The 243,924-nt window shown below is 36.2% G+C and overlaps 10 protein-coding genes and 2 pseudogenes across 15 annotated transcripts; 5 read left to right on the top strand and 7 right to left on the bottom strand.

Annotated features, from left to right (window-relative positions):
- Window positions 1-7,712: 7,712 nt before the first annotated feature.
- LOC138316137 (probable RNA polymerase II nuclear localization protein SLC7A6OS) lies at window positions 7,713-16,812 on the bottom strand. The gene is made up of 5 exons (XM_069257660.1): window positions 16,630-16,812; window positions 10,900-11,283; window positions 9,616-9,940; window positions 8,430-8,507; window positions 7,713-8,141 (listed from the first exon to the last, which is right to left on the bottom strand). The coding sequence occupies exons 1-5, from the start codon at window positions 16,771-16,773 to the stop codon at window positions 7,984-7,986; spliced, it is 1,089 nt and encodes a 362-aa protein (XP_069113761.1). The 5' UTR covers window positions 16,774-16,812; the 3' UTR covers window positions 7,713-7,983.
- Window positions 16,813-17,009: 197 nt separating this feature from the next.
- On the top strand, window positions 17,010-31,851 carry LOC138316132 (mitochondrial inner membrane protein OXA1L-like). Its single transcript, XM_069257652.1, has 9 exons — window positions 17,010-17,111; window positions 22,073-22,234; window positions 22,347-22,542; window positions 23,212-23,355; window positions 23,701-23,786; window positions 24,134-24,298; window positions 24,935-25,045; window positions 25,556-25,736; window positions 30,932-31,851. Exons 1-9 carry the CDS (start codon window positions 17,022-17,024, stop codon window positions 31,063-31,065), a joined length of 1,269 nt encoding a protein of 422 aa, XP_069113753.1. The 5' UTR covers window positions 17,010-17,021; the 3' UTR covers window positions 31,066-31,851.
- Window positions 31,852-35,134: 3,283 nt separating this feature from the next.
- Window positions 35,135-46,371, bottom strand: LOC138316133 (uncharacterized). Its single transcript, XM_069257653.1, has 3 exons — window positions 45,966-46,371; window positions 38,657-38,851; window positions 35,135-35,896 (listed from the first exon to the last, which is right to left on the bottom strand). The coding sequence occupies exons 1-3, from the start codon at window positions 46,330-46,332 to the stop codon at window positions 35,274-35,276; spliced, it is 1,185 nt and encodes a 394-aa protein (XP_069113754.1). The 5' UTR covers window positions 46,333-46,371; the 3' UTR covers window positions 35,135-35,273.
- Window positions 46,372-58,373: 12,002 nt separating this feature from the next.
- On the top strand, window positions 58,374-82,172 carry LOC138316131 (mitochondrial inner membrane protein OXA1L-like). The gene is made up of 9 exons (XM_069257651.1): window positions 58,374-58,524; window positions 64,583-64,747; window positions 64,986-65,190; window positions 68,843-68,986; window positions 69,775-69,857; window positions 72,778-72,934; window positions 73,772-73,911; window positions 80,151-80,310; window positions 80,762-82,172. Exons 1-9 carry the CDS (start codon window positions 58,408-58,410, stop codon window positions 80,908-80,910), a joined length of 1,320 nt encoding a protein of 439 aa, XP_069113752.1. The 5' UTR covers window positions 58,374-58,407; the 3' UTR covers window positions 80,911-82,172.
- Window positions 82,173-83,612: 1,440 nt separating this feature from the next.
- LOC138316763 (uncharacterized) lies at window positions 83,613-84,392 on the bottom strand. Its single transcript, XM_069258420.1, has one exon. The coding sequence runs from the start codon at window positions 84,390-84,392 to the stop codon at window positions 83,613-83,615; it is 780 nt and encodes a 259-aa protein (XP_069114521.1).
- A 676-nt stretch (window positions 84,393-85,068) lies between these two features.
- Window positions 85,069-113,765, bottom strand: LOC138316130 (multidrug and toxin extrusion protein 1-like). Its single transcript, XM_069257650.1, has 18 exons — window positions 113,622-113,765; window positions 112,166-112,267; window positions 109,389-109,457; window positions 108,448-108,496; window positions 101,425-101,524; window positions 101,108-101,150; window positions 100,850-100,894; window positions 100,395-100,492; window positions 92,481-92,578; window positions 92,156-92,269; window positions 91,853-91,920; window positions 91,306-91,414; window positions 89,327-89,402; window positions 88,941-89,010; window positions 88,555-88,687; window positions 88,174-88,268; window positions 87,893-87,947; window positions 85,069-86,621 (listed from the first exon to the last, which is right to left on the bottom strand). Exons 1-18 carry the CDS (start codon window positions 113,748-113,750, stop codon window positions 86,116-86,118), a joined length of 1,959 nt encoding a protein of 652 aa, XP_069113751.1. The 5' UTR covers window positions 113,751-113,765; the 3' UTR covers window positions 85,069-86,115.
- Window positions 113,766-124,407: 10,642 nt separating this feature from the next.
- LOC138317045 (piggyBac transposable element-derived protein 4-like) lies at window positions 124,408-125,873 on the bottom strand (annotated as a pseudogene).
- Window positions 125,874-134,840: 8,967 nt separating this feature from the next.
- Window positions 134,841-155,424, bottom strand: LOC138316129 (tetratricopeptide repeat protein 5-like). Of its 2 annotated transcripts, XM_069257648.1 has the most exons (10): window positions 155,272-155,424; window positions 152,421-152,553; window positions 151,927-152,138; window positions 151,117-151,264; window positions 150,711-150,805; window positions 149,326-149,379; window positions 147,970-148,116; window positions 147,101-147,318; window positions 136,158-136,302; window positions 134,841-135,907 (listed from the first exon to the last, which is right to left on the bottom strand). In XM_069257648.1, exons 1-10 carry the CDS (start codon window positions 155,293-155,295, stop codon window positions 135,788-135,790), a joined length of 1,296 nt encoding a protein of 431 aa, XP_069113749.1. In that variant the 5' UTR covers window positions 155,296-155,424; the 3' UTR covers window positions 134,841-135,787. The 2 variants fall into 2 exon arrangements, with proteins under 2 accessions (XP_069113749.1, XP_069113750.1); XM_069257649.1 differs by lacking the exon at window positions 155,272-155,424 and having other exon boundaries at window positions 151,927-152,100; window positions 152,421-152,542.
- Window positions 155,425-157,741: 2,317 nt separating this feature from the next.
- Window positions 157,742-205,662, top strand: LOC138316136 (protein NDRG3-like). 5 transcript variants are annotated; one of them, XM_069257656.1, is made up of 16 exons: window positions 157,742-157,873; window positions 176,162-176,232; window positions 179,587-179,691; window positions 189,746-189,845; window positions 190,302-190,422; window positions 191,804-191,842; window positions 195,116-195,178; window positions 195,557-195,617; window positions 195,840-195,926; window positions 196,224-196,301; window positions 196,674-196,774; window positions 199,230-199,295; window positions 199,541-199,640; window positions 201,369-201,456; window positions 202,380-202,398; window positions 203,428-205,662. In XM_069257656.1, the coding sequence occupies exons 2-16, from the start codon at window positions 176,191-176,193 to the stop codon at window positions 203,474-203,476; spliced, it is 1,119 nt and encodes a 372-aa protein (XP_069113757.1). In that variant the 5' UTR covers window positions 157,742-157,873; window positions 176,162-176,190; the 3' UTR covers window positions 203,477-205,662. The 5 variants fall into 5 exon arrangements, with proteins under 5 accessions (XP_069113757.1, XP_069113755.1, XP_069113760.1 ...); XM_069257654.1 differs by lacking the exon at window positions 202,380-202,398; XM_069257655.1 differs by lacking the exons at window positions 157,742-157,873; window positions 202,380-202,398 and adding an exon at window positions 175,127-175,535.
- Window positions 205,663-211,966: 6,304 nt separating this feature from the next.
- On the top strand, window positions 211,967-220,443 carry LOC138316762 (L-methionine gamma-lyase-like; annotated as a pseudogene).
- A 1,017-nt stretch (window positions 220,444-221,460) lies between these two features.
- Window positions 221,461-232,634, top strand: LOC138316127 (L-methionine gamma-lyase-like). Its single transcript, XM_069257646.1, has 10 exons — window positions 221,461-221,542; window positions 222,734-222,938; window positions 223,181-223,339; window positions 224,889-225,026; window positions 230,105-230,277; window positions 230,567-230,678; window positions 230,883-230,996; window positions 231,756-231,890; window positions 231,976-232,121; window positions 232,245-232,634. Exons 1-10 carry the CDS (start codon window positions 221,538-221,540, stop codon window positions 232,312-232,314), a joined length of 1,257 nt encoding a protein of 418 aa, XP_069113747.1. The 5' UTR covers window positions 221,461-221,537; the 3' UTR covers window positions 232,315-232,634.
- A 1,067-nt stretch (window positions 232,635-233,701) lies between these two features.
- Window positions 233,702-243,164, bottom strand: LOC138316128 (hydroxysteroid dehydrogenase-like protein 2). Its single transcript, XM_069257647.1, has 6 exons — window positions 243,054-243,164; window positions 238,975-239,237; window positions 238,652-238,852; window positions 238,184-238,272; window positions 237,826-237,967; window positions 233,702-234,914 (listed from the first exon to the last, which is right to left on the bottom strand). Exons 2-6 carry the CDS (start codon window positions 239,220-239,222, stop codon window positions 234,707-234,709), a joined length of 888 nt encoding a protein of 295 aa, XP_069113748.1. The 5' UTR covers window positions 239,223-239,237; window positions 243,054-243,164; the 3' UTR covers window positions 233,702-234,706.
- Window positions 243,165-243,924: the final 760 nt, after the last annotated feature.

Genomic DNA, 243,924 nt, shown 5'->3' with positions numbered 1-243,924 from the left:
AACCTGGTTATACAGGCTAGATATGCTGGTCACTAAAACTTGTAACTTGGTTATACAGACTAGATATGCTGGTCACTAAAGCTAGAACCTGGTTATACAGACTAGATATGCTGGTCACTAAAACCTGTATAGCTAGAACCTGGTTATACAGACTAGATATGCTGGTCACTAAAACCTGTATAGCTTGAACCCTGGTTATACAGGCTAGATATGCTGGTCACAGCTTGAACTTGGTTATACAGACTAGATATGCTGGTCACAGCTAGAACCTGGTTATACAGACTAGATATGCTGGTCACTAAAACCTGTATAGCTTGAACCTGGTTATACAGGCTAGATATACTGGTCACTAAAACCTGTATAGATTGAACCTGGTTATACAGGCTAGATATGCTAGTCACAGCTAGAACCTGGTTATACAGACTAGATATGCTGGTCACTAAAACCTGTATAGATTGAACCTGGTTATACAGGCTAGATATGCTGGTCACAGCTTGAACTTGGTTATACAGACTAGATATGCTGGTCACAGCTAGAACCTGGTTATACAGACTAGATATGCTGGTCACTAAAACTGATAGCTAGAAACTGGTTATACAGGCTAGATATGCTGGTCACTAAAACCTGTATAGCTAGAACCTGGTTATACAGGCTAGATATGCTGGTCACTAAAACCTGTATAGCTGGAACCTGGTTATACAGGCTAGATATGCTGGTCACTAAAACCTGTATAGCTGGAACCTGGTTATACAGACTAGATATACTGGTCACTAAAAACCTGTATAGCTGGAACCTGGTTATACAGACTAGATATGCTGGTCACTAAAACCTGTATAGCTGGAACCTGGTTATACAGGCTAGATATGCTGGTCACAACTTGAACTTGGTTATACAGACTAGATATGCTGGTCACAGCTAGAACCTGGTTATACAGGCTAGATATACTGGTCACTAAAACCTGTATAGCTAGAACCTGGTTATACAGGCTAGATATGCTGGTCACTAAAACCTGTATAGCTGGAACCTGGTTATACAGGCTAGATATGCTGGTCAATAAAACCTGTATAGCTAGAACCTGGTTATACAGGCTAGATATACTAGTCACTAATTCTGTACAGCTGGAACCTGGTTTTACAGGCTAGATATGCTGGTCACTAAAACCGGTATAGCTTGAACCTGGTTATACAGGCTAGATATGCTGGTCACTAAAACTGTTTAGCTAGAACCTGGTTATACAGGCTAGATATGCTGGTCACTAAAACCTGTATAGCTAGAACCTGGTTATACAGGCTAGATATGCTGGTCACTAAAACCTGTATAGCTGGAACCTGGTTATACAGGCTAGATATGCTGGTCACTAAAACCTGTATAGCTGGAACCTGGTTATACAGGCTAGATATGCTGGTCACTAAAACCTGTATAGCTAGAACCTGGTTATACAGGCTAGATATGCTGGTCACTAAAACCTGTATAGCTAGAACCTGGTTATACAGGCTAGATATGCTGGTCACTAAAACCTGTATAGCTGAACCTGGTTATACAGGCTAGATATGATCATATGCTGGTCACAGTAGAACCTGTATAGCTAGAACCTGGTTATACAGGCTAGATATGCTGGTCACTAAAAACCTGTATAGCTGAACCTGGTTATACAGACTAGATATGCTGGTCACTAAAAACCTGTATAGCTAGAACCTGGTTATACAGGCTAGATATGCTGGTCACTAAAACCTGTATAGCTTGAACCTGGTTATACAGCTAGATATGCTGGTCAGGCTAGATATGCTGGTCACAGCTTGAACCTGGTTATACAGACTAGATATGCTGGTCACAGCTGATAGAACCTGGTTATACAGACTAGATATGCTGGTCACTAAAACCTGTATAGCTAGAACCTGGTTATACAGACTAGATATGCTGGTCACTAAAACCTGTATAGCTTGAACCTGGTTATACAGGCTAGATATGCTGGTCACAGCTTGAACCTGGTTATACAGACTAGATATGCTGGTCACGCTGAACCTGTTATACAGCTAGATATGCTGGTCACAAAACGTATAGCTAGAACCTGGTTATACAGACTAGATATAGATATGGTCACTAAAACCTGTATAGCTAGATATGCTGGTTACTAAACGTATAGCTTGAAACAGGCTAGATATGCTGGTCACACTTGAACCTGGTTATACAGGCTAGATATGCTGGTCACAGCTGACAGACTAGATATGCTGGTCACAGCTAGAACCTGGTTATACAGACTAGATATGCTGGTCACTAAAACCTGTATAGCTTGAACCTGGTTATACAGGCTAGATATACTGGTCACTAAAACCTGTTTAGCTAGAACCTGGTTATACAGGCTAGATATGCTGGTCACTAAAATCTGTATAGCTGGAACCTGGTTATACAGGCTAGATATGCTGGTCACTAAAACCTGTATAGCTGGAACCTGGTTATACAGGCTAGATATACTGGTCACTAAAACCTGTATAGCTGGAAACCTGGTTATACAGACTAGATATGCTGGTCACTAAAACCTGTATAGCTAGAACCTGGTTATACAGGCTAGATATGCTTGTCACTAAAACCTGTATAGCTTGAAACCTGGTTATACAGGCTAGATATGCTGGTCACAGCTTGAACTTGGTTATACAGACTAGATATGCTGGTCACAGCTAGAACCTGGTTATACAGACTAGATATGCTGGTCACTAAAACCTGTATAGCTAGAACCTGGTTATACAGACTAGATATGCTGGTCACTAAAACCTGTATAGCTTGAACCTGGTTATACAGGCTAGATATGCTGGTCACAGCTTGAACTTGGTTATACAGACTAGATATGCTGGTCACAGCTAGAACCTGGTTATACAGACTAGATATGCTGGTCACTAAAACCTGTATAGCTTGAACCTGGTTATACTGGTCACTAAAACCTGTATAGATTGAACCTGGTTATACAGGCTAGATATGCTGGTCACAGCTAGAACCTGGTTATACAGACTAGATATGCTGGTCACTAAAACCTGTATAGATTGAACCTGGTTATACAGGCTAGATATGCTAGTCACAGCTTGAACTTGGTTATACAGACTAGATATGCTGGTCACAGCTAGAACCTGGTTATACAGACTAGATATGCTGGTCACTAAAACTGATAGCTAGAACCTGGTTATACAGGCTAGATATGCTGGTCACTAAAACCTGTATAGCTAGAACCTGGTTATACAGGCTAGATATGCTGGTCACTAAAACCTGTTTAGCTGGAACCTGGTTATACAGGCTAGATATGCTGGTCACTAAAACCTGTATAGCTGGAACCTGGTTATACAGGCTAGATATGCTGGTCACTAATACAGACTAGATATGCTGGTCACTAAAACCTGTAAAGCTGGAACCTGGTTATACTGGCTAGATATGCTGGTCACTAAAACCTGTATAGCTGGAACCTGGTTATACAGACTAGAAATGCTGGTCACTAAAACCTGTATAGCTGGAACCTGGTTATACAGGCTAGATATGCTGGTCACAGCTGGAACCTGGTTATACAGGCTAGATATACTCATGGTCACTAAAACCTGTATAGCTGGAACCTGTTTGTACAGCCTAGATATGCTGGTCACAGCTAGAACCTGGTTATACAGGCTAGATATACTGGTCACTAAATTCTGTACAGCTGGAACCTGGTTTTACAGGCTAGATATGCTGGTCACTAAAACCGGTATAGCTTGAACCTGGTTATACAGGCTAGATATGCTGGTCACTAAAACCTGTTTAGCTAGAACCTGGTTATACAGGCTAGATATGCTGGTCACTAAAACCTGTATAGCTGGAACCTGGTTATACAGGCTAGATATGCTGGTCACTAAAACCTGTATAGCTGGAACCTGGTTATACAGGCTAGATATACTGGTCACTAAAACCTGTATAGCTGGAACCTGGTTATACAGACTAGATATGCTGGTCACTAAAACCTGTATAGCTAGAACCTGGTTATACAGGCTAGATATGCTGGTCACTAAAACCTGTATAGCTTGAACCTGGTTATACAGGCTAGATATGCTGGTCACAGCTTGAACCTGGTTATACAGACTAGATATGCTGGTCACTAAAACCTGTATAGCTTGAAACTGGTTATACAGGCTAGATATGCTGGTCACTAAAACCTGTATAGCTTGAACCTGGTTATACAGGCTAGATATGCTGGTCACAGCTTGAACTTGGTTATACAGACTAGATATGCTGGTCACAGCTAGAACCTGGTTATACAGACTAGATATGCTGGTCACTAAAACCTGTATAGCTTGAACCTGGTTATACAGGCTAGATATACTGGTCACTAAAACCTGTATAGCTAGAACCTGGTTATACAGGCTAGATATGCTGGTCACTAAAACCTGTATAGCTGGAACCTGGTTATACAGGCTAGATATGCTGGTCACTAAAACCTGTATAGCTGGAACCTGGTTATACAGGCTAGATATACTGGTCACTAAAACAGCTAGAACCTGGTTATACAGACTAGATATGCTGGTCACTAAAACTGATAGCTAGAACCTGGTTATACAGGCTAGATATGCTGGTCACTAAAACCTGTATAGCTAGAACCTGGTTATACAGGCTAGATATGCTGGTCACTAAAACCTGTATAGCTGGAACCTGGTAATACAGGCTAGATATGCTGGTCACTAAAACCTGTATAGCTGGAACCTGGTTATACAGGCTAGATATGCTGGTCACAGCTGGAACCTGGTTATACAGGCTAGATATATTGGTCACTAAAACCTCTATAGCTTTAACCTTGTTATACAGGCTAGATATACTGGTCACTAAAACCTGTATAGCTGGAACCTGGTTATACAGACTAGAAATGCTGGTCACTAAAACCTGTATAGCTGGAACCTGGTTATACAGGCTAGATATGCTGGTCACAGCTGGAACCTGGTTATACAGGCTAGATATACTCATGGTCACTAAAACCTGTATAGCTGGAACCTGTTTGTACAGCCTAGATATGCTGGTCACAGCTAGAACCTGGTTATACAGGCTAGATATACTGGTCACTAAGTTCTGTACAGCTGGAACCTGGTTTTACAGGCTAGATATGCTGGTCACTAAAACCGGTATAGCTTGAACCTGGTTATACAGGCTAGATATGCTGGTCACTAAAACCTGTTTAGCTAGAACCTGGTTATACAGGCTAGATATGCTGGTCACTAAAACCTGTATAGCTGGAACCTGGTTAAACAGGCTAGATATATATATGCTGGTCACTAAAACCTGTATAGCTGGAACCTGGTTATACAGGCTAGATATACTGGTCACTAAAACCTGTATAGCTGGAACCTGGTTATACAGACTAGATATGCTGGTCACTAAAACCTGTATAGCTAGAACCTGGTTATACAGGCTAGATATGCTGGTCACTAAAACCTGTATAGCTTGAACCTGGTTATACAGGCTAGATATGCTGGTCACAGCTTGAACTTGGTTATACAGACTAGATATGCTGGTCACAGCTAGAACCTGGTTATACAGACTAGATATGCTGGTCACTAAAACCTGTATAGCTAGAACCTGGTTATACAGACTAGATATGCTGGTCACTAAAACCTGTATAGCTTGAACCTGGTTATACAGGCTAGATATGCTGGTCACAGCTTGAACCTGGTTATACAGACTAGATATGCTGGTCACTAAAACCTGTATAGCTTGAAACTGGTTATACAGGCTAGATATGCTGGTCACTAAAACCTGTATAGATTGAACCTGGTTATACAGGCTAGATATACTGGTCACTAAAACCTGTATAGCTAGAACCTGGTTATACAGACTTGATATGCTGGTCACTAAAACCTGTAAAGCTGGAACCTGGTTATACTGGCTAGATATGCTGGTCACAGCTAGAACCTGGTTATACAGACTAGATATGCAGGTCACTAAAACCTGTATAGATTGAACCTGGTTATACAGGCTAGATATACTGGTCACTAAAACCTGTATAGCTGGAACCTGGTTATACAGGCTAGATATGCTGGTCACTAAAACCTGTATAGCTTGAACCTGGTTATACAGGCTAGATATGCTGGTCACAGCTAGAACCTGGTTATACAGACTAGATATGCTGGTCACTAAAACCTGTATAGCTTGAACCTGGTTATACAGGCTAGATATACTGGTCACTAAAACCTGTATAGCTGGAACCTGGTTATACAGGCTAGATATGCTGGTCACTAAAACCTGTATAGCTGGAACCTGGTTATACAGGCTAGATATGCTGGTCACTAAAACCTGTATAGCTGGAACCTGGTTATACAGGCTAGATATGCTGGTCACAGCTTGAACTTGGTTATACAGACTAGATATGCTGGTCACAGCTAGAACCTGGTTATACAGGCTAGATATACTGGTCACTAAAACCTGTATAGCTGGAACCTGGTTATACAGGCTAGATATGCTGGTCACTAAAACCTGTATAGCTGGAACCTGGTTATACAGGCTAGATATGCTGGTCACTAAAACCTGTATAGCTGGAACCTGGTTATACAGGCTAGATATGCTGGTCACTAAAACCTGTATAGATAAGTTACACTGTATAACAAGAATTTCAAATGTCCAGATTTTTCTAACAGCTTGCTGATAAAACATAAAATATATGTGCTTTGTATACTCAATGTAGACCAATGCCATTACAGCCAACAATGTATCATTATGTTAGGAGTTCATGTTTTATACTAGTGTCATTGACAGGCCTGAACTGATTATCTACAAGTTACAACATATTCAGGGGTAGACACTAACATTAGCTCATCAACCACGGGTAGACACTAACAGTAGCTCGGCAACCAGGGGTAGACACTAACAGTAGCTTGGCAACCAGGGGTAGACACTAACAGTAGCTCGGCAACCACAGGTAGACACTAACAGTAGCTCGGCAACCAGGGGTAGACACTGACAGTAGCTCGGCAACCAGGGATTGCCTAACAAAAATATCAGGCTGCCAAAATGTCAAAGTGCAGAAGCAGGGCTGGCTTCCAGGGATATTTCAGCCATGTGCATGTTTAATTTAGGAAGAAGAAATGTATGCTTTGAGATCTGCAAAATTTCTGGTCTGTATCTGGTGGATGAAGGTAATTTTCTCATGGCTGCTACATTCTCATTTCTTTATTATTATACTTTTTGAAAAACAAAATTACTATCTATTATCTCATTAATAATATATGATATATTGTCATGACTTATGAAACATATACTTTCAAATGTTTTCATATACATTTTGTTACCAAGGAGAGAACTTATATAGGCACTGCCTGTTGTTCGATCCTATTTCAACTTGTTTGTTTGAAATAAAATTTTGTTGAAAGATCTGCAAATTCAGTACCAAAATTCACTTGAATGCTGAAAATTGCATCTAGGAATTGAAAATTGAATAGGATAACAACATGGTAGTCCTCTGAGTCCATCTTCTATCAAAGCCTATGTAATATTGATTCCCGATTGCATACATTGGTATGTCAGTAAAGAGCTAAAAAGTTGACAGTTAACATGAAAAAAGACAGATATTGCACTAAGTGTTTATCAATATAGCTATGTACAACAGATTGATACTGGATGGCCATTGTTATCACAAGTCAGCAGCATGATGTAGGCATGTTGTCACAGGCAGGCCACAAACCTGCTCTACATACAGTTAAGATTAAAGACTAGAAGCGTTTTTCTTATCTTTAAAAAAAGAATTTTATTTAAATAGAATGGTTTTCGGTCATGAAATATCAAGAACTCGATCAGTAGATGCATTTTCTTGGTGTCCTGCTCAATTCCTTGAACTCAAAAGAGCCGACCCAACCTAATAAATACAGACCCTATTTACGTCTCTGTCAATTATGAGGTATGATTTTGGTACTGTAGGCGTGGACAGCTCCTCTAGACAACATACACTATGTTCTATCCTTATCAAAAGGCTTAATTAATATCAATTAATTTTCAGTCATTTTCATCGTCATCTGGATCGCTGTGACCTTCACCTTCATCCAGTTCACGACGGACTTTGCGATGGTAATTTTCGTAACTGCTTTTTGAATTCAAATGCTCGCCAAAGTATGCAGAGTCTTCGTCTTCACTAGACAGCTCATCATCGTCTTCTGTACAACAACAAAAGGACAAGACTTCAAACTCCTTTAACATGCTTATAAAAAATAATTCCAACAGTTTGGACAAAATATTCTTAAATTTTCAAGGTGATCTGTCCCGTATAGTGTACGTATTATAGATCAATGATTAATAACCCTAAAAATTACAGTTTTCTTATGTCACAAAAGGCTTGACTGCAGATCAACAAAGTACAATCCTGGCAGAATTTAAATCTATCCCTAAAGGGGATATCGGACAGGATTAACAGTAGATATACAAAGCATACTTTTAAAGCTTACCTATGTTACAGCGAGTGTGCATCCATTCGGCCAAACCTCCATCTTCAGTATCAGCAAAGGCTTGTCGCTCAATCACATCTGCAAAGAAAAACACCTGAAGTTATATATAAACAGAAATGATTATCTTATACCATTGAAGGCCATGTCATCAATGGTGTCATCAATTCTGATACATGCAGACAAGCCATGTGAAGATATGGCAATGGCAATGTTTTTTAGCATCTTGACCAAGTTTCCTGTTTAACTATTGATGTTATCAGTCATGTCATGACTCAGTCACCAAAAAAACATTCAGGGTTATTCAAGGGCAGAGATATAGATATATTTACAGTTTGCTCTGACATGGACTCAATAACCATGCTTTCTAGTATTATCATTATCAGTGTATAATGTTAGCTCAACATGCGCGGCGATTCTATTGTTACATGAATAGTCGATGGCTCGATTCCAATCAGCTGTTCAATCGAATTCGTTGACGATGACGGGAGAGAAAAAAAAAATGGGTATTTTAATAAAAAATATGCAACTGCCGCAGAGAAAAAATAATATTCATTTACTTGAAAAACTGTGATATAAGGAATAGGTGTTTATTTTGTTGAGGTTATAAGGGTATAATGATAATGGAGCCCGTGTAAATTTTATGTAACCTGGCGCCAGGGTTACATAATTTACACCTGCTCACCTGCTCCATTATCATTATACCCTCAACAAAATAAACACCTATTCCTTAAACAATACACCAAATATAAGCACGTATACACCTTTTTATTTTTAGAACAAAAATGATCTACAGGACATCACTCTTCATGTTGTTTAATTTAGTTACTAAAACCGATTTTATTTATCTTTCCTGGAAAAACCCTAAATTCTGACAGTCTGTGACGTTAACTTTTTCCACTGCTAGTCCTTTGGACTAGTTAACCCCAATATTTTACAAGTCTGGCTATTTAAACTGAAATAATCACATACCGAATGCACTCAAAATGTGTTGAAAATGCAATGGAGCACTGCAGATATAGTATTTTAAAATGATTTTAATTGATCGGGAAGCTACTAGTCCAATCGGACTAGTTCATTACAATAAACACTAGTCCGGCGGTAAAATTATTAGTCGTGGGCATCGGACTAGTGCTTAAAGTCGCAGACTGAATTCATCAATTATTGCTGGAATATATTGAAATCATACCCCCTCCATAGAAGAAATCAGTCTCCAACTGGTTATCTAGGAAGTGCGGGTCTTCATCTGGATAGTCATTCCTCCAATTGTCTTCATCGTTGCTGTCATCTTCATCTTCATACACATGCTCATCCTCTGGGTGTGGCACGTCATCATAAACAAAATCATCTCCATAGGCCTCGATTGTCAATGCACTTTCTAGAAGTTTGAAGTTGAAGTCTCTGTTATTAGTAAAATACAAGTCGTACACATATTCCTCGTCTGCTGGCTGGAGCACCTGTTCCCTCACCAGTGGGACAGAATTACAGGTGATTCCACTACTACTTTGAGATTCCTAATGTCAAAAACAAAGACAACAAAATCTGTTTAGCTGACTGAAAGGAATGAACACAATAAAGATGCTCCACCGCCTCCACTGTCTTCATACAGTAACAAAAGTTACTTACTTTTCACCATTACCACCATTGAAAAGTTTGAGCTTCTAATTTTTACTAATGAAGTACCAGTACTGATTGCGCATGCACCAAAAGCAAAATAAATTATTTGATATTATTTTTTGTGTCAATTAGACATACATATACACGATTAAACACCAATTATTGTTCAAATGATGAGTATCATTTATGCTCTGTCGGCGGTGGAGCATCTTTAAAGTAAATGGTAGGAGATGTATGTATTTAATTACAACAGATCCCAGAGAGATTTTGGTATCCACCATTGAATGAGCTACGCAAGTCAAAGGAAAGAAGAATCTTTTCTCTGTTTTTTTCTCTTTTTTTGGTTCATATTGGGAACTACATAACATCAACTTAGAGACAAAAACATATCAAAATCCAAGATAAACAACTGACAATCATGTTGCTTTAATCTCTAATCAGTCCCAGACAGTGATATATGTAACTACGGAATAGGTGAACCTACATCTGAATCTAATCTCAAAAGTGAACTGTCAGTGAATTCAAAGAAATAGTGATCAGTACTTTCTGAGAACTAAGATGGCTGCCTTCAGCCAATTTGTTGTTTGTATAACTAGGCACTAAGGGGAACCTATCAGTATGCAATTTTAATAGTCCACTATTTGATGATAGTGGGCTCAAAAAATGTCACTTTATTTTCCATCAACATTTCCATTTAGAGAACTTAAACTCATGACTAATTGCCAAAAGTTCAAGTTCATATATTAGAACACAAAGTAGTTAAACAACGAACTTCCCAATAAAGTCACAAGAACAAATATTCATTTTATCTAATTTATATATTAGCTAACAATGATATGTTTTGTAACTAAATTACCTGTAAGAGGGATTCATAAGTCTGCCTTGTACCCAGGGAACCAGATGTCTCCACATCAATTAGCCGGAACACACTAGTACTTTCACTACTGCTGGCACTAGCACCTCCTTCAGTCTTGTTTAATGTTGCTGAGCTACTATCTTCCTCTTTATGCACACTAGGTTCTTTGTTTTCTTTATTCTCTGATTCTGTTTCATCATTTGCCAAGTCTAAATTATCCAGGGCTAGAGCCCTGAAACTTGAGGTGACCTTGAACCTTGCTGCCTTTGCCTGCTGTTTGTGATTTTGTCGTGTATTATAAGCTATGTCCACATGGTGCTGTTTATATTCTTTCTGCAGCTTTTCTTTTCTAATAGCATCACGAATGTGTTTAGATACCTCATCCTGTAAATGATGTAAAAAAAATTAGCTTGACTTTGATTAAATATGTCAACAAAACTATGCCCTGGAAATTAATGCCATTATTTCACTATTCAGGACATATAGGAATGGACCGACACAATATTTTTGGTGCTTCATTTATATCTAAAAGATGTAATACTACACTGAAAAGTACATAAGTCCTTATGTAACAATATATTGCTTGAAGAAAACTTGTTTGATTATTATTTTTTAAATCGTAAAAGAAGGTTTAAAATTTGAAATATAGCTGGGTCAATATCTTGGGATTTTTATGAAATCGCGTCATGAGAAACAGTGACAAAAATTGACTTTCTGGATAAGGTTTGCATTGTAGATGATAGTTGTACAAATATCCGAGCACGATATCGATGTCGTAAAGCGAAATCACAATAGTGACTTCAAAATGCCTAAGGGTTATGTGTCCGTCACTGTTCAAGTACTCATAGATACAAGAAATAATAATACAAGAGGCCCAGAGGGCCTGTATCGCTCACCTGGTTTGTAATGCCAACTAAATACAGGTTCATTGTTTCTTTTCTGAAGGAATTCAAATATTTACCTCTAATTCCCCCATTGGGCCCCACCCCTCCTGCCCCCGGGGGATAAGAGCCAAAATTTATACAAGTTCTGTTCCCCTTCCCCCAAGGATGTTTGTGGCCAAATTTGGTCACAATCCATGCAGAACTCTAGGACAAGTAGCGATTTATAGGATTTGCCTCTATTTCCCCTATTGAGCCCTCCTCTTGCCCCCAGAGGATCAGAGCCAAAACTTATACAAGTTCTGTTCCCCTTCCCTCATGAATATTTGTGGCCAAATTTGGTTACAATCCATGCAGAACTCTATGACAAGTAGCAATTTATAGGATTTACTTCTATTTCCCATATTGGGCCCCGCCCCTCCTGCCCCCAAGGGGTCAGAGCCAAATTTTTACAAGTTCTGTTCCCCTTCCCCCATGGATGTTTGTGGCCAAATTTGGTCACAATCCATGCAGAACTCTAGGACAAGTAGCGATTTATAGGATTTACCTCTATTTCCCCTATTGAGCCCTCCTCTTGCCCCCAGAGGATCAGAGCCAAAACTTATACAAGTTCTGTTCCCCTTCCCTCATGAATATTTGTGGCCAAATTTGGTTACAATCCATGCAGAACTCTATGACAAGTAGCAATTTATAGGATTTACTTCTATTTCCCATATTGGGCCCCGCCCCTCCTGCCCCCAAGGGGTCAGAGCCAAAATTTTACAAGTTCTGTTCCCCTTCCCCCATGGATGTTTGTGGCCAAATTTGGTCACAATCCATGCAGAACTCTAGGACAAGTAGCGATTTATAGGATTTACCTCTATTTCCCCTATTGAGCCCTCCTCTTGCCCACAGAGGATCAGAGCCAAAACTTATACAAGTTCTGTTCCCCTTCCCTCGTGAATATTTGTGGCCAAATTTGGTCGCAATCCATGCAGAACTCTAGGATAAGTAGTGATTTATAGGATTTACCTCTATTTCCCCTTTTAGGGCCCGCCCCTCCTCCCCGGGGGGGTCAGAGCCAAAATTTATACAAGTTCTGTTCCCCTTCCCCCAACGATGCTTGTGGCCAAATTTATTTACAATCCATGCAGAACTCTAGGACAAGTAGCGATTTATAGGATTTACCTCTATTTCCCCTATTTGGCCCCGCCCCTCCTGCCCCCGGGGGGTCAGAGCCAAACTTTATACAAGTTCTGTTCCCCTTCCCCCAACGATGCTTGTGGCCAAATTCGGTTACAATCCATGCAGAACTCTAGGACAAGTAGCGATTTATAGGATTAACCTCTATTTCCCCTATTGGGCCCCGCCCCTCCTGCCCCTGGGGGGTCAGAGCTTAAATTTTATACAAGCTCTGTTCACCTTCCCCCAAGAATGTTTGTGACCAAATTTGGTTACAATCCATGCAGAACTCTAGGACAAGTAGCGATTTATAGGATTAATCTCTATTTCCCCTATTGGGCCCTGCCCCTCCTGCTCCCGGGGGATCAGAGCCAAAATTTATACAAGTTCTGTTCCCCTTCCCCCAAGGATCTTTGTGACCAAATTTGGTTACAATCCATGCAGAACTCTAGGACAAGTAGCGATTTATAGGATTTACCTCCATTTCCCCTATTGGGCCCCGCCCCTCCTGCCCCCGGGGGGTCAGAGCCAAAATTTATACAAATTCTGTTCCCCTTCCCCCACGGATGTTTGTGGCCAAATTTGGTTACAATCCATGCAGAACTCTAGGACAAATAGCGATTTATAGGATTTACCTCTATTTCCCCTATTGGGCCCCGCCCCTCCTGCTCGTGGGGGGGTCAGAGCCAAAATTTATACAAGTTCTGTTCCCCTTCCCCCAAGGATGTTTGTGGCCAAATTTGGTTACAATCCATGCAGAACTCTATGACAAGTAGCGATTTAAAGGAAATGTTGACGGACAGACGGACGACGGACGACGACGGACGCCACGCCATATGACATAAGCTCACTGGCCCTTCGGGCCAGGTGAGCTAAAAATATATTACATATTCTGTTTAAATAAAGATATTTGTTGAAATTTATATTTAAACAACAATTGCAGAAAGATTTGAACATATTTGTGATATTTTTTCTTGAATTTAATATGACATTGCCATTTTTTTGTTGTCATATTTTTTAAGTTTGGATATTAATCATTTTTACAATACATAATTCAATAAATCTGTTTTAAAACATGTTTCTCCATTAAAATTCATTTTTAATCTTTAAGATAAATATGAATTGCCACTAAATTATATTAGACTATTTTCCATATTTTAATCAAACTTTTGGCTAAAGTGGTCACTCCGTAATTGACTTAAGTGTAACGGGTAAACACAGCATGTGAAGGGGAAGGACAAAGTCACCACGATCTTGAGGGAAATTACAAATACAAAGAACCTAAAACAATTAATTTATTGATCAATTCAACTCTTTATATCTCAATATATCTATTTTACTTTCAGATTTCGAGAAATGTGTGTATTTAACTATGTCCTGTACCGTTACAACTTGTCTACTCCGTTACAGTTAATTATGACGTCTTTGGTACAGAAAATGTAATGGGGAGGATCGTAATGGGAATGGACATACCTAACAAATCAATGTATCTAACACGCTTAAAACATTTGACAGTACCCTGTAGCCTTGCAGATCTGAACCTTTCATCTATTTGATCAATATAAACAAAGAGAAAATATTTTTATTTCAAAAAGGGAACCAACAAACTACGAATGGTAAAGATATATCATGCTTGGCTGTTAACCTTACTTGTGATTTCTTCAAATTAACAAGGCAATATTCTACATTGGTATTATACATTTAAAAACAAAGTCTTTAAAAAGTTTGAAAGGCGCGAAATACAAAAAAAAAATAGTGGGCCGAATGAAAATATCTGGATTTTTAGTGTTGTAACGGTCATGCAATCACTGGACACAATTTCCATGTAAAATAGCAAAAATAACATTCATTATTTAGATTAGATAGTTGTTCTTAAATGTATTTCTAATACATGTCTTCTATATACGGTAGATCTAATTATTTGAAAAATTTGTTGTAATATTGTAATTTATTCAATTATAAGGATAAAAACATTGTGGACGAAATATGTCCCCTATTGAGATATTGACCCAGCTATGGGTTAAAATATATATATAGGATCATTACTGGTAATAGAAAATAATAGTGATTAATAAATATAGCAGTGTTAATTAAAGTGTCCACCTTATTATTTGTATCATGAACAAAATGTAATCAACAAGAAACATTCTGGATAAACATGTGCACATCACTTACAAGGTCTCCTGGTCCAAAAACAATATGAAATGCCAAGACGAGAACAATTAGATCTTCAATTCATATAAAATATATATTTAGACATTTTAAAAGAAATTACCAACACTTAGTACATGATGTGGCATTCTTACAAGGTTTTATTTGCCTCTATTCATATTATTCCATAAATTGTGATTACTTTTTGATCTCAATGATTCTGGATCTAATATATAGAACGAATATACGAAATGGTCCCTATGTGTCGTAGTGGAGCACTGCCTCAGAAAAGCACTTGGGCACACTTTTCTTTACTTTGTTGTAGATTTCCGATTATTTCCAGCGTATAAATGAATCTATATCTTATTTTTGTCCATAAGATACATGATGACCATTCGTAACATCTACTTAACCATTCATAAGACGTGGAATTCATAATTTGTAGACTTTATACGTATAATTTTCCTTTGAAAAGACCATCATATTTACATGTGAAAAAAATAATGTCTTGCTGTAAATTTGATATTTTATACGATTCAGTTTTAATGCCTAGCAGGTAAATGCTATAAAACAAGTAAGATAAAATGCAAAAAAATGTTTTAATAGTTTGCACAAATATTTCTTTGCCCCATTAGCACTAATAGGCACCAATTGTAGCTCTAAAGACGACACCATTATCTGTCTAAAAGTCTTTTGAGCTACAATATTGCAGCTAGATCTAATACAGAAAACACAATATATTATATTCATACTACAAGAGTCATTCTTATATAATATCTTTATTTATCCTTTTATTCAGCTTTAAATTATATCTTTTGAAATTTTGTAACGATAACTGGTAGTACCACGGTTATTCTAGTACAACTTTGACTCTTTGAATATCATATTATGTTGCAGTTCTGTTATGCAATACTTTGTCCAGTAGGCCTATAAGTACATACTCCCATAACATGAGAGTCGACTGGTCAGCCATTTTTTTATCGGACGTTACTTTGCTGACTTTCGAGACACATGACGTAATGTTCCAAAAGTGTCTCGTCGTGCTATACCTCTAACATTGTTGGAGTAGCCTAGTACAGTACTTAGGCCGTTTTCGTTTATTCGAAATAATCAGTTCGACTGTTGTAAAAGTAATTATTTAAAGTATAAATCCTGACTGACCTGCAGTTTATGATACAGCCCTGTGAGGGTTTTGTCAAAGTTCGTCTGGAAACAATATAAAATCACCAGGTCCGTCTTTAATTCATAACAAAAATCGTTTTCGATTATACGGTTTGACTTGTTGGACCAAGTTGCTCGTTTATTAATTAAAGACGGACCTGGTGATTTTACATTGTTTTCATATGAGCCTTGGCAAAGCCCTCACAGGCCTGTATCAAAGACTGCAGGTCCGTCAGAATTTACACTTGAAATAATTGCTTTAACCAACGGTCGAACCGATTGTTCCGAATAAACGAAAACGGCCCAAACGTTAGTTAAAAACATGTTCCGATATACAAATCAATTGCATCTAGAAAATCTTGCAATCTAAGCTTACTCGTGAATTGGCAGTTCCGGCGAATTTTAAACTACTTTGTAAATTGTGGTCTTCTTCGTCGTTTTTCCTTCTTTTACAAGAAACAAGGATGTTTTCAATAGGCTCGTCAGCACGCCGTCGTTTAATGCGAACTATAGTCGCCATACTTCCTTTTCTATTCCCCTCTTCTCTGACTTTATGGTATATATGACACAAAACGCAGAGGAGTGCCGATAAAATAGTCTCTAAACAAAAAAAGGTATCAAAACAATTGATATTACTGAAAAGAATCAATCATGTCAGAGCACTTTCAGTTGTAGAATATAAATTTATATATACAAATCCTTAAGTATTTTAATTGTATAATATTAGAAAATAGGATTTTTATTATGTTGTTGTTTGGAGAGTTCATCATGGCGGCCATGAGACATGTGCGGCTGCTGTCGCTAACTTCAAAATTGATTTTACGCGATTCCCTTAAATTGAATGTAACTGTTACACAGGTAAACATAATCCAATTAATGAATACGTAACAAGATTTGTAGTGTAAACTAATCACATAACGACAGTTACGTGCCACCAAGTTTATTGCTACTACATGTTATATTAGTCAACTATGAAAAAGGTCATCAGTGGTCATGACATGATGAATGTGTGATGCAGATGGTTACTGGTGAGTTGTTGAGCCCAAAGCTACATGTAAATACAGGATTATGACCTCAGAGCTTTATATATGTGTAACGGGAGCGGAGAAAATGTAGCGGCCAGACGGGGATTCGAACCAGGGACCCTCAGAACACTATCCGAGTGCTCTACCGACTGAGCTACCTGGTCACCGATGATCGACTCAGTCCAATCCCGCTACACTCCTCTCTCCTTTCTCCTTTCTCGAAGTCTTCACCCTCGAACACATACAAGACCCTTCCAAACACCACCACAGTGGGTTATTTAGTTGGGCTCAAATTTTGTAACAGGAGAGGAGAAAATGTAGCGACCAGACCGGGATTGGAACCCGGGACCGTCAGAACACAAGCCGAGTGCTCTACCGACTGAGCTACCTAGTCACCGATGATCGACCCAGTCCAATCCCGCTACACTTGTTTACATTGTTTCTACGAGATTTACTATATATTTCATCAGCATGTTGATATGCATGTACACTTTGTACATGATATCATGTTGTTAAAATAATTCGAAATAATCCAACTGGAATAGTTCAATTTTCCTTCAATTTTGTTTATACTGGCTGGTGTCATATTATCGTGAAAAAAAAGCAATTTTTCTCGATTTTTTTCTAAACGTTGTATTTAAATTTAGATTTTTAGAGTTGTAAATAAGCTTTAGTCCACAACACTTTAAATAAATAAGCTTTAAGTGAATTTATATGATATTTTACAATAAACACAGCCCTTTGAAAAAAGTCTGTCAAATAGGTTTTCGTGTCATTTTACTGAACATATTATCGTGATTTTTTTCAAAAAAATATTAAAAATAGTTACGTGTGATGGAATAAATTAAATTTGGTATCAACATAAAGATAAACATATGAACTATTTTCAAAAAATTAATTGAAGCTGCGTTTCAAAAGAGAGAAAACGTGTATTGTTTATGACATGTCAAATCGTTAGATTACGCTGACAGGGGAAATGAAGAGGTCGCCATTTACCGATCGATTTCTGGCAAAATGACAAATATTTCTCACATGTCTGTATAAATCATTAGTATTCTGAATAAATATTAAAGACATTTGAATGATTTCTGGTGGTGATTAATTATGTTAACAATAAAATAACAAATCAAATCGGCATTGTTTACTACCTTGTATTTTGTCGTCTGGTCAAAAGTGCTTGAGTGACCCCGATCAGCGTTCTTTTCTTAGATTTAATTACCTCCCTTACAACTTTGGTTTTTTGAATGCTGTTTTCTGTCATCAGAGGAAGCAGACGATATATAAATCAGGACGATTTTTTTAGAATTAAACCGATATCATGCATTCCCCCTGGCTAATGTTGTACTTGTGAGGCAAGATTTACTGAAATTTGGTATTTTTATGTTAAAAATTTAATTTTCTTCTAAATTTGAAAATATTGTTGGTAATATTGGTAGGTGTCATCTTTCTAAACACAAAACCGTTTAAAAAGCGCATTCAGTGTAACCTGCCAATCAAAATCACGATAATATGTTCTTCACAATAATATGTCGCCAACCAGTATAGGCTTTGCCATGTTATCAAAAATGCACAGGAATCTATGCTGTTGACGTCGTCTTCAGGCGTCAAGTTCTCAGGTTGGGCACATGTTTTTATATTGCAAAAGTTAAGAATGTTATTTACTATCAAACTTGATAATCTAAATGCATTATTAACTTACATTGTATTTAATATATGTTTAATACCTATATCATAACAGTTCCGATTATTTGGTTCAAGGAATGTACTAATACAGTATATATAAAATAGTAATGTACCTGTTTCATTTCACTTGTGTTTTTCCATTGTATTGTATATAAATTGTTATCATAAGCATGTTATGTATTTTTTATGATTTATGTCAATTTGTTTGTGTTTATATAACGAGGGCCATATGGAAGATTAGCTCCATGCTAAATATGCCACCCTCAATAAATAAAGTATTATCATTATTATTATTTATTGCTATTATAGCGATATATAACTACAATGTATAATAGCTATACAAAAATGATGAAAAACAACATTTTCGAAGATAAAAATGCTTCCACGCAAAGCCGACCCCCGAAACTTGCAGTGGTTGTTTATAACGATCATTCAGACAAATTGAAAACAGTTTTGGTCAGGTATAATTAAGCTAATTAAGTTAATTATTGCTCTATTGTTTCGAATGAAAAGTGGTTGCATAGTTTTCAAATGATCCGTATAAACAATCCCTGTAAGTTTCGGGCATTGGTTTTGCATGCAAACAATTTTATCTCCAAAAATGTTATTTTTCGTCAGTTTTGTAAAGCTATAATTAGCTATATATCGCTATAATAGCAATAAATAAACATGTGCCCAACCTTATTCTGTGACGTCACTGCTGACGATGCCGTGCACTTGAGAACACACAGATTATATCTTTTTGACCAGTGCATTTATTGCGTCTGTCTTGTCTATGTATAACTATCTAAAGCTATTTCTAATAATTTCGTACTAAAAATTTCAGATCTCGTCTCCCATGGTAGGTGGTTAAAGAGTGTAAGGATGACCTCAGGTAATTGTGTTTTGTCTGTCGTCATCAGCCATGCACCGTCAGTAATCTTTTCACATTTTAAACTTCTTCTAAAGTTCCACCAGTAGCTATATATATATAGGATTGAGCTGAGTGAGAGCGAAACCTGCCTGATATTATCTTGAAATATGATCATAACCAAGTGTTGTTATTTTCGAGTTTGATCTGAAATACAAGATGGCTGCCACAATCATGAATATACATTTTGAACTTCTTTTCAAGTTCTAGCTACCTATGCAATTTAGCTGAAACTTGCCTGACATGGTCCCGACCAAGTGTAATTTCTCAGGTCAATTCGAAATCCAAGATGGCCACCACAGAAAAACACATTTTGATCTTCTTCTAAAGTTCTACCAGTGTGATTAAGCTGAAACTTTACTGAAATGATCCTGATATGGACCTGATCAATTGTTGTTATTTCTAGGGTTGATCCAAAATCCAAGATGGCAACTACAGTCATCATCTTGGAAACACATTTTGAACTTTTTCTCAAATAAAAAATGGGCACAAAAATGGGCACCAAAATCACCATCTTGAAAAACTGTATTTCTTTTTCTATTCAACTGATTCCAAGGTTGTCAAATGACCGTTACAGCCCTTGGGCCTCTTGTTTCTGCTAGCAAAATATATTCTGAACATGAAATCTGGTGATTTTACATCATAGATGTATTTTTACTTTCAGACTTCTTACCCGGTACTTCTTATATTTGTGTAAAGTGGAACTTAAAATGGTCATAGCTTTTTAGCGCATCATCATCAGATGTGGGCTATTCAAATCACTTTTCGTCCATGGTCCGTCCTTCCATCCGTCCGTCCTTCAGTTAACAATTCTTGTAATCGCTATTTCTCAGAGAGAACTGAAGGGATTATTCTCAATTTTCATATGTATGTTCCCCTATAGCCCTTGTTGTGCATATTACGTTTGGGGATCGATCGGTCAACAAGATGGCCGCCAGACAGCCATTTTGGAATTGATAGTTAATGTTGTTACTGCTATTTCATAGAAAATACTGAAGAGATCTTTCTTAAATTCCATTTGTAGGTTCCCCTGGGGCTACAGTTTCACATTTTACGTCTTGGGACCGATCGTTTAACAAGATGGCCCCCAGGCCGCGATCTTGGATTATGGTAGCTGAAGTTTGTTATTAGGGCCCCGCATCGAGATGCGGGTGCCCTATAGTAATCAGGTTGTCTGTCCGTCTGTCCGTCCGTCCGTCCGTCTGTCCGTTTTTTTTCTTTTGCACATTAATGATGGAAGGGAGTGGAGTATTTTCCCCATATTTTACACGATGATTCCCCATCCATCCTAAATCTGCTTGGTAATTTTTCAGGCTGAAATTAAATTAAAAAATCGGCCATCTTGGATTTTAACATTTAAAAAAATCACAATGTTGTTGCTCTTAACTGATAAACATTTTGTTATAACATTATGATGCAAAGTTGTTCAGAATTAAACAAGGAGTAGACTGTCCAAAGGTAAGGTCATGGGCCAAGGTTACTAAGTCAAAGGTCAAGGTCAAATTTAAAAAAAAAAATTCTCATGAACATTTTGCTACAACATTTATAATGAAGCAGAGTTGTTCAGAATTAAACAAGAAGTCAACTCACCAAAGTTTTGACTGACCAAAGGTAAGATCATGGGGTCACTGCATCAAAGGTTGTGGACACATTTTCCATTTTTGGACTTATTAACAATTTGTTATGACATAATAAATAAAATTATTCATTGCTTAATATATTAATTAAAGTCAATATGATTTGAATCAAAATGGCTACATGATATGATTAGAATCAAAAAGGCTGCAAATCAGTCATCTTGGCACGTCAGACACATAGCGGGGCCCTTTCTGACGTGTCAGTGTTCTAGTTGCTACTTCTCAAAAAGTACTGCAGTGATCTGTCTCAAATTACATATGTAGGTTCCCCTTGGGGCCTAGTTGTGCATAGTGCATTTTGGGACCGATCGGTCAACAAGATGGCTGAAGCTTGCAAAGTAAAGAAAAGTTCTGCATGTCAGTTGTCAGACATAGATCAATCTTTTGGCGCAAAGATTCCTCTCCAGGGATCTCTTGTTGATAAAAAGTGCTGATTGTTTGAGAAGGAGACCAAGAGTTTAGTTATAATGGTCCAGGAAGTATGCACCTTTTCCCTTTTCTAAGTCATCAATTTTTCTGCATTAATTCAATTAAAATGTATTGTTTTTTGTCTTTTTCTTTCAGAATTTCTCCAAAAGATGCTTGCATGCATATGGTTCATCCCTTGTCCAGCCGCATTCTACCAGCCTTCATTTATTAAAGAGATCGCGTCGGACCCCTCTATGGAGTGTTTGTGCAGTGCAGCGTCACAATAGCACAGACACAAACTCACCCGAACTTTTAACGGTATGTTGAAATTTTCATTGTTTATTGAAAATTACAAGTTAACATGATTGGTTCTTTTCTGTTTTGACCTGATCAATACCTAACCAAACACTTCTTGTTGTTATTTTTTTAGGATCAAGACAGTTACATTCCCACACCCCCAGACTTGCCATCCTATGTTGATGTGTCTGAACTGCCACTCAATGCTCTAGGGGAACCATCACTACAGAGCTTAGGCCTTGGCAGTAACTGGCCACCAGGCCTTTACCAACAAAGTCTAGAATTTTTACATGTTGAAGGACTTCCATGGGTTGGAGCCATAGCTTTAAGTAGGTATTATGTGCACTGATATTAATTAATATAACAATTTCCTGGTCTCCTTTTTCCTGTACAAGTATGGGTACTAGTTATAGCTACAGGTAACACATAAAGAAACATGTGAAAAATCTATTATTAAGTTAAAAAGACAAAAAGCAGAAATATCAAGACTGAAAGTTATATGTTCAGTAACTGGGCAAAATGTTTTAGATGCTATCTTTTCATCAGTAATTTATTAAAAATCATCAGGTTTGGTGAATTAAGCTGTGAAAGTCATTCAAATGGACATAGAATCATGTATGATGCCTTTTAAACATTAGTTGCAACACAGAATTTATGCACTGTAAATTTCTTGATTTTATGCTTTATGTATTCTTAGGTGGAAACATACCTGCATAAATCACTTTACAATTACAAATAATACTGTAAAAATTGAAATGAAATTGTAGACCACAACTTGGCTTCATGGTCTGGCCGTATGTACTCATTTTGCTTTTGCTGCACTGCAGATTTAAAACTAATGATTGTTATGCAATACTGCCAAAATTGATTCGTGAGCATGAAAATTATGACACATATAACTTACTAAAAAATAAGTGTAGGAGAAAAAAGTAGCTACCAGTATATTAATGATATAATATGTTGATTTAGTTTAGTAATACTTTTTATTTGTGTTCCAGTCACCATAGCTGTGAGATTAGCAATGTTTCCCCTGAATGTGATGGTGGTGAGAAATGCTGCAAAAACCCAAAATGTAGCTCCAAGACTTTCAGTAATCAATGACAAAATAATGAAAGCAAATAAAACTGGAAATAGGCTCGCATGTAAGTATGATAGTGTAACATGTTATTGTGTAAAATATAAATGTACATGTATACAAAGTACATGTATCTATCGTAAAAGACATCGTTTGTCCATATTGCAAGAAAAAATAAAATATCAGTCAATGATAGATAGGCATTAAAAAAAAACAAATCAAACAATAGAATGTCAAAGTAAAAGTCAAAATATCAATGTACATATAACACAAGGCAATATTATTTTATCTACTGGTATTTCCGAAATAAACATTGACAACAGTTTATGTCTGTTCAAGTTAAACACAACTTAATGAAGCAAGGGGATTTAATTTATAATGTATATGTTAAGCAGTGTACCTATCATTTCAGTGATGAAACATAATGAGGAATTGAGGGAATTAATGAAAAAAGAGAATGTAAACCCACTAAAGAACTTTGCTGTTATATTTGCCCAGGTATGTTATCAGTCATTATATTTAAATCTATATCAATTAATCTTAATTTTCTTTTGGTTACCTCAAGAAAGTGTTACCGGTAATGATGGTTTTTGTCAAATTAATTATCTTTATTGGTAATATACATGTGTGTTTATTTGTCTGCCTAATTCAGTCATACTAACCTTGAACAGTGATTATAGATTGCAAACAAGAAGTGCCTTTATGGTTGAATCAAAATGAGTTTAGGGATGAACATTTGCACATAGGAAATCCAGTGATGACAAAGGTTATGAATGAATCTGTTTCACAACTTGTGCCTGAAATGTATCTTATATAATCTTCTTTGTAACCTTGTGTTTTTTTAGGCGCCAGTATTTATGACCGTGTTCACAGGCCTGAGAGGAATGACCAATCTGCCAGTTGAAAGTATGAAGACTGGCGGCCTGTGGTGGTTCACAGACATAACAGTTCCAGATCCTTTGTTTGTCCTGCCCATGCTCACCGCCGGCACATTATATATGACACTCAGGGTATAATGTTAAACACAAGTAGAGATTATACTTTCAGACTGTTAATGCATTTATTCATGAACAGAGTGAAAATAGTATGTTGGTAGTGGTTATGCACATGTACACAGATGTCTTAAAAAGTTATATATGCCGTAATTTTCATACTTGTGAATCAAGAAGATGTTTTACAAGTAATGTTTTATTCCTTTCCAAATTAAAGTTACCAACATTCTGAGAATTTCAATACTTACAACACATATGTAACAGAATGCATGATTTGATATAAACAAATCACTGGATCTGCCAGGATCAAACTTGGGGCATCTGGGTTACTAGTCTGATGCTCAACCAATTGAGTTTAAGAGAAAGTTCTCTCTAGCCAAGAGGTATATAGTGGCTAGTATTTACCGCAGGGTTACACATAGGTTTAAGTTTACAAGTACTAATGAGAGCTGAAAATGGTTTTTGCCAAAAAATCATCATATTGACATCTATCCGTCCTTCTGTTAACATTATTGACATCTATCCGTCCTTCTGTTAACATTATTGACATCTATCCGTCCTTCTGTTAACATTATTGACATCTATCCGTCCTTCTGTTAAAATTATTGACATCTATCATATAAGGATTAATATTACAATGCTGTACGTTTGTAGCTTGGAGCAGAAACTGGTGTGGGATTGAATGATGTCATGAACAAAAGGATGAAGCTGTTGACACAAGTTCTTCCCCTTATTACACTAGTCCTTATAGCCAAGTTCCCTTCGGTAAGTTTTTCTTTTATTAACACCAGTCCTCATGTTCTCCACGAGTTCCGCTCATCAATTAAATCATCAAAGCCAAGTTTCCCCCATTAAATATAATATCTCACATCAATTTACTCATCAAAGCGAAGTTCACCACAATGAATGTGTTCTGGTAACTCTAGTACTGTGCTCATAACACAGTTTTAGAAAATCTTCCCCTTTTTACCATCATATTACAACTTTGTGTCATAATGTCTAATGTTTATATATTATGTCTTATTGTAAGATTTAATGACACAAATTTGAGGAGTCAAAGTTTATATATACATACACAATGGCAGTCAAAAATCACTTAAGTGCAAAGATTATATGTGAAGAGTTAATTTAGTTATCATTAATCATTAAACAAATACAACACAAAATTGAATGAATTCCAAACAGTGATGCTGTGTTTAGCTTCTGAACTTTATTCTTTTGTTATGTATGCATTCATGGGAGAAAATGTTAAGAAAATTCCTGTCTTGATTTCAGGCACTCTGTTTTTACTGGTTAACATCAAATGTGTTCTCCCTAGTAATGAAACTATTCTTCAACATAAAACCTGTCCGCAAATATTTTGACATACCGGATGCAGTGAGCACACCCTCAGTTGTGGAGCAACCTGGAGAAAAACCCAGCAAGAAAAGGGGATTTGTGGAGACTTTCCAGGAAGGTTTGTATATATCAAGACTTTACAGAAATGTTTGTATCCACGGAGACTTTACATGGATGTTTGTATCCATGGAGACTTAACAGGAAGGTTTGTATCCACGGAGACTTACTAGGAAGGCTTGGATCCATGAAGACTTACTACAAAGGTTTGTATCCATGGAGACTTACTACAAAGGTTTGTATCCATGGAGACTTACCAGGAAGGTTTGTATCCATGGAGACTTACTAGGAAGGTTTGTATCCATGGAGACTTACTAGGAAGGTTTGTATCCATGGAGACTTTACAGGAAGGTTTGTATCCATGAGACTTACCAGGAAGGTTTGTATCCATGTAGACTTACTAGGAAGGTTTGTATCCATGAGACTTACCAGGAAGGTTTGTATCCATGGAGACTTACTAGGAAGGTTTGTATCCATGGAGACTTACTAGGAAGGTTTGTATCCATGAGACTTACTAGGAAGGTTTGTATCCATGTAGACTTACTAGGAAGGTTTGTATCCATGTAGACTTACTAGGAAGGTTTGTATCCATGGAGACTTACCAGGAAGGTTTGTATCCATGAGACTTACCAGGAAGGTTTGTATCCATGGAGACTTACTAGGAAGGTTTGTATCCATGGAGACTTACTAGGAAGGTTTGTATCCATGGAAACTTTACAGGAAGGTTTGTATCCATGAGACTTACCAGGAAGGGTTGTATCCATGTAGACTCACTAGGAAGATTTGTATCCATGGAGACTTTACAGGAAGGTTTGTATCCATGGAGACTTACCAGGAAGGTTTGTATCCATGGAGACTTTACAGGAAGATTTGTATACATGGAGACTTACCAGGAAGGCTTGTATCAATGGAAATTAACAGGGATATTTGTATCCATGGAGACTTACTTCAAAGGTTTGTATCCATGGAGACTTTACAGGAAGGTTTGTATCCATGGAGACTTTACAGGAAGGTTTGTATCCATGGAGACTTACTACAAAGGTTTGTATCCATGGAGACTTACCAGGAAGGTTTGTATCCATAGAGACTTTACAGGGATATTTGTGTCCATGGAGACTTTACAGGAAGGTGTGTATCCATGGAGACTGTACAGGATTGTTTGTATCCATGGAGACTTTTCATACAAAGATGGAATAAGAGTACAATATAATATTTTATTATTTTTTACAATTGCTTATTTTTTCATAAATAGAACTGCGACCATACTTATATTCCAGGAAATCACAACAAGAGATCCCAGTTTATTTTTTATCCCCCGCCCAACGAAGTTGGCGGGGGATATACAAATGGGTTCCGTTCGTCCGTCTGTCCATACGAATGGTTTCCGGAGCATAACTCTAAAACCAGTAGAGATATTTCCATGAAATTTCATACACACATTGGTCTTATGGTCTAGTAGTGCCTTTTGCTATTTTTAGGTTTTCATTTTTTGCATTTTTTCTGTAACCATGGAAATGTTGCTGAAAATATCATATTTTTGTACCAGGTTCGTTTCCGGAGCATAACTCTAAAACCAGAAGAGATATTTCCACGAAACTTCATAGACACATTGGCCTTATGGTCTAGTAGTGCCTTTTGCTATTTTAAGGTTTTCACTTTTTGTACTTTTTCTGTAACCATGGAAACATTGCTGAAAATGGCAGATTTTTGTGTAAGAATCGTTTCCGGAGCACAACTCTAAAACCAGCAGAGATATTTCCATGAAACTTCATAGACACATTGTTCTTATGGTCTAGTAGTGCCTTTTGCTATTTTTAGGTTTTCATTTTTTGTACCTTTTCCGTAACCATGGAAACATTGCTGAAAGTATCATATTTTTGTACCAGGTTCATTTCCGCAGCATAACTGGAAAACTGGTTGAGATATATGCACGGAACTCCATAGGCACATTAGTCTTATGGTCTAGTAGTGCCTTTTGCTATTTTAACGTTTTCACTTTTTGTACTGTTCTCTGTAACCATGGAAACATTGCTGAAAATGGCAGATTTTTGTGTAAGAATCGTTTCTGGAGCACAACTCTAAAACCAGCAGAGATATTTCCATGAAACTTCATAGACACATTGGCCTTATGGTCTAGTAGTGCCTTTTGCTATTTTTAGGTTTTCATTTTTTGCATTTTTTCTGTAACCATGGAAATATTGCTGAAAATATCATATTTTTGTACCAGGTTCGTTTCCGGAGCATAACTCTAAAACCAGAAGAGATATTTCCACGAAACTTCATAGACACATTGGCCTTATGGTCTAGTAGTGCCTTTTGCTATTTTTAGGTTTTCATTTTTTGCATTTTTTCTGTAACCATGGAAATATTGCTGAAAATATCATATTTTTGTACCAGGTTCGTTTCCGGAGCATAACTCTAAAACCAGAAGAGATATTTCCACGAAACTTCATAGACACATTGGCCTTATGGTCTAGTAGTGCCTTTTGCTATTTTAAGGTTTTCACTTTTTGTACTTTTTCTGTAACCATGGAAACATTGCTGAAAATGGCAGATTTTTGTGTAAGAATCGTTTCCGGAGCACAACTCTAAAACCAGCAGAGATATTTCCATGAAACTTCATAGACACATTGTTCTTATGGTCTAGTAGTGCCTTTTGCTATTTTTAGGTTTTCATTTTTTGTACCTTTTCCGTAACCATGGAAACATTGCTGAAAGTATCATATTTTTGTACCAGGTTCGTTTCCGCAGCATAACTGGAAAACTGGTTGAGATATATGCACGGAACTCCATAGGCACATTAGTCTTATGGTCTAGTAGTGCCTTTTGCTATTTTAACGTTTTCACTTTTTGTACTGTTCTCTGTAACCATGGAAACATTGCTGAAAATGGCAGATTTTTGTGTAAGAATCGTTTCTGGAGCACAACTCTAAAACCAGCAGAGATATTTCCATGAAACTTCATAGACACATTGGCCTTATGGTCTAGTAGTGCCTTTTGCTATTTTTAGGTTTTCATTTTTTGCATTTTTTCTGTAACCATGGAAATATTGCTGAAAATATCATATTTTTGTACCAGGTTCGTTTCCGGAGCATAACTCTAAAACCAGAAGAGATATTTCCACGAAACTTCATAGACACATTGGCCTTATGGTCTAGTAGTGCCTTTTGCTATTTTTAGGTTTTCATTTTTTGCATTTTTTCTGTAACCATGGAAATATTGCTGAAAATATCATATTTTTGTACCAGGTTCGTTTCCGGAGCATAACTCTAAAAACCAGAAGAGATATTTCCACGAAACTTCATAGACACATTGGCCTTATGGTCTAGTAGTGCCTTTTGCTATTTTAAGGTTTTCACTTTTTGTACTTTTTCTGTAACCATGGAAACATTGCTGAAAATGGCAGATTTTTGTGTAAGAATCGTTTCCGGAGCACAACTCTAAAACCAGCAGAGATATTTCCATGAAACTTCATAGACACATTGTTCTTATGGTCTAGTAGTGCCTTTTGCTATTTTTAGGTTTTCATTTTTTGTACCTTTTCCGTAACCATGGAAACATTGCTGAAAATATCATATTTTTGTACCAGGTTCGTTTCCGCAGCATAACTGGAAAACTGGTTGAGATATATGCACGGAACTCCATAGGCACATTAGTCTTATGGTCTAGTAGTGCCTTTTGCTATTTTAACGTTTTCACTTTTTGTACTGTTTTCTGTAACCATGGAAACATTGCTGAAAATGGCAGATTTTTGTGTAAGAATCGTTTCTGGAGCACAACTCTAAAACCAGCAGAGATATTTCCATGAAACTTCATAGACACATTGTTCTTATGGTCTAGTAGTGCCTTTTGCTCTTTTTAGGTTTTCACTTTTTGTGCTTTTTTCTGTAACCATAGAAACATTGCTGAAAATATCATATTTTTGTAGCAGGTTCATTTCCGGAGCATAACTCTAAAACCAGCAGAGATATTTCCACTTCATAGACACATTCATTTTATGGTCTAGTAGTACCTTTTGCTATTTTTAGGTTTTCATTTTTTGCAATTTTTCCTGTTTTTTTTCATACACATAAGTCTCCACAATCAAACTTACTTCAGCTTTTATATATCTCCATTGGCGGGGGATCTGAATGACTATGTCCTTGTTCATAAATAAAACTGCGACCATACTTATGTCCCAGGAAATCACAACAAGAGATCCGAGAGGGATCTTGGCGCCCACCAAAGAATGATTTATGTCTGACAAATGAAAGAGGGATCTTTTCTCTGCTTTTCAAACTTAAATTTCTTTTCTCTGCTTTTCAAACTTAAACTATCAAAATCCAAGATGGTGGCCAGTTGGCTATCTTGTTTACTAATCGGTCCCAAAATGCAATAGGCAGAACTAGGGCCCTAGAAAAACCTGCAGATAAAATTTGTGAAATAGCGTTAACAAGCTTAAACTACCAAAATCCAAGATGGCTGCCTCTCAGCCATCTTGTTGACTGATCGAACCCAAAATGAAATTGGCACAACTGGAACGCTTGGGATAATACATGTACACTACATATGAAATTTGAGACAGATTCCTCAGTTCTTTCTGAGAAATAGCTGTACAAACTTCAACTACCAAAATCCAAGATGGCGGCCAGTCGGCCATCTTGTTGACTGATCAGTACCAAAATGCAAATATGCGCAACTGGGGCCTTAGGGAAAGCTACATATGAAATTTGAGATAGATCCCTTCAGTACTTTCTGAGAAATGGCGATAACTATCAAAATCCAAGATGGCTGCCTGGCGCCCATCTTATTGACTGGTCGGTTCCAAAATGCAATATGCACAACTAGGGCAACCTACAGATGAAATTTGAGAATTATCCCGTGAGTACTTTCTGAGAAATAGCAGTAACAAATTTTAAGTATTAAAATCCAAGATGGCTGCCTGGCGGCCATCTTGTTGACCAATCAGTCCCAAAATGCAATATGCACAACTAGGGCCCTAGGGGAACCTACATGTAAAAGTTGAGATGATTCCATCAGCATTTTTGAGAAATAGCGGTAACAAGAATTATTAACGGACGGAAGGACAGACGGAAGGACCATGGAAGAAAAGGGATTTGAATAGCCCACCATCTGATGATGGTGAGCTAAAAACATAATACCCGTGAAAATTACCAGCTACAATTTATGTGTAATAAAGCTACATTAGTTACTTATGTAAGGTTCTCTACGTATGGAACAGGGATTTAAATATTTCATTAACATTTGCATTGACAGGAGTAAGGATATCAGAAAAGGTTCTGGAGTATGAATCTAGAAAGCAAGTCGGAGCAATGACATTCAAGGACGATCAAACCAAGACACCAACGTCTACAAAAAAGAGTACAGTGAAACAAGAAAAGGGATCCTGATGTTTTATTATGTAAAGTAAGGACAAAAGTTTTACATTCAGAAGAACCTTGTCAGTCTCGCTACAGAGTGATATGTATGTTAAAGTTAAAAGATAACTTAAAATGTGGAGAGAGTGTGCAAGTCTCACTGCAGTGTGATATGTATTATAGTGACAACAGTTGTCAACTTTACATGTATAGAGACAGAGAGGTAAAGGGTAACTTTTTGGTTATGACATGGTAAAAATGATGACCCCAACGATAAGGAAACAATATTCTAAGTAGAGTTGATGTTTGAGTTTACAACTACAGTATGCTGTGTACTACAGGATGTAATCACAGTTGTTGTAGTTGAACTTCCATTAAGTACATATGTATGTAAGGGTGAGAATGTTAGATTTCTGTTTGGTAGATCTGCTGTGATATGTTTATAGAGTAACTGTAATGAACAAAGAGAGTGTTCAGCCTTCCTGAGAGATAAATCTAAGTTATATGTAGTACATCAAAAACAAGTATATAAATATGGAATGTAGAACCCCACTCCAAAAGATGTGACAGGTCGCATATCTATAGGTTAACTGATAGTGGTGCAGCAGTATGTGTGTGTGTATTGTGTAGTATGTAAGATTGATTGAGGTATTTATTATGTGTTGTTTGTTATATATCTATATTATTTGAATTTTAATAGCTTGTATGGACATGGTTAATACAAGTATGTATGTACATATACATGTGCATGTATGTACAATTGATTTAAAGGTTTATAATATTGTTTAAAGAGAATAAAAGGGGAAAAAACCAAAAGATTGATACAATTCCTTTTAACTATTTCACAAATTAAAACACGTTTTTAACAAATAAAAAATTAATTTAGTTTTGAATCAATTAAAATACTGTAATATACAAGGTGCCAGAGATATTTTCAGATGAGGTAAAAGTGTAATGTAGTACCGCTCAAGAAACAAAAGTAATTGCTACAAAATACAGAAAACTTTAAAAATGAGTACATAACTAATAATATGAAACAAGAGATCCCAGAGGGATCTTGGTGCCCACCAAAGAATGATCTATATGTGACAAAGGAAAGATGGATCTTTTCTCTGCTTTTCAAACTTTTTCAAACATACTACATATAAAATTTGAGACAGATCGCTTCAGTACCTTTTGAGAAATAGCGGTAACAAACTTCAACTATCAAAATCCAAGATGACTCCTTGGCGGCCATCTTGTTGATCAATCGGTTCCAAATCACAATATGCACAACTAGGGCCCCAGGGGAACCTACATGTGAAATTTGAGAAAGATCTATTCAATACTCTCTGAGAAATAGCGATAACAAACTTTGAATATAAAAATCCAAGATGGCTGCCTGGCAGCAATTTTGTTGACCGATCGGTCCCAAATCACAATATGCACAACTAGGGCCCTAGGGGAACCTACATATGAATTTTGAGACAGATCCCTTCAGTGCTTTCTGAGAAATAGCGATAACAAACTTTGAATAACACAATCCAAGATGGCTGCCTGGCGGCCATCTTGTTGACTGATCGGTCCCAAAATGCAATATGCACAACTAGGTCCCTAGGGGAACCTACATATGAAATTTGAGGCAGATCCCTTCAGTACTATCTGAGAAATAGCCATAACAAACTTTAACTATCAAAATCCAAGATGGCGGCCTGGCGGCCATCTTGTTCACCGATTGGTCCAAAAATGCAATATGCACAACAAGGGCCCTAGGGGAACCTACATCTTAAATTTGAGAAAGATCCCTTCAGCACTTTTTGAGAAATAGGGATATCAAACCTTAACTATCAAAATCCAAGATGGCCGCCTTGCGGCCATCTTGTTTTTCCCATTAGCCTCAAAATCTGTATGGCACAAAAAGGGACCAAGGGTAACCTCCCTGTGAAGTTTGAACAAAATTCCTTCAGTAGTTCTCAAGAAATATCGATAACAAACTTCAACTGCCAAAATCAAAGATGGCTGCCTGGCGGCCATCTTGTTTTTCCGATCAGCCTCAAAATCTGTATGGCACAACTAGGGGCCAAGGGTAACCTTCGTGTGAAGTTTGAACAAAAGCCCTTCAGTAGTTCTCAAGAAATATCGATAACAAACTTCAACTGCCAAAATCAAAGATGGCTGCCTGGCGGCCATCTTGTTTTTCCGATCAGCCTCAAAATCTGTATGGCACAACTAGGGGCCAAGGGTAACCTTCGTGTGAAGTTTGAACAAAATCCCTTCAGTAGTTCTCAAGAAATATCGATAACAAACTTCAACTGCCAAAATCAAAGATGGCTGCCTGGCGGCCATCTTGTTTTTCCGATCAGCCTCAAAATCTGTATGGCACAAATATGGACCAAGGGGACCCTCCATGTGAAGTTTGAACAAAATCCCTGCAGCTGCGAGCAGTTTTTAAGAAATAGTGATAACAAGCATTGTTTACGGGCGGACGACGGACCACGGACACAGGGCGATTTGAATAGCCCACCATCTGATGATGGTGGGCTAAAAAAACTATGCCTCATAAATTGATTCCTCCCCCCACCTCTCTGGCATCTATAGAGGTTTGCAAACCCAATTACATACTGTATACATATGTATGGGCCAAGTCACTTTTCCAAGTGCTGATCATGAGAGAATTAAGTTCTAATGTGATCAAATTCGATCAAGGAACATATACAGTATTTTATGAAAATTATATTGTATTCATTTATTGAACTTTTAATTTAAAATTGAAAACCAGATATCATTGTAATCACTTTGAAATACAATGTAGTTTTTAATCTGTATCCATGTAGGCGAGATAGTTAAACAGCAGAAAGAATTAATTTATCATGACTGTATCTATTTTGTGACATTTCACAAATATTGATACAAAAACTAAATATTGAATGAAAGTACAGTACCAGTACACATGATTTGATTTACTGGTATCAACTTCTAATATGAACAATTATATGGATCTCTGAAGAAAGTATAAATAGGGCTTACCATAACAGTCACCTGATATTTGATACAAATTAGTTATGTCATTTACTAGCCAACTGATGTCTTTTGTTAACGAAATAGGAACATACAACTGATAGGTCTACATACAAAGTTTCATTAAGCTTGGTGCATATTTACTCGCATTAGTGTTCACATGGTTCAATAATTATAATTGCAATGGGCAATAAATCCATAAATAAGTTAAAGAGTTGAATCAAGCTGATTTTCGAACTCGTCTGAGATCAGCTTTCCAATATAAGTCTACATACAAGGATTAAATTAAGCTTGGTGCATATTTACTCAATTTATCATGTTCACAAGGTCCAATCATAATTATTAGTTCAAAGGGCAATAACTCCGTCAATTACAGTCGAATCAAGCTGATTTTCGACCTCGTCCAAGTTTCATTTGCTCGGTTCATATTTACTCAAGTTATCGCGTTCACAAGGTTCAATAATCATAATTGCAAAGGGCAATAACTCCGTAAACTACAATCTAATCAGACTGATTTTTGAAATCGTCTGAGATCATTCCAATATTTAGGTCATCTGACCCGAATGTCAACTTTTCATTCAAACGACTTCTTCTCAATAACCGAAAGGCCCAGGGCACGGATATTTGACCTGTAGCATGCTGGGATAAAGGGCTACCAAGTTTGTTCAAATGAATGACCTTGACCTTCATTCAAAGTCACAGGGGTAAAATAGGTTAAAATCTTTAAATGACTTCTTGAGAATAACTAGGACCCCTAAAGACCTGATATTTGGCCTGTTGCATGCTGAGATGAAGGGCTACCAAGTTTGTTCAAATGAATGACCTTGACCTTCATTCAAAGTCACAGGGGTAAAATAGGTTAAAATCTTTAAATGACTTCTTGAGAATAAGTAGGACCCCTAAAGACCTGATATTGGGCCTGTGGCATGCTGGGATGAAGAGCTACCAAGTTTGTTCAAATGAATGACCTTGACCTTCATTCAAGATCACAGGGTTCAAGACGGACAAAAGACTATAGCAATAGGTCACCATGACCTATGATCAGGTGATCTAAAAAATTCTCAAAATTGATAAAATAAGTTATGAATGATCATAAAAACATCCATTAAATTTTACTTTTGTTTAGTCTTTATTTCATCACTTCCAATTTCATCACTTCCAAAATCCTATAAATATCACAGACAATAACTACAATTGAGATGAGAATTTTATTTGAGGTCTGCAAGTTCAGCCCTGGATTGGTCCTAATCAATTTGTATTTCCCTTGTAGTAACAAGTTCAACATGAGTTTCATTTTTAGATGAGTTTTGAAATGCTGTGACTTTCACACCAGCTTTGACATGGTTGTAAGATGAACGAATCAACTCGTCACTACAGAAATTTGCTTGGAAGTTTTTGAGCTCTGGATGTGTTTCTATATTTGTAACGTCTTTTTTCATAAATAGGGTGAAATTCAAATAAAGCCACACCAAAACAGCTGCTTTTGAAAGAGAATGAGTTCCCACAAAATCAACTCCAAATAGTCTCTGAAGTAGAATATCACTTTTACAATCATATGCATAGAACATTATTTTTGAAGGGGTACAACCAAATGTTGGAACTGGAATCCCTGCAAGTAGCTCATTTTTATTTGTTTGAGCGAATCCATTTGTAATTGTTTGAGCCATTATCTGACTGTAAGCTTGGTCTTTTTTCACTTGAACAGATAACTCAATCTTCTGTAGGTACTTTTCATAATCCTTGTCTCTTCCCTCTGGATCGGGTCTCACAATGTCAGGGTCAGGATCCTCAAGGTCTGACCAAACCGCTACAGGTATAGTCTCGTAAACAAACAAGTCAGCGGTTCCATGCCAGGTGTATTCAACTCCTGTTTGAGATAAAAGTTGATATAAAATCACACACTTCTTATAATTACTACAGTTCAATAAAGACCTACATCTTTTCCATTTATAATCAACATGTACAATTTGAACCTTTCTACCTAACATCAAAATTTATTGTTACCATAAAGTAAAGGGATTTTATCAATGGCTTTAAGTACAGCTATTGTAAGTTAAGTAAACTTGTCATCTTATCCTTTACCTCTAAGGTCAACCTTAAAGAATTTGTACAATTTTGGATTTCCATCATCTTACAATCCTTAATGTAATCTGTCAAATATGTATGTGTGGCCCTTACATCAATCTGAAAAGCTCACTAGTTTTCAATGATGAAGTATAAAAACACACAGTTACTTACCCAGACCAGTTGGACCATCCTGAAGTTGTCACTCCAAAACACAGTTACTTACCCAGACCATTCGGACCATCCTGAAGATGTCGCATCTGAAGTAGAACAGAGTTATTTACCCAAAAACCATTCGAACTGTCCTGAAGTTGTCACATCCAAAACAGAGTTACTTACCCAGACCATTCGGACCGTCCTGAAGATGTCACATCATAAACAGAGTTACTTACCAAGACCGTTCGGACTGTCCTGAAGTTGTCACAACCAAAACAGAGTTACTTACCCAGACCATTCAGACCGTCCTGAAGATGTCACATCATAAACAGAGTTACTTACCAAGACCGTTCGGACCATCCTAAAGATGTCGCATCATAAACAGAGTTACTTACCAAGACCGTTTGGACCGTCCTGAAGGTGTCACATCCAACACAGTTACTTACCCAGACCAGTTGGACCGTCCTGAAGTTGTCGCTTCCAAAACAGAGAACTTTACTAACCAGACCATTCGGACCGTCCTGAAGATGTCACATCCAAAACAGAGTTACTTACCCAGACCTGTTGGACCGTCCTGAAGATGTCACATCCAAAACACAATTACTTACCCAGACCTGTTGGGCCGTCCTGAAGTGTTACATCCAAAACACAATTACTTACCCAGACCAGTTGGACCGTTCTGAAGATGTCACATCCAAAACACAGTTACTTACCCAGACCAGTTGGACCGTCCTGAAGTTGTCATATCCAAAACAGAGTTACTTACCCAGACCTGTCGGACCGTCCTGAAAATGTCACATCCAAAACACAGTTACTTACCCAGACCAGCTGGACCGTCCTGAAGTTGTCATATCCAAAACAGAGTTACTTACCCAGACCTGTCGGACCGTCCTGAAAATGTCACATCATAAACACAGTTACTTACCCAGACCAGTTGGACCGTCCTGAAATTGTCATATCCAAAACAGAGTTACTTACCCAGACCTGTCGGACCGACCTGAAGATGTCACATCATAAACAGAGTTACTTACCCAGACCGTTCGGACTGTCCTGAAGTTGTCACAACCAAAACAGAGTTACTTACCCAGACCATTCAGACCGTCCTGAAGATGTCACATCATAAACAGAGTTACTTACCAAGACCGTTCGGACCGTCCTGAAGGTGTCACATCCAACACAAAGTTACTTACCCAGACAGGTTGGACTGTCCTGAAGTTGTCACATCCAAAACAGAATTACTTACCCAAACCATTCGGACTGTCTTGAAGATGTCACATCCAAAACAGAGTTACTTACCAAGACCATTCGGACCACCCTGAAGGTGTCACATCCAAAACACATTTACTAACCCAGACCAGTTAAACCATCCTGAAGTTGTTACATCTAAAACAGAGTTACTTACCTAGACCATTCGGACCGTCATTTACCAAGACAAGTTAAACTGTCCTGATGTTGTCACATCCAAAACACAGTTACTTACCCAGACCAGTTGGACCGTCCAGAAGTTGTCACATCCAAAACACAATTACTTACCCAGACCTGTTAGGCCGTCTTTAAGTGTCACATTCAAAACACAGTTACTTACCCAGACCTGTTGGGCCGTCCTGAAGTTGTTTACCACATCCAACACACAGTTACTTACCCAGACCTGTTGGGCCATCCTGAAGTTGTTTCCCACATCCAAAACACAATTACTTACCCAGACCAGTTAAACCGTCCTTAAGATGTCACATTCAAAACACAGTTACTTACCCAGACCTGTTGGGCCGTCCTGAAGTTGTTCACCACATCCAACACACAGTTACTTACCCAGACCTGTTGGGCCGTCCTGAACGTGTCACATCCAAAACACGGTTACTTACCAAGACCTGTTGGGCTGTCCTGAAGTTGTCACATCCAAAACACATCCCAGACCTGTTGGGCCGTCCTGAAGTTGTTTACCACATCCAAAACACAGTTACTTACCCAGACCTGTTGGGCCGTCCTGAAGTTGTTTACCACATCCAACACAAAGTTACTTACCCAGACCTGTTGGGCTGTCCTGAAGTTGTTTACCACATCCAACACAAAATTACTTACCCAGACCTGTTGGGCCGTCCTGAAGTTGTTTACCACATCCAACACACAATGACTTACCCAGACCAGTTAAACCGTCCTGAAGATGTCACATTCAAAACACAGTTACTTACCCAGACCTGTTGGGCCGTCCTGAAATTGTTTACCACATCCAACACACAATTACTTACCCAGACCAGTTAAACCGTCCTGAAGATGTCACATTCAAAACACAGTTACTTACCCAGACCTGTTGGGCCGTCCTGAAGTGTTACATCCAACACACAGTTACTTACCCAGACCTGTTGGGCCGTCCTGAAGTTGTTACCACATCCAACACACAGTTACTTACCCAGACCTGTTGGGCCGTCCTGAAGTTGTTTACCACATCCACAGCTACAAACATTCCCAAGGTGATCACCTATATAACAGGTTCCTTCACTAAGAGGTCCAAACAGGTGAGTCCCAACCACCTTCACCACATCAGACTGGCAACAACCTGCTGCTCCTAACACTTTCTCAAGACTTTTCTGGTGGATATTGATATCTTAAATAAAGCAAAAACAAGAGGCCAAGGTCCTTAACAGTCATGTCACACAACCTTGACATCATTTATATCTAGGAAAAGAATTAAATACAGGTTTTCAAGATTGTGATTTTTGCATCCATCTTGGATTTGAAATTAAGTTCAACATGTTCTTTCAAAATGATGACAGTGATGACAATTTTCAGATCAACTCAAACAAGAGATCCCAGAGGGATCTTGGCGCCCACCAAAGATTGATCTATGTCTGACAAATGAAAGAGGGATCTTTTTTCTGCTTTTCAAACTTTAAACTATCAAAATCCAAGATGGTGGTCGCAAAATGCAATAGGCAGAACTAGGGTCCTAGGGAACCTACATATGAAATTTGAGAACAATCCCTTCAATACTTTCTGAGAAATAGCGGTAACAAACTTTATCTATCAAAATCCAAGATGGCCACCAGTCGGCCATCTTGTTGACCGATCAGTCCCAAAATGCAATATGCACAACTGGGGTCCTAGGGGAACCTACATATGAAATTTGAGAAAGATCCCTTCAGTGCTTTCTGAGAAATAGCGGTAACAAACTTTAACTATCAAAATCCAAGATGGCTACCTGGCGGCCATCTTGTTGACCGATCAGTCCCAAAATGCAATATGCACTACTAGGGTCCTAGGGGAACATACATATGAAATTTGAGAACAATCCCTACAGTACTTTCTGAGAATTAGCCGTAACAAACTTTAACTATCAAAATCCAAGATGGCGGCTGGTCGGCCATCTTGTTGACCGATCAGTCCCAAAATGCAATATGCACAACTAGGGTCCTAGGGGAACCTACATATGAAATTTGAGAAAGATCCCTTCAGTGCTTTCTGAGAAATAGCCGTAACAAACTTTATCTATCAAAATCCAAGATGGCCACCGGTCGGCCATCTTGTTGACCGATCAGTCCCAAAATGCAATATGCACAACTGGGGTCCTAGGGGAACCTACATATGAAATTTGAGAAAGATCCCTTCAGTGCTTTCTGAGAAATAGCGGTAACAAACTTTAACTATCAAAATCCAAGATGGCTACCTGGCGGCCATCTTGTTGACCGATCAGTCCCAAAATGCAATATGCACAACTGGGGTCCTAGGGGAACCTACATATGAAATTTGAGAAAGATCCCTTCAGTGCTTTCTGAGAAATAGTGGTAACAAACTTTAACTATCAAAATCCAAGATGGCTACCTGGCGGCCATCTTGTTGACCGATCAGTCCCAAAATGCAATATGCACTACTAGGGTCCTAGGGGAACCTACATATGAAATTTGAGAAAGATCCCTTCAGTACTTTCTGAGAAATAGCGGTAACAAACTTTATCTATCAAAATCCAAGATGGCCACCGGTCGGCCATCTTGTTGACCGATCAGTCCCAAAATGCAATATGCACAACTGGGGTCCTAGGGGAACCTACATATGAAATTTGAGAAAGATCCCTTCAGTGCTTTCTGAGAAATAGCGGTAACAAACTTTAACTATCAAAATCCAAGATGGCTACCTGGCGGCCATCTTGTTGACCGATCAGTCCCAAAATGCAATATGCACTACTAGGGTCCTAGGGGAACCTACATATGAAATTTGAGAACAATCCCTTCAGTACTTTCTGAGAATTAGCCGTAACAAACTTTAACTATCAAAATCCAAGATGGCGGCTGGTCGGCCATCTTGTTGACCGATCAGTCCCAAAATGCAATATGCACAACTAGGGTCCTAGGGGAACCTACATATGAAATTTGAGAAAGATCCCTTCAGTACTTTCTGAGAATTAGCCGTAACAAACTTTAACTATCAAAATCCAAGATGGCGGCTGGTTGGCCATCTTGTTGACCGATCAGTCCCAAAATGCAATATGCACAACTAGGGTCCTAGGGGAACCTACATATGAAATTTGAGAAAGATCCCTTCAGTACTTTCTGAGAAATAGCGGTAACAAACTTTAACTATCAAAATCCAAGATGGCTACCTGGCGGCCATCTTGTTGACCGATCAGTCCCAAAATGCAATATGCACTACTAGGGTCCTAGGGGAACCTACATATGAAATTTGAGAACAATCCCTTCAGTACTTTCTGAGAATTAGCCGTAACAAACTTTAACTATCAAAATCCAAGATGGCGGCTGGTCGGCCATCTTGTTGACCGATCAGTCCCAAAATGCAATATGCACAACTAGGGTCCTAGGGGAACCTACATATGAAATTTGAGAAAGATCCCTTCAGTGCTTTCTGAGAAATAGCGGTAACAAACTTTATCTAAAAATCCAAGATGGCCACCGGTCGGCCATCTTGTTGACCGATCAGTCCCAAAATGCAATATGCACAACTGGGGTCCTAGGGGAACCTACATATGAAATTTGAGAAAGATCCCTTCAGTGCTTTCTGAGAAATAGCGGTAACAAACTTTAACTATCAAAATCCAAGATGGCTACCTGGCGGCCATCTTGTTGACCGATCAGTCCCAAAATGCAATATGCACAACTGGGGTCCTAGGGGAACCTACATATGAAATTTGAGAAAGATCCCTTCAGTGCTTTCTGAGAAATAGCGGTAACAAACTTTAACTATCAAAATCCAAGATGGCTACCTGGCGGCCATCTTGTTGACCGATCAGTCCCAAAATGCAATATGCACTACTAGGGTCCTAGGGGAACCTACATATGAAATTTGAGAAAGATCCCTTCTGTACTTTCTGAGAAATAGCGGTAACAAACTTTATCTATCAAAATCCAAGATGGCCACCGGTCGGCCATCTTGTTGACCGATCAGTCCCAAAATGCAATATGCACAACTGGGGTCCTAGGGGAACCTACATATGAAATTTGAGAAAGATCCCTTCAGTGCTTTCTGAGAAATAGCGGTAACAAACTTTAACTATCAAAATCCAAGATGGCTACCTGGCGGCCATCTTGTTGACCGATCAGTCCCAAAATGCAATATGCACAACTGGGGTCCTAGGGGAACCTACATATGAAATTTGAGAAAGATCCCTTCAGTGCTTTCTGAGAAATAGCGGTAACAAACTTTAACTATCAAAATCCAAGATGGCTACCTGGCGGCCATCTTGTTGACCGATCAGTCCCAAAATGCAATATGCACTACTAGGGTCCTAGGGGAACCTACATATGAAATTTGAGAACAATCCCTTCAGTACTTTCTGAGAATTAGCCGTAACAAACTTTAACTATCAAAATCCAAGATGGCGGCTGGTCGGCCATCTTGTTGACCGATCAGTCCCAAAATGCAATATGCACAACTAGGGTCCTAGGGGAACCTACATATGAAATTTGAGAAAGATCCCTTCAGTGCTTTCTGAGAAATAGCCGTAACAAACTTTATCAAAATCCAAGATGGCCACCGGTCGGCCATCTTGTTGACCGATCAGTCCCAAAATGCAATATGCACAACTGGGGTCCTAGGGGAACCTACATATGAAATTTGAGAAAGATCCCTTCAGTGCTTTCTGAGAAATAGCGGTAACAAACTTTAACTATCAAAATCCAAGATGGCTACCTGGCGGCCATCTTGTTGACCGATCAGTCCAAAAATGCAATATGCACAACTGGGGTCCTAGGGGAACCTACATATGAAATTTGAGAAAGATCCCTTCAGTGCTTTCTGAGAAATAGCGGTAACAAACTTTAACTATCAAAATCCAAGATGGCTACCTGGCGGCCATCTTGTTGACCGATCAGTCCCAAAATGCAATATGCACTACTAGGGTCCTAGGGGAACCTACATACGAAAAATTTGAGAAAGATCCCTTTAGTACTTTCTGAGAAATAGCGGTAACAAACTTTAACTATCAAAATCCAAGATGGCCACCGGTCGGCCATCTTGTTGACCGATCAGTCCCAAAATGCAATATGCACAACTGGGGTCCTAGGGGAACCTACATATGAAATTTGAGAAAGATCCCTTCAGTGCTTTCTGAGAAATAGCGGTAACAAACTTTAACTATCAAAATCCAAGATGGCTACCTGGCGGCCATCTTGTTGACCGATCAGTCCCAAAATGCAATATGCACAACTGGGGTCCTAGGGGAACCTACATATGAAATTTGAGAAAGATCCCTTCAGTGCTTTCTGAGAAATAGCGGTAACAAACTTTAACTATCAAAATCCAAGATGGCTACCTGGCGGCCATCTTGTTGACCGATCAGTCCCAAAATGCAATATGCACTACTAGGGTCCTAGGGGAACCTACATATGAAATTTGAGAACAATCCCTTCAGTACTTTCTGAGAATTAGCCGTAACAAACTTTAACTATCAAAATCCAAGATGGCGGCTGGTCGGCCATCTTGTTGACCGATCAGTCCCAAAATGCAATATGCACAACTAGGGTCCTAGGGGAACCTACATATGAAATTTGAGAAAGATCCCTTCAGTACTTTCTGAGAATTAGCAGTAACAAACTTTAACTATCAAAATCCAAGATGGCGGCTGGTCGGCCATCTTGTTGACCGATCAGTCCCAAAATGCAATATGCACAACTAGGGTCCTAGGGGAACCTACATATGAAATTTGAGAAAGATCCCTTTAGTACTTTCTGAGAAATAGCGGTAACAAACTTTAACTATCAAAATCCAAGATGGCTGCCTGGCGGCCATCTTGTAGACCGATCAGTCCCAAAATACAATATGCACAACTAGGGTCCTAGGGGAACCTACATATGAAATTTGAGAAAGATCCCTTTAGTACTTTCTGAGAAATAGCGGTAACAAGAATTGTTAACGGACGGACGGAAGGACGAACGGACCACGGACGAAAGGCGATTTGAATAGCCCACCATCTGATGATGGTGGGCTAAAAATAACAACACTTGTCATGATAATTTCAGGCAAGTTAGTTAAATCGCATTGAAAGAATTGGCAAGAAAATGTGCTTTCAAGATGGTGGTCATGGCGGACATCTTGAATTTCTGATCAACTTGAAAAATAACAACATTTAAATAGTCGGGACCATAATCAGGATCATTTCAAGTAGGTTGCAGCTAAACTGCACTGGTAGAATTTCGGAAGAAGTTTAAAATGTGTTTTCAAGATGGTGGTAGTGGTAGCCATCCTGGATTTTGGATCAACCCGAAAAAATGACAACTGTGAATCAGGACCATGTCAGGATCATTTAAGGCAAGTTTCAGCAAAATCGCACTGATAGAACTTGATAAGAGGTTAAATGTGTTTTCAAGATGGCAGGTCATGGTGGCCAACTTGGATTTCCGCAAATTTGGGAACCAGGAATCGAACCTGGGTCCATGGTGTGAGAAAATATGGCTCTACCGAAAAGAAGCATGCTCGGTCAGCTGGGTGATAAAGACGTACCGTATTTACATTACTGTAACACTTGCATGTAGGTCGATCATCGGTGACCAAATAGCTCGGCGGTAGAGCCTTCGGCTAGTGTTTGGTGGTCCCTGGTTTGAATCCCTGTCTTGTCCCTATATTTTCTCCTCTCCTGTTACACATGTTGCAGGTTTTAATGGTAAATTATAGTGATATGGTTGCTTTCTAGCTTCGCGCTCAAGGGAATTTTCTTTAAGCTCAGTTGGTAGAGTGGTGGACCAGTAAGTCCTGGGTCGCAGGCTTGAGCCCGGCTGGTGGCACGGTACGTACTCTCGCCCTGTTACATTTGGCACCGTAGACCACTCCAAGTGAAAACTATACGAGATTGAGAGCCTTTGTTAGAGTTAGAGCCTGTGTTGGTCTGTGTTTGGGGGCGAACAGGTTATTTTTGAAAGAGGGAAGTAGTGTACTGTAGCAGGTTTTAATTGTAAATTGTAATATAGTCGACTTCTACCTTCGCACTAGGGTGAATTTCCCTTTAGCTCAGTTGGTAGAGCGGTGGACCAGTTACTCCCATAACATGAGAGTCGACTGGTCAGCCGTTTTTTTATTGGACGTTATTTTGCTGACTGTAGACTCTCATTTCCAAAGGCCTATTTCTTTGATGCAGCTTCCGACGTCAGATGAAGGCGGAAGGAAAAGTGCAATAATATCAATATTTCTTGCTCTAACAGTGATAACATTGATGTGTACTTACAGTTTAGGTATTAATTATCCCATTTATCTAGGAAACCCATAATTTCTGGCCTCATAAAATAGTATTTTAGCGGATTAGATATGATGAATCCCTTCCGTAACATTTTGACCTAGTTTTAAATATGGCGGCTGGTTACTACAAAAAACGGAACGTGAATTCAAGCGGGCAGAATGCAAGTAAAAGTAAAGGCAGATCAAGCGTTTTGGGGACTTTGCAATTCGTTTTTTCTATTTACCGGGCGGATCGCTTTCATCATGAAGTTTTGTCTGGGTCATGAAAGTTTACGTTAGGAGATGTAAATATTTGTTTTAGATGGATTTTACGGCTGATTTTGTCAAAAAAAATGTTGATTTATGAAAAAGAGGTAGGTATTTGACATTGATGACGATTTAAATATGATTTAAACGTTTTATATTGTTACAATCCAAACTTTGAAAATGTTACCCTCAGCGTCGGGTAAATGGCCAATCGGAAGTTAGAGGTTAGACACGACGTAATGTTCCAAAAGTGTCTCGTCGTGCTATACCTCTAACATTGTTGGAGTATACTGGTCCATAAATATTGATATTATTGCACTTTTCCTTCCGCCTTCATCTGACGTCGGAAGCTGCATCAAAGAAATAGGCCTTCGGAAATGAGAGTCGACAGTCAGCAACATAACGTCCGATAAAAAAACGGCTGACCAGTCGACTCTCATGTTATGGGAGTAGGACCAGTATAATATAAGTCCGGGGTGTCGGCACACTACTCTCGCCTACTCCTACACATGTACATTGTATGCATGCGCAGGTGAGGTTTTCTTCCACCCTAATCACATTGGTTGGATAGTATCTCGTCGTGTTAACCTCTGACATTGTTGGAGTATACTCTCGCCCTGTTACGTATACGTGCACATATATTAAAATTCCAGTCTTTTGATCCACACATATTTCTTCACAGATATCCGACTTAATCTCTGAAGCCTATATTGAAGCAGATTAGTACCTGAAACAAACTCTAAGACTGCATGAAATGCAAAAAAATATTTACTGAAAGGCATACTGTATTATCTTACCTTTCAGATAACGTTGTAAGCATGCATAAGCTTTAATCTCCTCAACAGTTAATAATTTAGGTCGTTTAGTAGACGGAGTATCTTCAATATCTCCATCCTCTCGCTGCTTTTCTTGAATTAGCACAGCAAGCTTAGGAATGTCCCAAATATGTTGAAAATATAACCCGTTAGCTTTCTCACCACACGGGGAGAGTTTTGGAAATGTACTCAATTTCTTTTGGGTTGTCACGAACGCATTTGAGAAGTGACACCCACCAAAACTATTGCACGACAATACTTGTAGGGTCATCATTTCTTGAATATTTTTCTTTTCTTCGATGACATTTTTCAAGACTTCCGACGCTTCTAATTCACTCGTCGTCGCCATTATTGAGAACCTAAAAAGGCTGTCAATCAAACAGACCAAACGAACACCATACAAGTACTCTCAACAATTTATCGAGTGTATGAGCCTGATGCAATGTAAAACATAAGTGCGCTCGAGTACGAAATACGATTGTACCACGTGTTGAATACACAATATATATATATTTTTTATCGTTTCATTTTTTATTGATTTTCATAACATATACAGTACAATTACACCGAACAAAACTAAACTTTACACTACAATACACACATAATATACATTATAATGATTGCATACATGTAAATATGTATGGCAAGCCAAGTTACTTTTTATTCTTTTATTCCGAGATTTCCGATATCAGAAATTCATTTCCGATATCGGAATAAGAATTCTCGATATCAGAAATTCAATTCCGATATCGTAAATTCTAATTCCGATATCGGAAATTCTAATTCTGATATCGGAATTAGAACAAAAATTCTTGATATCAAAAATTCTAATTCTGATATCGGAAATTCTAATTCCGATATCGAAAATTCTATTTCCGATATCGGGAATTAAAAAACAATTTCCGATATGGGAAATTCAATTCCCGATATCGGAAATTTCTCTACTCATTATTTGCATTGCAGATTATACTTCATTTCCGATATCGGTATTGAATTCTCGATATCGGAAATTGAAATACCGATATCGGAAATAGAATTACCAATATCAGAATTTGTTTTCGTATTTCCGATAGGCCTATGGAAATTAGAATTTCCGATATCGAAATTAGAATTTCTGATATCGGAATTAGAATTTCCGATATCAAAAATTAATATGAATTCCCAATATCGGAAATTGAATTCCCGATATCGGAAATTAGAATTTCTGATATCGGAAATTAGAATTCCCGATATCGGAAATTAGAATTCCCGATATCGGAAATTGGAATAAAAAGTAACTTGGCTTGCCATAAATATGTGCATCACTCTTGACTATACTGAGTGTATATAATTACCCTTGAATCAAGATGACTGGCTCAACTATAATTCAACACACATGTATAGAAAAGTCGACAAGCAATATGCATGCAACATGTGCAACACAGGACCAATATCCATCTAGGTTATGCATATCAAAAATGATTTAAGATTGTTCTCCCTTTTCAAATAAGGATGATGCCATCCATTCACTTCGTGATTTATTTCGAAACTTTTTCAATCTCATAGTAGAGACTTTTATCATAAACATATATACATGAAGATTAGAAACTCCTTCTTTGTCTTTGTTGGCTCCGGTTTATAGGCATTTCCCCTTGGCTAACTACTTTTAAATGCATATCGGATATTTTTGCATTAACACAAATTTTAAACATTATATCATGGTTTGATGTGATCAATTTTCCCAATTGATGTTATATAATATGATTTTTTAAAGCATGAAAAAAGTAATTTTACCTGGTTTTTTGAAAATCAGACATTCAAATTGACAAAACCGGAAGTGCATTTTGTTTTATTTATATATAATTTTAAAAAAAATCTTTCCAAAACCGTACCCAAACCGTCTGAAAATTACTGAACTTTTATAACATATAACGTTAACAGGTTTCCACAACACGCTTTCCAACTCGACATATTTTGTTTGCATTGCTACGTTGATCTTCGAAATGCTCACACTTTCCCGTAACTGATATGACAACAATAGAAGTCTATCGGTTCCACTCGCCAAAATATTTAATGTGTCTTTAACTTCATCATCCTTACTAGGGAGTCGAAAGTGGGCAATATCACTGCAATTTTCAATAAAGTCAGGCGCAAACTACCAAACAACTATAGACCAATAAGTCTTACTTAGCATTCTATGTAAGAAATTGGAGACCCTAGACCGAGAAGCCATCGTTAAGCATTTTGAAGATAACATTTTTTCAGCAACAACCAGTTTGGATTCATCTCTGAAAAATCTACTTCTCTGCAGCTATCACATCTAATGGTGTCATTGTCCAAAATCCTTGATCGGGGTGGAAACATAGCAATAGACACAGTCCCACACAAAGATTATTAGCAAAAATCAGAAGCTGTGGGATAAACGGCCAACTCCTAGGCTGGATATGTTCATTCCTATCAGACAGTGAGTATGCATTAACAGGGGCATTTTCTAAAAGTGCTTATTTGAAAGAAAAAAGGGTCCTCCTGCATATTTTCGTACTTCATTCTAGAAAATTTTCCGCTGCGCGGCGCATTTCTTAAAACTAATAGTAAAAATTCAATACACATGAACTAGACTAAAAATGTCCATCAATGGATTCTATGTACTATTTAAAAAAAAATGTCTCTTCAAAGATAAATTTGTTTATATGTCTTAGCGAGACAATTAATTCATTTTTTTATGTTACACAACAATGTGCCGATGGAGTGAAGCCGGTATATTCAGATCGAGTAGGGTTGCATAATGTTATGACGACACAATTATCATTTCTAAATGCAGGTAGCTTTTAAATCGAAAATTACCATGTTAAGAACGCTTTATAGTCATTAAAATACATAGTAAAACTCATCTCAGCCATTCTAAATCGTATTTTTCCCCGGGGAGACCCCCGGACCCCCTAACACCAAATTCTCGCGCTTTCGGGCGCTTGCAAATTTATCAAAACTCATTTCAGCTATTCTAAATCGTAATATTTTCCCGGGGCGACCCCCGGACTTTTTCGATTCAAACATATTTTTTATTGTCAAAAATACAATAATGGATTAGGCACAAGTTATCACAACTTAATAATGCCTTCTCCATAATACATGTATATACAATACTTTGACAGCATACAATCATATAATTATGTATATATACAGAAAATATTGAAGAAGAAATAGAAAAAAATCAAAATGAGTTTGTTGTTACAGACTTGACCTAAAATCTAGCACTATCTTTAATAAAGGTTTGTACCCATTGAAATATCATTTGGTTTTCCATATTGGACAAGTGTGGAGCACCATAAAGCAAAATATTAATTGAAATATTACCATATTGTGAAACATTACGGAATAAAACATCCCTTTGCCTAGTATAAAGACTACATTCAAAAAAATAATGAGTTGCATTTTCACATTGATTACCACAAGCGCATGATGGGTCGTTAATTATATTTACTCTGTACAAATCATAGTTCAGACTGCTACACGAATGTCGCAATCTTGTATGTAAAATATTAAACGGGTAAAGAATTTACATCAGATTGTATCAATGTTTTGAAGGTACGAACGGATGGCTGCTCTCTGACATTGCTAGGCAAATAATTCCATAATCTAATAGAAGATGGCAAGAAAGATTCAAGTGAACATGACAAACGAACTTTCGGAATAACATAGTTTTCTCTATTTCTCATGTTGTAGGCGGATCGCTCTCCAACTTTAGGAGGAAGGATATTGGTCAGATAAGATGGGGTTAGGTTATTATGGAGTTTATACATTAGAATAAGTTTTTTATTTTTTCTTCTTTTTACTAGAGGTACAAGATTAGTTTCGAAATAGAGTGAGTCTTTACTTGAGAAGGATGGCATACCCGTTATGATTCTTGCCGCCTCAAGCTGCACTTGTTCGAGTTTGTTAACATCTCCCAGAGAGCAACCATCCCATACTTCGCACGCATATTCCAACACAGGCAACACAAATGCTTTATATATCCTTAATAAAGTTTTCCTATTGAGTAAAAATTTTAACTTACGTAATGCCGAAAGTTTTTTCATACACGATTTTTGAATTTCTGAAATGTGTAACGACCACTTAGCATCTGCACTAAATGTCACACCTAAGTGCCTATGACTGTCAACGCATCTTAAAATTTCATCACCAAAAGAAAGTTGCAAGGGATGCAGGTTTTCAGAGTTGGATACTAGTAAAACGTCCGTTTTTTGAGGATTAAATTTAGTGAGCCAATCTAGAGACCATCTGTTTAATCTATCTAAATCTCTATTAAGATTTAATTCAATATCGTGAACAGAGGATGAAGAATACATCAAAGAAGTGTCATCAGCAAATAGACGTGATACACTATCTAAATTGTCAACTATATCATTAATATATATTAAAAACAAAAGAGGCCCTAACACACTTCCTTGTGGGACTCCAGCATTGGTGCAACCTGTGCTGGAATATTCGTTTTTAACAATTACCTGCTGTTGTCTACCTGATATATAACTTTTCATCCAATTAAGCAAATTACCTTTTATGCCATACGCATTCAATTTAAATAACAGACCCTTATGCCATACTCGATCAAATGCCTTGGAGATATCACAAAATATAAGACAGGCATGTTTCTTTTGTTCAAGTGAACAACATATAGTATTATACATTTCTATTAATTGATGAACCGTTGAATGGTTCATCATAAAACCAGACTGTTTTTCATAAAACAATGAATTTTCAAAAAAGAAATTGTAAATGTTTGAACATAACTCTTTCAAAAACTTTACCTAGACAAGATAGCAACGTTATAGGTCTATAATTGGATACCAAATGCCTATCCCCTTTTTTGAATAGGGGTAGAACAATACCTTTTTTTCCAAGTTTCTGGAAAAATATTAAGATTTAATGACATATTAAATAGAAGAGCCAATGGCTTACACACAGTATTTGCAGTATATTTTAACATATGGTGACTAATATTATCATGACCAGATGCTTTACCTAATTTAAGAATTTTTAAAATATCACAAATTTCATTACTGGTTACCACAACAGATTCAAGCACAGATTCTGTACGAGATTCAAAAATAGGCAGAGGTTTATTTCTGTCATCTATCGTGGAAATAGAACAAAAGTATTTATTGAGAATGTTTGCCTTTTCAGAATCACCTATTTCTACATTTCCCGTATCATCGTTTAATAAAGGTGGTATAGCTTCTTTGTTGTTCGACTGTTTAAAAATTTTCCTTACCAATCTCCAATATGCTTTAGGATCACTAGTATTAAGATTATCAATAACATCGCCCACATTTTCATAAAAAACTTCTCTAGCATATTTTTTCATGTTATTGACTTTATTACGTTGTCTTTTAAACTTATCGATGTTGGATGCGGACTTAACTCGTTTAACTGCATTGTGTAGCCTATCTCGCAATCGGATGGCTTTCCGCAGATCAGAATTCATCCATAATTTATCATGTGGTCGTATATATACTTTTTTCCTTGGTATACATTCTTTAGCAAATAACAAAAACTGTTCGGTAAATTTAACGCTCGCAATATCAATTGACGTGTAATTAGAAAAATATGTTTCCCAGTCAAAAGAATTTATTAATATATTTAATTTTTCAAAATTTGCATGTTTGTATGACCAAACTTCACGAATATAGGTTCGTGAAAGGCTAATAGGCGTAGATAAAAATACGACACATGCGTCATGGTCGCTGATATCACGATCAACTGAAATTACATGTGAATCTATACATTTCGAAATATCACTTAACAAAATAGGATCGAGTAAACTGTGTCTTGTGGCCCCATACCTGGTCGGTTCATTTATAACATTGCTTAAGTCAAGCTCCGGACCCCCCAAACACCAAACTCTCGCGCTTTTGGGCGCTCGCAAAATCATCAAAATACATTGTAAAACTCATCCCAGCCATTCTAAATTACAATATTTTTCCCGGGGGAAATATTGTACTTTAGAATGGCTGGGATGATCCCTAAAACACCAAAATCTCCCGCCTTCGACGTTCACACGCTAATTTGGCCAATTTGCGTATTCATTAATTTCCTTTTAGCGACGCAACTGTCAATAAATGTGTACAAGGAGTAAATTTAATGATATATGAAAATGTAAATAAAGCATATATATGGTTGGGAGTTGAATTAATCCCCTTCTGTAGGTGCGGCGGGGGGGGGGGGGGTAAAAATATTGAGGACCTTTGCCCCCCACCCCATCCTCCCACCCGCATTACGTTTCATCTTCCTACGCTACTGATTAATGGACATCATTCGAACTGGAGAACAGTCAGTAGCGGCATCCCTCAAGGTACGTCCACGACGAGGCACTTTTGAAATCAAAATCAGTCCCTCATAAACAAAACTTAAAACTCATTTAAACGCACAAAAATTTCAAGTCCCACCATATTATCTTATCGGCATTAAATTGGGTCAGATTCACCATGCGAGACTGAGGATGGAGTGCAGTTCACTTAAATATTATTTGTTCCGTAGGAATCTAATAAACAGTCCGCTTTGCTCCTACTGTCAAGTTGATGAAAATAACGAACATTTTTTATTACATTGTAGACTTTTTTCCGATCTTCGTAATCGTTCCTTTGCTGTCATAAATCATCCTATTACAACAGAACTATTACTTTTTGGCACCAATGATTTAACTATTGATGAAAATTCTTCGATTTTTACATGTGTCCAACAATTCATTATCAGTTCCAAGAGATTCGATTGATTCTATGATTCATTTCTGTAGTTATCGTTTCACAGTTGTATATATTTAAAGTGTACAATGGCATTGGCAATCTCTCTTCTTCTCTTCCCCTTTTCATCTCTTCATTTCCTAATACCTATATTTCATATTCATTCTCCCACTTAATTACCGTACAGAACTAATGAGTCAAAAATGGAGACGGATTAATATAAGTGTAAAACACTTGTTTCTGAATCCATTTCATGTTATATCTATTTGATTGTTTTTGTATTGTATGACTTATAATGAATGAATAAAATAAAGTTTACATTAAGGTACGTCCTGGGTCCTATCTTGTTCGTCATATATATTAACGACCTTCCGGTTGTTGTGAACAACTCAATAACTACCTGTTTGCAGACGATAGCAAGATTTCCGAGGAGATCACATGTGCAGCTGATATAACGAAAATGCAAAAAAACCTAACCCCACTCCAAGAATGGTCGGACAAATGGCTCCTAAGATTCCATCCAGACAAATGTATTGTATTGACATTGGGTAAATTATCACAAGGAAAATTTTGTGATAAAAAGCGTAGTGCTAAAATTGACTTTGAACTGTTCAAAATACGTTTACTCATAAGACTCTTTGTTAAATATATTTCTTAAGACATGACATCACAATAGCTAGTATTCCTATCGTTAATATTATCAATGTATATGATTAGAGTCCGGAAGTCCAGCTTTACTGTACATGTCAACATTGATCAATTCTTTGTCGTATAGGTATAACAACTCAGCTAACCTGTCCATTATATTACGTAACAGGATTATCATATTAGTCCACTGGTCATCTTCAGATTGCCTCAGTCTAATTTAACACCTATAGATAAGCGACATCTGTCAATCACAATTCTAGAATTTCATTGTCTGTATATGTATTTAACCATGCTATGTTTTATTTCATGTTAGTTAGGTCCCAGACTTTGTACGGAACACATCGGGTACAGTCTGGATACTCCAGAATAGCCCTCCGTCAAGTCAAACGTATCGTTATTAAATTTTAAAGTTAAACTTCAACATTTTCTTACGTCATCATTTCAATTTGACAAAACGTGCGGAAGTTTATGATGTTAATTATACTAACATACGGAAACTTCCGCACGTTTTGTCACGATGTAAAGATGACGAAAGAAAATGTTGAAGTTGAACTTTGGAATTTAATGATGATAACTTTGACTTGACGGATGGCTATTCTGGAGTGTCCAGAATATAGCCGTTGTGTTCCGTACAAAGTCGGAGACCTAACTGACTTACAAATAAAATATTTCATGCTTAAATAATGTACATACAATAAAATTACAGAATTATGATTGACAGATATCGCTCATTGGCAGATTAATCAGCCGTGGTCAGTGTCCTTTAGGCAATTAGGATGGCCGTGACATTAATCCGGTTACGTAATAGAATGGAACTTAAAATCTTTCAGAAAAGGAATCAAAGTAAATTGCCAGAGGATATACACAGTTATCACACATATGGGGTTTTATCTCAAATGTCACAAACGTAAATATGATCAAGAATATAACCTTAGGAATGTCAAATTACACACAATAGTATTAACTGATAATTGATGTTAAAATTTAGCAACTATTAACGCAAGTTCAAAGCACTTTAAAATTTATCACAAAATTCTTTGTGATAACTTCCTTCCGCTCCGGGAAAGACGCGTCCCGCGTCTTAATTAAACTGTCCTCTGTTTTGATGGAGTCTATTCGCTCGGTTTTCATAGGAAATGTGTGGTCGCTGGCGTCGTGAATTATTTTGTGGTTGGTTTGGTGGTCCGGGAAAAGTATTCGGTCTGGTAGTATTTGGAGCGCTGTAGTAACTAAGTTGTCTTTGGAGGCTTGTGATTATGTTTTGTTTCTGTTTTAATTCCTCGTCCTTCTCCGAAATTTTGAACTTTAAATTCGCAATCTGCCGTTGTGTCTGTTCTTTTTGTTTCGCGGTTGTTTGTAATGTACTGATTCTTTCGTCTTTGCTTTTCATAATTTTCTTTCTGTTGTCCAATGCTTTTTCTAGTTCCTTAATTTGAGACACATAATTGGTTATATTCACATTTTTGGCGCGTGCACATTCCTCTTCTAGAATTTCGTTTGATCTTTGTATTTGCACACTTTTCTGATATTTTGGAGATGGTAATTTTGGTGCGAACAAGTTTTGACTGTAATGAAATTATCTGGTTGTTGTAGTTAGAGTCTTTCTGGAAATCGTTTTGAAGTTCACTATTTTCAATGTCACTGAATGGAAAAATACACAATACCTTTTTGGTTTCTCGGAATTTCCTGAGACGTTCAGAATCTCGCCGCCGTTTAGATGTTGACTTGGCCTTTTTCTTTGGTGCAGTGCGAATAACGGACTTACTGTCCGAAGAGTTTTTCGGGACAGGAACAGGATGGATAGGCAGTTGTCGCTGACTGGTCCAGGGATAATATCCTGTTGTACCAACATTTGTAGTACAATGTCCGGTTCGATTAAAACACATTCTCGAAAAGTGGCCAATGTTTCCACATTGGAAACAGTAACATCCGTTTGCTGGACAACACATCGGATGGTTTGGGGCGAAGTGGCCTCCACATCTATAGCATAATGCCATCCTGAATGGTTACAGTCAAAACGTTACCCTGGTTAACTCCAAAGTATGGCGAACACAGTCTTGGTTAAAATCCAGTCCGTGTGATTCCGAATAGAGTTGGTCCTTCTTTGAGTCACTCGCGGGAAATACTTGCTTGGCAGTTGAGGTTGGGTACTACCCGGATTATCTCCACCAATTAACATACGGAAACTTCCGTACGTTTTGTCAAGAAGTAAAGATGACGAAAGAAAATGTTGAAGTTAAACTTTGGAATTTAATGATGATAACTTTGACTTGACGGATGGCTATTCTGGAGTGTCCAGAATATAGCCGTTGTGTTCCGTACAAAGTCGGAGACCTAACTGACTTACAAATAAAATATTTCATGCTTAAATAATGTACATACAATAAAATTACAGAATTATGATTGACAGATATCGCTCATTGGCAGATTAATCAGCCGTGGTCAGTGTCCTTTAGGCAATTAGGATGGCCGTGACATTAATCCGGTTACGTAATAGAATGGAACTTAAAATCTTTCAGAAAAGGAATCAAAGTAAATTGCCAGAGGATATACACAGTTATCACACATATGGGGTTTTATCTCAAATGTCACAAACGTAAATATGATCAAGAATATAACCTTAGGAATGTCAAATTACACACAATAGTATTAACTGATAATTGATGTTAAAATTTAGCAACTATTAACGCAAGTTCAAAGCACTTTAAAATTTATCACAAAATTCTTTGTGATAAAATCATCAGATGATAACAACAAATACCAGCTCAATGAAGTGGAACTCCAAACTTACTTTTGATCAACACATCCAGACCAAGGTTAACAAGGCAAACAGCATTACTGGCCTTATTAGAAGAACTTTCACTCATTTGGACGAGGAGAACTTCTTAATATTATACATTTATATGACCTTAGTGAGACCCCATCTAGAATATAGAAATACAATCGGACACCTTCATAAAGTGGAACACATAACAGCGATCGAGAACGTTCAACGAAGAGCTACAAAATTGATCCCAACTACTAAGGATCTTCCATATTCAGATAGACTGATTTGTGCCATCTCGTCTTTTCGCCCCGTAAAGACGAAAATTAACCATTTCTGTATTTCGTGGTTTCGAATCGAAAAGACGAAAATAAAACACGAAATTGATGCACGCTAATTAGCGCTTTTAATTATGTCTTGAAAATTCTCATCATTTCGTCTTTCCGAGGCGAAAAGACGAGAATTAAGAAACCTTAAATTTCGTCTTTTCGCCCGAAACAAGGCGAAATTTAACATTTGTTAATTTTCGTCTTTTCGGGGCGAAAAAACGAAAAGACGAGAATTAAGATAGAAGTCTATGTAATTTTCGTCTTTTCGGGGCGAAAAGATGAAATGGTATATAAATCAGCCACCGTAGAAAATATTGTTTTAGTTCCCGCATTGTAGCTATCTCCATGGAATAATCTACCACCCGAGTCGTTAACTAGCAACTTTCGAGGCACGTCTCGGCAGATTCTGGAAAACGGTCGTCTAACAATTGGCACAATACAACTTTCAAAGAAAATGGTGGCAAACACAAAGAACTCTTTTAATAGAAGTTCAGGTTCTGGTATATTTGATGAATTAGACCATGAATGAAGGTCCCTTGGTTCCCACCATTGTTACAAGTCCAATATCCAGTCTCTATGGCTCTAACTTATTTACAAGAAGTTGTTTACATATGTTAGCCTATTTGACCCATGTGACATTGAATGAAGGTCAAGGTCATTCACTTGAACAAACTTGGTTGCTCTTCATCCCAGTATGTCACATGCCCAATATCAGTATTCACCTGGGCCTTCTGGTTCTTGAGAAGTCGTTAAAAGATTTTCGCCTTTTTGACCCCTGTGGCCTTGAATGAAGATCAAGGATATTCATTTGAACAAACTTGATAGCCCTTCATCCCAGCATGCCACGTACGGGACCAATATCAGGTCTCTAGGCCTCTTAATTATACACAAGAGGTTGTTCAAAGGATTTCAGCATATTTGACCCCTGTGACCTTGAATGAAGATCAGGGTGATTGATTTGAACAAACTTTGTAGCCCTTTATCCCAGCATGCTACAGGCCAAATATCAGTGCCAGGATCCTAGGCCTATCGGTTATTGAGAAGAAATTGTAAGAATGAAAAGTTTACGCAACGCGGGCGGCGACAGACGGTGCATGATGACAATAGGGCCGTTTTTCGTTTATTCGGAACAACCGGTTCGACCGTTTTTAAGTCATTATTTTAAGGTATAAATCCAAGCGGACCTGCAGTTTATGATACAGGCCCGTGAGGACTTTGTCAAAGCTCGTCTGAAAACAATATGAAATCACCAGGTCCGTCTTTAATTCATAAACGAACAATTAGGTCCAAATAATCGAAAACGGCCTAGGCCTCGGTCACCCTGGCCCTTCCGGTTAGATGAAAGAGCTGGTCCGTTTTCGTTTAATCGGAAGAACCGGTTCGACCGTTAATTAAAGTCATAATTTCAAGTATAAATCCTGACGGACTTGCATTTTTTATACAGGCCTGTGAGGGCTTTGTCAAAGCTCGTCTGAAAACAATATAAAATCACCAGGTCGTAATAAACGAACAACTAGGAAACGGCCCAGCTGAGGCCTCGCCTGTGTTCAGAAACCATCCTATGGTATCCTCGAGGTTGTTCTGTTAAGAATGGTCCGCTAAACCTGCCTATATTATTAGGCTTTTAAAAAAATTGCCTAATATAGATCTATATAGACAAAAAAAAAATAAAAAGCCTAATTATAGACAAAAAAAAATTAAAAAAGCCTAATAATATAGGCAAGTTTAGCGGACTATGTTAGGAAGTGAAGTGCTTTCAGTTTATCGACTAGTTTGGACAGCAACCTCTTCGTGTATAGCCTCAAAACTAAGTTTTCATTCATTCCAGAGAGCAAATAAAACACTGATATTCCATCACTATATCGGAATTTTTATATTTGAGTAAATCTCAAGTAAACATAGTCTTAAGCATTCATGATTTTACTTATAGATCATTTTAAAATTTTGGTCTTGAGAGTTACTTAAACATGGCGGCCCTCCGGCATGTGCGTGTTGGTTCGAAGTCAAGGTGGATCAATTTGTTGACATATTCTGGCTCAAGTGGGAATTGCAGCGAAGCTCAGACAACAGAAAATACATTCAATGTAAATCTTTATATCATTTTCATTACTTTGTAATTGGTGTCATTATAATGCGAATCATGCACGGCATGGGAAGAGCGAAGCTCTTACTTTTTTCTATTATTTTCAAGAAGACATCACTTAAAAACCCAAAGGACGTATTTTCTAGAAGATCTAGACCTATATAGCTTCTCATTGACTCAAAAGAACAAATCTACTCGCAACAAAGGCCCGAGTACACAAGCGATCCTCTCACTTTTAAATCCTTGGACAAACTAGACAGTCCCTGGACAAAACACAGGGACTTGTAACGGAGGTTGTGAGAAAGTCTGTTGTGTATACATGTGTACTAGGCCTATATACTATATAAAAGGACAAGGGAACCAACGGCTCGCTTGGAAGAGGTACACCTGCCTCTACAAAAGTCGCCCGTATTCCGTCAAACATGGATAAATATGTACATATATAATACCAATACATTCTTAAATAAAGTTTCGACATGGAAAACACAACTTCAATCATGATATAATATATTAACATACCTTTATTTCACTATGAACGTGGAAAATGCAGTCAGGTTTCCTCGCTGTCGTTTTGCTTGTCAACTGAAACCTAGGTTAAACACATTTGAGTGGATATTGTGTACCCCATACCCAGACCCGAACTGGAAACCCCATATACACAGTGCCCTAGAACGAATAATCATACCCTGCCTCCACTCCGTTCCCAGCAGGGTATGAATTCCACCCCGTTGCCGCTAGTGTTGCAAGCCCCGATGTGATCCACATCGGGCACTTTGAGACTGATAAAAATATACTTTACGGGTATTATTCTTATGTAACTGTATTGTTCTGACAACTATGATCAATATTCAATTCACAAACCTTTCTATTATAATCTGTCATCAACTATTAGTGGTAAAATCCAAGGCAAACACAACACATGTATAATTCTGTTCAAATACGCCGCCATGTTTGATTTACCGGAAACCGTGACGAAATGAAACACTCAACAGGTAAAATATGTTTAAAAGTTTTGAAAAGCCAACAAACTAAGAATAAATATAGTGAAACTGAACAAATGTAAGTAATATTAAGAATTAAGCAAAAAAGATTTTTTAAAGTTCATGTTAAAAATTTTGTAACATTTATTTCTTTCGTAGTGAAAATTTGTAGGTCATTCCATATATGGTACTAGGTGCCATATTTGGAGCGCGAGACTTTCTAACGAGAAGCATCATGGCGGCCAAGTGAGCCGTGTCGGAGATGTGAGCAATATTCAAAAGTGCTTCAAAACATAATTTAGACATGGAGGTGGGTAAATAAATAATCATTTTATGTTAAAAATGTTTGATATTGTTGAATTTAATTAAACAATTACATGACACACATGAAATGCAACATTTTCACCGCTGGATGTTTTGCAACACTACGGGCAATGGGACGGAATCGTAGCTCTGACGACGACATCTGTCAGAAATCTTTCGTTCGTCGTTCAGAGCTACGTCATTGCAGCTAAGTGCCCATATACTAAAAGCTACAATATTAATGTGGTAACTGTAAAGTAAAACATTAGAGTCTCGACTTAAGTTAGATTTTTCAATTAATGATACGTGTATTTCAAATAAAGGTACTTCTAAGAACCTTAACCATGAAACTTAATTTATACAGAGTCTGGGTACAGAATTTCAGTGCAGTATCGGGTAAGGGCGAGTACACTAAAAAGGTACCCATCATCAATTACAATATGGCGGATTATACGAACAAGAGTCGAGTGCTGGATAAAAAAAGTGTGATTCCTTGCTTAGTTGTTGGATTTGATTAATGAAAGCATTATCGGAGATAGCCTATTTGTATTTGCAATGGGAAAATATCACCAGAAAGTGAAATGAATGCATACAAAATTTGTTACAAGGGAATATGAGTGCCTTTCACCTAGATTTCACTGGACAGGCATAACGACAGTGAGGGTATCTGACTGCATTTTCCACGTTCATAATGAAATAAAGGTATGTTAATATATTATTTCGTGTCTGAAGTTGTGTTTTCCGTATCGAAAATTTATGTAAGAATATATAAGTATTTAATATATACATATCTATCCATGTTTGACGGAATACCGACAACTTTTGTAGAGGCAGGCATACTTGCCAACTTTTTGAAATTCCCATGGGGGTAATTTCATGTATTTAAACTTTGAGCCTCAAGAAAGTGTACTTAGTAACCCCCTATGAAGAAATTAAAAGTTGATTTTTGCATATTTTTACCTGTTCTTTCTGATGGTATAATCAGATGTTTAACATTTGGAATATTAAAGAATTTGGACTTGCTAAAATGGCCAAAAAGGGGGTTCAAAATCGGGAGTCTCCCTCCAAAATAGGGAGGGTTGGCAAGTATGGGCAGGTGTACCTCTTCCAAGCGAGCCGTTGGTTCCCTTGTCCTTTTATATATAGTATATAGGCCTAGTACACATGTATACACAACAGACTTTCTCACAACCTACGTTACAAGTCCCTGTGGGACAAAACAACAATTACAGCCGTGCTACCCCAACTGAGAACGACGTGTGTATATAAACCCCTACCGCTGACTTGTATCGATGTATTGAATGAGTGTAGCTAGTTATTTATAGACTCGAGTTATGTCGCCAATCCACAGGTAAATCGCGGGCGCTCTGGCTAAATGAGCTGTACCAAACACAATCGTAATTGTTACAATTACCGTAAAAACTTGTGTAACTTACACACCAGTGTACTTTGCACATGTAATTTTTCTTAGGGCTGAAAATGCTGAAAAAAATCTACTATTGGTATATTTTGCGCATTCAAAAATTTTGGGGAAAATGATGTCTGGGGAACCACAAATTCAATGTTACAAAGTTGGTAATTTCATTGCAAAACATGCCCAATATATGCTTGGCAAACTTGTACAAAGTAGTGTTGTGTTTAGAAGAAATGATATAATATAATTGCACTGTGTTTGTTTTCTTTTATTGGCTACCGTAACTGAAACAGTGAAATATATCTTGCAGAACATGTCAAAAACATTGGCAGTCCGCCGTATTACGTACACATGTCAATGTCTGGAGATATTACACATGAAAAGTTATCAGAGCTATTTGAAAATATTATAATCTAGTTACTTAAAATTGCCACAATAAGTTATAAGTGTGTTTGAGAGCATTAACAAACTTTAAAGAGCAATCGGATAGCAGATATGTTGCCTTGCAATAATCATATTGTGAGTAAACTCACTACCTGTGCGGCACCAGATCTAAGCTGATGGCTAATTATATATAACAGTACAGTTAAAATGCCACTAACCTTGTAGTTTGTCAGTTTTGCTGTAATAATATTTCAAACCACTTATTGAAAATCCTAATTATGGGACAGTTTAGGACTCGTCTTATAAATCCCACATGTCTTTTGACTTTTTGCACACGGCCTGCAGCCGGGTCATGGTATGGCGGTTCCCTACGTAATGACCATTACTAGATCTATAAGGAGTTTCATATGCAATTTTACTAGAAATATGAAGATTTGTTAAAATATCTAAATAAAGAAATACTAGTCAAGTGAATGTTGATGCAATTTGAAGAATATTTGTTTTGTTTTTAAGTAGATGCAGACGCATTGTTGATGATATATAGATCAGTTAAGCTAACTAACCATTCAGTTTCGTTAAGCTGGATGAGAGGCCGGAGGTTAGCATCCAGTACTAATTTACCTGTGGAAATAACACGGCTACAGAACACTCTTTCAATACATCGATTTATATCAGCGGTAGAGCGGTAGGCGTTTATATACAAGCGTCGTTCTCAGTTGGGGTAGCACGGCTGTAAGCCTACAAGCTTTGATCTATAACAGGAGAGGAGGAAATGTAGCGGCCAGACCGGGATTCGAACCCGGGACCCTCAGAACTCTAGCAAACTGCTCTACTGACTGAGCTACCTGGTCACCGATGATCGATCCAGTCCTATCCCACTACACTCATCCCTCCTTTCTCGAAGTCTTCGCTCTCGAAGACATACGAGACCCTTCAAAACACCATGGCCACCACCGTGGGTTATTTAGTTGGGCGCCAATTCTGTAACAGGAGAGGAGAAAATGTAGCGGCCAGACCGGGATTCCAACCCGGGACCCTCAGAACACTAGACGAGTGCTCTACCGACTGAGCTTCCTGGTCACCAATCGACCTAGTCCAATCCCACTATAGATCTGATAATTTTCTAGTACATGTATAATAAAGCAAATTGTCACGTAAAACGGCATATAAGTTATAATGATTCAGGACAAACTGTAAATGTTAGATTCAGTTAAGAATCAAATAGGAAGGTTTATCTTTCACTGATGTTTTATTTAGAATAAAAAAACAGTATATTGTTCACACAAGTAATCACGAGAGAGTGTGACTTTGCATACTGTCTTGCGCAACACTGGATCTTGTTGTGATACATATACGGATGATTTACATAGATTAAGGTGACCGAGACATCTCTTTCACAAGAGTTCGCATTACGAACAGACCGTTTGAACTGCACTCTCTATTATTTAAAAAACAAATCCAAAATGTCTTTTTAATCCTGTTTATGCATTTCCATTAGTTAACTGGTTAAACTGGAAGTGCGAATACAAATTTAGCCATCCATGCATGCAAGGATTTATAAGTTAGAAGGGTTCATCAATTTCTCTTTATACTACTAAACACCATGCGAGACGCCTATGAACCGGGAATAAAAAACATTTTTCTCAACAAATACTTGTCTTATCGAGTCAAACGAATCACCAATGTAAAGTTAATTGAATTTCACAACGTTAAGTACTTGCTTTAAGGATAAAGGTTTAGAAAAAATGTCTTAATTTTTTGTTAAAAAAAAATATGACAGCTCATGAAATAACAGCACACTTCAGAAAGTAAGGTGGTAAACCTCGCACCCACAAGCTACATCAAAGGCTGCGCCGGCTGATATCAAAATCAGTCGTCGCCCAACATCACAGTCAGTGCACAAACATAAAAGCTCCTGTGCCGTACTTGCCCAAAACCCAGTGTGACTTTTCCTTCTCATATACGTCCTTGATGCATGCAAACTCAGTAGACGACTTGTGCTTACTTACATGTTACCAGAACAGAGCTTAGAATTTCAATGCGCAAAGCTTAGTTCTTAAATGTGACTGTCAATTTATTACAATGTATCATTCCAAAACTAAGCTCGATCACCTGTTAAGTTTTGAAATATTGATGCATGACAAAAGGGCCTAAAACAATATTCATTGCTTAGAGCTACATTAAGTCATTGTAACATATTAAACCATTTCGAGGTATCTTAACCGTACTGTACTTGTGTAAAATTGTGGAGAAATTGTAGCGGCCAGACAGGAATTCAAACACAGAACCTCCAAACACTAGGCCTAGCCGAATGCTGTAACTGACTGAGCTAACTGGTCACCGATGATCCAATCAAGTCCAATCCCGCTACACTTGTCAAATTTCAAAACTTGCATAGGCCCTCCTGGAGAAAGCCACCGTAAAAATGAGAAAGAAAAGTCCTTTAAATCCTGCTTAATAGTCACAAAATAACTTGGTCAAATGGATTTTGACTAAATTGAGTCTAAAACTTGGACGGAGAAGTGAAGTTCAGTATTGCCCCAACCTCGATGCTCTATGGGATACTTTTACTGTTGTTATATACATCCACCAATAGATTATGTCATAGTAAAATTTAAGATGGTCCAGGAGAAAAAACAGAATATTCACAGGCTTGCCCAGACTCCATTTGAAGAGAGAGAGAGAGAGAGAGCGACGCCAAACTTCAAAGCCATTATTTGATTCTTTTAATGTATTATCAAAGGACCAAATTACCAGTTCATCCGTTGTTGCACTAAAAGCCTTCAGTTTTGCTCTGCCATATTCCAGCGGTGGATATAATGACAGTGATAGAGATCCCTGGGGTATCAAGAATGGTCTTGCCCATACACTTACTTACAAGAGTGTTATCTAATTAACTTAATTAAGGTAAATTATGCAAATAAGGGAAATTATACACACCCTTTAAATCCAGATCACATGCACTTACTCAATTTCAGACCATCCAGAAAAGACGGTTCCATCCAGCAAATGTCAAGGGCGGCCATGATACACAGTCTCGAAACAGACTTTTGGGTACAGGGCTGAGATCCAGTCAGTGTGGTGTTGGTCCAACATGGAGTGTGATTTCAGCTCTACGATACAACAGCACAGAGGCAGCTAAGGTAAAACAAAAACAACTAGGGATATAGCTAGAACAATGACTGGAGATAATAGGAGTAACCTAGCCTATGTTTCACAGCAACCAATTCCATGATTGATTCATATCTATCAACATTAAATGGTTTAAAAATAAATCTTTCCATAAGTTTGTATTGAGGTAGATAGAAAATGATTTTAAGTCTAATCTTATTAATGCATACGACAGTGAAATCAGTAATGTGAACTTTGTTGTTTGTTCAGGTAACAGGTGACAGCTCTGGATACATACTGGAACCACCAAAGTTACCTGATGTTGTGGATGTGACACAGACTGTGAACGCCCTCGGGGAGCCGAGTCTGGCGAGTATGGGACTTGGTAGTTACTGGCCCCCAGGTCTCTATCAGCAAGGTCTCGAGTACATTCATGTCGGCTTTGGTTTGCCATGGTGGGAAGCAATAGTTTTATGTGAGTATAAATAAGATTTCTAAACCTGAATACTATGTAGTAGAGTATGTAGGTAGTCAGTGTACTATTTGTTTACGCAATACCAAACACAAAAAACTGTACAGGACATTGTGTAGTGTAACTCGTAAAATTATCATATAAAACTTTCAGTCTTTAACAGGGCTCGAATTTCAACCTTTTTTACTTGCTTTTTGCAAGTAGATATACCAGAATAGCAAGTGAAAAAAAATGCACTTGCTTATTTTAGCAAATGGTTTTTATCAGGGACAACTGTAAAAATGGCATAATGATTGTGAAAAATTGTTTTAATGGAAAATATGGGGACCCAGTTCTTACTATAATGTTGTTGATATACATTATGTACTTTATATATACACTTCACATCATCATGCAAAAATAAAGGATTTTATATATAACAAAACTGTAATTTGAATATGGATATTAATTATAAGTAAAAATATATTTTAGCAAGTAAAAATTTAGGGCACTTGCTATTTTTAGCTAGTGACAAAGAATGTAAAATTCGAGCCATGTTTAAAAACACATTTATATAATTATGATTACAAACTTGCTTCTTATGTATACAGCAGATTCTACTTGAATGAACATACCTAGCCTGAGATTTTTTCCAAGGGAAGTTTATTTAACAATTTGTTGATAAGATTGTTTTATTGTCTTTAAGTATCCATTGCTGTTGATAGATTTATATATTGAACAAACATACTTTAGGACGTTAGATATTTCCTTGAATACAATGCTCACATTGAACACTGGCCATGGTGTCTCCTAAAACATCAGGCTCCAAAATCATGAAACAGTCTCAAGCCTGCTAAAGTCAATATGGAGTAATTTGCTGCTAACAAAGTTTAAGCAATTCTGTTATTGCATTTTATATATGTAAAATATCACCTGATTGTAAAATTCAGCAGAATACCAGTAATAATAGATACCATATTCACCGTAACTAGCACCCTTCCCCCTATAAGCGCAATCCCCTTTACTGGAGAAGAGTTAAAATTATATAAACTTATGGATTTAACAATGTTTTACAACATACAATACCTCTAACATAAGCATTGTATCTCATATTACATGTACTTGCAAGTCTTTTACAGGTGAATCACAACATAGTACATTGTAATGCTTCTCAAAGGATAACGTACATATTAGCATGATTACTGTAACAGATTAATGTACCATGAGTGCAGAAAGATTTAAAAAATGGCTAACTTCTTTCAGATGGTTTGTTTGAAATCTACTGACCTAATCAAATGACCTACTTTAACATTTTTAGCCCACCATCATCAGATGGTGCGCTATTCAAATTGCTTTTTAGCTCACCTGGTCTAAAGGACCGAGGTGAGCTTATGGGATACCGCAGCGTCCGGCTTCCGTCTTCCGTCAACAATCGACTTCTTCTCCATATCCATTGGTCGGATTTAAAAAAAATTTGACTGGTAGCATCCTTATGGGCTACTAACTGAAAATTGTACAAATGATGGGGCTGACCCAACTGGGGCCTGAGGGGCGGGGTACAAAGGGGTCAATTTTGCTATTTCCATATAAACGACTTCTTCTCTGAAACCAAGCATGTGATAGCACCCATAATGCAATGGTAGCATCCTTATAGGGTGGGGATGCAAAATTGTACAAATGATGGGGCTGACCCCCCGGGGGCCTGAGGGGGGGGGGTCAAAAGTGGTAAATTTGACTATTTCCATATAAATTACTTCTTCTCTGCAACTAAAAATGGGATTACGCTCATAATGCAATGGTTAAATCCTTACAGGGTGGGGATTCAAAATTGTACAAATGATGGGGCTGACCCCCCGGGGGCCTGAGGGGCGGGGTCAAAAGTGGTCATTTTGGCTATTTCCATATAAACGACTTCTTCTCTGAAACTAAGCATGAGATAGCACTCATAATGCAATGGTAGCATTCTTATAGGGTGGGGATTTCAATTGTGCAAATGATAGGACTGACCCCCCCGGGGCCTGAGGGGGGGTCAAAAGTGGTAAATTTGACTATTTCCATATAAATGACTTCTTCTCTGCAACTAAAAATGGGATTACGCTCATAATGCAATGGTTAAATCCTTACAGGGTGGGGATTCAAAATTGTACAAATGATGGGACTGACCCCCCAGGAGCCTGAGGGGCAGGGTCAAAAGTGGTAAATTTGACTATTTCCATATAAATTACTAATTCTCTGCAACTAAAAATGGGATTACGCTCATAATGCAATGGTTAAATCCTTACAGGGTGGGGATTCAAAATTGTACAAATGATGGGGCTGACCCCATGGGGGCCTGAGGGGCGAGGTCAAAAGTGGTCATTTTGGCTATTTCCATATAAACGACTTCTTCTCTGAAATTAAGCATGAGATAGCACTCATAATGCAATGGTAGCATCCTTATAGGGTGGGGATTTCAATTGTGCAAATGGAGTGGGGTGGGGAGTAATAAAGTAGAGGAGACCTGAAGGATGGGGTCAAAAGGGGTCAATTTGGCTATTTCCATATAAATGGCAATAGACGTGGGGTCAAAAAGGTCAATTAGGCAACTAATTTCATATAAATTACTTTGTCTCTTAACCTATATATTGGATAGCATATTTTTATGGTATCAGTAGAATCATTGTATGGTTGTGATTCAAAATTAAACTTTAGGAGTCAATTTTTCTAATTGTCAGAGTCTTTGTTGTGATAATTACAAAAAAAAAACAGGTGAGCGATACAGGCCCTCTGGGCCTCTTGTTGTCCGTGGTATGTCATCCGTCCTTCCGTCCGTCCGTTAACAATTCTTGTTATCACTATTTCTCAGAAAGCGCTGAAGAGATCTGTCTCAAAATTCATATGAAGGTTCCCCTAGGCCCCTAGTTGTGCATGTTGCATTTTGGGACGGATCGGTCAACAAGATGGCCGCCAGGCAGCCATCTTGGATTTTGATAGTTAAAATTTGTTATCGCTATTTCTCAGATAGTACTGAAGGGATCTGTCTCAAATTTTATATGTAGGTTCCCCTGGGGCCTTAGTTATGCATATTACATTTTAAGACCGATCGGTCAACAAGATGGCCGCCAGGGGGCCATCTTTGATTTTGATAGTTAAGGTTTGTTATGGCTATTCTTAGAAAGTGCTGAAGGGAGCTGTCTCAAATTTCATATCTAGGCTCCCCTATGGCCCTAGTTGTGCATGTTGTGTTTTGGGACCAATCGGCTCACAAGATGGCTGCCAGGCAGCCATTTTGGATTTTGATAGTTAAAGTTTGTTATCGCTATTTCTCAGAAAGTATTGAATGGATTATTCTCAAATTTCACATGTAGGTTGCCCTAGGACCTGGCCTAGTTGTGCATATTGCGATTTTGGGCCGATTGATCGACAAGATGGCCGTCAAGGAGCCATCTTGGATTTTGATAGTTGAAGTTTGTTACTGATATTTCTCAGAAAGTACTGAAGCAATCTGTCTCAAATTTTATGTGTAGTATGTTTAAAATGTTTAAAAAGTAGAGAAAAGATCTATCTTTCCATTGTCAGACATAGATCATTCTTTGGTGGGCGCCAAGATCCCTCTGGGATCTCTTGTTATTTTTAGCGACTGCTGACATCAGATTACGTTCCAGGTCCTGACCTACTTTTATATGTTTATTTTTAGCTACCGTTGTTATCAGATTGGCTTCCTTTCCACTGATGGTCTTAACTCAAAGGGTTGTGACTAACAATATCAACAACAAACCAGAGATGGAACGCCTCCAGACAAAACTATCCGAAGCCAAAATAAATGGAAATTTTCAGGAATGTAAGTTTCTAAAATCACATCAATCTTATCAGCATACAGGTAGTGGGACGACTGGTTCGCCCGTTGTCAGTATAATGTGACTGGGTGGGGTGTGTTGCTTGGTGTGTTCGGCAGCATTTTTCAGTGATATAGCACTATAAAAAGGGCAGCAGTTCCACTATACAAGAAGACACAACATGAATATACTGCAGTCTCCCAAAACATGCACCTTGCACAACATACACGCAACACACCACATACATGGGAGGCCGTCCTTACATGACCATAGCTGTTAATAGGACGTTAATTAATCAAACAAACAAACAAACAAAATTTGATAGATCAACAAACTAAAATAGTGTATTTGTTTTATTTTACAGACCAATATTGAGGAAAACAATTTGAGTCTTTAATATAAGCAATTTAGATGTTTGATGTCTTTAAATTTACATAAACCCCCTTCTTTGGGCTAAGGCCAATCTAAATAGTTGAATTATACCCTAGGGGGTGCTGTGGTATGGGCAAATAGGGGTCAAACTGTCTAATATTTCAAAACTCTCAACTTACAGATGTGGTGTAATCAAATCTTCAAAGTTTGAAGATCTTAATGTCCTTTTAAAGTGAATTCTCCTTGAGAGGCATCAAGTTTACAGTAGTTAATATATGTACAGAGAAACACATTTTTGAGCATTACTTGTTCCAAATCCATAGGAAGTTTATCAAACTATTGACAAAGTTGCTCTTTGTAGTTATATATATTGACAGAACATGGTATTTCATTTTGATTCCTATATATGATTTGCTTTCAGATGCTCTGAGACAGTTAGAAATGAAGAAATTTATGAAGAAAACAAATACCAACCCCATGTCTATGATGATTCCATTGTTACAGGTAAGGGGTTGGTCAATTAAGTAGTAATACAAATAAAACCCCACCAAAATACTGAAGTTTTAGCCATCAGCAGACGGTTGTCATGGGTCATTCAAATCATATGTTTGATGATCCGCCATCTGTAACCAATTCATGTTATCTATATTTCTCAAAAAGTCCTGAAGAGATTCTTCTGCAACTTCATATATTTCCCTAATTGCGCCTATTGCATTTTCAGTATAATCTTAAGAAAGATTGGCCAACAGGCAGTCATGGTTCTTTATTGTGCCTATTGCATTTCCAGTCTGACCTGAAAACAAGATGGCTGGCAGGCAGTTATTTTAAATTTTGACATTCAAAGTTTATCACTTATTCTCGATATGTTCTGAAGGAATCTTCCTGAAATTTTATAATATGGGTTCCTTTTAGGTCCAAGTTGCATCTAATGCAAATTTGGAACTGATAAAAAAATCATATTTGCTTTTGACAATGTAAGTTTGTTATCATTTTTTCTCAGAAAGCACAGAAGGTATTAATATCATAAATTTTATAAATAGGTTCCTCTTGGGTTTTAGTTGTCTTTATTGCATTTTCAGACTGATCTGAAAACAAGATGGCCAAAAGTTGATCTTATTTGAATGTTAGGTCATCAGAACTGAAGGGTTCAAATAATTGACCTTGACCGTCATTCAAGGTCACAGGGGTCAACAAAAAGGCTATAATCTTAAAATGAGTTCTTATCAATAACCAATTACCAATATTTGGCCTGTAGCACGCTAGGAGAAAAGGCTAACAAGTTTGTTAAAATGAATGACCATCAATTGTAAGTCATCAAAGATATCAGAAACTTCATGCTAAAAAGTTCCTTTTATTGTCTTATAAAGGCCCATGGGCCTCTTACTGCCAATTACGGAAACCACTGAAATATTCCTGAATATTTTTCCCTTTGTCTATTGTTGTGCCTATTTAATATCTGTCTGATGATCTGAATACAAAATGGCTACCAGACCGCCCTTATTGATTTTGACAATTTAAGTTTTATTTTCATTATTTCAAAGAAAGTACATAAGAGGTTCTGCATGGTCCATAGATTAGCATATTCATTTTGAGCAAATTCAACTATGTGTTATAATATATAATAAGAAGAGAGGAAGGAGGGAAAACAATAGGAAATATCATTCTTTATTTGTCTGAGTCTAACATAGATCATTGAATGGTAGGCCTCAAGATTTGTCTTATATCACTTGTAAAACATATGATCCTTTAACTAGTGAATTAACGTGTAAAATATCTTTGTAGTCACCTATAGAAGGTTACACAAATTTCCAGAATATAAATATAGGATCTTACATGAGTGTTCATTTCATATGAGATTTTATGAAACAAGTCTAAGAAGTTTTTTTTTTTTTGCCTGCCTTGGCGAGCAAAAATTAAAACTTCGAGACGAGTTTCATAAAATTTCATATGAAATTAACACAAATTTAAGATACTTTTTATAACACAACTACAGAAACCTTCTTTACAAAGAATTACATGTCAAAAATGTATTCCAAAAATCCAGCGGAGGCTGCCATTTTGTCCTGCTGTCCTCGTAATCCTGACATCACGTCAATTTTCCTTACATCATTTTATTGTTCCTGTCTGACGTCACAATGAATTTCCATCCAATGAAAATCAATCCAGGTAATATTACACTAGTGACATACGCAAAAATATTACACAGGCGAAATCACTGGATATCAGATGGATTATGTGATAAACAAATGTATCTTTGACTCTTATTGTGTGGTCTGCAAGGCAAGGGTGACACTTAGGTATCACTATGTTGGCGTCGGCGGCTTGGGTGTTGGTAGCGTTGGCGGCGTCATTAGCGTCCGGGAAATAGTTTCTGTGCGATAACTTAATTATTTATTGTCCGATTTCAACTAAATTTGGTATATTGCTTCAAATCAATGTAGTCTCGGATGAGTTTGATAATGGTCAAAATCATTCAATATTTGCAAGAGTTACGTGACTTTAAAATCGTCAAAACAGATATATATCAATATTTTCTACCTGATAACTTAAAAATTAATCGTCCGATTTCATCCAAATTTAAGATATTGTTTGATATCAATGAGATCTCGGATGAGTTTGATAATGGTCAAAATCCGTTAATATTTGCAAGAGTTACAGGACTTTAAAATTGTCAAAACAGATAAATCCATGGTTTCCGCTCGATAATTAAAATATTTATTGATACTTGATAACTTCACCAAATTATAAACAATATTTTCAACTGTAAATAACTATTTTTTGTGATGCTGTGCAGGCGACACATCCACTTCTGTGGAATTCTTGTTTTTAAACTCTTTGTGTATGGCTGAGAATCTGAAAATTCACTACACCCCAGGACTGTCTCATAGTAAAATTGGAGGTAGCAGAACAGGTAATTCAGTTCTTTGATGTACATCAAAAGAGCTGTATAACGGTACACTGTAGTCGACTGTAGCTTAGATGTTGCAATTGGATGTCACTCTCTCTGTAGTCTTCAAAGGAAATCTTTGTATGCCTGTGATTGGTTCAGCTGTTTTTCACTGAGCTGCCTCCAATTTTACTATGAGATTGTCCAGGGATGTAGAGATTGTAAGTGATCGGAACCCCTGGAGTATCAAGGATGCCTTGCAATGTATTTTATTTGTTATCTGACTAGCAATTATGAAGTCTTCCAATACTCTGAGTACTTCATTTTTTAAATTTATAAACTGATATAGATTTGTACATTAAATGTGTAAGGGAGAGATTCTGGTTAGTTTGATGCTAATTCATGTTCTCTTTGCAGATGCCAATATTTCTCTCGGTACTTCATTTTTTAAATTTATAAACTGATATAGATTTGTACATTAAATGTGTAAGGGAGAGATTCTGGTTAGTTTGATGCTAATTCATGTTCTCTTTGCAGATGCCAATATTTCTCTCGGTGTTCATGGGTCTAAGAAAGATGGCGTATTATCCGGTGGAGAGTATGTCCACAGGAGGTCTGTTATGGTTCACAGATCTCACACTCTCCGATCCCTTCTACGTTTTGCCAGTGCTAACCTCCGCGCAACTCTCCTTCTGTCTATAGAGTAATGTCCCATCAAATAACACAAATCATATGGTACAATAATAGATAATGTACTGTTTACAAAATTCATTGAATGTGTACAATAATAGATAATGTACTGTTTACAAAATTCATTGAATGTGTACAATAATAAATAATGTACTGTTTACAAAATTCAGTGAATGCGTACAATAATAGATAATGTACTGTTTACAAAATTCAGTGAATGTGTACAATAATAGATAATGTACTGTTTACAAAATTCAGTGAATGCGTACAATAATAGATAATGTACTGTTTACAAAATTCAGTGAATGCGTACAATAATAGATAATGTACTGTTTACAAAATTCATTGAATGTGTACAATAATAGATAATGTACTGTTTACAAAATTCATTGAATGTGTACAATAATAGATAATGTACTGTTTACAAAATTCATTGAATGTGTACAATAATAGATAATGTACTGTTTACAAAATTCATTGAATGTGTACAATAATAAATAATGTACTGTTCATAAAATTCATTGAATGTGTACAATAATAAATAATGTACTGTTCATAAAATTCATTGAATGTGTACAATAACTTCTATTGGCATTGAACTTTGTATATCAAAAACCTAATTATCAGTGTCATTATTGTATTGCTATGATTAAATGTGGCCTGCTGTCTGTAGGCATGACCTGGTGTGGCAATCTGCTGGGTAGCATCATCAGCAGTATGGACTTTAGTCAGTACTATTCTACACTATCACAAGGCAATGTGATAATAGAGAATTAGACTTCAAAACCATTTTAATTTAGGCAGCAGATTATCATATGCACTGTATGTGACAATTTTCGAGATACTAATTTGACGAACTTTTTATTTTGTTTACAGTTGGGTAGTGAAGGAGTTTCAAGTCGATCTGGCTCAGTCGCATCTAGATATTTTATGAGAGCCATTCCGTTTATAATGGCCCCCATCATGATGACTTTCCCTGCGGTAAGTGTGATGTGATTCTAGCTCACCTTGTTTGGAGGACTGATAAGCTTATGCCATGCATCTTTCCATTCGTCACCCGTCATCATTTACTTTGAATTGCTACTTGTCATGAATAACTGATTGGATTGTTACCAAATTTGATCATAAGCATTCTTTGGAGAATGGAAAACCAATTTTGAATTGGTTTCTCAGGTGCCTGAGAATCGGGGCAATATGGAAATTTTTGCAAAGCTTTGTAAAGCCTTTAAAGTCCTTCTTTAGCTCTAGGAATGAAATTATTTGGTTCATATGTTTTGCCAGCAACATCTTTAACTGAAAGGAACTCAATTTTGTATAAACCACAGATCCCAAGGGGCAGATGTTATTGGTTCACAATATTGTTAATACTGTATAATTTATATCAAATTGTTACTGTATAGTGGTTTTATTTCGCGGGGTTTTATTTTCGCTATATTCCCAGTTCCACCTAAATCCGTGAATCTTGAACACCAGCGAAATTTTTCGCACAACGTTGAGAGGTATCGTTATCATTACATAAAGCACAACAATTTTGCAAACATTTTGAACTCACTTTAATAAATAGAAATAATAGAAAATTTGAATAAAGGTTTGTAACAGATATCTTTCGTCCACAATCGTCATAATTCACATCAATAATTTAAGGACCTACTTACAGCCCTGCCTGTTCAAATGCCATCTTTACAATATAAGCCTGTATCTGACGTAGAGTCATACATGGAGACTTTTAAGTGGTCTGCCTCAGGGTGAACACGGTTAAGCAACAGTTTTTGTTTTCCCGGGAGTGTTTGATTTCAAATAACTGCTTTTAATACTGCATGCTGTACTCTCATTTATAATACGACCCATTTTTAGCTCACCTGGTAAATCCGTTTTTAGCTCACCTGGTCTGTCCGTCCGTCCGTCCGTCCGTCCGTCCGTCCGTCGTCCGTCCGTCGTCCGTCCATCAACATTTCCTTTAAATCACTACTAGTCATAGAGTTCTGCATGGATTGTAACCAAATTTGGCCACAAACATCGTTGGGGGTAGGGGAACAGAACTTGTATAAATTTTGGCTCTGAACCCCCGGGGGCAGGAGGGGCAGGGCCCAATAGGGGAAATAAAGGTAAATCCTATAAATCGCTTCTTGTCTTAGAGTTCCGCATGGAATGTAACCAAATTTGGCCACAAACATCGTTGGGGGTAGGGAAACAGAACTTGTATAAATTTTGGCTCTGAACCCTCGGGGGGCATGAGGGGCGGGGCCAATATGGGAAATAGAGGTAAATCCTATAAATCGCTACTTGTCCTAGAGTTCTGCATGGAATGTAACCAAATTTGGCCACAAACATCGTTGGGGGTAGGGGAACAGAACTTGTATAAATTTTAGCTCTGACCCCCCTGGGGCAGTAGGGGCAGGGCCCAATAGGGGAAATAGAGGTAAATCCTATAAATCGCTACTTGTCCTAGATTTCTGCATGGATTGTAACCAAATTTGGCCACAAACATCATTGGGTGAAGGGGAACAGAACTTGTATAAATTTTGGGTCTGACCCGCCGGGGGCAGGAGGGGCGGGACCCAATATGAGAAATAGAGGTAAATCCTATAAATTGCTACTTGTCCTAGAGTTCTGCATGGATTGTAACCAAATTTGGCCACAAACATCATTGGGGGAAGGGGAACAGAACTTGTATAAACATTGGCTCTGACCCCCCTGGGGCAGGAGGGGCGGGGCCCAATAGGTAAATAGAGGTAAATTCTATAAATCGCTACTTGTCCTAGATTTCTGCATGGATTGTAACCAAATTTCGCCACAAACATCATTGGGGAAGGGGAACAGAACTTGTATAAATTTTGGCTCTGACCCCCCTGGGGCAGGAGGGGCGGGGCCCAATAGGTAAATAGAGGTAAATTCTATAAATCGCTACTTGTCCTAGATTTCTGCATGGATTGTAACCAAATTTGGCCACAAACATCATTGGGTGAAGGGGAACAGAACTTGTATAAATTTTGGGTCTGACCCTCCAGGGGCAGGAGGGGCGGGACCCAATATGAAAAATAGAGGTAAATCCTATAAATTGCTACTTGTCCTAGAGTTCTGCATGGATTGTAACCAAATTTGGCCACAAACATCATTGGGGGAAGGGGAACAGAACTTGTATAAACATTGGCTCTGACCCCCCTGGGGCAGGAGGGGCGGGGCCCAATAGGTAAATAGAGGTAAATTCTATAAATCGCTACTTGTCCTAGATTTCTGCATGGATTGTAACCAAATTTCGCCACAAACATCATTGGGGAAGGGGAACAGAACTTGTATAAATTTTGGCTCTGACCCCCCTGGGGCAGGAGGGGCGGGGCCCAATAGGTAAATAGAGGTAAATTCTATAAATCGCTACTTGTCCTAGATTTCTGCATGGATTGTAACCAAATTTCGCCACAAACATCATTGGGGGAAGGGGAACAGAACTTGTATAAATTTTGGCTCTGACCCCCTGGGGGCAGCAGGGGCGGGGCCCAATAGGGAAATAGAGGTAAATTCTATAAATCGCTACATGTCCTAGATTTCTGCATGGATTGTAACCAAATTTGGCCACAAACATCATTGGGGGTAGGGGAACAGAACTTGTAGAAATTTTGGCTATGACTCCCGGGGGCAGGAGGGGCTGGGCCCAATAGGGAAATAAAGGTAAATCCTTTAAATCGCTACTAGTCATACAGTTTAGCATGGATCAAACCAAATTTGGCCAGAAACATCCTTGGGGGAAGGGGAATAGAGATGTATAAATTTTGACTCTGACCCCCCGAGGGCAGGAGGGGCGGGGACTGATAGCGGAAATAGAGGTAAATATTTAAATTCCTTTAGAAAAGAAACAATGAACCTGTATTCAAAACATAACTGAGCATTACAAACCAGGTGAGCGATACAGGCCCTCTGGGCCTCTTGTTTCAATGACGTATCGAGCAGCCTTTGCCAGTCCATTATCTAGGACGTTTGAGCAACCTTTGCCGGTCCGTTATCTATGACGTATCGAGCAGCCTTTGCCGGTCCATTATCTATGACGTATCGAGCAGCCTTTGCCAGTCCATTATCTATGACGTTTGAGCAGCCTTTGCCGGTCCATTATCTATGACGTATCGAGCAGCCTTTGCCAGTCCATTATCTATGACGTTTGAGCAGCCTTTGCCAGTCCATTATCTGCGACGTATCGAGCAGCCTTTGCCAGTCCATTATCTATGACGTATCGAGCGAGCCTTTGCCAGTCCATTATCTATGACAAATCGAGCAGCCTTTGCCGGTCCAATATCTATGACTTATCGAGCAGCCTTTGCTGGTCCATTATCTATGACGTATCGAGCAGCCTTTGCCGGTCCATAATCTATGACGTTTGAGCAGCCTTTGCCGGTCCATTATCTATGACGTATCGAGCAGCCTTTGCCAGTCCATTATCTATGACGTTTGAGCAGCCTTTGCCGGTCCATTATCTATGACGTATCGAGCAGCCTTTGCCAGTCCATTATCTATGACGTATCGAGCAGCCTTTGCCGGTCCAATATCTATGACTTATCGAGCAGCCTTTGCTGGTCCATTATCTATGACGTATCGAGCAGTCTTTGCTGGTCCATTATCTATGATGTATCGAGCTGTCTTTGCTGGTCCATTATTTATGATGTATCGAGCAACCTTTGCTGGTCCATTATCTATGACGTATCGAGCAGCCTTTGCCAGTCCATTATCTATGACGTTTGAGCAGCCTTTGCCGGTCCATTATCTATGACGTTTGAGCAGCCTTTGCCAGTCCATTATCTATGACGTATCGAGCAGCCTTTGCCAGTACATTATCTATGACATATCGAGCAGCCTTTGCTGGTCCATTATCTATGACGTATCGAGCAGACTTTGCCAGTCCATTATCTATGACGTATCAAGCAGCCTTTGCCAGTCTATTATCTATGACTTATCGAGCAGCCTTTGCCAGTCCATTATCTATGACGTATCGAGCAACCTTTGCCGGTCCATTATCTATGACGTATTGAGCAGCCTTTGCCAGTACATTATCTATGACGTATCAAGCAGCCTTTGCCGGTCCATTATCTATGATGTATCGAGCAACCTTTGCTGGTCCATTATCTATGACGTATCGAGCAACCTTTGCCGGTCCATTATCTATGACGTATCGAGCAGCCTTTGCCAGTACATTATCTATGATGTATCGAGCAGCCTTTGCCAGTCCAATATCTATGACATATCGAGCAGCCTTTGCCAGTACATTATCTATAATGTATCAAGCAGCCTTTGCCCGTCCATTATCTATGATGTATCAAGCAACCTTTGCTAGTCCATTATCTATGACGTATCGAGCAGCCTTTGCCAGTCCATTATCTATGACATATCGAGCAGCCTTTGCCAGTACATTATCTATAATGTATCAAGCAGCCTTTGCCGGTCCATTATCTATAATGTATCAAGCTATCTTTGCCCTCATTTCTGGGATGTTACTCCTGCACTCTCCCCTTTTCAATTTTTTAGGTCAGCTGAGATGAAGTCTCATAGTGACCTATTCTAATCGTCTTTTGTCCGTCGTCCGTCGTGCGACGATAAACAATTTACTTTTTTTACTTCTTCTCCAAAACAGCAGAAGCAATTTCAATGAAATTTTGCCCAAACCTTTTAAAGCATAAGGCTAATCAAAATTGTGAATTATATGATCCCCACCCCTGAGGGGGCTGTGAAAGGGGCCTTAAGGGGTAAAATTTACTAAAATTTCAAAAATCTTCTTTTCCAATCGCAGGTATAGTAGAATCAAATACTTTCCATGGATATGAAGGTCTTGAGGCCCTCTAAAAAATTGTGAATTATATGACCCTGGGATCTCAGGTTTACCCCTGGGCAGGGGGTTAGGTTTACTATAGTTTATATAAGAAAAACACATTTATGAACATTATTTGCTTAGTTTTCATAGGAAATCAGTCAAACTGGATTAGAATTATTAACCTGAAATAGCATTTTAAGGTCATATCCATATTGGTCCTGGCCAACGCCCAGGAGCCAGAGGGGCTGGCCAAAAGGGGTCAAAATGGCTAAAATTTCAAAAATCTTTCTTCTAAATTCACAGATTTGATGGAACCAAAAAATCTTCATAGATTAAAAAGTCAAATTTATAAAAACACTGACTGACTTCAAGGGCCTGATGAGTCAATATAAAGTGTTTATATGTCTTTGTTTCATTCTGTATCAGAACTCAGGTGACCATTAAGGCCCATGGGCCTCTTGTTTGGATTGTCCTTAGCAACATGCTGCAGTTGTAATCTCATCTGTGAAATCATCTTGTAGTTGCCGTTGGTCGGGTAATATCGGCGATAGTGGTGTACGTATGCCCAGTTTTCAATGTTTTAGCCATGTATCTAGAGACATTATTACTGTGTATGTACGTGTTTATACCAAGACAATTGCCTGTTGACTGAGTAAAAACAAACCTAAATCGTGTAAAGTAAACAATTTATTTATAACAACTCACTACGTACATTAGTACGATCTGCTATGTAGTATCAGTTCTACTTCAGTGAATTCTTCCGAGTGAACCCACTGACACATGACGACAGTGTGCACATAAGGCACAATTAAAAACACACATGTTGACAAGTGTAGTGCTATTTCAAAGTTGATTTATCCCCTTATCAAATTTTAATGTACAGTGTAAATAAGCTTGAATAATACTGACTTAAAACAATGTCGATGTACAAGCTATCCGCAAAATATCTGGAGCAGGTGCACTGCGAAATTAAACCCCAGCGGCGAATTTAAAGCGCTAGACAGTAACTCACCTGCTCCAAGAGGACCAAGGTAAAATGAATGTGATACCCCGGCATGCACCGTTCGTCAATCCTTCAACACTCAACTTCTTCATAACCACTGGCGGGAATTAACTGTTGACATTTGAAATTGAAGTTATACAGTATTTGAATGCAATAACCAATTGAGTGATACAGACATTCTTGGCCTCTTAGTGGCACTATGTAGGTGAAACTGATGTGAATGCAGGGTCCTATAAAATACTTTACTTTTAAATGGCCTCCTTAACAGCTAAATCTTATCCACAATTGTTTGTGGCTTGAGAGCTTTTTGTAATAATTGTTGTAGACCATTAATAAAGGTTTAATTAGAGTGTGTAATGAGAAAAATCATGTTGATTGAACAAAACATCTTGTGAAATGAATTGATTTAGGTCTTTTTCACTTCAGGCTTTGAATACCTACTGGTTTACCTCAAATGTTTGTGGCCTGGTGCTTGCATCAATTTTAAGACAAAAGGCCATTAGGAAGATTTTCAAAATTCCTCCAAAACTTGTTCATCCAAAAAACCCTGGAGAAAAAAAGTCAGTCAGACTTTTTCTTACAGATGGTAAGTTGTAAATGTTTTGTTTCATTTGTGAATCACCTTTGATCTTCTTGCAGATTTCAATTGAATATTTGCTACATCATGTGAATGTTTAACAAAAGTATCGGCATTCAGTTTGTTTCCTTACTTGCATATATTTTATGGATTGTCAGTATACTTTAAGTTCACTTTTTTTGTGCACGATTTTCTTTTGCAAATTTATTTTGATTGTCAAATTGTGAAAGTTTGTCTCTTCAAATTAATATCTTACCTCAGATACATCAAAATGTAAATTAAAGTCAGCCAACTTATATGCAAAAGTGAATGCGAAATGGACATCATGAAATTTGGTAGTCTCAAAAGGGTTGGTTTTCAGTGTAATGAATGCATTTGATGATCTGAGGAATACATCCATCTGTAGTAAAATATTGTTCTAAACAAGTGGAAAAAAATCATCCTCTTGATTTATCTCCAGCTTGGGCTGACTCTAAAAGAAAACGACTTGCAATGAATAAACAAAGAGAGAAAAAGGACCAATTTAAGAAAGCTGGAGCTGGACCTTTAACTAAGACTTATGCAACGGATCCAACTTTAAAAAGGAAAGTTCAGACGAAGGCCCTTTAGGAGTAAGTTATTGACTTCAACATAATATGGATGTCACGGTGGGATTAATGTCACCACAGTATCTTACACCTTTAAACCTAGATGGTACTGTGATACACTGCTACCATAGACATTGTAAGGATGTGATATGATGGAAAGACTATTTATGGTAAGGCTGTTCTGAAATAATAACCTTCTCAACAAATGTAGGTGCATCCATGTCACAATGTCTGGCTACTCTAGTTCTTCCAATGTAAAATCACAGGTTGATGTAATTCTAATTACCATCTCTATAGTTGGAGACCAGGGCTTCTTGTACCAAATGTATAAATTAATTTATTATGTTCTCCTGGCTCTCCTAACTAAAGTCTAGCTGTAAAACTGGATCCAGTTTCACAAACATGATGAAATTTAAGGAAGTCCTAAAGGTTTTAAGGTTAAGGTTTTCCTTAATGTCTGTAATGCTTTCCTACCGGTAATTTTAAGTTAAGGACTTTCTTAAGTTTAAGGAATGTTCATGAAGGGTCCAGGTGTTATTATTATGAAGGAGGACGCTGTGATACAATACCAAAGTCTGTGTGATCATTGTAAGCTGTATGTTGATGTAGGGTTGATTTATTTAGTTGCCTTTTACCATCATCTCTGGGTTTTTTTAATCTTCTATATGGACTTGAATTCAAATCTATATGCAAATACTTTTTGTTGAAAAATTAATACCACCCAGAAGGTTTTTTAATGCAGCTTCTTTGTATAGTGTTTTTTTTTTTTTTCTTTGATATCGTGAATTCTGTTGGAATAGAGATGAAAGCTAATTTTTGGGTTGAAGTTTAGACTGGGCATGATTTCATCTTCATCATACTGTCAAAATTGACTGTTACAGGAACATTTTTGTTGCCATGTACACATGTGATTTTTTAGCAAATGAATTTAGGTCAAATATCTTGAATATTTGGATGATAATAATGAAAACTTAGAGTTTCAGTGATATTGCAAAATGCACTAGATGTATTCAGTATGATTTATTTCCATTCATATATTGTTATTTTGACATGAAGTTATACATGTGTTATAATTTTATGATGAATTTATTTACATGAAATTATTTGTGTTATAATTTTGTGTTTAATTTATTGACATGAAGTTATACGTGTGTTATAATTTTGTGTTTAATTTATTGACATGAAGTTATACGTATGTTATAATTTTGCGTTTAAGTTGTTGAAATGTTTTACATAATTGTAAATCTGAAGTATTAATGAAAATGTTCATTAAAACGAGTTAAAAGGAAACAGTTGTGGTTCTTTATTTCCTTTCCCAGATAAGGGAAGTATCTGTTATGGTGATCACTACCCAGACTATGTCCCAGACTCGTGTACAGCTGTACTCTGGGTGGTTTGACAATTGTGTGACAGTCTTTTGTGAATTGTCACCCTCACCCTTTCATCAGTTGTTCTCAATTGCCATTTGTTAACTCACCTGATCAGTAAAAATCTTCATTACTATTTGAAGTAAATTATGTAGAATATTCCTTAAAATTGGCCGTTTTGTCAGTTTAGGCTTTAGTGCAGAAAATGCCATTGTACTTTTTTTAAAAACTGTTGTCACAGTATTGCTCCAGTTTCAATCTGAAGACAAATATTCCTTCAACCAGGGAAAATTATTTTATATGGCCATGGTATTGACTTGTTTACAGCCAATCCAGGGCGTTAGGTGGCACTTATCAGTGGACAGACACTGTGATGTCAGTAGTGTAAAATGGATCCAGGATCTGTGACGAGGTCATGATTACAGTGATGGAGTTCTGCAACCAATACTGCAAGTGATGGATGAGAATCGAGATGTCAAAAGTTATTGTACAAACAAAGTATTGAAATACAGTTACTATATATATCATCACAGTTTAAGATAAGTGACTCCTAACTGAAGCTTCTATTCTTCAGATTGGATAGAGGTGTATAAATCAAAGGTTTGTAGGTACATTGCAACGTGACGTCTTCTTCAGACTTGCTATAAATGACCACCAAATGAAAATAAAATGGTAAAATTATAACGTAAGCGTGGAATCTTCCCAGAATATGTTACATAACACCCGAGCCAGATTGTCTTGTTAAAGATGTGCATAGGTTTAAGAGTCTAGAAAAGAACTTAATTGGACAAATACAGAAACCATTTCGTTTGTATGTATACGGCGATATTTAGAGACCTGAAAAAAACAGGTTCTAGAGTTGGCATAACATGACCCATTAATACCAGAAATATAATTGCAAATCCCCAAAAGATTGTTTGAGAGGTGTATAAACCACAAACTTTGAGTATTCCTTAGAGAGAAGACACTGCTCCTATCAACACATTTACCATGAGGAAGACACAAATGGCATCCCTTGATTAGCCTTTGATTAGAAAAGAGGATGAAACTCTTAGTTTTGGTATAGAGCGCGAAGATGCAAAAGGACTAATGTCTCAACTGCAAGCCTCACTCACACAGTGTTTAGAGATGACACTCCAAGGTTTGGCACCCACACAGCGTTTAGAGATGACAATCCAAGGTTTGTCACCCACACCAGCCTTAAGAGATGACACTCGAAGGTATGACACCCACACATCATTTAGAGATGACACTCCAAGGTTTGGCACCCACACAGCGTTTAGAGATGACACTCCAAGGTTTGACACCAACAAAGCGTTTAGAGATGACACTCCAAGGTTTGTCACCCACACAGCGTTTAGAGATGACATTCCAAGTAAGGTTTGGCACCAAGACCAGCATTTAGAGATGACACTCCAATGTTTGGCACCCACACAGCGTTTAGAGATGACACTCCAAGGTTTAACACCCACACAGCGTTTAGAGATGACACTCCAAGGTTTGACACCAACAAAGCGTTTAGAGATGACACTCCAAGGTTTGGCACCCACACAGCGTTTAGAGATGACACTCCAAGGTTTGACACCAACAAAGCGTTTAGAGATGACACTCCAAGGTTTGTCACCCACACAGCGTTTAGAGATGACATTCCAAGTAAGGTTTGGCACCAAGACCAGCATTTAGAGATGACACTCCAATGTTTGGCACCCACACAGCGTTTAGAGATGACACTCCAAGGTTTAACACCCACACAGCGTTTAGAGATGACACTCCAAGGTTTGACACCAACAAAGCGTTTAGAGATGACATTCCAAGGTTTGGCACCAAAACCAGCATTTAGAGATGACACTCCGATGTTTGGTACCCACACAGCGTTTAGAGATGACACTCCAAGGTTTGGCACCCACACAGCGTTTAGAGATGACAATCCAAGGTTTGTCACCCACACAGCGTTTAGAGATGACATTCCAAGGTCTAACACCCACACAGCGTTTAGAGATGACACTCCAAGGATTGGCACCACACAGCGTTTAGAGATGACACTCCAATGTTTAACACCCACACAGCGTTTAGAGATGACACTCCAAGGATTGGCACCATGACCAGCATTAAGAGATGACACTCCGATGTTTGGCATCCACAGCGTTTAGAGATGACACTCCAAGGTTTGGCACCACACAGCGTTTGCACCAGAAGTGTCTACTACACAAACCAAGGCTATCTTGTCACTACAGCAGGACAAATCACTAGAACAAGAGCATAAATGTTCACTCTGCTGCAAAATTACGTGTGCCAAATGGTTCTTGATAAGACAAAGGAAAGAAAGAGATGAGAACCAAGAGATGAACCACATTTAGAGACAAATATAGAATAACCGTATGTTCATGAGTTATTGGAAACCATCCAGAGAATATATCGAGTACACAGCGTACATACTACTGAAGGCCACCCACAATGACATTAGCAAACTAAATGTAAACAAATTTATATTACAATTTAGAATGACATTTGGTAATCAAGAAGTTGCATGTATGCGTGATGTCATTTATCACAGGTCTGATGAAGTCACTATTTCTCTGTAAGATGTTATATGCACATACTATTTACAAATGTAACTTTTTATAATATTGTAACGACGCCAGTGATATCCGCTATTCCATGTACAGGTCCAATCCAGTTGAGGTACGACGATCCGTACTCGCACGTTGCCTAGCTCTTCTCCAGTTTACAATTTAATACAGCCAGAACTTTATTCCTCGTGTTCTCGTTAAAACTAGGAAAAGACAAATACGGACATACATTGTACAACAATAACCAGGACTAAGCATTTATTCGTTATATATCATGTTGCAATTACATAATTATCTTGATTGAATCAACACTACTGCTTTGTACATATTTATTTGTGAGATGATGAGAATCACATGATCAGTCCGATATCGCTTCGCCAACGACAATGTAAGATCTGATATTCGGTGAGAGATCCAAAGTCAATAACCAATCTGCTATAGAACTCGGTGTTAAACAGCTACAGTTAACGTAGCACTGTCTTCAACAGTTACAGATAATGAGACTTTGTCTTCAACAGTTACAGATAATGTAACTTTGTCTTCAACAGTTACAGATAATGCAACTTTGTCTTCAACAGTTACAGATAATGTAACTTTGTCTTCAACAGTTACAGATAATGCAACTTTGTCTTCAACAGTTACAGATAATGTAACTTTGTCTTCAACAGTTACAGATAATGGAACTTTGTCTTCAACAGTTACAAATAATGTAACTTTGTCTTCAACAGTTACAGATAATTTAACTTTGTCTTCAACAGTTACAGATAATTTAACTTTGTCTTCAACAGTTACAGATAATTTAACAGTTACAGACAATGTAACTTTGTCAGAAACAGTTAGAGATAATTTAACTTTGTCTTAAACAGTTACAGATAATGTAACTTTGTCTTCAACAGTTACAAATAATATAACTTTGTCTTCAACAATTACAGATAATTTAACTTTGTCTTCAACAGTTACAGATAATTAAACTTTGTCTTCAACAGTTACAAATAATGTAACTTTGTCTTCAACAGTTACAGATAATGTAATTTTGTCTTCAACAGTTACAGATAATGTAATTTTGTCTTCAACAGTTACAGATAATGTAACTTTGTCTTAAACAGTTACAGCCAATGAAACTTTGTCTTTAACAGTTTCAGATAATTTAAACAGCTAAAGATAATGTAACGTTGTCTTAAACAGCTACATTTAGCGTAGATGTGTCCAATGAACGCGAAATATTTCCTCAAAAAATATACCGCAACCTAATGGTTATTCTAAATGACCTAATATAATATGTATTTATCTCTAAAACGTTATGTTGGCTACTCCAATGTTCGTTTTCAGGCTGTTGATAAATTTAGCTGAGCTGTTGAGAGCTAAGTCTAAAATACCAGACTCATTCAGAGCCGTAGCAACGTCAAAATTGTACTTAAATGTGTCGTCTACTCGTTGGTCGAGAAGCAGCTTCAGGAAAATGCTTCCAACTAACACAACCACCAGTAAGAAAACCGTCGCCACACGAGACAGAATCAGCATCTTTGTATCAAGACTCATCTCATCCTTGTCACTGATGACATCACCATTGTTACAGTTGAAATCTGCACTCGTCAGTCGAATGTCATCTCCATGGAGTTCATTTATCTCATTCATATCAACCAGTTCATAAGTGAGAGATCCGTTTGCCTTTCCAGTCAGCGCTGAACCATTTATTGCTCCTGGTGGAACAGATCCATTTAGTTCTCTAAGCTTGTAACCATTGGCAATAATTTTTTGGTCGTCTGGTAGGTTGCTTTTGGTAGGGAAGTTGCCACCTGGATAAAAAAAAATAAAAATATAAAATTTCATTAATTTAATTGAAATGAAATAGACTGAAATTGATTTCTCCTATTGCAGAGAGAATCATCACAGAGGTGAATGCTCAAGACCTAAAGTGAGGCGTGTCAAGGGAGGCGTTAGGAAGATTAAAGTCAGTTACGAAGAATAGAAAAGATAACGTCCTAAATGAAGTCGCCTTTTACGATCATGCATTGGGGCAACAGACAGGTACAATTTTAACCGCCTTCCTACAAGTCTTTCTACATTTGAAAAGCGACTATGTATTGCGGTAAATAAATTTCGTGTAAAACAGAAAGCTTAGTTTATTGTCATGACTTATACTTTCTTTAACACGGTAACATCTATCAATGCTGCGAATAATTCTGCAGATATTCAATCGTTCAATGTGCGCCATTGGTACATCAGTTTCAATTCAGGAATTGAAGAGAGGAATACGGCTTCTGAATTTGTCCTTGGGTAACATTCAGTATGTGTGAAACAGGATTTACGTAGAGTAAGCCGCAAGCCAATCCATATCTCGATGTCAAATGACCGTACTAAAGGACAAATACATTCTCGTTCAATAAAGTTGTATAGTCAACGTACCATCTGGAATATTATACTTCCCCGTCTTTCCACCCATAGATATATCACCCCAAACCATTACTGACCCGCCACTTAAACGACATTTCACACGAATTCAACAAAAACCTAGTATGTCTGTCAGAACTGACTGAATCGCTTGCCGACGAGCACAGAGTTAGTTTGGGCTTAAACACAACTCCATGAGATTGTTACCTTAGAGTTACGCACAGCATCGATCAAAAGTCTTAAGGAGAAATTGTACCGTCTTCTGTAGAATTATTGAAACCTATGATTGACGTTACCTTGTCATTTATTCTGAATATGTCACAAAACGAAATTGATTTACAGAGTCATAAGTAATTCCTAATTGAATCGGGGTATTCTCTCCTCGTGCACATTTGCCCATTTAATAATTTAGGTTTGCGTAATCACTGGTATTGAAGAAAGACTTTTGCGAAGAAACATAATGTCAACACTTATTTATTTGGTAAAATGCTAGTTAAAATTGGGACTCTCAACACCATTTTCTCAGGGTATATAAAGTGTTTTGTAGATATGTTGTAGATAACTTGAACAGAGCGAAACACAAATTAATTTTCTTTCACTGGACTGATATGGGTTATGCATTAATTATTAGACATTTATTCTGTTACCGCTAGAGTTGTTTAGCATTCTATCATACCTTTGATATCGTTGTATAATATGACGTCTTTCACGATCCCAGCCCGGCCCTGTGCCTGTCGAGTATAACAATATTATATATCGTTTGAATGTTCTAAAATCCAATTCAAAATATGGAGATTCAAGTATCAAATTGACTTCATACAAAAAATGTACAAGAAAACTTTGAGGATATATTTCAATGATACTTGATATAATTTTTTATAATAACGGATATTTTATGTTGTATATAAATAAATAGGTTTTCTTTATTAATAAACCAATACATTGATGATCGCCTACCTTTTTCACCTCATCCTGCCAATCCAGACCCTGAGCTTTAATGAACAGTAGAACGGAGTGTATAAATACGCCGATACATGATCCCCACCAAGCTCCTGAAATAGATGACAGATCATATACTTCATAAAAGTTGGATAACTTGTGCACATTCAATATGGGGTTAGGGTTATATAACAATATAAATTTTGTACTACCTCGCTCATAAACATTACTGATTTATAGTAGTATTAGTACACTTATCAACATTTTGTTCATTTTGACACAGAACGAATTAAGCCTCTCGATGTATGTTTTCTTATGTAATATATAGTATTCACCGAATTTGCAAGACTGTTAAGATTAATTGATATTACGGTAATTGATTGACAGTGCGTTTCTCACCTTCGTCCTCGAGTTCTGTGAGAAGCAGTAGTGGAATAGATATAGATAGGGACACGACGTAGAAGGAGAAAAAGCTGGAGAGTGCTCCGTATATCTGGTGGCCGGCTCCCCTCAGCACGCCACACAGGATCTCCTTCAAGAGGCAACGATGTACAATGTAAAATGTTCATGTCAATCCCAATCGGCATATAAAAGTCTAAATCAACTCATGTTGTATCCATTAATGAACAATGTACTGTTCTGGATAGCTTTCTAACGAACACCTTTCCTTGTATCATTCTAATGGTATCATACTGTAGTGTACCGATTTATTTATGAAACTTGTCAATGGCTGCCATAATTATTGTAAACATGTATAACTAATAACCGTAATTCCCCCGACTAACCTTGGTATGTTGAAAAATTTCATAAATTGCTGCGATGATAAGCAAAGTAGAAGTGAGAATCTGTACCTCTCTGAAACATCAATTATGATACCAATTGCAAACATATATATATATATATTTAGATTGCATAATTAATCAGATATGTTCGCTATGATTTGTCATCCTTTACACAGACAGCGGTTATCTATATGCATCTATTATAAAGTTGATATGTACATATAGGTTGTAAAGAATGTTATAGCTATATCCTGACCGCATGTGTCCCATTATTGCACGAAATCGATTTATGCGATCGCGTCAATGCACGATGTCAAAAAATAATGAAAGACATCGTTTTCGCCATAATTGTACATGGTATCCAAATTTGGTCCAACAAAAATACTCACAGATCAGGGGTGAAAAGCACGGGGATAGCGTCCTTACATATAAACGTTACCACAGCAATAATCGTCGCTTCTGTAACTGTAAGGACATGCTCCAAAGTTAGCATAGATAACGAACAGAAACATATATACATAGAGATTGGCAACTCCTCCATTTTTACGATCGGCAGATGTACCTCTGTATGTGCTTAGGGGTTTTTAGATAAACTCTTAAATAGTTGAATATAGTAGAATAACTTTGATATGTTGTAAAAGTTCAGTAATTTCCAGATGGTTTGAGTACGATTTTGGATAGAAGAAATAATATTTTAACTTATATATTAATAAAGCAAAACACACTTCCGGTTTTGAATGCCTGGTTTTCGAAAAACCAGGTAAAATTGCCTATTTTCATGCTTTCAAAAATCATATTAAATATCATCATTCGGGAAAACTAATCACAACAAACCGTTATATAATGTTTAAACTTTGTGTTGATGCAAAAACAACTTGTTTAAAAGAATACACTTAAAATGCCTACAAACCGGAGGTCCCTCTGCCTGTCAACATATACAAAGAAGGAGTTTCCAATCAAACAATGTAATTGTTATGACGAATGAAAGAATGGCAGAGTGAAAGATGTGCTTGGAAGATAACTATATCAATAATTCATGAATATGTGATTAATGTAAAACTGATGTATTCTTTGACAAAAAAATAAAAAAATTACAAAAAAAAAATAAATTGAATAAATGTTAAGAAAAATGGGGAAAAAAAAGGAGTTTCCAATCTCTATGTATATATGTTTCTGATAACGAATGTAAAGAAATGAAACGTATTATTTTCTACGATGGCCGAGAGCGGCCTGCCATTATTTTTTATAAAATAAAAATGTCATGACACTTTTTAGTCGAAAAGTGTAGGGCAAATATTTTTTTAATAAAAAAAATCTGTCATGACACTTTTAAGTCAAAAATTGTCGGGCAAATATTTTTTTAATAGAAAAAAATGTGTCATGACACTTTTTGACTTAAAAGTGTCATGACAGATTTTTTTTTATTAAAAAATATTTGCCCGACACTTTTCGACTAAAAAGTGTCATGACATTTTTATTTTATAAAAAATAATGGCAGGCCGCTCTCGGCCATCGTAATTTTCAGTACTACACCAGCACATTTATAAGATTTATAAACATCCAGCTCGAAACAAACATTTCCATATGCTTAGACATTTATGTTATTACATGACGCCAAAATATGATGTCGTCAATAAAAATGCCGTCTCTGGTTACAGTGTAATGATTAATTTGTTAGAAAAATACTCATACACGGAATAAGATTAAATTTTAAAGATTATCTTGAATATCTTTATATTTTAAAAGTTAAAACGAGTGCACCTACGTCATAAACTAGAGTCGATTATACTATGTGATTTGTTGTGTATCTCCATGACACAAACATGCTAACAATTGAATTTGATAAATAAAATAGAACAGGTGCAATGTATTTTGTCTACTACGTACGAGTTATCTTTGACACTAAAATTTGAAGTTGCAACATTGTAACAAATGCACATTTATTTTCGCTGAATGTTATTTTTCCTAAGTAAAAGAACAATAATTTAAAGATGCCCACCGCCGACAGAGCATAAATGGCATTCATCAGTAGAACAATAATTGGTGTTTAAATCTTGTATATATGATGTCTAATTAACACAAAAAATAAGATAATTCATTTTGCCTTTGGTGGATGCTCAATCAGTACTTCAATCCATATAGGATACAGTGCCACGGATTTTTTTTCGGGATGCAATAAATTATTTTTTGTATTTTCAACTTGAAGTAAAATTAGAAGCTCAAACTTTTCAATGGTGGTAATGGTGTAAAGTAAGTAACTTTTGTAACTAAAGAAAAATACTAAATCGTCTGCTCCTGTTTTTGATAGTTGAAAAAATATCAATTGTCAGCGGTGGAGCATCTTTCATTTATGCGGAAAATATATTACCTCCGACGAGTAAAACCACTCGATATGCAACTTTCGCTTTCATAGCATCGCCAGCTCCAAGGTGATTACCCACAATAACTGAAGCGGAAGTCCCTATCGCGTACGGAACCTTCAACATTGGGAAGGACAATACAGAGCGGGGCACAGTTAATGTCTCCTTTAATTTGTTTGGTAAGTAAAGTTAATTGTCTGACTACTTTATCTCTAGGGTTGGTAATCATGTGGTTACACAACAAATAATCCAAGTTTCAATGAAAACAAATTCTGGAAATTTTTAGAATGTCGTCTTGACATAGTGTTACGTTTAAAATGAGTATTAAAGCAAACAAAAAATCAACATCAATAATAACAACAACACAAAAATCCCTTCATTCCTTCAAGTCACTGTTAGATGATTCCAAATTTTGGAAATCGTGTACCACTGATCACAAATCGCAGAAAGCATTAATGTACTGATATCTCTGTGTTGCGATTTGATTTTAAATCACTCACAAATATCGGCAACATAAAAAATATACATCTTATACTAACAAGGTTTGAGTATTACCATTAAGGTCAATGTAGCAACGTTGTATACAATTGTAAATGCCGCAAGCTGAGTAGCGCCGAGTAGTCCTACAAAAAAGGTAAAAATGATACTATCTTATGTTTTTTATAGTAGTCATTTCCTTTCTTTACCATTCTCCAAGCCGACAGCTTTATTTCAATCTACATCTTTTGCTATTGATACAGCATAATACATTCAAAACCATTCCAATAAATATGTTTTGATTGATGGAATTAAATTAAAAAATTGTTAACTTTATTTTCGAATATGTTTTTATGATTGTAATTCTTCTATGTATACTACCTGAGAGAAATACTAGGATTTCATAACACCACCATTCCAAGCACAACATCAGCATTCCAGCTATTGCCAGTGTGAGGTAGGTACCCCACTCGTACAAACACTCTCTACTCCAACCTATGAGTTTAATCATATATTGTATTATGCATGATAAAACGAAGTATAATGGTTTTGGTTTACAAAACATTTAGTGAGTGGACAGACAAACTGTTTGTATTGGTGTTGATATCGTATTTTTCAAGAGGGGAAGGAGTCGTATTAAGAAAAACAGAAGAAATGAGGAAATTCTTGCTCATACTTCGATATGCACATTTACCTGTCCATGTACTGTTCCATGTATCTTTGTAGATTCCAGCAACTAAAATGTAGATCACTTGTACGACTGCAAATATCCATCGTCCAATACCTAGTGCTAGACCAGCCCCACTGTATAAAAGCGTATTGTGCATAAACTTTATTAATTATACCATAAACTGTTTATAAATGGTATCAAATACCGCACCGTAACCTGGCAGGAATATCAGTATTTGAGTTATCACTTAATGTACGTGATAAACAATTTTGCGTGACGATACATTAGGGTCAGATGCAAATGTCATTGTTTGTTTACCCCAGTGTGCATTTGTGCAACTTTACATATGTATTTTATTGGTTCACTTTTAGATTTGAGCTCTTTATCACCAGTCAATCCAGTGCAGCTAACTATAAGACACGAATACAAAATGGTGTGGTTATCACAGAGGGCCACATAACCGCCATCCTCCATACTCCAGGGGTTCCGATCACTTAAGATCTCTACACCTCTGGACTATCTCATAGTAAAACTAAAGGCAGCTCAGGGGAACAAATTTTAACAAACCACAGGCCCGCGGAAAATTTCTTTGAAGACTACAGAGAGAGCGATGTTACCTTTATTCGATTCTTTTGATGTACATCAAAGGACTGTATTACTTGTTCTGTTATGTTGCCTCCAGTCGACGGATGTAGAAATCGTAAGTGATCGGAACCCCTAGAGTACCGAGGATGCAGAACTGCCAGAACTGACGCCAGGTTTTATAGTACAGTTCATTTACAATGTGAGATTACGGTTCATAAACAGCAGCAAATTACATTTGAATGTTGCTTTGCCTGACTTCCTTTACATGCAAATCATCTTATTCACTCGATGAGTAAGATGTGTTTCTGACAATGTACCCATGACTCCCCGATATACTTATTGTGATGTCACTGACAATGTACCCATGACTCCCCGATATACTTATTGTGATGTTACTGACAATGTGCCCATGTCTCCCCGATATACTTATTGTGATGTCACTGACAATGTACCCATGTCTCCCCGATATACTTATTGTGATGTTACTGACAATGTGCCCATGTCTCCCCGATATACTTATTGTGATGTTACTGACAATGTGCCCATGTCTCCCCGATATACTTATTGTGATGTTACTGACAATGTGCCCATGTCTCCCCGATATACTTATTGTGATGTTACTGACAATGTGCCCATGTCTCCCCGATATACTTATTGTGATGTTACTGACAATGTGCCCATGTCTCCCCGATATACTTATTGTGATGTTACTGACAATGTGCCCATGTCTCCCCGATATACTTATTGTGATGTTACTGACAATGTGCCCATGTCTCCCCGATATACTTATTGTGATGTTACTGACAATGTGCCCATGTCTCCCCGATATACTTATTGTGATGTCACTGACAATGTGCCCATGTCTCCCCGAATATACTTATTGTGATGTCACTGACAATGTGCCCATGTCTCCCGATATACTTATTGTCACTGACATGTCCCTGTCCCCCGATATACTTATTGTGATGTCACTGACAATGTTAGATATACTTATTGTGATGTTTCTGACAATGTTAGATATACTTATTGTGATGTTTCTGACAATGTACCCATGTCTCCCCGATATACTTATTGTGATGTCTCCCCGAATACTTATTGTGATGTCACTGACAATGTGCCCATGTCTCCACGATATACTTATTGTGATGTCACTGACAATGTTAGATATACTTATTGTGATGTTTCTGACAATGTTAGATATACTTATTGAGATGTAACTGACAATGTGCCCATGACTCCCCGATATATATTTATTGTGATGTCACTGACAATGTGCCCATGTCTCCCCGATATACTTATTGTGATGTCACTGACAATGTGCCCATGTCTCCCCGATATACTTATTGTGATGATGTCACTGACAATGTGCCCATGTCTCCTCGATATACTTATTGTGATGTTACTGACAATGTGCCCATATATCCCCGATATACTTATTGTGATGTTACTGACAATGTGCCCATATATCCCCGATATACTTATTGTGATGTTTCTGACAATGTGCCCATGTCTCCCCGATATACTTATTGTGATGTTACTGACAATGTGCCCATGTCTCCCCGATATACTTATTGTGATGTTACTGACAATGTTAGATATACTTATTGTGATGTTTCTGACAATGTTAGATATACTTATTGTGATGTTTCTGACAATGTGCCCATGTCTCCCAGATATATATTTATTGTCTTATTGTGATGTTACTGACAATGTGCCCATGTCTCCCCGATATACTTATTGTGATGTTACTGACAATGTGCCCATGTCTCCCCGATATACTTATTGTGATGTTACTGACAATGTGCCCATGTCTCCCCGATATACTTATTGTGATGTTTCTAACAATGTGCCCATGTCTCAACGATATACTTATTGTGATGTTACTGACAATGTTAGATATACTTATTGTGATGTTTCTGACAATGTGCCCATGTCTCTCCGATATACTTATTGTGATATTACTGACAATGTTAGATATAGTTATTGTGATGTTACTGACAATGTTAGCTATACTTATTGTGATGTTACGGACAATGTTAGATATACTTATTGAGAGGTTACTGACAATGTTAGATATACTTATTGTGATGTTACTGACAATGTTAGATATACTTATTGAGATATTACTGACAATGTTAGATATACTTATTGTGATGTTACTGACAATGTTAGATATACTTATTGTGATGTCACTGACAATGTGCCCATGTCTCCCCGATATACTTATTGTGATGTCACTGAACAATGTTGATCATGATATGTTACCGACAATGTTAGATATACTTATTGTGATGTCACTGACAATGTGCCCATGTCTCAACGATATACTTATTGTGATGTCACTGACAATGTTAGATATACTTATTGTGATGTTTCTGACAATGTTAGATATACTTATTGAGATGTTACTGACAATGTGCCCATGACTCCCCGATATATATATTTATTGTGATGTCACTAACAATGTGCCCATGACTCCCCGACATATACTTATTGTGATGTCACTGACAATGTGCCCATGTCTCCCCGATATACTTATTGTGATGTTACTGACAATGTTAGATATACTTATTGTGATGTTACTGACAATGTTAGATATACTTATTGTGATGTTACTGACAATGTTAGATATACTTATTGTGATGTTACTGACAATGTTAGATATACTTATTGTGATGTTACTGACAATGTTAGATATACTTATTGTGATGTTACTGACAATGTTAGATATACTTATTGTGATGTTACTGACAATGTGCTCCAAGATATACTTATTGTGATGTTACTGACAATGTTATATATACTTATTGAGATATTACTGACAATGTTAGATATACTTATTGTGATGTTACTGACAATGTTAGATATACTTATTGAGATATTACTGACAATGTTAGATATACTTATTGTGATGTTACCGACAATGTTAGATATACTTATTGTGATGTCACTGACAATGTGCCCATGTTAGATATACTTATTGTGATGTTACCGACAATGTTAGATATACTTATTGTGATGTTACTGACAATGTTAGATATGCTATTGTGAGAGGTTACTGACAATGTTAGATATACTTATTGTGATGTTACTGACAATGTTAGATATACTTATTGAGAGGTTACTGACAATGTTATATATACTTATTGTGATGTTACTGACAATGTTAGATATACTTATTGTGATGTTACTGACAATGTTAGATATACTTATTGTGATGTTACTGACAATGTTAGATATGCTTATTGTGATGTTACTGACAATGTTAGATATACTTATTGAGATATTACTGACAATGTTAGAGATATACTTATTGTGATGTTAAGGACAATGTTAGATATACTTATTGTGATATTACTGATAATGTTAGATATACTTATTGAGATGTTACTGACAATGTTAGATATACTTATTGTGATGTTTCTGACAATGTGCCCATGTTTCCTCGATATACGTATTGTGATGTTTCTGAAAATGTGCATATGTCTCTCCGATATACTTATGTTGATGTTTCTGACAATGTGCCCATGTCTCCCCGATACACTTATTGAGATGTTACTGACAATGTTAGATATACTTATTGAGATGTTTCTGACAATGTTAGATATACTTATTGTGATGTGTCTGACAAAGTGCCCATGTCTCCCCGATATACTTATTGTGATGTTACTGACAATGTGCCCATATATCCCCGATATACTTATATTGATGTTTCTGACAATGTGCCCATGTCTCCCCGATATACTTATTGTGATGTTACTGACAATGTGCCCATATATCCCCGATATACTTATTGTGATGTCACTGACAATGTGCCCATGTCTCCCCGATATACTTATTGTGATGTCACTGACAATTTGCCCATGTTTCCCCGATATACTTATTGTGATGTCACTGACAATGTTAGATATACTTATTGTGATGTTACTGACAATGTTAGATATACTTATTGTGATGTCACTGACAATGTGCCCATGTCTCCCCGATATACTTATGTGATTCTCCCCGATATACTTATTGTGATGTCTGACAATGTGCCATGTCTCCCCGAATACTTATTGTGATGTCACTGACAATGTGCCCATGTCTCCACGATATACTTATTGTGATGTCACTGACAATGTTAGATATACTTATTGTGATGTTTCTGACAATGTTAGATATACTTATTGAGATGTTACTGACAATGTGCCCATGACTCCCCGATATATATTTATTGTGATGTCACTAACAATGTGCCCATGACTCCCCGACATACTTATTGTGATGTCACTGACAATGTGCCCATGTCTCCCCGATATACTTATTGTGATGTCACTGACAATGTGCCCATGTCTCCCCGATATACTTATTGTGATGTTACTGACAATGTGCCCATATATCCCCGATATACTTATTGTGATGTTTCTGACAATGTGCCCATGTCTCCCCGATATACTTATTGTGATGTTCTGACAATGTGCCCATGTCTCCCCGATATACTTATTGAGATGTTACTGACAATGTGTCCCATGTCTCCCCGAATACTTATTGTGATGTACTGACAATGTATTCTCGATATACTTATTGTGATGTTTGACAATGTACAATGTTAGATATACTTATTGTGATGTTTCTGACAATGTGCCCATGTCTCCCAGATATACTTATTGTGATGTTACTGACAATGTGCCCATGTCTCCCCGATATACTTATTGTGATGTTACTGACAATGTGCCCATGTCTCCCCGATATACTTATTGTGATGTTACTGACAATGTGCCCATGTGATGTTTCTGACAATGTTAGATATACTTATTGTGATGTTTCTGACAATGTGCCCATGTCTCCCAGATATACTTATTGTGATGTTACTGACAATGTGCCCATGTCTCCCCGATATACTTATTGTGATGTTTCTGACAATGTGCCCATGTCTCCCCGATATACTTATTGTGATGTTACTGACAATGTGCCCATGTCTCCCCGATATACTTATTGTGATGTTTCTAACAATGTGCCCATGTCTCAACGATATACTTATTGTGATGTTACTGACAATGTTAGATATACTTATTGTGATGTTTCTGACAATGTGCCCATGTCTCTCCGATATACTTATTGTGATATTACTGACAATGTTAGATATACTTATTGTGATGTTACTGACAATGTGCCCATGTCTCCCCGATATACTTATTGTGATGTTACTGACAATGTTAGATATACTTATTGTGATGTTACTGACAATGTTAGATATACTTATTGTGATGTTACTGACAATGTTAGATATACTTATTGTGATGTTACTGACAATGTTAGATATACTTATTGTGATGTTACCGACAATGTTAGATATACTTATTGTGATGTCACTGACAATGTGCCCATGTCTCAACGATATACTTATTGTGATGTCACTGACAATGTTAGATATACTTATTGTGATGTTTCTGACAATGTTAGATATACTTATTGAGATGTTACTGACAATGTGCCCATGACTCCCCGATATACTTATTGTGATGTTACTGACAATGTTAGATATACTTATTGTGATGTTACTGACAATGTTAGATATACTTATTGTGATGTTACTGACAATGTTAGATATACTTATTGTGATGTTACTGACAATGTTAGATATACTTATTGTGATGTTACCGACAATGAAATGTTAGATATACTTATTGTGATGTTACTGACAATGTTAGATATACTTATTGTGATGTTAAGGACAATGTTATATATACTTATTGTGATGTTACTGACAATGTTATATATACTTATTGAGATGTTACTGACAATGTTAGATATACTTATTGAGATGTTACTGACAATGTTAGATATACTTATTGAGAATGTTACTGACAATGTTAGATATACTTATTGTGATGTTACTGACAATGTTAGATATACTTATTGTGATGTTACTGACAATGTTAGATATACTTATTGTGATGTTACTGACAATGTTAGATATACTTATTGTGATGTTACTGACAATGTTAGATATACTTATTGTGATGTTACTGACAATGTTAGATATACTTATTGTGATGTTACTGACAATGTTAGATATACTTATTGTGATGTTACTGACAATGTTAGATATACTTATTGTGATGTTACTGACAATGTTAGACATACTTATTGTGATGTTACTGACAATGTTAGATATACTTATTGAGAGGTTACTGACAATGTTATATACACTTATTGTGATGTTACTGACAATGTTAGATATACTTATTGTGATGTTACTTACAATATTAGATATACTTACTGCGATGTTACTGACAATGTTAGATATGCTTATTGTGATGTTACTGACAATGTTAGATATACTTATTGAGATATTACTGACAATGTTAGAGATATACTTATTGTGATGTTAAGGACAATGTTAGATATACTTATTGTGATATTACTGATAATGTTAGATATACTTATTGAGATGTTACTGACAATGTTAGATATACTTATTGTGATGTTTCTGACAATGTGCCCATGTTTCCTCGATATACGTATTGTGATGTTTCTGAAAATGTGCATATGTCTCTCCGATATACTTATGTTGATGTTTCTGACAATGTGCCCATGTCTCCCCGATACACTTATTGAGATGTTACTGACAATGTTAGATATACTTATTGAGATGTTTCTGACAATGTTAGATATACTTATTGTGATGTTTCTGACAAAGTGCCCATGTCTCCCCGATATACTTATTGTGATGTTACTGACAATGTGCCCATATATCCCCGATATACTTATATTGATGTTTCTGACAATGTGCCCATGTCTCCCCGATATACTTATTGTGATGTTACTGACAATGTGCCCATGTCTCCCCGATATACTTATTGTGATGTTACTGACAATGTGCCCATATATCCCCGATATACTTATTGTGATGTTACTGGCAATGTGCCCATGTCTCCCCGATATACTTATTGTGATGTCACTGACAATGTGCCCATGTCTCCCCGATATACTTATTGTGATGTCACTGACAATGTGCCCATGTCTCCCCGATATACTTATTGTGATGTCACTGACAATGTTAGATATACTTATTGTGATGTTTCTGACAATGTTAGATATACTTATTGTGATGTTTCTGACAATGTGCCCATGTCTCCCCGATATACTTATTGTGATGTCACTGACAATGTGCCCATGTCTCCCCGATATACTTATTGTGATGTCACTGACAATGTGCCCATGTCTCCCCGATATACTTATTGTGATGTCACTGACAATGTGCCCATGTCTCCCCGATATACTTATTGTGATGTCACTGACAATGTGCCCATGTCTCCCCGATATACTTATTGTGATGTTACTGACAATGTTAGATATACTTATTGAGAGGTTACTGACAATGTGCCCATGTCTAGGTAGAAGACGAATAACCAGTGTATGCCGACGTTAGCCAATCCTGCGCCCAGTCCCATAAACACGTTCGGTATAACGATCCCCTATATATAAAAGTAATCGTCAAAACAACAGGTAAAATACAACGAAAGGAAATATCAGGTTAACGACATGACGAGTATAAATACCGCAAATATATAGGTAAAAATTATTACGATTACCAAAACGACAATCACATGCACAAAATACAGCCAATATTAACATACAACAGATGGCACAATTATACATGTAGTTAAAACCAGAAAATCGAAATACGTTTGTTGAAAACACATTGCTCTAATGTGTTAAATATTATACAGGTAGCAATGTAAGAGCATTTGTTTACAGTATTAGGTGATTTCATGATTCAATCCATTGTAGTATCAAAGAAAGTTGTAGTATCAAAGAAAGTATTTACGTACCTGGCATTGTAAATAGCGTATAAGTATACACGTCAGTGCGTGGCCCTGTTAAGGAAATCGTCATTGTTACATGTACAGGTATTTCACCTCACCGATTTAACGCAAAAAAATACGAGAAAAGAAAAGGGAAATAATAACAACAGAAATAATTATATGTTAACTAAATCTTGTTATTGTGCTCTTTTAGTCGAAAATGTTTTGAGCTGTAATTTTATTTTCGATACATAGAAGATAGTTTCTAAAATATGTGATCCTTACCGGGAGCCCGAATGAGTAGGCCGTGGCATGAAGACCTGCCAGTCTGTAATACGAGATAAACATTCTATCTTATTTATAATCACCTCTCATTGTCATCTCTTTTATTTTTTACCCTCAATGAAAAAAAACCAGCCACTTTCTGTGTGTAGTTGAAATTAAGATTTCGATTTGAGAGCTTAATATCGTGACGGTTTAGTACGACTGGTATCATCAAGGTTACAAATATTACTTGGAAGAATTTGTTTTTAGAAAGCAAAAGAGATATCACAAGAACGAATGTATCATTATATATAATCCATGTAACTTGAAATGTTTACCTGGCCACCTCTGTCTCCTGTCCTAGGAGTAGAAGTAGATGTTCGGTGTTGATAAAGATTGCAATGCAGGGAAAGCATGCGAGGAACAGGATGATGATACCTATATAGCGGGAAAAGATTCAACAATTTACTCAAGGCAGGTAAACAATACCAACCCGTGTTATAAACATATGCGTTATCAGCAATAATGTAAACTAAGTTTCAGTACTTACTTTATATTTATAAGAAATACATTAGAAAATGGAAAAACCCATTGTAGATAGCATTGTTCGTGTTGGTATAACATTGAATAGTAAAATTAACAATATACAACGCCCAGAACTTGCTTGTTCTAAGTTGATGTGGTGTGTAATGTCTCTTATTCGTTCCAGTACACACCATTATGCACTGAATCCTAAAATTATTAAGTGCAAAATTTATTCATCTGAACTCTATGGATGCGAGTTGGCGATAAGCGAATAACGTATGACGCGCAAAATTTTCTTAAAACTTAATTTTACTTTTATTGACCAAATTAAGTTGGAAAAGATATCGATTTTTATGTCTCTATTCCATGTCTAAATATTTAACTACAATGTATCTCGATATGAAGTAGATGACTTTGAATTAAATACAATTAATGTTGTCAACAAACTTCTCCAACAAAGTGTTATTTTATCATTTTATCTATAGACAAATGCCAAACCCTATAATTTAAGTTATGCTTCTGTACTCCATAGTCTTACGTAATGTCTATGAGGTGGTATATCCATTATCTTATACTAATGCCATACATTTACCTGGATCAATCAACACAGTCAATATACTGAAACATACTAACAATAAAGAGTCCACAATTTCTGTGATTTAGGTTAATTCAATTATTTATTTTTAATTAATTCATTTCTAGGTGATGTTACGCTGTACAATTTATATAATACGTGTTCATGTCATCTGTAAACGTGTGTAACTACCTATTCTACCACAATAGTCCGTGTTATTCAACTCTCAGGGTATCAAATAAACGATGCAGCTGTTGATTAACAATTTGTTTATACCACACGTGGTATAAACTCTGTACGCATTCTGATTGGCTGACACGGTGAACTTTGACGGAACTACGTCTTTCTGAGTGTCGTGTCATCATTTGTCAACGTCATCAATAATCGAGTGACGTCATGATATGCTGTGATCGCCGCTTGACGCCAAAACTGCTGTTGGATAGCGTACTTATCCTCATCGTATTTCTATCGGCTAAAAGCGGATATAAACTCGTGTCTTTTGTGACTTTTAAAAAATAACTCACTCGTATGGAATAAATTCCATATCCAACAGCCACTCGTTGTGTAACCTCTATTTCTACCACAATGTGTCGATTTATTCAACTCTCAGGCCATTGGTTATATGTACACACCGTTGATTATATATATTGATATTCCACTAGTGGAATATAACCTTCCGGCGTTTTGATTGGTGGAGAAATTGACCTTTGACCGGTACTACTTTTTCTACCCCACGTGATCAATGTTTACGTCGTCTGCTTTCAACGTCAGCATCATGGCTGCGATGGACGAAGATTTGGTCAATATTGGCGACAGAGTGAAGCTATGTGACGGGGAAAGGGGAGTAATCAAGTCTATTTCAAAGGCAGACACTAATTATGGTTTCGACCGATTTGAAATTCAGTTTGATTCAGGCAAAATAGCAACTGAAGCCCGGTATCGGTTCGACGTCATACCGTCATGCCCAGGTCGCGACGTTACAATATCACAAACTAACGTTAGATCTGTCACGATATCGGAAACCATTCAGAGTACATTAACACCCCCAGTTGATAAGCCCCATGATCCATATTTGTCAGACAAAGATTCATTAGAAGATTTTGATGTTGACAGATTCATTGCTTCAGAGGTCAACAAAAACACTAAGAAAAAAACTGATTTAGATATGAAAAAAGTACGAGATTTTTTTCAGAGTGTTCTCAAGGAAAACAGGCCATTAGAATCGATTCCGCCAGTTCAGCTGAACAAGTTACTTTGTATCTTTTTTATGAATGTTAGAAACAATCATGGAAAGGAATATGAACCTGCTACCATTAGAAACATGGCATGTAGCATTGATCGGTATTTGAAATCGAAAGATTACGGCAAACAACTAACAACAAGTGTAGAGTGTTCTAAGGTAATGGAGGTAATCAAATCTAAGCATACAAAGCTAAAACGAGAGGGAAAGGCAAATTTAGAAAAGAGGGCTGATGCTGTTTCAGACAAAGACATAGATAAATTGTATGACGTAGGTCAACTTGGTTCACACAACCCTGACAGTTTGTTAAGAACAGTTTGGTTTCTAAATACTGTGCATTTTGGCATGCGAGGTGTTACTGAACACAGGGATATGTGTTGGGGGGATATTAAGCTATGTAAAGATTCAGAGAATAATGAGTACATTGAATTTCGTGAACGGCAAACTAAAACAAGGCCTGGATCAAATCCTAAGAATGTAAGGGCCGTCCCCCCGCGCGCCTGGGCTACCCCTAAAACCCCATCACGCTGCCCTGTCGCCACTTATAAGGTCTACCAATGTCGCCGTCCGCCAACATACTGCCATGATGATGCACCCTATTATATCGCCACTAATACAAACATGGACAAATCTAGCAGGTGGTTTAAGTGCCAGCCTGTCGGCGTAAATAAACTGGGAAGATTCATGACTACAATGGCAGAAAATGCAGGTACTATTTTATGAATTCATCCTAAACTTCCATTATAATAAACAGCTGCTGTCAACAAAATAACAAAAACTAAGCCCCGCCCCTTTCAGATTGTACACAGGCTATACAATGTATTACAGTGTGTACTGAAACAGTACACGATGTCATGTTGCATTTCAAAATTTCACACAACAGGTCAAGGTCGATTGTCCTGGTTATTTGCACTTTAATACTAAATGATTACTGAATTATGACCCGTGATACAGGATTTTTCAATATTTGCAATAAAAATGTTTTAGGCTTGACGAGCAAAACAGGGGGAAATGGAAAGCGCCTCACGAACCATAGCGCAAGAAAGTATCTTGTACAGAAGTTGAATGATAACGGGTTGCCTCCCAATCAGATTATGCAGGTATTAATAAATATTCTTGTACGTTAAATAATAACAAAATGTATGTTTTTAATGCAGACTTACCTTTATTTAAGAAAATACATCCCATCACAAATATTTCGGTACAGTAGGGCTACTGTAACTTTTTTACGAATCACTTGCATATTTTTGCATTTTTTTTATCCTTTCAGATTTCCGGACACAAGAACATCCAGAGTATTAACAACTATTCGACAATAAACTCAAACCAACATAGGACGATCTCAAGAACATTGTCGAACGCGCACTCAGAGCAGATCGGTCAGCCAGCAAACAATCCATCATCCGGCCCCGGCCATCATCACTAGTGTCATCAAACGGTGATGTTCAACTTCAAAACGTATCAAACAGACAGCCATTACCAAACACGCTCCCGTCATTGTTTTCGGGACCCATTAATGGTGGATCTTTCACAATAAACATCAACAACAAGTCCGTGTGTACTTGTAGGAAACGCCAAAGGCCAAGGGTGCTTTACTCCGACAGTGACACGGACTAGAGTGGGTTGAACAATCCGCGCGGGAAAATTACGTCACATGCCAAGGCCACACAACTGTTAAATTTGCGCGCATATAGTCCCCGGTCAATATGATTTAAAGAGAATGAAATGACTGGGTTTTGGATATCAAATACATTTAATTATCATTATTTTATAGAAATATTTGTGTATTATCAATTATTAAAGTAATAAAAAATAATTACGAAATTGAATGTTTTGCATATTAATTAGTTTCTGTATCATACAGGTTATATCACTACGCCTAATTTGCATACGGAACTCTAGTAAAAAAACGTGGGCCTATTGTCACGAAAAACATTGTGGTAGAAACAGGTCACACCACTCGCAACTATTGGATATTGAATTAATTTCCCTCTCGTGAATTATTTTTTAAAAGTTACAAAAGACACTCGCTAAAGCTCGTGTCTTTTGTAACTTTTAAAAAATAATTCACTCGAGTGAAATAAATTCAATATCCAATAGCCACTCGTTGTGTAACCTCTATTTATTCAATTATAATACCTTCTTTGTTTGAGGAAATAACGACGGGGAATCCTACGTGACAAAAAATTCTTTTCATTAAATTATATATTCATTTAAACAGTTGTGACACTCATGTACATTGATATATATATATATATATGTGTGTGTCACTACTTCAAATTTATGTTATCGACAAGTGTCTGTAAAACTGTATGCGGGTAAAAGAGCGTACAAGCTGTCGTCTGCGTGGGTTGATCACATCAGTGATACTTGTCCATTTGTGACATTCAGCGCGTGAAAAATGTTCAAAGACGTTAAGATTTTAGAGTTTACTAGCTTATTTTCCGTAATGTACGCTAGCCAGTATCGCGGTTTACGTTATCGCTATTTCTAGGAAGTAAATCATAACAGGTTTTAATCGTAATAGAGACAAGTGTAGGTGTTCATCAAAAATGCCTCACTGTCCTACCTGTGCGTTAGGTATCCTCAACCACCCTTACAGATAAATCAGCGGTTTTCGGATATGTTCCCGGCATCCCTCAAAACTTGTATATACCATTTTTGCCAAAATTGGATGAAATGTAAATTTCGACTAATCAAATGTCTTTTCCATTGCCATGCCACCAGAGGTGTGCTTAGCATCCCTAAGAACATCTAAATACCAATGTTCTCTCTAGCATCAGACAACATTGTAACCTTTGACCTGTCAAACGTCAGGCTCTGGGGTGTCTTCTCACTTAGCCAACATTCTGAATTTTGAGGTATACAGGTAAGGTATTTTGTTGGCCAGGTGAGACTAGGTGTGAAAGATAGAACAATAGCAGATAATTACAGGTAAGGTTATAGACTGTTTCATAAAACTTCCAACTTTTACGGGTTTGTACTTTATGTTAAGAGAAAAAACGCTGGATATTTAAGTATTCGTTTTTAATGAATATAAATTAGAATGGACAAAAAGTAATGACATTTTGAACATAGCTACTATTTTTTAGTTATTTAATTTACAAATAAATATAAACCAGATGGATATTAAAAGTAACTATATAGTGAGAATATAGCTACTATTTTAAAATTATTTCCACCTAAGTTCATCAGCAAGCAGCACTAGAAATGTTTGTCATCACATTTTTCACAGTGCATATTTTAATACATGTACAGTTCTTTACTGCAAATGTAGTAAATGAGATAAAATAAAATAAAAAAAAAAACAAAACATTAAATTCTACATCTTTTGTAGAATAGAGAGAGAGAGAGAGTAACAATTGTTGGTCTTAACCTGACAGCAATTTTCTTCTTTCTAAAGCAAAAGAAATATATTTACCCAAATTATTTAATTCCTTTACATTTTGTGTATTTAATAATTGAATTTACTTTAACAAGCTAGGATTTCTGACATAATATGGTTTTATAAAATTTAAACTTCATACACCTTACATTTTATAACGAAATGGAATTCATCTTCAATATCATCATTACAAAATGAACATAATCAGGTATATTCCTGTATCTTCCCCTCTATATATTCAAATCATGTGCAGATAATCGGAATTTAGATATGTTTCTCTTAACTTTAATGTCTAGAATATTATTTGAATAAGGTTGACAAAAATAGTATGTTTGTATGAATTTCCTTTAGATGAATCATTTATCAAACGTATACATTCCTGTCTAAAAAGATCTTCTAATTTGAGTTTAAATCGATTAGAATCAGATTTAAGAAACGATTCCAAATCATATATATAGCCCAAACCACAATTGTTTAATTCCAATCTAGACTGAAAAATCCAGCTATGATTATTTTCTTCGATTTCTAATTTTCCTGATAATAGATAAAGAAATTCTTTTAAGTTCAATATTTACCATAGCATTAGTAATGTTTTTCTTCGCACCAAGTACTCTTTTAAAGAAACTGCTTTGTACATTTTCAATGTCAGGAGCTTTATGAAATCCCCATATTTCACATCCATAATTCAAAACACTGCTAACTATTTCGATTAATTAATTATAACAACACTTACATGTATCTCATATATTAGGAAAATATGTACCATTATCGCTCAAAAAGCCTAATTAACGATGATAAAACAGCATTATAGTAATTAATGCAAATACCATCTAATTATATGTACCAGTTCTACAGAAAGGCTATCAAGCATTATTATAATTATCAGAAGACACTATTTTTAGAATTAAAATTGGAAATCATACATTTTATTTGTTTTCTTTTCTAAATGGATCATTTTGTAAAACAAAGTAGTGAGTTACCATCTTGAAATGAAGGTTCCGTTATTGATAATTTGAAAAAAAGTTTTGTTTTTTTACCTGAAAATGTAACTTTTAAAACTAAAACTTTCCTACACACATCCATTTTAATCTTCAACTTGTCTATTTTATAAATATTTCATATCATAGAAAGTAAGAACAGACTATAGCTGAAACTCACTCAGGTGTAAAACTTGACATGTTGGCCAGGTAATACAGGTAAATTTCAGAATGTTGGCTAAGTGAGAATGAATCGGCTCTGGCAGCCATTGTAGTCGGCGATTTGGAAATTACTCGCGTCGCGCCCACATTTCCTTACCATGGTGAACATTCGTGCAAAATTTCAAATGTATCATGCAATAGTGTTTGAGAAATGTGTCTGACAAATTTCTGGCGGAAAAAGATACAAATTAAAACCAATATTCCCGCCAACTTTGGAATTAAGAATTACAACAAATGACGGCTAAGATGGACTACCATGTTCGATATACTTATACAACAAGGTTTACTAAATGGTGAAAAAATGGTTATACCAACTTCACCAACTATTCTTTTATCGTTTCAATATTTTCTATGGTAGTTATGTGTATTTGATTGATACTCAGTATTGGTAGTCGTCTATATTGTATTTGACATAGAACAATTCTTATTAGTACCAACCTCTCTGTAGAATGACCCCTACGCCGAACTGGTTCCCACTTCCATATGTCTACAAGAAACAAATGTCTATCTTTAAAACATATATATCCTGGGTTGTTTTCAGTAATATAAAATAGTCATCGATGGATCGGAATTTCCAAAATAATCGACCGCCATTGAAAGCAGTTATTGTAAATCCAAATAGTCAAATTGAGATAACCGCTGGGATATTAATAAATAAAATGAATCTGGGTACATGTTATTGAGAAGCTAGATAACAGGAAAATAGAATGATATCTCATGATCACAGTCGTTTTTCCTTGTTTTTTTTTATGTTTCACTGTAATCCTAACCAGACATCTATTAAATGATGATTACCTGGGGAAACAGTGTTTGTAATCCTAACCAAACACATATTAAATGATGATTACCTGGGGAAACAGTGTTTGTAATCCTAACCAAACACATATTAAATGATGATTACCTGGGGAAACAGTGTTTGTAATCCTAACCAAACACATATTAAATGATGATTACCTGGGGAAACAGTGTTTGTAATCCTAACCAAAACACATATTAAATGATGATTACCTGGGGAAACAGTGTTTGTAATCCTAACCAAACACATATTAAATGATGATTACCTGGGGAAACAGTGTTTGTAATCCTAACCAAACACATATTAAATGATGATTACCTGGGGAAACAGTGTTTATAATCCTAACCAAACACATATTAAATGATGATTACCTGGGGAAACAGTGTTTGTAATCCTAACCAAACACATATTAAATGATGATTACCTGGGGAAACAGTGTTTGTAATCCTAACCAAACACATATTAAATGATGATTACCTGGGGAAACAGTGTTTGTAATCCTAACCAAACACATATTAAATGATGATTACCTGGGGAAACAGTGTTTGTAATCCTAACCAAACACATATTAAATGATGATTACCTGGGGAAACAGTGTGTCGAATGCAGACGACAATCCAACCATGACAGAAGTCCCAAGTACATTGGTTATCTGGAAAGAGAGCGCCATAAACAGCATAGCCAAATTACACCAACATTTCTTAACTTTAAGCAATTCCATAACATAATTTTCTCTATAGTAAAACATTACATAAGCCAAGAAAAAAGTCTCAAGTTATGGAGCATTCCTTAAAATATGTAATGATTTTCTATGGAAAATTAAGAATTTGTCCTGGTATACTAGAGTATTTTAACATTTAATTCAAAAGTTATTCTTGAACTGACACGTCCTCAAAATCTACACAACTGTTAATAATAAAACACTAGGCCATTACAATGTGCTTTAAAATGCCTAGCTTAGTGTTTTACGTTCTACAAAATAAAACAAATACCCACATAATATAACTCAGTCATGGAAATGAGTGATACAACTTTTTTGCTGCGGTCAGAGAACTATTAAAATATCTGTATAGGGCTCACAACTGTATCATTCTACATTTGTATATAATGTTATAAAATAATTTCACTTGGCAGACATATTTTTTTTCGAGAATCAATGCCAAAATATCTCCCGACAATTGTCATTTACTGTCATCTACTTCAATATTTATTATTCATTCTTATCAATTTTTTTGTTTTCTTTTCCCTTTTCTAGTGTCACTCCACTTTCGTGTTTGATTTCAATGTTAACGTCCGTTGTTTCCTTCCGCTAGTCCAAATCAGAGTTCATGAAACGATAATTGCATTATACGGAATGATTACTTCACCAATTGTATGATGTTATCGAATATCCTATAGCATAGTTTGGTTATAGGTAATATTTACCGTGGTGGACAAAGATGCCCCGTCCAGACCCTTCTTACTGAACTGTCCACAGAAGGCAATAGTGACACAGGACATTGAGTAGGTTATATTTACCGTGGTGGACAGAGATGCCCCGTCCAGACCCTTCTTACTGAACTGTCCACAGAAGGCAATACTGACACAGGACATTGAGTAGGATATATTTACCGTGGTGGACAAAGATGCCCCGTCCAGAGCCTTCTTACTGAACTGTCCACAAAAGGCAATACTGACAAAGGACATGGAGTAGATAGAGAGATAGGTTATATTTACCGTGGTGGACAGAGATGCCCCGCCCAGAGCCTCCTTGCTGAACTGTCCACAGAAGACAATACTGACACAGGATATGGAGTAGATAGAGAGGTAGGTTATATTTATCGTGGTGGACAGAGGACATTGAGTAGGTTATATTTACCGTGGTGGACAGAGATGCCCCGTCCAGACCCTTCTTACTGAACTGTCCACAGAAGGCAATACTGACACAGGACATTAAGTAGGATATATTTACCGTGGTGGACAAAGATGCCCCGTCCAGACCCTTCTTACTGAACTGTCCACAGAAGGCAATAGTGACACAGGACATTGAGTAGGATATATTTACCGTGGTGGACAAAGATGCCCCGTCCAGACCCTTCTTACTGAACTGTCCACAGAAGGCAATACTGACACAGGACATTGAGTAGGATATATTTACCGTGGTGGACAAAGATGCCCCGTCCAGACCCTTCTTACTGAATTGTCCACTGAAGGCAATAGTGACACAGGACATTGAGTAGGTTATATTTACCGTGGTGGACAAAGATGCCCCGTCCAGACCCTTCTTACTGAACTGTCCACAGAAGGCATTAGTGACACGGGACATTGAGTAGGATATATTTACCGTGGTGGACAAACATGCCCCGTCCAGACCCTTCTTACTGAACTGTCCAAAAAAGGCAATACTGACACAGGATATGGAGTAGATAGAGAAATAGGTTATATTTATCGTGGTGGACAGAGGACATTGAGTAGGATATATTTACCGTGGTGGACAGAGATGCCCGCCCAGAGCCTCTTTGCTGAACTGTCCACAAAAGGCAATACTGACACAGGATATGGAGTAGATAGAGAAATAGGTTATATTTATCGTGGTGGACAGAGGACATTGAGTAGGTTATATTTACCGTGGTGGACAGAGATGCCCGTCCAGACCCTTCTTACTGAACTGTCCACAGAAGGCAATACTGACACAGGATATGGAGTAGATAGAGAAATAGGTTATATTTATCGTGGTGGACAGAGGACATTGAGTAGGTTATATTTACCGTGGTGGACAGAGATGCCCCGTCCAGAGCCTCCTTGCTGAACTGTCCATAGAAGGCAATACTGACACAAGACATGGAGTAGATAGAGCGATATGTTATATTTACCGTGGTGGACAAAGATGCCCCGTCCAGAGCCTTCTTACTGAACTGTCCACAAAAGGCAATACTGACACAGGACATGGAGTAGATAGAGAGATAGGTTATATTTACCGTGGTGGACAGAGATGCCCGTCCAGAGCCTCCTTGCTGAACTGTCCACAGAAGACAATACTGACACAGCATATGGAGTAGATAGAGAGATAGGTTATATTTATCGTGGTGGACAGAGATGCCCCGTCCAGAGCCTCCTTGCTGAACTGTCCACAGAAGACAATACTGACACAGGATGAGTAGATAGAAAGATTAGTTTTATTTACTGACGTGGACAGAGAGCCCCGTCCAGAGCCTTCTTACTGAACTGTCCACAGAAGGCAATACTGACACAGGACATGGAGTATGTTATATTTACCGTGGTGGACAGAGATGCCCCGTCCAGAGCCTCTTTGCTGAACTGTCCACAAAAAGCAATACTGACATAGGACATGGAGTAGATAGAGAGATAGGTTATATTTACCGTGGTGGACAGAGATGCCCCGTCCAGAGCCTCCTTGCTGAACTGTCCACAGAAGGCAATACTGACACAAGACATGGAGTAGATAGAGAGATAGGTCACCACCTGCCAGAAAAAACTATAATCATTACAAATGAAATTATCGAATCAAGATATTTTTTACCAAAATACACAAAATGGTGAGCGTTATAAGTTTAAAAAGGAGGTTCAATTGGTAATTAATACCAAAGGAAGGAAAGGACGTTAATAACAATAGAGTTATCTCCCTTATTATATATACATTCACTGTAGGTTTTCCTGTTACAATATAATCTAGATGTCAATAGTTTTAAAAATGAATAACAATGTTTAATCAATATAGATATATCATAAAATAGCAATATAAGGTTAATTGGATAATTAGTATTGTTCTTTTTAAAACTAATAAGATGAAAAGGGGATATTAATCAAATCGCGGTCATTCAAATGCTTGAAGAGCTTGGGACACTGTCATAACTTAAGCGTCTGCATGAAAAAATCATGATCTATCTCCCTTATCATGAGACTACATCCTTAATTCACGTTGTGTAAAGTATAACGTCTCTCTATTTAACCAAGGTTACATGTATCTTAACCACGTATTGTGAGATTGGCAAAGGGTAGTTTTACTATTGTGCATTTTTTTTAGATAATTGCACTGAAAACCTAACGACATTTTTTGTATTATAATCAGAGATATCTACATAGCAACAGGATCAAACTTTTAAATTGCGAAATACCAAAGTAAAGCAAAACAAAACAACCTTTAGAGGAACGTGGCGTGAGGAGTAAGGTGGTAACGAATTTTGTTTTGTTTGTATCTCTGAATCTCAATGACTAGAACTACTCATTGTTAAAAAAAATCGACAAAACCGTTACCTACGGTGGCTGATTTATGCGAAAAGACGAACAGAAGAAAATTAGGTTTGTCAATTTTCGTTTTTTCGGGGCGAAAAGACGAAATTTAAATTTGTTAAATTTCGTCTTTTCGGGGCGAAAAGACGAAAAGACGAAATTTAAGGTTTCTTAATTTTCGTCTTTTCGGGGCGAAAAGACGAAAAGACAAAATGGCACAAATCAGCCACCGTAGTTACATAAAATCCATGTAATCGACACAAGATCTGAACATATAGCTAATAGTAAGAAAAGTTGGGAGAGGGTGTTTTATCAATCTACATCGAGACCTAATCGAGCTTACACAATGTTGTACTGTCACTATCGGTATAGGCTTTCCTAAGAATATTTGAATATGGATATAGTTGATATAGGTTTCAGAAACGAAATAAAACTTTTTTTTTAATATTCAAGACAGAAATGAGATCGGGAGATAATCCAAGGTGGTCTTTAAAATTGCAGAAATTAGTATCAATAGTAGCAATACAGAAAACGACATTTTTTGTACGTCCCAATACAAATACCAAGAGAGGACGAACTGTCCTACCATTGGCCAGGAGAGACGTAGCAGCTCCTTTAGCTGGGCCCTGTAGCCGTCGTCCTTGAACTTGTCCTTGAGGACGCCCTGTGACGTGAGCAACCATTGTGTTGCTCGTTCCCACGACGGGCATGGCATCACAGGCGTTGGTCAGAACCCTGGTGAATATAGTCATATAAAACATATATCATTAAAAATAAATGGTAGTATAAACATAAAACTTGCATGAGCGTCCATTTCATATGAGGTTTCGCGAAACGAATACTTCAATATTTTGGGCTTTTTTTTTTAGCTCACCTGGCCCAAAGGGCCGGTGAGCTTATGTCATGGCGCGGCGTCCGTCGTCCGTCGTCCGTCGTCCGTCCGTCCGTCCGTCCGTCCGTCGTCCGTCTGTCCGTCAACATTTCCTTTAAATCGCTACTAGTCATAGAGTTCTGCATGGATTTTAACCAAATTTGGCCAGAAACATCCTTGGGGGGAGGGGAACAGAACTTGTATAAATTTTTGCTCTGACCCCCCGGGGACAGGAGGGGCGGGGCCCAATAGGGGAAATTGAGGTAAATCCTATAAATCGCTACTTGTCCTAGAGTTCTGCATGGATTGAAAACAAATTTGGCCAGAAACATCCTTGGGGGAAGGGGAATAGAACTTGTATAAATATTGGCTCTGACCCCCCGGGGGCAGGAGGGGCGGGGCCCAATAGGTGAAATTGAGGTAAATCCTATAAATCGCTACCTGTCCTAGTGTTCTGCATGGATTGTAACCAAATTTGGCCAGAAACATCCTTGGGGGAAGGGGAACAGAACTTGTATAAATTTTGGCTCTGACCCCCCGGGGACAGGAGGGGCGGGGCCCAATAAGGGAAATTTAGGTAAATCCTATAAATCGCTACTTGTCCTAGAGTTCTGCATGGATTGTAACCAAATTTGGCCAGAAACATCCTTGGGGGAAGGGGATCAGAACTTGTTTAAATTTTTGCTCTGACCCCCCGAGGACAGGAGGGGCGGGGCCCAATAGGGGAAATAGAGGTAAATCCTATAAATCGCTACTTGTCCTAGAGTTCTGCATGGATTGTAACCAAATTTGGCCAGAAACATTCTTAGGGGAAAGGGAACAGAACTTATATAAATTTTGGCTCTGACCCCCGGGGGCAGGAGGGGCGGGCCCAATAGGGGAAATAGAGGTAAATCCTATAAATCGCTACTTGTCCTAGAGTTCTGCATGGATTGAAACCAAATTTGGCCAGAAACATCCTTGGGGGAAGGAGAATAGAACTTGTATAAATTTTGGCTCTGACCCCCCTGGGGGCAGGAGGGGCGGGGCCCAATAGGGAAATTTAGGTAAATCCTATAAATCGCTACTAGTCTTAGAGTTCTGCTTGGAGTTTAACCAAATTTGGCCCAGAAACATCCTTGGGGTTAACAGAATTCCTATAATTTTTGGCTCTGACCCCCTTGAGCAGAAAGAGTGGGCCCAATAGGGGAATTAGAGGTAAATATTCAAATTCCTTCAGAAAAGAAACAATGAACCTTACTAGGCATTACAAACCAGGTGAGCGATACAGGCCCTCTGGGCCTCTTGTTTAAATTTGATGTGTTTTTATTATTCTTTTGATTCAGACATATTTACTGTAAATCCATTAAGTAATTAATTATTAGTAGCGATCATTGGGCTCCGCTTCTTCGGTCCAAGGGGAGTCAGAGTCACCATTTATGACATCAAGTTTTGCTATCCTCATTCCCAGGATGTCTCTGTCCAAACTATGTTGAAATCCTTTATGACAGTAGCGATTCAAAGAAAATATTGACGAACAGATAGATGTCGGACGCCACCAATGACAATAGGCACTTCGGGCTAGGTGAGCTAAAACTACAACTTGCGGACAATTAAAATGTTTTCTGGACATATATAACATATAACAATAATATTGCTTTTCCCTGATATAAGTGGATAAAAGCAAAAAATATATCTGAAAGTTCAACAATGTAGATGAATAGGCCTACCATTTAATGATTGTTGTAACGATGTAAGACTTTTCGTAACTACAAACAAAGGAGGTCCAGAATATGCACACTTTCTTGATGCATCGTCCAGAATATAAACAGTCATATCGATTATTTACATCGCGACAGTTGTTTGCATTGTCAATGTGCACTACGAAGAACGAATGATAATAATGCAAAGAAGTTATACCGAGATTTATATGGTTTTCCGGCAATATCACCACGTACATAAGATATGAATCATGTATGAGAGGAAGGCAAACAAGCTGTGATATCCATAGCAGTTATTTGCACAAAGTACATTTTGGTTGCCTTTCTGATGTATGTAATAGCGTCCGATTTTCTTGTAACCAGGGGTGTGTTGTTCCAGGGAGAGGAAGTTTCCCTTCACAATAAGTACACCGTTCTATTGAGCCACGAGAGCCTGAGGTAGAAACTACAAGGTAATATATGATAATATCCGTCACAGTAAGTGCATGCATAAACAAGCACCATGCACCCTTAGAAGATAACGTATGTGAAACAGGTAAATTGAGGGTCATTTAAGCACAATGGTTTCGACGACATGCTTTCTCTTTGCTCATTTCATTTCCATTGTGTCCCCGTCAAAGTATGCAGTTTGATTAATATTTAACTTGTACAAAGTCATGTAATACACCACATGATTAGCGAACATTTTAATGTCTGTCTCCGGTTCCACTCGAACCCTAGATCTCTGTCAGGCAGTTATAACTAAATCGAGCCAAAGGGAAGATGTCTCAAGTCGAAAGGTATTGCTGCTGTCGTTTGGTCAAAGTTAAGCATATAACTGCACATTAACAAATGATGGCACCCTTGTCCGTTATGTGCCCAGTTCTCCAGATAATGAAAACTGACTAGCTGACTTTGCGCTCGTTGTTGTGGAGCATGCAGAAAAGGTCGGAATACCTGGTTGCCTTCAACAAATGGAGTGACATCCCCAATGACAAAGATATCAGTCATGGAAATTATATAAATCACAGGTGTGCTGGTTTTACATATTACAAAGCATCGATTACTTAGAGGAATATACCTTTATGTACAAAATATCACATACGTTATTCAGTAGTACATGTAGGCACGCTTACTGCATATACAAACTCTATCCTAGACACAGCAATTGTTTTCATGAGGAAGTGAGGAAGAAAGGTTTACCTTTAATCAATGTCGCGGTTGTGTGTATACATGGCAATGGCAATCTTTCCATATGTAACTTTAAATAAAACTGAATTAGAAATGGCTAAATTTAATCCTCGATATTTCAGATACAGAAAGTCAACTATGATGATGATATATATAGAGAATCTTACATGAGTGACTATGTGATATGAAATTTATCAACGAGATCAAAAATTTGATATGCCACGAGCCTTTATGACATAACTTTCATTAATAGAAATATATACGGTGGCTGATTTATGCCATTTCGTCTTTTCGTCTTTTCGCCCCGAAAAGACCAACATTAAATATCTTAATTCTCGTCTTTTCGTCTTTTCGCCCCGAAAAGACGAAAATTAACAAATTTAAATTTCGAAAAGACGAAAAGTCAAACACGAAAAGACGAAAGTGAAGCACGCTAATTAGCGCCTTTAATTTTCGTCTTTTCGCCTTCAAAAATCTCGTCTTTTCGTCTTTTCGGGGCGAAAAGACGAAATTTAAGGTTTCTTAATTTTCGTCTTTTCGGGGCGAAAAGACGAAAAGACGAAATGGCACAAATCAGCCACCGTAAATATAAGCAAAACGTAGATTTCGTCTGTATATAAAACAATATTTACGTTACCACTGCATAGTACCTATTCCGTCTTTGCATATTACAGAGTTAGCTCCCTTGCGGTAGGGTATCGATTGTTACGTCATTATTTTGTGAGCGCAATGCACGTCGTTTTCTCCGAAACGTATGACGTTACGCTCGCAAACATATGACGTCACAATCAATACCTACCCGCAAGTGCAGATAAATCTGTAATATGCAAATTCGGAATATGTAGCTACTAAGACCAATGTATGTTATTTTCCAATATTAACATTGGCTGTTAGGCTCTGGCGTACTAATACCACAATCAAAGTTGAAAAGGTCACGTATATACTGGGTTCAAGTCAGTGTGAAAATTCACTGCAAAATTATTCTTAAATATAACAATATGACAATATGTCTAATTAAAATATTTGAAATGGATTGAAGTCGGTTGAATTTATCTTTGTATATCTGGTTTATCGATAAGACTATTTCATCTATTGCGTCCATGACAACATACCGGAAGCCAGTGGCACACAGTGTTTCCCGCAAAATCATAGGCTGTTCCATCGACTGACATTTTTTCCTATGCAAGACGTATAAGTTTTATTTTCATGCTTTGTACGATATAAATGTTAAGTGTAAAGCTATCTAAATGACAACAGCAAACCAACCAACATAAAGAATGGGCAAATTTAATAAAAATTTACACATAAAATTATTACAAGTCAATATCCATTGACAGTAAAAATAAAATAAATTAATTGTACATATAGAGAAAAATTGAAAAGTTGAAATGTCTAAAAAAACTTTGACCCCCTACATTATATGGAAAGAACTATCTATAGTAATACTACTATGGAGATAGGAAGCAATGCGAATAATATTACCCTAGTGGGCAAAGCAAAAGGGGATGGGAGGGTGGGTTAAAAAGATATTTAATGGCCCACCAAGCGTACTCCCATACTGCATGGAGCTATGCGTTGTAACAGCGTGCACATGGCTGTAAACTGTTCTACAACTTAGAGAGCATGGCAAGGGGGTAACTCTAACCGCCATGTCCGGAAAAGGCCCCAGAGGCCTGCATATATTTACAGTCTTACAGAATTTAATTTTACCAATATTATCACTTTATTTTTATCTGTTTTCTTTTTTAAAGCGATAATGACTATTAAAATGTAAAATGTAAATATAAGCATTGGTTGTCATATTTTTGCATGCATTGGTGTGTAACATACATTGGGTGTTCTAGCATATCTATCATGGTGCGCAAAATATATTTATTTTGCTAAAAGTGGTACTATAGCGTAGTAACATAAAGTATTGATACAAAATATCATATAAATAAAATTTGGACGGTCCATGGAGCTCTACTACTGCTCTGTGGTAAACTATCCTCTAAATATAGTCTATTTTCATGATAACAAGTAGTGTTTGGGATGTTTTTGTTGATGTAATTTTGACATATGACAATGATATTAAAAATAAACAAGCATGGATGTGAATTTAATTAAAATGTATAATTCCAGCTGTTACGTAAGCTAAATAATACATTTTGTAATTAATGCGCCAACATGCAAAATATTACATCTTATATTGGCGATAAATGCATCATCTCACACACCAAACACACACATATACTCACACGCATCATCTCACACACAAAACACACACATACACTCACACGCATCATCTCACACACCAAACACATACATACTCTCACACGCATCATCTCACACACCAAACACACACATACACTCACACGCATCATCTCACACACCAAACATATACATACACTCACCCTCATCATCTCACACACCAAACACACACATACACTCACACGCATCATCTCACACACCAAACACATACATACACTCACCCTCATCATCTCACACACCAAACACACACATACACTCACACGCATCATCTAACACACCAAACATATAAATACACTCACCCTCATCATCTCACACACCAAACACATACATACACTCACACGCATCATCTCACACACCAAACACATACATACACTCACACGCATCATCTCACACACCAAACACATACATACTCTCACACGCATCATCTCACACACCAAACACACACATACACTCACACGCATCATCTCGCATACCAAACACATACATACACTCACCCTCATCATCTCACACACCAAACACACACATACACCCACACGCATCATCTCGCATACCAAACACATACATACACTCACCCTCATCATCTCACATACCAAACACATACATACACTCACCCTCATCATCTCACCCACCAAACACACACATACACTCACCCTCATCATCTCACACACCAAACACATACATACACTCACACGCATCATCTCACACACCAAACACATAAACACCACAGACAAGAAGAAAAGTGAAAAGAAGAAAAAGAAACGTGAAGAGACATGAAACCATGAAATAACCTTTTATTGTTAGTATGTATGTCAAAGAAAATCTTACTCTATCTTCATTATACCTACACTGTAGATATGAAGCTAAAAAGAATCCAAAAAGGTTATATAATTATGTAATCATCAAGAAATGGATGGTAGATAAAGTTGCAATATGTTTGTTATTAATCTACGTATAATTGTATAGTAGCAAATACTATTACTCTATTCGTAATTAAACTGATTATTAGGACAGAGGCTGGGGGCATACAAGAGAGTTTTATTTACATTTCAAGAAAAACGTTCAAATGTACACATTTTAATGGGGAAACATATTCATTTATATATATAAGCTTAGTCAAGAATCTGTATTAATTTATATATATAAGCTTAGTCAAGAATCTGTATTAATTTATATATGCAAGCTTAGTCAAGAATCTGTATTAATTTATATATGCAAGCTTAGTCAAGAATCTGTATTAATTTATATATGATTGAGAATCAAATTAGTCAAGCTTAGTCAAGAATCTGTATTAATTTATATATGCAAGCTTAGTCAAGAATCTGTATTAATTTATATATGCAAGCTTAGTCAAGAATCTGTATTAATTTATATATGCAAGCTTAGTCAAGAATCTGTATTAATTTATATATGCAAGCTTAGTCAAGAATCTGTATTAATTTATATATGCAAGCTTAGTCAAGAATCTGTATTAATTTATATATATAAGCTTAGTCAAGAATCTGTATTAATTTATATATATAAGCTTAGTCAAGAATCTGTATTAATTTATATATATAAGCTTAGTCAAGAATCTGTATTAATTTATATATATAAGCTTAGTCAAGAATCTGTATTAATTTATATATATATAAGCTTAGTCAAGAATCTGTATTAATTTATATATATAAGCTTAGTCAAGAATCTGTATTAATTTATATATATAAGCTTAGTCAAGAATCTGTATTAATTTATATATATATAAGCTTAGTCAAGAATCTGTATTAATTTATATATATAAGCTTAGTCAAGAATCTGTATTAATTTATATATATAAGCTTAGTCAAGAATCTGTATTAATTTATATATATAAGCTTAGTCAAGAATCTGTATTAATTTATATATATAAGCTTAGTCAAGAATCTGTATTAATTTATATGTACAAGCTTAGTCAAGAATCTGTATTAATTTATATATACAAGCTTAGTCAAGAATCTGTATTAATTTATCCCATTTTCTCCCCTTTGTTATTGATGATATGTGTGTTAACTTTATAATGCTCATAATTGTAATACACTAGAGAATTAATATTTAATAAGGATTTGTGTTGGCATCTACGTATGTAGATACATTTTTATAAGATTTGTTTGTAAGCTTGAACACATCGTAAGAGACTATGAACTTTTTAGGCAAATTCCTGTTCTGTTTTGTTGCGTCATGGGTAAAACTGCCGAGATAAAAACTACAATATTGATATTTGTTTGTCATATTTGCTTATATTTCCGACCAATCAATACCTTCTATGTACAGTGTGTTTCAGAAAACATGTCCCGAATTTAATACATTATAAAAAAAAACCAAACCCAGTAAGATCCAGATACAAACTGTAAACAATACATACATGGTCATCCAACCAATTTAATTGGTGTGAATCTATAGATGCAGTTTAACACATGCAGTTCATATATTACATAAAACACACTTCAGTAATTTCCGAAGTTTTCGCGGAAATGGTGCCATTTATATCAGTGACGTCATCTGGATATTAGACAATAATTTGCCGAAAAGTCTCCTTTACAAGTATTTATTATGAAGATTCAAACTGTAATATTGATGTAAGAAAAACAATTCCTGTTTCTATGTAATGTTTTAGGTACATTTACCTCCTTACCAAAATTTCACCTCTAATTACAATTTCTTCGTTGAAATAATGAGAATTTTAATGCAATAATGTAAATCTGTTTGATCAAATGTATCTTGGTAAAAACCAGTAGATTATTGTTTTTAGTGATACTATTGATGCCGTCATAATGTTTTATTATGAAACCGTAGCCGTTAATGGTTATATTTCAACAAATGATGATGTCCCTTGCTTTCCATAATGTCTTAATTCGTACTATTATGATTTTTTAATGAAGAAGTTATAACAGTTTAAAATCTGAACTTATTTTTAAACACACTGTTCTAAACATATTCTTGCATGCCTTCCCCTGCCCTGCAGGTAGGGCGTTAGAACATTGTACCTGCTGTCCATATTGCATGATCGTTAAAGGCGACTAAATTTAGGATATTATATTTTCTCTTCTTACTAAATGGCTTTGTTCTTCCTTACGTCTCCTTTGGCATCTCCTCACCTTTGGCTTGTTGTTGAGCGTTCGCCCATATGAGGTAGGCTCTGGGTTCTGTCCCCTGGCCGAGACACACCAAAGTCTATAAAAATGGTAGTTCCTTGTTCCTGCATAGCGTTCAGCATAAAGGATTATGACGACTGGTTCGCCCGGTGTCAGTATAATGTGACCGGATGGGGTGCGTTGCTTGGTGTCTTCGGCTGCATACTTCAGTGATATAGCACTATAAAAAGGGCAACAGTTTCACTATAGAAGAAGACACAACACGAAAATACCGCAGTCTCCTAAAACACGCACCTCGTACTTAACACATGCTACACAATGGATACATGGTAGGCCGTCTTTAAATGACCATGGCTGTTAATCAGACGTAAAAATAATCAAACAAACAAGCAAAGCATGCCATCGCAGCTTTGCAATACTAAATATAAAAGATGAGGAAATGCAGTACATAGCCACTTCTGCAAGATTACTTTCCCGAAGACAGGCTTAGCCAGTTGGTGTGTTGGAGTCAAGATTATGCTTAACGTCATGATGTCACATATTGCCAAAGAACAGCATATGTCATCCGGTCACATTATAAAGACAATGAGTAAACCAGTCGTCTTCTTTCCTCATGCTAAATGTTAACAACGAGATACAGAGGAGAATATAGTGGTCAGGAACAGAACCCATATCCTTCTTCACATCGCCGTTTGCTCAAGTCAATATCAAAATTGTAGTGTCAAGGGAGGCATTAGTCTATGAAATGGCCAGTTTCTACTCTTCCTGATCTAAACGAAGTGGGACGACTGGTTTTTCCATTGTCAATCTAATCAATCGGGTGGGGTGTGCTGTTTGGCATGTTTCAATGAAATAGCACTATAAAAAGAAGATAACAAGAGATATATTATTACAAGGAGACATATCACGAATATACCAAAATGCATAAAGGCCATCCTTAAACGACTTAAATTTGGACGTTAATGTCAACAAAATAGGCTGAAAATAGCGAAGCCATTTAGGAAGAGAAAATAGCAAATCCTATATTTAGTCGACTTTTACTTCCAAGCATTGGACGAAGCCGTAAAGCAGACATTATTGAACGACATATAACTTGTAACTTATGAAACATTCAGCGTTCGCAATTCAAACTACCTGCATAATACTAAGCTAAAATACTTCATATGATAGATTGCGTCAAGCTCTCTCACGAGCAATATATTTATAAATAGTTTCAGATGACTAGGATTTCGTTTTCAGTGAGCAGTCAACAGCTTTATCATGACTACCCCCATGGTTATAAACAAACAGACATCAAACACTACTCGACCATCATATTCTTAGTGTCTGTGTCAATTAGCATTTTGTGAATATGTTCTGGACATCTGTCGACAATAAACACGTGGTAATGGCCATATACAGTGTATGTTATATCAAACAAACTGGGAAATGACAGACATTGTTGGAAGAAAGGCAATTTAAAGCTGTGTATCAAATCTAAATACTGAAAATGGAAATCATCAACCAGACGGCTACCATTTTCAAAATAAATAAATATTGAAATATGAAGTATAATATAATGCTTTTAAGTTAACATACTATTGACAAAAATGGCTGAAAATGGTGCATTTTGGAGCTCAAAATTAAGGGGTAGGGGTAGCATATGTTGTTATTTTGAGAAAAAATATGACTCTTATTAATCATAACTGATATATTTTTAATGAAGTCTACTGGAAAATAAATTCTACAAACATCCATACATATCAAACACCTCATTAGGAAATTATGGCTTTACATTCTAGTGTATGTGGTCAAAACGGTGAAATTCCAATAAAATCCACTATTTTGTCATTTTGGTATCTTTGAGTGACAATAACTCAAAAACGAGCACACGGACATATGTTTTTTCTTTCATTTTCTTTCATGGTATGAACTCCTCTTTCCAAAAATCTATATGAGAAAAAAAGTTTAATACAAGAAAATTTTGACTTCTCAGAGGAGTACATCCTTAATGATTATTAGAAGAAAGAAAATATTAATATTTTTTTTAATTGTATTAATATACAAATACTTATTATATCATCCTTATACATCTCATATGTTTCTGTTTTTAACTATTACAAAGGCGAGTTTATGACGTATGAAAAATGATGAATCCAGCAAAGTTGAGTTATATTGTATGTATACACGCCACTGTGCTATATTGACTAACTAACAACACAAAGAGAAGTTTATTCTCAGGATCAACCGTAAGTCAATCTGACATACATAAAATGAGTGAAATCCCGTGTATTTCCGAAACAAAGTTTACACAACACAGGCCTATATACATAATTCTTGTATTTCAGTTGATGGTGTAGTTTTAAATCTACATTTCTATGCAGTGGTGTAATCGAATACATTCTCTATGCAATCCTCTCCTGCAAAGCGTACATTCAGTTTGGCTTCGGCGCCTGATTTCTCCGCGAGCACGGCTAGAGCATATGCAACAGTCTTTTTACTTCCGTTGCGGGAGGACGTCTACATGACATCTCCTTGATCTCGGTCTTGCTACCTGTACATCGGGCTGAACTCCAGCTAAATCTTCTATGACCATCTGAATAAACTTAACCTTTGACACCACTCTATCCGACGTGTTGTTCTATATATAAAATATACGCATTCATCATGATTCGATGAAACAGATGCAATACTACTTTTTCCAAACATTTTTATTGCGTCGAACGCAGCTATATACGCTCATCACAGCGTCAGACGAATCGATAGCTCCCATGTTTGGGCGTCCGGTCTGAGGTCCTGAGCAGGAAGGAAAGTGATCAACATAAGCACTGGTTTCTTTACCCACTTCGTCTTTGTACGCTACACAAAGAACATCTCTCTGGCGCATGTAAATGGCAGTGCCAGTCTGGGTGTCTGCCTGTGAATGGTACGCGGCATAGGGCGATTTTTTCGCAGTGTTCCCGTTACATAGGTATTGCGTGTTAGAAGACGTGATGCAAGATTAAGAGAAGTGAAATAGTTATCGCAGAATGCATGGTAGCCTCTGTGAAACAGGGAGGTTTCTCTCAAGAGACTTTCCACGACATGAGTTCCTTGCAGCTCTCCTTTTGGTGTTGGATCAAATTGTCGCCCCCTTTAAATCATCATCCGGATGACGTATCCAGTTGCCGCTTCACACAGCATCCAGAACTTGATACCGAATTTGGCTGCCTTGGTTGGGATATGCTGACGCATTATACTACACTAGCGTCTCGTCTACACATAGCTCCTGATTGGGTATCAGAAACCTTTGAAACATTCTGTTGATGAAGGTCAGCAGTGGCTTGAAGCGTGCAGCTGGATCATATGATGGATGCTGCAAAATAATGAAACATTCTAATAAACATATCACATTAAAAACTGTATACATTGTACAATTTTGATAAATTGCTAAGTCTTTTACTGTATCGTATTACAACATTCAGGGACGCCAAATTAGCTTTACAATTTTATAAAAGGAAGTATGACAGGCTTTTAGTCTCTGTTATTTAATGAATGCTCACATTCATATTTTATATAAAACATAAGACCTAGCCTAAGCTATATCACTCAATAACACATACCTGTCTGTCTGCCAATCTCCGATAATTAGCAACGTGCAGGAACTTTAAGATGTTTGGGAATGTATTCCTAGAAGAAAATGTCTTAAACCAGGATGAAAGTTAGCTCGGAAACATTGAATTCCAATACTCTTCTATGGAGGTCTTTCTAACAATTTCCATGTTAAATATATGGCCAAAAAGGATTTGAACGTCTGTATTGTCAATGGTTTCCATCTATGCGCTCGTGCGAACCTGCCTAAATTATCTGTCGTTCGCAGATAATTCCTCGCACATCTGTCAAAGTAATAAATACAAATACATGTAAATGACAATAGAATTGCAATTAAGGAATGGATAACGTTTTTAAAATATATGTACTGCATGCTACATGTGTATAGAGTATACCGATATTATCAAATACACGTATAGAGTAGATCGACATTATCAAATACACGCATACAGAAGATTGGTATTATCAAATACATTTATACAGTAGATCGGTATTATCAAATACATGTATACGGTAGATCGGTATTATCAAATACATGTATACGGTAGATCGGTATTATCAAATACATGTATACAGTAGATCGGTATTATCAAATATATGTATACAGTAGATCGGTATTATCAAATACATGTATACAGTAGATCGGTATTATCAAATACATGTATACAGTAGATCGGTATTACCAAATACATGTATACAGTAGATCGGTATTATCAAATACATGTATACAGTAAATCGGTATTTTCAAATACAAGTATACAGTAAATCGGTATTATCAAAATACATAATATGTATTATCAGAAGTACATGTACTGGGTAGGACGAGTGGGACGATATTTATATTTATGAAAGGTACAATGGAAGAAAGATTTTATAGATTTGCCGTAAAGCTTTGAATGTTATTTACAAGACTGTGTTCTTTATTTTATGTGATATTAAGTTACAAAAACATATGATACGCAGACAATTAAGTGATGGGCTGCTGTAGTGTATAATTTTGTCAGTGTTAATGTGTTTCGTATTTTGCTGATTACCGTTGTATCTACATATTTCACAACATTTGATAAATAATTTCCTTTCTAATGCACTTTCTTAATAAAACTTATAAAAAGATCCACTCACAAAGTGCATGACAAATAATTTCTAAGGTTGATCATCAAATATGACAAATAATTTCTAAGGTTGATCATCAAATATATTCTATTCCGTTTCAACTTGGTAAATCAATATTACTGGTACTAGGTGTAATCACGTCGCACTTGTTAACGCAGATAGTTTATCATGTTGCCTATTTACCTGTTCGTTTGACGAACGATCTCCTTCATCAGGCATTCGGGAAATAAAAGCCTAAAGTATATAATGGACCTGGCATCCCTAGGAGGCATGTTGAGCAGTCTTGGATTTTCTTGAAATCTTGCATTTCTTCGATTTTCTTCTGGGGAAATAAGCGGAACCACGCCATTACGCCGTCAGTGTCTGACGTCATGATAAATTATGTTGTTTGCGAACAAAGGGCTTTAATTGCGGTGGACAATTAATATCAAAGAACCGCATAGTTGAATAAGCGATTTGCGACTTTTAGTAGGTGCTGTAGCTACAGGGGCTTTCCCGAATTAAAATCCAACCTGAGCATGATAGCTAGAGGAGGAAAGGGGTCATACAATGTATCTCTTTGGCTGTAAGCCGATTTCCTTACGCTACAACAAGTGGTGCTCTTGGTTAAATATAAATCAACCCTGGTTTAAGCATCTCCATGTCTACTGGTCTGAAGGGTGTAAAACTTGGAGGCATCCGTATATCCGAGTTAAAGTAATTATACATCAATTAGAGCAAACTTTGATTGAGAGGGTACCAATACTGCAGATTAGATATTGTTCGATTTGAACGAGATCACGTTAAAAATATAGTCGGCATTATTGCATATAAGAAAATGAAAACTTATGGAGTCAAACATACCCAAAGATGGTGGTTGCGCTTTTAATCACACACGATAAAACTTGCATCCCATGGATTTCTTGGTCAATAATTCGTAGTCCCATTCACGATTGATTCGGATTGAAATCACACATTGTTTCCCATTCACAATTGATTTGGATTGAAATCACACATTATTTATTAGTCGATTCTCCGCGACAAATATGGAGAAATTTTTTGAGCCAAATATGTCGTCATAGAAAAAATGACGGAAACAGGTGTATGATTTACATATATACACGGTAATGTAGAAACTGTCTGATCGTAATATCATAAATAGTACCGTAACGTTACAGAGCAGATGTTATCGCAACCAGTTGCATTACATAACGAAGTCATTGTACAAAAATACATGCGTATGAAAACCCATAAGGATACCAGAATTCAGTATCATTCTGTCAAACATTTACACATATATATATATATATATATATATAATAAAAGTCAACGACTTTCCTCTTGTACATTCACCATTTCATGATGGCTCTTCAGGAGTAGAAATGTTTATTTTTCAAAGAACAAATTAATGACGTAACAAATAGCGTGACGTCACAAGGTACACACGTTTACATAACAATAATATGAAGTTGCGCAATTTTCTATTATGGCTTATTGAGAGTTAGTTTTAATATTTTTATAAGTTGATTTTCTTTGTTTTCCAACAAAACAGAGTCTGAAGAATGTAATTGATATAAAGGTATAACATTAAATTGATCACCTGCACAATCATGAACATGCTTATTGACATTCAAATTACGTAGAGAATCCGTTCTTGTTTGTTGCCTATGAACAGTCATACGTGTTCTAAGTTCATTACTAGTTTGGCCGATGTAAAAATCACCACAACGAGAACAAATTATAGCATATATCACACACTTCGATTTGCAATTCATGTTTGCTTTTACAGTAAAATGCAAGCCATTTTTAAAAACATATGTACTACATTCAATAATAATTGGACATGTACCGCATCTAGGTATCTTACATTTCGACACCACGGGGTCAGCAATAGATTTATTGAACCTGGAACTTGTCAACATTTGTTTTAAATTTTTAGGTTGTCTTCTACTTTGCAAAATTGTATGGTTTTCAAAAATCTTTCTCATACGATCACTACTTTGCATTAACTCATTACATTTATTTTTAATCACAGGAAAAATATTGAAATTTCTTGGATTGAAAGTAGAAACAAAAGGAATCAAAGCCGTATTAACTTTATGTTCATGTATGCGGGATGTAAAAGGTCCCTTTTCAATTGCCTTTCTAATACCATGCTCTATTACCTCAACAGGATAACATTGAGCCTTAAGATATTGTGTATATATATTTATATATATATAGGAATGGTTTATCAATTCATTAATGTTACCAGTTTCCACATGCCAGACACTGCAGTTGAATACATGCCACATTCGCTGTGTGCGATATACTAGTATAATTTTAGTAGGTTCCATGAAACGTACGTGCGAGTGTTCTACCTTGAATATTTCCAACTTTACAGTGCTGTCTTACAGAATCATATAATAGCGAAGTAACCTGGTATGCTATATATGACACATTATACAATTCCTGTCGTTGTTTTTCTTTGACAATAGTCATGAACAAAACATTAGCTATATAATTACAATTCCAACTATATCAAGCAGAAACATTTTAGAACTTATCAACATAAGACCGAAACAGAAAGCTTGAAAGTTTTTATCAATTTCTATGAAAATATTTTGGAGGCGATTTTTATCGAGTGCACCAACCTTGATAGCTTGTTTCTTTTCGAAGAAATCCTAAGGAAGAATCCAAATATATTCCGTGAAACTGTCCTGTGTCCCACCTTTCCCTTGCCTCCGTAGGATTGCTGAACATACATACCCGCATGTGGTGTCGGACAGCAGGTGCTTCGCTGATACTAATCTATCAACCACTCGCACCCTCATCATTAACATATGTCGGTAAAGGTATCCTACCTATCACATTGGCTAGTACATTATACATTTAGCTCAAAGTCATATACACATGTACTTTGTAGAGTTTAATGTTACCGAAACCGGTGCGCAATTCAAAATACAAGTTGAGAATGATTAGTATATTGAATATTAAAGGTTATACTTACTAGTAGATAAAGATAACACTTTATATATCAATGACTACATGTGATTTCCCGTCACTTCTGTAACCGAACAATCTTTGAGGATATTAACTGTATCACAATACGGTTGTTTTGTTGTTGTTGTTGTTGTTGTTTAATCAATGATCTTAATAAACTCTCTCAGACGATGTATTATTATCAGTCAGGGTGAGATATCACCAAGTGATCTGCAATGGGGTAAATCAAGTTTCTTTTTACCCCCATTTAACACAAACTCAATCCTAGCATGTTTATAAGTGTTTGACAATGTTTCTAACATTACTGTCACATGTCTACGTATTGGTTGTTAAGATGAAGTTGTCAATTTGAGGAATTCAGATTAGCGCCTGAGGACACTGGACGAGATGGGCTTCCAAGGAGTTGGACTTCACCTCTTGGGAGTCAGCTCGCCCAAAGGTGATGTGCAGAAGTCCGTGACCATTATCGGCGTAGTTTATACCTGGTCTTGCTAGTATTCGGACGCGCGTATGACCGTAGACTACGACTGCCCATATCGGCACGCCATACACGTTGAACATTTGTACCACAATATTTCTAAGATTACTGTACATGCCTACGTATTGGTTGTTGTGAAAATATTGTCAATTTGAGGTTTTCAGATTAGGCCATCTCAGCTTTAACCTCGAGTGAAGGTCAGGATCATTGATTCAAACTCAAATTCAAACCTCATGGTAGGATGCTACAAACATCATATGCAGTATAAGGTTAAAGGTGGGCCTTTGTATAAATGAGTTGTTTATGCTATCAAACAACTTTCGTTGTCTTTGTTTCTACTTATCACAATTTCAATTTCAGTATAGTTTGCAGTGATTAAAATTCGTGGAATGAAAATGTAATACATCATACGTATCCTTTAATAAAAGTTTGGTAACTTGTTCGGGGAGATATTCACTCATTGTGTATTTCGCCCGACAAACCTAATGCAGATAGCATTCTCCAAACAGAATCAAATGTGCAAGGAAGCTTTTGTATCCAAACTGGGTAATTCCATGTCATCTCCGTGTCAGCTAGTCCCGCTCCAAGCATCCCATTACCAGTGCATAAAACTTTCCCGATTTCTTTCATGGAATGCTCCTCACTGTCACATTTCCTCCTTGATGCCACTGTTAGTTGAATGACGGGTTTCTTTGTTCAACCATATATCCGGTCAGAGTTTGGTGGGAACAATATCCGGAAAAGTTAATATCTGGTTGAGATATACAGCCAGTTTCCAGTCAGTCCCCTGCCTGACTGATAATTCCGGTTGATCTCTCGTGTCTATTTGTTCACGTTTCACATTCTCTCACAAACCTAGTTTGTGTATGATTGGACCTGGGTTGACTGGATTTGCTGCTCCTCCGCTCCTTTTCCAAACCATCTGTCAGCTCCTTAGGACTTGATTGTGGCGCTATGTATATTTTCCCTGTTATAAGACCACATGACAGAAGGTGAGTATGTGTTGGAGAGTTCCTCTCAGTCCACACAGAGGGCAGAGATTTGTTCGGGTTTGTAGCACATCAAACACAGATCGGAGGCGAATCTCCATTTGGAATTGCGTATACTTCCAGATTTCTGTCCAGGACAGTACACTTAATTCCGTGTCCCACATTGGCCAGTCCGCCTTGACACCCAGTTTCATTGCTTTGGTTCACCTTATTTTTCTTCACTACTTCTCATCGCTTTCTACCAACCTCCGCTTCTCTGTGACATTAACTTCCTTTCAGAGAGTGTTTTATATGTTCCTAAGTCATTCCTCCCTAGTGGTTGTCCCCACGATATCGCGTACGTCTATGGATACTAGCAACACCCTGTCACACTTAAAGTCTTTTGAGGTCATGATGAGCCTTGCCTTGTCCGTCTTGAATTCTTCAACTAAAGAAGAGAGTGGAAGTTGGAGTTTTGCCGTCCTGCTATAAGCTTACTGCAGTCAAGTTTAGAAGAACTCCAAACCACGTCTTAAGTTGTCCATTGATGATAAGCTCCATCCTCTTCATCGTTGAAGTTGTTATCTCATAAAACATTTGGGGCCAAGCTAGGCGGGCGTGGCAAGACACCATACTGGTACATCCAGGCTTTGAATTTCCCTGGGAGACCTAGGTTTTCTATGCTTCTTATCCCTCTTGGACCTGCTGTTCTACTCTCGTGGTGTTGATTTGGTCCTCGAGAAATTCGTCAAACTCCTTTCTCAGGCATTTGATGGCGTTTCCTATTATTAATGGCATCTCCTCCCCTGGATCTTTATTGATTTCGTGTTGTAATTCTTCCCTTCTTTATTATCAGAGACCTTGAAAAGTAAATTGCAGACTCAAGAAATTTGATTTACACATTGCATTTAAACATCTTTCACTTTCAAGACGTTAAAAGAAAGCTCATTTGAAATTTGGTCGTAGCTGCTTGACATCAGAATGTGAACCTTTTGGTAATCGATAAGGTATTTACTGAATCAAGCATATATTCCATCACTATAATCTTACTCGAACGTAATTTTCCTCTTTTTTCTTTAAATGAAACGGTTGTAATTGACAACAACATGCCCAATATCGGGTATCTGGACATTGTGGTCATAAAAAGTTGAAAAAAATAAGACAAGAGACCCATTGGTCTTAACGGTCACCCGATACTGGATACAAATTAGTTATGTAATTTACTAGCCAACTGGTGTCTTTTGTTCACGAAATAGAAACATACATCTAATAGGTCTACAAACAAAGTTTCATTATATTTGGTGCATATTTACTCACATTACCGTGTTCAAAAGGTTCAATAATTATCATTGCAAAGGGTAATAACTCCATAAATAAGTTAGAGTCAAATCAAGCTTATTTTAAAACTAATTAAAGATATTTCCAATGTTAGTCTATATGCAAAGTTTCATTAAGCTCGGATCATATTTACTCATGTTATCATGTTCACAAAATTCAATTTCATTAAGCTTGGTACATATTTACTAAAGTAATCGCGTTCACAAGGTCCAATATTAATAATAAGTGCAAATAAGGGCAATAACTCCGTAAATTACTGTCGAATCAAGCTGATTTTCAAACTCTTATGAGGTTGTTTTAATGTTAGTCTACACACAAAGTTTCATAAAGCTCGGTTTACATTTATTAAAGTTATCGCGTTCACAAGGTCCAATAATAGTTATAAGTGCAAAGGACAATAACTCTGTAAAATACTGTCAAATCAATCTGATTTTCGACCTCGTACAAGATCTTTCATTAAGCTTGGTTTATATTTACTCAAGATATCGCGTTCACAAGGAAATGTTAATGACGTTGCACAACGAATGAGGCACGAGGACAAACAAAAGACTATCGCAATAGGTGACCATGACCTATGGTCAGGTGACCTAAACAAGAGGCCCAGAGGGCCTGTATCGCTCACCTGTTTTTGTTTTTTGTAATTATCACTAAGACTCGCGCGGATTGTACAATTAGAAAAATTAGTAAAATTGACTCCAAAATTTGTTTAATTTTGAGACACAACCATATAATGATGCTATAGATACCATACAAATATGCTATCCAATACAATTTTTGAGGTTCAGAGAGGAAGTAATTTATATGAAAAAATAGCCTAATTGACCTTTTTGGCCCCGCGTGTAAGGCCCCAGGGAGTCAACCCTATACTTTGTACAATTTTAAATCCCCATCCTATAAGGATGCTACTATTGCATTATGAGTGCTCTTCCATGCTGAGTTGCAGAGAAGAAGTCGTTTATATAACAACAGCAAAAATTGCTCCCTTTCGACCCCGCCCCTCAGCCCCTGGGGGGATCAGTCCCATCATTTGTACAATTTTGAATCCCCACCCTATAAGGATGCTACCATTGCATTATGAGTGCTATCCCATGCTTAGTTGCAGAGAAGTTGTTTAAATAGAAATAGCCAAATTGACCCCTTTTGACCCCACCCCTCAAGCCCCCGGGGGGTCAGCCCTATCATTTGCACAATTTTGAAACCTCACCCTATAAGGATGCTACCATTGCATTATGGGTGCTATATATATATATCCCATGCTTAGTTGCAGAGAAGAAGTCATTTATATGGAAATAGCCAAATTGATCCCTTTTGACCTCCCCCTCAGGCCCCTAGGGAGTCAGCCCCATCATTTGTACAATTTTGAATCCCCACCCTATAACGATGCTACCATTGCATTATGAGTGCTATCTCATGCTTAGTTTCAGAGAAGAAGTTGTTTATATGGAAAAGCCAAATTGACCCCTTTTGACCCCGCCCCTCAGGCCCCCAGGGTGTCAGCCCCATCATTTGTACAATTTTGAATCCCCACCCTATAAGGATGCTACCATTGCATTTTGGGTGCTATCCCATGCATAGTTTCAGAGAAGAAGTCGTTTAAATGGTAATAGCCAAATTGACCCCTTTTGACCCCGCCCCTCAGGCCCCCAGGGTGTCAGCCCCATCATTTGTACAATTTTGAATCCCCACCCTATAAGGATGCTACCATTGCATTTTGGGTACTATCCCATGCTTAGTTTCAGAGAAGAAGTCGTTTAAATGGTAATAGCCAAATTGACCCCTTTAGGCCCCGCCCCTCAGGCCCCAGGGGGGGGGGGGTCAGCCCCATCATTTGTACAATTTTCAGTTAGTAGCCCATAAGAATGCTACCAGTCAAATCTTGTTGAAATCAGACCAGCGGTTATGGAGAAGAAGTCGATTGTTGACGGACGGAAGGACTACGGACGCCGGACGCCGGACGCCAAGGTATGGCATAAGCTCACCCTGGTCCTTCGGACCAGGTGAGCTAAAAAATACCGCAACAGTACTTGCGAAGATCAAGGATATCTTATACAGCTAATTAATAGAATAATTGTTAATAAAAGTAAAACTGGTTTCAGAACTACAAGAGGTAGATTTAAAAAAAAAAAAAAAGCAAAACGATTACGATTATCTATGTTGAAAGTTTAGAATTTCAATTTCATATTTGAAAATGCCTGAATCTGTCAGTGTCATCACAAGATTTACTAGTAAACAGATAGCGCATGCAGAAATTTGCCATTCAATTAAATATTAAGACAGTATGAATATAAGATTGTTTACTTTATATATCACAGCACATTATTGAAAATTCCAGACAATATCACATCTCTCTCACCAAGTAAACTATCATGCTAACCAAACATGTATGATACAGGTTATACAGATTCACTCTCCAACATATTGTTTTATCAGTTAACACCTTCACACAACAGATTTCCAAAGGGTTTGTACAAATGTGTATGTTTCTGTCACAAATAAAATGCGATACCTTCATACATGGAGCACTTTCTGAAACGAAATAAGTTAATGATGAATAGTAGATAGACTATGAATTGAAATGCATCAGTATATGGACAGATAGATTGATTACTTTCTCATAGTTCATATGTAATGATGACAAATGTAGGACATGTGACAAATAAGAAGCATTTGATTTGATCTCTCAATGTTGATGCACAGACATTTTCACATCATACAGCAATACAATTATGTTTTTATGCTGTGACCTCAGCTATAACGCTATCCCCTCTAAAACAATGCCCTTGCAAACATTCCCACATTCTATCCTCATATGCAGGTACAATTTTCATGTATGTACATGTAACATGAACATTTTAGATTTCCATGAACATTACTTTCATTAATTTGCAATAGTCACTGATTTGCAGATGCACCTATTTCGATAAATTTACCTTTGGAAAATACAGGATGTTTTTCCAGCTTTGGATATGATGGCTTGATGCAGAAACTTCTTTTACAGAAGTTTCTTTCCAAATTACATGTATTTCCATGCATAGGGAAGTTTTTAAACATGTGTATCATTACTGATCGAACGTTATCATATTTTCGCTCTTGTTTTTTTTTCTGTTTTAGGTCTTCGTTATTCCTTTTGTTGGTTACTTATTAGCATCACACACTCTGTTCACTAACATGGTTGGCGCCTGTTTAAGCATCACACACTCTGTTCACTAACATGGTTGGCGCCTGTTTAAGCATCACACACTCTGTTCACTAACATGGTTGGCGCCTGTTTGTCCAGTCCAAGTTTCCGGCCATTGACCACCAATACTACCGGTGTGTCCACTCTGATACTTGTACGATCTAATGTCTGTGGATGATAAAACACACACATTACTTAACAAATGAAGTCCAGAACTATTGTGATGCAAAATTCATGTGCAAATGTAGTAATCAAAACACTTTCTACATTGAAAATGATTAGTTTCATTTTTTGTTTGTGAATGTATAATAGTTCATTAACTGCATCATTGTTTCAATTTCAAATATTTTAAGACTATTAAGAACTATTATCCATTCACCCAAACCAAAGATATTCTAATAAAATAAATGCAACTTACAAGGTCCTTGTGGTTGACTTTGACCTCCTGGAGGAAAGGCTCTGGTATGGCTACAGAATCCCATACCTTCACACCAGCTCCCTGGGCTATGTTATACACATTTACAGCTATACATGTGCCAGCCTCATCAACCATACAAAATGTACTGAAAGTAAAAGAGGGGGTAATATGATTACAGTTATACATGTGTCAATCCCATCTACCATATTACAAAATTTACTGAAAGTAAAAGAGGGGGTAATATGATTACACAGTTATACATGTGCCAATCCCATCTACCATACACAATGTACTGAAAGTAAAAGAGGGGGTAATATGATTACACAGTTATACATGTGCCAATCCCATCTACCATACACAATGTACTGAAAGTAAAAGAGGGGGTAATATGATTACACAGTTATACATGTGCCAATCCCATCTACCATATTACAAAATGTACTGAAAGTAAAAGAGGGGGTAATATGATTACACAGTTATACATGTGCCAATCCCATCTACCATATTACAAAATGTACTGAAAGTAAAAGAGGGGGTAATATGATTACACAGTTATACATGTGCCAATCCCATCTACCATATTACAAAATGTACTGAAAGTAAAAGAGGGGGTAATATGATTACACAGTTATACATGTGCCAATCCCATCTACCATATTACAAAATGTACTGAAAGTAAAAGAGGGGGTAATATGATTACACAGTTATACATGTGCCAATCCCATCTACCATACAAAAATGTACTGAAAGTAAAAGAGGGGGTAATATGATTACACAGTTATACATGTGCCAATCCCATCTACCATATTACAAAATGTACTGAAAGTAAAAGAGGGGGTAATAAGATTATACTGTTATACATGTGCCAATCCCACCTACCATATTACAAAATTTACTGAAAGTAAAAGAGGGGTAATATGATTACAAGGTTATACATGTGTCAATCCCATCTACCATAAAAAATGTACTGAAAGTAAAAGAGGGGGTAATATGATGACACAGTTATACATGTACCAATCCTATCTACCATATTACAAAATGTACTGGAAGTAAAAGAGGGGGTAATATGATTACACAGTTATACATGTGCCAATCCTCATCAACCATACACAATGTACTGAAAGTAAAAGAGGGGGTAATATGATTACAAGGTTATACATGCGCCAATCCAATCTACCATATTACAAAATGTACTGAAAGTAAAAGAGGGGGTAATATGATTACACAGTTATACATGTGCCAATCCAATCTACCATATTACAAAATGTACTGAAAGTAAAAGGGGGGTAATATGATTACACAGTTATACATGTGCCAATCCCATCTAACCATAAAAAAATGTACTGAAAGTAAAAGAGGGGGTAATATGATTACACAGTTATACATGTGCCAATCCCATCTACCATATTACAAAATGTACTGAAAGTAAAAGAGGGGGTAATATGATTACACAGTTATACATGTGCCAATCCCATCTAACATACAAAATGTACTGAAAGTAAAAGAGGGGGTAATATGATTACACAGTTATACATGTGCCAATCCCATCTAACATACAAAATGTACTGAAAGTAAAAGAGGGGGTAATATGATTACACAGTTATACATGTGCCAATCCCATCTACCATATTACAAAATGTACTGAAAGTAAAAGAGGGGGTAATATGATTACACAGTTATACATGTGCCAATCCCATCTACCATATTACAAAATGTACTGAAAGTAAAAGAGGGGGTAATATGATTACACAGTTATACATGTGCCAATCCCATCTACCATATTAAAAAATGTACTGAAAGTAAAAGAGGGGGTAATATGATAACACAGTTATACATGTGCCAATCCCATCTACCATATTACAAAATGTACTGAAAGTAAAAGAGGGGGTAATATGATTACACAGTTATACATGTGCCAATCCCATCTACCATATTACAAAATGTACTGAAAGTAAAAGAGGGGGTAATATGATTACACAGTTATACATGTGCCAATCCCATCTACCATATTACAAAATGTACTGAAAGTAAAAGAGGGGGTAATATGATTACACAGTTATACATGTGCCAATCCCATCTACCATATTACAAAATGTACTGAAAGTAAAAGAGGGGGTTATATGATTACACAGTTATACATGTGCCAATCCCATCTACCATATTACAAAATGTACTGAAAGTAAAAGAGGGGGTAATATGATTACACAGTTATACATGTGCCAATCCCATCTACCATATTACAAAATGTACTGAAAGTAAAAGAGGGGGTAATATGATTACACAGTTATACATGTGCCAATCCCATCTACCATATTACAAAATGTACTGAAAGTAAAAGAGGGGGTAATATGATTACACAGTTATACATGTGCCAATCCATCTACCATATTACAAAATGTACTGAAAGTAAAAGAGGGGGTAATATGATTACACAGTTATACATGTGCCAATCCATCATCTAACATATTACAAAATGTACTGAAAGTAAAAGAGGGGGTAATATGATTACACAGTTATACATGTGCCAATCCCATCTACCATATTACAAAATGTACTGAAAGTAAAAGAGGGGGTAATATGATTACACAGTTATACATGTGCCAATCCCATCTACCATATTACAAAATGTACTGAAAGTAAAAGAGGGGGTAATATGATTACACAGTTATACATGTGCCAATCCCATCTACCATATTACAAAATGTACTGAAAGTAAAAGAGGGGGTAATATGATTACACAGTTATACATGTGCCAATCCCATCTACCATATTACAAAATGTACTGAAAGTAAAAGAGGGGGTAATATGATTACACAGTTATACATGTGCCAATCCCATCTACCATATTACAAAATGTACTGAAAGTAAAAGAGGGGGTAATATGATTACACAGTTATACATGTGCCAATCCCATCTACCATAAAAAAATGTACTGAAAGTAAAAGGGGGGGTAATATGATTACACAGTTATACATGTGCCAATCCCATCTACCATATTACAAAATGTACTGAAAGTAAAAGAGGGGGTAATATGATTACACAGTTATACATGTGCCAATCCCATCTACCAATTACAAAATGTACTGAAAGTAAAAGAGGGGTAATATGATTACACAGTTATACATGTGCCAATCCCATCTACCATATTACAAAATGTACTGAAAGTAAAAGAGGGGGTAATATGATTACACAGTTATACATGTGCCAATCCCATCTACCATATTACAAAATGTACTGAAAGTAAAAGAGGGGGTAATATGATTACACAGTTATACATGTGCCAATCCCATCTACCATATTACAAAATGTACTGAAAGTAAAAGAGGGGGTTATATGATTACACAGTTATACATGTGCCAATCCCATCTACCATATTACAAAATGTACTGAAAGTAAAAGAGGGGGTAATATGATTACACAGTTATACATGTGCCAATCCCATCTACCATATTACAAAATGTACTGAAAGTAAAAGAGGGGGTAATATGATTACACAGTTATACATGTGCCAATCCCATCTACCATATTACAAAATGTACTGAAAGTAAAAGAGGGGGTAATATGATTACACAGTTATACATGTGCCAATCCCATCTACCATATTACAAAATGTACTGAAAGTAAAAGAGGGGGTAATATGATTACACAGTTATACATGTGCCAATCCCATCTACCATAAAAAATGTACTGAAAGTAAAAGAGGGGGTAATATGATTACACAGTTATACATGTGCCAATCCCATCTACCATATTACAAAATGTACTGAAAGTAAAAGAGGGGGTAATATGATTACACAGTTATACATGTGCCAATCCCATCTACCATATTACAAAATGTACTGAAAGTAAAAGAGGGGGTAATATGATTACACAGTTATACATGTGCCAATCCCATCTACCATATTACAAAATGTACTGAAAGTAAAAGAGGGGGTAATATGATTACACAGTTATACATGTGCCAATCCATCTACCATATTACAAAATGTACTGAAAGTAAAAGAGGGTTTATTACACAGTTAAATGATTACATGTCTAGTTTTACACAGTTATACTGTGCCAATCCATCTACCATATTACAAAATGTACTGAAAGTAAAAGAGGGGGGTAATATGATTACACAGTTATACATGTGCCAATCCCATCTACCATATTACAAAATGTACTGAAAGTAAAAGAGGGGGTAATATGATTACACAGTTATACATGTGCCAATCCCATCTACCATATTACAAAATGTACTGAAAGTAAAAGAGGGGGTTATATGATTACACAGTTATACATGTGCCAATCCTCATCTACCATATTACAAAATGTACTGAAAGTAAAAGAGGGGGTAATATGATTACACAGTTATACATGTGCCAATCCCATCTACCATATTACAAAATGTACTGAAAGTAAAAGAGGGGGTAATATGATTACACAGTTATACATGTGCCAATCCCATCTACCATATTACAAAATGTACTGAAAGTAAAAGAGGGGGTAATATGATTACACAGTTATACATGTGCCAATCCCATCTACCATATTACAAAATGTACTGAAAGTAAAAGAGGGGGTAATATGATTACACAGTTATACATGTGCCAATCCCATCTACCATATTACAAAATGTACTGAAAGTAAAAGAGGGGGTAATATGATTACACAGTTATACATGTGCCAATCCCATCTACCATTACAAAATGTACTGAAAGTAAAAGAGGGGGTAATATGATTACACAGTTATACATGTGCCAATCCCATCTACCATATTACAAAATGTACTGAAAGTAAAAGAGGGGGTAATATGATTACACAGTTATACATGTGCCAATCCCATCTACCATATTACAAAATGTACTGAAAGTAAAAGAGGGGGTAATATGATTACACAGTTATACATGTGCCAATCCCATCTACCATATTACAAAATGTACTGAAAGTAAAAGAGGGGGTAATATGATTACACAGTTATACATGTGCCAATCCCATCTACCATATTACAAAATGTACTGAAAGTAAAAGAGGGGGTAATATGATTACACAGTTATACATGTGCCAATCCCATCTACCATATTACAAAATGTACTGAAAGTAAAAGAGGGGGTAATATGATTACACAGTTATACATGTGCCAATCCCATCTACCATATTACAAAATGTACTGAAAGTAAAAGAGGGGGTAATATGATTACACAGTTATACATGTGCCAATCCCATCTACCATATTACAAAATGTACTGAAAGTAAAAGAGGGGGTAATATGATTACACAGTTATACATGTGCCAATCCCATCTACCATACACAAAATGTACTGAAAGTAAAAGAGGGGGTAATATGATTACACAGTTATACATGTGCCAATCCCATCTACCATACACAATGTAAAATAAAAAATATGATACACAGTTATACATGTGCCAATCCCATCTACCATAACAAAATGTACTGAAGGGGTAATATGATTACACAGTTATACATGTGCCAATCCCATCTACCAATACAAAATGTACTGAAAGTAAAAGAGGGGGTAATATGATGATTACACAGTTATACATGTGCCAATCCCATCTACCATATTACAAAATGTACTGAAAGTAAAAGAGGGGGTAATATGATTACACAGTTATACATGTGCCAATCCCATCTACCATAAACAAAATGTACTGAAAGTAAAAGAGGGGGTAATATGATTACACAGTTATACATGTGCCAATCCCATCTACCATATTACAAAATGTACTGAAAGTAAAAGAGGGGGTAATATGATTACACAGTTATACATGTGCCAATCCCATCTACCATATTACAAAATGTACTGAAAGTAAAAGAGGGGGTAATATGATTACACAGTTATACATGTGCCAATCCCATCTACCATATTACAAAATGTACTGAAAGTAAAAGAGGGGGTAATATGATTACACAGTTATACATGTGCCAATCCCATCTACCATATTACAAAATGTACTGAAAGTAAAAGAGGGGGTAATATGATTACACAGTTATACATGTGCCAATCCCATCTACCATATTACAAAATGTACTGAAAGTAAAAGAGGGGGTAATATGATTACACAGTTATACATGTGCCAATCCCATCTACCATATTACAAATTGTAATGAAAGTGAAGAGGGGGGGGGTAATATCATTTATAACACAGGTTATAACATGTGCCAATCCCATCTACCATACAAAATGTACTGAAAGTAAAAGAGGGGGTAATATGATTACACAGTTATACATGTGCCAATCCCATCTACCATATTACAAAATGTACTGAAAGTAAAAGAGGGGGGTAATATGATTACACAGTTATACATGTGCCAATCCCATCTACCATATTACAAAATGTACTGAAAGTAAAAGAGGGGGTAATATGATTACACAGTTATACACATGTGCCAATCCCATCTACCATATTACAAAATGTACTGAAAGTAAAAGAGGGGGTAATATGATTACACAGTTATACATGTGCCAATCCCATCTACCATATTACAAAATGTACTGAAAGTAAAAGAGGGGGTAATATGATTACACAGTTATACATGTGCCAATCCCATCTACCATATTACAAAATGTACTGAAAGTAAAAGAGGGGGTAATATGATTACACAGTTATACATGTGCCAATCCCATCTACCATATTACAAAATGTACTGAAAGTAAAAGAGGGGGTAATATGATTACACAGTTATACATGTGCCAATCCCATCTACCATATTACAAAATGTACTGAAAGTAAAAGAGAGGGGTAATATGATTATACACAGTTATACATGTGTCTGAAAGTAAAGAGGGGGTATATGATTCACAGTTATACATGTGCCAATCCACCATACAATTACAAAATGTACTGAAAGTAAAAGAGGGGGTAATATGATTACACAGTTATACATGTGCCAATCCCATCTACCATATTACAAAATGTACTGAAAGTAAAAGAGGGGGTAATATGATTACACAGTTATACATGTGCCAATCCCATCTAACATACAAAATGTACTGAAAGTAAAAGAGGGGGTAATATGATTACACAGTTATACATGTGCCAATCCCATCTACCATATTACAAAATGTACTGAAAGTGAAAGAGGGGGTAATATGATTACACAGTTATACATGTGCCAATCCCATCTACCATATTACAAAATGTACTGAAAGTAAAAGAGGGGGTAATATGATTACACAGTTATACATGTGCCAATCCCATCTACCATATTACAAAATGTACTGAAAGTAAAAGAGGGGGTAATATGATTACACAGTTATACATGTGCCAATCCCATCTACCATACAAAATGTACTGAAAGTAAAAGAGGGGGTAATATGATTACACAGTTATACATGTGTCAATCCCATCTACCATAAAAAATGTACTGAAAGTAAAAGAGGGGGTAATATGATGACACAGTTATACATGTGCCAATCCCATCTACCATATTACAAAATGTACTGAAAGTAAAAGAGGGGGTAATATGATTACACAGTTATACATGTGCCAATCCCATCTACCATATTACAAAATGTACTGAAAGTAAAAGAGGGGGTAATATGATTACACAGTTATACATGTGCCAATCCCATCTACCATATTACAAAATGTACTGAAAGTAAAAGAGGGGGTAATATGATTACACAGTTATACATGTGCCAATCCCATCTACCATACAAAATGTACTGAAAGTAAAAGAGGGGGTAATATGATTACACAGTTATACATGTGCCAATCCCATCTACCATATTACAAAATGTACTGAAAGTAAAAGAGGGGGTAATATGATTACACAGTTATACATGTGCCAATCCCATCTACCATACAAAATGTACTGAAAGTAAAAGAGGGGGTAATATGATTACACAGTTATACATGTGCCAATCCCATCTACCATATTACAAAATGTACTGAAAGTGAAAGAGGGGGTAATATGATTACACAGTTATACATGTGCCAATCCCATCTACCATATTACAAAATGTACTGAAAGTAAAAGAGGGGGTAATATGATTACACAGTTATACATGTGCCAATCCCATCTACCATATTACAAAATGTACTGAAAGTAAAAGAGGGGGTAATATGATTACACAGTTATACATGTGCCAATCCCATCTACCATACAAAATGTACTGAAAGTAAAAGAGGGGGTAATATGATTACACAGTTATACATGTGCCAATCCCATCTACCATATTACAAAATGTACTGAAAGTAAAAGAGGGGGTAATATGATTACACAGTTATACATGTGCCAATCCCATCTACCATATTACAAAATGTACTGAAAGTAAAAGAGGGGGTAATATGATTACACAGTTATACATGTGCCAATCCCATCTAACATACAAAATGTACTGAAAGTAAAAGAGGGGGTAATATGATTACACAGTTATACATGTGCCAATCCCATCTACCATATTACAAAATGTACTGAAAGTAAAAGAGGGGGTAATATGATTACACAGTTATACATGTGCCAATCCCATCTACCATATTACAAAATGTACTGAAAGTAAAAGAGGGGGTAATATGATTACACAGTTATACATGTGCCAATCCCATCTACCATATTACAAAATGTACATGAAAGTAAAAGAGGGGGTAGTATGAATTAAACAGTGAAAGTAAAAGAGGGGGTAATATGATTACACAGTTATACATGTGCCAATCCCATCTACCATACAAAATGTACTGAAAGTAAAAGAGGGGGTAATATGATTACACAATGTACTGACAAGTACTGAAAGAGAGGGGGGTAATATGATTACACAGTTATACATGTGATTATCTACCATATTACAAAATGTATTATAAAATTAGAGGGGTTAGTATCTATTTATCACAGTTTATCTACAGCCTCAGCTACCAAACAAAATGTACTGAAAGTGAAAACAAGAGGGCCAAGTGGCCTTGATGGTCACCTGAGTGCTGCATTGCAAAGTTGGTTCAAATCTATAAAAAAATTATTTTCGAATTGAAATAAACTTTAAAGTTGAACTTTCGTATTAGAATTTTAATTTTTTTGTTCCCACCCCCCCCCCCCCCCGCGCTCTGGTCCCTGGGGGTCAGCCAGGACCAATATGTGATATGGTGTTAAAATGCTTTTTCAGGCTAATAATTCTAACCCAGTTTGACACATTTATAAAAACATTTCCATTAATAACTTCAATAAATGTGTTAATGTGTTTTTCCTATATATAGACTGTAGTAAATTTGACCCCCTCCCCAGTGGAAAATCTGAGATCCCAGGGAGATAAAATTCACAATTTTTGTAAAGGGCTTTAAGACCTTCCAATCTATGAAGAGTATCAGGTTCCATCAAATCTGTGAATTCAGAAGAAGATTTTTGAAGTTTTAGCCTATTTGACCCTTTTTTGGCCCCGCCCCTAAGGCCCCTGGGGTCCTCGGCCAGGACCAATATGGATAATGACGATAAAATGCTATCTCAGGCTAAACATTCTAACCCAGTTTGACTAATTTCCTATGAAAAATAAGCAAAAAATATTCATAAATGTGTTTTTCCTATATAAACTATAGTAAACTTGACGCCCTACCCAGGGGAAAATCTGAGATCTCAGGGCCATGAAATTCACAATTTTTGTAAAGGGCCTTAAGACCTTCCAATCTATGAAGAGTATCAGGTTCCATCAAATCTGTGAATTCAGAAGAAGATTTTTGAAGTTTTAGCCTATTTGACCCTTTTTTGGCCCCACCCCTAAGGCCCCTGAGGGTCAGCCATGACCAATATGGATATGACGATAAAATGCTATCTCAGGCTAAACATTCTAACCCAGTTTGACTAAATTCCTATGAAAAATAAGCAAAAAATATTCATATATGTGTTTTTCCTATATAAACTATAGTAAACTTGACCCCCTCCCCAGGGGGAAACATGAGACCCCAGGGTCATATAATTCACATTATTTGTAAAGGACCTTAAGACCTTTCCATCTATGAAGAGTATTTGATTCTACCAGTTCCAGAATTTTAGAAGAAGATTTTTGAAGTTTTAGACTATTTGACCCCTTTTGGCCCCACCCCTAAGGCCCCTGGGAGTCAGTCATGGAAAATTTGTTAATAGAATTCAATGGCCATTTCATAGGGATAATTCTGACAACATTTGACTAATTTTCTATTATAAATGACCAAGTAATGCTCCAAAATGTGTTTTCACTATATAAACTATAGTAAACTTAACCCCCCTCCCCAGGGGGAAACCTGAGACCCAAGGGTCATATAATTCACAATTATGTAAAGGACCTTTAGACCTTTCTATTTGTGAAGAGTATTTGATTCCATCACATCTGTGAGTGGAGAAGAAGATTTTTGAAATTATAGTCAATTTTACCCCTTTTGGCCCCTCCCACAGTCCCCAGGGGGGCGGTGACCATATAATTCACAATTTTGATTGACCATATGCCTTAGAAGGTTTGTGCAAAATTTGCTTCAGTGGTTTTTGAGAAGAAGTCGAAAATGTAAATTGTTTACGGACATACGACGGACGACGCACGACACACGATGCACGACGACGGACAAAAAGCGATAAGAATAGGTCACTTGAGACTTCGTCTCAGGTGACCTAATAAAAAGGTCATATGATTAACACAGTTATAAATGTGCTAACTTTACCTTCCATACAAAATGTACTCAAAATAAAAATAGATAATAGGGCTATATATTATGCACAAAAACTGAACCAAAATTTATCAATCAGCATGTCTCACCTATTACATAAATACACCATATACAGTATTTAATTCAAGTAAAAGATGGAAGAATAGATTATGAGCAGAAAAGGCAACTGAGACCAATTTACTAGTTTAAACTGCCAAAAGCATTATCAAGTGTGATATGATGCACTGATAAATTGTTCCACGTTGAAGAACACATTTTGTTTTTAAAAAAATCTGCTTTATCAGACATATCATATATAACAATGCTTTACTTACAATGGAACTGGATCTTCCCACGACACAGAACACACCACTCTGCCCAGTACCACTTTCTGATGGTTGACCTTGCCAGGGACAAGGTCAGTAAATGGACATTTGTTGAGTGTGATGACCTTGCCCTTCTGACTGGTATAACTACCTCCACTGTATGGACCTAAATCTGCCTCCTTCAGCTTCTCAACCATTGCTGTCAGCTTTTTTCCTTTTAATTTCCCCTACAAGAACAATAATGAACACATTTTGGAGACAGCTGAGATATGGAAGCATAAGTTTTGTATTGTTTCATACATTTACATTTGTAAAACTTTAGTAAGAGTTACACTACTTTGACAAATCCTTCCCATAGGTATAAGAGCTATAATTATGGATGGTAGACTTTTGTGTAACACCTCTTCTAGACACAAATAAAGGGATGTGCATATACCAGTAGTGCAATGATTGAAAGTTTAATACCGGTGTTTAATTACAGGTAGGTGTGACACCTTGTGTATTACCTGAGCAAACCCATAGGTACTGATGATATTAATTCTCAGGACTACAATGTATATGTTTAGGGTGCAGTATATCAAAAATTATACTGCATTAGGGAGGGATCAATATTTTATAGGGGGGATCAATATTTTATGCATGAAATATTCATCCGGGTAAGTATTCTATGGGGATCAAAATTCTATAGGACACTAGTATCCTTTCTTGTTTCACTTGATTGCATATATAGTGGATGAAGACAGACATCTTTTAGCACATAGTTTTGGCTTGCTGAAACAGTAAAGAGATATAACTTATCCATTCACAATTTAAAATTGAAGTTTATTTCTACATGTCACATGCATCTTATTCCATCACATTTATGACTTTAAAATAACCTTTGTTTCCGTTAACTCTGTTGTCTTCCTTAAGAAAGAAATCAACTCTTGTTCTTTTATACGAGGTTCTGGCCATGTGGGATCCATCCATGCGGCAGAATCAAAGCCTTCTAGTGCTGACTGGTACTCCTCTTGGTACTTATAAGCCTACAGCCAAGGAAAATACATAATACATGTAACTTATAGGCCTACAACCAAGGAAAATACATAATATATGTAACTTATAGGCCTACAACCAAGGAAAATACATAATATATGTAACTTATAGGCCTACAACCAGGAAAAATACATAATATATGTAACTTATAGGCCTACAACCAGGAAAAATACATAATATATGTAACTCAAAGAACTACAATCAAGACATATATATAATATATGTAACTTATAGGCCTAAAACCATGGAAAATACTTACCGTATTTGATCCAATAAGTGCCCATACCCCTATTAGTGCCCTTCCCCATTTTGATTCCTCAATATTGATTGCTCGGGCGTAAAAAAGACTTAAACTATCAATCCTGTATAGGTTTGCACTTTGTTTTTGCAATAATTTTGTCTTAGTAAGCGTCTTTTCATTTTTTCAATTTTCTAAACGCCCTGGGCGCAATCTTCATTCCTAAGTCAGTCCAATCACCAATCTTCAATCCTAAGTCAGTCCAATCAACAATCTTCATTCCTAAGTCAGTCCAATCAACAATTTTCATACCTAAGTCAGTCCAATCTTCATACCTAAGTCAGTCCAATCAACAATCTTCATACCTAAGTCAGTCCAATCACTAATCTTCATACCTAAGTGAGTCCAATCTTCATACCTAAGTGAGTCCAATCTTCATACCTAAGTCAGTCCAATCAACAATCTTCATTCGTAAGTCAGTCCAATCAACAATCTTCATTCCTTAATCATTCCTAAGTCAGTCCAATCAACAATCTTCATTCCTAAGTCAGTCCAATCAACAATCTTCATTCCTTAATCATTCCTAAGTCAGTCCAATCAACAAACTTACTTCGTAAGTCAGTCCAATCAACAATCTTCAAACTCAAGTCAGTCCAATCTTCATACCTAAGTCAGTCTAATCAACAATCTTCAAACTCAAGTCAGTCCAATCTTCATACCTAAGTCAGTCTAATCAACAATCTTCAAACTCAAGTCAGTCCAATCTTCATACCTAAGTCAGTCTAATCAACAATCTTCATTCCTAAGTCAGTCCAATCAACAATCTTCAAACTCAAGTCAGTCCAATCTTCATACCTAAGTCAGTCTAATCAACAATCTTCATTCCTAAGTCAGTCCAATCAACAATCTTCATTCTTACAACAATATTGTAGTCTATCAATACCCTTATGACATAGCTTACCATTGCTCTGTTGTAATGGAGATCTGCATTCGTCCTGGCCACTGGGTCCTTCTCCTGTTGTAAGACAAAACAGCATTAATTCAGTTCAGAATTGTGTAAATTTTAGGGCTGGGTATTGGAACAGCTGAACCAATATGATACGTATTGGCAATACACTGAAACAATACATGATACGCATTGATGATATTTTTCATGTAAAAATTGTTACTGATATCGTGAAAACTAAAGACATATTTTGAACAAAATACTGTATTTGACCTAAAGAGGGCGCAGTGCCCAGGTAACTGGTGATGGGGCGCCCTTATTAAGTTAATTATTTCTAAAGTTATTTGAAACAGACTATAGCCCAAAAGCTTGCAGCTACACAGTCGTCACTTCAAAGGGAACTGCCGAACACTTTGAAATGGATTATAGCAAGTTTCCCTGCAATAATCTTTTGATGTTTTCTAGCACGTGGACCCTGTTGTCTAGACAGAATACTAGAGTGAAAGGGAACGTGTCAACCTGTCAGCTGTCACGATGAACCAATGTTTGAAGGTTTTTATCAGAGCGATGTTAATGTTGCTCAAGCAGTTTATGAATGTAAACAATGCTAACATTGAGCTATCTGAAAGCAGCGACTCTATCAGTGATTATGGATGATATGGCTGACGACTACTATGACTGTGTCAGTCTAGGTCATTGACATTTAAACTATCTAATGTCGGATATATATGTGGCTGTTTTTTTATTCTGTAAATTGAATAGGAAACAAAATTCTAAGGAAAGGTAAGTGTCTGTTTATTAAAAAAAAAGATACAAGACAGCTGAAAAGAAAAAAAGGCAAGGGTGCCCTTATTACAGCAGGCGCCCTCTTTAGGTCAAATACGGTAGTTGATTGCGAGTCATGCCAAATGCAAGTTGTCATGTGCTCTGCTAAGTTGTATTCATGGTTACGCAAATGCATTTCCGGTGCATCTCAGTGACTCTGAAGCTTGACCCTTCCTATCAATAGAAAATATGCTACAGAAATCCTTTGCCCGGATGGTATTATATGACCTTTAACGGATATTTTCTGTCAAAAGGAGTGAAAAACGGTAATATTTGAATGATACAGCGATACAACAGCATGTTGCTGTATCGGGAATCGTTGTTAAATACCTGTACAAACAAGTATATCGGTATACCGATCCAGCCCTAGTAAATTTGTCATAAATGATTATGTCATTGTTAATCTTTCAAATAATAATAAAAACAGTCCTTCAAACTTCTACTTACTCTCTAAAAACATGGAGCTTTTACGAATGCTAAATAAAATACCGGGTAGTTCACTGTGAACTGTAAAATTATTATTCTTAGTGATTATCTATTTTTTCATCTAATCAGTTTCAATGATAAATACTCACAGCTTGTTTGTAAGCCTTCATACACTGTGTCAGTGACTCTGGGTTCTGTACTCCGCTGGCGAAGAATATAGACAGGTGGGCGTTAGCTAGAATCACTGAAATACGATGTAGAAGGGTATAAATGATTCACCGCATCAATAAGTACACAGGTACTTTATACCAAATAAGTCTGAATATTGATATTAAAAAGAAGGACCAATTATAGAAATTTTGCATTTATAAGTATACCGGTAAGTAAATTCATCTTGACAACTTATAAATGAATGGTAAATTGCAACTCTGGCCTAGCTGGTACTGACAAGCAACATAAATAATTTCGAAAAACTTTGACAATGTCAGATTCGTCAGTCATATTTAATTCCAATTTGGGTACAATATCATCCCATTTATAATACTTTATTCTTACTCCAAGATATTCCGTCATTGACATCTAATTGTACAGCCTCTTTTGCTTTGTCCAAACTCTCCTCAACCATTTTCAATCTCTGGGCCTGTGAGCCTGGCATCTGTCGAAGCACCATTGACAAGTTTCGCAGGGACACTTTGTTTTTTGACTAAAAGAAATACAGATTATATATAATTACTTAAATTGAATAGAAAGCTACATGCATAAGAAAGTTTGGCAAAACAATAAAAGAGATAAAAGATTTTTCATAAATGCTGCTGCTATGTTTAAACTCTTAAAGGCCCACTACATTTCCGGAGCAAAATTTAAAGGTTTCTTAAAAACATTAATAACAAAAGAAAATATATATCGATGGCTTAAGATGAGGTTACAACACGAAACATATGCAAGATTTCCTGTCTTATGTACGATAACAGTGGAGATTCATTTCGCTGTTTTGCCGTCTGGCGCAGTGATATTCAACTACCGCGCGGCATTTAGGACGACGGCGGGAAACATAAAACGACCCGCGTTATGAAAATTGACATTTCAATTATTCTAATTAAACAGTTCTGAAGGTGATGATAAGTGTGCTAGTAAACGTATAGTTTATAAATCCTCCGACTCTACAAAATTATTGATCTCGTTTTACATTCCTATTTCAAAAATTAAAAGCCGTTTCGGAAAGGTAGTGGCCCTTTAATAGTTTTCTAACTATAAAATTATTTTTAAAAGTCAATATTCTCAGTAATGTTGCTTTAGAGGTATTTGAAGTGATTGAGATCCTAAATAATTAGACTGGGCAATAGACGTTTGTTGATAGATATTTACATGATTAAGGGCTCCAGAAAAGCTGTTGATTGAGGAATTGATGTTACCACTTTTCCAGTAACACTCGCCAAGCTGGTTCCATGCACCAACAAGTTTGGGATCAAGTTTAACAGCTTTAGATAAAGCTTCCTCTGCATTTGGATCATGTGTAGGTAGGACATTTAGAATTTTCCCCTTCAACATGAAATACACTGCTCTGTTGGTGATTTTATCTAAAACAATCATTATTAATACATATACATACTGTAAATCAATTTCCAATTCCATGTCAGGGCCTGAACACAATTTCAGCTTTTCTTTAATAAATAGAATATGTAATTTGAACTAATCATAATTATTTCATTCAGCATTGACATGCTTTCACTTGGCTGTTTATATTCAAATCTATGAATGTCAGCAAATATAAGTTTTAGTCTTTGGAAAAATTATTTCAACGAACACTCTCTTTTTTTTAAAGGAACATTTATTTGTGTAACTTTAAATATTTAACCAACCATTTAAACTTTCTAAAAATTCTAATGTTGACTGCATCTTCTTTTGAACGTCTTCATTCTTTTGGTGTCCCTTTTCTTTGCCATTGATCTCAAGGTAGTGGTCCTTAAAATGGTAAAGGGCATCAACAGCTTCCTTCAACACAAAAATTAAATCACATTAATATTGACATTTATTATTATTTATTTATATTCAAACAGAGTATTTAGATATCAGTATCCACGACGAAGGAAAATTTTGCTTTCAAATGAATATATTCTAAAAGCTGAATAATGATATAAAAAATAATGAAAATGATTAGTCTCTTAAAAAAATCTGTATAGTGTATACAGCTTCTTAGGCCTGCTTTTGATCTATGATCGGACAGCCACATGTGTATGTGTAAGCTAACACACAAGTTAATGAGCCTAACTCAATTTGCCCTCTTCTACTTTCAGAATATAACCTCCATTCACTCGATTGTAGCTCTTCTACTTCTGGAAGCTCTTCCGTCTATAGGCTGGAAGATCTTCTGAGAAGACTTCTTTTCTTAGAAGAGCGCAAATCGAGTTGAGCTCAGTATTACATAAAATAGGGTGAGCTTATACATGTAAAAATATTTAGCCATCAACATGGAATACCTGGTTCACTGCTCTATCTACTGAGTTACTGGGAAGTTTCCACTAGCATGAAGCTACCTTTGTAGGTGACAGTTTCAATTAAAACCTGTTACATACACAGTCACTGGAGCTATTATTGTAATGGAAGAGCATCTTACATTTCTGAGTATACTTCAAGTACACAATGTAATCTTTGTGTTAATGACTAACAGGGGCCCAATGGGCCTGAATCACTCACCTGCTATCTTGTAATCATGCATGGTGCATACTGAGAAAGTCAATATGAATGACCCTGGTAATATCAGGTGTCTAGGCCTCTTGGTTATTAAGAAGAAGTCGTTCAAAAATTTAAGCCTATTTGACCCTATGGTGTTAAATGAAGGTCAAGGTCACTTTGTAGCCCTTCATCCAATCCATGTCACAGGTCAAATATAGGTTCTCTAGGCCTCTTGGTTATTAGAAGAAGTTGTTTATATTTCAGTCTATTTGTCCCCCATGACCTTGAATAAAGGTCAAGGTCATTCATTTGAACAAAACTTGGTAGCCCTACAACCAAGCATGCCACAGGCCAAATTTCAGGTCTCTAGGTCTCCAACTTTTGGAGAAGGTGCATGTGATGCCAGACGGCTGGACAGACGATGGATGCTGCACCACAGCATAAGCTCACTTAACTTGCCCTTATAGGGCAGGTGAAGAAATAACAATGGAATGTATTAAATGTTCTAGCCAGGATTTTGTTCATTTAAGATTTTTTCTTCTGAATAATGTAACGATTCAGAATCAGGTCAATCGCCTGCAACCAATATATGTTGCTCAATTGGTAGACCATCTCGCTGGGGCTAGTACTTGAAGGGTTCTGGGTTAGAACCCACAAAGCCATATATATTTTTTCATTTTTTCTAATACATTTGGTAATTTGGTACCTGTGACCAAAATCTATTTCATGCTTTTTAAATTAATAACTTGCCGGATTAATTACCAGAACCTTGGTAGTGTGTTGAGTCTTAGAGTGAAGACTTAGAGAAAAAGGAAGACAAGAGTGTAAGTTTAAATATAACGGTTCTTGATTACAAAAGACAAAAGTCAGCATTGTTACTTTCATTTGGAATTTAATTTTTCGTAAACACAATATGACAATACTGTATACAGATTAAAAAATATATCAGCATGTGCATGCTTACATTGTATGTAAAAAGGTCAAATTGTCCTTTGATGAAGATTATAATATCTACTTTAAAAACATTGTGCAACAGGTGAGAAGAAAAAATAGCGTCAGACTGGGATTCCAAATCGGGACCTGTGAACATTAACCACGAATATGTTCTACCACTGAGCTATCTGGTCAACGATGATCCAACCAATAACCCTGTCCAATCCTGCTACATTTATAGAGATATCAATTAAAAAAATATATTTAAAAAAATCCCTTTTTAATTGGAGCTTTTCATGTACATGTATACAGACTACGGAAACATGGTCAGATTTAGGTTTGGCACACATATAATGTTGCTCACATGTTACTTCTGTAGAAGAAAAGGAAAATACACATTCCTGTCGAGTGCCCCGACCAGAAATCGAACCCGGGTCTCCGGCGTGGAAATCTGTCTCTTAAAGAATGAGTGACACGGCATTGTGTCAAATAATGTTTAATGATGTCCGTTCGTCCTTTTCCACATTTTGAACACAATTCATGGCTATTTTGAGGTGGATAGGTCAACATCTTTGAAATAAAGTGCGCACATGATAGATCTGATGGGGTTTCGGAGTAGTCCAGAGTTCGTGGGACATGTTTAACATCAATTTAAAAATATATATAAAAAAATTCCCTTGGAGCTTTTCATGCATATGGACTACGGAAACATGGTCAGATTTAGGTTTGGCACACATATAATGTTGCTCACATGTTACTTCTGTAGAAGAACAGGAAAATACACATTCCTGTCGACCAGAAATTGAACACTGGTCTCCCGCGTGGAAATCTGCGACTCTACCGACTGAGCCAAAGAAGCAAGTTCCGTCAGTTGAGTGACAGAGACCGTATACGTATTTAAACTAGGTATGTACAAACCACACCAACCCGCTCATTTTACACTTAGTCGACCTGTAACTTACAGAACTGACAAAAAATATTTGAATCATGAACTGACTACTCTGCATATCGGACGATCGATTCTACAAAGTGGAAAACTTATACGGTAATTAGAAAAGTTGTAAATCTAAAACATGCACATCGTTCACATCAAATAAGACAAACCTCTGCTTTTTGTTCAGCGGTCATTTTCCAATTAATTTCTGTGTCAACAATTTTTGTTGTTTTGATTTTGTCTTGACATGCAGTAACCAACTGAGTTACTTTCACGCTCAAGTCTGGATTACAGAGACGCTTAGGGCTGACTCTAATATATTTTATAAAAGACAATCATATCCGGATGCATTCAAATCAACGCCATCTACAAAAATAAACGAAAAACGGTTGTGTGAAGATGGATGTCGAATGTCGACCCAACTTCCCACAACCATTAAAAAAACATATCAATAACATTACTAGTAGAGATTTAATTAATCACTGTCAAAACAGTGATAGGAGAAACTCAAATAAAACTCTACCACCAACATTCAATGTCTATTTTACTGTGCGAACTGTCAGAATTTGAAACTCTTTACCAGAATCTGCTACATGTATATCATTACCTAATATAAACTGCTTTAAAAATAATTTAGACAAATTCTGGGAAAACCAAGATCTACTCTACTCTAGAGCAGAGTTATCATTATGAACTGTGTTAACAATAAAAACATGAACTTCTTAAAATCATCAACTTTAACTAACGTAACTACACAGATTATTACCTGCAATGCTACATGTACATTATATACTGTATCATGTATGTATTTATTGTAGTATGATTATGAGTCCAGTGTAGAGGACCTCAATCCTGTACTGGAAAATAATATCCTGGAAACTATTATTAGGAATCTCGAAACGAGGTTATGGCTCGATTGGATGGACAAGGAGAGCTATTTCAGTCGTTTAATAAACATGTCCACACAAAGATACTCGCCCACGAACTCTGGACTACTCCGAAACCCCCATCAGATCTACATCATGTACCCGCTTTGTTTCAAAGATGTTGACCTATCCACCTCAAAATAGCCATGAATTGTGTTCAAAATATGGAAACGGACGAACGAACATCATTAGACATTGTTTGACACAGTGCCGTGTCACTCATTCTTTAATTATTATAGACAAATTTATGACTGATGTTCTCGACATATGTGGTATTGAATGTTTTATACTACTAGACAGTCAGTCAGATGAAGGTTTTGTCCGGATTCTATTCGGGCAACGTAATGATGACCTTAAAGACATAGAGGAACAATTTCACAAAATGGCTACACGCTACGCAAGAGCAGCTTCACATGTATATTTATCCTTTATAATAGCCTGAGTGAGTCTGACAGACAATAAGAAAGAATAGATTAACGTTTCGCGACGTGAACGCGTATATGTGCGCCTGGCTCCTCCCTTTTCTATTTGAAATTCATGAACATTTATAGCTGGAAAAATGATTTTTTCTTTTCCTTTTTGTATTTTTTTTTTGTATTTCTTTTGAATTTATTATTTGTATCTCTATACGAGGAATTAAAGATTGAATGAATGAAAAAAAATGAAGTTACAACACACAAAAAATGCAAGAATCCCTGTGTAATAACTAAGACAACGCGCGTTATGGAAATTAATAGTATATTCTTCTATTTTAAACTTTTATCTTTTTTTTTTGTAAAGTTCTGATAAGTGTAACTATTAAAGGCCCACTACATTTCCGGAGCAAAATTCAAAGGTTTCTTAAAAACATTAATAACAAAAGAAAATATATATCGATGGCTTAAGATGAGGTTACAACACGAAACATATGCAAGATTTCCTGTCTTATGTACGATAACAGTGGAGATTCATTTCGCTGTTTTGCCGTCTGGCGCAGTGATATTCAACTACCGCGCGGCATTTAGGACGACGGCGGGAAACATAAAACGACCCGCGTTATGAAAATTAACATTTCAATTATTCTAATTAAACAGTTCTGAAGGTGATGATAAGTGTGCTAGTAAACGTATAGTTTATAAATCCTCCGACTCTACAAAATTATTGATCTCGTTTTACATTCCTATTTCAAAAATTAAAAGCCGTTTCGGAAAGGTAGTGGCCCTTTAACGGTAAGAAATTACCATTAAAAAAATTCTTCTATTTTCTCTTTTATAAAGTTCTGATAAATGTACTAGCCTAAAGCATGTATAAAGGGTAAGCTATTAAACATTTGGGACTATATATATACAAAAAAAAATTTGCGCGGTTTCGGCCTCCGTCATATATGTTGTATTGTACATCAGTCAGGTACATTGGGATATTAAAATATCAGAAACATATGTATTTCTGAAAATATATAGACTGTGCAGTATGCCCATATTAGTCCGCTAAACCTGCCTATATTATTAGGCTTTCTTATTATTTTTTTTTTTTTTTTGCCTAATATATATATCAGGCAAAAAAAAAAAATTAAAAAAAGCCTAATAATATAGGCAGGTTTAGCGGACTATGCCCATATGAGCAACAAGTCACCAATTAATTCCGGATATTTATTACATGTCGTTGGACCTTATCCTACAATATCTTTCATATTTCGCAATCGTTCATTGGTCAGATATCTCTCTTTTGAGCCAATCAAATAGTCCGTTGTTTCTTGCGCAAGTTGTTCGCGAAGCTTTTGGCGAAGGAGAAAGTCTATCGTCTGAAGGACAGAAACTCTAATAATTCCATTTTCCAGCAGCTGGGTTTCTTTGCTGTTTAATTAAGGGTAAGAATGACTATCCGTTTTCTTTACGTACATTATTCATTCAATAGTCAATGTCAAAATTTGTAAATAATTGTATACAAAGATGCACATAAATAGCCTATTCCTAGATCATGTTTACTCCGTCGTTTACAATTTACCTGTCAAATTTGTCAGGTAAAACATGTGTTGTGTTGTACTTTTTTTGTCATTCACTTGTTGAATTGGATCTACTTATAAAATAGATTATGTAATTATTGTGTATTCATTTTCTGAACTTTTACTGCATCAAGTGATTCCGACTGTAAACAAACAAGTTGACAGATGAACATGTGCACATATATAACGTCACAAACAAAATCTTGAAAACCCTATTACACCTATTAGAATGAAATGTTTTGTGAAATTTGCCTTTAGAAGTTTATAATAAGTTTTATATGTAGCCTGTAACAATAATCGTCCATATTCTCCAATCTACAGACATGATCAGTTCACTGATGATGATACATTTAAAAAATGTTTCCTTATTGTAATGGTGATATTTCGAACTTTTGCCAGTATAGAGATTTACAATATGTGTAGAAGAATAGAGAAAAACAATGAAATGATTCATGTCGAGTGCCCAGACCTGTGTTTTTCTTATCCTAACTCTCAACCAAGACTCTCTAACAACCTTCTATGGGTTTTCTCTTTTTTTGTTGTTGTTATAAATCAATACTATTATAGTTTATACTGAACACACAAGGTCCCATTTAGTATACTATAAAAATGTTGCCTCCATGTGAATTCATGTACATTTGTACTTGTAGGTGAATGATTAGTAATTAGTTGTAGGGGGGCCGCGGTTTACCAGTATATCGGTATATTGCAATACATTGCAAATCGATATAATATCAGGGTTGCCACCTCTCACGTTTTCGGTGGGAGACTTACGATATTGAACAATTTCTCCCACGAAGACTTATCCCACGCAACGTGAGACGAAAAACTCACGTTTTACGATATTTCCTCCCACCAACTCACGTTTTACGATAATTCCTCCCACCAACCAAAACTATCAGCAAGTCCTGATTTTTCTTCATACGATTAAATCTTAAATTCGTCAGCCCTAGGCATAACTACAAACCACCAGGCAGTGGGGCACTGGCTTGATAGATAAGTAAACAAAAGAGGTGTGAACACTCCCTGGCTACACCCCAGCGACCCTAATTAGCAGCCTGCTTGGCTTGGTGTCACATTCACTCGTGTTACGTAGGAGGTCGACCAGCCGCTTGGAAAACAATCATCTAGCATATATAGCCTATCAAGGAATGTTGTGTATTATAGATAATGAGTATTACTTCAAAAGCAAACACTGCTGATAACTGTAAATGATTTACTCACGTTTTAAATGTTTAATAGGCCTAGGCTTACTATCCAATGCAAACAACTTTGCAATCGTAATGGCCGCCATTTTGGGTAATTGTAATAGCTAGATCCGGAATAGTACAAATTTTCAGGATTTCACTAATTATCACGTTTATAAAAAATAGGAAGGGGATTATTTTACCAGAAATTTGGTTAAATTTTAGACAAAATATTGATCAAATAATGAAATAAATAATAACAAATTATGAATTTAAATAAATGAAATTTCAATGAAATTTCACCTTTTCTCTCTCTCTCAGATTTGATTTTTAAGTTACATTTTGATTATTATTACTGTAACAGGTCTGGAACTATTTTTTTAAATTAGTTCTTATGTTGTTATGAAAATTAAGTACATTGCTTCATTATCCATAATTGTGAAACATGTTTAATTAATTTAATTATAATCCTTTTACAAAACCAGCTTGTAAGATGAATAAGCAGAAGACAAAGAGTGTTTTGTTATATTATTGTTGTGCAAACATGTAAATGTCGATAAAATGACGCCGCGCAAAATCTCCCACTTTGGACAATGCTTTGGTGGGAGATCTCCCACTTTGACATCTCTGGAGGGTGGCAACCCTGTAATATTGCAATAGGAATGTGATGTACCGTTTTTTCGGCGATACATACAGCACTTGTTTTTAATAGTACTACCGAGTGTCATGCAATGTTTTTGGTTATTCTATTTTTCATTCAAAGTTTTGTCTGCTTTCATTTTCACATTTCTCGGAAATTTTGACTGACACTGCGTCACTTGAGTGTTTGTAAGCCGACGTGCCATGGTCACCCGCATACAAATGCAGTGCTAACGTTGATTCAAAACAGCATGGCGAAACGAAACACGGTTGACAAAAAAGCTAAAAGTTCTGTGTGGGAAAATTTTTTGGCTAAAACGTAAAATCGGCAAGAAGGACTCTATATGATTAAGTTCTAGTCATTCTCACTAATTACAATTTGTCATAATTCTAAAATTGTGAGAGTTGATCCCTTTTTAGGTCAGGATGACCTATAGTCATCATGCATGCACCGTCCGTCATCATCGGCTGTCCGCCGTTCATAAACTTTTCATTGAAACAACTTCTTCTCAATAACCGTAAGGCCTAAAGTACTCATGTGTGGCCTGTAGCATGCTGGGATGAAGCTTGGGCTACCAAATTTGTGGAAATTAAAGACCTTGACGTACTTTCAAGGTCACAGGGGTCAAATAAGTTAAAATCTTTGAACAACTTCTTCTCAATAACCGTAAGGCCCACAGTACTCATATTTGGCCTGTAGTATGCTGGGATGAAGGGCTACCAATTTTGTGAATATGAATGACCTTGACTTACTTTCAAGGTCATAGGGCTCAAACAGGCTAAATTTTCAACAACTTCTTCTCAATAACCGTAAAGCTCAGAGTACTCATATTTTACCCGTAATATGCTGGGATGAAGGGCTGATAAAGTTGTGAAAATGAATGACCTTGACTTACTTTTAAGGCCACAGAGGTCAAATATTCTCAAATCTTGAATTTTGAACTTCTTTTCAAGTTCTAACAGTGTGATTTAGCTGACACTTGTAAGAAATGATCCTAACATGGTCCCGACCAACTGTTGTAATATTTTATGTCAATCCGAAATCCAAGATGGCCAACACACCAGCCATCTTGTAAATATATTTTGAACTTATTCTCAAGTTCTACCAGTGTGATTTTGATGGAACTTGCCTGCAATGATACTGACATGGTCTCAACAAAGTGTTGTTATTCATTATAGTAGCCATCTTGAAAACACATTTTGAACTTCTTCTAAAGTTCTACCCATGGATTTGGCTGAAACATGCATGAAATGATTCTTACATGGTCCCGACAAAGTGTTTTTATTTTTTGGGTCAATCTGGAATTCAAGATGATAGCCACAGTCGCCATCTTGAAAATACATTTTGAACTTTTCAAGTTCTACCGGTGCGATTTGGCTGAAACTTGCCTGGATCGATGGTCCTGATATGATCTTGACAAAGAGTTGTTACATCTCTGGTTGATCCCAAATCAATGATGGCTAACAGTGACACCCTTTTCATGGCACCCCTACTTAGTTGACATCACAAGAGTTGTGTATTTTTAAATTCTGTACACATGTTTGAACATATTTGAACTTTCATGTATTGAAAGCCCTTTCTCAATTGTGAGACTCCATGATATGCATAAATACTGATTGAAGTACTGATAGTGTGTGCTGTACTTTTGATTCATTTAATTTAGGACAAAAGTACAAAACATTTTCTGACAGCTATTATAGAGAATGCATTCGACATTGTATATATATATATATATGTGTGTGTGTGTGTGTGTGTTGATTACAAAATTTTGCCATCTAACTGTGATAGCTAAGTCTATACATGTACTTGAGAAATTTTGTCGTTGGCTAAAACTTGAGTAAATGCAGAGAAAAGCATGTGTTCTACTTGCAGGTGCCTTTTCACATCCGATTAGAGAATCAAACTCCAAATTAGGAGTATTTTCATTTACACATAATTATTTTGTATTTGCTAAGATCTAAGACTAGGGAATTATTCAAAAGCAGATTTTGTTGGAACTTGGACATAGTCAGTCGTCTGTGCACCCATATGCTGCATATGCATTCATGCTGAAAATAATTTGAGGATCAATTTTGCAGGTTTGCTCTTTGATGTTACCTAACCAAAAGGCTGATGATCAGTTACTTTTTGTCGACCTTTCCTTGAGGAGATAATATTACCGTTACATGACAGTCATTTTTCTCCTTATATAGCTGGGGTCGGAAAACGACCCCATTCCCAATGCCAAACCCCCCTATATTTTTCCGAATTACAATGAAAAATTCCCAAATCAAACTGCTGAGACAAAAAAAAAAAACTGTCCTGATAAAAGATTGTTTTGTTGATACAATACAGGTCCATGTAAAAACAGCATGTTACATCAAATAACACAGTTATACAATATTTAATTACCTATAACACCATGTTCAGTTATTGGTAACTTTTCCTAAAACTCCTCTTTTCGCGATTAAAAATTCCCAATTTGTGTCAACAAAATTTTCCCCAAAATAACCTGAAAAATCACTGCATGAACAATTAATTAGGATAAAAGTTTGATAAAACTACAATAAATAATCTAATGTTAAATACTAAATATACTAACTTTTGTTGAAACAATATGTGAAAATTGAACTACCAATATAAATAATATATATTTGATGTTGTTCAAATTTGTGATAGTTATTACTGCTATTATACATTTTAATCAAGTTTATCTGAAATCCATATACCTTACTGACATTAATTGCATACATGTGCAAACAGGATGATCAGCGAGAGAAATAATTACTTTTGTATGATAATGTGTAATTATTGTTGTTCTATTTTAAGTTATTTCTCATGCATATGCTTATAACTTGATTTTGTTATTTCATGATAGCATATGAATTAACAGTATTGTTAATCTATTGCTAAAAATATGTCCCCTGGTTTTGTAAAACTGTATTATTCAGTTGGTATATAAGTTTTTATCCCTCTCCCCATGTGTCTGTAAGCAATTTACATTTTCAGCTTCTCCAAAACTACTTCAGCAAATTCAATGAAATTTTGCACAGAATTTCTAAGGCCATTAGAGGGGCTAAAAAGGGTATGATGGCTAAAGGACTGTATGGTTAGGGTCCTTTTTGGTCCGCAGATCCATGAAATTTTCAAAATTGTTATTAATGATTAATTTGTTGTATTTTAAACATTTAGTGCATCCCTGGTTCAACATTACTGTTTTTATAATTTTGCAACTGTTGTTACCGTGGTAACCATCCAAAATATGCATAAACTATGAAAATGTGGAAATATTGGTCATTTTTTGCATTTTTAGCCAACCATCATCAGATGGTGGGCTATTCAAATCACTTTTCGTCCGTGGTCCGTCCTTCCGTCCGTCCGTCCTTTCCTCTGCTGTTCGTCCGTTAACAATTCTTGTAACAATTCTTGTTAAAGTTTGTTATCGCTATTTCTCAGAAAGTACTGAGCTGAAGGGATCTGTCTCCAATTTCATAAGTAGGTTCCTCTAGGGCCCTAGTTATTACATTTTGGGACCGATCGGTCAACAAGATGGCCGTCAGACAGCCATCTTGGATTTATTGCTATATCTCAGAAAGTACGGAAGGGATCTTTCTCAAATTTCATATGTAGGTTCCTCTAGGACCCGTGTTGTGCATATTGCATTTTGGGACCGATTGGTCAACAAGATGGCCGACCGGGGGCCATATTGGATTTTGATTGTTAAAAGTTTGTTATCGCTATATCTCAGAAAGTACGGAAGGGATCTGTCTCAAATTTCATAAGTAGGTTCCCCTAGGGCCCTAGTTATTGCATTTTGGGACCGATCGGTCAACAAGATGGCCGTCAGACAGCCATCTTGGATTTATTGCTATATCTCAGAAAGTACGGAAGGGATCTTTCTCAAATTTCATATGTAGGTTCCTCTAGGACCCGTGTTGTGCATATTGCATTTTGGGACCGATTGGTCAACAAGATGGCCGACCGGGGGCCATATTGGATTTTGATTGTTAAAAGTTTGTTATCGCTATATCTCAGAAAGTACGGAAGGGATCTTTCTCAAATTTCATAAGTAGGTTCCCCTAGGGCCCTAGTTATTGCATTTTGGGACCGATAGGTCAACAAGATGGCCATCAGACAGCCATCTTGGATTTATTGCTATATCTCAGAAAGTACGGAAGGGATCTTTCTCAAATTTCATATGTAGGTTCCTCTAGGACCGGTGTTGTGCATATTGCATTTTGGGACCGATTGGTCAACAAGATGGCCGTCACACAGCCATATTTGATTTTGTTTGTTAAAAAGCCCTAAGTTGTTTATAATGCATTTTGGGACTGATCATGATCGGTCAAGAAGATTGCAGACAGCCCGCTATCTTGGATTTAGATAATTAAAGTTTGTTACCACTATTTCTCAGAAATTACTGAAGGGATCATTCTCAAATTTCACATATAGGTTCCCCTATGGCCCTAGTTGTGCATATTACATTTTGGGACTTATCTGTCAACATGATGGCCACCTGGCAGCCATCTTTGATTTTGATAGTTAAAGTTTGTTACTGCTATTTCTCAGAAAGTGCTGAAGAGATCTGTCTCCAATTTCATATGTAGATTCCACTTGAGCCCTAGTTTTGCATATTGCATTTGGTAACTGATTGGTCAACAAGATGGCCGACCCGCCGTCATCTTGGATTTTGATAGTAATCGCTATTTGTTAGAAATTGCTGAAGGGATATCTCTCATATAATTATTCCATGTGTAGGTTCCCCTCGGGCCCTAGTTGTTCATAGTACCTTTGGGACTGATCGGTCAACAAGATGGCCAACCAGCCGCCATCTTGGATTTCACCACTGTTTCTCGGAAAGAAATGAAGCGATCTGTCTTAAATTTCATATGTAGTATGTTTGAAAAAGTTTGAAAGGCAGGGAAAAGATCCCTCTTTCCCTTGTGAGCCATAGATCATTCTTTGGTGGGTGCCAAGATCCCTCTGGGATAACTTGTTCTTATTATTGTGTCTCATAAAACACAATATGAAATGAAATATACCTTTAGAATATAAATCAGAACTTGATCGAATGATACATCCACCATTTTACTGATTTAAAAGTAATTAGCAAAGTTATTTTGCATGGCTTTGGTATCATAAGCCCTTATCCATCTTTTATCCCTAGATATTGTCACTATGTGTGTATGTATATGAAAACACTGCATCCTGTATAACAAGGTCAGGAAACTTCCCTCATTACTGATAATCTACACAACACAAAACTGAAACACATCATAACACAACAGTATTACATTTTCATGCAACTGAATCAGCAATAATTTGATTTATTCATCGTGGCTCCAATTATTGTTGTACACCAATTTACTAATAGGTCATTATACATCTACTGATTTCTACAAATCTAAGAAAAGCAGTGCCATCAAGAGTGTATGTATATAGCGTTAGGGCTATAGTGTTAGCAAGATTATATAATTGCAATCAGAATAGAAAATGCATGTGCAATGAATCGCAACAGAAAAAGAGAAAATGTAGCAGTCATATTGGAGTCCTGCTTCACTCTCCCTCCTTTCTAGAAGTAATTTTCCTCAAGGACACATAGAACCTGTAAATGTGTACCACCTCCCTGGGTATTATTAAAGGAGGGGGGAGGGGGGATTGGCAGTTCATGTAAGGACATGTCAGGTCTGTTGGTGGAGGAAAGCTGGAGTCCCCAGAGAAAAACCACCAACCAGCGGTCAGTACCTGGCAACTGCCCCACATGGGATTCAAACCCGCATTCCAGAGGTGTCAGGACATTTTAACCACTCGGCCACCGCGGCCCCTAAAGGCCCTGACAGTTTGATAATATAAAAGAAGATAATATGTACTGCCAGATCATGGTTAACGTTCAATGGCCAGTAACCTCTGAATAATACCACTATAAGCTACCTTGCCATTGATGACCATCCTTGTTCAGTCCTGCTACAATATTTAATTTTTGCAAAGAAATTCAATTTTTTTGGGGTTATACTAAATTTCTGTACCATTTTGATAAAGAAATACCTCAAAGTGTTATCAAATTCAAATTGTTTTTCCTCATGATTTCCTGCATGATTTCAACTACCTACATCATATGTTCTCCTAAATGAAAATTGAACTTGATCAAATAAAAGAAATGTGTTACAAGACTAAATGAGTTCTGATAATGAAATTTATCACTGTAATTTATTTTGATTATTTTATGATGATAAAATATTACATTTATAATGTCTAAATGACATGTGTGATGATTCTGACAGGCCTCTTTTCTTACTTCTTTGGGAAGATTGAATGGGGCCTTTAAATATGGGAACTGTGACAAAACCGAAATTTAGAAGGAAAAAAAATGAGATATGAGTTAAAACATTATCAATGGGGTTATTTATTTTCAGTGAAGTTGATATAAATTTCTGAAGCAAATACACAAATATTTAAAGCCTGAACCAACTAAGTCCATCCCAAAGTTTTGGAGTAGTTTCCATTTGGAATGGAGCAAAATTGGCCCCAAATCATACTGAAAAAGGTCCTGATTTATAAGTTATGTTTAAATTCTAAAGGTATGATCATTAATGTGCCCTGAATAAAATTAAGGAAATTGACAATTTATTTAACAAAATGTACCACGTACTGATGACTAGGGAATATATATGATTATGACCTCATTGGCTTGTCCACTACGACAAACTATTTCTAAATAATATACCAGTATTTTGTGTGATAAACAGGTTGTCTTATTAGTCAAACTGATGTAAATTAATCTTCCTGCTTGACTGCCCAGACTTCTGGTACAGTTCTGGCCTAAGGGTTAGACATGGCGAGGGTTAATGGCCTTCCAACAACCAAGGTCATCCGGTGTTGACCAGGACACAGCCTGTCAATGGTACACCCACATACATGTAGGAAAAGAAAACACTGTAGAACAAGAAATAATTTAAGATATCAAAAAAATAATCATGATGTTACAAATTAAATTTATCACTTAGCTTTGAAATACAAATGTATAAACTCGTGGAATATTCTCAAAATAAGTTCAGCCTTAATTAGCTTTTTAAATGTAATTATCCTTAACAATTAAGTTTTAGATCCCCACAATTCATTTATTTTCTGAAGATTTTTTGATACCAGATTTATGTATTAATTCTATTGACTTGTAATATATATGTATATTAATCAATGTGGAAAAAGATGAATGAAATTAATCGTAATGGGAGATAACTCTGCATTCCTTACACATTACAATGGGAAATAACTCTGTATTCCTTATATATTGCAATGGGAAATAACTCTGTATTCCTTACAGATTAAGCTATATGGATGACATTGATAAGTGATGTATGTCATATGATATTTTAAAGCATAAAGCAATGTTTAGTTAATTTTGAGATATATTAAGATTGTAAAAGTATGCTGGAAATTATAAAACAATTTGCCTGATGCAAATCCATTTCAAGTAGACATTTACCATATCTATGCATCATGAAAATAATCTATAAAATTTTAAGGTAAGATATATGTATCTACTATATGCATTGCAGAAAATGTTTCAGGGGATTGTTTTACACACAAAATCTTAATCATCATCTGTCCTAATGATTATATACAGATTAACATTATATATACACCAGAATTTTATGTCAGCTATTACATCCTGGGAATATAATATAATTACTGGAAAGTTAGACATGTCCTGATATATCAAATGAATTCAGTTCAAATGTTTATGCAAGCAGTGGTTCATCAAAGATTAAGGCACACGCATGTATTATACACAATTATTTTGAGATCAATCTAGTTGGGAGTCTCAAATTGACATTCTAAGTGTAGAAGAACAGGGAAAATACACATTCCTGTCGAGTGCCCCGACCAGGAATCGAACCCGGGTCTCTGGCGTGGAAATCTATGGCTCTACCGACTGAGCCAAAGAAGCATGCTCCATCAGCTGAGTGACAGAGACCGTATTTAACACTATTTACAAGCCACACCGACCCACTCCTTTTACACTACTCCCCCTGTTTTTCTTGAGATTTCCTAAATCTCAAACCGAGACTCTTTAACCACCTACCATGGGTTATTTAGTTAGGCGCCAATGTAGAAGAACAGGGAAAATACACATTCCTATCGAGTGCCCCGACCAGGAATCGAACACGGGTCTCCGGCGTGGAAATCTACGGCTCTACCGACTGAGCCAAAGAAGCATGCTCCGTCAGCTGAGTGACAGAGACCGTATTTAACACTATGTACAAGTCACACCGACCCGCTCCTTTTACATAAGGATAAGATATATACTGGTATATATATTAAAAAACCACAACAATAGCTGTATATATATATACACACACACACTTGTATATTTGTTCAAAGCAATAGTGGGTGAGAACTATAAAGCATACTAAATTTAGGGCTGATGGTAATATCTTGATTTAGCAATAAACCTAACACATCCTTAATGACCTGAGTAAGAAATAGAATGTTGAAGTACAAACATAACTTTTTGAAATGGAATGGGCTAGTCCTTGTTAAGCATATACCACACATAATTATTGGCTGTTAAAGTTTGTTAGCAATGTCCATATGTGGATCAAATGAGGTAGTTAGGTAGTTAGATTAGCTGTGCACAGTCGTATATATATATATATATAATAAATAAATGTTGAATATCCATGTGATGGAATTTAAATAGAAAAAACAAAACTAAAACAAATCTGCCATCGATCTCTAGCGCTTTCCCAGCTACTGCTGCTCTTCAGGGGATGTTTAATGATGATCCCCTGAAGAGCAGTGGTAGCTGGGAAAACGCTAGGGATTTTTGTGTATATATGGTTCTATTATTTTACAATGTCCATGCATCTTATATATATAAACATTACAAATGTATATTGATTTCCAAAATTCTATGATGGAATACACGATGCAAATACACAGTACATGTATTTAAAACTTTGATCTTGCACATAATCTTGATAGAAAGATAATTTTCAATGACAAATGTGAACCAGTTAATCTGCTATATATCTCATTTATATATAGAAGGTGTTCACCTATTTTTACCTCTGGGCCAGCCTTATAATTAGCTTGTCTATCAGCCTGTGATGGAATAGGACCTGTACAAGTTGGGGCAGCCCCAGGCTGTGGGTTATGTAGATAAAAATGACTATAAGTGACAGTGACACCACCAAGTAAAACACCTATAGACTTTTTACCTTGTCCTTGGAGATTTATACCCCAGACTTCACATTATACTAAATGCATATGTATGTATACGAGAGCACTGGTGTGTGAATAATACGAAGCGTGGTATACTTTACATTATGATTTGCATATTGATTTAATTACTCATAGTTGTGTTATAAAAGAATATTTTATAACCATAATACAGTCAAACATCAATATACCTTATTTCAATGTTGATGAGACAGTATATCCAGGTAATGAAAATTATAATTATATAAAATATGATATATTATATAAAACGGAAGTTGGATATAGTAAGTTTCAGAAAAATACAAAACTAAAAGCAAGATGACTATATTAGTCTGTTTCAGAAAAAAAACCTTCTAAAAATGGTATCAACAAGGCACCCCCCTCGGCCATTTACCGGCGCCCTTGTTAGGGTAAATACAGTATATGCAATGTGTTAGGGGAGATATTATGAAGACAAATTAAGTCAGAGTTGGGAGATGAGAAAGATCAGCCAAAATCAGCTAACAATCATATATTGGGGGCATCAGAAGATAGATGTGCTTATAATTATGCAGTTGTTGATCTTTCACCTTGTTAAATCTGCAATCTTTAAGAAAGGCAGCTCAGAAAATTATTCCAATGATATTGATTTTATTGTCATTTAGAATGTAAGCTTAACTTGCCCTTTACTTAAATAATTTGTGTTATATTCTTATTGTTTTGACATTTATTCTTTAAGTTTTCAAAATTTCCAAAAGAGTGAGCTCCAAAAATGACCAAACATCAACTGTTGAAGGTCTTAAGCTTAAGGCTATTAAGTGAAAACAAATGAACATTCATCATTATTTATTACATGATCTTGTCAATTCTGGTGACCAAAGCAATATAGTACTTATACATTGGGTTGATATATAGCTTTAGGATACAGTTGTCATGTATAGCATATATAATCACTCTTCAAATGCTTAAGCTGTCAACTTACACCTATATAATATTCACCATATCTTGTGCTGTTTCTCTATTAAATTCAAAGGATGATTAATGCTAAGAAAATATTGTTAACAAAGAATATAAACCTACCAGGCCTATATAGGTGTGTACATAATGAAATGTTATGAAGTTATAATATGGTTAAGGTTAGAAACTTCAAAAAGAAAATGCAGCATTTAATATAGTGCAGTTATTATAAAAAGAGTGGAAAATAAACATTAATGATTACTGCTGTTCTATCATAAGATTGCACGATTGTGTTACAGTACTAGTGTATTGACTCACTGTAGTAGATTACATCGCTACATGTTACAGGTGAAGTGTATATGTAACACGCATTTTGATTGGCTGAGTTGATCTAAAAATATCCAAATTAGACGTTATAACTTTGCATACAGTCGACAGAGCTGGCACATTTTCATTTGTACACACGTTTGCCTCAATAAGTTTGCTTGGTTTCATTTTCTTCTGATATTCAACAAATTTACCAACTTTGCGATGTTTCGACCGGTGAATTTACAAACGCCGACCGCTTTAGATATATTTCCATATGACACCCCATCATTGTACATTTTCACTACCCTTTCACATATTTTTAGATCGATTCGTGGCTTTTACATGTTGACATATAATCGGTTGAAGACTGTTTCTAATTTTGGCTGTGATCACTTGAACCACATCTAATTTTTGCGCAATTTTAGCGAGAGATTAAAATAGTAACGTACACATGTGCAAACACACATGTACTCGTAACTTATAATATGCACGCTTAGACAGCTTGGCAATCGACGATTTTCAGTACTTCCACACTTTATTATTCAGTATAAAGTTCAAATTAAGAGTTAAATTAACATTTTAAATATACATTACTATAATTATGAAACTGAACAGTTATGTTTTAGCAGATACTTTCTTCTTGACTTTCATATTTATTCATTACCAGTATTATTATGTTTAAATCAATATTATGTATTCTTCTACAGCTAGTATAACCTGATTGTGTGTTATCTCTTTCCATGTTTGATTTTTTTTTTCAATTATATTATTTACATATTTACAACAGCTATTTCAGGAAACTCGGACCGTCAAGTTCATCAACGTCGGTCATGCTTTCTTCTGTCACATGTGCTAGGTGTACTAGACAGAAAAAACACCCCAGATTAAAACAGTCATATTTATTTTTACAGCGCGAATTCTATATATCAGCGTTATTTATTTTACGGCGTAATACTTCTAATGTGACGTACCCAATTTGAAACGCTATCCAAAATGGAACACTTTTGAATTATTTGATACAGAATTTTCAGTTTACAATCTGGGGTGTTTTTCCGTGGATGTACAATTAGGTTGTGTAATGTTTATTTATATACACACTTCAGCCAATCACAATGTGTGTTACATAGACACTTCACCTGTAGCATGTAGCGATGTAATCTACTTCAGTGAGTCGATACACTAGTACTGTAATAAAATCGTGCAATCTTATGATAGAACGGCAGTAATGCTTGGGTCGCAATGATTGGCCAATATCCGGGCATAGGGGGTTATCGGGAGTACAACGCTGGTTTTGGCCATTTCCCCGACATCAGACAATACCGGTAAAAAAATGTGTCACACATCATTTCCATAAAAAGGAGGCCGTGCAGTAATCCAGTTGCACCAGGCCCCGTGGAATGTCGGGCGTTGTGATTGCCACTCGATTCCCGACCGGATATCGGACGATACTTAAACGACGTGTGAAGGATATGTGACCGGCCATGTCTGGTGTCCGACCGGGAACCGGGCTAAAATGGCTCAAAATCATGCTGGGTGTACATCCTAAGCCTAATCGGAAGGGGTTGTGACCGAAGCATTAATATAAAGAAAAAAAATATACCAGTATTATGAGTCATATATATATCACGATATTGCATGTGCTGAAGTATGTATTAAATATCATTATCTCAGGCTCATTATAAAATTTTGTAATAAATTTTAAACCTACATGTCAATTAAAATGCATTAACATCAAAATTTCATTAGCATTGCAGATATTGTTAATTTGTCACAGTTAGTGCAAGATTATTACATGTATATATATACTTTCATTGGTTAAAAATACATACCAGGTAAATATATGAAGTATATGAAGTATAAGTATTTGATATGAAAAAATCTTTCCACTATTATGCAGTTGGTTTTTAGCACTTTTTACATATCCTTTGTGTTGATTTTTATGTAAAAGGCCAAAGAATGAAATAAAAACATAAAGTAAATATGTTATTAAATAATTCATTTTTATTTGTTTTTATACTATGCTGATTCACACAGTTTGCAAAAAAAAAAGTGTTTTCATACCCTGATGAAATTTAAAAATAGTTACATTGATGCTTGAGTGTAAGAAGAATTTACAGAACCTATAAGGCACACACAATAAGTGATTAAATGAGCCTATATCTCTAGGCTTTGTCATATTGACAGTGATTGGTAACAACAAATGGAACAGATCCCTACTTACATGTTATGTAACAAATGGTACACCACCAATCATTTTGTGACACTCTCTGGCCCCTGATCTAGGCTCCACATTATATATCTACAGTGTACATAGAGGGTTGCACTTGAATTATAGGCTCTGACAGGTAAGAAAATTAAATAACAAAATGTCTTTTTTTAAACTGTGTTTGTTTAACCTTTAAACATTCCTTACAAGGTGACACAGATTTTCACATTTTTCAGCAGATGTGTTTTAATAATACTATGAACGTGAATATCTGTTTGCTTTTTTACCAGAAGATGGTGTAATTAAATTCTGGCTCAGTAACAAGAAATTGATTGATAATGTTTTTTCATAGAATTTTAATTTGCCAGTTCATTTGTGCTTGTGTTAGTATATAGGCTTAATAATATCCTTAACAAAATCAAAAGAGTATTTATACATATTTTCCAATGATAAAAGTTAACTCTGAATTCTTAGAAAACCTTTTGCTGGTACACATGTTCTGTGCAAATGTTAATCCTGATTTTATCTTACCTGGGTATTTATGAAATCAATTACTATTTGACTAACGTGCCCTAATTCATTTTAATTCCTGTCATTAAATGTAAAGAAAAACATGTTAATTAAGAACACATTTATAACAAATTTGTGGATATAACTAAGTAATTTTCACCCCTTCAATGTTCCTATAAGTTGTATGTATATATATATGTATAACAATGTCAAAGTACAGTCGAACTCGGTTAATATGAACTCAAAGGGACCGAGATAAAACTTCGAGTTATCTTAGTGTCCGAATTAAGCGAGTTCTCATGTCTACTGACTATCTCTTTACTTGGTATATATATAGACTAGTTCCATGTCGTAAAAGGATGTGAACAAGTGAGATGTCAAATTTGCCGATAGTAGTTGCAAAATTATAACAAGAAAACCTAGATATATATTTTGAAATGCCGTTCTACGGCAGATTTATGAAAAAGAAATCAGCTTTTTTGGCGATTTCTTTGTCTACAAAATCTAATTTCAAGTTAAAAAAACATTTTATGTATGATTTTTGTTATTCGGACCCAAAATTTACTTCGTATTATCCGATTTCTTCAATTTTTCAAATTTGAATTATCCGTGTTTAAACAAAGATAAAGAGGGAATTCGGTCAGGACCGTCGAAGTACTTCCTATTAAGCCTGGTTGTCGAATTATCCGAGTTCGTATCAACCAGGTTCCACTGTATGGTTATAACAAAGTAATTTCATAGGTCTCCAGAGGTTCGTTATAATGGGTTTTACTGTATGGTGTTTTACTGTACGTATAAGTAAAAAAAATTGTAATATTTCAAGCACCAGGATCTTTGTGCACTAGGTCATACTACAAGATGTTTTTATTCACAATGATTCTGTTTTCAACGCTGTCCACTTTTAGAAATTAATGGCCATGGAGGTACCACCCAAGTGGACAGTGCATGGTGACGTAGTCTGTCCTTGGTCGTGAGACACATTTTGAGGATTTAATTTTGAGATGTCCTCTTTTGATATTTATTATGATATATATAGAATATGGCTATTTTGAGATTATAAAACGTTATCTCTCTTAAGCTTGGTCTTCATTCTGAGAAACTGGAACACTTTATCCTAATGATAGAAAACTTATATTTCAGTTGAAATATGTTAGTAGTATAAGTGAGCTGGGTCAGATATCTATTGTATATCATATTCCCAATGTAGACTTTGTAAGGTGTCCATAGCAGTTGCAAAAAATAGAATATTCCATCACCCATGCATTTAACATGGGTTTTCAACATGATGTAGGACTTTCAGATCCTAAACATACTAGAGCGTGCACTGTGAATTAATCATGAGCTAGTTGCAGATTCTTCCATCTATTAAAAATTAACGTACAATATCCCTCAAGCTTCTGCAAAAGGTACCCATTGATAAAGCACCACTATTGACCCGAAATGTGGAAAGCATGTGCCAAATCTTGAGTTCAGACTGACCGTAAAAAATCTGGTGACAAGACCATGTTCAAGAAATTAGCGAAAATGATGCTTTATAATCTTCTGTTTCATCGTTTGTTTGTGGTCAATCACATTAAAAAAAACATCTCTTCCTAAGATTTACCTAAACGTTATAATTATTGTAAAGTGTTGGGGTGCATGTGGTACAGTGGTAATTTGGCAGCACATTGATCATGAAGTGCATGTACACTTAGTTTGGTTCCTAGATCGGATGTGAAAAGGTATATTTATAGTGAACATGCCTACAACCATGTGCTTTTTCTTTCAGATACTCTTTACTTTCTTCCTGCACACTCCTTGAAATCTTGATATATTGTTTCGCAAATGATATTTACCAATGAAGTATATTGCTTAATATCATGTATGATGCAATGTATTTTATCCTATATTACAAAATACACAAATGTCAATAATGTCAAATGGAGCTGCAAAGATACTTTCTTTTGTCCTTAAATTAATGATAAAATACAGTATGTGTATGCTGTATTATAAAATTTAATTACAAAAAAATGTTAATAGTAACTCAAAGATCTGTTTTATATAATTATATTAGTTACCATGGTGATGTCAATTTTACTAAAAACATAATTTGAGTGAAAAGTCACCCTAGTAGAACATATACGAGGTAATATACTTAATATATCACAATGTGTGTGTATTCGAGGCCATGAACTGTAATTTGTTACCCTCATAAATACATACTTCTTCCCTATATATATCACGGACCGTACACTTACATAGATTTTCCACAGACTGATCATAAATGTAGAAAAGGCCTTAATCTATCAAACACTTGTGGCTGTTGTATCACCATACATTGTACTTCAAACAGTGAGGGTTAAAGAACTTAAATTGCGGTTAACATGGAATTTAATTAATTTTGGTGAATTTACGTCAGTGACGCTTGGCTTGCCACAATGCAAGCTCGTGTACTGGTAGTGGTGGCTACAGTGTTAAGGTAGAGACACCTGTGGATTTCTCCTCATAATAACCTGTGCCATGTACAGCAACACACAGTACCACATCCTCCTTTCCCAGGTATGAAATCAACATCAGTGTATTGATTCACTATACTGGAATATAACCGTTGGATTTATCATTCTATTTCCACAGCATCCAAGGTTGTATTGTGTCATTATGATTCAATGTCATTGGGGACATGCACATGGCTTCGATTCCCCGTCCCACACCAGTCTATATATGTATAATGGGAGATGGCTATATATGGCTCCAAAATTTCTCCATGGTTCTCTTACATGGAGGGAGTTTTTCTCTAAAATGTACATGTTTCGTTTTTCAAGGCATTCTTAAATGATCATGACTAACCAATTTTAAAGCACAGATTTTGATTGGAACGTGCATTACAAAATGTCATTACGCAATATTGATGTGCATGTAGATAAAATGTCCACATTGAAATATCATATCAAAATATTTCTGTATCTTTGTATTGTTGCATGCAAATCATATTTTCATTGTTGAGTGTCCGTAGGTATTCATAACATTTATTTGTAATTATGTGTTGAAATTTAACATTTATATTTCTGTCTTGTTTCATTTATAATTTTTGCATTTTTCACTAAAATCTCTTTCTGATTGTTGTCAGATTTCATTATTGTTATTTACTGTTTCATTACTTTTGTTCATAATTGTTTTGTCAACAGGTTTATATATTTAAGATTGTTTAGTAACCATGGAGACGAACCCATTACTGGAGGGCAGCCATGACACGGAGGTCAGAGAGCGGGAAAATGAGCTTGATTTGGTTTTGCATGCTACGTTTCAGTGTGTCCTAATCATTTTGTAGTGTTTCTCACTTTCCACTTTTTTTTTTTACTTCCTTTGTTTCCATTTATTTACCACTTCCACTTTGTTGTACTGCAAAGTATATGTATCCATGACTGCTTCACTTCTTTCTTGCAAAATGAGACTAAAATATTGATACCATAAAACTATGATAAAAATTGAGTGATGCTCATCTCAAAAACATAATACATGTAATTACAAATGTATTTCATTACTACTAGTTATTTGAATGAAGAAATTACTTGATTTGTGCCAGTGTCAGTAAGTTAAGTCACACACAATATCAGCTTGACCTGATTCAAAGTATTTTGTTGGTTCTCACTTCCTTATGAAAGCGGAATCATATCATATGTCATCATTGGTCTTCTATTGCCTGACCTGGTCATGACCTTATTGTGACCCAATTCCAATCTCACCTGTCTGCAGGTATGGGAATAACATTAAAATCAATGTTTTCAAAACTCTTATGGAAAGGGGAGTTTCTGATGATTGCTGATCATGATCAGCATGATAATCTTTGCAATTGACCATCAAATGTGGTATCTCATGAAAAAGTCTCATTTTGTATTTCTTTGATTTGTATTTTACATTTGGTACTAGAGCTAGTAAATGTATACAGAATTCAGCATATAAAGTTTAAAATTTGTTTAATTCATTATACATGTACCAAGGGTATTATTTTTATTATTTGCTAATTGCTTTATCACTTATATATATCTTCACAGAAAACACGAGTGTGCCTATTAACCAATACCAATTTTGTACAACTTGCATCCTTCTTGACTTGTTTCAATCAGAAATGCATTATTGTCAGTAAATTCAGTCAGTTTGAGTTATTGATACTTCTAGTTTAAACTTTATGCATTTTGTTCACATGCTGAACTAAATAAAGCTATGCGTACCAAATACAGGATATAGTGATTATCATATATGATACATAAAATATTCTGTTCACTTGATGACAATGTTGTTCACTTGACAACCTCATTGCTCAGTAATCTTATGTTGGCAGCTGACAATTTTCTTAGCTACCTGAAAATTTGGGTCTTTTAGTAACAAAAGTTATCCAGTAATCCTATACCATTATTCCTATGTCTGTTATACATGTGTGTGATAATAAACTCTCCCCTAGTTTGGTTTAGTTTGGAACTCCCTGTATACGTAGGTTTGATAAAAGTTAGGTGTGTATACATCTCAAGTTGTATCCTATACCTACTTACTTGTTAACAATCTAATTCTATGGAGACAGTAGATCAGAAAGAGTGAACATGTATACATTAATAAGTGAAATCTTTATCATAATGTAACCAAAATTGTAATATCCTATCTCATCTTCCATATATATACTAGCTAGACATACTGGTTAACTTCTATGTAACTCAATAAGAAAATCATGATATATATCGGTAATATTCTAAGTCCATTGCAGTAAATATTTATTTGGCTCTATAAAAGAACTATTTTGCTGTAAGCTTATGGATTTGTCAACTTAAATCATCGTAGTAGAGGTCCTAAAGCACGATCCATTGTTAGTTTGCCTGTAGAACTGATTAGGATTTCAGTCATTAATTCTTAATCATCACCTGGCTCCTGTCATCAGAATACAATCAGTTACAGGGTGTAGTAACACATATAAATAAAAGTCTAATTTAGATGTTATTTGTGTTGCATACAGAAGTGCATTTTCTCATTCATGTACAACTCGAAACAGTAAAAACGTTTTCTTGATGTTGAATCCAAAATTTCAACTGAACATGAATGACAATGTGTAAAGAGACATGTAAATCCTGTCAGTGTAGATGTTGTTGAGATGACATTTTTAGATAAAACAGTTTGAAGGTATGATTCATCATCATGATTGAAGGACATGTCATTGATCTTTACCAGTGTATCAGATTTTCTTGATCTTTTTGGGGATTTTGATTGATTGCTAACAACTTTATCATATGTATAACACAATTTTACATTTTATATGCCTTTCATGTCTGTGATGTTGAGGATGTCTCTAGTTTTAACTGCAGTTCCTAATTAATCCATTTCTGTACCCCTCTGCGCTGTATTTCAACCCCTTATGTGTGTTATATAATCTGAAAAGGATGTAGATCCAAGATATCTTTCTCTCCAAGCAAAACCCAATGCAAGGATTTTTTTAATAAGTTTCATTTTTTTTTCATTTTGAATGCCAATATATATGTTTGGACATTTTGCTCAAAGAAATTAAAAAATATTTATTGTATAAATCCATTTAATTCTTGGAACAAAAAAAAATGAAATTCTTGGAATAAATGTTTTGCTTAAAAAACATACTTCAAAAACATTTTTTGGGTGCATTTATCTAGTTTTAAAGGAAATCATTATTGAAGCTGATAGATTATTCTTCAAATAGATATTAAAAGCTGAAGATTAATATTCTTGACTATGAAATGTCAATTATGTCATTTTCTGGCATGCGTATATACCTTGTGTCAGGTTTTGCCTTATGCTACCTACAATGCCTCTATATATAGCTACCTTATAGATCCTCTTCGCTTTTCATACAAATTCATTGCATATTCCTTCATCCTTTTGACCTGTTATCAGGACATTGTTAAATTGCATCCAGTCGTAAATTCAGGTTCATTGTAAAATGAAGGCGTCAGCCCATATACAAATGTATTGGTCTTGCTGAAAAGGTTGTGATAAACAAGGCTTTTATCGACTGGCTGCAATGTTCCTTTTCAATCTGCTTTTACAGGTACTAGTGCATATATAAAGAGCACTTTTAGCTGCAAAACATTGATCCCAGCTGTCTTATGCTTTCAAAATTAATCACTGCCTATACTATTATACTGTTGATAATAACCTTCCTTAAATGCATTGTAATGAGTTATGATTTAAAATTTTAATTTTTGTTTTGAATTTTTTGCTGTTTAATGGCTTTTCCTGATTTTCTGATTATCATTGCATGATTTAAAAGTTTGTTTTAATGCAAATAAAAGCAATGCATGGAAATGTTGCATAAGCTATGTTCATTGTAAAGCACTTATGTTTAATTGTATTACTTTTTATTTCTCATTTTGATAATGCTATATCATTAAGCATTATTATAAGTGCTAGTCAATATATTTTAAACCTTGGGTTATAAGTTAACATATCGTGGCAGGGGTATGCATCCAGCTAATTGCAATGTAACAATATATGTGGGTGCTTGTGTTCTCTCTATAAAGGTATTATAGGTAAACTTTCCTATGATTGATACGAATACCTGATAAGTGCTGATTTTGTAGTTTTGTTTTTATTCTAGGAGAGAACAATGGAGAGGATCACAGACATTGAGTTGAGCAGTATCCAGACTGAAGACCCACAATCCAGGTCGTTTTCAAACAACGCCAATTCAATACTGATACAGGTATGTATACAGATCACAAACAACTCCAATACTGATACAGGCATGTGTACAGATCACAAAAAACACCAATACTGATACAGGTATGTGTACAGATCACAACCAACACCAATACTGTTACAGGTATGTGAACAGATCACAAACAACACCAATACTGATACAGGTATGTGTACAGATCACAAACAACACCAATACTGATACAGGTATGTGTACAGATCACAACCAACACCAATACTGTTACAGGTATGTGAACAGATCACAAACAACACCAATACTGATACAGGTATGTGTACAGATCACAAACAACACCAATACTGATACAGATATGTGTACAGATCACAACCAACACCAATACTGTTACAGGTATGTGAACAGATCACAAACAACACCAATACTGATACAGGTATGTGTACAGATCACAACCAACACCAATACTGTTACAGGTATGTGAACAGATCACAAACAACACCAATACTGATACAGGTATGTGTACAGATCACAAACAACACCAATACTGATACAGATATGTGTACAGATCACCAACAACACCAATACTGATACAGGTATGTGTACAGATCACAAACAACACCAATACTTATACAGGTTTGTGTACAGATTACAAACAACACCAATACTGATACAGGTATGTGTACAGATCACAAACAACACCAATACTGATACAGATATGTGTACAGATCACAAACAACACCAATACTGATACAGGTATGTGTACAGATTACAAACAACACCAATACTGATACAGGTATGTGTACAGATCACAAACAACACCAATACTGATACAGATATGTGTACAGATAACAAACAACACCAATACTGATACAGGTATGTGTACAGATCACAAACAACACCAATACTTATACAGGTATGTGTACAGATCACAAACAACACCAATACTGATACAGATATGTGTACAGATCACAAACAACACCAATACTGATACAGGTATGTGTACAGATCACAAACAACACCAATACTTATACAGGTATGTGTACAGATTACAAACAACACCAATACTGATACAGGTATGTGTACAGATCACAAACAACACCAATACTGATACAGGTATGTGTACAGATCACAAACAACACCAATACTGATACAGGTATGTGTACAGATCACAAACAACACCAATACTGATACAGGTATGTGTACAGATCACAAACAACACCAATACTTATACAGGTATGTGTACAGATTACAAACAACACCAATACTGATACAGGCATGTGTACAGATCACAAACAACACCAATACTGATACAGGTATGTGTACAGATCACAACCAACACCAATACTGATACAGGTATGTGTACAGATCACAAACAACACCAATACTTATACAGGTATGTGTACAGATCACAAACAACACCAATACTGATACAGGTATGTGTACAGATTACAAACAACACCAATACTGATACAGGTATGTGTACAGATCACAAACAACACCAATACTGATACAGATATGTGTACAGATCACAAACAACACCAATACTGATACAGGTATGTGTACAGATCACAAACAACACCAATACTTATACAGGTATGTGTACAGATTACAAACAACACCAATACTGATACAGGTATGTGTACAGATCACAACCAACACCAATACTGATACTGGTATGTGTACAGATCACAAACAACACCAATACGTATACTGATATAGGTATTTGTACAGATCACAAACAACACCAATAATGATACAGGTTTTCCAAAGCAGATCTTATAATATTCCTCTTTTCAAATCAATTAGGCCCAATGTGAATCTGTTCTGATAGGTCGAGACTAAAGACTGTTCAGTGATAGTACCTCTGCTACACTAGGTCTGTGTTATTACATGATTATCTGCAGAGAATAATATGTTAAAGCAGCTGGCCATGTATTTACATTGTAGATTAATTAATGCTATTTATATCCGGATGTGTTGTTATGACATCATCTTTGCCACCCCCTGTGGTAAATCTTTACGTAAATGTAGAAGGATTGGCAAATAAAAATTGTTATTTCATTACGGTTGTTTTCTAACAATGTTTATGTCAATAAGTTAGATTGAAGCAGGTTAAGATCTGACTTAGTATTTCAATCTTCAGAACATCAGACAACCATTATAAGACATAAACTCTATAAAACTAAATAGCTTGGTAGTGGTTATCTTTATTGTTTACCATTTATTGTTGTTTAATTCTCATAAAAATGCATCACATTTTTCAATTGATTTCCTTTTCATACTCACTCAACTCTGAAGCTGATTACAAACATGACCATCACCATTGATTTACACTGCTAATTTATAAGTTTGTTATCAATTTTCTGGTAAAGCACATGCATAGAGGAATATTGACATAATCAATCTTTATTGCTTTCCTACAACACAGATAAGGCATGTAACCATCATTTCTGGGTGGTTGTCATATTTTATGTAGTTCTGCAAACTTAATGGGGATTAGATATTTATTTTCATATTTCTTGCAATCTTGTGCTCTATGTATATGTCATTAACTGTTACTGTAATAAGATTGTTGGCATTTGGTATATATCTGTCCTGCTCGGTCCAGCATATACAATTTTGTTTAAAATAGTCCATAAGCACTTGTAATTTGGTGATAGAAGAAAAATGATTTCAATGAAGTTGAATTTGTGTTTAAATCACCTTTTGGTCAGTCCATCATACTGTCCATCCTTTTGTCCCTCCATTGGTCCATAAACAATTGTTGTTACCGCTATTTTTCAGAATCTACTGAAGAAATCATTTCATGTGTAGGTTCCCCCTTGAACCTATATAGATATTGCATTTTAGGACCATTTGCAGCTTTCTTTGATTTTGGCAATTTAAGTTTGTTATTACAATTTCTCAATGTGCTAGAGATCTCTGAAATTTCAAATGTAAGCTTGGTTCTCTTGGTACCTCTTAGATTTAGATTTAACATATTTTATTGCAAATATATACAAAAGGATTGGGTACAAGTTTTATGCAACTTATATTGCCACCCTTTCCAAAATACAGAACGAATACAAACATGATATGCAAAGTAATGAAATATATAAATATGATTAAATAGTAAATAAGAACACTTTGGAGAGAGAGAGAGAGAGAGAGAGAGAGAGAGAGAGAGAGAGAGAGAGAGAGAGAGAGAGAGAGAGAGGGTGGAGTAAGGAGAGGGAGAAATAAATATGATTAAATAGTAAATAAGAACACTTTGGAGAGAGAGAGAGAGAGAGAGAGAGAGAGAGAGGGGGGGGGAGTAAGGAGAGGGAGAAAATACAATGTCTTAAAATTGTAATACTAAATCGACTTAATTAATAAATAATAATTTGCGGCAACAGTTGGACTAATTATCTCGTTCTTTGCCTTCCCTCTAAAAGAATGTCCATCACACTCCTAAAATCTTTCTCCTAGCTGTTCAGGTCTTCCATCAAATCCATAAGCAATCGTCGCCTTAGTACCAACTTGCCATAATATCTAAAATAACGTGATTTAAGTCGATTTCTAGATAACACAAAAATACACAAAAGAGATATCGAAAAGAACTGATAGGTGTATAACAATAAAGGTATTCGTCTAATATTAAAATCTTTTGCTTAATTTAATAAAGTTTTGAACATATAAAAATATTCCTGTGTTCTTTTCCAGAGACAGATCCTCATTTCCAAACAAGATTAAATTTAAATCAATAAGAACATTTAAATTCATATTATTTAGGCTTTCCAATAGCAAAATAGCAAAAATAACATTATAATTTTTACATTCGAAAAAAAAGTGATGTACACTCTCACAAATATGTCCACAGTTACAGCATGGAATTTCCACAAGGTTTATCCTGAACAAATCGTAATTTAGGGAACTACATTGATGTCTAAGTTTTGTATGCAATATATTTAACTTGCGGTCACCAATGCCAAAGTAAGAAGGAGAAGATTCAAAAACCGGTTTCAGTGAATTTCTAAAAAGGCTTAATGATATTGCTGACTTAACAGAGTTTTCTAAGTTATTCCAAGAGCGAAGAGTAGAAGGTAGAAAAGAAGTGTTTGTAGATGAAAGTCTGTAATACGGAATTCTATAGTCATCTCTATTTCTTAATGGATAGGCAGCTTGATCTTGAACGGTAGAAGGAAGTAGAGAAGTAAGAAAATCAGGAGTTTGATTTGTGCGCATTTTATAGAGAAGATGAAGTTTTTTCCTTTACCTTCTAGAAGATAGAGATTCTAAACCAGTTTCAAAATATAGAGAATCGTTACTTGCATAAGAGGGAAGACCGGTTATTATTCTAGCAGCATCCTTTTAAACTTTTTCTAATTTTTCCGAGTCAGAGTTTGAAAAACCATCCCATAATTCACATGCGTATTCTAATACAGGTAAAATAAAAGCGCGATAAATTCTGAGCAAAGCGTCACGTTTTATTAAAAATTTCAATTTTCTCAACACATTTAAAATTGGTACCTCTAGTTCTACCAACTGAATTTTTGAATGATTAGGAAATAATATTTTATGAAGTGTGTTGCAGCTATGCTATGCAGACTTTATGAATTCAATATTTTAAAGGAATATGGAAAAGAAGTTAAGGGAAAGGCAGAGAAAAGATTTTTTTCAATTTACATGGATCATTCTATGATGGACGCCAAGATCACCCTGGGATCTCTTGTTTTAATTATAAAAGTCCTTTAATCAATTATTGATTTTAGACAAGCAATGCAGCTATAAAAATACAATTTGATATTATGTTTAAGAAACTTGATATTTATGCAGTAGAGCAGGTGTACTGTAGAGCTGGACTTCAGCTGTGTGTCATACTTCCTGTCTGGTTTACCAAGTCTGACCTCTTCATGTTCTCCTCACATTGGTGTCAGGCCACTGACATAAATAGTCTAGCTACTCCACTATAAAATCTGTACAACATATGCTAATTCTATACAGTGTGAAGAGTTGCACCAGCTCTACAGAACGATAAATGATTCATAATGTGCGTCACTTTAATTACACTACATGCTCTGTGTTTGAAAATATACACCAAAACAAATTATTGTACATTTGTATCACTTGATTTCATTCAGGGGTGTCATATATATGTAGCTTCATCTGTTAATAACATGTAGTACAATATGGTATGTAGTCAATAAAAGAGATAGGTAATTATGATAATTATCATTATAAACAGATAATAAACATGGGGAAAAAATGAAGAAAAAATACTTCTACAATTTTTTTTAGAATTCATTGAAAAAGTAAAATTGATAAATCCTTTTTTGTATGATTATCGTATTAGTAGCAATCAAATTTATCTACTTAATAGATGTGGAACAAAACAAATATATTCAAAAAAGTTCACCAACAGTTGATGATACATAAATTCTGATTCCATGGCTTAGTTAATCATGCCTGGTAGTATGATGAGTGAATTATGATAATTACATACATAACCAAGACCTTGTGGAGATGACTCTTTGTCTGCTTTGGTTTCAAAGTCATATGATGTCATCTACATGTCTGTATACACATGTGACAAGCTTACGTTACTTATATATAAATAGAAGTGGAGAAAGTCAGGAAATGTGTTTAGAGTTTGGTGCACATATATGGTTAACCAGCATTATGATACTGCACAGTTCATAGGTATTTAGATTATTAAAAATCAGAGTTAGGTGCAATTGCAATCTGACCAAAATAATGGAAACTTACAATACATATGCATCAGAATTGTATAAAATCTTATCCAGAGTGTGATACAAGTGTTTAATAACCAATATATTGAAGAAAAATAATAAGTTTGGTGAAAATGTTTCTTATATAATTGCCATTTTACAGAAAGCTTTTGGTCTATTAAAAAACAAATCTGTTATGAAAAAACAGCTTTACTTTTTTAGGTCACCTGAGACGAAGTCTCAAGTGACCTATTCTAATCGCCTTTTGTCCGTCGTCGTCCGTCGTGCGTCGTGCGTCGTGCGTCGTCCGTCGTATGTCCGTAAACAATTTACATTTTCAACTTCTTCTCCAAAACTGCTGAAGCAATTTCAATGAAATTTTGCACAAACCTTCTAAGGCATAAGGCCAATCAAAATTGTGAATTATATGGTCCCCACCCCCCAGGGAGCTATGGGAGGGGCTAAAAGGGGTAAAATTGACTAAAATTTCAAAAATCTTCTTCTCCACTCACAGATGTGATGGAATTAAATACTCTTCATAGATAGAAAGGTCCTAAGGTCCTTTACAAAAATTGTGAATTATATGACCCTGGGGTCTCAGGTTTCCCCCTGGGGAGGGGGTTAAGTTTACTATAGTTTATATAGGGAAAACACATTTTTGAGTATTATTTGATCATTTGTAATAGGAAATGAGTCAAATATTGTCAGAATTATCCGTATGAGATGGCCATTGAATCCTATTAACCAATTTTCCATAACTGACCCCCAGTGGCCTTAGGGGCGGGGTCAAAAGGGGTCAAATAGGCTATAACTTCAAAAATCTTCTTCTGAAATCCTGGAAATGGTAGAATCACATACTCTTCGTAGATGGAAAGGTCTTGAGGTCCTTTACAAAAATTGTGAATTATATGACCCTGGGGTCTCAGGTTTCCCCCTGGGGAGGGGGTTAAGTTTACTATAGTTTATATAGGGAAAACACATTTTTGAGTATTATTTGATCATTTGTAATAGGAAATGAGTCAAATATTGTCAGAATTATCCGTATGAGATGGCCATTGAATCCTATTAACCAATTTTCCATAACTGACCCCCCAGGGGCCTTAGGGGCGGGGTCAAAAGGGGTCAAATAGGCTATAACTTCAAAAATCTTCTTCTGAAATCCTGGAAATGGTAGAATCACATACTCTTCGTAGATGGAAAGGTCTTGAGGTCCTTTACAAAAATTGTGAATTATATGACCCTGGGGTCTCAGGTTTCCCCCTGGGGAGGGGGTTAAGTTTACTATAGTTTATATAGGGAAAACACATTTTTGAGTATTATTTGATCATTTGTAATAGGAAATGAGTCAAATATTGTCAGAATTATCCGTATGAGATGGCCATTGAATCCTATTAACCAATTTTCCATAACTGACCCCCAGGGGCCTTAGGGGTGGGGTCAAAAGGGGTCAAATAGGCTATAACTACAAAAATCTTCTTCTGAAATCCTGGAAATGGTAGAATCACATACTCATAGATGGAAAGGTCTTGAGGTCCTTTACAAAAATTGTGAATTATATGACCCTGGGGTCTCACGTTTCCCCCTGGGGAGGGGGTCAAGTTTACTAGGGAAAACACATTTATGAGCATTTTTTGCTCAATTTTCATAGGAAATGAGTCGAACTTGTTTAGAATTATTAGCCTGAGATAACATTTTAATATCATATCTATATTGGTCCTGGTCAACCCCCTCGGGCAGAGGGGCGGGGCCAAAAGGGGCAAATAGGCTAAAACTTTAAAATTTTTCTTCTTAAATACTGGAAATGGTAGAACCAAATACTCTTCTTAGATGGACAGGTCTTAAGGTGTTTTATGAAAATTGTGAATTATATGACCCATCACGTTTTCCCCCTGGGGAGGGGGTCAAGTTTACTATAGTTTATATAGGGAAAACACATTTATGAGCATTTTTTGCTCAATTTTCATAGGAAATGAGTCAAACTTGTTTAGAATTATTAGCCTGAGATAACATTTAAATATTATATCTATATTGGTCCTGGTCAACCCCCTCAGGGCACAGGGGCGGGGCCAAAAGGGGCAAATAGGCTAAAACTTTAAAAATCTTCTTCTTAAATACTGGAAATGGTAGAATCAAATACTCGTCATAAAAAAGGCAGGTCTTAAGGTGTTTTATGAAAATTGTGAATTATATGACCCTTGGGTCTCAGGTTTCCCCCTGGGGAGGGGGGTAAGTTTACTGTAGTTTATAAAGGGAAAAGACATTTTTGAGCATTATTTAGTCATTATAATAGGAAATTAGTCAATTGTAGTCAGAATTATCCCTATGTGATGACCATTGAATCTTATTACCAAATTTTCTATGACTGATCCCAAGGGGCCTTAGGGGCGGGGCCAAAACGGGTCAAATAGGCTAAAACTTCAAAAATCTTCTTCTGAAATTCTGGAACTGGTAGAATCAAATACTCTGCATAGATTGAAAGGTCTTAAAGTCCTTTACAAAAAATTGTGAATTTCATGGCCCTGGGGTCCCATGTTTCCCTCTGGGGAGGGGGTCAAGTTTACTTTAGTTTATATAGGAAAAACACATTTATGAACATTATTTGCCTATTTTTCATAGGAAATTAGTCAAACTGGGTTAGAATTATTAGTCTGAGATAGCATTTTAACATCATATCCATATTGGTCCTGGCCGACCCCCAGGGGCCAGAGGGGTGGGGCCAAAAGGGGTCAAAATGGATAACATTTCAAAAATCTTTCTTCTGATTTCACAGATTTGATGGAACCAAATAATCTTCATAGATTAAAAAGTCAAATTTATAAAATCACTGACTGACTTCAAGGGCCTGATGGGCAAATATATAGTGTTTATATGCATGTCTTTGTTTCATTCTGTATCTGAACACAGGTGACCGTTAAGGCCCATGGGCCTCTTGTTTATATGTTGTATCAGCAAGATAATATAATATAACCATGACATGTGCCTTCCTTACTTGAAAAGAGTTGACATCCATTAAACTTTCAAATGGTCTGTTATGAATGGTGATTATGCAAACCTTGTTAATTAATTGACAGTATACCATAAAAGTAAGAATACATATGTATATTTTAGATAAATCAAACAGTATCTGGTGATTTTAAGATTTGGAGAAGTTTGAATTATGTTATCAAAAGCAATAAAAACAGATAAGGCTCCCCAATGTCTATACCATTAAATCATTGGTGATATATCATCATATGTAAAATTGAAACTAGACTGATAGAATTATATGTCTCTGTAGGTTCTATGTGTAAAATAGAGGATCCCCAACAAGTGACTGTTGTTTATCATGTTTATCAAACTCTGGTTAATTAATTTTCAAATTTTTAAAAGACACAAGCTTAAGCGAGTGTCTTTTGAAAATTTGAAAATTAACTAACGAGAGTTTAGATAAACATGATAAACCTCAGTCATGTGTTGGGGAACTTATTTATCCCAAAACTTAACCTCTATATTTATACTGTGGTGACCATTTTTCGTCTTCATTCAGGGAAACTTACCACCATACAATATGAAATGATATCTTTCCTCCATGAAATATAGTGCCTTAATAGTGAAATAATATTCTATTTAAGGATTAACTTGAATAGATTTTTTATGTTATGGAGATATAACACAAAAATCTGAGTGTACTCTAAATAAACCGCGAAGCGGTTTATGATGAGAGTACACTCAGATTTTTGTGTTATATCTCCATAACATAAAAAATCTATTCAAATTAATCCTTATAATTCAATTTACTAAAGATAATCTCTTCAACATTTAAAATTCATTTTGGGACTCTTTTGTCTATGAAATTATTACGCCGTCATCTCAGCCAATCAGAAGCGACGTTACAAACGGCGACGGCATTTTTTCCTTTATGGGCTGATAAAGTAAATTTTTAAGCCAATGAAAATGCTCGTAACAAGCAAAATTGAATTATTGTTTAATACTTTGAATAAACATCTACCTGTTATACAGTAAATACAGCCTGAAGCCTGAAGTTGAAAGCCAATCAGAATCAAGAGATTTTGGCATTGATTAATCAGAGGCGCCTTATAAGGTGTTTACACAGTGGAGTGTGTAAACATAAATGATAACCAACTGCTATGGAATTTATCACATGGTTTTTCCATTGTGAAACATGCATAGATATCAAATAAAATACACTTTCAAAATCTTCCATTTTAAGGTTAGATCACAAATAGTTCTCCACAAGCATTCAAAGTACAATTCTATACAGGGAAGAGGGACCTGTCCCAAAACAAATTAAAGAATTATATTTTACTTCAAACTTTTCAGTGTAAATTCAAGATTTACTTTCACTTGAAAGATTTTCTTGTAATGTTACATGTATATATATATATTTATCATTACAGGAAGATGACATTGAAACACCTTATGGGAATCTGCATGTGGCCATACAAGGAGACCGATCTAAAATGGCAATCATTACTTTCCATGACATTGGCCTTAACCGTAAGTTGACCGACATCTGTTACTGGCCAGTAGCTTATCTGGTATAGATAACAGCTCTGTGAATACAGAGCAATAAATTATGTCATTATTAAAGTAAAAAATGGTTTTACAAGTTGATATCCACCCAGCAGTTTGTGCAACGCTGAATCACATATTAATGCTTTCTAAAAAAATACATACCGTATGTTAGACATTCATGCTGTGATACATAGTACACTACATATAAGATGTATGATGTATACCATATACTTTCTGAAAAATAAAATCCCAAACCATGTAGACATGCAGAGTTTTTTGCAACAAATTTACACAAATTATGATTTTATTCATGATAAGGTTTCATCAAAATGTCTAACTTCTTACTTTGCTAAAAAATAAAATTTGAAATACTGACCCATATGTGTGAGCACTATGCTTAAGTACTGACCAATACCATTTGTCAATGGCCTGTTTCAGATGTGACAAACTTTCAAGGTTTCTTCAGTTACCAAGACATGCAGCCAATCCTACGCCATTTCTGTGTGTACCATGTGAATGCCCCGGGCCAGGAAGAGAGTGCCCTTCACTTGAGACCTGAGTTAGTACCATTCTCATACATCTTTACTGGTATAACACAACCATGACTGCCCCCTCTGCCTTAGAAAACAGAAAAAAATGAAATAGATAAGTTCAGCACTTGGTTTTATTTCTCAAAATATAAAAAGGAAAAAAAAGAAACGTGGGAAGCAAATTCAAGAAATTTTGTTTTAGGTTACCGGTACTTATCTGATGAACATGTGTTTCAAAATTATAAGCAGATTATAACAAAAGATTAGGGCAGATTGGAACTTTATTTGAATGTTAAATCAAACAAACAAAAATAAAAAATTGTTGATCGCAACAAGCAGTTTTCATGAAAAGTGACCATTGTTTTTCATGTAAGATATATATATACGATTTTGAGAAATTGAAACTAATTCACAAGTATAATCTTTGGTCTATATACCTCAAATATGCATTAATATTTTGTTTGCATGTATGTGTCCGATATAAAAGGGAAACAATTAGCTTGCTGTTGACCATATTAAAATTTTGCTTCAGCGAGCAGATGTACTTACACAGACAAAATTCAACATGTGAATACTTTTGCCATGTAAATTTTGAAAGTAGCATTTTCAGATTTTAAATCAATATCATTTGAGAAAGGTTCAGTGTGAACCATTTTGTCTGTGTGCTTGTATATGTAAACATGTATTCAGATCATTAGACTAATGCCTGTTAATTATAGTACATCATTGTTGCATATTTGGAATTAGGTGTTTGAAGTTAAGAAATAATGTCAATTTCATTGCTGGCATGCCCTAGCTCTTAGATGTTAGTGGGAATGGTTTGTGGATTATATAAAAGGATATTTCAGAAATATGAAAAATAATTCCTTTATAAAAAGAAGAAGAAAGACTGTTTGGGTGATTGAATGATGTTAGAAATCCAATGTTTTTTGTTTCAGAAAAAAAAGTTTATATATGTACATTGTACATCAACCTGTATCTTGATAACCTGTATCTTGATACAAGAAGATTGCATGATGGATATTTGTACTGATAAATATGTTGTTCCCATCAAAATATCTTTCCTCTTCTATTGATGTATTCCATAGAAATCATCCCTCTGTATGATGTCCTTATAAATATTTTGTGTTTGAATAACAGAACAATATAACATGTCTACAGCTAGTAGACAGGGCTGATTATGATAACACCCTTTTGAGGAGAGATATTCTTGTGTGTGGATCAACATTGCATGTGGATTAAATGCATCAATTGAAGGTTTGAATCTTGGATTAGATCTACACAATGTCTATTAATGTCTTAACCTTTATGATTTCAGAAACATTTGTGTTTATATAAAGTTATTTATTTTCATGAGTACATGTGAACATCATACAATGTATGCTTATGAATTGTTTTGTCGCTATTTAGGCATGATGCCCTAGGTAATCCCGACTCACTTGGTAAAAGGTATGTAACTGTGTAACAAGTGTCACCACCTAACTCTTCCTGCTTGTCTCCCCTCCCTCATCCATAACACCATAAATCTGCTCTAATATATCAACATCTTCAGTTTCAGCTTCCTATCAACTTCACCACTTTCATAGTGTGATGGTTAAATTTGCTTACTGTCCTAAAAATGCTTTACAGTTGAATCTCTTTAACTTGATCTTGTTTATCTTGAGACCTGCTTTGTTAGTTTTGACAAAAATTATTTCTATATCTTACATTTACAGTTAGCTCAATTACTTGATTAAATCTCAGTTAATGAGGTTTGACTGTGTCTGTAAATACAAACTTAACAACTGAATCTTCATTTACAGAAACTTATTCTTTCTTCTAGTAAAACTCACCTATTCAGCTTAAAGTAAATGATCAGTTTCTCCCGAGATATGTCTATACAAAATATATTGTATAAAATGGTTACCACAAGAGAAATGGACTTTAGAATTGCTTATGTTAATCAAGATCTAAATAAGCTAGGTTTTGTAGGTGTTAGTAATAATATTCCACGTCATGTTCCTTCACTACATTTGTCTGTGTGAATCATGTCTATGTGATACAAAGAATAATTTTCTTTGTGCTTTAATTATTACTGGATACTTTTGTTCTTTAGGGCAGAGTTTATATTTGAAGTTTTAATATTTAATGAGGTTATAAAGTTTAGGTGGATTATGTGTCATTTCAAATTAGTCCATATATAAATGAAAGATTTAATGAATAAATAAAGTTTCAAAACATTGAATGAATAATCTGAAGGTCCTTTCATAATTGCTACAATTGCAAGGTCATAGGTAAATTGCAAAGGTAAATTATGCTGTTGGGTTCCCTTAGTTATTAGAAATGACAATTACCTACCACATGTTATTTCTGTAGAGATGTTGTTACTAGATGTAAGATGACTGTTGACTAGGTTCTCCAGGTTTAATCCAGAACCATCTTTAAAAAGCAAAATGGATATAATTATGGCATAGAACTCAAATAATATTGTGTATATTTGAAATACATGTATTCCAAATAAAACATTTAAAACAATTTTATCATCCATATTTCGTGATGCAGTGTGTTTTACCAGAATTAGATGGTAATGGATTCTTGTCTTGTATGGAGCCGATAGTGTTTTGCATTCTGTTGACTTGATCATTCAACCATTAATGTTTGCATGTTGTTTCTGGTGTGATAAAAACAACCAAATGTTTTTGTATAATATTAGAATATTTACTTTTCTTTACATTAGAAAGATACTTTCTTAAATGTGTTTCTTAACACGTTCATTTCTTCAAAATGATTTAGAAAACTTTTCTGTAACATTAGAAACTTTTTCCATAACACTAGAAAACATTTCCATAACACCGGTAAACCTGTTATTATATGAATTAACATTTGAAAAATGACTATTATTCTTGACTTTAAGCAAGTGCCTAACTCTAAAAGGGAGCTTTAAATGATATTGCTAGAACAAGGGTACTTAACTACTTATATTAATTGAAGTTATGTTTTGTTGGAATCTTTTCTGAAGGTGCCTTCAAATGCTAATCGGTTTTGAAGGGGGAAAATTCTGTAATTACCAGATAAAAGATCAAAGGAGATAACCCAATAAGTACCTGTAGTTTAAAACATGTCAACATTGAGTATAACTTTTGATTGAATATTTCTCTTTTGGAAATTATTGAAATGATTTTTAGCTCACCTGGCCCAAAGGGCCGGTGAGCTTATGTCATGGCGCGGCGTCCGTCGTCCGTCCGTCCGTCCGTCAACATTTCCTTTAAATCGCTACTAGTCATAGAGTTCTGCATGGATTGTAACCAAATTTGGCCACAAACATCCTTGGGGGAGGGGGAACAGAACTTGTATAAATTTTGGCTCTGTCCCCCCCGGGGCAGGAGGGGCGGGGCCCAATAGGGGAAATAGAGGTAAATCCTATAAATCGCTACTTGTCCTAGAGTTCTGCATGGATTGTAACCAAATTTGACCACAAACATCCTTGGGGGAGGGGGAACAGAACTTGTATAAATTTTGGCTCTGGTCCCCCAGGGGCAGGAGGGGCGGGGCCCAATAGGGGTAATAGAGGTAAATCCTTTAAATCGCTACTTGTCCTAGAGTTCTGCATGGATTGTAACCAAAATTAGCCACAAACATCCTTGGGGGAAGGGGAACAGAACTTGTATAAATTTTGGCTCTGATCCCCCGGGGGCAGGAGGGGCGGAGCCCAATAGGGGAAATAGAGGTAAATCCTATAAATCGCTACAAGTCATAGAGTTCTGCATGGATTGTAACCAAATTTGGCCACAAACATCCTTGGGGGAAAGGGGAACAGAACTTTTATAAATTTTGGCTCTGGTCCCCCGGGGGCAGGAGGGGCGGGGCCCAATAGGGGAAATAGAGGTTATCTTATAAATCGCTACTTATCCTAGAGTTCCGCATGGATTGTAACCAAATTGGACCAGAAACATCCTTGGGGGAAGGGGAACAGAACTTGTATAAATTTTGGCTCTGATCCCCTGGCGGCAAGAGAAATGGGGCCCAATAGGGGAAATAGAGGTAAATCCTTTAAATCGCTACTAGTCATAGAGTTCTGAATGGAATGTAACCAAATTTGGCCACAAACATCCTTGGGGGAAGGGGAACAGAACTTGTATAAATTTTGGCTCTGGTCCCCCGGGGGCAGGAGGGGCGGGGCCCAATAGGGGAAATAGAGGTAAATCCTTTAAATCGCTACTTGTCATAGAGTTCTGAATGGAATGTAACTAAATTTGGCCACAAACATCCTTGGGGGAAGGGGAACAGAACTTGTGTAAATTTTGACTCTGGTCCCCAGGGGGCAGGAGGGGCGGGGCCCAATAGGGGAAATAGAGGTAAATCCTTTAAATCGCTACTAGTCATAGAGTTCTGAATGGAATGTAACCAAATTTGGCCACAAACATCCTTGGGGGAGGGGGAACAGACCTTGTATAAATTTTGGCTCTGACCCCCTGGGGGTGGGAGATGTGGGGCCCAATAGGGGATTTAGAGTTTAATATTAAAATTCCTTCAGAAAAGAAACAATGAACCTGTATTCAGAACATTACTTGGCTTTACAAACTAGGTGAGCGATACAGGCCCTCTGGGCCTCTTGTTTAAAATATTGTACTTTATCTGCACAACTTAAGCACAAATTTCAATTGCTCATTATAATATATTTCGGTAGTGAACACCAATTTTAAAAGGTCTGCATACAAACTTACTAATGATTTTGTATTGAAGGTTTGTTTATCCCACCATGGATGAATTGGCACATTCCATTCAGAATGTCGTGGATAACTACGGGTAGGTATAAAATATATTGTAGATTACAATTCACAATAGATATTATTTAAAATTTATTTTACCACATTCTTAAAACAAGTTTTATATATCACTCTTATTGGAGAAACCCAACACGATCAAGTACAATGTATGTGACCCCATACCCTTTACCTACTACTTCAAAGCAAACAAGCATTATTTAAAGAAATGTATATGTATCTTTTACTAAGTTAGTAAAATCAATGATTAAGTTGCATTGTTGAGTCAAAAAAAATCATGTAATTAATTAGATCATAAATAATCAACTATGGATTATAAAATATCTCAAATAATAAACACCAAAATTATTTCAAATAAAAAGTTTGAATCGTAATTGACGAGCATCTATATTAATTTCAGCCTTGCCAGATTCATTGGATTTGGAATGGGAACAGGAAGCAATATTCTTGCCAGATATGCAGTAAGTTTTCACAAAGTTGTATTTGGTGTGCACTTAAAGAGTTGCACTGCTGTGAATACTGCCTGCAGATAAAACCAAAGTTCGTGAAAGCTGTTACTGTAGTTTATCAACACATTGAAAGCAAATATTGCCAAAGTTAAAAAAAAATGATTTAGAAGATTAAATACTATGGAGATAAACATTATATATTTTGCTCACTTGCACCTTTTCTTCCCATTTAAGTTGCGCCATCCAGAAACTGTGGACTCTTTGGTGCTAATTAACCCGACATCAGGAAAGTCTGGCTGGGTTGAATGGGGATATCAGAAGGTAATATATCAGATTAGGAATTATCAAAACAAAATTCTTTTATGAATTTGGGACAACCATGGGTTGGCTAGAGATATCAGTAAGCAAACTTTCAAAACATTTTAATGCAATGTCTATGCTGGATAATGGCTGACTTTCACTGAGAATGAGCTGTGTGGTACCTACATCATCTGATGGCATAATGTAAGATAATTAAACGACCAATAAGATATAAATCACTTTATCACTTATCAGCACACTTTAAATGAATTACTCAAGATTTGATCATGTATATAACACCTGTCATTTGTGTTTCAGATGAACTCCTGGTACCTGTGGAGTGGCCAGATGACCAACTTCACAGAGGAGTATCTTCTCTGGCACTGGTTTGGTTCTGTACGTATTAAAATGGCTTTCTGCTGCAGACAAAGATAAACAATAGTACTAAATATATTATACAATGATTATTTATTATGAAGAGTTTATTATGTACCATTTAATGGACATGGGCTATGTATTAAACACAAAATATATTCTCTGAAAGGTGAATTTAATTATGAAATAGATTTGAATTCTATCTATGTTGGTACTACATACTGCAAGTTCTTGTTTTACTGAATGTTACTTGATCAATGAATTTGGTTAATGCACTTGAGGAACATGTATATATAATAAAGTTTTGTAAGTGTTATTAATTTTTTTCAGAATAAAACAACATATGTCACGGTGAATTTTGAAAATATAATAATATAATTATTGTTATTTTAGAAAACCCGTTGGACAAACACAGACTTGGTGCAAGTGTTCCGACAGTACATCAAGACTATCAACCCACAGAATTTGTCTCTCATTATCGAGTCCTATCTCAAGTAGGTCAAGACTTCACCTGAAAAAAACATTTCATATCATCTTAAATTTCGTCCTTTTTAAGTCACCTGGCCCGAAGGGTTGGTGAGCTTATGTCATGGCGTGGCGTCCGTCGTCCGTCCGTCCGTCCGTCCGTCCGTCCGTCTGTCAACATTTCCTTTAAATTGCTACTTGCAGTCATAGAGTTCTGCATGGATTGTAACCAAATTTGGCCACAAACATCCTTGGGGGAAGGGGAACAGAACTTGTATAAATTTTGGCTCTGACCCCCCGGGGGCAGGAGGGGCAGGGCCCAATAGGGAAAATAAAGGTAAATCCTATAAAATGCTACTTGTCCTAGAGTTCTGCATGGATTGTAACCAAATTTGGCCACAAACATCCTTGGGGGAAGGGGAACAGAACTTGTATAAATTTTGGCTCTGACCCCCCCGGGGGTAGGAGGGGCGGGGCCCAATAGGGAAAATAAAGGTAAATCCTATAAAACGCTACTTGTCCTAGAGTTCTGCATGGATTGTAATCAAATTGGACCAGAAACATCCTTAGGGGAAGGGGAACAGAACTTGTATAAATTTTGGCTCTGATCCCCTGGCGGCAAGAGAAGTGGGGCCCAATAGGGGGAATAGAGGTAAATCCTATAAATCGCTGCTTGACCTAGAGTTCTGCATGGATTGCAACCAAATTTGGCCACAAACATCCTTGGCGAAAGGGGAATAGAACTTGTATAAATTTTGGCTCTGACCCCTTGGGGGGCAGGAGGGGCAGGGCCCAATAGGGGAAATAGAGGTAAATCCTATAAAATGCTACTTGTCCTTGAGTTCTGCATGGATTGTAACCAAATTTGGCCACAAACATCCTGGGGGGGCCTTATAGGGGAAATAGTGGTAATCTTATAAATTGCTACTTATCCTAGAGTTATGCATGGATTGTAACCAAATTTGGCCAAAAACATCCTTGGGGGAAGGGGAACAGAACTTGTATATAAATTTTGGCGCTGACTCCCCTGGGGCTGGAGGGGCGGGGCCCAATATGGGAAATAGAGGTTATCTTATAAATCGCTACTTTTCCTAGAGTTCCGCATGTATAGTAACAAATTGGACCAGAAACATCCTTGGGGGAAGGGGAACAGAACTTGTATAAATTTTGGCTCTGACACCCTGGGGGCAAGAGAAGTGGGGCCCAATAGGGGGAATAGAGGTAAATCCTATAAATCGCTACTTGACCTAGAGTTCTGCATGGATTGTAACCAAATTTGGCCACAAACATCCTTGGTGAAAGGGGAACAGAAGTTGTATAAATTTTGGCTGTGACCCCCTGGGGGCAGGAGGGGCGGGGCCCAATAGGGGAAATAGAGGTTATCTTATAAATCGCTACTTATCCTAGAGTTCCGCATGGATTGTAACCAAATTGGACCAGAAACATCCTTGGGGGAAGGGGAATAGAACCTGTATAAATTTTGGCTCTGATCCCCTGGCAGCAAGAGAAGTGGGGCGGGCCAATAGGGGAAATAGAGGTAAATCCTATAAATCGCTACTTGTCCTAGAGTTCTGCATGGATTGTAACCAAATTTGGCCACAAACATCCTTGGGGGAAGGGGAACAGAACTTGTATAAATTTTGGCTCTGACCCCCTGGGGGCAGGAGGGGCGGGGCCCAATAGGGGAAATAGAGGTAAATCCTATAAATCGCTACTTGTCCTAGAGTTCTGCATGGATTGTAACCAAATTTGGTCACAAACATCCTTGGCGAAAGGGGAACAGAACTTGTATAAATTTTGGCTCTGACCCCTTGGGGGCAGGAGGGGCGGGGCCCAATAGGGGAAATAGAGGTAAATCCTATAAATCGCTACTTGTCCTAGAGTTCTGCATGGATTGTAACCAAATTTGGCCAGAAATGCATCCTTGGGGGAAGGAGAACAGAAAATTGTATAAATTTTGGCTCTGACCCCCCGGGGGCAGGAGGGGCGGGGCCCAATAGGGGAAATAGAGGTAAATCCTATAAATCGCTAATAGTCATATAGTTCTGCTTGGATTTTAACCAAATTTGGCCCAGAAACATCCTTGAGGTTAACAGAATTTGTATCAATTTTGGCTTTGACCCCCTGGAGCAGAAAGAGTGGGACCCAATAGGGGAATTAGAGGTAAATATTCAAATTCCTTCAGAAAAGAAACAATGAACTTGTATTCAGAACATTCCTAGGCATTACAAACCAGGTGAGTGATACAGGCCCTCTGGGCCTCTTGTTTATTCCAAAAAATAGCCAGCTTTCGAAAATAATCCCTTTTGTCCTGAAGTTTTGCTTCATTTTGTCTTTAAAATTGTATATAAAGCTGAATTATTTGGTAGCAAGTTCATAAATGCTAAATTTCTGCTTTATGCAATGATCAAAACCACTAGACCTATGAGGAAAATAAATTCATTGCTTCTTTGTGTTTATGATAATATATTTGATTTCTTTCAGGCGTACAGATCTTGGCATAGTGAGGGAACTTGATCAGATGAAGAGGTCTGGGACAAACACAATTAAGTAAGAATTTAGTTGTATTTGTTAGATATTGACCTTGTATTGAAGCATTTAGTATTTAAATCCATGCTCTATATAAATGTTTTTATGTAATATGACTAGATGAAAAAGAATAAAAATAGGAAAAAAAGAATGTTTCTTGATTTGTTAAGATTTTGTGAGCTGCTATCAATGATAGTGTTATGCTGTGAGTGGTTTTGAAGATACTTTATGGAGTTCAAATTTTAAATTCAATATTTGTTGTTAAGATGCAGAACAATGTTGTTGGTTGGAGATGACTCCCCTCACATTGAAGATGTCATCAACATGAACAGCAGGATGGATCCTCAGGAAACAGATTTTTTCAAGGTAGGCATGACAAATATCACTTAAAAGCCCCAATAGGAGATTTCAGAAAAGATGGAGATGACGTCACACAAAGGTACATCTGGGCGCTCAAAGGTACAACTCCGTATAGCTGTACACATTAACATGTTGGAACACCGCCGCTTGCAATGTTTGTTTACATTTTATTGTAAACAAATTGTACGGCAATCCGAGAAATGTTGCTTTATTTTTATTTCAGAAAGTGTAAATGAAAATATTTAACAATAATATATAGATATAAACATATGATATTCATATATTTTACTTTGTTTAGACTCCATTTTCGACCACTCACGAGAAAAACACGGTTGCCATTACCGTATAAACATTGACAGAGTATTGCAAATATTGGCTTGAAATTACAGATTAAATTCCAAGTTCCCCTAAATATCATACTGTCATTTTAAAGAGCGATTACTGTTTTCTAAGTCTTACATGGTAAAACACCAAATTACGATTTGTGATTACAAGGATGTATATGAATCCTTGGTGATCATGACAAAATTAAAATTTGCTTTCGTAGATTACCCCAAGGGCAAAGCAGCCATGTTACGTACTGCCGACATCCAGAATTTCGACCTTTTTCAAAGTCACCAAATTAAGTATTCTTGATAACTTTTTCGTCAAAAATTTTGGAATTGAGTTTATGATATACAAATGAGTCAGTTTATAGTAACTTTTTATGATATTTTAAACAAAACTTAAGTATTTTAGGATTCTTGAAGCCTTGCACAATATGTCCTGGTCGGCATTTCAGTACTAAGATCTGTATTTATAAATCTAAATGTAGTCAATCTAACGTGTATTCAAAATATTTAAAAGTAATATCACTTCAATTTAAGACTTCATATAGCAACCCATGGAATGAAAGCGACTGAAAATTAAACAATAAACTCTACAGCATGAAAAATGAGCGATTTCACCATTTTATTTTTCAAGATATACCGGCAGCCATACGTGTATGTACACATGTAGATCTGCATATACGTGTAACACAGTGCATTCCTTTAAAACAAGATATACATGGTAAAGATCGAAAAACACAAGTACTTATTGAGATATGTGTTGGTAATTACATACATATTAATATTATTAATTTCCCCAGGTATGGGCTGTGACCTGGGATGATCTACCAACGAAGCCATGCACCAGCGGTCGTGGTCTAGCCAGATATGGTCCACATTTCATTATATTAAATAGTGTTGTGAACAGCTTTTTCATGTATAACAGAAACATGACACAAAAAAATCAATTATCTATTCATAACTTTTTCAAAACATGGATTTAGATAAGATCTACGTGTGAACAAAAAACGAGTATGTGTGACAGCCCGGCACCGCTTCCCAAGCTGGCTTCAACACTAAATCTACAGAAATATATTTAGCAATAAACATTGTAAATATAAAAATATAAATGTCTGTAACCTCTGAAACAATAAGACAACATTTTAAATCAAAATTTGCAAGTATGAAAGTGTATACTTTTGTCACAGTATCGATTATGTAGCAGGGATGTACGTATCTGTTATTGTTTTTATTAGTCGCCATACTGTGTTTGTACCTTTGAGGACCCGGATGTAAACTTTCTGTGACGTCACGCCATCTTTTCTGAAATCTCCTATAGATGCAGCTTTTGTTAATATTTAATCATTTTAAAAAATCAAATAGGAAAAAATCTAATGAGTAACATACCACATCTATTTTACCCCAGATCGCCGACTGTGGAGGGATGCCCCTAGAGGAACAGCCAGGCAAAGTTTGTCAGGCTTTCCGACTATTCCTACAGGGAATGGGATATGGTAAGTGTGTTGGCTTTGCTCATTCTATATCACATAAAACAGTGCAGAATGCATGTTCAGTGTTAGAGGACTTTATATTTGTAAGAAGAATTTATAACAAGCATATATTACATATTACATATATTCATATGTTTATACATAATGTGGTCCACCCTATTAAGATATATCTGTGTGTTTGATATCCATGTAAATTGTGCATATAGCAGTATTTTAGCCCACCATCATCAGATATTGGGCTATTCAAATCACCTTTTGTCCGTGGTCCGTTCATCCGTCCGTCCGTCAACAATGCTTGGTTTTGCACATTGCACTCTGGGACAAAACGGTGACAAAGATGGCCACCATCTTGTATTTTGATAGTTGAAGTTTGTTACCGCTATTTCTCAGGAAGTACTGAAGCAATCTGTCTCAAAATTTATGTGTAATATGTTTTAAAAAGTTTGAAAAGCAGAGCTAAGATCCCTCTTTCAATTATCAGACATACATGTTAATCATTCTTTAGTTATATGTGATTTATATACATTCAAAGGTTTATTTCATTTTTTTTTTTTTTTTTTTTTTTAATTTATTGTTATTATTTTTGGTAATTAATTTTCTGCCATTTTTAAACCCAAAACTTTTAACAACAAAAGACAAAACCTTTATATACTCTTATTTATTTTTTTACATCAGTTCTATACCTGTTAACCTTATAACCACACTGTAATATTCCTTATACACTGTTAACATAGACGAAGATATTCCTTCTACATCAATGCCTTAGAATACACTAGTACTGTAAAGTATTTCTTCTGTACTTAATACCATAGTAAACTACACTGTAAAGTATTTCTTCTGTACTTAATACCATTGTAAACTACACTGTGAAATATTTCTTCTGTACTTAACATTCTTTCCTTGACACTTTCTTCTGCCCTCTTAAGTTCCCATGAATGGCATTTTGTAAGTAAAGGGAATATATCAAGATTGCATGTGTATTGTTATTAAAGTATTCATTTTTATGCTGTGTGCTAAATATTTTATCACGGTTTTCTTTCTATTTTATCCAGCAAGTCAAGTTTATTCCCCTTGCAAAATTATTTTTGGTGTTCTGTCTACATTTGAAAGTAAAATTTGTTTGGCCTTTGAAATATTTTGCTTATTTATTTAAGTGTATACACAAATTATATATTGGCTTTATGATATAAATTATATCATAAAAGTAGTGAATTATTCTACAAATTACTGACTAGCATTTTTGGACATTCTGCATTATTTTTTCTCTATTTTGTATGCTTTTATTTTCTTCTAAATTTTGCTTTTATCATATTATTCAATATCATTGACCAAAATGATAGATCTATTTGATTGGTGTAAATAGGAAAGATTTGTTCAGTAATAGGAATATTTTAATGCTTTATTTGTCACCAGCATTTTTGTGCTTCATGATATTTTTATTCATTGATTATTTTACTCATTTTTAAAGCATAAAATATGTAATACTGTTGTATCAAAGTTTTTTGTTAATAAGGTGACATTCTAGAATTTCGGCAGAAAAAAATATGTACAGTTTATTAGTGACACCTATTTTAAACCTGGAAATGAATCGAACAAAATCATGACAAAAATATCAGACGACAATTCAAAACACTTTCTGGAATATAATGCAGAACATCATTCAATATGGTATACGTCAATAAAATGTTATCTTTTGGTTTTAAAGTAGGAGGTTTTGTCTGTTTCATAAACAGGTATAGAACTCAAAAGTCTTTCAGTAATGATAAAATGCAGGAGGTACAGCAGTTCAGGAGAGATAGATTAAAATAGACATTATTTTATCAGAGAACAGCATTGATTATAATATTAGTTAAAATAAATGTAATTTAAATACAAAAAAGTGTACTTTAACAAGAAAAGAAATTGTATTATTTTAAGCTTTTACATTGACGATGCTTAATACTGACTGTTTCTTTTTTCCACTTATTCTTTTAGTCCCGTCACTAAATCGGTTGCCCAGTCAAAACCGCGTCGCCAACAATAATCCGAAGAAGCTGGTCAATGCGACAGATTTCACGAATGTCACACCGGTCTGTTGACCTTAACTACTTAATGACATTTCTCACGCCTTCTAATGAGACCAATCCGGGAAGAGGAACAGTGCATTTTTTATCAGGCCCTGTCATCGCAACTTGAAGTGAAATCATAACTGATTCAGAAATATCATGAAAAGTTCATGGTGATTGTTCAAAGAAAAATTGAAAACTAGATCTAATTAATTATTATTGATGACAGTAATTATACTGTAAGGTCAAAGCAATGCATTTTCTTTAAATAGTCATCAATAACTCTGATGAAGATCGTCTATTACTATTTGCACAATAAGGATGAAATGACTATTGCTGCTATGATAAGGCAAGAGAATGATGCACTACATATTGTAAAAGTCTGGTGTCTGTGATTTTTTTCATAAAAAAATTAGTATATGCACAATATCTCTTTGTGATAATACTGTTATACCATCAATCAGATTGTTTATATGTTGTAGATTTAGAAGCTCAGCCGTCATAGTGGCAGATATTTGATTATAAAAAAGGAATACCACACCTTGTGGCGATGATAGAAAAATCGAAGTTTTTTAATTGGAATTGAATTTGTTTAACTCCTTTGCTTTTTCCTGTAATTTTGGTTGATACACTACTCACACATACATACCGTGTGTGAGTAGTATATCAACCAAAATTCAATGCAAATGCTTCACATGAGTTTGAAGCCGATTTTCTTTTTCTTGAATTGCATCAATTGAATTATCAGAATGTAAAAAAAAAATATGACTTACAACAATGTATGATTCATTACAATAACATAATAGCATGGGATATTTAAACGAATTTATAACTGCGTTGTGTTATATTGGTTAATGATAAGTTGCTCCTTAGTTACTCGGACCGATAATTGAGAAGTTGATGATCTGGAGCAAGTGCTATGACAGTTATTTGTGACTTTTCTTTCTGGTTGCTATATTGAAAAATTCTAATTGATTATCAAATGTGTACTACTTAATCAATGTGTTTTAAATTTGGGCATTTCGAAATACTCTTTAAGTAATGTTTTCTTATCTTTGAAAAGGAATTGTAATAATTATAATACAATACAAGTTAAATTTATTTTAGTTATTATATATACAAAGCAGAAAACATATTTGTTTCAATTAAGAATGATGTTGTAATTTATTGATTTCCAATGATATATTTATGACATATATTATGTATTATAATTTGTATTACTACTGCATATGTTCTGATTTTAAATGGAAACGCTTCAATGATTTGTTTTGTAAATATCAATTATGTTACCATTACTGTTAGTGATTCGAATGATTTACTATTTGTTTATATGAGAATGAGTTGTGTTTGAAGTTATGCATGTGTATGTGACTGAACCTTGCATTCCAATTTACATTGTGTTATTTCCCATTTTGCATTCTAGTTGAAATTGTGTTCTTGCTTTAAAGGTGAATATTTTTTCTATATGTTTAAGTAGTTGTCAAAAGATAACATATATCTTTCTGACGTCTACATGAAACAAGAACTTTAAAATATCTACTTTTGCCCCTTTAAAGTTTAGCTTGCAATCTATTGTAAAGATAAACATTGTATATTCATAATCTGCGATGAATACAGGCATAATGTAACTGACTTAGCATGACAGACAAGCCCTCTAATATTGCTGTAAAAATGTGTAATCGTGGATAAGGGGAAACATTAAAAATAATAGAAAAGCAGGCAATTAAAACCAACAAACAATATTATTTGGAATTTAGTGTTTTGATAACCTTCTAGAAATATTAGAATGCCCCTTCAACAAAGCGCAATAATTTTTACACATATGCTATGATTCAGAATTCCAAACGCAGTGTGTGTGTGTGGATTCATTTTCCTGTCATTTAAAGATATTGAACATTATTGAATTCCTTGCATAATTTTGAATACCAACATTTGTATTTCCAGCATCATTACAGTTGTTTATACTCCAGAAACATTGACCTATGACAGATGTGTTTTGTTTTCCATTATGTGGTATACATTGTGAATAGTATGGTACATCGTTCACATTATGTGAACTGTAGTGTTTCTGCGCGTTCCATTTGCTTCATTGAAGTTCAGTGTCGTTATTTGTTTTGTTTTGTGAATTCCTAAACAAAATGCAAATAAAGTCATACACAATGATCGCCTGCTTTTGCCGTGTTGTATCTAATATAGAGAATATACTGAGTTTCCTTTCTGTTGAAATAGAGAAAGATGTATTAACATGTTTACGATCTTTGCATCTCCATAATGTCAATAATCTAACTAAAGACGCATTAATTTTGTTTCATAAAAGAAAGGTTGTACAATAGTCACACAAGCTATTGGCAGCATTAAAGTAAACCATATCATACCGTTGTTACCGTTGCTACAGACACCATACGTATATTCCTTTGTGTCTTCGTCAGTGTTGTCGAGGATCAAACGTTGATAATCTACATGTTGCTAAATAATACCTATAATCAAATGTAAAATCGTCCTGATTAATCAAAAGTGCAATAATGCCCTAAATAATATAAAACAAAAATGGTTTCAAAGATACAGTCGACTGAATCCAGTAGATATTATTGGGGTGCTTTGATATTTTTTTCATTTTTTTCCAATTTCATTGATATATAATATCTCATTCACACATCATCGTCCTCATCCTCATCAATTAATTCACATCATTTACATTATCAATCATCCTTACAAAACAATAATTATCCTCACAAATACATCAATATTGAACACAAACAATACATGATATCATCATCATCATGTCATCTTCATCATCATCATCATATCATCATCCTCCATCATCATCATCATCATCATGTTATCACAATCATTATCACATCATCATCATCATCACCATCATATAATCAGTCATCACCTTCATCTTGATATCACCATTAATCATCATCATACCATCATGTCGTCGTAGATCATGATTCATCATCATCATCATCATCATCATCATTTTTTAAACATTAGTCATCATCATCTGTAACATCATCAACTACTTAGCTATGATCTTTCACATCAAAACATCGGATATCAATTGATAAAAACTACACAGGTACAAAATATTTTTTCTATTTTTTTTTTTTAAATAAAATGGAAATCTATATCAGACAACTGCACTCTACTCTACCATCCATACTCACACTCAAGTCTCACTCATTCAGGTACTTGCACCGACACTCGCACTACTCATACATACCTGTAGATGAAAAAGAAAAGGAGAGAGCGAGAGATAGGGATTAGGTGGGTGGGGTACATTGATTCATCTACTATATATATTGCCCACACCCCTATATGTGCATAAGTATCTTTACCACTCGCACTTCACAATAGTACTAAGGTTGGGGTGCTTTCATATGTTTTGTATAATTTATTGATGTGAATATCGCCTCGATCACGTTGAGAAAAGTTTTCTTGGTCCGATAAAAATATTCGCGTTACCGAAATCAAAACGTGAGAATAGTCTTAATATATAATTGATGCAGACCTGCCAGATAAAGGCGTAAAGTGTATACGTAATATCCAAATGAAATAAGCTACGTGTGTCAAAATGAGAAGAGGAAAATAATAATAATAATAAAAAAATACACCACCAACGAAAGAGCTCTTATTTGTACAATGTTTGATAGAAAGCAAGTATGAACATCTAAAATAGAAAACAGTTACTTTGCTTTCGCCACATCTGCCACCAGAACTTCATTCACGAAGATTGAGCGAATTTTCAAGACAAGATTAAAAAGAAGGACAAGAAGCTGTATTTTTTTCTATTGTGGCAGAATTGTTAAATGTATAAGTTTGTTATTCAAGGCAAGCGCCAAGTATATAACAATACAAGGTTGATTTTGGTGCGAGACTTAGGAAAGCCGATCGAGATGACGTGGCTTTGCCGAGAATACCAAAATAAAACTTGTATTGTAAGATGCAACCATTATGACATTCAAAACGAACTTAAAATTGCCTGTTATTTACTTGGTTTCGCTCGAAGCGAGACGTACATTAGGCACCTATATCGTTGATGGGCATCGAAAGATCGAACGAGAGTATACTCCTTAGTACCATGGGAAATATATAAGCGCATTCGGTAATAGTACCAGTAATTCTATTCCGTGTGTAAGATCACTGAAACAATAAAAAAAAAATACTCAAAAACAATAACTACCCATCAAAGAGTTACTTTACAACACATACCTTTGCTATGAGCCAAGGAGGAGACACCGCCATACGAGGTTTTCGATATCGTAAAGATAACGCCATTCGGGTGAATGTGACGTCCCTTTTTAGCGGGACTGAATGGCGTTTCATTCACCGGAAGGTTAAAGTTCGGGGTCAAGTTAGAAAATGTTAACGGATAAAGCATTTTTTATTGACGGATAAAGCACAAGTATGTGGGGCAGTTGCAGGATAAATTTGTGTACGTGTAAGCTGACAGGAACTTTGACCAAACTAAAATGTCGAATTATTCTACGAGTCGAAGTAAATTGGGCAGTCCATTTATAGGCTATTGCAATCAAAATGGAAAATTACCACCCATGAGTTGAAAATAATGTTGCTGTACTACAGCGCAACTTTAGAACTGTCATATTCAGGAGGAGTTGTAGAACCGATTTTAATTAATATAATTGTTTTTATACAGAACCGTCACCATGGCAAGCTTGTAAGACTACAACCAAAGTAATATAAAACTAGAACACATGAAATGAATTGAATAAGGCCGTTTATTAACCATAAACGACAGTATATGTGTTCTTTGTTATAAAACATATAACAGTTTATAAAGAACATACAATAGTCTTAGATGGGGAACAAAATCCTCCATCTTATAAATGCATATTATAGAACCAAGAAAGGTTATAAAACATTATAATAAAACTTATGTATGACAAAATTTTGAAGCATATAACGTTGAAACAGGTAACCAAAGGTATAGACAATTATTGTAATTAATGTGGAAGTTGCAATGAGGAGGCAGATGGGTAAGGTGATGGGTAACTTGTAAATCAAATTACTAGATATGCACATAAACAAAGATGTTACTGGCCTTGACCGTATGCACCTTGTTCATCAGCCATTTTTTGTCTTCGGCTACTGATTGGACGAACCTGCGTCATGCTTATATAGTGATCTAAAAATAGGTGTATATTCATGCGCAAATGTGCGACCGGGTTGCCTCACTCTTGCCCATCCAGCCTCTCCCTCCGATAACAAAACAAAACCAATATAATTGTTCATGTCTGTATAAATGACATTAAAACTGTTTTAATTTGTATTTATACAGAACCTTCACCATGGCAAGCTTGTAAGACTACAACCAAATTAATATAAAACTAGAACACATGAAATGAATTGAATAAGGTCGTTTATTAACCATAAACGACAGTATATGTGTTCTTTGTTATAAAACATTATATAACAGTTTATACAAGAACATACAACAGTCTTAGATGGGGAACAAAATCCGCCACAATGATTTTAGCACTTAACAGTAACTGTTATCCAGATACCTAGGGGCAAAAATCATCCCCCCATCCGCTGCCATGGTGAGAGTTGAAGGAAGCAAATGGTTGATAATGTATCTGATGTATATCAAAATTAATAGGAAAATTTCAATTTACACACAAAACTAAATATGAGCAATTCAAGTGAACATAAAAAGAGACGATTTTCATGTATTCATAACATCAGCATATATATATGTGTGTGTGTGTATATATCGGGTTTCCAGTACAGTTGTGTAAATATCGACCAGACATGCATGTTACAGTGTAGGGCTAGTGGTCACTGAGACGCATGCACGTTATGTTATGTAAACAGTGACAAAGCGTTATGATTTTATTAATAGATATATATAACTTGTCAGATAATATTTGATTACAAAATGATTAGCCACATTATATCTTATGTTGCAATTCCTTCAATGCTTCACACGATATAGGCAGTGATCCGTTCAGTTGATTTTATTGCAGCAGTTGTAGTTTAGCATTAAAAACTTAATTTTTTGCTGCTGAAAACTAAGACTTTTCAATGAATTGATAGCTTGAGATTTATGTTAAGTACTGCATGTGGATCTTGATGATCCTAGGGTCAAATTGGCTAGGTCACTTGCATAAATTAGGTCAAAGTCTCCCGTTTCCGAATGTTTAAGGCAGGGTTTTAAATCATTTAGGCTTGCTTTATGAGATTATTTTAAGCAGCGCTGAAGATAGGATGTTAAAATTGTGCCTGCTGTTCCACTGCATGTTTTGTGGACAAAACCCGTAACAGGTTGATATCAGATGACAAAACCCGTAACAGGGTGATATCAGATGACAAAATCCGTAACAGGGTGATATCAGATGACAAAACCCGTAACAGGGTGATATCAGATGACAAAACCCGTATCAGGGTGATATCAGATGACAAAAAGCAATGTTTCGTTTTCTCCCAAGTGTTAATTTTTCGTAAAAATTAATATTTGAAACCAAATTTTCCGTTAAATATCTCAAACAAATAACTTAGATATAAAGAATATGATCTACTCGAATGAATTATGAATAAAAAAACGTAGAATAGTTAAAAGGCTAACATATTTTGGCATGTTTGTGCAGGTAGATTTAATGAAAACGAATACGACGAATTCAGGCCCTTTTGGCCTTTTTAAAATCACAAAAGGAAAAAGTAGTGTCATTTTAAATGGACAACTAGTAGTACTTTCGATATGCAAAGTTTCAAGAAAATTGGGCTGTGGGCAGTTTCTATGGGATTTTAACATTAGCTTGAACACCACCTTTAGTCACCTTTCACGATCGTGCAGTGGGACAGAAGGCACAACTCTATTATTCTACCTTCAGTAAAGTTCTTGCTTGAAATTAGCTCATAAACAAGCTTAAATAATTTAAAAATCTGGTTTAACCATTGGAAAAGAGAGGATGCTTAGTGGACAGATAATACAATTAACATCAATGTCAAGCTATCAAATTGTTGAAAATCTTAGTTTTCAGCAAAAATATTGAAGTTTTAAGGCTAAAATACAACAAATGGTTAACTAGGTCACTGTGGCCTACTTCTTTATTTTTTCATTAGTTTTCTGAATTGAACTAAACAAATCCAATATTTACATGCAAAACTGCAAAAAAATCTTTATTATAATGTTTAATTAATTACGACTTAAATAATGAAAATGTGAATTTTCACCCTTTGACCTTTTGACTTCTGAAATTACCATGAGCTTACAATATGCAAATTACCCTAAAGTGTCTTCATGCAAAATATTTTGCTTATCACCGAGTTGTCGTAAAACAACCCAAAGTGATACCCCTTCTTACCAACTCCAATTTTCCTAACGACAACGAACAATTTGCAGGAGGTTTTTTTTTTTTTTTTTTTTTTTTAAATTATTTCCTTGTTTGTAGTGAGTTCGCCCAAAGGGCACACAATATATCTACATGCATATGTATGTTGTGATGAAATATCCACGCGTATGTATCTAGGTGGAGAAAATACATTTGAGTGAGCCAAATATATTTTATTTAAAACCAATGAACATCATACATAGAGCTACACCAATCTTTATTGATTATCAGTATCATAAAATTCATTTCAAGTCTGGGTACTATATAGGCCATAGCAATGTCAGGAAGGATTCTAAGAACACGGAACTGACCGTCTGTATAACAAATACTTAACGGCACATCAACACCCCTCAGGTATAGCACGGGTTGGTGTCATATCCCCAAAGTAATTTTGAGTAAGAGCAATAATTTTTTGTGCATATCAGTACTGTGATCGACATTCTATTCGAAATATGTCGCTATGTCGCTTTCGTAAAGGATAAAATGAATGATAATTACTTTTTGAAATGTAAAATACTTTATGTCAATAAATGGGAAACTTGTTTTTTAACAGTAAATGTATCAAATTTACGATTGATATATTTTCAGTGAATAAAATGTGACCGATATTCCTGTTGTTGGAAAAAAAATGTAGCACTTCCGGTGACGTAGGTTGTCACCATCCACATCTCGTTTTAAACATCATTATTATGTACAATCCAGCCAAAATTGAGATATCCAGTTAAAAAGTGCTAACATCTCGTGTGCAGATATCTGCCTCATGAATACATATATGTAATAAGGAAAAAGAAAAACCAACAACAGGTACAATATTGAACGATTGGCAGGTCACTAATCAACATTGGCGTTACATTGGATAGTACCGCTTCTAGCTTATTAGTACATGTATGTTAATATATATTATTCACCACTGTACATAATAAAATGCATTAGCCTATTCTTCTGTAATGCATAATGGTTATATTGTAGAAGCTTGGTAAAATGTTATTGAGCCGTGACAAACTTTTCTATAAAAGTGTGTCAAGTCAAAATATAGAACAGTTCCCGGGACTCATATTTAACACAATACATTTTAAGAAATACTGACAGGAAATCAAGCAAGATAGGCTAAAGATGAGGTAAGTCTTGATTTAGATATGATTAGTTATCCTGATACAGCTTACATTTCTATCACTTTATCATTGTCTGAAGAGGTACTAGATGGAAGAAGCTTTATTTGACGTCTTAGGATCCAATTCTACTTGTAACGAGCATCTCCGTTGGCTTCAAATTTTATTTAATCAACCAATAAAGGGAAAAACTACGTCGAAAAAATATATCAAAATGTCCAGTTTGTAAAGCAAGGACTAAAATAATTCAACATGTGCATAGAATTGAAATGGAATTTCGAAGTAGTATGTTTGGAAGGTTGTTCTTATCACTTATGGGATACCTATGTCATCTTAGATTAATTGTTTCAATAAATCTCATTCACATACACCCATTTTATTTATATTCCTAATTTTGATTCGTAGTACATCCAAAATCATCTTCCTGAGCTCTGTGAAGGAGTAAGAGTTTGTTGTATTAAAGGCACTGACAACCAAGATATCAAGCACAAGCGAGTATGTTGTGCGGGGCTCTTACTGTGCTTTGGTTAATGATTGAAAGCAACATATTACATACACAATAAAACAATAAAACATTTCCATAACTCTTTTACCCTAGGGAAGCTATTGCTGTTAGCGAGACCCATCTGGAGAAAGGATTCAGAAGCCAGGTTTCCTACCAAATACGTTTTCACCAATGTTAAGACATGTTAAAACAGCCTAGGTAGTGGTTGGCCATTTTGGATGTTACAACCATGCCAAATAATCAATTTTCAAAGTCCGTCTTCAAATCATTGTGGTTACCGATCTGACGGTCAGAGTACCACATTGAGAACCAACATTAAACAATTTGAATTTGAAATTGACATTGTTATCACCAGTGAATGATACTCTTTATAGTTGTAATGTAGGTATTTCCGTTCTTGGGACACCGTCTGACTGTAATTCAACTGTGAAGTATTAAACTAAAATTTACATATTGCAACTGTTCAGGTTCAGTAAAGTATTAATGTCACCATAAGCATCCCAAATGATACTGTGCATAAACTGGAAATCATGCATCATTATGTGGTAGCCATCTCTTGTAGCCAAGTAATGCAATTGCAAATTTCGGGTAAGAAAACTGTCGGCACAAGTCTTTGTTATTCATAGACATGTTTTAAAAGCAAGCGCCATTTAATTTATTAATCTTCTCTTCGCCATGACGCATTCAACAATTGGCCCTATAAATATACGAGGTTTTTTAGGCATCATGTTGGTTATGTATTTGCTAATCTTGTAACAGTAGGCTACTCATACGTATATCTTAATATTCCATATTTTATCGTGATTTTACGTAGTTTACCGATACAATCCTCGTTGGTTCTCACCTCTCCGTAAAGTAACGTAACTATATCGTGTTGCGCCGTGACCAGTTCTCACATGTTCAAAATTTGCCACGGATATAGAAATACTTCCAAGTGTAACTACGTAAGAAAACGGAAATCTGCGGACCATAACAGAATACTGCGAATAATGCCGGAATGGTATCCATAGCTAATCCGCCAAGGTGATCCATGAATGTGTGACCGGGGCTTAACTGTGATACGGTCATACACATGGATTTGTTACGGTATTGAAAGTGCAATCAGCTGAATCAAACATCGGATACGCACAGATTGTCTAATCAACCTCTTACCTTGGAGTATGGAATCTCAACTATATCACGCTGCCTGTATCCATATTTTTCTTTTACTAAGGACTTCTATCGTCCTTGTATCTCCCTTGGTCTCGCCTTTGAATTTTACTGTATAGTTCTACAAGGCAGTTTCTTAGTTAAAACTACCTACCCGTAGGAAGTCAGTCAACAAAATGGCAAATATTGCTCCCTTTTTTGCGCTCAATGATTATTGAACTATGCACAGTTGTTCGAAGTGTGATTCGGCTAAATACAGTTAACCACAATTTCCAAATCATGTTAAAATAATTTCTTATCGCAAAAGATCACGAAATTATTCTTTACCGCTTGCTTATTTGCAGCAAATAAAAATTGAAAATTCCACAAAAATTGCACGCGATTATCATAAGTTGAACGACACATAAAGAGAACACCGTCTTGAATGACCTTATGTAATTTTAGCAAAAACCAGGTGATATCAAATCAAGCCTTAATTCTACTGTTCACATTAGTTTATTCAGCTACTTTCTGATGTCCTTAGTTAAACTATCACCCTCTGAAACACAGTGTCTAAACTCCACTACGCTCCGTTTAACATTTTAGTGTAGGCTGTATACGCATAAATCCACCCTTTATTTTATGTGGATAATAATTATGGAGGAAATCATGTCTACAGAATTATAAACGTATACGTAATTATGTATTATGAAACAGCACTGTGTTACTTTTCTTCGTAATTTTACTGATTGCATTGAATAGTGATTAGTCCGCTAAACCTGCCGATATTGTTAGGCCTTTTCCCTTATATATATTAGGGGAAAATCCTAATAATATAGGCAAGTTTAGCGGACTAATTGGTGGTCAATCGATAAGAGGATCAATGTTCTCCGTCTAAGAACTGTACATAACTGAGGATTCTTTTTACCCCAACGATTATCTGATATTTCAAGCAACCATCACCATGGGTAAATAACATTATACCTGATACTGAATGACTTTTGGTCAGCACTATCTCTATGTAATTCGCCGGGATTGACAGACCGCTTCATCCTTTCTTAAATATGATAAATCATGATAATGAACCATATTTTGTCTTGTCATCATCATCATCGTCGTCGTCGTCGTCGTCATCATCATCATCATCATCATCATCATCATCAAAAACGAATTTTGAATGGAACGTGTTACCAAAGCCTTGGCTATTTAATGGTATAGTCTTTTACTATTATTCAGTCAGGAGATATGGAAATTATTCTGATAACTTATGTTTATTGAAATATAAAAGTAGTTGGACGAAATTGGTTTATATAGCAATAATACATTTGGTGACCTCTAAATATGCACGTATACGTTATATTTAATATAGCACATTATTTGTCTAAGTCATTGTAAAGCGTAGGGCAAAAGATTAGCAAAACGTAAGACAGAGGGATATGTCGTCCTACATTAACAATGAAGACGTAATAGTATCAGTTACCGATATATGTCCCAGACACGTCAACAGGTGTTCATCGGGACATGCTTGAATCCCGTGTTTATTGTTTAGATGAAACATACACATTCTACTCCACACCTTTTTACACGAGGTAGAGTTACATTGGTATTATTCAAGTAAATACTGTTACTATAAAAATTGCCTACTCCCAGACCATATTATCAACCTGGTCCACGTATATGGAACAATATACATTTCGTTTTCAGTGTGTAAAAAGAAGGGATCTCAATTTTTGTAATTTCATTTGTTACATGAACGAATAACAGAAATGAGAAACCAGCAGCTAAATTCAAAACACAATTTAATTATATATACAATATTATACAGAGATGATTTACAATATCTAAAGTAATTGGTGGTGGTACAAGAGTAATACGATGATTTAAAGTGTTACTTATCTGTATGCGAATGTCCTGGTATAATCCTTGATCCTTCCAGGTTTCAAATTAACAATAATCACAAATCCACGAGGAAAATGAATGTCCACAGATGATTTGTAAAGTTCCAGGCAATATGAATAAATCCACACAAAATGTTGTAATAATCCACAGATAAAGTCACAATAGCTCTCCCAATAGAATCTAATATGGCACTGTACAATTCTTGATATGTCTCATTACAGTTCTGATTAGCCTTGGAAGCTGGAGTATATATAGAATATTGGAGAACCTTCTACTTCTAGAAATATTAACTAAAAACAGTAAACAAATAAACACACAGAACTTTCTGGAAGTAGATCATTCTAGATCTCTACTAATAATCAACATGTTTACAAACATATTTGTTTATACATGATAATATTCTAGAAAGTTCTATAACCTAAATCAATGATATGACCTTTATAGGATGTATTGATAATAAAGCTATAGGAGTTATCTCCCTTATCTCATAACTACATGTATTTAGTGTCATACATAACACATTTATAAAAAAACACCTGATCCGAACAGATCCAAAGAGATTGTCTCCAATTTACTTCTTGTCTTCTGAGAAAAGAACCGAAAATAAAAATAAACAAACAAATAATAGATGAAAGATGGCACTAATCTAAAGAAACGAATGGTGTCAAATGAACGCATCAACAATTACAAACCGCGCGCCCAACCTGCAGGGTCTTAGATGGTTCTTATGGAAAGGAGTATATCAGTGGAGAATTTTCATGCATATGCATTTCCCATCTATTCCAGAATATTGTTGGTTTTCTCTTTTATCCAATTGGTTTTGTTTTGTTTATTTTCCATACAAAAAAATGAATAAAATTAAATTATCCAAATGTATTAATTATGATCTTTATTAAGAAATATCTTATTCCATATTTTAATCAAAACGTATCGTACTGCCGAAACTGGCATCCACCAAAATCTGGACAAAGGAGTCGGTGGTTTGACATTGGATGACGTCAGCGATGACACTGTAGCTACGTCAGCGCGGTACGTGTTCGAGGAAGGTCCTAAGACGTAACCCCTGGTCCCTCCGATCTACCATTCGTCCACTTACATACTAAAGAGTGTTGAAGATTATCAAACCATCGTCAACAAAGTAGGTACCAATAATTGTTTAGCACGGTCAGTCAAAGCCACCATTTTAGTATTAGCCATTTTCATTGCCTATGAAGCTTTGATAGTGTGTTATTGAGCGATTTATTTATCAGTCAAATTTAGTACAAAGCACTTTTGTTGATAATGAAGATGTGATAGGTATTTTTTATTGTCCTCGTTGGTCATTTTGAAACATGATTGCTCAAAATGAATAAATGTAAAATACAAATTTTCTACAGGGTGGGTATATTTATTCCCGATGGAACAACTTTAACTTTAATTCTGATAACGTGCAGAGCGTGATCAACAACTTGGAGAAAGGAGCGGGAACTCTTGTTTTCAATACAGGAATGGCCAGTATAACAACGGCTCTGTTCGGATTCCTAAAGTGCGGAGACCATATCGTAAGTAGCCTTTCAGAGTGTGTTTAACGAAAGATAGAAGAAGGGAGACAACCTGACGAATTTTCTGTATGCATTTGTAACACGGGGAATAAATAAAAAGTTATTTCAACTTTCTCGACACTGAATTATCAAACATTAATGTGCTTTAGTTAATTGATTACGATTGTTTAAGGCAACGATTATTATCTTCTTATTAAATGCTGTGTAATATGACTCAAAATTTCCTCAAAAGCAGTAAGCTATAATATCCCTTAACAGGTTATCAGTGAACCATGCTAAGTTTGGGAAGTTAGGCCAATCACTCCACAACGTCATAACCATAGTGGACAGTACATTTGCAGTGTCCAATCAAGCGCGGGATCGATATATCTGTCCAGAGCTGGTAAGTATGTAATGTGGGGAGCACATTGTCTATGTTTATCTATAACATTGTTAGAAATAGTCATCATAAAAACCATTTAGCAATGAAAGCGTCATAATCTTTCAGACGGCATTTGTTCTTCAGAGACTTGTTATAGTTATGAAAGGGTTATGGATGACAGAAACTGAAAATGTGCAAGGAATGGAAATATTCAAAAGAAAAATACATTGAATATTTGTGATGAAATCCATATCTATGTGTAAATCTTGTATATATGTAATGTAAAACCTTATGTCTGTTTTAAATAATCATTCCAGCACCAAGTACCTGGGTGGTCACAGTGATTTGACAGCGGGAAGTTTAACTTTCAGAAGAACAAGCCTATGGCAGGAGGCGATAAGATACCAAAACACGTTCGGGACTTGTCTTGTAATTCATATATCTGTAATTGTTTGTGTGAATCCCATTTATCCTTTCCATACTTTGAAAATCAGGGTCGCAGAAGGCCTCTTTCAAATCCTAAAAGTGTTTTTTCCTTAACTCCCAAAATGGCATAAGGGAAGTTCAATGTCTCTCCTTGATATATTTTTGTGTAAGAGGAGATGTTTCACTGTTATATAAATGAAAGCCAATTTGCTTTGCAATTCGAACTTTTTTTTATTACATCAATAATACCAATTTTCCATTTATTATCAACAATATCCACTACATTCCATAACGTCTTATATCGACCAAACAGAATCTTTCACTGTGCCCAATAGTCGCCTCATGATGCCAGCTTGTTACTCCGTGGAATACGGACCCTACCAGTGAGGATGGAACGTCACAGCTCTAATGGGCAGAAAGTGGCGGAGTTCTTAGAGAAACACTCTAACGTAAGTCAGAATAAATCTGAAGATGTCGAAATTGCTGTATCATTAGCATTTTGCTTACCTATATATTTGAGTTTTAACAGAAGTCTAACCATATTGAAATTTTATATCTTGAACCAAAAACTAAACAATGTACAAAGTTCTAATGTTTGGTTTAGTTTCTAAAATGATTTTTTACAGATCGAGCGCGTCATGTACCCAGGTCTGCCGTCACATCCCCAGCATGCCGTGGCCAAGAAACAGATGAAGATGTTTGGGGGCATGATGTCATTTGTGGTGAAAGGTGGATTAGAGGGAGGGAAGGCCTTAGTAGAGGTTATATTCGCATTCGTGATTACTATTTGACAATAAAACTTTATAGGAAAATATTTAAACATTCAAAAATTATTGACAAACAGCAATTCTGTAACCAATTATTGACTAACAACAATTTTGTAAACAATTTATGTTTAAGTAGTCAGAAACCTAAATATGCCTTTAGGCTGCATTCAAAACATGTCTAAAGCTTTCTCGTCCGAGTTCTTCATGTGTATGAAAAATGACTTGATTGCTATTATTCACCTTTACTTTGCATTCTGTTTCTAGGTGCATGCCATATCTTCGTTGTTATGCAATTTCTTTGACTTTCACTCTATAAAAAATGTCAATGTTTTTTTTCAAATTGTTATTAAACGTTTAACAGGGACTACGCGTCATACACTTAACCGTATCACTTGGAGGCGTGGAGAGCCTTATTGAACATCCGGGTACTATGACACATGGCTCATTGGCGCTGACGGATGAGGACAGAGGGAGTGTTGGGATATCTGACGGACTGGTGAGATTAAGGTAAGGACGGGAACATCTTTCTATGACAATGACAAAGATTTTATTCTCGTAAACATACAAACAGTAGTGTAGAGAATATATAAACAGGACATATACATGTAAACAGCATTAACAACGAAATAGTGCAGTACATATTACACATCTACTAGAGTATACATATATAATATACTGGTTATATTAATAAACTGAATTAAGTCTGTCTTGTATAATAATTATAAATTTTGTAAGTGAAATAAGTTCATTGTTAACTACATAATTAAATAGAGTTTCAAATTTAAAAGTATTTGGTCTTTCATAATAGTATCTAGACATAAATTTCTTTCTATTGGATACTAAGTGATTATCAGTACAGTTAAATAAATAATGGAACTCATCTCCAATTTCGTTTAAGTTACACATGTTACAGAATCGTTGTTGTCTTGGTATATTAATCCATCTGCCACATTCAACCGCTAGTTTTACATTACATGTTCTAAATTTACAATAAGCCTTCGCCAGACGTGGAGGAAGAACAATCAAATAGTTTTCAAAAATCAGATCATGCTTATAAATTCTATAATTGGTACCTTTCGGAGAGTTGAAAACATCATTTTTCCAACTATATATAAAATTACTTTTGAGGGCATGGAAAATAACTTTTTTCAAACAATGTGAACTAGTGAATTCCCTTCTCTCGAAAACATTAACAAGATTACATTCTTCAAAAATACTTTTAATACATTTTAACCACTGTGTATTATAATTATTAGTAATCTGGAACAGTTTAAAATTAAGCTTGATATGTGATGATTCTATCATCCTTGCCCAATAGCCAATCATGCGAACTTTAATACTGATAGATAATGGGAATCTACCAAGTTCCCCGTATACCATGAAGTTGGGTGTTGATGTTTTCAACTTAAGAATATGTTTACAAAATTTAAGGTGGAGACGTTTAAGTTACCATTCGTCCTGTTTGGATTGTGATAATGTCACCGTTATCTAAAGGGAAACGTTAACAAAAATCTTTGTTTCTAATGAAATAAGAGCATTTTGACGTCGAAAAGGACTATATTGCAAAAAAAAAGGAATTGGCAAAAATGAAAAAAAATATAATGTATTTGTTTCAAGAAATGTTTGTTATTTAGTTATTTTTAATGAGAAGTTCCTTTCTAAATGTAACGTATAAGTAATAGTCACATAGCACATTCAAATATAATTCACTGGCTATTGCAGAATTTCATTGTTATGCATAAAGTTATTATATTTCATTTAGTTTTTCTTTAATCTAGTGTTGGACTGGAGGACCCTGACGATTTGATACGGGACCTAGGGCAACCTTTAGAAAAGCATACTTACACATTATAGCAGAGCAGACTAACCATGATGAACATTTCACGAATGGATTGCTTATTGTGAATCCGAATTAGATATTCTTTTGGATGATTAAATACATTACCTTTTACACTGTTATCCATTATCAAAATGTTATCATATACATTATATGCTTTCTACGATATATGCATACTTTTAATTTATGACTGTTATAATAACATTTTCCATATACGACATATGGACATATGATGCTACCTGGAAATTTAGCAGATTCTTAATTGTTTATAGCTTATAGCAGTGACGATAGATGATGCTATTAAGTAATAAAGATTGTTGTTTATAGTAAATGATAGTGACGAGAGCTGATGCTATTAATAAGATGTGTAAGTAAAGATTGTTGTTTATAGTAAATGATAGTGACGAGAGCTGATGCTATTAAGTAATAAAGATTGTTGTTTATAGTAAATGATAGTGACGAGAGATGGTGCTATTAAGTAATAAAGATTGTTGTTTATAGTAAATGATAGTGACGAGATATGATGCTATTAAGTAATAAAGATTGTTGTTTATAGTAAATGATAGTGACGAGAGATGATGCTATTAAGTAATAAAGATTGTTGTTTATAGTAAATGATAGTGACGAGAGATGGTGCTATAATAAAGATTGTTGTTTATAGTAAATGATAGTGACGAGAGATGATGCTATTAAGTAATAAAGATTGTCGTTTATAGTAAACAGCAGTGCCAAAAGAATAATGTTGTTTTTGTAAATAATGTGGTGCTTTCAAATGTGGTGCTTTCAATCGAGTGTTTATAGTAGTGCTGCGAGTTTGGAAAAAGAAAACAAGTCTCTACACGAAGTTATTCAAACTGGTAATAGTATGTTTGATATAAATGACACAGGGTGTTCTTGATAACAAGTGACTTTAGCTGTTGTAACAGTAATATGATCGAGCATGTTTCGTATACCTACTATAACTAGTGACTACTTGTATATAGATACCTAGTTAAAGTGATGATAACGGGTATCATAGATAACTAATGTATGTCCCCGTCAGCTCTCCATACACACAACTCGCCCTTATCTCATCAAGGCGCCCTAAATCGGCTTCCTGTTTAACCCTAAAATGAGGTAGGTGTCTTTGTGTTGACCTTTCCTACTCCCATATGCTTTCCTCCTTTGTCATGTATCTGACTTGAGAAAGAATATCAACTGGACGTACTCATCGGCCACCTGGGCGTTTAACATCCGATATAAATGGTCTGTATGTGACCTACTTAGTAAGTGCTGTATGGAAACCCTTTCAAGTTCTACTGTCGAGTAGACGAGGTACTGAGCCATACCCCATTTAATGTTCAGAATTATGGTTTTTTATGAGTAGCTGCAAAGAAAATAAGGAAAGGCAGACAAGATAAGCATGTTATTACAAACGATATCGAAAGCGAGGAGCAATTTCTAATTATAACATTTTTACTTAATATTGAAAATATTTCTTTATGAGAAGTTTGTAACAAATGCATTTCATTAGCTTTGAAATGTACACAATTATGTATCTAGATAATTTTCATATTGTATTTAAAAAGATGACTTTATTTCAAATGAATGCTACCATGTGTGAATTTCAATTTTCAAGGAACAATTGTCCGATCGGAAGTTAGTTAAAGAGTACTTAAAAGGAGGAAAGGAATCTATATTTTAAAACACACATACAAACCTTTACATGTTTGAAGTATAAGCTATACAGTATATGTAAATCACAATATTTACTACAGAGAAAGGTTTATCACCAGAACGTGTTTGTTGGGTGTCGACCTAGAAGTATATGTTTGATGTCCCCCAAAAAGCGGAAATTCCAATGTAAGCTCTCGGTATCTTGCCTGATTATGCATGTCGGAAGTATATCAGTGAAGAAATCAGGAACACGGACACTCAATGACAAGCGAAAACATTGACTCGAATTCCAAAAATGTCGATTTTAATTCCAAATGACGTATATCAGAACAGCTCTGATATCAGTACTGTACCTGTTAGGACCAAACACTCCAAACCATTATATTGCAACAAGCGAAATCTTTCTATGAAGTTGGAAATAAAATTTACAGTCTCGGTTATTCTTGTATTTCTAGAAGTTTTGACAATCATTCAAAGTAGAGAAATAATTAACGAGTAACCTAAATTGGGCATTACACTGGAGTTAATGTCAGACGCAGTCGTAGAAATATTGTATTTCCCATGAAATTGGAAGATATTTTGCGCCTAGCTATGCATACTTAAGACTGAGGCAGTGATATCGGCCATATGATAGCAAAACATTTCTTACAGCCGAAAGTGGGATCCACCGAAGTCTTCTTTAGACAAAGGAGTCGGTGGTTTGACCTTGGATGACGTCAGCGATGACACCATAGCTACGTCAGCGCGGTACGTGTTCGAGGAAGGTCCTCAGACAGAGCCCTTGGTCCCTCCGATCTACCACTCGTCCACCTACAAACTGAAGAGTGTCGACGACTACTTAGAAATACTAGAAAAAGTAAGAGTCAATATCAGTCAACTGTCATTACACGCAATATTAGAACAGCATATGGAACAAAGCACAAAATAATTACTATTTTCAGTTTCTTTATTTCATGATCATGTTCAAATATTATTCATTTACATTTATATCTTAATTCATATCTTATTTTGTTGACTTCCTTCATTTTCATTCATTAATTGCTGTTTGAGCGTTCTGCTTGTACTTGATGTCTCTTTTTTCCCTTTTCACATCTCAAGGGCGGCTACATATATTCGCGCCTTAACAACTTCACATCAGACAATGTGCAGAGTGTACTCAACAACCTGGAGAAAGGGGCAGGGTCTCTTGTTTACAATACTGGAATGGCCAGTATAACAACGGCTCTGTTCGGATTCCTAAAGTCCGGAGACCATATCGTACGTATGTTATTTAGCTCTATTAAAATCTTTCAGGGGATAGGAATTTATATAAGCTCTAAGCTTGTTTTCCGATCCCGAAATGTATTTATGCACTATATGTATATAATTAATTTTTCTTTGTTTTCATACCAAATCTGGCTTTCTAATTGGCCAATATTTTTTGCATACCACTATACACAAAAGATCCGAGAATGGCGCGAAACCCCGACGTTATCGTGACGTCACAATAGAGACATTGACGTATTGATTCGGAAAAAAATCCCTTGAAAAACCACTATAATGTTACATTTAAACATACTTCATTTTATCAACTTGAGTATAAAATTAATTATAAGTATTGATGTCACTATTTTTTTAATTTTATCGGGGTATGAAAAAAAAATGTTCGCAAACTTTTGTGAGAATCCGCTACGCGGATTCACACAATTTGCAAACAATTTTTTTCCATAGCCCGATAAAATTAAAAAATAGTCAGATCAATGCTTTTAAATGTTTCAACATATCAACTATATCATATAAACTGTTTGTTTAAACTAATTTAGAGCACTGTATCGTAGAAAGACTTTTACAGGCTTTACTCTCTGTATACATGTATCTGCAAAGTATAGTGAAATCTTAAGACTAAAATTGTGTTTTATTGTTCCATAGACCCACGGTATATCGTAACAGGAAACACTATTAAGATATACTTATGGGTGTCCGTTACTTTGTGAAAGAGATAATACATGTATCATTTCTGATGTATGTTAAGCTGGACATTGTCTATGATGCTGCATCAAGGTAGCACTGATACGTAGAAATAAGTTATTACCAAGAGACACAGTGCCAGTATACAGTAGATAAAGAATATAAAGAACATACCAAATATACGCATTATGTATTCAAAGGACACCGCCATGAAGTGGCCTTCACTGTATATAAACATAAGTGTACGGTGTATAACGATAAATAATAGCCCGTGATCACTTCCTTGGGTTTTTTTATGCTGAGGGCATCTCCCGGATAAGGCCTAAATTATCGTTTTCAATGAAATCATACAGACATAGACTTTTTGTTAGGTTCTAGCTTGTACAAAAGCAAAAGTCTTCAGTAAATTAAAGTCAACTTCATGTTGTGTCAATTTTACATGTGAAAACCATTTTTGACCTAAAGTTAACTTTTTCTTGCATGCCAATTCGGACATTCATCTAGAAATTACCTGTTCCAGGTCAAGCACTTTTCATGATAAATTGACCCGAGGACACTTTGACTGTATATGTTATTCATTGTGTATGTAGAATAATAATTTACTACGGTCCTACGTATTAGAACGACAAGTCACAACTCACTATGCATGATATTAGATTTGTGCTCGATTTATTTCATTTTTGGATGCCCTTTAAAGTACTTTCTGTCTCTAACATGTGTCTAGTAGAAAGAATTAGCTGTATAGTGCAGTCTTTTTTCCTTGCATCTACCTGCAATTGAAAGAAAAATAACACACCATTAGTACCATTGATATGTTATATTAGCTATTTTATATTCCATCTTTACCGTCAATTTACAGGTGATTAACAACCCCTGTTATTCTGGCATCTATGACATCGCTAAGAATATATTTCCTAAGTTCAATATTGAGGTGACGTTTGTTCCGGCCGGATGTGACGTTGACGAGTACCGTAAACACGTAAAATCAAACACTAAGGTAATATTGTCTGTCGGTCTTATTCAACCTATTTAATGTACCATGATACGTACATTACTTTGTGTTATTTGTATAACTCGGACTTTAGTAAGTCCGTTAATCTGTATCACTACACGCTTGTATGTCTGAGCATGCGCATTGTAATAAACTGAATACAAGATGGAAACCTCCATGATGATGTCGCGTTGTATTGTAAGCTACTAGAAACGGGTTTTAGCTACGATATAACATTCTGGCGACGAGGATGGCTGGACGCATGGGGAAAATCGACAACTTTGACGATTCCGTCGAGTCGTGGAAGTGTTATCAGGAACGTCTGGAACAATTTTTTAAGGCAAATGAGGTGCCAAATGGAAAAAAAGTTCCGGTGTTGTTGAGTGTTATTGGCGGGAAACCGTATTCCATCCTGCATGACTTGGTTGCACCAGATTTACCGGGTGATAAATCGTATGTAGATTTGGTCGGCGTCTTAAATGGACATTTTAACCCTCAACCGCTACAGATAGCCGAGCGTTTTAGGTTTCACAAGAGAGACCAGAAGTCGGGTGAGTCGATCAGAGAATTCAATGCAGCCATACGAAAATTAAGTGAGCATTGTGGGTTTGGACAGTCTTTGGATGAAACTTTGAGAGACAGATTAGTGTGTGGTCTACGTAATGACAATATACAAAAGAAACTGCTGTCTGAAGATAATCTGACCTATAAAAACGCGTTAGATATTGCAATTGCAATGGAAACTGCATCCCGAGATGCTGTGGAACTTCAGAGGGAAAAGTCAGGAAACATTGTAAACAAAATAAACAAGGTTAACCCAAACAAGAAAATGAAGAAAAAAACTCAACAAAGCGGCTTAAAGAATGAAAAGAAATCACAGAAACCATGTTTTCGGTGCAACGGAAAAAAATCATAGTGCGGAGGAATGTTTCTACAAGGACTACTCGTGCAACGCTTGTAAAGAAAAAGGACACATACAGAGAGCCTGCCGAAACACAGAAAAGAAGTCTAATTCTGGAAATAAAAAGGGGAAGGTGTACTCTCTAGATCACGATGACAGTGATGTTGACAGTCTACTTGGAAGTTTAACATTCACGGTAAAGAACCTCGACAGTGACGTCATATGGGTAAAACCGGAAGTGAACGGTAAAGTAATCGCTATGGAACTGGACACCGGTTCTCCAGTTACCATCGTTCCTGTGTCCGTCTATAAGAGACATTTCAGTGACTGTAAACTGGAAACGACAGATTTAAAACTTCGTACTCTAGTCGGTGAGAAAATAAAGGCACTAGGTCAAATTAAGGTGAAGGTCAACCTAAACGGACAAAAAGCAGTGCTACCGATACACGTTGTTAGTGAGGAGTGCAGAGGTCCGCCATTACTCGGAAGGAACTGGCTCGATGTGTTGACACTTGATTGGACGGCAATCAAGGAAGCTCGGCGACTCAACTTTCATGAGAAATGTGAAAACATGACAGTACAAGGTCTCAAACTGAAATATGCCGCCGTGTTCAAGGATGAGTTGGGTACGTTGAAGGACATTACCGCGCAGATCAAAGTACGCCCCGGGGCCAATCCGAAATTTTGTAAGGCGAGAACTGTGGCATACGCCATTAAACCAAAAGTTGAAACTGAGATAACACGATTAATGGGTGCTGGTATCCTAAAGAAGGTCGAAACGAGTGAATGGGCCACACCGATTGTGCCAATCCCTAAGAAAGACAATTCCGTGAGAATTTGTGGAGATTTCAAGGTCACAATCAACCCGGTACTCGACGTGGACCAGTATCCGTTACCGAAAGTTGAGGACATATTCGCTTCGTTAGCCGGAGGTGTGAAATTTACAAAGTTGGACTTAAAGCAGGCGTACCTGCAAATGGAGGTGAGACCAGAGGATCGGAAATTCCTAACTATAAACACCCATCTTGGCCTTTTCCAATATCAGAGGCTCGTGTTTGGTATAGCCTCGGCACCTGCCATTTGGCAACGTGCCATGGACCAAGTGCTTCAAGGGATAGGTCGTGTCCAATGTATTCTTGATGATATGATTATAACCGGCGAAACGGAGGAAGAACATATGCGAAACCTCGAAACCGTGCTTCAGCGCCTAGATAAATTTGGTCTACGCCTAAACAAGGAGAAGTGTGCGTTTATGCTCGATAAGATCGAATTCTGCGGTCATGTAATCGACAAGGACGGTATTCACAAAACCGACGACAAGGTCAACTCTGTAGTCAACGCTCCGATTCCGAAAACCGTGAGTGAGCTCCGAGCTCTGTTAGGGTTAGTTAACTATTATGCTAGGTTTCTTCCAAACCTTGCTACCGTACTTAGCCCGCTACACAAACTTCTGGAAAAGGATGCTGAATGGGAATGGACCGAGGAATGTCAGAAGGCCGTCGACCGTGTGAAGGAAATGATGACATCGGACGAAGTTCTGACGCATTACGACCCGCGATTACCCGTGGTACTCTCGTGCGACGCGTCTCCGTTTGGTATCGGTGCTGTATTGTCTCATCGTCTCGAGAACGGCGACGAAAAGCCAATAGCATATGCCTCGCGAAGCCTTACTGCTGCTGAAAAAAACTACTCGCAAATAGACAAGGAAGCTCTGGGAATTGTATGGGGTGTGAAAAAGTTCTACGCCTATCTCTACGGTCGTGAGTTCACACTAATAACGGACCATCAACCCCTGGTGTCTATTTTCCACCCACAGAAAGGTATTCCTGCTACGACAGCCGCACGTCTTCAGCGATACGCGTTGTATTTGTCCGGTTTTCAGTACAAGATTGAATTCAAAGGTACGAAAAGTCATGGAAACGCTGACGGTCTATCGCGCTTACCGATCGTGAAGGAACGAGAAACCGACGAGCCGGATGTCGACTATCTGTTCATGACGACTCAATTTGACACACTACCGGTATCGGTCAAGGAAGTGCGACAAAGTACAAGGAGAGACCCAGTATTGTCGAAAGTCTATGAAATGACATTAAACGGTTGGAATAATGATGTGAAGGCAGACCCCGACATAGCTGCCTATGCTAACCGTAAAACGGAACTATCGTTACACGACGGATGTTTGATGTGGGGGATACATGTAATAATTCCCGAAAATCTCCGTCTCAAGGTCATGGATCAAATACATGAAGGTCATCTTGGTGCGAGCAAGATGAAGGCGCTAGCCAGGAGCTACGTCTGGTGGCCAGGAATAGACAGTGACTTAGAAACACAAGCTAAAAAGTGTCATGGGTGTGTGATGCACAAAAGTAGCCCGAACGCCGCACCTGTGCACCCATGGGAATGGCCACAACTACCATGGCAGCGAGTCCATGTCGACTTCGCCGGACCTTTCGAAGGGTCCATGTTCCTCCTCATGGTGGACGCTCATTCTAAATGGCCGGAAATAATACCAATGTCAACGACGACGGCGTCGAAAACGATCGAAGTTATGCGTGAAGTGTTCTCCAGAAACGGCTTACCCGAATGTATAGTTTCGGACAACGGCCCACAATTTGTATCTGACGAATTTCAACACTTCATGAAATACAACGGTATACGTCACACTACGTCCGCACCATACCACCCACGTACCAACGGTTTAGCGGAACGACTAGTTCAAACGTTCAAACAGGCCATGAAAGCATCGCGGAAGGACGGAGGAACGTTAAATAAAAGACTATGTAATTTCCTACTAGCCTACAGATCGACACCACATGCGACAACGAACGAAACCCCGGCGCATTTGTTCATGGGAAGATCGTTACAAACACGCCTGAGTCTTATCCGACCGAGCACGAGTCGTACAGTTCGTAACAATCAGGAGAAGATGATAAACGAAAATCAGTCGTCTCGACAATTCAGCGAAGGAGAAACGGTAAATGTACGTGATTATCGACAAAGCGGAGAAAAGTGGATCCCAGGAACTATCGAATCGAAAACAGGTCCACTTTCGTACCGAGTAAATGTTGGTAATGGAGCGGTGTGGCGGAGACATACCGATCAAATCATCAAGGGGAAATTACCCATCCCTGAACTCGTTGTTGACTTACCACCCAAATTACCAATACCAATCACACCGAAGGCCTCAGAAACAGTCCCTATCCAACCTCCATCTGATGTCGCGACGCCTCCTCCACCATTGGAAAATCCTGTGGCTGTGTCCTCGGGCAAGACTGTGTCAGCACCATCTCCGAGACGAAACCCAGCTCGACGAAGGAAAGCTCCATCGCGTTTAGATTTGTAGCTAGGTATAGGTCAGAGCTGCACTGTGCTCTGGGGACATAATAACTCCCCGTGCAGACTCTTAAGAACCCCTGGGTTCTATAATGTTTCAGTTTTGTTTAATTTTTCTAATGACAAAATGACAATGTTATACTGTTAAAGTGTTTTATTTCATTTCATAAAGTTAAAAATGAGTGTTTTAAAAATCCATCTACAGTGTCGTATAATTGAGAAACTGACATTGACATTTATGATTTAAAAGAAATGAGTAAATTTAAAGTCTATAATTTACTGTGTATCTTTAAAGAAAAATACTCTAAATATCCCCTATAATAATTAATGGTGAAATTATAGACATTTAAAGACTGACTTTTTAAATAGAGGGGAGGAATGTAGTAAATACGGTACACAGTGTTATTTGTATAACTCGGACTTTAGTAAGTCCGTTAATCTGTATCACTACACGCTTGTATGTCTGAGCATGCGCATTGTAATAAACTGAATACAAGATGGAAACCTCCATGATGATGTCGCGTTGTATTGTAAGCTACTAGAAACGGGTTTTAGCTACGATATAACAGAGATGACTTTGCACAGTCTTGGAGTACATTTGGATACATCATCAGTTTGACAAATCATCTAAAAACATTAACCCAGTAATGAGAAAACTCAATCCAACTAAACACAAATGAGGTATACCAATGTTGTCAAAAATAATGAAAAGACCTGTTTTATTCATTGACTATATATTGTAGATAGTGCTTCTAACAACGGTTTTATTGATTTGTTTAAACAAGCACTTTCAGTCATTAATGGCTTTTTTTTCGATAGGAAATGATAAAATACCTTTTTACCTCACTAGATGTTGTACGGGGAGACACCCTGTAACCCTACTATGGCTATACTGGATCTTGAAGAGTTTGGAAAGTTGGGTCAATCCCTGGACGGTGTCATCACAATAGTCGACAGCACATTTGCCAGCCCGTACATCCAGAACCCAATTAAACACGGAATCGACATCTCTATGCAGAGCTGGTAGGATGAAATGGTTGCCAATTTCTAACAATTCTTTTTGTTTCCTCTTTATAATATTTCAAAGATGTGGTCAATAACACATCTGCATACATTAAACCAGTATACTTTTATTTTGCTTTAAAGCAATCATTGTAAATTCTTTTCTCACTTCTCTTGTATTTGCCAATGTTTATTGGCCCTTGTTCATCTGTATGCAGTAGCACTATAGCAAACACTTCAGATAAAATGACTATGGAATTCTTTTCAGCTCGATAAGATTTTGTACATGTAGAAAATATTTATGCTTCAGCACAAAATATTTGGGCGGCCATAGCGATTTAACTGCGGGAAGTCTGACCTTCAGAACAAAACAGTTGTGGCAAGACGCCATACGGTATCAAACCACTTTCGGGACAAGTTTGGTGAGTTAGACGGTTTTGTGAATTAAGTTTGTAACCATATAACTAATATCAACAAGTGTCTAGACTATGTACAGTATATCAATAACAATATTTAGCTGAGTCTTTCATTAAATGATAATTATATTGCCAAAGTCTCAACAAAAATACTTAATATTTACACGGCCATTGAATCAGTAAACATTTGACATCATATTCTTCCCCTAGTCCCCACATGATGCTAGCTTGTTACTCAGAGGAATTAAAACATTGCCGTTACGAATGGAACGCCACAGCTCCAATGGACAGAAGGTAGCTGAATTCTTGGAGAAACACCCAAAGGTAGGAATGAAAAAGGAATATTAAGTCTTCGGAAATCATGAGTTGTTTGTAGGAGAAAAGTAAACCGATTGCATGCGTCGAGATTACATTGAAACTAGAGATATCGGATTGAAATCATATATTTTAGAACCTAAGCTTGTGTATCCTTCAGTGATATAGCACTCGTGCATGTATTTTTTCTTTATTTTTGTGTCATATAAGTACATAGACCGGTAATAAATCATTATGTACAAAGACATAGGTTAATTGATCAACTTTCCAGTATGTAGAATCGAAAGTGACGTTTGGATCTTTAAATTAGCTATCGTTATCGCCATCTGATGCTGTTAAATTTTCCTGACTTTTTAACAGGGAGTGATGAAAATATAGGCGGAGTGTATCAAAGCAATGGCTGTTTATGGAAACAAGTAGTGATCATGTCACAATCACACAAGTAGTAGCGGATATCATTACTAGCTATCGTTAATCCTGCCGTTTCATTAGTAAATCTGGTAGTATACCTTAATGGACAGTCAATCAATACAGAAACACTGAGTCGGTTGTCACAATAAAAGGTACTCGCGAGACAGGTGCTACAATTTAAATAGGACAGTCTTGTTTATTATAAATGGGAAATTTAACCACTATCAAATGGCAAATAGTGAAATGTATGATGTTATGACATGAGCTGTTGTAGCAATCTTTTACCGGAGTATTTGTCTATTGTACATGTATGGTAATACACTATAATAATGCATGATTACCTTGACCTTTATACAGATTGAGTGGGTCATGTACCCAGGTCTGCCGTCACATCCCCAGCATGCCGTGGCCAAGAAACAGATGAAGATGTTTGGAGGCATGATGTCATTTGAGGTGAAAGGTGGATTAGAGGGAGGCAGAACGTTAGTAGAGGTATAAAATATTTTCGTTTTTGCGATAAGTGATATTTTCTCGTATTATTGTCGTAGAGACTTTAATTTCGTTTTATCACAATCAGGGACTCCATGTCATTATGCTGGCTGTATCCTTGGGAGGGGTGGAGAGTCTTATAGAACACCCGGGTACTATGACACATGGTCCCATGTTGATGAACGACGAAGACAGGCGGAGTGGTGGGATATCTGACGGACTTGTGAGATTAAGGTAAAAATGTGTCTTATGTCGTTTTATATTACCATGTTCTAATCAATTAAATAAAGCTCTATGTTGTGCAGCAACATAATCTTAACTGAAATTTATTTAACATTATTTTGATTTATCTTTTAGTGTCGGATTAGAGGACCCGGATGATCTGATACGAGACTTACAACAAGCATTAGACAAGGTTGTATGTTAGAAAGCAGAAGACAGGCAAATCCACACACATCGTACAATATTATCATTATATGAAACCGTTCTTCGGACATTTTCTTTATCTGTGCGGAATCATGGATAGCGTTATCATGTTGATAACTGTATGCAGAACTAGATATAACGGCGAGGTTTGACAAATATATTTGCTGAGAAAATTGAACCGACACACTTACTCAAGATTATTTATTTTGTGTTCAAATCTCTAAATAACCCATTGAATATATACATACAAATCTAAATATAATTTCAATGACGTTTTAACAATATTTCGTAGATCAAATGAATAAAAAGAGTACATACTTATCGTGTATTTTTTCGTAGTGGAAAGCTGCCTCCTTGATAGCTGTACAAAACATTCATTAACTAATTTCTGAATCAAAATGTTATTTCTTTAAAGAAAATCATGTTACACATTTCTTTCTAAAAGTTCATAATTCCTCTTTCTCTTTCCTAGAATGTAACATTATGCCTTTATTCTGAGGATGTTTTCTTCCTGAATATATACGTTTTGCAATGCCTACATTTGCGAGGATGTTCATTTCCTGAGAAGTATCCATTCCTTTCTGAGAACGTCGGCATTCTTACAAAACAACAAGAAAACCTTCCTAAGGACTTTTCCTTTCCTATGATGGTTTTTACCTTTATTTGTGAGGACACCTGTTTTTGGGAATGTGCCTTATTTACTTTTCATTTGATTTTGCTAAAATATTTTGCTTTTACGCTTCCTGTCTGAACAAATTTTGTCTAATTACCGAAGCGTACATTATCCTAACGAGAATATGTATGTGTCCTGGCACTTTCACCTGTTTTTGAACTTCGTGTAATGAACAATAACAATGACTACTAATGACCACGACAGACTCATTAGCCTGTTTATAATTAGTAATTATCAAGGGTTACCCTGGTATTGATTTCAACCGATGATTTAGAAGAAATGTCTTCCGACAGTTTATATGCGATATCCGCTCTCAGGACTACTCGTTGATGACTAGGCGATTCATTATGACATGTGACCATCTAATTATCATCAACACAAACCAATGTGTATTGTGTATGTTATCATAGTCAATTAGGTACCATACTAACTACAAGATTGATAAGCAGTATAAACAAAAAATAATCGTGTTTATCTAATGATCAATGTAGATGCTCAATGTGTATCAAGGGATATTCGAGGTGGTGTAAACGGCTGCGGGAAGAAATTCATCTTTAAAACGTAGTTATCTTTATAAATTAAAATACACACGCACATATATTCTGTATATTGCAAGAAATCATATATGGCGTCTTTATAGAAAGACAGCTAGGTTTTAAAGAGCTGCTATCAGGGCTATATGAGGACGGTTTCAGAGAGACACCAAAGACAGAGACTGGGTAATAAAAGATAGTCTCACAAAGAGACATGTTTATGTGATTACAATTCAAAGATTTTCTTAATGTACAATGCACACAAACACTTCAAATGATGGAGAGTGCATGGTAGAACGGGTGTTGTGATTTATACAAAGGCTCGATGTTTATCTTTTAGACTGTTGCTTAAAAGAGGTTTTCCATAGGAAGTAAAGATACGTCAGCAGGGTAAACATAATGCGGCCAAAAACAGAAAACATAAGTGGATTTACATGTTGACGACGTAAATGAAACTCTTATACTGTAAACAGACAAACGTCTACACGATAATAGAGCACGTGCCATAAATCATGATAGATTTTCAAACTATAATATTTTGTTGAATACAAAGCATTATGCACCAAGATATTGTATGCAAAATATTTGCATTGAAACATTTCATATAAAAAATCACTAAGAATGATAACAAAAGTTCCCATGGAAACATTTTTCTAACAAAACGATGTTTTGCAAAATGAGGTCAAACCAATGCTTTCCTTGACGCTAGAGTGTCCAATAATCAAAGACTTATTCCTATTTTCTCATTTTAAATTGACACCTCGATGTTTTCTTACAACAAAGATTTTGATTGTATGTCTTATATTCCCAAACACTAAGCAACATACTCACTGGTCCCATCTACATGAAAAAAATGCAAATGCTAAGTCGTAAAAACTCATTCTGGCGGAGACTTTTCCACAACAAGACAATTTAAATCGCTTAACAGTAAAAAAACATAATCATAAGCCAATGTCAATGTGATATTAGCAAGAGTAACACTATCTATTTTATCTTATCCCATTGCGTTTTGCATGCGGGTGTCAGAACATATGAATATCATTGTTCTGATATTGTAATATCAGAGGGAGTAGGGATCAATGTAATTGTAACAAAACATCTCCTAGTAAACACAAAACATCCCCCAATAAATTGCAACACCTTCAATTACAACAAAACATTTATACAAAAACAACAAAACATAAAATTCATAATTTACTATTTATATCTTTGTCGATGTTTTCTTGTGCAGCTGAAAGTGGTAAGTTTTGATCCTCCTCCTCAACAAGGAGAGATGGAAACGATTTCGGCATCATCCTAGGGGGTTCGTGACCTTTGTCACACCTGTATACCGTGAAGTCTGTCATACCTGTCGTTCTAAGGTAGTCCTCGTCTATCAACGCCTTACCATTCAACCTACAAGGTACCGGAAATTATCAGAATGTATTACACACTCACTCTTTTTTTCTTAACTAAATAATATATGTTTGTTTTCTGTAACAGTGAAATGATTACCTTCACTGAGCCGCACTAAACCATAAAGCATACCCTGATGTCCGTGATTCGACTATTAATTAAGGAGGCACACCTCGGAGGTTTCAGTCCCGTTGAAGTCTCCTTTCGACATAGATCAAAGAAGTTACGAGATTTTCAAATAAAATTAATCAATATCTGTAACAAGTTTTCAATTGCAAATTTCGTCAAAAAACATTTCTATTCTTACATTGTAGCAGATTTTTTAAATGTGATTTTAAGAAATGACCCATTTGGCGACCACTTTGAAAGTATGTCTTTTTTTTCGTTTTGAGTACAGTTTTTACCATTTTTTGTTTTTACTTTTATCATCACTGTGCCAGCATTTCTAGCTCTATCGACCTTAATTTTGTTGTAAATCTTGACTAGGTTCATGGTAAACAAGGACATAGTCATTCAGATCCCCCGCCAATGGAGATATCAAAGCTGAAGTAAGTTTGATTGTGGAGACTTATGTGTATGAAAAAACCCAGGAAAAAGGAAGTTGAGCTAAAGAAAGATGGTGTATAATTCAAGTAGAGCGGGGCTGCAATTGTTGAATCAGGTATACAGCCTTGACATTTATATTAGACTATATACACAAAGATGGGTGGAGTTTTGCAAAGTAACATTTACCATTTACCATGATATTTTCAGCAATGTTTCCATGGTAACGGAAAAAGTCCAAAAAATGAAAACCTAAAAATAGCAAAAGGTACGACTAGACCATAAAAAGAATGTGTCTATGAAGTTTCGTGGAAATATCTCTGCTGGTTTTAGAGTTATGCTCCGGAAATGAACCTGCTACAAAAATATGATATTTTCAGCATTGTTTCTATGGTTACAAAAAAAAGCACGAAAAGTGAAAACCTAAAAATAACAAAAGGCACTACTAGACCATAAGAACAATGTATCTATGAAGTTTCATGGAAATATCTCTGCTGGTTTTAGAGTTGTGCTCCGGAAACGATTCTTACACAAAAATCTGCCATTTTCAGCAATGTTTCCATGGTTACAGAAAAAAAGTACAAAAAGTGAAAACCTTAAAATAGCAAAAGGCACTACTAGACCATAAGAGACTAATGTGCCTATGGAGTTCCGTGCATATATCTCAACCGGTTTTCCAGTTATGCTGCGGAAACGAACCTGGTACAAAAAATATGATATTTTCAGCAATGTTTCCATGGTTACGGAAAAAGTGCAAAAAATGAAAACCTAAAAATAGCAAAAGGCACTACTAGACCATAAGAACAATGTGTCTATGAAGTTTCATGGAAATATCTCTTCTGGTTTTAGAGTTGTGCTCCGGAAACGATTCTTGCACAAAAAATCTGCCATTTTCAGCAATGTTTCCATGGTTACAGAAAAAAGTACAAAGAGTGAAAACCTTAAAATAGCAAAAGGCACTACTAGACCATAAGACCAATGTGTCTATGAAGTTTCGTGGAAATATCTCTTCTGGTTTTAGAGTTATGCTCCGGAAACGAACCTGGTACAAAATATGATATTTTCAGCAATGTTTCCATGGTTACGGAAAAAATGCAGACAATGAAAACCTAAAAATAGCAAAAGGCACTACTAGACCATAAGACCAATGTGTGTATGAAGTTTCGTGTAAATATTTCTACTGGTTTTAGAGTTATGCTCCGGAAACCATTCGTACGGACGGACGGACGGACGGACGGAACCCATTTGTATATCCCCCGCCAACTTCGTTGGGCGGGGGATAATAAAATATTAATCATTAATGTGTGAAATGATACCATTTTGTGAAATGATACCATTTATTCACTTCATTTTTACATTTACTGGTGAATTGCGCACTTTTATTTTTTACTCTAAAATATTGAAAAATAACAGATATTTAAATGGAGCAAAAAAGTAAGCACTCAGACCCCCTATTCTTTCTGTCTGATTTAGAAAGAACAACCTTTTCCCTATTGGTATGCAAAATATTTACAAAAATTTAAAACCAGAACATTTTCTATAAAAAGGTTAAATCTGGAAAAAATGGCTAAAAATTGTGGATTTTGCATCTTAAAAGTAAGGGGTAGGGGTAGCACATGTTGTTATTCTGAGAAAAAATACGAGTCTTATTAATCATAACTGCTAATTTTTGGAAGAAGACCATTGTACTATAAATTCTGCAAACATCCATATATATCAAACACCTAATTAGGAAATGATGGCTTTAATTTATTGTGTATATGGTCAAAACAGCAAAATTCTCATATCTTTGAGTGACCACAGCTCAATAACGAGCACACTGACATGTTTGAATTCCAACTTCCAAAAAATATATGAGAAAAAAGTTTAATATAAGAAAATTTTGACTTCTCCGAGGTGTACATCCTTAAATAATAAATATCTTCTTCCCTATGTGAAAGAGTGAAAGATGTTCAAGTCGTTGCTGTACAATAAACTAAATAGTATATACTTGCCTCAGAAGATCAGTATACCATCTTAATTTCGGACATGGAAATGTGACTACAGATGTATCTCATATATTTAATTCCCCCGGCTTCATAAAAACAGACTATAAAATATGACTTTGCTCAACTGTTAATCATTAGGCAGTTATCAATTACGTTATAGCTTTGTTATTAAATGAAATATGTAAGTAATGCGTGCATTTCAGTGTTGGATATTTTCCCAATTTTACCAAAATAGAATAATAGGAGGAAGATTTTATTTTGGAACAAGGTTGTAGCTTTATTAAGTTCAAACTTGCTATGAAAATGCAAGATATTACCATATAAAAAAGTTATCGATGTGCTACGGAAGCTTTGTTGTAGTTGCCTTAAACAATACGTGCCTTTCAGTCGGATCTTCTGCGATCTTTACCACGGCGTCAGCAAATATGTCGGGCGTCCGCATTACTTTCTGTGGCACGTTCAACTTATCAGTGACATGGCTGCGGATGACTGTAGCAGGCCACAAGGCACTGATGGAAACTCCTTGAAAACACACAAAACACCATTTAAATCGTGAAACGTTTTATAACGACACCTGTAGTAGTGCTTTCAGAATAAATAGAATTTCAGTACGTTTCTAGTACGAGCGTTAACACAAGTGAATTAAGTGGGTTTTACGTACCGTCACGTAATCGTTTCCGGGTACAGGTAACTTAACACTTGTGTTAAGTTACTTGTATTGGTCATCTGTATAAGTACCTGTGCCATGTAGTTCGTTAGCCAAGCCATGTACAAGGACCGTCATCGCTACTTTGGACATCGCATATGTCGTCTTCCCTTTAAAGAACCTTTATACAGAATAACATCAAGACAGTTTACTACAAGAGGGGAATTTGTGACCGAATTCTAAGAAGGTTTGAAAAAATAACTATTTATTTGAGTCTGAAGAAACATGCAGTTTCATGAATACAATGAAGAGATATTTCGTATGGTATGTCAAGTGACGGGCAGTTCTTTACACAACACACTGTCGAGTGGTAAGGTATGCTGCTCTGTAGAATACGTTGAAGGCTAGTTTTGGTCAATTCAAACAATATCACACTTTTAGACCCAAGCTTTAGGTGTTCGTACTTTTCTAGGCTACAATATACTTTATTGCTGTAAACAACGGTAAAATCTTCATGCTGAGAATTACAGGCAACACGGAGACATTATTAAAATACTGACCTGTTGTATATTGGGGGTGAAACTAAAATGATTCTGCCAGATTTCTGTTCCAGAAAATGTGAGAGGACCTCCTGTACCATAATGTAGGCTCCTCGTGCGTTGACTTCGTTCATAAGATCAAACCTTTTGGTGTTCGTGTTGATAACTTTATCCCATGTGATAGACCCAGCGTTATAAACGGCAACATCCAACCTGCCAAACCTGTGTCAATGTCGAAAGCAATGGTTATAACATTTATAAACGGGCGATCTTTAAATGCTGTTGTTATGTTTAGATATGCATTATATTAATGATTTTGAACCATCAGAAAGTGAGATACGCACTCTTTTATACACTTCTGGACTGCAGCCTTGATATCTTCCTCGGACCGTGTGTTACAGACGATGGGAGCAGCCTTCCCTCCCATGGCTTCAATTTCCGCCGTCACCGTATGAATAGAACCAGGGAGTGCATCAGTGGACTTTTCCGTCTTCGAGGCCACGCCCACACCGTAACCATTCTTGGACAAGGCCACAGCGATATGTTTCCCGATCCCTCTGGACGCTCCGACAACCAACGCTGCCTTCTGCATAGTGATGTTTAGATTCTGAAACAGACACAGATCGGTGACATAGGTATGATGACAAACACTCCTATTATCCGTTTCACGTTTGACTGTGTCCCAGTGAAGATTTATTTCGCTGTTTTGCCGTCTTGTGCATTGATACATGCAGTCAACTACTATCCGTTAATTAGGACGACCCGCGTTATAAAAATATTATTATACCTCATGTTTATATCATCAATCTTTATTTCCCCCAATGTGGAGATATTTGCGCAGTAGTTACATTATAGTGAGGCAATGAGACAATACATATTCATATGTGAAAGTAGAATTATTGTTATAAAGTTCATCATTCATTCGCGCAAGTGCATTTTAGCTGTTTTTCCGATGCAGGCGTAGGATGCTCACATTGGAATGTCTCCAGTGTTGACAATACTTATGTTGGATTTGCGAAGTATTTGTGAATTGCTTCTCTGACGAAGCCGGCACATTTAAGGGTGAAAAAGTATTTTTCGTCGTTGTCGAAACGCTACAGAATAGGGAGATGTGCGCCAAGTAGGACACAAAGGAAGCCTTCCTCTTGCAAACCACACAGGTCTTGAAAGACATCTGGGCCGTAGTCAATAAAAATATCGTCAAGGAGACGATACTTTAACTCGGTTGTTAATGGACATGACGTACAAATGTGACGGACTGAGTCCTTGTAATTTCCTTTACAAAGAGCACATTGCCGGATTGGGTGCTCTGGAGCACATGTCAGAACGTTGCACACGAAGTAAGCACATCTAACTTGTTTTGGACTTGTGCTAGCAGCCAAGAGCGTAAGATGTTTGTATGTTGTGCGAACTCTCTTGAACCGGTAGAAATCGTTGTCATTTGACAGTCGAAGTTTTAATGCCTTGTTTTCGAAGTGGTTGATGGCTCTCTTTATAATCCGTTTACACTCAGCTTTTCCTCTATTAGCTCTCGTCGGTACTTATCGAGGTATGATCGTAAATCGTACTTCTGAAGTATCACAAGTATATCGGGTATGAAATTTTACTCGCCGGAAATTTAAGTAATATTTAACCCAGAGTAGCGAATCGTGAATTTTCGGTATGATAAACAATATGGCCCCGGTGGCAGAGTGATATGAAGGTTTATTAAACTGAAGGTGTGATATTTCCTGAGGGCCCACACCGCCACCGGGGCCATAAATACATAATATCTGATTTCCTTTTATCAAATTGTTCAAAAAGGTCTTGATTAGTGTACAGTAGTATTTAAGCTAATAACTTTTTGCGACTATCGCAATTACCAATCTCGATCGTTTGGCATTCCCCATTTTAAAAGCCGTTTAAGAAAAGCAGTAAACCTTCAATAACTTAAAGTTGTATTGCTGCTAATTTCACTGTAACGATATGTAACTTAAACATTTGATATTTAAACATTGACATGTAACTTGATGATTTAGCTCCCCAAAAGCATATGTCGGCCTATAAGAGAGCAGAAATCTAGGAATCATATATTCCTGGTTTTGAATAAAGCGCCTTCAATCACCGCCATGTTCAGTGACTTCGGGTTTTGTCGGATTCCTAATCGTATCACGTGACTGACGTTCGACACGACCTGCACGTGGTGAGCCAGGTAACTAGCGTAAGCACACATGTGTTTGTTTACGTTTTCCTTCTGGCCTATATGAGCAAATCATGCTGGTATATGTCCACAGATTGAGTATTTGAAACATCCAATTTACACATTACCGTAAAATGTTGTGTGTATCAAATATTGTAATGTGCGAGCATTATTTTCTTTGTAGATAGAGTCTGATGAGGTCGACCACATGTTTTGTTTATGAAAAATTGTTGATATTTTCTCTTGGTTTCACAACTCTCGTTTTACTTCGAGATTGTCGCGACGATGTTCGGAAGAGTTCGGAATGATTCGGCATGTTTCGAACCTATTTTTCACGTGTACACGTTAAAAAGATTTTTTACTTTTATAATTAAAGATACTCCCAGTGCTGCAACTTTATAAAAAGTGGTAAAATTAGAAAGTTTAAACCTCAGGCAGACGGAGAAAAATATGTATAACACTTAAACAGTTTTCACTATGACCAAAAGAGCGAAAGTTATAGACCATACAACTTTAACGAAATATCAATTAAACCAGAGTGATCTTGGCGCCCACCAAAGAATGATCTGGGTCTGACAATAAAAAGATGGATCTTTTCTCTGCTTTACAAACTTTTTCAAACATACTACATACAAAATTTGAGACAGATCGCTTCAGTACTTTCTGAGAAATAGCAGTAACAAAATTCAACTAGCAAAATCCAAATTTGTTCCTTGCTGGCCATCTTGTTTGTCGATCGGTCCCAAATCGCAATATGCCTAACTTGGGCCCTAGGGAGACCTACATATAAAATTTGAGACATATCCCTTCAGTACTTTCTGAGAAATAGCGATAAGAAAATTTAACTATCAAAATCTAAGATGGCTGCCTGGCGGCCATCTTGTCGATCGATCGGTCCCAAAACGCAATATGCACAACTAGGGCCCTAGGGGAACCTAAATATGAATTATGAGACATATCCCTTCAGTACTTTCTGAGAAATAGCGATAACAAACTTTAACATTCAAAATCCAAGATGGCTGCCTGGTGGCCATCTGGTTGGACGATCAGTCTCAAAATGCAATATGCACAACTAGGGCCCTCGGGGAACTTGCATATGAAATTGGAGGCAGATCCCTTCAGTGCTTTGTGAGAAATAGCGATAACAAACTTTAACTATCAAAATCCAAGATGGCTGCCTGGCGGCCATCTTATTGACTTGCTCCGAAAATACAATATGCACAACTAGGGCCCTAGGGATACCTACATATGAAATTTGAGGCAGATCTCTTCAGTATTTTCCGAGAAATAGCGATAACAAACCTCAACTATCAAAATCCAAGATGGCTGCCTGGTGGCTATCTTGTTGGCTGATCAGTCTTAGAATGCAGTATGCACAACTAGGGCCCTAGGGACACTTGCATATGAAATTTGAGATAGGTCCCTTTCTGAGAAATAGCAGTAACAAACTTTAACTATCAAAATCCAAGATGGCTGCCTGGCGGCCATCTTGTTGATCGATCGGTCCCAAAACACAATATGCACAACTAGGGCCCTAGGGGAACCTACATATGAAATTTGAGACAGATCCCTTCAGCACTTTCTGAGAAATAGCGATAACAAACTTTAACTATCAAAATCCAAGATGACTGTCTGGCGGTCATCTTGTTGACCGGTTGATCCAAAAATACAATTTGCACAACTAGGGCCCTAGAGGGATCTACATATGAAATTTGAGCCAGATCTCTTCAGTACTTTCTGGGAAATAGTGATAACAAGAATTGTTAACGGACGGACGGACTGACGGACGGACGGACCAAGGACCACGGACAAAAAGCGATTTGAATAGCCCACCATCTGATGATTATGGGCTAAAAATTTAATAATTAGAACAAGTTTGATATCCGTATCCAGTGCGGAAAATTTTGTCACCGGTCACTTTTAATCTTTACAATCTCAATGCTCTTTGACCCTGTTCATTTCAGTGAAGCTTTTAAGGAATTATAAAATCAACAGTTGTACCATATATTACAGTGTCGGTTCCAAAGTTAGTCTTAAAGTATTCTTTCCAAGAATCCTCCCACGTATGGTAAAATATGCCGATAAAATACATGTATATCAATGATACCGATTGTAGGCTACATAACAGACTTACAATAGGACTTCACGTTTAGCTGTGTTAGGCTGTCGTTGTTGTAGTAGACAACACGTCGACGGTATCAAACTTGTCAAAATTAACTATCAAATAGGCGTACAAATACAAACCAGAAATAATTCTTATTAGTTTTTCAGCCATCCATAATATATCCAGGCCCTTCAGCAATGTAGGCCAGCTACATGTCTACTTTCGATTTAGTGTAGGGTATTGACTAATGTCCTAAACCACTTATCTTGCCGGGCAATTTTATCCGGAAAATGAATTCGTGAATAATAAGAGCTGCGTTATCGAACACTTCACCTTAACATGCATTTTATCTCTTTTCCTTTATGCCCCTCTAGGACCAGACACCAGCTTCGAATATCTTTTGACAGTAAGTAACTTTTCGTTGTGTCTATTCTATTAATTTAGTAATACAATGTATATGTATTCAAATTGAAATGTAACACATGTGTTGATTGACATAATATCTTGTAAAGAGGAAATTATATGGCAAGCTACGTTACTTTTTATTCTATTACTTACGATATCGGATTTACTTTTGATATTTGAACTACTTTTTCCGATATCGGAATCACTATTTCCTATATCGGAATTGAATTTTCCTACACAGGCACTTGGCTCTATGGACATGTTTCTTTATATATATGTGTGTGTAATACTATGACACAATATAGTGCCTGTGGTAGTATCGTATAGTCACTCTCTATTCAAATTCCTCTTCTACTGTCCAAGCCGCAAAGTAAATTCAGAATGAAAATCAGTTTCTATGGTGACTTTGTACGAACTTTCTAAAAAACCAAGCCATGCATAATTAAAGTTTACTGATTTAATGGAGCCCTTCATTTTAAATACCGATTAAGGTGAGCGTAGGTCTTACCTGAACATGTACATTAGTTAATAATATTAGCCAACGTCAGTAATGTACATCAGAATGTCATGTATTATATAAAATAGCGTAGATACGTCGAGAATTAA

Source organism: Argopecten irradians, chromosome 2 (genome assembly GCF_041381155.1).
Source record: "Argopecten irradians isolate NY chromosome 2, Ai_NY, whole genome shotgun sequence".
Taxonomy (NCBI): Eukaryota; Metazoa; Mollusca; class Bivalvia; order Pectinida; family Pectinidae; genus Argopecten; species Argopecten irradians.
The sequence above is the reverse complement of the archived record's forward strand: the minus strand, read 5'-3'. Positions and strand labels throughout refer to the sequence as shown.

Coding starts and splice junctions, on each gene's coding strand:
- LOC138316137 (XM_069257660.1), bottom strand. CDS start 16,773: ATGGCGACTATAGTTCGCATTAAACGACGGCGTGCTGACGAGCCTATT. Junction 9,941..10,899: donor CTTATGAATCCCTCTTACAG/GTAATTTAGTTA, acceptor TTTTGACATTAG/GAATCTCAAAGTAGTAGTGG. Junction 8,142..8,429: donor GCACACTCGCTGTAACATAG/GTAAGCTTTAAA, acceptor GTTGTTGTACAG/AAGACGATGATGAGCTGTCT.
- LOC138316132 (XM_069257652.1), top strand. CDS start 17,022: ATGGCGGCCATGAGACATGTGCGGCTGCTGTCGCTAACTTCAAAATTG. Junction 23,787..24,133: donor TTGCTGTTATATTTGCCCAG/GTATGTTATCAG, acceptor GTGTTTTTTTAG/GCGCCAGTATTTATGACCGT. Junction 25,737..30,931: donor TGTGGAGACTTTCCAGGAAG/GTTTGTATATAT, acceptor TTGCATTGACAG/GAGTAAGGATATCAGAAAAG.
- LOC138316133 (XM_069257653.1), bottom strand. CDS start 46,332: ATGGCGACGACGAGTGAATTAGAAGCGTCGGAAGTCTTGAAAAATGTC. Junction 38,852..45,965: donor CTTACAACGTTATCTGAAAG/GTAAGATAATAC, acceptor GCTTTATTTAAG/ATATCAATATCCACCAGAAA. Junction 35,897..38,656: donor GGACGGCCCAACAGGTCTGG/GTAAGTAACTGT, acceptor TATCTCAAACAG/GAGTTGAATACACCTGGCAT.
- LOC138316131 (XM_069257651.1), top strand. CDS start 58,408: ATGGCGGCCCTCCGGCATGTGCGTGTTGGTTCGAAGTCAAGGTGGATC. Junction 64,748..64,985: donor ACAGCACAGAGGCAGCTAAG/GTAAAACAAAAA, acceptor TTGTTTGTTCAG/GTAACAGGTGACAGCTCTGG. Junction 80,311..80,761: donor CAGACTTTTTCTTACAGATG/GTAAGTTGTAAA, acceptor ATTTATCTCCAG/CTTGGGCTGACTCTAAAAGA.
- LOC138316763 (XM_069258420.1), bottom strand. CDS start 84,392: ATGCCAAACATCGGAGTGTCATCTCTTAATGCTGGTCATGGTGCCAAT.
- LOC138316130 (XM_069257650.1), bottom strand. CDS start 113,750: ATGCCATGCCCGTCGTGGGAACGAGCAACACAATGGTTGCTCACGTCA. Junction 91,415..91,852: donor TTGCTACATTGACCTTAATG/GTAATACTCAAA, acceptor CCAATGTTGAAG/GTTCCGTACGCGATAGGGAC. Junction 89,011..89,326: donor GTGCTTTTCACCCCTGATCT/GTGAGTATTTTT, acceptor TTGATGTTTCAG/AGAGGTACAGATTCTCACTT.
- LOC138316129 (XM_069257648.1), bottom strand. CDS start 155,295: ATGACCGCTGAACAAAAAGCAGAG. Junction 150,806..151,116: donor CAATGACGGAATATCTTGGA/GTAAGAATAAAG, acceptor ATCGTATTTCAG/TGATTCTAGCTAACGCCCAC. Junction 136,303..147,100: donor TGGGAAGATCCAGTTCCATT/GTAAGTAAAGCA, acceptor TTTTACTTTCAG/TACATTTTGTATGGTTGATG.
- LOC138316136 (XM_069257654.1), top strand. CDS start 176,191: ATGGAGACGAACCCATTACTGGAGGGCAGCCATGACACGGAG. Junction 190,423..191,803: donor GCCCTTCACTTGAGACCTGA/GTTAGTACCATT, acceptor GTCGCTATTTAG/GCATGATGCCCTAGGTAATC. Junction 195,179..195,556: donor AATGTCGTGGATAACTACGG/GTAGGTATAAAA, acceptor TATTAATTTCAG/CCTTGCCAGATTCATTGGAT.
- LOC138316127 (XM_069257646.1), top strand. Junction 222,939..223,180: donor ACTTAGAAATACTAGAAAAA/GTAAGAGTCAAT, acceptor TCACATCTCAAG/GGCGGCTACATATATTCGCG. Junction 230,278..230,566: donor GACATCTCTATGCAGAGCTG/GTAGGATGAAAT, acceptor TTTATGCTTCAG/CACAAAATATTTGGGCGGCC.
- LOC138316128 (XM_069257647.1), bottom strand. CDS start 239,222: ATGCAGAAGGCAGCGTTGGTTGTCGGAGCGTCCAGAGGGATCGGGAAA. Junction 238,853..238,974: donor GTCCAGAAGTGTATAAAAGA/GTGCGTATCTCA, acceptor ACATTGACACAG/GTTTGGCAGGTTGGATGTTG. Junction 238,273..238,651: donor TCACCCCCAATATACAACAG/GTCAGTATTTTA, acceptor TTCTGTATAAAG/GTTCTTTAAAGGGAAGACGA.